Below are 246,922 nucleotides of genomic sequence, written 5' to 3' on the forward strand. Positions count from 1 at the left end.
GCATCTCTGGCTAGCCAGTGTAGGAAGTATTTTGTTACCTGTAGGCTGCTCACTGTACACTGCTTTTAGTTTGGTTTATTTCTTTTAAGCTTCAATTTGCTTTCCCAGGCATTCAAAGAGCCTGTAAACTGTATCAGGAAAAGGCGTATGTAACATCAGTGTCATGAAATTGATAGAAGAGACTTAACTTGCACAAAGCCTCAGGTAGAAAGACAGTGCTCTACACTGCAACCATGTTATCTCAGAAGAACCTCAACAGAAATGCAACTAACTCAGGAGCAGCTGATCTCTTTTCTGCATAGCTTTTCTGGAGATCTTAATAACAAACTGGTCCAGGTTGTCCAATATTTTCAGGTTATATTTATTATATAATGCCATTTTTTGTAATTTTTGAATTTTCTACATAAAATTCCAATCATTACTAAGTTGTTTTTTAACAAAATGCTTTTATTAAAACAGTTAAGTAAAATTTGTATGTGGAGATCATCTTTAACAAAAAGTTTTGACTTTCTATGTTGTGTTACTGATGCGGGGAAGGGAGATGAAAATGGGTTTGGTAGTGACATTGCTAGTCATGTAATTCACTGCATGGTGCGTGTATATAAATTGGAATTGTAGGCAGTGAAGTATATAGCAGAGGCATTCCAGATAATTACATGAAGGTCATCATTCTTTACTAGAGTGACAGATTTTTAAATGCTTCTCTGATATGCTCCCTGTGAGCCTGATTTAAAACATACTAAAATACAGAGGGGGATTATTATGACTTCAGGATGCTTTGAATCAAGATTTCTGTGAAAACAATAGCTTTTCTGAAAAGAAAGGCTGGTGTCTGCATCATGCAATAACTTTCTTTGCTCTTCCATTCAGAAAGAAAATTAGTCACAGATTCAGATTGGGTGTGTGTGGGACCATTCTCTTTAATCAGGCTGAAGTGAAAAGCAACCCATGTTCACCTTTGTGCTTACAATGCAAGCCTGCTTATGCTGATTATAATATTGTAGAGTTCAGCTCGTTCATTTTATTTACTGTAAGTTAGAATATAAGTTTAACTCTAACCAGAAGGAGTGAGTTTAATTGTCTGTATTACTTGTTTGGGGATATACAATGTTCATTTTGAGAGGCAGAAGTCAGCTTGTAAGCACGTTAAGTGTATGCAAGCGAGTGGTTATTTATCTTGTCTTAATTGTGGATGAGTACTACCCTTCAAGACTAAAGGGCTGTGTTCATGAAGATGTTGTTGTGGCTGTTTGCTTTTGTTTCCTGTGGCTGAGGATTACAGGACACAAAACAATGATGTAGTTGCTGTGGTTTTTAAGGATCATATTAAGTGTATGGAGGGTTGGTTGGTTTGTTTGCACAGTGACCCATTAACGTCTGGCAAATTCTAATTATCATGCTGAAGTGTTGTGCTCTGCTATTTCAATTGTAAATGTATATTTTCTAAGTTGCTTCATACTGTCAGCTTCCTCTTAAGTTCACAAATGACCACGTTCTGTTAGCAGACCTTTCCTGAAGCAAGCATTGTGCTGGCTTGCACAAAAAGGTATATCCTCTAGGAAGGTGAAAATAAATTAATCTGCTGGGAACGGTGCCACAGGTATATTTTTGTTTTCCCTGATTGCTTTCTGTCTCTACAGCTTATTGTCTTTTCTTGCTATGTTTACAGTTTTAGTATTACTTGTCTGTAAATACCATTACAGTTAAGAAGTATAAATCAAGCACTTGAGGCTTGGAGGGAGCAGGAGGGTGGAATTTTTGGATCCTTCTCAACATGAGCAAGTGGGATTTCTGATCTTGAGAAGTAACATTTTTCCACTGTCTGGAAGCAACTTCTGCAAGGTCTTAAAAGGGTCTGTAGACATTGTGATTGTGTTCATCAGTGTGCATTAGTCCTTTTTACCCCTGATCTTGACTTCCATATCCATGTAGTGTGCATGTTGCTTTGGCAGTTGTTAAGTGTTTGCAGAACACTCCATTTTGGAGGATAAAACGGATCACAAATGTAAGCTGTTCTAATGATGATCTGTGATGATAACTTGATGTTTATGCTATTGCAGATTGTTTGTTAGACTTTCAGATAATAAGGCTGTCAAACCTGTTGTGCTGGAAAAAAAATCCTCCGTTCTAATATGAGATGATCATTAAAATTTGTTAAATTGTTTTATTGAAATACACAGGAGATGGTTACTGCCCTGGGCAAAATGGTCTCCCACTGAGGAGCACCTGATGAACTTGATCAGGTAATAGGACACAAGTGACAGAGGAAAAAGGAAATTTTATGCGAGAAGACTTTTTGAATAGGATGGAGGGAAAGGCACAGTAATCTTGCATCTGTAATGCAGAAGAGATGCGAAGGGCATCCCTACAGTCTACGACCCTGAAGTGAAGCCTGAAGGATAGAATAGTTACCATACAGTGGTAAGGAGAGTCAGCTGGGAAAAGCTTAAAGCAGTGTCTTTATGCTAGTTAAGGAATCAAAGAAAGTGACTTTTTAGAACTCTGATAAATTCTGTTTTTCTAATTTTGCTTTGCCTATTGCATACATGCCTAAAGAGGTTTAATTGCAAATCTATAATGCTTCTAAATGAGGAAATTTGGAGAGGATGTGCTTTAGGCTACGTGGTAGCCCAGAGTCTATTAGCTCTGTTGGGGGTTATGGAAGAATATCTGATCTGGCATGTTAGGAGTAGAAATCTGATTAGGAAAATGCCTTCAGGCAAATGGCTAGAAGAGCATCAGTGGGACTTTTGTGGATATTTACAGACCAAGAGTCCTCAGGGTGAGCCTTTAGTATTCCAGAAAATAAATTCACAGTGCTCTAAAGCCAAGACTTACCAAGGGTCTACTCTGCAGAAATTAACAGCTTCAGGAGATTCACTGGAAGGGAAGGCTTTGTTCCCTGAACTACATGACTTCATGAAGTCGATCTTCTCTTGTCCTGATACAACTTTAAGTGTAAGAGATGTCCTGAGTGACTTTGCTCACTTATAAAATTTTCTTTTGCTGAATAATATTTAGCATGATCTCCTGTTTCAAATTCTGTCTTTGATTACCTGCGAAGTCTTGATGTCATCAGGAGAACAATTGTATCAGTGTGCACAGTCAGCCAGGACCTCTGGCTGCCAGGAGTTGCTAGGATACCTCTCGCAGGTATGGCTCACTTGGTTCAGCACCAGCCAGTTTGTTTGAGATGTAGGTTCATGTCTTTGCAATGGGTGTGTGTGTGTGTGTGTGTGTGTGTGTGTTTGGAGTGAGCCACAGACTGTTGTGTGTATTTGCTTTGATAGTCAAAAACTGTGCTCTGCAGCAAAGAATGCAGAGAGAACAGAGTAGTGATTCCACCAACATATGACCATTGCTTTCAGAGGGGAACATCAGCCATGGAAAACCAAGGATAGGTTTGACTTGGCATGTAGGTATGACTTAACCTTGTATCTGTGAAGACACAAGGGAATTTTTCACCTCTCATATATTATTTCTTGGCTCTGAGAAGCAGGTTGGACCAGATGGCCTGTAGAGGTCCCAGCCTATGTCCTTCTGTGATTCTGCCATCTTTCCCATGTCTCACTGGTATTAATGCTCCCTTAATAAGTTCTCTGCACAAGGCTGTTCCATGTTACTTAGACAAAGTTGTCTCAGATACCTCCTGTGTGGCCATCTGTTCTTGAATATGAGAGCGTTGTATTTAGGGCACAAATGCTAACTCAGCTCTTTCTTACCACAGTAAGGCAGTATCCCTCCTGTACCCTATAAGACTCCAGGTTCCTGTTTTCTGAAATATCTTGCTCTTACCTTGTCTTAAGGACCTTTTCCTGTCACTTCTGTTAGTCTTCCCACTGCCCTAGAACCCTCATTCTTCTTTCACTCTCATAAACTCGTGCTGCTGTGGCTGTGACTTTCCTCCCTATTGACCATCATTCACTCTCTCTGGCTTTGGCTGTTGCTTCACTTAAGCACAACAGTGATCTTCTCCCTCAACTCCCTTCACTTTCTCTATTCTCTGGGTTTCTTTCTTTGCCCTATGACCTCCTACCAGCCATGTGTCTCTTCTCACCTGTGGGTTGAAGTAATGTTGGAAGGCCTTGTAAGAAGGGATTGTGATGGTTCAAAACTGGTTTTGTCTGTACTACCACATACAAACACTAACAGGGCTATGTTGAAATAGCCTTGTCCACTGACTGGGCACAAGGACTCTTATACTCAGCTGGCCTTTCAGGGATCCTTGCAGCAACCTAGAGCATGAGGCTTGCCTGCTAGGATGGCCTTGCATTCCCTGGTCACTGCTTGGGCTGTGGAAATGCCCCTTGGTGCTCTTCTAGTCTCACTTCTGAGAGTTGTTAGGATCTTCTGGTCCTTTCTCATCTTCTTTGAGCTGCCGAGAGCTCCAAGCTGGTCTTCATCTACCCACCATCCCTTAATGGCTTAAGTCTTCGTTTTAGCCTGGGTTATAGGCTGCTCTCATATTCCCAGTAACCTGCAAAGCTGCATATTGCTGTGACGGGATCTCTATCATCTCTATCAGCTGTTGATGTAGGAGTTCTTCTTGCAGCCTTTCTGCTGAACCATCTGCAGCTCCCACATGCCAGACCTTTCCCTTTTTTTCCCCACTTAAACCAGTCTTAAATGTTTCCTTTACTGTTCACTGTGGTATCGTGAGAGTTTGTAGGACTCAAGCTACATGCTGCTGTGTTTTGCAAAGCTTCTAAAAAGTTTTTGGCTTTGTTCAGTAATTCTCATGGAAAGGATGGATAACCTGCCTTCTGTAATTCACTGAAGATCAGTCAATTACTAGTAGTCAGCATGAAGAAATGATGTTTGGATTGTCAAACTGAACTAACTGAACTCCTGTACCTGACCTTCCTGTAGCTATAAAGCTAAACGTAGGTTTGAGTTCTCAAACTAAGCCTTAAACTACCTGTGTAAACCAAGCATCTGGGTCCTGGGGCATGATTCTTATTTAACCAGCAGTCATTTGTTTGTTTGCTTGGTGCATAGCTTTCTTTGTCTCATAACCCATCGTACAGAATAACAACAACACAGTGTCTGGGTTTCACTGGAAGTTTGTCTCTGCATGCTCTCTGAACCTATTGGCCTCATGGCACCTGTGTGGAAACCTTGAGAAGATGGGAGGCATAGAGCCTTTCTCTGCATCACTGCTGGCAGAAGTTAGACTAAAAATGTCTGAGTTCTCATTCATTAGATGGCACTGCTCCGTTTTCAAGTGTGTATAGGCATCCTCTGTCTGAATCTCAAATATTGGAATGCAATTCACCCAGTTTTCTCTACTGGGATGAGTTGCAATGTGTAATTTCTTCTATCAAAGAAATGCACAAAAATAAGATTAAATCTTTTTTTAAGAGTACTCTCATGTCTTCTGATCTTTTTTCTTATGGATTTTGTTTTCACTGAATCCACCACATATGATGGCACAGGATGCAGTTTTGCTCAAGCTGATAAATCGCAGCATCCTGCAATCCAGGAAAAATATCCACCATTTACATAGCATGAGTAACATTTACAGCATTCACTAGAAATATTTGATTCTATGCAATATTAATATTTCCATATTCTTCTCAATTATAAATTGCACTCTGAGGTCTAGAGTTTATCCAAAGCCTAATACAGTAAATGCTCATTTTAATGAGTGGCAATCAACAAATGGTCCTGATTTTCTGAGGAGCGGAATGTTGCAGTGCGTGTTGAATTCAAAGTAGGATGTATCTTTCTGGGCAGCAGATTGTTGTCATCCTGAAATTCTCTTAAACCCCTGGTCTAGTGGTTAGCGACTCTGCACGTAGCAGGGGGGTTGAAACTAGATGATCATTGTGGTCCTTTTCAACCCAGGCCATTCTATGATTCTATGATACAAGATCTGCAGATTTGTACTTCAGAGTTCAGGAGCTCTTCCACTGTTTGGCCCACTGACAGCCCTTGGCTGTGGCACTCAGTCAGAGCTCGTGGCTCAGGATTTGAGTGTTGCCTCTGTAGTTCCTTACAGCAAAACTTGTCATCCTTAAATTTGCTGTTACTGAGAGTTCTGTTTAAATGCAGTTCTAACTTGTAAATAGTGGAAGTTTGAAACATATTGTCTATGGTACTCATATTTCTAGAAAGAGAATATGTTGAATTTTGTAAGCGCTTCATGAACTGCAAACTCACGATGGGTAAAGCTGATACAAAACACTGCTTACAGAGCTCTGGTTTCTTCCTGGTGCTCGTTTATTTACACCTCTCGTTCCTAGGCGTGTACTTGCTGCTGTTCTGTGTTATTTAGGTCTGGATAATGCTTTATGAAATACATCCTGGCACGCTCTCGCTTTTGTGAGCCTGTTTGATGCAGCTTTCTTTCCTGAGCTGTGATCTGGGGTCATGCTCCCAATAACACTTATGTGCGTTTTGGGATGAAAACACTTTCTTATCCTGCGCAGGAAATGTTTGAGGATGAAAAAAAAAAACCCAAACCAGTGAACTTTACATAGGCTGCCTTTCTCAGATTCAGAAGTGGTATGAAGGACTCTGTATTTTGTCAGCTTATTAATTAAATTGCCACTCCGAAATAGTCTATTGATCATACAGTGGCCATATGGGCTGTTCACTCAACTGTCAAGAACTCTTGTATGTCACTTGAGTTTCCTTTAGAGGGCACCATTGACTTCCCTAAAGTCTGCTTAGATGTCTGCACACTCTCCTAATGAGGCTTGTCCACACCTGGGCATTTTAGGTCCATTTGTTGAATATTTTTTGTTCTAAATATTTGGGATGCTGTGTGCTACCACACATCATCTACCACATGCAAATATCTGTCGTAAAAGATGCCTCTTTGTAGACCTGTAAGCCTTGGCTATGATGGCCTTAATCACCAAGAGAAATGTTGGAAGATGAGTATGCTCTGCAATGCTGAGCCGTGCCTTACTCATAAAGGGTTTAGAAGAACTGAAAGGCTCAGCTTCAAGCCACAAAGACCATGATACATAAGCCATTTTCACAGTGTGGTCTTAGAGGTGCAGGTTTTCTCATACAGCATGGCTGGTCACTGGGCCTATAGAGAGATATTGGATACTCCTCTCCTACAGCTTTCTGCTTTACAGCAGAAGTGATGTTTTTGGAGCCACATCTATCATCTTTCTTTCACATGCAGTTTTTTTTACTATTTTTTTTCTTCCTCATTTTCGTAAGCTGTATCTGAGAGGATGTGGCTGTGTGGTCATTTTGCTTGATGAAGTGATGCTAAAAGAATTCAACATTAAGAGGTGGAGAGGTGATGTGAGTTGTTTTCTAGAATGAAGAAACTTACTGTTAGATTTCTTAATCATTTTTTTCTGCTTCTGACTTTTCCTATCCCAGCTTGAGGCAATGTATGGTCCGCAGTGATGTAAGCAGGATAATTGTGTAAATAAATGTCTTCCCTGCAGAGGAAAAAAAGGGAAAGAAGAAAAAAAGAGTGATTAATTTTAGAATTGGATGCATCTCATTTGTTCAGATAACTGTTGTAATTTCATGGAGATGAAGGGACATCCAACAAAATGGTCATTTGGATGCTTGCCTTCTCTCTTGCTCCTTCTTTATGATTGTTTATATGTTGCTCTGTGCAATTGCATCAGTATGATCCTGATAATGTGGGTTCGTATTTTATACTTATGAGGTTAATTAACTGTAGAGCTCCAGGGAGCCTATCCTCTACCATTGCAGATGACAAGGGACTGTTCAGTGAGTTTGCAGATCATGACCCAGATCTTTAACCGCTCTCATCACATCTTTTGCTGCCTCAAATATACCTATACTCTATAGTGGGAGCAGGCAGACTGACTGGCACAAGCAGAGAGAGAGAGGGCTGGCCTGAAGGAAGAGGAAAAGCTCATATGAGGAAAGTAAACCCATCCTTTGATGACGTGCAAAGCCTTTCGTAGGCACCATGAAGCACTCAAGGGTGGCAGTGATAGCTGGAATGGAATGGAGCCTAGCAGAAGTACCTAAGTATGGAATCTTGTGAATTTCACCAACCCATCACTTCTCTCTTCTTCCATCCCTGCACAGGAGATTTTTATAACACCCGGCATATTAAACCTCTAGGTTGGTTCTGGTAGTCAGTAGACTTAACATAACCTTACGTTGATGGGGTTCTGTGTTATGCTTCTACCTACAAAAGCTTGCAACTTCATTGCAACACACTGAAAACATGAAATCTCCTCTAGAATGTTGTCTTCTTTTTTTTTTTTTTTTCCCTAGTTACGTAATTAAAACCCAGTCAGAAGAAAATTTAGTTCTCCCAGACTTCATGTTTATTTGGATAGACTTCCATGGCTGGCATGTTTACATCTGTGATACTGAACCTCAGGGAGTTCATTTCATTTCAGGGCCACCGAGTCTCACAATTCCCATGAGATTTTTAGCTAAAATTTTAAAACCTGTTGTTATGGAAAAAAACTTGAAAATTTGAAGAAGGAGGTCTCTAAGAAATGGAAAGTAGATTTAAGAAACAAAAATACATGATAAAATAATGAAGGTTCAAAATACATATTCCATCTTGTAATCATTTTGTTCAGTAATATCTTTGTTTTCCTGACAGGAGATGACGATTTGTGGTTTGGATTGCTCAGTAAAATATTTCAAGTCTCCACCACTATGACTGAGTTTGGAGCTAGTTCATGCTGTACACTGAATGCTGCATGATAGGCTTAATACAAGTAGTCAGTGAAATAAATCTGTGTTATCAGCATCTCTGTCTTGCAGAATGGAAACAAGACACAGAATCTGATCTTCTTAGGGCTGCTTAGAAGTTCTGGCTCCAGGTACCTTGAAGGAAGCTCAGCTAGTCTGTAAGTAGACACATCTAGTCCCATTTCAGACTTGGGGTGCTGTGTCTTAATCCATCTTCACGTGGAAGCCAGCATGGCATGTGGCAGCCTCTCTAACCATAAGTTCTTGTACATGTGTTTCTTCTTCTCCTGCATGGCAAGAACAGCGATATGCCCAGGGAAGTACTAGCTAACAGGAATGTTTGTAACCCTTTCTGAGAATTTCTTCCTCTCAAAGCTCAAGGGACTAAGGCACCTCAGAATTAAGATCATTCTAGCGAAGGACAACCTAAATGTGAAGGAAATCAGTTACCTACTCATCTCAGATGTTCTCGTCTACTTTGTTTCAAAACCATTTATTAAACACTTTGCTCCACAGGGCTGGAGCAGTGTGTGGGGGGGCCTGTATGTGTTGTACATAATATTTACCTCACATAGTGACTCTTCAGGAGCCGAGCGGGCTCCTGGTCATCAAAAATTGAAAGTAGTGAGAGAGGCAATCACAGATGCTGACCTAGTGAAGGAGAAGGTGGCTGCAAACCAAACCTTAGCTTGAGGTCAGCTCCTGTGTTGACTCACTGCTTATAGCAGGAGACATCTTCTCTTTCTCATGAAGCTCCCTGCTGCGGGCATTGAGCCTTTTCAAAGGGCCCAGCTACAGCACTGGGGACCCTGGACACCGCATAGGCTCCAAGCCCCTCAAGGACAAAGCAGCATAGAGAATTCTGGTACTTAAGAAAGGTTAAGGCTGGGGCTGCACCCTCAAGGCAGCCTCAACAACAGATGAGGTTACTTTCCTTCCTACCAGCACACTCTTTGCACACCTCTTGCTGGAGGTTTGTCCCACATGCGGCAGCTCTTCACCTGCTTCAAACTAAGAGGTCTAAAGGCGTGTGCTCCTGTCTCTGGGCCCTCCACCACTTATAAGCTACCTGCAGTTTGTGCTTTCTGTGCAGAAAAGAAAACAACAATGAGAGTCAGTGCACGTGTGTGAGAGGCCTCAAAGCAACACCAATGTTGTACATTTCTATCTTCTCAAGCCTTCTGCTTTTTAGAGATTCTCCACTCCACCTCAATCTGACATTGTGCCCCACTGCAGTCATGCAAAGCCCAATAGCGCTCTGGTCTTCTAAGCCTCTTTCATTTATTTTTTACCAGAAATTTTCCCTTCTATTCCATGTTATGACCTTTTGAATAGCTCCCATATAACCTCCAGGTACACTTGCTCCTAACCTCCTATTTCAGCATAGCAGCATAGGAGCAGAAGGAAACCTTTTGATCAACAAACCAGTCCTCTGCTCAGACAAGAAACTATGTCATATAATCTTTGACTTAATCTGATTTAGCTCAGTCTTAACACAGGTTAGCTTTTGTGCCCTGTGCTTCTTTCTACCCAGCTGTTTTTGCTGCTTCAGTGATGAAAAAGCCTCTGACTTCCAAAATTACCCTGATAGTTCTTATTTGGCTCTCTGCTAGCTCCAAGGTATTTCTGCAATGGACAACTACTGCTTTGCTTCAGGAAGCTAAAATAGGCAAGCTGTCTTTATCTCCTCTGAATTGCAGGCTACCCAGTCCCTTACTGTCCTTTCTCTCCCAGGTTTGTATGGCTCTCTCCTTAGGAGCTTGTCAGAGAGAGGTAGATTGGTGCAGGTGTCTGCTAGAGTCATTATTAGAGGCGATTCTGAGATATGATAGAACGTGGATGAGAGTATCTTCAAAACTAAGGGAGCTAGGACCCAGGCATGTATTCTGTGCTTTATCTCTTAATTATTAATAATTATTATTTATTATTGATTATAGTGGTTTGCCCAAAACACTAATGAAAATGTAGCTGCAGTTCCAAAGATCTGGTAATTTGATTAGGAGCTTTATTAAAATTTTATGACAATTACACAAATATATCAGAATTAAGTGTATAATTAAATAATTAAATGTACACAAATGCATCATAATCCCATGTATCGCTGATATTTAATGGGACCTATAGATCCAACATATTGCTATTAGCCCTGCTGTTTTTCACATGGACAGGCCTAATGCCTTTTGCACCCAGCTAACATGAGGACACAGGACTGATGTGATGAGCAACAATTTCCCACTGCTTCTGTTGAAGCCAGAAATGTTATCTTTCAAGTAAACAGTGTCAAATGCAGAGCTCATAGAAGCTCCCTGCTCTTACACAGCATGCCATCCCCTATGCATTCAAAGATCACGTGAGCCCTTTAAGCCATCACCATATGCTGAAGCTTCATGATTGGTTCACCATCAACTGTGACTCCTCAACTTCTTTTCTTTTCCCCAGGACATAATCTCTGCTCCCACAAGCACAAACGATGTTCTTTTCCCAAATATGTAGCTATTTGGTTTCACTGTAAATGAATTCTCTTTGCTTTCTTGTGCTCACATCTGCTGGAGGGAAGAGCAGTCCTCTTTGTTATTTAGCAGTCCTCCAATTTTTGCTTTATTGGCAAACTTTATCAGCATTATTGTATTTCCTTCCAGCTCACTGATAAAAGTTGAATAACGTGAAGAGATGTGGCAGCACACTGCAAATGCACTTCCTTGGCAATGATTCCTTCTGCACACTGATGCCTGAGATCCATCAGTTAACTGGTTTTATCATCTACGATTTTAGTTGCAGTTGTGCAGAAGTATAATTGGTAATTATTGAAATTCCTTGTATATACATATATTTTGTAACCTAAATTGGCATTTTTGCATTTATCAGCCAAGTCTGTGGCTTGACATGACTGAAGATGTATTGAACTATTTGAAAAAAAATCTGATTGTTTCTTATTTTCTTATTGCTATTGATTGTATTTCTCTCCTTTCATTTGTTTAATAATGAAATTTCATATTTGCAATTTTGTTGTATTTATTAGAACCAATCATAGGCTGTCAGAGGCATGGTAAATTTTGTAATTCTCTGAATGCTTTTTATGTTCTTGTACATAACTACATATTTTATCTGCCTGCTCCTCTTATTGAATGGCCTTTTAAATTCACAGTATATGTCAGAAGAGAATCACCACTGCTATAAACCACTGTATTGCCTTCTTTCAGTCTGTGAGAAGATGAGACTTCCAAAGTGCTTTTGTATAATCAGACACCACAACACGAGAGAAGCCTCCAGGCCAGATAGAGATGGTTTGAATAAATCTACTGTATTTCCATGTCCGTATCACAGCAAATCTGGAGTCCATACTTTCAGAAATACTTTTGAAAGGTCTTAACTCATAAAACTGCTGAATTTCCGGTTTTACTAAGAGGGAATGTTTGCAGAATTCCCCCATCTTTTCATAGATCCTCCATTCAAGCTCCTCTCCAGTGTCAGGGCTCGAAAGGTGCTAAGTGCTCTGAGTCACCCAGTGTTCAGATTAACTGACAGCCCTTAGAAATCAGACATTTAGGAGGAGCTCTTCATGTTTCTGACAGAGGAATGAGCAGTTTTTATTGTGCATACAGTGCTTGTTAAAATGACTCCAGTGAAGCATTCTCTTTTGGGATATGGGTGGCTGACAGAAAAGTGCTAAGGTTTTGGCAACTTTTCTGCACACCTTTTTTCCCCTGCATTTAAAACGTACGCTATCTACAGATAGCGTACAGATGCAGAGGTGTAACCTCTGCATTATTCTTGCCTGCCTGCCCTGAATCCTTTGCGTCAGCTTTGGACCGTGGAGAGCCAGTAGTGTTGTTTTGCCTTGGGAAAGCCATCTGATATGACTGCAAGGACTTTCAGAACCTCTACAGCAAAGCCAGGTACCAAACATGACTGCCTTTTCTTCCAGAGGCCATTCCATGCAACTCTGATAAAATAATTCAGTGCTTGCTCTGCATAGGAGAGCTTCTGCTTTTCAAGCTGCTGGTGTGGACAGGGCTGGGAGGTGCTTCTGTGAGATGCCATCACTCCTCAGCACCAAGGAGGCTTCAAGAGGTGGGCCAAGGTCCTCCAGGGCTGTTGTGAGCGGGGTTAGGCCTCAGGCCAAGGGCTTCCTCAGGGGTTGGCTGGGTGAGGAAGGGTGCTCTGGTGGCACTGTGCGGTAGCCTGAGCACCTGGTGAACAATCTAAATGGGTCATCAGAGGGCATTGCTGGATTTTTGGAAAGGAGAAAGTCCAAACACAGGCTCCCAAGCTGGGCTAAGCCATAAAGGACTTTAGATCTGTAACAATTAAGGAAGTAATGGCCTTTTTGTTCTGGCTTGGTGCATCATGCAATGAGGTCTTGATCCATCGCTACAACTCCTAAGCAGTAAAGTAATACAAATAATTAATAATAATAATGAGCTGGGTTTCATTACGTGTCTTGCCCTGAGTAAAATCCCCTGTGAACAGTTACCGCCTGTGAGAATATTTAATGTCGTACTGCAATCTGAAAATGTAGTGCAAATGACAGTGTAATAAACCAAAGAACTTCATCAACTTCTAATTGAAATTAATGAGAACTGAACTATTGCCTTGTACATAAAAGAAGAGACTCCTTCCCCATCCTTAACAGCAGTTGGTACTAAGGGTGGAGTGGTTCAGCTTGAATTATCCTCTCTTCCCACCTCAAGCAATGCTCTTATTGCAGAAAGCCAGTCTTTCTGCTGCCAGCCAGTAAATACCAGATGGAGGAGCTGTATTTTTCTCGTTGTCCCTGCAGAATTAATCCACAATCCAGAACCTGTGGACATATGAAATCCATGAAAAGCGCTCATTCAGAAGGTTAGGCACAATCAAATCTTAACCAAAACAGACCATTAATTCAAGGGCATTTTATATTCTGTGATGGAGGTAGAGAGGTTAGAGATGACATCAGGCAAAAGCGTTGTGTACTGAGGCATGCCTGTGTGCTTCCCTAGATGGCCATGGATGCTCTTCCCCATCCCCTGGCAGCAGACATGAGTAACAGGAGCACTTGGTATTGGTCATTGAATTTTATTAGCATGCCATAGCTCAGGCAAGTGTGTTTCTCCATCCCAACATTTTGCACCAGTATGATGGGTATGTGAACATCTAATGGTTGCAGTGGGGCACGTCTCAAGCCACTCAGTTCCAGGTTACTGACATATTCTGTCTTCAAATGTGCATGAAGTATTTATTTTTTCAATAACTTTTTGCTGTAAAAATGGATAAAAATAGGAGCTATTTTTTCTTCACTAGATTGCACGCCTTTGCAAAGCTTTAAGAGCATTTAACTTGCTGAAAGCTTCAGCTTGGTCATTTTGGTCACTCCACCTCACTTCATTGCAGCTGTTTCGTTAGATCTTGTGGGTCACCTGTGAAGAGTTATGGTGACGTATTGTAGTTTTCTACAGCAGACACAAATCAGGAGGATTGCATTTGGAGGCATATCATTGAATTTCAACAAGCAGGTTTAGAGAAGTCATCCTTCCTATGAGATCGCTAAAGCTGCCATTGCACATAAACCATTTAAAAGACATGAAGAAAGGACTGCTTAAGGTCCTCAGTTGATAATGCTTAATGCTGCATTTTGTTGTTCCTTTGTTGTTTTTTTCCTCCTACTTAATAGTTGCTACGTTGTGTTCTTTTTTCTCAGTGCCAGAAAAACATCTAGTCAAAGACTGATGGAGGAATGATTCTGTAATTCAATGATTCTGTGAAATGGGGTATTTAAGTGCTACTTCTGTCTAAAACCTAGAGACAGTTAAATATCTACAAGGTTCTGGGTAGCTGCAGCATATGTGGATGGTTGGCTCATTACTTTTTTATATACCATCATTCTGCTCTGTGGGTCTAGTTCAAAGACCTCAAAACCAATGGAGAGCATTCTAAGCAAAGATTAAAAGGATTCTCTAGAAAACCGATGGAGATTGTGATACTGTGTTACATTTTCTTTTATCTGAATTTAAAGGCTTAGCAACTGCAACTTCTGTTTTCTGAAAACAATTAGTCTTCACCTTCCAGATACTTGGAAAGTGGTGCCCGGAGTCTGTATGCTTCTCTCCAAAATATTTACTCACTTGGAACCAAAAATGCCTCGTCAAGGTTTCAGAACGGAATTTACAACTGCTTGCTGGAGAAGGATGGTTTCTACGGTGATGTTATGTGCTAAGCAGGAACGAAAGGATTTACATATTAATCACAGGGCAGCCAATACCATTCCCTAGTGAGTGCTTTTACTTTACCTGAGCTCACAGTTATTGGACTGATCCCAGCAGATTTGCCTTTATGGCAACATTTGCTTTTACCATGATGTCTCTTGAGTGCTCAGCCTCCATAAAAATAAATAAATTCTCGTTAAACTGTGCTAAGTTCATTACCAATTAATTTTATTTCACTATATGAAACTCTAAATAAAAAAGACAGGTTTATTTTAAGCTTTTAGCAGAGTGTTGTAGTTAATCATGTGTATCAGGCAAGAGGCTTGGTTGCTAAGAAAATCTTTGGCAGGCTTCCATGGGATTTGTATATTATAGACAGAAAAAATAACAAATTATTGTAAGTGCATCTGTTAATTTGAATAATGAAACAAACACAAAGACAGTAGAATGATTTCCTGCTCAAGTTTTGAGTTAATGCCAGCCTAGACCACGAGTAACACACTTCTTTATCAATTTACAGGGCAGGTATTTGACTTTGAATTTCTGATAAAGATCTTTAACAAATTTAAATCCCCTTTTCTATGTGGACAAAACTTAAGGACCTCTGTTTGCCAGTTGCTGCCCTTGAACTGTTGCACAGACTTTCCAACCATGAGCTCAGGGCTAAAATAGGTGTTCAAGCCACTAGATATTTGCAGAAACTTCCAGTGTGCCCATTACTTCCAGGAGAAACCTCAGCTGCATTTGCATTTAATGCTCTCCTTTTTGCAGTCCTCTGCCATAGGATCAGGTGTAGCTTTCTCCATAATTTCCTGATAGCCATGGTGCAGAAGAGGAGAGAGAAAAGATGGCCTGAGGTGCAGGGAGAAGACAGAGTGGGACCTTCCTTAAAAAGCAGTGATGTTCCTTGCCTCAGTAAATGCCACAGCAGTGGGCACCTGGGGCTTTAACAGAATTAAGCCTTCTTGTGGCAAAAGACACTGGGTGCTGGGCTTAGCTTTGAGCTCAGGATGCTGCCAGGTACAAGGTGGACATGGCCAGGACACCAGTACAGACATACAGCCCTGTGCAGGCCAAGGCTTAAAGACTGGTTAACTGTGAAGAGAACAACGAGTCCATTTTTGGTACTAAAATATGAGCTGGAGTCACCTGGCGTTCATGAACCAAGCAATGGGATAAGATGCTATTAAAATTTTCTTAGCAGTGGTAATTTTAGTTGTTCTGTAGTAAGACCTTGGGCTATGCTCCATAATCAGTACATTAATATAAGGATTTGGAAGGAAATGAGTCACAGAGTGTTTATTTTTCTGGAGAAAAAAGATCTTAATTTTTGTTTCTCTTTCATTTAAGTGTTTCTCAATTATGTTGACTTAAGCACAGGGCAGTTTTTAGGCTGAGGAGTATGTTTGGGTTTCCAGTTACCACTGAGCTATTTAGCCAGCAAAACATTACTGGACAATGAGGGAGGGAAGAGAGTGGAGAGTATGAGATTTTCAGTTGTAATTTAGTAATAATACTGGAGAGAATTCTTCTTTTGCCATGGGAGATGTGTAGGCTTTTTTTTTTTTTTTTTTTTCCTGTTTTCCTTTTGCTTCTATTACTTTATCCACCATATGACTTTGGGCAATCCTCCCAGTTCCATGGTCCCTCAGTCTTCCCTTTCTTCAAAACAAATCAAACTGCCTTTCTGGAAGGCCAGTGGGGTGGATGGAGTGCTCTATAAATATGTAACAAGCTCCATTATTTTGCTAGGAGGCAGAATGAACTAATCCATATATTTAATTCTTGCAGTGTTTCTGATATTTATTTTTTTTGAAGATACAGTAATAGAAGAATAAACTTAAAAGCCTCTATGGCATATATCATGAAATGTCAGAGGATTGTATCAAATATTTGATTCAAAGTTCTCTGCGAGTCTGCTTTTAAAACAATGCTGAGACAAGGCAAACTTGCTCACCCTGGCACCCCAGAAACAAATCAGATCTACATTTTTTAAATCACCTTCATTTACTTATGAGAAGAATATCTAGCCGCAATACTTCATGCATAAAGTGCTTCATGCCTGCATAACATATGCAGAGAGCATATGTTTTAATTTTATTTCAGTTCAATATTTCAAATTCAAACAAATTAACCCAGAGTACTAGCAGCCTTCTTTTTTTAAAAAGAAATATATATGCCAGATCCCATAAAAGTGTTACATGGAAAAAACAATCATATTCCTGTGTATATTTTGTTTACTCCTCATTAAGAAAAAAATATACTTGTCTTTTTGTTTAGAATTTCGTACAGTAGAAGGAAACTAATTGGAAATGAACTTATCTTGTTATTTCTTCAAGGATTTTTTTTACAATCTTTGTTTTTAGGGTTTCTTGAACTGAAGATGACATTTGAGTTTTGTTATTTAGGGCTATTCTTCTTAAAAGTTGTCCAATTTCCATGCTCTCTAACTAAGGGATGTCATGTTCTTTAAACTACTTCTGCTGTAACCAGGAAAAGCAATCAGAAGGCTTTACTGGTCTGGTGTCCACAATTTGAGTCCTGTTAAATGGCATCTAGGATGCACATTGAATGTATACTCCAATAAACCTTCTTTATTCAATGGAAGCCTTACCTTAGCATAGGATGCTGTTCCTCTGGTATCATGATAAATAACCTGTGGCAATGCAACCAGCAAAGATGATTAGTTTTTAGATATATAAAATTGTAGATGAAACCTTTTTAACTTAATTCGGGAGTTCTGTCCTGAAAATCTTCTCACTGGAGAAAATTCAGTAGTCAATATTAATGAGTGTTATCAAATCCTCAGGTAATGCAAACAATTATATAAGTCATTTGAGTAGAAATAAGGAAAAGAATCCTTTTTTTCCTGTACAGCAAAATGGTATTGCCAGAAGAACATTGTAGGTGAGCTCAGTGTTTAAAGCCCCCATAAAACAATATCTTTAAGTCTCCTACCAAAATTTATCCTACTGACAAGGAAAGCTAACTAGGCCAGAAACACATATCCTGTTTCTTCTCTGTCAGAACTGCCTACATCAAGCCTTGAATCTTCTGTGCTCTGATTAGCTCTTATGAACTCTCCTCTTCTTGCCCCGGGTGCCATTACCTCAGGTGTTTGGATCAGAATTACTTTTGATCTTTGTGAACTCAACTTCTGGTGCCAGGATTGGCCCATAGGCAGCTCAACTGAAGAGTATGGAAAGTTCTGGTGCAAAGTAATGTGGAAAAGGAGGTGTGTCTGTGATGGCGGGGGTGTAAAGGGTAAGGAGGGTGGCAGAAGCTACCTAGGGAGGGGAGCACCTCCAGTTGGCTCTGCTGAATTGGGAGCAGGTGGGCTGATGACAAGGTAGCTTAGAAAAGAATACAAAGGATGACTTGTTTGAGCCTGCTTTCAGGAACTTACCTAATGTTGCCATATTAATACATCATCAGGTAGCACTGATCATAGAATCACAGAATGACTTGGGTTGGAAGGGACCTCAAAACCCACCCAGTTTCAACCAGTGCCATGGCAGGGCTGCCTCCACCAGCTCAGGATGCCCAGGGCCCCATCCAAGAGAGGATGTCTACAGCTCTCTGGGCTGCTTGTGCCAAAGCTTTACTGCTCTCTGAGTGAAGAACTTCCTGCTAAAATCCACTCTAAATCTCCCCTCTTTTGCTTTAAAACCATTTCATGTTGTCTTATCACTATCTGCCTATGTAAAAAGTCAGTCTCTGATGTATAGGAAAAATGTGGCCGCAATCCCACCCTCCTCTGGTTCCTGTGTATCACACAGAGACACAGGTACCCCAAGCTCACCTCCTGCAGTTGGATTCTACACTCCTTTAACCCAAAGAGCATATCTCTGGCTATTTCTCACCCAAGAGAAGAAGGCCACTGGACTCTCCTTTTACAATAATGCAGCAGTGAAAACCTAAACCAAAGTCTTGTGCCAGGTGTGTCACCAGTTTAAGAGAATTTAAACTCCAATCACTCCTCTCAAGGAGATCCCAAATGCTGGGAGGAAGATGTGCCCCCTATTCCTTATCTTGGAGCTAGAACAGAAGACCATTGGAGACAAGAAGAAATAGAAAGAAGTGAGCCATGATCTGGTGGCATACAGGTGAGAACACCAAAAGGCAGGAGACAAGGCTGTGTTGTGTTCCTGCCTCCTCTGCCTGTTTTCTAATTCTTAATTTAGTCAGAAGTGAGGCACAGGAACATCCAGGGCTGAGGACCAGAATGTGTATCTGGCTCTCCACGACCCTCCTGCCCCTCTTCTGGCTCCTGATCTTCATTCAGCCTTCTGGTAGAAAAAACTCTTGCCTGTTATTACATAAAATGCTACAGTGAAGCAAAGAACTGAAATTTTGTCTCTGACTCACAGACAACTGCTGTGTAGCAAACCCAATTTTCATGTTTCAGAGCAACATTCTTACATTGAGAGATGGATCAGTACAGCAAAATACACTTTTCACATGAGCACCCACAAAGCTATTCTAGTTTTATGCTGTTAGACTGGAAGCTGAGTCAGGTTAATAATGTTTATTAGATATTAAGGGAACAGATTTTAAGTATTCTGTTGAAGCGCTTTTCTATTTTGAATTTTATATGAGAACCAACAGTGTCTCTTTATCCCAGTGCAGAGCAGAAAATAGACTACTGCAAGAACATTAAACCAAAAGCAGACTCTGTTTTATATAGTCATTTCTTAACATGATAGTCATTTTCCCATTTCTTTACTTCTGCGTTATAATTAATCTTAAAAAGAAGGTTGGTTTAAAATTTAAATGAACCATAAAATCTGTAAAAGATGAAATCCAAAAGCAGGCACTTGGGAACATTTATTATTGCACACTGACAAAGGTACAGCATCAGATACGAAGGACAACTGACATCTAGCAGGCACTTCACATAAAGTGCAACAAAATGTGTTAGGGAGGAAAGGCATTTGGGGCATTTGATTAATGTACATTTAATTGGACTTTCCTGCCTCATTGGTTTTATTCTCTCAATTTAGCTCAAGCTGCTCAACTACATAAATAGGCAATACACCTACTATAATTAACAAAACACACTGTCTGTGAGTTACTGGATTTGTCAGATTGTACGTAAACAACTCGTATATTATGCAGATCTTGATGAAGTATACAGGAATGTAAACAGGCAAAGAAAGCCCACCATTCACTAAGAAAAACCCACACCCTCCTCTTTGGAAGCTCTTTAGGGCACTTCATTTTTGTGGGTTGTTTTCAGCTGCAATTGGCACTTCAGTTCTATATTTCACTAAGAGTTTGTATGATGCTCTGCCAGTGTCATTCTGGATGGAATCTGAGCACACTCTGTTGTGTCCCTCACGTGATGCTCTCTGGTCATATAAAGAATGTGTGAGACCATATTTGTAGCATAAAAATCAAGAAACAAAACAGAAAAGCGAACATACATTGTATGAAGAATGCTTACAGCAATAAAACCCAATAAAAAATGTCAGCTTATAGTGCTATTTATAGCTTTGAAAGGATTCTATGATTTTTAAGAATCCCATACCATGTGCTATAAATCTGGGATATGATTTGAAAAGAATATTTAAAGTGAATATTTTATAATAAAAGAGATTAAACCTGTTTAAGAACTGAAAAACTTGTAGGGAATTTGGCCTTGCTACTTACATTCTCAGAAAATACGAGGGAAATTTGGGCAATGAAGCACACATACAGTAATTCCACAATAAGGATATGATTTGAATGAGTGATTTGTTGCATGAATATTTGAAAGGAAAACAAAACAGGAAAAGAATATACATTTGCCGTGTTTCTGAGTGGTTGTACAGGATTTAAAAATTAGTGAAACAGTTACTGTCATTATAGAGACTTTCCTCTTTAAATACTCTTCAGTTTCCATCTCAAAAACCCCACAGATCTCTCCTTCCTCAGAAAACCTTCTTTAATTTGCATATTAAACTACATTTACTTCCACCCTGGGAACACCACCTACTGCTGAATGTGTCCGTGTACAATATGGTGCGGGAGGACACATACCAAGTTTACAGTTCTATTAAAATTAGGTTTGAAAAACACAGTTTTGCATTTATGGAATCAAAAATGGAAAATTGGAGACGTATTCCACAACCCACCTGTACATTTAATGAGCCAGGAGGGAAAGATGTGAGTATTTTCCTCCTACAAATAAGCAAAACGTTATTTAGAAAGAAACAAATACTGGACTTTCTACATATTTACTACCTTCCAGTCCTCCTTCAGTCTCCCTTGCTCTTCACTGTAGAAAAGTACAAAATAACAATTTGCTTTTTCTTCACAATGTTTTTCCATTTCACTTCACAATTTCAGCTGCATATGCTCTTTAATGCCTTTAATGGCTCTTAACGTGGATGTAGTTGCCCTCATTAATCACTCTCAGAATCCCGGAAGAGCAGAGGGTCCACCCGGCCCAACCTCACTCCTGCAGGGACACCCAGAGGGGGGGCTTAGGCCCACATCCAGAAGGATTCTGCACATCTCCAAGGAGGAGACCCACAGCCTCTCTGGGCAACCTGTGTTCAGAGGGAACAATTTGTGCTCCAGTTTGTGCCTGCTGCCTCTGGTCCTGGTACTGGGCACCACTGAAAAGAGCCTGGCTCCGTCCTCTTTGTTCCTCGCTTCAGGTATTTATGGACCTAGATGAGTCTCCCCTTGAGCCTAATCTCTAAGATGCTACATTTTTTCTCATTGAGGAGGATTTTTTTGAATGAGTGTGCAGTTTGTGATGTGGATATTTCTGAGGAATCCCTGGGTGGGCAGCCTGACCGGGCACTGCCCCAGAGCAGAAGGTTCTGCAGCATACATGTTTAGCTCAAGAATTAATTTTACAGGGGAAGGAATTTAAATTGAATCTCCCCAGCTATCTTGCTGCGGAAAACAGTAGGAGACCAAAATAAATGTCCATTAGGAGGTAATAGCTGGAGTGTGCTCCACCACCGCTGTGTCTGCACTGATTATGTAAAGCAGCTGTCAGTCAGGAAATTCCTTTGGGAAAACGGTTCTTCCTTCTTTCCAAATTAATTACATTAAATGTGGTGAATTACATTAAGGAATGGGAGCATGGAGGAATGGTTGTGGGAAGTTAACTTCTGTGCTACGACCAAGTTTTTACCAATTAGCTCTCTTTGTGGAGGTGCACAGCAAAACTGAACTTCCCCCCTCATTTCCTCTCCAGCAGGGCTAAATATGGAAAATGCTCATACATTTCATTTGATATGTATGCACTTCCCCTTTATTTTTAAGAAAATATCTCAGCCTTTCATGGGCTATTCTATAACTTTGAATGATTACCTATAATACGCTTTTAATACACTTAAGTAGCACTGACATTCTTGATATTTGCTTTAACATCCCCTTTGGTTTCATTTACATTTTTTAGCAACGTTGCCTCCATACCTTTAAAATGGCTCAACATAGGTGAACAAACTGATGTAATTATTTATGGAATATTTAAAACTCGATGCTGCATGGCCTGTTATCTCTGCTATCCCAATTAGGAAGCAAAAGCTCATCTTTGCCATTCCCTGCCCCCCTCAGTTCTGTGTAGTGTATCTGAGGAAGATGACAGGATCATTTTACTTGTGCCTACAAAATTTGCTGAAGGTCTTCTGATAAACATCATTCTGCTGGCTGAAATTTGGGGGCTTTCAACTGTTCACATCTGATTTGAGATTGCCATAGCTACTTTATGTTGAAATTTATGTTGCAGTACTTGCTTAATATTTATTTACCAACATATTTAGCAGTTTAGTCTCAGTCATGCTAGAGGCCACAATGAGTGGGACTGCACCATATTTATCACTGTATGTATGTTATGGTTTACCATTATATTGGTCCCTGTTGTATGGATATCATAACATTATGGCAATAATCTCAAGCTATGAACTTTTCTTCTGAAGGAAATGAATCTTTAGCAGAAAAGAATGGAATTAAATATATCAAATGTCCTCTCAGTACATTGGAAGCTGTTCTTTTGAAACCAGGCTACTCCTGCTGAAATGTTTTTATGTGTTCCTACACCAATTGTGTTTTAACAACCCAAGCAAGCTATGCAAATATCCACTTGCAGGAGGTCTTCTGTTTCTCTGTGCATAGGTCTCACCCTGCAAGCACTGGCAAACATTACTGCTGAGTTTGGTGTAATGATTCGTTGTTCATAAAAATACTGGAGAGAGTGGATGAAAATCCACCTCCATTGAGGACGATGTATTCAGGGAGGCAAGATTTCACTCAAAGTGCAAGAAAGATGGTTTTTACGATAGAGTCTCAGCATCTGCAGAATACCTGAGGAAAAGCAGTGCTGAAACCATAGAGCTAATTTATGTCATCAGAAACACCTGATGTTTAAGTTAGTGAATTGTAATAGCTATACCCTGCTGTAACATTGCTCACGATGAAGTAAAGTGAAGCTCACAATGCATCTGTGATGAAAGATCAATCATTTCCTGACATTTGGCTGGGATTTAGCCAATTAGAACAACAAACTCAATGAGACAGGTTTTGTGTTGTATCAATAATTTATCTTTTACAGTATACAGCTTGGATGATCACCGGCATTTGTTGCACCGAATACTGTCTAAACATTCTGCTTCTCAATGCAAAATGGCCTTACTGCATTTCTAAAAATATTCTAATTTACCTCTTTCTGCTGCTGAGCTCCCTCAAGTCCTCAGAAATAACGTGCAGCATCTTAGCTTCTGTAACACACTCTATTGCCCTTCAAGCTACATGATAGGTTCTTGTGGCAAAATGTAGTACCTTAGTTCTGGTGTCCTTTTGGTCTGAAGGATCATAGACAGCTCCAGGGAACGGAGACAACTGCTTTAAACCTTTTAGTGGTTGCTTCAGTGGTTGCTGGTCTGGTTGCCATTCACTTGCTAAAGGAGATGTAGTCTCTCTGGAATGCTGGTTATCTGTAGAGCTGTTGTTACTCTGCTTTGGCTCACTAGAAGAGGCTGAGTGTAAGCCAGTTTCTGGATTTCACAGGCTCTCCATGGAAAGAGACAGCCTCCTTCAGCAGATGTTTCATCCTGCCTCTCCTGGAAATGTGTGCCACGTTCCTCCAGAAAGACCCATCACCAGAGGGACTGCAGAGGGTGGAAAAGATCCCACAGCAGGGGAGCAGGGAAATCACATTACAGAGCAGCTATGTCTCAATAAGAAGGAGAGACTGAGCCAATATATACTGCAGCTGCCATCACACCAGGGCCTGGTGCCACCACCTTACACCAAATACCACTGCCTCATCTGGTCAGATTTCATCGCCAAGCCTTTACTCCCTCCCATCTTCCACTCCTTGTCACAGCCACGGTCTAAGAGGAAAGATTGTCCCATTCTCTTGCCTGGCCTACTTGGTTTGTCCCACAGGCTTACAGTTGCCCTCAGGCCATCCCCAAGGGCATGCTCGATGCACTGAAGTGCAAGCTGCCTCTGTCTGAGTCTGTGTTACACACTGCTCTCACACCTTTCGGTGTGATCTTCAAGCATCGTTAACATCAGGATATGGCTGCAAGCCAGCCCCAGCTGAATCCTATGGCACCCATTTAGAGCATCAGGTTCCAGATTCTGAACTACATTCAGACACTGTCCGTTAAACAGTTTATCCTTCATCTGTTACATATCATATGGGCTGTCAGGAAAAATGTTGTGATGTATTTTTTATTTATTCTATTAGCTTTACAAGTTAAACATGAAATCTCATTAAAAAAAAAAAAAAATCGAGGTAATAGAATTCAATCTATTCTCAGTAAACCTCTCTTAACTGGTACTAATTATATTCCCCTCTTTTAATTCCTGATGAATCAAATTCTGCATCAGTCATTCCATCATTTTGCCTAAGACTGATATCAGGCTGTCAGAACCATAATTACAGGGTCTTGTTCTTTGGCTTTAGTGTAAAAACTGGTCACATTCTTCTGAAGTTGTTATAACTAGATTATGCTCATTCTCATCAATTAAAAAATATTAATTAGTTAGATATTACTTGCTGTAAATCAGAACTGCTTCAAAGCAACCTTCCAAGCAAGCTGGATAGCATTAACATGGCACATTAACTCATGGTTTTCTTGCAGCCAAAGGAAGCATTCAGCAAAGACATTCTCCAAATTGGGTCTGACCAGGACTTGGCTGTAGCTCCCCTTCACAGCCCTTGTAAACAAAATAATTTGTGGCTGATTGTGTGGCTGTTAAGGCAACCTCATCTCCTCATCTTGATCAGGGTTGGGCCAATCTCTGTGGGCACATTTCCAGCGACTGCATTCCAGCTGCAGCTGTGCTTGGTGGCACCAGCAGTTATCCCACACTCCTGGTCCGCAGTGGGCCATGCTTACAATGTGGCATGAGGCACATTCAGGAAATTGCTTCCAACTTTATCTCTCATACAGTGCTTTGCAAGATTGGAGCGTGACTTTCAGGTTCCTCTGTTGCCACTGGCTGCCTAGGTAGCAACACAATAACTGGGTGGTGTCAGCAGTCCACCCAGCCCTGTGTCTTGCCCATGAACAAAGTAGCAGAAGAGGCTGTTCAGGAGCTGTGCAAGAGCCTTTCCTCTTTCTGAACTCACACTCCTCCACCACCCATCCTCTCTGGGTCACAGGGTACATTCCTGCTCATTTTCTTTAGAAGCTGTCTATAAACCCATAAACCAGTGAATTTCCCTCGTACCAGTATTGCAGGCTTCCCTGCATACCCAGTTCAATTTACCTACCACCTACCCCAGAGGTATGCAGGAGGCAGGGGCTGGTGAAGAGGCTGAGTTTTGCCTGTGGTGGTGAAACAATCTTGTTGCTGCCAAGCTCTTGTATCTAGGCTCCACAAACAATCCCGGCAGACAGCTGCCCCCCCTTCTCTATTTGGGATGAGGCTGTGTGTATAACCCACTGTGTAGTCATGTACACAAGTGAAGGGCCATAAGCAATTCCCCACCTAAACACTGCCTTCCTGGGTATGATGGTGCAAAGCTGTTTCATTAAGGGGAATGAGCACCAGTCAGACAACTCAGCAATAGATAATCTTTCAAAAGTCCATTGTCTGAAGATGGATGTGCCACTTCATCTTTACAATCTTTTAATCTACCAGTGCTTAACACTGTCTAACATGTGCTTAGTAATATGTATTTGGCCAATTTTCTGCTTGTCAGTCTGGAAAATCAGCATACAGTCATCTTCAGCATTGAGCTTTGTACACAGCTAATGATAAGGGAAAACATGGGATTGTTAACAAAGACAAAGAGAGCAAGCTGACATTATTTACAAAAAGCTTCATTCAACAGGAAAGCCCTGTCAAGTGAGGCACATTATTCCCCAAAGCATGCAGAAAACAAGTGGCAGAACTGTCCTCTGAAGACAGGCTGAGAAAGCTGGGGCTGTTCAGCCTGGAGAAGACTTGAGAGTGGCCTTTCAGTATCTAAAGGGGGGATGTAATAAAGAAGGGGACAGAGTCTTTAGCTGTGACAAAACAAGAGGAAACAGTTTCAAACTAAAAGAGGGGAGATTTAGATTGGACATAAGGAAGAAGTTTTTTATGATTAGGGTGGTGAGGCACTGGAATAGATTGCCCAATGGGGTAGTGAAAGCTCCATCCCTGGAGACACTCAAGGTCAGGCTGAACAGGGCTCTGAGCAACCTGATGTAGCTGTAGGTGTCCCTGTTCACTGCAGGGAAGTTGGACGAGGTGACCTTTAAGGGTTCTTTCTAACTCAGTGATTCTGTGATTCCTCAATACTTGCCCAACACCAGCAGTGCTGCAGGGAGAGACATGAAGCAGCTGGGCAGGCCTCGTGGGTGGCTCTCCTTGGCAAACAGCAATACAGCTCCTGTGTTATTAGTTAGTTATTTGTAAAACAAATAAAAAACAGTTGAAGTGGGCGAAAAGCTGGACAGAGTCTGGCCCAAGTTTGCAGCTGAAACCTAGGCATGTGAAGAGGAGAGGACAGAGGCCTCTCCAACAGTCTGCCTGTATTTGCCAGTCAATCTGTAGTACACCATTTACAAAGACAAGAGTCTTTCAAGTGTTTCCTTAATCGTTCCCTTAATTATTATAATTAATGAGTGTCTAGTAGCTTGCTTCTGTCATCGGTGAATTCAAATGCTGTGTTTCTATTTCCTGCCTCATCTTCAGGAATTCACTAAGACAAGAAGTCAAGACTACAAAACAATGATGAACAAGCAGCTTGTAACTGGAACTTGAAAGGAAACAGTGATAAAAGAATAACTGTGATTTGCAGTGTAGGTATGGTGCTGGAAAACTCTCAAGAGCAAAGGAAAGGGACACAAAACACATTTTTGGGCCACTAAGATGATGAAAGGTCTAGAGCACCTCTTCAAATGAAAGTGGCTGAGAGAGCTGGGCTTGTTCAGCTTGGAAAAGAGAAGCCTCCAGGGAGACCTCATTGCATCCTTTCAATACTTGAAGGGGGCCCACAAGAAAGATGGAAAGGTACTTTTTATATGTAGTGTTAGGTTAAAAGGGAACGGTGTTAAATTAAAAGAGGGGAGATTTAGGGTAGATGTTAGGAAGAAATGTTGTACCCAGAGGGCAATGAGGCCCTGGCACAGCTGCCCAGAGAGCTGGGGGTGCCCCATTCCTGGAGGCACTCAAGGCCAGGTTGGATGGGGCCCTGGGTAGTTGAGCTGGTGGGGGGCAGCCCTGCCCACATCACGGGTTGGAACTAGATCATCTTTAGGGTCCCTTCCAACCCAAGCCATTCTGTGATTCCATGAAGACAATTTGCTGTCTTTCTACCTGGCACGATTAGCTGTGTTGTGGTTTTCTCTTTTTTTTTTTTTTTTGCTGGTAGTAATGACAAGAGAACATACACCAGGAAGAACCTTTCATTCAGTACACAGTGAACTGTAACTTCCTATTTTGAAAACAGCAAACAGCTATGTATTACTAGGCAATTTAATATCAAATAATGAACAAACAATTCAAGAATAAATTTAGGTCTCAATGAACCCAAATTACTCTTCAAGCTGAACAAGCTATAAAAATATAATTGTGTTCTGGGAGTTCATTTTGTCTTTCCAAATAACTATAAATACATTTTTCACAACAGCTCTGTTCATAGGTTGCTTCTATTTGTTTGTTTTTTGTTTTTTCTCTTTTTTAATTTTCCTGAATTAGATAATGCAGTATAACAGAAGAGAACATACAAGATTACAGGGCTGTAACAGTAGAGATGCTTCTTTTGCTTACATGGCTCTGCAAAGAATAGCATTATAGACTGCCTGAGCATCACTGTTGCACACCTGCTTTGCAGTGAAATGCTGATTGTCTGAGTCAGCTCTGTGACAGCAAGGATTTGCAGATAATTGAAAATCAATACAGAAGTAGAAGATACTGGTAGTTCATTAGAGGGAGAAGTTTGGATATCAAATGTTCAAATAATGGGTTTCTCCTGTGATTAATGCTTCTCTTCCTACAGAAAAGCAAGTACCCATAGGAAAATAATATTAGCCTTTTTTTTAGGAAGAAAATACACAGTGGGAGTCAAAGTAAGAGGAAAGGTAGGCCCTGTTCAGAACATGCCAGCGGGATTCTTTTTGTTTGAAAAGAGAAATGCTTTTTACTTGACCAGGAAAAAAAGCCCAATTGCACAATCTAATCCATATGAGCAGAGTGCTGCACGCATGAAAAATACTCCTGAAACACGTGCTGCAGATTTCAGAAGTAGGGCTCCTTCACTTATCTTAGCTAACTTGTCCACCAAAATTCATTTCTAGTTGATTAACTTAGGCATGGAAGAGAGACATGGTTATATCCACAGCCAACTTGAAAATATTATCAATACTGATGCTGCTAGTCTAAAAAGAAATTATATGTAAACAGAAGCAGAGTCAGTATGACCTGGCCACTAAAGTCAGGAGAATACAGTTAGCATTGCTGCAATTTCAGAGCAGGCAATAGTCCACTAGCTGAATCATTCTCCTTTCAATTTCAAACTGAAAATGCTACTAGAGGACATTCAACACAGTGACAGAGCACTGCATTAACTCTTTGGTTGGCAAGGGTTTAGCTATCTCAGAAAGGAGGATAGAGAGAATCAAGAGCTAGGAATTCATCCCAGTGAACTCCTTCTGTCTCTCTCTCTCCACATCAGCAAAAGCTTTTGAATTTCAATCTTTTGGTCTGCATTTCACATACCTTTTTTCATAATGTGAATTAATTAATGAAACATAGTATTTTTTTTCCTTGTCGACTGTCCTGTGATGGCTGCATGTGGCTCCTTCCATATCGCAAGTATAATAGATGGCCTTAGAGACTTGTGTCAGTATTCATTTCTCTTCTTTCCCCGTGTAATTATCAGTGAAAGCATAAAGTGATCCTGGGAGTGAGCAGAATAAATCACTTTATTTCTGCAACAAGCAGGAGGAAACACTCAGCAGTATCTACTTTCCTCCTCTCAAGTTTATTCATAAAGCACTGAAAAAGTTGGAACTTAGTATTTGTTCTTCCCCTTCCCTTCCCTTCCCTTCCCTTCCCTTCCCTTCCCTTCCCTTCCCTTCCCTTCCCCTCCCTTCTCTTCCTTTCCTTTCTGCTTCTCCTTCCTTTTCCCCTTCAGTTTCTTTTCCCATTTCTGTTTTCCCTTTTCCCTTTTTCTTTTCCCTTCTCTTTTTTCCCTCTTCCCTCTTTCGTCTTTCCTTTCCTTTTTCCTTTCCTTTCTGCATGAATGACCCTAGGTCCCCACTGATTAGATCTTTAGAAGTGAGCCATGGCCACACTGAAGAGTACTTGTCACTTCTGAATCCTATGTGCTTCCCCCCAAGATCCTAAGATATTTTTATCTTGTGTCTTTCTGATTTTGTTATTGAGAAGTTCCTTATATAACCTCAGGACTATGTGGCTGCCTATTTACTGCTGTGTTGTGGTGGGCTGAATCTATGGGGTTCGTGTTGCTTTTTCAAGGAAGCTGAAGGGTACAAAGTTGATATCAAAAGACTTTGCTGAAGGACTGCATAGGCAGTTGAACCTGATTGTCTCTTTCTGATAGCCTGTTAGGATTGATCTCTGGAGCAAAAGGAAAAGGATTATATCCCCAGGGTAACTGCAAGAGCTCATTTAAGAGCTGTAACCACAAAGATCAGGAATTAGTGTTATCCAGTGACAGGCAGAGAAGAGGTCTATGCTGCAGCGGGGTAGTGGGTGGCAGTCCTGCACATCCACAGAGAACTTGTGTCTGTCTGAAGGCATCACCGCAAATGATCGCAGGCCTAAGAGTGCAGGGAAGTCAGCATTCACACTGCTCAGAAACCTCCTCGAGCACAGACCTGCACACGCTTCACACCGTGTCCCTTGTGTCTCTTTGGGGACACTGCAGGGACCTTGTGGCTCTGAGACATAACAATAATGAGTGTGTGTCACTGTTTGGGTCTGTGCGGTGGGTTGAGGTTTTAGTTCAAAGTGAGTGTGAGGACTGGGCAGCCTGATCTAGCAGTTGGCAACCCCGCCCAGGGCAAGAAATTGAAACTTTAAGGTCATAGAATCATCATAGAATTATAGAATGGCCTGGGTTGAAAAGGACCACAGTGATCATCGAGTTTCAACCCCCCTGCTATGTGTGGGGTCACCAACCACCAGACCAGGCTGCCCAGAGCCACATCCAGCCTGGCCTTGAATGCCTCCAGGGATGGGGCATCCACAACCTCCTTGGGCAACGTTCCAGTGCATCACCACCCTCTGTGAAAAACTTCCTCCTAATATCTAACCTAAACCTCCCCTGCCTCAATTTAAAACCACTTCCCCTTGTCCTATCACAGTCCACCCTCTTAAACAGCCATTCCCCCTCCTGTTTATACACTCCTTTCAAGTACTGGAAGGCCACAATAAGGTCTCCCCAGTGCCTTCTCTTCTCCAAGCTAAACAAGCCCAGTTCCCTCAACCTTTCCTCGTAGGAGAGGTGCTCCAGCCCTCTGATCATCTTAGTGGCCCTCCTCTGGACTCGTTCCAAGAGCTCCACATCCTTCCTGTACTGGGGGCCCCAGGCCTGGTCGCAGTGCTCCAGATGGGGCCTCACAAGAACAGAGTAGAAGGGAACAATCACCTCCCTCTCCCTGATGGCCACCCCTTTTTTAATGCAGCCCAGAACACAGTTGGCCTTCTGAGTTGCAAGAGCACACTGCTGGCTCATGTCCAGCTTCTTGTCTACCAGGACCCCCAAGTCCTTTCCTGCAGGGCTGGTCTCCAGGAGATCTTCCCTCAGTTTGTGTAAATACCTGGGATTGCCCCAACCCAAGTGCAGCACCCTGCTCTTGACCCTGTTGAACCTCATTAGGTTCTCATGGGCCCACTTCTCCAGCCTGTCCAGGTCCCTCTGGATAGCTTCCCTTCCTTCCAAAGTATTGACTGAACGCTCAGCTTGGTGTCATCCACAAACTTGCTGAGGGTGCACTCGATGCCATCGTTGATGTCACTGATGAAGATGTTGAAGAGCACGGGTCCCAAGACCAACTCCTGAGGGACATCGCTTGTGGCCAGCCTCCACCCTGACACAGAGCCATTGATCACAACCCTTTGGCTGCCTCCAGCCAGCCAATTCTTAATCCATCCAGCAGTCCATTCTTCAAATCCATACCTCTCCAATTTAGAGAGAAGGATGTGGTGAGGGACCATGTCAAAGGCCTTGTAAAAGTCCAGGTGGATGACATCCACTGCCCTTTCCCCATCCACTGAAGCTGTCACTCCATCATAGAAGGCTACCAGATTGGTCAGGCATGATCTGCCCTTGGTGAAGCCATGCTGTTCCTTAAGGTCTCTTCCAAACCAAGCTGTTCTATGATTCTGTCATAGAGCTTGCCAGGGGGCTGTTTTTATAGCATGATGATAAAACATGTATTGATCACTGTGGGGCCTAGCATCAACATAGTGGAGTTGAAAGATGCCTCAGGCCTTCTGGGCTTGTGTTGGAGGAATGTAAAGGAGCAAGGAAACAAAACCTGTCAATTAGAAGCTGCCTCTCTCTGCAAAGAGTCCAGGACAAAGATCTCAGAAAGCAAACCAGATAATGGTGGTCCATTAAAGCAAGAATGTAGGGACAGATCCTCTTACAGCACTGACACTTTCTGACACATTCTGAAGTAACATTTGCCTCTTTTCTTATTGCCTTGACACCATGATATCCTCCTATATTCGTCTGATGACAACCTACATAATAGCAGAGATTCCTGTTCTTTGCTCCTAAGCCTATTGCTTTGTACTTGGCATTGTTACACATCATTTCATCCTCAAATGCTTCTCCAATCCTCTTTTATACCTTCTGAACTTTCTTTATATACTCAATATTCAAATATTTTTTTTATGTTGATATGCTGCCTCTCAACTTCACATCATTTCCAGATTTCAGCGGGAGATACATTTTCCCATGACAATATATCCTACATGAAAACATTACATCAGAGACCACAATCAACACTGCTCATGGAGAAATTCTGTGGCATACTTCTCTCCAATATAATAACTGCCTTTTCAGCAAAACCTTCTATCTTTTGCCTTTTAACTAACTGCTCTCTTTTCAATTTTTGTACACATCTTTTTTGTCATAAACTGATAATCTTCTGTACGGAATAGAAGGTAAATAAATTTCAAGTTGATTAAAGCTACTGCATTTCTAGGAAAAGATAAAACTGAGTAAATAATTTTGCCTTAAGAAATCATTTTGTTATGATATAATGTACTTCTGCTGAACACAAAACAGATTTTGTTCCATTTATCCCCCAACATACTGGCAAAAAAAGCAAGCAAGCTCATCCTTACTACATAATACCTCCTTGGAAATCGTTCCAGGAAACCGTTTGGTCTCCTTCCCTTTCCCTATGGGTGTTTTCTTATTTCTAATATTCCTCTGGAGTGGCCAATTATCCAGCTCAATTCTCAACCTTTTCCTACCAATTCTGAATGACAGTTCTAGATTATTTTTTTTTTTACACATTTTTGATTTCAGAAAAATCCAACCCAAGCCTTCCTTTCCCTGAGCACTTTAGTTTAGCCCACTTCATTGTGTAGTTTTCCCAGCTTATCAAAGTTTATCTGTTTGAAACCCTTACTGTAGGTACAGATCGTTTTTGTTAATCCTTCCATTTCATCACCATTCTCTGCCAGAGACCAGCAAGCTCCTTGGTGTATTCTCTGTCTGAGTGTGAGTTCTGTTTCTTTGGGCTGTGGTTTAGATGTCCAATCGAATGAGTCTGAATAAAGCCATCTCACCTGAGGCATCTCCCTGGCATTTGTTTGCAGTGAAGATGGATGCAGTGCCGCTGGCTTCCTCACCCTATCTGCATGTATAAATATTTGAGCATTTTAAAGCATAAGGTAGGCAGCACAAAGATCCTGCGGAGGGAGTCATGTAAGTGTCTGTCTGAGATAGTCACTGCAGGTTCCTCCTACAGACCCTGAAGAGAAGCAGACATTACAAGGCTGCAAATCAGAAATGAATAATTCTAGTCCTTCCAGTGACTAATTTTGGGTAGGGAGGCTAGACGGTTAGCTGAGATGTAGGCATAGACACTGTAAATAGCTGCTGTTAAGGGAGATGAATCAAACTCCTGCAGTGCTCTAACCAGTTGTTTCTGAAACAAACTACTGCACTCATGTCGGTGCTAATGAGGTTGTTACCTCTGCTGGAAACAGGATGCTACATTAGCTGGACCTTTGATATGATACATGTAGTGTGCTCTTATCTTAATCAACATAATTTATGTTACTTAGAATTTTAGTTTACTGTTAATTAATTGTAGTGAGATTCACTTGTTAGATAATATTTAGTATAATAATTAGTATTATCCCTCAATAGCTTTGTGTCTTAAGGGCAAAAGACAATGCTAGTTCAAAATGAAGTGCTGGTCTGAATACATGCCTTAAACGGTACAGTAGATTTTGGACAGAATACTATAGTTCCTGGAAACCTCAGTGCTAGATGGTTCACATAAGCTTGTTATTCACACAAGGTAACCTGCCAAAGATATCTATTCAGTCGTCATACACTGCAAAAATGTTGTGTTAATAAACACATATATTTGTCTAAAATGGTAAATTTGTACATCATCACAAAATCATACGGTTGCTTTCTTCATCCCATGTTTTTCTGATGAACCTTGCTTTCCCACATTCTTAGTTAAGCAGTCCATAAAAGACCAGCAACTTACCATCTTTCTTCAAGCCAGGAATGCTTTTTTTCCTGCGATTGTCCATGCAAACTTTTGTCACTGAACACACTATTCTAACAGCAAATAACAGAATTAGGTATTTGGGCTTGTTTGCTTATTTAAATTGCTAAGCTCGACACACCTTTTCTTTAAATGTATGTCCTTGTCTGATATCATGCTAATCTGATACATAAGGTAATAAATGGTTTATAAAGAAATATGTCAACTTTTACTGTAAGGCTACAGGGCAGCAGAGAAAACTGCACTGACTATCAAATAATAATGAAATACCTTGACACTTAGATCACTTTATGATGCTACTATATCTTCAGTTTGACATATAAGAAAACAATAATACTGATGCTGAGCAGTATGAAAGTATCTCATACTGCTGACATTTTGACATAAGGAAGTTTAAGATGATATACAGACACTTGGCACCAGACTGCCTGATTTCCACAGGCTCAGTTGAAGCCATGGGGAAGTGGAACTGAATGTCCCCTGGAAGCTGTGTGCAGCAGTACAGGAAAAAGGACTGCTTCTGCTTCCATAGCACGAAGTTCTGCAGCATGAAAGTTGTGCATGGACAGTGGAGCTGTATGGTCACCGCATGAACACACAGCTTCATCCATAAAGAACAATCTAATGATTGCTTTGAGCTTTTAAAAACCACTAAATAAAGAATGCAGCTGGGGAACAGAATGCAGCTGTGGTTGTTTGAGTATCTTTGAAATTTCACAGATGTCCCTTAATGTAGCTTTGGTGTATACTGTACACATATTTGAATATTACATGGGATGGAGGTGATCAAAACAGGTTAGATTTTACATTTAGTTATATCAAAAATAGCCTAGATTGAATTATTTGGCACTAATAAACAAAACTCAGAAGTTATTTAATATATAAGAACAGTGATTCTGTTACAGATGTTACATGGTGGTATTTGTCTCTTACTACATGTAAAGAAGCTTGGTTCATGGTACTTGTAATTTATCTTACTATGCTAGCACTAAAGTAGAAGGACTCAAGTGAATTTACCCCCAAGTGCTTGAAAATAATAGAAATAGAGTACAATAATGGAATTTGTAATTAGACAAATGCCAGTTTCATTACTCCTGACCACTGTATTGCAGTTCCAGATAAAAGAACAATTGCTCCATACTCCTAGATGAAAGATCATTTAAATCAAGGCTCAGCAAGGAGTCTCGGACAAACCTGATATATCTATTTCGAGCCATGACAGAGAAGAGCAATTTATCAACATCAGTAAATCCTGATGAATGCCAAGACACACAAGCCTCCTAAATCAAATAAGGGCCTCAACCAGGTTTTGTCTAATAATTGCTTGCTGAAAGCTGAATGTGAGGTAGGACATAATTGGATTCTCTCTCTCCCCATTATCACTAGCATAGCCCTAGAGTACAGACAATGTTTAGGATGTTGAGCAGGAACAGGAAATTAACTGGTAAGGGCATAGGAATGGAATTCTCACCTTCACCAGCAAATAAGGTCAGGTCGTACATGACAGTTTTCTGACTGACCTTTCCAGGCCTGAAACCTGTTTTGAAAATGAGGAGTTCTGCGCTCCATTTCTAAATATACCTGGCAGATATGAGAAATTTGCACTTGGTTTAAGTGCCATATCATACTCAGTTCCATAGTAATAAGACACTGATCTGGAAGTGAAAAGGTTAATACACAAATTAAGGCACTGTTTTGGCTTGTGAAACAAATCAAGTGTTGTTCTGACAGGGAACAAATGTGGACATATGTAATGTTGGTCAAGTCATTTACACTTCCTTCATCTGTTCCCTTTCTGTACAATGTAAGTAGCAATGCTACACCAGCCTTATCACAACATAAATCTTCTGAATATGCTGGAGGAGGAGGAACTGTATAAGTATCTTCCAACTAGAATGCCAACATAATATTTCTCCCACGTTTAACCAAGGCATATAACATGTGGATGAAGCTGCAGAAACTATGGCATCCAAGGGACAGCAGAAACAAGTGACAGAGGAAGAACCCATTTATCTAGTTTCCTGGTGTTTGCTTGAGATGTAGATAATACTGGGGTCTGGATCTGGTATATTTAAGTTTGACCACTGGATGAAAAATATCACACACACAGAGGAAGAATTCACAGGAATAAGTGAGCTTCCTTCCTTTTCCATCAGTTCTTCTTGTGGAGAAGGAGAAATGGGATAAATGAGATCCACTTTCCTTTAACTTGCCAGAGGAGAGCTTTCCCTGAGAAAAAAGATTTCAAGCCAGCAGGCAAAGCAGCTCTAGTAACCACCTATCAGCAATCTCCTGTAAAGATCATACATTTTAAAAAGGCAAAAAGATGTGTTCTGCAATGATCCTTTTCCTTCTCAGCAATTTTCCTGGCTATTCTAACAGAAAGCATTGCTTCTTGGAGAACACAGTCCTTGTATAAGTGTGTCGGTGACTAAGCTTGCTGATGTTTTTCAAAACCTACTAGTAAAAATCCTCAACTCTTAGAAACACCTAAATCTCTGGCATCAGGACCATAACAGCCCAGATGCAGCTTATGTAGGCCTGCTGTCTAACAGGGAGGGCTTCCTGCTGTGAAATGAAGTGTTAGTCTCACTCTTGTAAGTGATCATCTTAGAACGGGAGAAAAGGGCAAAGGAGATAACAGGAAATACACAGCTTGACCTTAATGAATGTTGAGTTTCCACAGAGTTGTGATAGCTGCTGCCTGTGCCAGCAAAAATGGTGGAGGATGATGTACAACATAATTACTACCTAGCTAGTGAAGGAAAGGACAGTTGAAAAGAAAATTTAGGGAAAGAGTAACCTGTTTCTTGTCATGTGCATGTTATAAAATACACAAACAAAAAGGCATAGAACCTGGATCACACAGCCAGATGAAAAAGTCATTCAACGTTCAGACATCACTGGATGTCACTTCCGACAACGAAGAAGGGCTGCTGCTGGCACTACTGCAGTTACAGCCTCTGCTGTGACTGCAGGGATGTCCTGCCATAGTGGATGTAGCTCAAATTATGGTAAGTTTGTTCTCCTTTGGAATGAGGAGCTCAAAAGTGTTTGGATCTCAGCGTAGTGGTACCCCGCCCCACTCTCATCCATATTACTTTTCTCTGTTTTTAATCAGATGCAGCGAGCAAAAGAATTGAATTTGAGTTAAACCTTATTGGAGCAATGAATGCAACAGCTGCTCTTTGTTCAAATCAATTGTAAGGAACTGCAGGAGGAGCCTCAGACCAAAACACAGCTACTTGTTACCACTCTAAACAAACGTGCACCCTGTGAGATCCCACCCAGGAATGTGAACCATCTGGGTGGAGCGCTTAGAGAGGTGGAGCTTCCGTGGGTGTTCTTGTGGATGTGTGTGGGTGGGGTAGAGAGGAAGGGAAAGGCAAAGGAAAGAGCAAGAAAAGAACAGAGAGGATATGATGTTGCTTTTGGTTGTTGGTTTTTTTTTTGGTTGGTTTTTGGTCTTTTTTTTTTTTTTTCCCCCCCCAATTTTAAGCAGATGTGAGCTTGCTTTGGTTGTACTCCAAGCAGACACAACTTGTGCCCACGCTATCAGCACAGGCTTAGCAGTTCAGGCTTACTAGCCATGGCTGCGCTGTTTACAGTTTAGAGCTGACTCACGCCCATCCACAATGCAGGCTCACAACTGTGCAGTTATATCCAGAAGGAAAGAGAAAAAAAAAATCCAGTTACAGGCAGAAAAAGCAAGCTCTGTCTCCTTGGAAATATGTATAGGTCTTAGACTTGCAGAAGGGCGCTGTCCATGAAAGTCTAACATATCATTCTCATTTAATATTAGTACTGAGCAGTGGGAATTCATCTTGCAGTCCTTGTACCCCAATCCTATAATTTAGCAGTAGGCAACACATAGTTTCTGGAAAAAACTTCTGTTCTTGACTGTGAAATGAGAAGACATTCTTCAATTACCTGCTCCATGAATGAGCCAATGTCACAGTTATCAGAAGTTTAGCTGACTTCAGCTTTCAGCTGTGAGATTGACTCATTTTTGCATTCTCTGCTATCTTATCCATATTATGTGATATTAGCTAAATCCAGCTCATATATATCGAATCAAATACTGATATACATATGGAAGGGGGAAAAAAGAAAATGAAAAGAAAAAATAGATCAATATTCTCAGGTTCCAAACATTCATAAGAGATGCTGAAGTCCAAAATGTCAAGGAGGAAACCTCTAAAAGTGTCACTACAAATCTCTCAGCTCTCTTCTGTAAGTGTATATGAAGCACCTCAGCACCTATCTTGTATCTGCACCAACAGTGGTTGCTCCAACTCCTGAGAAGAGACAATAAATACAGTCAGGAAGCCTGAATGTCCTTAGAGAAATATTTGGGTGCTGAGCTCTGCTTTGACGATTTCTGCCTTTCACAAGAAACTGTCAGTGAAGAAAATCTATGAACTGTTCTTGGAGCAAAAACTAAAAAACTGAATCTCCCCCCTCCTGTGTAAAGGCCCTACAGCTGAGAAGAATAAAGTCACATCCTCTTTTCCACTGGGTGGAACTCAAAGGCTTTTTTCATTCTTCTGGTGCTGATAAATTATTGGCAGTTGCAGCTTCAAGAGGCTGCAGATGTCCAGAAATGAGAGCCAAAAGACCACTGTTCTCAAGTTTGTAGTTCTACTCCTATCCTTACAAAGACATTGCTGATGCATAGCCTGAGGAGAGGAGATCCCTCTCACCAAGATGAATGCTTCTGTCCCAGAGCAGGGCTGGAATCACAGTCAGCACTGTGTATGTAGGCTGCCTGTAAATGCTCTCTTGGTGCTACCTTACTCTGACCACGCAGAGGGCAAGGAGCTGAATTCTGCATGGGATCAAAGGGGCTGCAGCTTTCAACACAGTGCTGTTCACTTTCAGAAAAAGGTTAGAGCTCTCAAGAAAAATGCTGATTTCTGAGCTATGATGTTTGTATTTTGTTCATCCTGAGGATATGTATATGCTCATTTCAAGGACAACAACTCCAGGTCTTTTCATGACCATGAATGTGCTTGAACACTGCGTTGCAACAGTCTTCTATGAGGACAATAGGACATATCATATCTTGTGTTTCAAAATTCTGCCCATAATCCAGTACGAGGTTTTGTTGTTGTTGTTCATTTGCTTGTGTTTTCCTTAGCTTCAGTAAGACAGGATTTCTTTCTTCAGTCATCTCTTTTCTCTGTCTCACGACAGGATGGTCAGACTAGGCAATACTTTCAGCCAGTGGTGCGGAGCATGTCCACACCACATAATGAAGGATGTTACAGAGGGCTACCAAACAGAGCTGACTGGAGCTGCTTGCTTTACACTGAAGCAAGTACACTGTGTGTTACAGCACTCTTCTGGCACAATAGTTCCAGACAGGAGTATTCCATCTGAATTATAAAGTAACAGCAATTCTAGCAGATTTATTTCTCATAATTTGGCTACATACACAGTTTTTAGATAAGGTATCTAAAGGGGAACAAAGAAGCAAATGAACAGCAGATATATGAAGCTGAAGAAGCGGGCTTGGGGCTGTGACTTCATCTGTTTCCCTTCTAACGTCAAGACAAGTTTGCATTAAAGAAGCCAGAGAAGTCTTAAATCAACAATGAAGCCTTGTAACATATACCTTATTATATAAACAGAACATAATGTTACATGTAACATGTTACAATCATATATTACAATAGATCTGTTGTATTATATTTCCTATTATATATTGTGTTCCATAGCAATTTACAGATTTTGCATTATATACATGTGAAATTGTATTTACTTCTTAATTTAAGGAAGATTTTAACATTGATGGAATTCAGTATAGCAAAACAACCTCACCTCTTCTACTCTTAAAGACATGTCTCCTAAGTACAGAGAAACTGTCAAAGAGAATACTGCAGTAAAACACTGAGGCAGTTTGTTCTAAGTACAATGTAAAAACACTTTCAGAGTATGTTAGCATACAGTGCTTCAGCAGCTTTGATTTCTTTGCACAGGAAACAAGAAGAAATACTATTAATCAGCACATCTGAGCTCAGCTTACCATCTTATGTTAATACATTCATGTCTTTATTGAAGATAGTACTGTGAATGCTCAAAAAATCATCATAACTTCTGCTGGCAATTAGGATAAAGAAAATTAAACCCAGGAGACACACTAGTTGTAGACATAAAGCTGATCCTCATGGAGGCGCTTCATGCCAGAAGCATCATCACCATACTGGGAAAGAAAAAATACTTTATAAAAATGTCAGTATATTTCCACAGATGCCGTAGACCTCTGAAATCTTTCATTATGCTATGATGTTATCACTCCTACATCAGAAAGGCATATCAAGTATGGCCTCAGCTATGGATACCTGTTTAGCAAACAGAAACAAAACAAAACGAAAGAGAGATCTTCAGTCAGCTACAGCTAACCCTCTTCTCACTAAAGTTCTCCACTGTTTCAATTCCAAATGCCTAAATTAGCAATCATAGAATCCATTTGGTGCTCCACTGAAAACTCTTGTTACTATATTTGCTGACCTCCTGAGCTCAGACAGCTGTGCAGGTTCCCCTCAAGGACAGCTAACAGTTCAGCATATGGAGAAGTGAAGCAGCAATATGAAATTTTAGGAAGATTGGTTTATTTTTGGTTCTGTCTGTGATAGAAAGGGCTGTCACAGAGTCAGTCATAAATGCTTACAAACATTTTAAATGCGTATGTTCAAATGCTTGTCATCTTTGCAGTTGACAGGGAAAGGATTTGCAAGAGCAAAATTAGGTCCAAAGTTAGCTTGGGCCTAACTTTGCTTCTGTCAAAGGCAATGATTTCACAACTTTCAGTGGCTGACAGCAAGTCTTTGAAAAACCCCATCAATTATGTCTTTTTGATTTCAGGAAGGTGAATGATGTCAAGTTTTGTGGGTTCGGGGAACGACGGCCCTTGTTTTAGTTTTGTTGGTTTTACTTATTTTAGGGTGTTAGGAACCAACTTGTAGGAGAAAATGATGTTACTGTCTGACATTTGCTCTTCCTAGAGTAACAGTAATAAGAATAATCCAGGAAAAGTAAGATCCACGTGCCAGAATTTATAAACTCCATAAAATTATATATTGTCTTCATTTCCTGAGTTTCAGTAACTGCTCAGCATCTCTTTGTTGATTACTATGAGAAAACTGATCTATAAACAAATATAATTTATGATTCTGTGGTTAGTTAATATGTTTACTCACTACATTATATAAAAGTTAATTTAGGATTTCCCATTTAAATTATATTGGCTATTTGTCAAGATTTCCATTGTATTTTTTCGTTCTTGTCATCTCAATCAATTATTTATTGACATATTTAGCATGAAATAAACACAAAAGCTCAGGAAAACATATGCAAGGAGGATGGAAGGAATTAATGTTTACACTTCTTCCTAGCTAATAAACCAACCTCAATATCCCTGGTGCAAACTTAAAGATTGATTCATATCTAACATCAGTTTCTTACCCAGTAGAGGATGCAGTCTCAGTGTAAAGGATAGAAGAGAGCAGTCTTGTTAGTGTAATCTCAGCAATTCCATACCAGACTACTGCAGCTACAGTTTATGTTCTCTTGTATGGTTGTAACCTTTCTAATGTAAGGAAGATGAATTCACAGCAGAGAAATATTTTGTGAAGATTGTGAAGAGCTAGTAATAAGGAGACGCAGATGTGTCTGTTTTGCTTTGTTGTTGTTGTTGGTTTTTTTTCTTCTCATTGTATGTTAATAGAAAACTTATCACCTACCTAAGTTTCCCTTAAAATTGGACTTTAAAAAAGCTCTTTCTTGTTTTAGGCAATTAGCCAAAACATTTCAGAGAAACTTGATGGTGATGGAAATGTTACTTTATGCTATCAGGAAGATACAAATCTGAATTTATAAACTGCCTCTCCTCCAGCTATTTATGTGGTCTTTGCAATTTCAGAGGGCAACTCAGACCTCCAGTGGGATAAAGCACTTCTCATCCTTGCCCAGTGTCTCCATCAATAGAAAAAGAGTGCCCAGGGCAGCCTGCTTCCCATGGTCATGCAGCTTGTTCTGGATGCAGCTGGGCTGAGAGCACACAGGGCACCCCCAGCTGCTTATTATCAACTCCATCACAGATTTCCATCACCTGGGTTCTGCTAGCATAACTTATGGTCCTAGACCTGTGGTGAAATGAGTCTGTGCCATTCACTTCTAGTGATGAGTCTGCTTCAGTTTGCCCAGACTGAGATACAGAGTGACAGCATGAAAGAGCAGGCCAACAGAACTGGGACAGCAGCTTTTAGGTTTTCATGGATAAGAAGCTGGATGGGGTGGAGAGGTCCCTTCACGTAGTAAAGCTGCAGCTTGAAAAGAGGCATCACCCCAGTTAACAAGTTTAAGGCAGGACAAATATCATTTAGGCTGTACCACCAGCAGCTAGTTAACATCTGTTGTCCTCAGCTACAGACTACTGCCCTGCTTCACCAGCTGGAAGTGAGCTGGTGTGTGTGATTGCCCTTTGTTTAAGCCCTATGAAATGGTTTGGGTTAATTAAGTACTTCTGAACAGTTGCGGTTTTAACTTAGTAATTTTGATAGCCATGAACTACTGGGGTGTGCACAAATAAATTGGCATACTGACAGAGATGAGAAGAGTCTAGTCTCTAGCTTCAGTTGGCTCAGAGGAAGGAGAAAAAACATCTAAAGCCCTGTGAAAAAGGCCAGGCCTGCTTTGACATGCTTGATATATACTACAGTGTGGAAAGCACTTCAGAATGATACTTGGTTCTAATTTATCAGCTACTTTGTCCTAGAAGGGTTAAATGTGCTGTAAATACATGTAGGAAGGGAGCATGTACAGGGTTAATCTATATTCAGAAAACAAATAGTACAGTAAGTGTATATTTACAGGCATATGCTTGTAGATGCTGGCATAAAGTCCTGTGAACAGTTGCAGGCAGAATGACACAGGAGAAAATTTAAGATGATACCATTTTTCCTCTGGAATTCTCTTATTGTGGAGATCAGAAAGATTCTTCCCCTGGCTGTGCAGATTAATTCAAGATTTACTACTTTTTAATACCACTTTATCTCATAAGGTGGTATCTTTCTTGGTCCGGCTTTTGTATGCAAGGAGATTAGAAGGTAAGAAGCTGGTATGAGAAAGGGAAAATACTGTAAGAATATTGCTGGTTGTGGCAATTCAGTGTTCACATTAAGAAGGCATTATGGGTGAAGAAGTTGCTGAACTTAAGGCAGATGAAGGCCTTCACTCTTGCTTCACCAAGTCATGCAAAACAGTGCACTTATACATATAGGCCATTTGTTGCCTCATGCTCGTATGTAACAGAGTAAGAATGCTAGAATACTTTTGTTGCCTTGCTTTGACGATGTGGTGGAAAACTGTGCGGTGTGCTGCTTATTTCATTTTAATAACCAGTTGTCTCTCCAGGGTGAGTGTTTTTACTCTACTACTGCATCAAGACTGAATATACTCGTTTGTCATAGAACCCTGATTCTCCTCAGCTTTTTATAAACAACACAACACGGTCTTTATCTCGTTTTTATTTCATTTATAAGTATCAGTGAATGTTGGTATTGACAGGATTTTCCTCCTAGAAATCTCTACTATATGAACTAAAAAAAACCCAACCTGTTTCACTTGATCAACAAGCCCCTGAGAATTATCTTAATGAAAGACAATGAAACTACTTCTTTTGTTCTTGATTTCCTGAAACCAAAGTTGTTCCAAGAAAACACTGGTAAGTGCTGAAGACACTGCCCAATGCCATTGTGAGGCCACCCTTGATTTGAAAGGCCATGGGAAAAATCCCTGTGGACTGGGAGATGGTGAATATCACACCTGTGTACAAGCAGGAAGTACAGGCTGGTCAGATTTGTCTTCATCCCTGGGAATGTGACAGAGAAAATAATCTTGAATGTGCTTCTGAACATAAGAAGGGCAAGAAGGTGATTGAAAGTACTTGGGGTGGATTTATGAAAGGAAAATCATTCCTGATAAACCTGATAGCCTTCTATGAAAAGGTGACTGTGTGCGGAGGGTGGGGGTGTTACATGTTTTGACTTTAAAGAGGCTTGCAGTGCTCTTCCATGATATCCTTATTGACAATATCTTGAAGTACAGGCTAGATAGTGAGGTGGACTGATAATTGGCTGAGCTGTCAGGTCCAGGCTTGGCAGTGCAATCACAGGAGAGTGATTAGCAGTGATTGGAATTGCTTTCTGTTCTATAGGAGCTAGTTACTAAACGTCTCCATTTTCTGCTATTCCTTGCAGTACTCGTGCAAAGCACATCTGAATGGAAGTTGCCTTTTTGTAATACAGGCAAAGTTTAAAATGTGGTTGTAGTTCCTCAAGATAGTAGAAGTGTTCCTGAAAAGTTGGTGGTAGTAGCTTTGGTGGAAACAGTGACATGTTCCAAAAGCTAGATAGCATGGAAGCCTTCATGATAGTAGTGTGGTGAATCTGAGTGCTTGAATGCTTTTCTTATTCAGTGACAAAACATAATGCTGTTCTGATACTAACTTGAACATTTTGAAGTAGTTTATGAAAATTCTTTCATATCATTTGAACTGCCTTAAAAAGTTTCTTCAAGCTAGCTGTCACACATTATTAAAATCTGGTGCTGTCTAGAAATCTCAACTACTTCAGAATTGGAGATGAAAAATGATGGGAATGAAAGACAAGTTTACCAGACTTTGAGATGTCTATGTTTGAAAAAGTCGAACTAACTAAAAGGATGTTGATTGCTTACTTTCTGTATCTGCATCCACTCGCCTTGATATCTCCATGAGTTTGAATTATTGGCCTACAGCTACACGTTCATTTATAAGGAACTGATCACAATAGTAACAGTTCAATAGCTTCAAGGGTATCTGGGTTGTTCTGTATCACAAATGTCAGATCTTGAATGCGAAAGGTGATGGAAGGCTGCACTACTTTGGTCTGTGTACTTCCTAACTACTGTTAGAGAAAAGCAGTACTGTGTTAAAGGTGCATCCCCTATTTATTTACAAATAGTAACAGTTATGAAATTATAAACTAATTTCTAGAATAAGCATAAAAATGGTGAGTATATATACATATATATTTAGCATGGCCTACATCTGTAGTACGGAAGTTTCATTACATATTGGAAGAGAGCATTTTTGCTCCTGTAAGGGTTTGGGATTCCATTGAACACATACACATCAGTGTTTTTTCTTGTTTGTGGGAGGGATTTTCAAACAAGAGGTGCTATTTAACACTATTGAGTCAGGTGTGTTAGAAAAAGGACAGCTGCAGAAAAGGAAAAAAACAAAAAACAAAAAACTACCAATCAATACTGATGATTTCTTACTGAAGGCTGCAGTGGCTGGCCAGCCACTCCAAAAATAAATTCTGTTACAGACAGAGTGTAACACAGAGGGCTGAGTATATGGGTAGCAGAAACAACAACTTGCTGCTATTCTTACATCTCAGTGAATTCACCCTACGACCTGCCACTGTGCAAGAAGCACGATAGGACTTGCTGAGAACAACTAGGAACAATTCTGTACCGACCCAGAGAACGCTGAGGGAATAAAGAAAGAGACCAGACTGCCCTACAAAGCAGCGACTTTCCTGAGCAATTTCTTTCTCAGGTACAATATTTTCATTGAACTTCAGCTTGGTTCAGTGGTGCAAGAAAAACATCTGCAAATAACTTGCCAGCTCCTGCAGTTTTCTCTTGTTTTCTTACAGCTGAAGTTCTATCTTTCATGTTGCTCACTAGGTTTAGCTAATTATAAGTGAGATGTCAATAGGATTGCTTCTCCCCTTTGTGCAAAGCTAGAACACCTCTTCAAGTGTATGGGACTTTCCTCTTTTTCACAGTCTCCTACAGTTCTCAGGACTGTTGTCTTCTAGCTGAAAGTTTATAGGATCTTGAGTAAGCGACAGTGAAGAGGAGATGGGACAGTTTTAAAATTGAACTTATGCAGGAAAAGAACTGAAGACTTGGTGTAGGTTGCAAGGCTGTGTAATCTCCTTGAAAACTTGACAAAGCCTCAACCTCTGTCTCAAGCTGAGGTGACCCCCTAACATCCCTCCCAGCTTGAATTTTTCTGCATCTAGAAGCAGAGGCAAAAGATCAACGAAGAATTCAACGAGAAGGAAGGCAGTCATAGTGCTAAGCAGAATTTGTAATTTGTTCCATCCAAAGTTATTTTGGTGTGAATTGGAAGTGGGCTTAATCCAATTTTTTTATGTCTCAGAAGAGGAAATACTACAATTGTATTCACCAGTTTTCCTCTCAACAGTTTTCATCTGTACTAATGGAGGTGTAGCTCTGAATAGATGGCCTATAGTGAAGCTGCAGGGGTTGCTGCTGTCATCCACAAATAATTAAAGACATTGTGGAACAAATGCTGGAGAGCAGGTGAATAAAGAAATAAGGAAAGGTTAAGCTCTGTTGTCATCCTGATTCATTTCCTCCCTGTGTCAATTCATATTTAGGCACTGGGCTTCAATGTTTCCGTATGGAACTATATCACTTTGGTACAGTCTATCATAGTATAGATTAGTTAAATACATGCAGGTAGCGTGCAAGCTAGTGGGTGTGACTGGAGTAGTGTGTACACGCTTAACTGGGAGCAATACAGCCAGATTCCTGCCCTGGCAAATTATCAATACAAAGCTGCTGCGACAGCACCAGCAGGAGACTCTCATCTTTTGGGATCCTCTGGTTTGTTGTCAGAATAACATTACAAGCGATGGGAGCCTCCAGCCCTCCCAGGTACAGAGCAAGATGAGGCCTGCAGCTGCCACAGTCCCATGGGTGCCCTGGTGCCAGGTGCTGGCTGAAGGGACGGCAGAGCCTGGGCTGTCCAGGTATTTCTAGGCTGGGGGCAAGGCACTGTGTTTTTTTTTTATTACAGTTATACATTGTATTTCTAAAAAGAGCTTTGTTGGTGCTTGAACTTTGCTGGAGATTGACTGTGCAGCCTGGCGCTGTGGTGTTTCTCCCACCGGCACTGCTGTGTGCGCTGCTGATTTAACAGGGCACGTAAGGAAGCAGTTTTTTTTCAGGGCTTCTCTTCGCGTTGGGAGGGCTGGAGGATGAAGGGCTTCGCACGATAGAAAAACGGAAATAAACAGTTAGAAAAGGGAGAACAGTTATGATGTCAAAAAGCTGCAGAAGGTTTCAGTCGAGGAGATGAAACAGAACCGGGGGGGAGGAGAAGGCGAAGGGAAATTTAAACGGGTTGCGATAATTCAGCTGCCGAGCGAACGCCGCCTCCCGAGAGGGCAGCGTTTCCCGACGGCCGCTGCCGGCCCGCGGCGCTCATCGCTCATACCCACGGCTCACCGGCTGCAGGCCGCGGCCCAACTCCCGGGGCGCGGAGCCGCCGGCCCTCCTCCGCTCCCCTCAGGGCCCCGACGCCGGCCCCAACGGTCCCCGCGCGGCCCGCCTCGCCCCGCGCCCGGCCTCTGACCCGCGCGGGCCGCCCCTGATTAGCCCGCTCCCGCCGGAGAGGGGGGCGCGACGCGGCCGGGCGGCCAATCAGCGGCCGGGGCTGCCCCGCTCCGCCCGCCCCCTCGGCGAGGCGGGCGCTGGCGGTGGGGGCTGCCGGGGCGCCGGGGGCGGCGCGGCGGGCAGCGGGCGCGGGCAGAGCCGCGGGCACCAGCAGCGACGCCGCCGCCGCCAGCGCTGTCGGGCGGATCCGCGCTCGCCGCTTTCGCCGCGTGACTTTGGCAGCGCGCCGCGGGGACATTATGCCGAAGAGAAAGGTAACGCCGGGTCCCGCCTCGCCTCGTCCCCGGCCGCCCCGACCGCGGCACGGCGCCGCCTGTTGCGGGCCCCCCGCCTCCCCCCGCGGCCGCCGTCCCCGCTCGGCTCGGCTCGGCTCGGCTCTCCCGGGGCGGTGTCGCCCCAGGCGGAGGGGGGGGAGGGAGGAGGGGGACGAGGCGGCGGTCGCAACTCCCGGCCGGGGCGGGGGAGGCAGCGCGGCGCTGCGGGAGGAGTTTCCCGCTGCCAACTCCGGGAGGCGGGGGGCGAGGGGGGGGCGAGCCGCGCTCGGAACGGGCCGCTCCCTTCGTACCTCCCCACGTACGCGCCCACCGCGGGGCCGCTCTCGCCCGCCCGGGGTCCCCCGGTCGTCCGCGGTCGCGGCTCCACGCCCCGGGGGCGGGCGGCGGGAGGCGCTTCCCGGGGGAGCGGCCCGGCGCCAGCCCGCACCCACTCCCTCCCCCCGCTCTGGGGGCCCCGCCGGGGCTCACGGGCTGCGAGAAGGGCGCCCGGGGGGACGGCCGCGCTGGGGCTCTCCTCGAGGGCTCCTCCCCGTGGCGGGGGCTCGGCCGTGCGCGTCGGTAATAGATAACTGCGGCCCTGCGTGTCGAGGGGGTCAGCCCGAGAGCTTTGTCGCGGGTGGGGGTCCGCGGATAGCCCTGCGGCCGGTCAGCACGCCTCTGAATGAAGCTACAGGTTGATGATGCCTGCAGAGCCTTTCGGTTCTCCTTGTGGGTGGTGCTAACGTGTGAGGCAGGCACCTGAGTTATTCAGCCCCAAGTTAGCAGCCCCGTCCCAGCCGTGCCAGGGGGGCCGATCCCTGTGCCCCACCATGAAGCTGGAGGACGTGGGGCTTTCCCCCTGCCTTTCTGTCACTGCACCTTCGTGTAGGCCTTACGTCCTTCTGCACTTTCTGTGCTGCTGCTCATTGTAGGGAAAAGTTGAAGATGAACCTGTGCCTATAGGGTGACGCAGTGCAACTCTGAGAGCCTTGCTGCCTTCCCACACTGTTTCATTTGCCTGTGTGCAAGCTCACTGGAAGGGCTGCAGGCCGGCCCTCCTCAGGGGGAGCTGCTCCTGTAGGGTTTTACTGTCCATGGCAAAATGTTTGTTAAGAGAAACTTTGTCTGTGAGTCACAAGTCCAGGAGAATGTCATTCTTAGAAGGCTATTAAAAAATTTTATGTGTGTGGTTGGAGCGATGGAGACGAAGCGTGTTCAGGAAATGTGAAGCTATATATAAAATATGGAGTTGGGTGAAGCAGTGGTTCCAGGAAGTGGAACTTCTCTGCTTTTCGAGAGAAATGGAATTGCCACCAGTGTCCCGCAGTGGTCATTTCCATTCCGAGTAGCAGGGCAAGGGGCAGATGGCATGGTGATGGCTGGTATGGCATCGCCCCGTGTCCATGTGGGGACACAGCCATTGCTGCCACTAGCAGCAAATTCTAGTAAAGCACAGTTTTTAACTCATAAAAAGACTGCTAATCCCAATGGTTTTGTTAAGGAAGAAAACTCAAAAATAAACGTGAGAATATCTCAGTTATGGAGGTAAATAAAAAATACTGCAGAAGTGTGTGCATCTGCCTGCTCCTGTTTTTGTGGATGCCTTAGTTACCTACGTGGCTACTCCTTCCTTTTTGCTTTTCTGTGCATTTCCAAATATTTTATCTCTTTGCAAACTTCAGTCAGCAGCTGCATCTCTGGGTGATGCTCTCTATGAACATGACGACTGGTGACAGCAAGTTGTCCCCACTGGGAGGCTGTGGCATTGCGATGGGTGTTTCGCTGGTCCGTGAGTTCATGGATAAAAGGAAAGCCTTCCTGAGTTCAAGTGGTGTAAATGCTGCTCTTGGACAGAAGAAGGTTGAACTCTGGACCCTTCCTGACAGATTTCTGTACTGTGTGTGTGTTGTAATGATGTGTTGGGATGTTGTATTTCACAAGAAGGATGGCACGTGTGGGATAATCCACAGTGCTTGTTGTGGTATCAGTAGTGTGAACACCCTGAAATGGGTGGATGTGGTTTGTTTTGCTGCCTGCGCAACTGGAATTAGTTCTTGGGTTGTATTGGAAACCTTCTTAACCTTGAAACTGTATCAGTAAAGATGGCTCTGCGTTAGCTGGGAAGAATGAACAGAATAGATATCAGATAGAATCACAGAATGGTTGGGTTGGAGGGACCCTAAAAGCCATCTGGTTCCAACCCTTTGCTATGGGCAGGGCTGCCGTGCACCAGAGTGAGGAACTGTCCTTCATTCTTGTGAAGCTTTAATGTGTTTAGCACAGAGACGAATGGTGCTTGTATCTCTAAGTGCACTGTTCATTGGGGATGTCAGTAGGCCAAGTGGTTGTGTGTCCTGCACTGAATAGAGCCTGTTGGTTTGGGGCTGCATGCCAAAAGGATCCAGTTTGTTAATCTGCTTGCAAGCACCATGTCCTGTCCTTCGCATGTTGTTCTGAGAGCTCTTAGAGTTGAGTCAGATTTGAGGACTAGATACAACATTGTTTGCTTTTTATAACATCTTTGAACCTTGTTGTGGCTTCAGAGAAAAAAAAAAAAAAAACAATAATCCACCACTTCTGTAACCTATTTGCTCCCTTGTAGCCAAGGATGTTAGCTTCTGTGGTGCACTTGATGCTGTGAAAACAAAGAACATCTGGAGCAGGTTCCAGATCTGTTATGCAAACCTGCTTTCTCCAAAGTCAGTACATGTACCCAGCTGGTCTCTGTGCAGGAAAACAGAACTTCTGAATGCTGTCCTTGGAATGCTGCTTCTTCAGTAGAAGTTGGAAGGTGCCATACTTCATGCTTGTCCAGTGTTAATACATTTATTTGTGTGATCCCATTATATTTCTGTTTTGCAGGACTCTTACCTTACCAGTTTTTTCATCAACCAGGTGTCTCTTCAATGTGTTTTCTAATTCTTGTGGTTCAGTGCAGGTTCTCACATACTAACCTATATGGAATGTTCTGAGTTGGAAGGGACCCGTAAGAATCATAAAGTGTGGATTTTCTTCTGGACCTTAACTCAGTTCTCCTTGTGAAATTCTTCTTGGTGTTAGAATTTGTGTTTCTGAAATGTTGTGAATCTTCAAAGAGGAATGTAGTCCCTCTTCTGCTGATGGGGAAATGGAGCACAAAAGTAAGTGACCAATGGTCCCTTCATATTAGATGCTCCGTTTAAGATGTCTGAAGTGAAATGGCTACTTCCCCCTTAACAAGCACTGCTTATGTGCTCTGGGTGGTGCAGTTGTTCTAAAAATTTGTTTTCTTGCTTTGTGGCATGCACACAAACTGAGGAACTCAGCCTTGATGTCTGGTTCTCTGAAATTTTGTTGAAGCAACTTGTCTGTGACTGAACACCAGTCAGCTGATGAAGCTCAGCATTCTGCAATGCAGTATGGTGTGTTTTCAGCTGAAGTTTTCTTCGTTTTGAAGCTGCTAAGTGGGGAAGAACCTCCAGTGGTGACAAAGGGACCTTGCTGTCACTATCACTGGGCTTGGAAAGCTCCTGGTCTGTAGCTGAGGCCCTTGGTTCATCCTAGAATACGCCAACAGGACATGGAGATAGGAAAATGTGTGGCTTGTGTCATGCTCTGGAAGTGATTACAGACTGCAGGGACAAGGGGAATCAGCAGCAGATGCTCATGTCTTGGCTGCTGCCTGCTCCCCTTCTGCCCCTGTTCTCACTCCAGACTTTACCCCGCATTTCAGACTGACCGCATTCTCCTTTCTCCTGCTACCTGGGGGCTAAGAGAAGTCAGAGCTCTGAAAAGGTGATTTCTTTTCCATTTCCACATTAGATCAATCCTAGACCAGTAACTGCCAGAAGACAGGTGAGACAACAGCAGAACGAGACCTTCTTCTGATCCACGTCAGCAAGGTACCCCTGGCTTCGGTCAACCAAATTGAAAAATTCCTGCACACCAGCAGAGCCCTGGGGTGGGCTCCCACCTGTGGCCTCCTCTGCAGGGACAGGCCAAGTGCTTGCTGTGCAGTCAGAGGTGCACCTACGTGCCACCGAGGTCTGGAGGTGCCAGAGCATTTTTAAGGATTGCAGGATTCTTCTAATGTAAGGGAGAAAAGATGTTTTATAGCTTTTCAGTGTTAGGAGTTGTAGCACTTGTACTAAATTTGTAGTCACTGAGAATTTTAAAACTTGGTGTATTTGGAGCAGATTGCTGATTGGCCTGCTCTGGGTTTGGCATGACCTGACCGTCTCAAAGGATCTAAACTTTCATATAAAAATTAGGCAAAAAAGAAATGTTTATATCTGCCTATGGTACACTGCTACGGTGTAGCAGTGGTGAGTAGCACTGGAAAAAAAAATATGCTTGAGTAATGCTGCTGTGCCAAATTGCAATAAATGATATTGCAGGGCTAATAAATACCTGCAACATATATTTATCCATGGTTTATTTAAAATAGCTTATAAAGAGATATATTAATATAATTTTAGCTATGATTGGTTTTTAGAATTATGATGTTTATAAACTCATCGACCAAGGCTTTATAGATTTAAAATGTTTGATTGCTTTATACAATTCTGTAAAAATCTGACTCATTTAGTAACAATTGGTTACAATATATACAAATTTTCTTTTAGATCATGTTGAAATACAACTGGAGTTAATGAATGAGCATCCTCAATGTCTTTAGATTTTCACTGAATTACTGATTAAAAGTCATAATGCTGCTTGGTGCATTGGAGTGTGATACCTGGTGAGGTGCTACCAGTAATACAGTCTACTTTGAAGTCATCACCTTCCAGTTCAGAACTAACCAGATGCAAGTAATCTTTTTGTGTACAGGGATTTTAGGAAAGTGCTTAATGAAAATAAAAAAAATAAGCTTGACATTGGTTCAGATTGACAGTGGGGATATTTCATGTTCTGGAAGTAACAGCATTGCTCAATTTTCCAAAAAAAAAAAAAAAAAAGTCCCATGTGTGTAACTGGGGTGTAGCTGATATATGCTACCTATATCAGCATATCTGTGTGGTTTAATACTGCTTTTCTTCTATCTTGAAAAGCTTTAACTTTCTCTGCTGCTTTATACCAAGTAGTGACAACCTGTTAGAAGGGAGTAGTGCTGGAAGCAAGCTACTGACCACACTCAGAAGTAAAGTCTTCTTAAATCAGTTTTATTGTCGGTGAAATGGGCAGTGTGGGACTTTATGGATTGGACCATAGTTCAACAGATAGATCTCAGGTGGGCATATGCAGACCAAAAGAAGCAATTCCAGGTTAGACCTGTGAGATATTGTATGCATTTGATGTGTGTTTTTTGGCCAGAGCAATACACTGTTCTGGTTTCTCTGGCACCAAGAGTGGAACTGGCTTCATGGCAGGCAGGGTTGGCTGGGACAGGCAGAGCTCTCCCTAGCAGCAGTCAGTACAAATTCTGCCAGCCAGCATTTCATCACACCAGCCCGGCTTGGGCTGTCCTCACGGTTCCTAACGCAGAGGGCAGCGAGGATTCCTTAATTCATTAGTTGGTGCTCATCAGAACAACTCAGTGGTCAGATTGTATCCTTGCACTGTTGTGGAAAAAGATGTGTCAAGCTCATTTGGTTATTTTTTCCCCTTGGTGTCCCTTGGTGACCAATTTTCAATTAATTGCTCCTGTATCTTGGAGTTACCGCTCCTGTCTTCTTATAGTAAAGAGTGAGTGTACTTGGTAACAGGGAAAGCTGCAGGTATGAAAGGCGGTTCCCCAGGAGTGTTAGGGTCTGTCTGCTCCAAAAGATGGTGTGTGTTTCTTCCCAGTAGCATGAATTTCATGGGGACTGCTTAGATGTGTCAGCTCTTCCCACTTAGCCTTCTTCCTTGTCCTAATGCTGACTTAGTGGTAGCAGAGGGCGCTTCCATGGCTGGAAATGGAGTGTCTATGAAATTTATTTGTGTGGTGTTTGTTCTTCTCAAGTGGAGTTGAGGAGAGCTGCCAGTGCTTTCTTTGTAGTGGGAGAACATCCTTTTCTCTGCCACATCCTTCCTTTCTTATTCCAGTTGCCTCCTCTGGAAGTTTTATCTTCGTTCATAACTGCTTTTAGGTTGTCTGTGGAGCTCTCTATTCTTCTGTTGCAGTAGTGCAACGTGCTGCAACTAACCCCGCTGGAGCTCTTAATGGGACAGAAGAGCTTGGTGGATTAAAGGCATTGTACCAGTCACTTTCAGTGCTTGCCTTTTATCTGGGACCTGCTGCTGTCACCTCAGGGCTGGATGGTCCATGGCACCAGTTAGTTGCAGCTGCAAGAACAAGGGCTCTTTTTTACATTACTGTCTTCATCACAGTTACAACCTCTGGGAGGGGAGGCATGGTATACCTTCCTGTCATTCACAGTACTTCTTTTTGTTGGAGGTGTGGCTATTTTCAGGAATCGGTTGCATTGAAAACCGTTTAATTAATCTCTGTCTTTAAGCAGATGGAATATTTTATTTTTTAGGAGTACTCGGTGCTTTGCTTTGCAGATCTGATCAGTTTCATTTAGATAGAGATGACTTCAAAGCTCTGTCTTTAAGGTTTTAAAAACTCTGTGCATGTAAACTTGCACGAGTCTATCAGCTTTATCTCTCTTGCAGAACTGGCAGCAGCTTTGAGAGGCTGCAGAAATAATATTAGTGGTTGAATTTCATTCATCATATTCTTTGAATCTGCCTTTTTACTTTATGGTGGCAGTAATGTTGCTAAGCAAATATCGAGACAAGAATATTGGCTGTTTGTGAGGGTGGATAGTGATAGGACAAGGGGGAATGGTTTTAAACTGAGATGGGAGGTTTAGGTTAGGTATTAGGAGGAATTTTGTCACTTAGAGGGTGGTGACGCACTGGAACAGGTTGCCCAAGGAGGTTGTGGATGCCCCATCCCTGGAGGCATTCATGTCCAGGCTGGATGTGGCTCTGGGCAGCCTGATCTAGTGACTGCCCGCCCTGCACATAGCAGGGGAGTTAAAACTTGATGATCATTGTGGTCCTTTTCAACCCAGGCCATTCCATGATTCTGTGATTCTATGAATTTACTCATTAGCTGTCAGAATTCTCAGCAGTGGAGTTGGAGGGAAATGGAATGACTTCAGATGTGCTCTCTTTGCTGCTCCTGTAGCTGATCTGCATTTTTCAAAACACAGCTAATTATTTCAGTGGCTGAGGAAGGAACTGCTGTAAATTACAGCACTGCTGTTAAAATCTAGCTGCAACCCCTAGAAACTGCTGTTACTCCTTCACTCTGGTGTAGGCAGAAAATGTAATATTCAGAAAACTGTCTCCAAATAGCAAATGCAGAAGGTATTGCTTATGTTTTCTTAAGTCATTTGTCCCTTCCCAAATCACACAGCTCTGGCAAGTAAATGGGGTAAAAAGCAAAAGCCAAATCAGTTGTAAGACCTTTAAAATGTTGCATCGAATTTTAAGGTGGCTTAAATTATGTTGGTCAGTCTTTTGTTTTTCCCATTTTCTGTGGGAATAGCAAAACCACTACCTGCAATGAAGGTACTTATTCTGGATGGTTTGGGGTATCTAGAGGTATTCCGGGCCTGACTTTCTTTCTGTCTCTTCTGTCCACTGTGGAGGAGCATAAAGCTCACAGATTTTACTTGTTTAAAAATTAAGGAATGTAATAATGTGAGTTTGATTGTTGTTTTTTTTCCCTAATCCTACTGATTTTGATTACAACCAGGCTATATTCCTACACTTTCAGAGAATGCATGAGAAAATGATGAACATTTACTCTATTTGGCTCAAATTTCTAATAAAAAAAATGAGATTTTGATCAGGAACCGTGCTTTTTTCACTCCTCCCCCCCAGCTGCATATTAACAGCAGAGGATATTAATGGCCTTTTTTTATATTTAAACTTTTTAGTGCACTCTGTGTTTTCACTCTGTGTTTTCAGAACTTCATGACCTCAACACTCTCTCGCAAAGGGTTAGAAAATGAAATATTCTGCTTTTAATAGGCGCAGGTAATGCTGCAATGCTCCTTAAGAGAAAAGAATAAAACATTACGTAGACTGTATTTGTTTGTTGTTTGGGGTTTTTTTTTTCCTTTTTTTTCATCAGGAGTCTGTGTTTGATGTAGTACAGGTAGCGAAACAGAACTCGATAGTTCTGTATCTGGAGCAGGAGGGAGTTACTCTGTCATACATGTTTTAAAATACTTCTAAATACTTGACAAAGCTTAGGAACCTGCAGCTTCCAGCCTCTCTCTGTACAAAATAGAACTTGTGTATATATGCACACATATAAAATTTGCACACATCATACATGTATGTATAATTTATATGTACATATATTTATGTGTATTTATATGTGCACTTATATAAATAGTGTATAAGTGTACCCCCACCTTCTTAAAGGAATCTGCACAGCAGAACTTAAAAAAAAAATACTAAAAGAATATATAGAAAAGCCTCTCAGATTTTTGAAAGAGTACAAATCAGATATTAATTTTTGAAAATTATTTTAAAAATGCAGCTGCTAGCCAAATTTATTCTGTGCTTCATACATGATTTGGTCAGGATTACTTGATTATAACATTAGTGGCATAGGTTTTTGGTGGTGTTTTGTTGTGTGTTTTTTTTTTTTTTTTTTTTTTTGGATAAACCATGGCCAGGCTTTTTGTAGGGGAAACAAAAGTGTTAGAAGGAGTGTACTACTTGATGTCTTTGGGCATTTAATAGGGTGAGTTAATTCCACTTGTGGAGTTCATTCTTATTGCCTTGGCAGCAAGCACAGTTGTATCAGCTGAAAACAAATCAAAGAACCAGCTATAAACAAAGGTCAGTGATAAGATGCTGCAGGAGCTGAATGAGGAAACAATGGTTAGAAGGGTGGTGCGGGAGTTGGTTGGTGTTGAATTACTCAACATGCAGAGCATTCCTTAATCCAAACCAAAAAATAAACAGCATTTTAATTACATTTATGAAATGGCACAAAATTTAGAGCTGCTGTGAAGATGGAAATAATTATAAGATCTTGCGTGTATGGGTAAAGGGTTCGTTGAATTGAATTTAGTCTAATGCAGAGCTCTATTCACAGGGAAGGAAGGGAAGGGAAATTTTAGGATAACAGTACAATAAAACCTGACAAAGGCTTAGGACTCGATACATTGCCTTTTCCTGCTGCTGTCATTTTGCTGCAAGCTTTTATCATGTTTTGGTGGATGAAAAAGAGTTGTTGGAGGAACAACCAAAGCATTACGTCATGGAAATCACAGCTGGGATGGTGAGCCAGGAAAGTATCTCCAGGCAGTCCCATCGCGGGCGGCGTATTGCGGTGTGGCTGAGCAGAACAGATCGCGAGGAGGGGAGGAACTGCTGTGGAGAATGCTCATCTGCTAGGACAGTTAGGGCTTCCCACCTTCCTAACTTCTTAATGTGGTGGTGGTTGTGAAATTGGTATCTGCTTTTTGCAGGGATATGAGAGAACTAATTCCTGTCCCACCAGAGCTGAGGTGTTAAGTGTCGGCTAGTAATACGATCCTTCAGAGAATGAGTGATCTATTTCATTTTACAAGCAACCTGCTGTACCAACTGTTACTTCTCATGTACTTGTGCTCGTCATGCTTTTAGTATACTCCTTTATGATAGTGCAATCCACTCATTATCTACAAAATATTTATCCTGAAGCTGGTCACTGCAGGTTCAGACCTGTGCCTTTGTATCTCTCAAATAGGTTTCAGTAACTTTAATCCTTTGAGTAATTGTGCTTACACTAAATCACACATATTACAGGGCTTTGATATAGAAATTGACACTTTGTTTGTTTGTTTTTTCCTTTTGTCGTACAGCTCTACCAGGTAATCTGGCCTTCAGAACAATAATGAGAAGGAAATTTGCTTGTTTATTCTATGAAATGTTTTCTCAAAAAGGTTATCTAGTTTCCTGCTCTCAACAGTTCTGCAATGGTGCTGGCACTGCAGTTACCACAGCATCGTCCTGCTGCATGGAGACACCAGATCTTGGGTTTACCTCACAGCTGTTGAAATAAGTACAAGAACTGTGTATATAAACAGTCTCAAAATTAATATTTCTTTACTTTTTTTTGAATGCTGTGTTAATCTATTATATATCTTTGTTTTCCCAGTCCTCTCAAAATCATTTTCTAGATTGTCCTGGAAAAAGAAAAGGAGGGGGGAAAAAAAAAAAGCCCTGTAACAACTGATTGCTAATAGGCAGGGGGAATCTGGCTTACAGCCCTTCATGTTAGCTGTGTGGTATAGAAGTCATGCATATCTGACAGATCTGTTGAAGCTTAGCTGCAGCTCAATTTGCAATCGTATTGCCAGTGTGTAGTGCAAATGGAGGCATGACACAATGTGTGGTCATCTGAACCTAAAACTTGCTGTTGGATTAAATGTCAAAAGCATATTTATAGTTCTCCAGTCATCTCCTTTGCTGTGCCTTCTGTGTAACTGTGTCTGGAGAAAACAAAACAGCACTATTATCTGTATCCTTATCTGTAGTTTCTTTTACTGTCCGTCTCATCTCTTGTAGGCAGCCATGCAGCATCAGGCATGGCAGGCTTATAGAGGCTGCTTCCAGTATAATGCAGGCATGTTGTGCCCTTCCCTGTGGTGCAGTGCCAGCACTGATCCTTCATTTTGCAGCACCAGACTTGCAGTGTGCACAGTCCTGCCCCAGCTGGCTTACAGTGCAAGGCATGGAACCAGGGTGTGCTTATTGTGAGCAGGGTGTCACGCGAGGCATGGTGAGCCGTGGCATTACCTCAAGTCTGGCTGCTTTGAGCCCAGAGTTCCTCCAGCAATTTGTCACCAGGGCAGAGGATGAGGAAGGGTTTCCGTGGAAGAGCTGGGGATGAGAGGACTTGAAGCTTTTGATGGTTTCTACATAAAAGTCTTGAGAGTTCCAAATAGATGTGCAGGTTGCTGCTGCCTCTGGCATGCCATGTTCTCTGTGAGCCATACTTGGCCCAGATACGTGCGTGTGCAAATCTCTGATCCCTGGGAAGAGGAGAAAGTGCTGCAGAAACTTGCATGGAAATCCACGTCGGCCAAGATTTTCTGGAGCCTCTTAATAGTAACTCACAGAGGGGAAAACAAATTCCTTTTCCTCCTATATATAATATATTGTAGCCTGACAAGTTTTTGGTGCCTCTGTCTACATGAAGAGTCCCTGGCCACAGTTGCCCCATGCCGCTTCATTCCTGCCTGCTGCGCTGGCTCAATTGTTTGTGCAGCTGTGCAGTCAGATGGTTCTGCTGGAGCCAGGGAAGGCTATAGATCTATAATCTGCAAATGGATTTATAAGATTTATATACTTGTTTAACAGCAGCAGGCTGTTTTTCAATGGGATCAGTTGCCCTCCTTGCAACATGGTCTCCCTTGCAGCTCTGTGGCCTGCAGGGGAACCAAGGCCTGGGAGCGCACACGGCCTACAGCGCCTGACTCGTAGTAGTGATTGCAGTGGGAAGGGACCGGCTGTGAGATGAAATGAGAGTGTGGTACAGCCCCTGTCTGCCTGCCACACCTTGGAGATGGTCACTGGGCATATCCAGCTGGAGAGAAAAATGTTAGGCCTTCATAAGTGAAGGCTCAGGGGAGACCTGGGTAATGGCCTTCCTATACCTAAAGGGAGCTTGTAAGCAGGAGGGCAGTCAACTTTCTGCATGGGTAGATAGTGCTAGGACAAGGGGAATGGTTTTAAACTGAAATCTAGGTTAGATGTCAGGGATACATTTTTCACTCAGGGAGTGGTGAGGCACAGCTGTCCAGAGAGCTGTGAGTGCCCCATCCCTGAAGATGCTCAAGGGCAGGTTGGTGCCTTGGGCAGCTGAGCTGGTGGGGGAGCAGCACTGCCCAAAGCAGGGGGTTGGAACTGGCTGTGCTTTGAGGACCCTTCTAACCAAAAAGCCATTCTGTGATTCTATGATTCCATTCTATGAACTATTCTCGGATTTTCTGGCTCAGGAAGAACTAATTAGCTAACCTAATTGGGCTAGGTTAGGTAATGTATCATAGTAGTATACAGTGGTTGTGGTTCCATTAACAGTATTTTAATAAAACTTCAAATTTGTTCTGTGGTTAGCTTTGTGAACGGTTTTAAAATCTGTTGTCAAGCAGTAATACTGACATCTAAAAACAGACTGCTCTGTCAGAAGCATAGGCATGGTTTCAAACTAAAAGAGGGCAGATTTACAGTGGATAGAAGAAAGAAGTTTTCTACAGTAAGGGTGGTGAGGCACTGGCACAGGCTGCAACGAGAAGTGGTAGATGCCCTGTCCTTGGAAACATTCAAGGTCAGGCTGGATGGGGTTCTGAGACCCTGATGGAGCTGAAGGGGTCCCTGTTCATTGTAGAGAAATTGGACTAGGTGACCTTTAAAATTCCTTCCAACTCAGACGATTCTATGAATTTATGATTCTATGGCTTTCATTAGTACTGAAACAATTGAGTAAACTACTGTGTGCTAACTATTCAGAGTGAGGATTTGTTCCTGGCCATCACTAGGAGGCTGCTGGCATGTGGCAGGCTGTGTGTGAAGATTTATCCTTGTTTCAAAGCTCTGAGGTTCCTAAAGTGAAACAGTGTAAGCCAGCCTGGTTGTGGAGTGGGAGTTGGTTCAGTTTACAGTGAGTTTTTTAGCCTGGCTTCCAAGATAAATGAATTGTGCTGTCTTGCTGTCCCTACCCCTATAAACTGTGAGCCCCTTGGCCACTGTGGGGGGATTATAAAACTTGTGAGAGTTTCTATACAAAAAAGTGCTTAGCACTGGAAGGATGCTATTTGAATTCCCTCTAATGGAAAGGATGCAGAGTAAGTTTGTTAGACTTGAGAAAATTCATATGGGAGAAGCAGGTGTTCTGAATCCATGAGCTGGAGAATGGCTGTGCTCAAAGCCTGCACCATATTGTGTGCTGAAGAGGGAAGTTGTAGGAACGAGGCTCGCTGATCATAGAGCCGCTCGGTTTTGTCTTTTGTGCTCCCAGCCCCACACTGTCAGGCGGCAGCAGCTCTTTCATGACTGAACGGAGAGGCTTTGAGGAATGCAGCCCCGGAGCAGCCCTGCAGGAGGCTGGCGAGGCTGCATGGCGCAGGGAGCAGCCAGCCAGGCTCCATTTTGGATGCCGGGCTGTTGCTATTCTGAGTTGCGCTGCCCTGCTCACGCAGCTTAACTTCCCGCTGTGTTCCAGCTACTTAGATGGTCGCTCCTCGGCTTTTTTTAAACCAGCTGCTTTTGTGGCACGCTTCGTTTCTGTCAGGAGAAGTCAGCAACAAAGCCACGTTCTGTTTTCTGGTGAGGAGCTGAAAATATCGTTCTGTAAGGATGTTAGCACCCAGTGACAGAAGACAGTGGTCAGCTGCTGCAAACCCGTGTGTGTGACTGAGGAATTCCATGTCAAAACCTGAGGGCAGCCTGGGGCAGGTTTGGATTGAAAGGAGAATGGAGAAGATAGCTGAACTGCTTCTTTACGGATTGGAATACGGAACAGCCACCACAGTGCCTTCTCTGCTGCCTGTTAAATGCCTTTTTTTAACCACATGCCTTCATTGTAGTTCTCCAGCTGCTGCTGTTTACTGTTTTCCCATGAATTGCTTGCATCTAGGTGGAAACCATGTTGTTTGCAAAATGTAAAATAATGTAGCTTGAGTTGTAAATAAAATAAGCTGAATTTTTAGCAGTGTTTCTCTGGTACCTTTGGCAGACAAACATTAGATCGATCAGTCTGAGGCTTTGCTCCTGTGAAGAAAGCTTGTCCCTGGCTTTCCTGCTGAAGTCTTGGTGGTTTACTGATTTTTATTGTTTTGATGGGAGAGATGAGATGAGGGGAAGATACTGTTACAGCTTCCAGCTGAGTGAGCCTGAGGCACAAAAAGAGTAAAGGAGATAAATAAATCACTCATTTCAGTAATGCTGGGGTTTTCTGGTTCACCTCATCTCATTACTACTGAAGTTGGTATTTGGAAAGGAACATGTCAAGTTTCTTGGGGACTTCTAAAGTCCTCATGGAGCAAACCGCTGGTTTGTAGTCCACACTTGCTGTGCTTCCAAGCACTGATGAGGTGGGACTCCCATTGCAGCCTGCAGATGCTGTGGTTAATTGGCTGGAGGGATTACTGAGGGATGATGGTGTGCTGCATGATCTGATGCCTACAATCCTGGTGGTGATCAGTCCTCATATTCCTGAATGAAGGTATTCTATCCTCATATTCTAGAAATGGCACTGTTACAATGCTGCTTGTACCAGGCCTCCTTAAGTTGTTGCAATGTATGGAAAGAAGAATCTTCAACATAATCTTTGTTTGCTGTTGCTTGGATGTTTTTAATTCTGTAATAAAAGTGCTGACTTAATATTTTCTTTCAGTCTCCAGAGGGTGCTGAAGGCAAGGATGCAGCAAAAGTAACTAAACAAGAGGCAAGTGTATTTCCTTTTCAGTTTGTTTGTTTGTCTGTTTGTCTTAATTCATTAAGGCATGTGTTTATTTAATTGGAGATCTGCAGCCTTGCATATCAGAAGACCACATGTGGCTCTGCCACTCTAGCAAGGTGATTTCAGTGGGAGTAAAGGCAGTTTGCTTAAAACTAGAAGTGAGCCACATTTGTAGCTTATATAGTGTGATATGGTTTTGGTGTGCTGAGGATTCGTTCAGCGTAGTGATACACAAAATAAATTTAGATGTTTTCTAGGCAAGCTTTGGTAAGGCAGCAGCATAGAATGTCACTGCATGGAACTGTGTGTCACTGTCTCCAGTGATTTGGCAAGTGGGGTTAATGCACACGCCTCAGCCACACTACTTCCAGACTTGAGTGACCGATAAAAGGGTGTCTTGAGTTAAGATACTGGGCTCTGAACAGCAGCTGATGCATTTATGTGTTTTCTTTGTCTGAATTTCTCTTAAGGGCACAGTAACTTCTGTCAGCAAAGGGAAGGAGACAGCAGGTAGTATATTGACCACTACAGTAAGCTGTGCCGGAGCTTGTCTGCCATGGGAATGTAAAAAGAGAGGCAGAGGAGTATGAGGATTTGTTTTCCTGGGTTGTCATCTTTTGTAGCAGATCAAGTTAAATCAGATCAGGACCTTGAGAAGAATGGGTGAATATTCAAATGAATTAGTTCTTATAAATATTTGGGCATATTCATACAGGAAAAAACCCTGATGGAAGTTTTCTTTTTGTGGTTTGCAAAATTGGTAGTTGGTCAATCTAGCAGGAAAAGATGGTGCCAGGAAGATGTTAAAATCTTTCAAAAAATAGCAGCGCTTTAAATGAACTCCTGAAAAAGAAAAATAGTTGAGACAAAAGGAGGCCTGGATTTTTGGTATCTCAGTATCTTCCTTCAGAATTTCCTATGGAACCAGTCAGTTGGTTTTTGCTTTGGTGTTTTTTGTTTTTTTTTTTTTTTTTGCAAAACATGGAAAGGCCAACTAAATCATGATTAAAAAATATAATCCTTTTTGCACCAAATTCATGTTTTTCTCTGTACAATTTTAAAAATAATTTCTTCAAGGGACAGAAAAATAAAAGGTAGTATGAAACTTGGTTATAGATTGACATTGTTACATGCCGTACTTGTCTTTAATGTTTCTCTAGATCAATAATATCAGTAACTACAGCTAAATTCCTTATAGGCTGCTGAACCATGCATAAATGGGAAGTAGTAATAAAAATTGTGCCAGGTATCTGACCACAATAATCAAAGTGACAGTGTTGTTCAGAAAGATCAGAGAGGCTCTGAAGACAGCATTGGTGTTAATGAAGGTGTATGAGAACTGTTGAGTCACAGCCTGATCTACTGATTGATCACCTTGGGAAAGGACCCTGTCAGCCCTGCAAGCACAGGTGAAGGCAGTTCAGCTGTCACCAGAAGGGGTGGAGCCTGGCTGTACCTCTCTTAGATCCCATTTAAGGGCTGACTGCCACTGTAGAAGGGCCTCTGGTTGGAGATCACCTCCTTATGAAATTTTTCCCTATGAGCCCAGACTTTGGAGATGGGTGAGCATTCCTTTCCTGTTTGTCCTTTTGCCATTCCACTCCTGTATTGCCTTTCCACTGTAACAGGAGGTTTCATTTACCCCTCAGATATTTGGTAACAGGCATAGGGTGGCACTGTAAAAACAACAACAAAAAAAACAACCTATAACAAGAAAAAGTTAAAAACTGTAAGTGCTTGCTGCCTGGAGGGACAAAACAAAGGGCCGATGAAAGGGTAATCAGCTCTTTTCAATGCTTTCTGTAGTGTTGTAGGAATTAGTTATCAGAAAACTAACCTGTAATTGTTCTTTATCCTGGCAGGAGTGTAAATCCAAGTAAACTCTACAAATTCATCAAGAAAATGAATTTTATTAAAATTGGTAACCTGTTAAAAGGAGCATCTAAAATGTTTAATGGTTTCAAGTGTCAGAGGAGCTACATGATATACTGTACTAAAGGCTCACAGAAATGCATGCCATTTTTCAAAAACCCTCCCACCCATTGAAATGACTGAATGGCAAAATAAAGGGAATGTGTTAGTTTTTTTTTTTAAAGGTGTTTTTGTAGAGATGGAAAATAATGAGGAAGAGGACTAACTCTCCAGCAGGCCAGTCAGAAGCTGAAATACAGTAATGAAGTTCTTGCTGTGGAAGGTTCTTACAGAGGTTCTTGCAGTGGAGCCGTTTCCCATGGGTGTAATATTTGGAGGATGTTGTCAAGGAGAGGGAGATGTAGGCAGCCCAGCTATGGAGTTGCCAAACTGTTACATGCAAGACATAATTTAGTGCTTGCATTGGCCCCTATACCAGGGTAACTGGAAGTGATGAAACACTCCTAGTACTTTAGATAAGGGATTCTGGAAAACAAAGACTGTAAGTCTGAATTGGAAAACTAGTAAATAAAAAACAGTAGAATGAGTACTTGTGGGTGAATGTATAATGGGAGAGTCAACACAGATTTTGCAGAGAAAAGTGCTACTTCACATGGCGGAATTGTATGTAAAAGACAACAGGTGTATAAATGCTCTGTCAGTCAGCATGGCATCTCACTTGCATGTAAAGAGCACGTTTGGATAAGGCTCCCCAAACAGGTTCTTAAAGGAAATGAGCTTGCATGGATTAAATGGAAGACCTTCTAAAGAACTGATAGCAGATAAAGATAGAAGAGATAGGGAAGTAGTAGTTAATTTTCATAATGGAGGAGAATTATTGGTGGGGTATTGAGGACGTTTGTATTTGGGCTTGTCTGAGTATGTTCATTATGTGGTCTGAGTATATTCATTATGTGATCTAGGAGAACAGGTGATGGAGAAATGACTAAGTTTGCTGAAGTTCATGAAAAATTATCAGGGTAGTCAGAAGTGAGGAAGTCTGAGAAATATGTTATCTCACTGATAACGTGGGATAAAACATGAGTCAAATTCAATGTGGAGAAATGCAAATTAAAACAGGGAAAGCTGTTAGTGAGTGTCACCAAATCAGTTATTGGAGAGATGGTAGAATCACTCTTAATGGTTATTAGAAAATGCCCATTTTTCTAGTCAAAAGGTAAATAGAATGTGGGGACAGTAATGGAGGACAGAGTGGGATACATGAGAGTATCACAGTGAGCACCCAAAGGGGAACTACCAAATAATTTCTCTTGGCTCTTCTTTAAAAAGGATAGAAGGAAAACCATATGAAGGATAGTTGAACGTAGAGGGGGATGTAGAACAGCCTTCCAATGGAATCTACCAGATTCCAGATTCTTGACTTTTCATATGCTGTGTGATAAAGTCATCAGTCACGTGGAGAAAGGCAAGGAATAACCCAGAAGCAGGAGGAGTATAGTGAAGCAAGAAGCAATAAGCTTAAGAGGAAGACAATGAAGGGAGGAGGTTTTTCTTTTCCACACAGCATGTACTTGCCTTATGGAACTCATTACCCCAGGATGTTATGGAAACTGAGAGTGTAAATGAGTTCACTAGGTTATTAGACAAATGTATGGGGGAAAAAAAAGTCCCTTGGGGCTGTTAAACACATGATGTGTATAAAATATCCAGGTTGGAAAGTCTGCAAGGTGGATTGCCAGAAGCTGAAGCAACAGGAAAGTGCAAAAAAGTTGTTTTGTGTCTGCTCCATTTCATAGACAGTTTCCATGGATGTTTGCTAGTGTCATACAGAGTGTGCTGGTTGTTTCTGTCCTGTTAGGACTGTTTGAAGGGGGAAATTCCAGAAGCACATTTCAATGTTCCCTTTGCTGACCTGACTGCAGTTACTTCCTTGTAGTCGAAAAGCATAACATATGTATCAACTCTGAATGGGAATTAAAATGACTTACTGGTCAGGCATTTTTAAGAAACTAAGGGGGGGGTGTTGTGCTGAGTTCCTTATGACAATTCAAATCATATATAAAGCTAATCGTGAAACTGAAATGGTTGGGGTTATGCAAGGTGTTATAATTTATCTGAAGCAAATATTACCCTTGAAAAATTAAATGCTAACATCACAATTCAGTGCCTAAACATTGAGGGATAGAAATAGTTGATTGTGAAAACATATTTGTAGAAGGTACCTCGAGCTAGGAGTTCTTTGATTACCAGACCAATTGAAATGCTTTAACTTGTTCTCAGAATAGTGCTAGTTTGCTTAACCAGCAGTCAATATTCTAAATTGCCAGGAAAAGAAAGGATTGCATTTTTTGTTAATGTTGCTTACATATTTGATGGCTGAAAATATTTCCAGGTGTTCTTTGATAAGATTTCTATTTCCTTGAACTCAGATCTGAACTTTTTACTAGGATTGATGGAGGATAATTGAATTGTTCCAATGAATACAAGTTACTCATTCTTTGGATATTAACAGCTTTTTTTTCTTTTGTGAGTTATGTGGAGCCATAGCTTTTCTTTTTTTCAGCTCAACTTAAATGCTTACCATGTGATTAAAAAAGTATTTTTGATTTACTTTTTCAGCTGTGTTATGCAGGCTATTTGTTACAAGGGAATTGTCTCTATTTTCATTACAAGTAAGAATCCAGTTTTATGACATAGCCAAACCTTAATGGTGTTTGCTAACCATGCCATATAACTGGATTGTGGGTTCTTCATCTGTTTTAGCGAATACAAAAAATGTTGTTAGTAGACTACTGAGCTTACAAGCATTTCTAAGACCTATCTAATATTCAATACATTTATGAGAAAGTTCAGAAGGAAATAAAGTTTAGTAAGGAAGGTGATGATGAAAGGTAGAAGAAATGTAAAGTATTTGACTTTCTTCTTTCCTTTTTGAAATTATATTTAAGTAAAGGACATCATGTTTATGGAGCTGCCCTTGTATGCCTGACTCTTGAATTGAGTGTGGGGGGCAGCTGTGGAAACAAGGGGCCCCTCAGTTTCATGTTTTGGAATTTTCTCTCTTCCTTTAGGGAAGGATGTTATCTTTATTGTGCTGTTTATCAGATAGTGTTTCTTACTGGCTATTACAAATAAATGGATTAAAGGAACATCAATCTAAATATTTAAGAAATAGAAGTATTTCTTGAGAAAGGTTCAGTGCGCAGGTAGTCAAGCTTGCTGTATTTTTTGAACATTTCCTAGAGCAGCAGTGGACTCAGAAGTACTCGTAAAACAGGGAAAAAGTAGTGTTTTACCATACTGAGAGTAGACTTTGACATCAGTAATGATTTTTTTTTCAGGAATTACAGTTTCCACATCACTCAACCCTAAAAATGTTCCTCCAAGATGAGGAAACCCTGAGTTGTGTTTGGCAATAGATACTTATTTTGGTAGGGACTTATTTTATGCTGTCATCAAGAAACAACTGATAACTGTGTTGCTTTGAATACCATTTGCTGTATAAGCCTATAAAGATGCCTTCTTTTTTCCTTTCTGTAGCCCACAAGACGATCAGCAAGATTGTCAGCTGTAAGTATGTGTAACAGCCCTTGGTGTATACTTTTCTAGGCACGTGTTTTCTCAGACAAAACAGGTTTGTTATATTTTGCTTGATTCCATTTTTATTCTTGCTGAGGGGTATTCAAGAACTCTAGAGCTAAATATAATTTATTTTCTTAATTTCAGGAGGTTATTCTTCCCAGCTCAGTGCAATGCTATCTGTTACATGTGATGTTGACTTAGTACTATTTTGCAGGCGGATGTTAGCTGTGGAAATGGAACTTCTCTGTGAAAGGGGAAGGATTGTCCTTTCAGGGTTTAGTTTGGTGCTGCCACTAGTGTTTGGGTTTAGTTCCTTTTCTCTGTTGCAATGTATCTGATGGGCTTTTTAAAAATAGTTATTTGTAATCTCCACATTTGACTTTGACTTAGAATGACCCTCAAATTGCCTTGACTCCTTGATGAGTGAGCTAATGAAAATAGATGTGTGTACAGTGATGAGGTACATTAATTTTTTCGTCTTTTTTGGTGCATGGTATGGAGTGGGATGTAAGGGGAAAGGGTGAGGTGCGGGGAAGCTGCTGAGTGGAGGTTGGGTGGTTGCCTCCTGGTTATATATCTAACTAATTGTGCAACTAAAAATGTTTTTTAGAAACCTGCTCCACCAAAACCTGAACCCAAGCCAAGGAAAACCACTAAGGTAAATACTCTTCTTTTCAGCTGCCATCATTGTAGCCAATAATAAGCAAGTACACTCCCTCTTTGCATTGCAAACAGTTGAATTCACAGAGCATTTGCAAGAGGCATCAGCTCGCCCGCCCTCCTCCCAGTTCTCCCCTCAAAAAGAAAAAAACAAATTAGATCATTCTTTTCTTTTGGTTCCACCCCTTCCTGGCCTCATTACTGGCCCCAACAAAACGTCTTGCCTGTTTGATATGCAGACTATGTTAGTTTGTAGTAAATTCTTAGTTTAAGAAAAAATCTTCACCTTTCCTACACCTTTCCTGAAATTTACAGGTCTGGTTTCTACAATAGGATTTGAGATTACTCTGTACCGTTCTGTTTTGCTGTCAAGAGGGGCAGTACTTCATTTCATAGTGAGACACTGTTATCTCTTCTTGAAGCCTGACTATTGCTGAGAACGCACAATTATAATTAAAGGTGGAATTAAATACATTTAAATTGAATGGCTTGGGTTTTCTAGGCCAGTTACAGTCAAATTAAAATCTTATTAGTGTCTGAAATACCTTTTCAGGATTTCTGCATGTAAATCATGTGCTTCAGAAACCGTAGATCTATTTGCGCCCGAGAGGAATGCTAAGTAAGAACAATTGCTTTATCATAAAAAAGCATACTGCTGGAAACTCAATCTAGCTCTCCTCACACTCACATTTTTCAAGTCCCTGCATTGGTATCTCAGCTGGGGAAGTATCAGAATACGAAGTGAATGTGTAGAAGTAAAACTCCACAACTCTGAGCACATTATTATTTATCAACTGAAAGTCTCTTGAGCTTCCCTCTTCTCTCTTTAATAGAGTATTAATAAAGAAGGGAATGCATAGGTTCTGTATCTTCCAGTACATACTGTGTGTGCATTGAACATGGTGTTACAGCATCTGATGAGGCTGCATTAGAGAAATCCGAGATATATTTCTGGTGAATGGAGTCCTTTTTGACATAATTCTGGGTAATGTTTTAGTACAGTAGTCTGAATTTTTCTAAATTGAAACTGGATTTTAAGGAATCTATTAATCTTAGTCTCCTTAACAGAGAAGCAGCAGATTTGTACTCCAAGCCTGCTAATAAGCAATCAAACATAATAAAGATTCAGGTTCCTTTTATTGTTCAAAGGTTGCGTATTATGAATTTACTAAGTCCTCAGCTTGTTCCTTCATAGCTGAAGATTTAGAACTAAGCTCACAGCACCGGTAAGCATCTCAGACGAGCATTACAGCTGCTGTGTGACATTGAAGCTCAAGAAAGAATTGAAGTTACTAGCTGCCCAGTAACTAGGATTAATAACATCCCTTCTTCCCTGCCTCACTCTTCTACAGGGATCTTTCAGGAAAGATAGTCAGTGTTTGATTCAAAAATATCCCTGCTCCCAGCTACTGCTGCCATTTTGCATGGATAATCTGAAGCGAATGATGCCACAGAAGATCTCCACAATTTTTATCCAACTACTTTAAATACCAATGTGAAGTAAATGAACTATCATTTAAATTTTTATCTCATTGTACTTACAATCTTCTCAGATCGCAAACATACCTAGAGCAAGGAATTAAAAAAAAAAAAAAGAGTTCTAACGTACAAATAGTTTACTTAAAAGTATATCTCCAAATGAAAATAGCAGAGTCACCATCCCTGGAGGTATTGAAGAGTTATGTAGTAGAGGCAGTGAGGGATGTGGTTCAGTGGGCATGGTGAGGATGGTTTGATGGTTGGAGTAGATGATCTTAAGGTCTCCTCCAACCTTAATGATTCTGTACTACGATTCTGTGAAACTGTAGATGTTAGAATAGTTCCTTTTGGTAAATTCTCTGCTTTGTGTTCTTGCAGATAGAATTTTATCAGTGTTTGCCTTCCTAATGTGTCGGTTGGTTCTCATGTGGACATGAAATGAATATTACAGATGTTATCAGACTAACAAAAGGACAACCAACAAAAATGCTTGTTTTTTTAAAATCCAGTTTATTATTTCATGTGAATCAAAAGCGTAATTTTGTTACATGCACAGCATGGTGTTTGTGCTTGACTGAATAACAATGGTATAGTTCCATATATCACACTTGGATTTGCTTATAGCTGTGCATACAGAGATATATATCAGTATACAGAACTCTGTGTATATAGCTCAACCAAAATAGTATGAGGGTTTTTTGTAACCCTGTGTATTATCAGAAGCAGTAAGGAAGCATGCGTCAGCACTTTTTTTTTCCAAAAAAATTTCAGGAGTCTGTATAAATTTGGTGGTATAAAAATTCCAGGTATCTTTCATCTGGTTTTGTTTCAGTCCAGCACATGCAGGTTGCTAAATTTGTTTCTTTGTTGGTAAGAATAATGTAGTTGAGCTGTCTACTCATTCAGTGTCTGTGCCCATATTTGTAATCTTCTGTCAGAAGGAACCTGGAACAAAGGCCAACAAAGGTGCTAAAGGGAAGAAGGATGAAAAGCAAGAAGCTGCAAAGGAAGGTACTACACCATCTGAAAATGGTGAAAATAAAGCTGAAGAGGTACTTTCCACACATACCTCCTGCTGATTGAATCAGTGCTTTTTTAATTATTCAGCCTTTCAGACATTGATGATAGCGTGTTCATAATGTTTCTTTTTATTGCCCATAATGTTATTGCAGATTCTCATCTCTCGCTCAACTGTTAGTGTTTCAACATCCAGAGGTGCCCCACCCAGCACACTGTCAGTAAAAGGGCAGATTGAAACAGTGAAAGTTAAGGGTACGGTAGAGCATTCTACTTGTGTGCAGTGAATAGGAACAGATAGTAGTGTGGTGCTTTTCAGTATGAACCATGGAAGCTGGCAGGTAAGGCTCGTATTGCTTTTGAAAAGCTGGGTCCAACAAATTAAGAAGAGTGTGTGAATGTACCTGTTTTGTTTGTGTAAATGTAATGTTAAAGTAGGTTTGAAACCAAGCTGTTACAAGTAAGAAATGGAAGGAGTAAAGATAGTGTGGGTGTTTGTAGACGTCATGGCAATTTACCATAGTAATTAATTCCTTTCTCTCTTCTCTGCAGGCTCAGAAAACTGAATCTGTAGGTGACAAGAATGAATGAAATATCATGAAAATTTGGGGTTGATTTTATGTACCTCTTGGACAACTTTTAAAAGATATTTTTATCAAGTATTTTGTAAATGCTAATTTTTTAGGACTGATAGTTGACATATTAAACTGTATATGAACATTTCCCTTCTCATAACAGTGCTTTTAGAAATTCCCGTTGTTGCCAAGTAATATAAATATCAACTTAATATTGCAAGGTATGTGTAAAATTGGATCAGCATTCCATACACTTGCTTTAAGAAATTAAGTCTTGTGCATATGGTGATGTTTTTACTGTGCGTATTTGAATTTTTCATGCAGTTTTTCTAGAGCAATAATCAGTGGTGCTTTTGTACTTAGGGTTTATGTGATTTTAATGAAACATGGATAGATGTGGCCACCTGCTGACTATTTTGGGTTCTTTTAATGGATTAAAATAAAAGGTCTCTTTGCCTGCAAAACTACAGCTTCCTAATGTTTTCTCTAAATCTGAGGAATGCCTTACTCGTATTTTCAGCCATTAGAAGGAAGACTAAATGATAGAGCAACGATAGTTTTGCATGCGGTCTGTTTGATTTTTCTTTTTTTGTTCATGTCTGATTGGAAACAAAAAATACCCATGCGGGAATAGCAGGTTGGGATTCTCAGTGGCCTGCAACTGAAATGACTTGCAGTTATACGTTCTTCAGAAACTGTCATAGGGTGAGTAGTGCTGACGTACTCTATCAGGATTTTGTGGTTATAATGAAGCATCAACACGGAATGAATGCCTTGCTGCAGACGTACAGAAGCTGTTAAGAGGAGCTTTGTTTCTGCCCCATGCCCTTTCTGTTACTAGAGAAGACTTGCATCATGTTCTGTGGAAACCCTTCTTTCTACCTGCAGCCTCAAATCTTCATACAAAATTGCTGTTCTGCTTCAGCTGAGGACAGTTGATAATACATTGAAATCGCTGTTAAACAGCGCTATGTACTTGGTACCTGGTAGAAATGGAACAATGACCATTATTTTTGAGGTGATTGTGGTGTGATACAGTGGAGTAGCTGATGGTTTTTTGTTTTGTCTTTTTTTAGTATCCATCTTTCAACTCTGCAGCTCATTCTAAGCGCCTTTTATAATTTTTCTCCTTCTCTTTTCTCTAGGGGCCCTGGTATTTCTATTGTTACTTCTGGGATGGGAGGGGTGAGAGAAAAGATGTTCCCTGTTCTCCAGTGATATTGATTTGTATTGCTCAAGTGGTGGCCATTATGTCTGAGGATACTTCTTGCTTGTTTAAGTCAATAAATAAATGACTGTTGCTTGACCTAGTGTTCCATTTATTCTTTGGGAAGAAATTTTCAGGTGCCATTTTTAATTGAACAGAAAAAAAAAGCCAAGCATGGCTGTACTTAAAAATTTAAGACTGAATGTAAAAGCAAATGGCATTGCTGTGTGCTAGGTGGTGTAGTAGACTGCTGTTGAGATAAATGTCAGTGCTACTCTTGTGATAGGCTTGCCACAGCCAAACAAGAGGATTCTATTCTCTGCACCGTGGACATAATTTTGGAAGAAATTTTAAAGTAAGTCACTGGTTTTGGCGATGGAAGGTAGAAGGCTGTAACAAAACTTGTAAGCTAATGAGAAGGAAAGTATATTGTTTTGCTTTTTCATTGATATGTACTGAGCATTCCTGTGCAGTACTTTCTGATTGTCCCTGTTGAAAAGTGTTAATTCAGACGCTATGGTTGTGGGATATTGTAAGTGTCTGAACTTTTCCCACAGAATCACCAAGATGATTTTTATAAGCTTTTACCAATTCAGGGCTTTATCATTTCTGTGGAGAGGGGTTTTTATACTCCTGTAATTTTTTTTTGCAGGTAGCTGGGAGAAGCTCAAGCTTACCTAAACAGGGGGAGGTCTTGCAGTGATGATTCACAACAGAAATGCAACATAGGCATAAGTGCCGTAAGACACTTCTCTTACGGCATCTCTGGATGGGCTTCTCTTAAGGAAGCTCCTTTTACTAAATCTCCAGCAGAGAGAAGTAGGGTCCTTCAGTTAATTGGGCAGTATCCAAGCCTAACAGTTTTGGCACGAAATTCCCTTGTCAGCTTGACCAGATTAGTAGCTGCAGTTCGGAGCTAGAGTTGTGGTACAAACATTTAACAACAGCAAATTGACTTGGCTGAGGTTTAATGAAACACGCTATCCTGCTGATTCAAGTAATATTTTTAATTTTTCAGAAGTGCTTTGTAAATGTGGTGCTTTGCAATGTTTTTCATCTATGTGTCAAGTTCTCAGAAAGGCAGGAAACATTGCAAAGAACTGTATCAAGTTGTGGAACACTTTTTTTTTTTAAATTAAATTAGATGACACCTCCGAATATATGTAGCTAAGATATTCTGTGGGCATCTGGTGATCCACAGAGCCCACATCCACATTTGAGTTTTGAAGAGTTACTTGAAAGTGCCAGATGCCACATCTCAGCCGTGAAGAAACTCGCATCATCAGTATTTAAGTATTGGTTGCTCTGCACTAATACACAGGGTTTGGAAGAATTCTCAACTGTATGACCTTTCTGGGAAGTAATGGATGGGTACTTCAGGATACTGCCAACCATTTTATTGTTTTTGTTTTAATTGGGATTGTTTTCAAGTTTAAAGAAAGCAGGTATGTCAGAAGCAAGACTGAATGAACGATCAGAAAGTATCAGCGTTCTGTAGTTAAAGATCTTCCTTCCTTCCCTGAGCTTTATTTGATTTCTCGTGGCTGTTACTTTCTGCTGCTTCCATGTCCTTGAGTGACCTTGGGCTAATTGCATGTAGCAGCAAAAGTTGGTCTTGATATTTTGACCCTTGTGATAGCAAATGCAGCATTTCATGAATGGAGAACTGCAGCAGAAACCCAAACATTTAAGGGGCTGCTAATGGAAAATTAATGCTTACGCTAAAGAGCAGAGAAAATTAAGTAAGAGAAAGGGAGAAAGAATAGCAAGAAAATAGATTACTAGGGAACTTAGTTATGCCAGTTCTCGTATTAGAATACATAGAAAAAACAAATGTGCGTCAGAGTTAAAGTTCTAGTGGGATAGAAAAAGATATAGATATATATATATATTTGTATGCTTCCTTCAGGAGAACAAAGAAAAGACCCTTGAGAGTGAACATGGCTTGATTTTAAGTTGGTGTTACATTCCTGTTAATAAGCCTGAAGTGAAACAATCTTCATTACATTTCTTATACAATTTAAACAGAAATGTATATAACCTAAAGAAAATTATGCAACTTAGCAACAAGTGGCCATTCTGTAAAGAGAAGGTGTCATCTAATGAGAGGGAGAAAAATAATCTGAAATGTGGAGTGTACATCTCTTTGGAATAGATTGTTCTTGACCTGGCAGCTCCTTGGATCTTTATTTTCACTTAAATCATTGTATGTGGGACACTGCTGGGCAGCAGATTGGTATTTAATGTAAAACTTGGCCCCCATTTTAATTTATATGAAATGAGTCATTAAATTTCTACATTTGAATCAAAGTGTAAAAAGATACAGGAGACTGTCTGTAAAAGAGCTTGGCAGCAAGAGCTTCATCATCCTCCTGATTTAAGGATTCTTGTTCTCTTATTTGTAGGGAAACTCCCAGAGCAATACTGTTACCAGTGGTTAAACTATTGCTAACATAATGGTCAGGAGTAGCATTAGAATGCAATAAACAGACTTTTTGCTGTATTTACGAACTGTGAACTTGGTGTAAAACTGTTGGTTCATGGATTATGACCCACAAGTTGCCTTCTTTAAGGTCCAATTCTAAATTTATAAGAAAATGAAATCATGAATGCCTTTCCTAAAGAAAACGGGCAAAATGAGGAATAAGCTATTTTCTTAGGTTACTCTATTTGTGATGTGCTGAAGCATTAGCAACAAAGTAGTTCACACATAAGAAGCAGGCTGTCAAGTGTTTGACTAGTATAGCAAAATAGTATTTTATTGTAACACCTTCCAAGATAGTTCTGGTGCTAAGTGACATAACTAACACTGCTAATTTGTCTATTGATACTAATTGTTCTCCTCTCACCCCAAATATGGATTGAAAAGAGTAGCTTTTTATCTGCTGAGATGAGGACGAAGCTACTAATGTAAACTGATGCTTGAGCAAGAAATTGAGTGCATGGGCCTGCTGTGCTTGCCTCTATCACTGAATTTGGTACAGTGGTGTAACTTGTAGGAATTGTTTTATTGCTGTTTTGACTCGTTCGGAAACAAATTTCAGACTTGGGGCCTATAAAAATGAATTTGTTTTGGAAGATTTCAGGTACTAAGCTGCCTGGCATGAGTCTTACTCTAATAATGAACAATTTAATGTGAAGCGATAAAATTTTTGAAGTGACAAGATAAGAGTGTGGATGTAATGACCTTGTCCAAGTCTTCCATCCATTTCCAAAATCAACAGAAATGCTGCTGTGGTTCCTCATGAATAACGGTTTTAGAACAAGAACAGCTGGGAGGCCATTCTTCTAGGACAGCTTTTCTTAGAGGCATCAGAATGCAATATTGTAATGATCTAATGTCTTAAACCAAGCCCTTCTCATTTCTGATGATTTTCTATCACAGAAGAAGATGGAAGAAGACTTGAGCTCTTACAGGAAAATGGAGGGAGTCATAACCCCTAGAGATGTAAACATGTAAATTGTATCTGAATTAACCAACAAGAAAGGAAAAATAGGTCCAGAGAACTTGTCATGATTTTCAGTTGCTTCAGAGACATCTATTGTGCCTAGGAGGGAGGAGCTGGGGATGTCCCAGAGTCAGGTGGCAGGGAAGCTCCCTCCCAGCTGCAGGGGGGGAGGAGATGTGTGAATGCCCTGCAGGGAGTAGCTGCAAAAAGAATGACAGGAAAAGAAATGGGTGACTCTGCAACCTAGGTTTGTAGTTGAGGAAAAGATCTCGTGCAACACAAGAGAAACTGATTTTTTTTTAGGAACAAATGAAACAGGGAATCATGACAAAATTATTTGCACATGTAAGCAAGCCCTGAGTATCACTACACCTTTCCCAACCTGCTAGTCTTTTATCAACAATTCAGTTACTGAGTGTACTTTTTGGTTCCCTCTGGGGTACTGTGTATTTTTCTAATTAAGCATCACTTGGGCATCAGTGCCAAATTTCCACTTGTGGGATAAGTACTGGCTGATGAACCTTTGCAGTCTTTGAAGAAGCTTTGCCAGCGTGGGGAATGGGGTATGCGGACGTTTAATCTATCAGGAAACTGACACTGACTCTGGAACCTGGCTTTAAAGACTTCCATATCATGTTATAGAGTCTTATAAATGTATCACATTCAGTTGTTAAATATTTAGGGTTTTTTTTCCCCATAGGCTCTACTCTGTTTGGAACGCTATTCTAGGACCTCATTACTCTGCTCATTAGAAACTCCCTGTACAGGGATGTGATTTTCCTTTGTTAGTTGTAACTGCCAGCGTGTGAGCCTTCAGCCAAGCACAGCATTCATGGTGACGGGTCACAGTGAAAGACTCCTAAAATCAGTAAGAGAGAATCTTCTGTGATGCGAATGGAAGTCTGTATCCTTTACTGTTCAGCTTATTTGGAAAAGAGGATAGAAGATAAAATCTCACTGACTTTTTTTGGCGTGAAGGTGGTGATCACATAGGATAAGGGGTCTGTTTTGGCATCAAGGTGCCAAGAATGCTGCTGTATGCATTAGTGGCAGTAGGTATCAACTTTGGAGGTGAGATAAGAGGTTGCAAATGAAAGTAAACAATCCAGCATTTCAAAAAGGTGGTAAGTGAAAGCAACGGTGATGCTCCTTGTCTGATGAATGGTCAGTTAACAGGGAATCCTCTATGGCCTGATTTGCCCTTTCAGGATGGGGTGGTGCTTTCGGTTCACAGACCTGAAACAGATGAAGTAGTATGCAGAAAGCAGCCTGCAGTACTGAATGCCACATTCTCAGAAATATCACATTCTTAGAAAAGTCAATTGCCGATTCCATTTCTTAGCAGTAACAATAGCCTTGCTTTGTAACAGCAGACGTGGAAGACACTGGCTATCTCCTTGATTTCATGGAGCAATTGGATGATTGTGCACTTGGTATTGTACACTTCTTTACAGCAGTTCATCTCTGTGGTTAGCAGTTTGATATTCTGTCACTGTTGGGCTGAGAACGAAGGGCTCTGTTACCTATTGCTTCTTTCAAAGCTGCCTGGATTTTTGCCTGCTCGTGAGACCTGGTTTCATCAGGTAACAAGAAGCCACAAATCCCACATAAGAATTCCTGTCAATGCTCTTCGTTCATGAGCCTTCCTGCTCCTGCTGAGGTCTGATGATGTGCTTGATCACCAAGCTCTCCTTTGCATCATGCCTCGAGCACCTTACACAGATTCATTGTGAATGACTGCAGCCAGCTGTTCACTGCCTCTGACTGCAGGTAGTCAGCAGTTTGGAACACTGCAGAAGTTTGAGACCTGCTGTGAATCTCCCTGTTGGCTTAATTTATGTTTACCTCCATCTAATGTTACGTTGTTTTCTTTCAACTTTTCAGCAGCCGTATGCTTTCTATTTTTCAATTTTCCATTTTCCACATCAATTCTTCCTTCAGTGATCTTTATTGCAGTCCTGAGAAGCTTTTATGGTCAGTTGTTTGAACCTCAGCTGCCCTGCGCCCAGAACTTTCATGGGACTTCCATCAACTAGAAGCAGAAAAATGCAGATGATTCCAGGCTCTCTACTCATTATGCCATAAGTTTAGGACCCCTGCACCCTGAGTTCTTGCCAGTATTTATAAAACTGTGCCAAGTGAAATAGCAATGTTTTGCTGTGTATCGTATGCTACGTACGTTACCATATCACATGATACATATAATGATTGGTATCTTTACTAAGTCAAAGGAAAATAAGATCATAAACTCCAAGTACAATAACGATTAAGCATTTCACACTTTCGTCATAATTCACTGGTCAGAATGATCAAATAATTCATGCACTGTGTGAACTATACTGAGATACACTGGGGTTTTGTTACAGGCTTGCTGGGATTTAACTCGCCCTCTAGAACTTCTGAACATTGGTGTTGGATGTGTTCCATATTTTACGTACATATCTCACTAAAATCCAGTACTGATTTTTTAGAAGTGAGTAACAGTGGCAGTCTTTGGCTTTCAGTTTGTCTCCATGTCACTGAACTGGCAAGTTAATGGTGCCAGGGTGGGGCCCTCCAGCCCAGCTGCTCACCACATGGGCTCAAGCTGCACCCAGCTCCTCTGCAGGCATCCCTGCCATGGCTCAGGGCTCAGCTCAGCCCAAGCTATAACCACCAAAGCAGGACAGCTGCATCTGTGCTGTCAGAGTTTTAACAGTATGAGCATGGCCAGAGTATGGCAGTCAGCCCCAGAGTGTGAGCACTGGTACGATTTGGCTTGCTAGCAGTGATAAAGTTCAAAGCAGAGGGAAATAGCAGCAAGTACTGCGTACCTGACACTGGAAGCCAAACAGTTACTGTCTGTGATTATGCCATGCCCTGCCCTCCTGTGGAGCCCCATGCTGGTGAAGGCACTCAGCAGCCCCTGAACGGCTCTCCTGCAGGGAGAGGAAAAATGTAGGTCTGCTAACGGAGCTGCAGGCTGGAAGCACCCCAACAGCCTGCACCAACTACTGCCCCACAGCCTGCCTCAAAGCTGTACTCATGCTGACAAAACGCAAGGAGAGTTGTGGGCCGGGAATCAGTTTGGTTTTTCTCATTTTATTTGAGTTTAAATTATTTGGTTTAAGGTCCTAAAGAAAGAAGCAGGACTGAAGACTGATATGGACTGTTTCCTTTACTACTTGAGAACCTAAGAGATCTGAGGCACTGCCACGTTTTGAGAATTTAATAGTTGTGTTTTGGGTTTTTTGTTTGCTTATTTTAAATGAGACTACATATAGGAATACCTCTTACTGATTTGGTTGGGGATTTTTTTTTTTTTTTTTTTTTTTTTTAAGAACATGGGCCACTTTGAAAATTAATTGTAAGTAATAACTTAAACAGCACCAGAACTCGGGTGTGTGCAACTGAACTCAGCTGCCTGTGTTGCTTACATTTGCCAGTGAGTTGCCTGCAATCCAAGGAAACAAAAATGTTGGGCTTTAAGACCCGGCTACAGCGCTTAACCTTCAGGACCCAGAAACACTGAGGCTGGAACCTCAGTCGAAGCCTCTCTGATTTGACGTTTCTGATTCTAAGCTTTGGGATAAACCAGTTCTTTCTTAGCTCAGGCATTTACCTGAAGGACACAGGGCTGGCAGAGTTTGCTTCCAGCATGCCAAAGGAATGTCCAGTTCCTTTAATCTTATTTTTTCCAGTTTTTTAAATAGCTTTACACTGACTGTGGAGTTTGTTGTAGCACTGGTGTTCTGCCCCTGACTGCTCATTCACCCCCTGCTTTCTGATCATCTCTGTTCCATGTTCATCTCACAAATTCAGTGAACCCAAAGCTCAGAGGCCACCAGCACTCTGGGAAGGATTTTTGGTAGTTTGTTAGTCAACTCTTTTTTGCTTATACAAAACAAATTTACCAGAATTCTCTGAAACTTACCTACGGGCTGAAATTTAAGCTTTAATCTGAGACGTTAATATAGGTTCTGATGCAATTTTGATTAACAGGATCCAAGTGATCCTTTCTTTGATAGTCAGTCTGCTATGTGCAGTGTCACCTCAATTCCCCGTGAGCAATTCCTCCTGCAGCTCAGCAGAACAGCACACCTTGTTCTTCTCCACCTCCTTGATTTGTATGAATTGTGTTAGATTACATTGGAGAATTTGTGTTTTCTGTTTTTATTTCTCAACTTGTGGGAATTTGATGTGTTTTTTTTGTTTTTTGTTTTTTTTTTTATCTAGGAGAAAATAAACTGTGTAAGCCTCAGCTTTCACTTCTAATAAATGTCTTACAGATAAAGCTTAAAGCATGACCCAGCTGTTCTGTCAGACCAAACCTGCCTGGCATGCAAACAGCAAAAAAGACGATAATTCTGGGTGAGGATTTAGGAGAGTCCCAACCTCTCAAATGCTGCCATGCCAGTGTGGTATTTGAGTATTTAACAGAGTGAGTCAAACACCATTTGTATTTACGCAGGGGGCTCAATGAATCCCATGCACTCATTTGTCTCTGAAGACACTTTCAAACACATATACAAAAATGCAATACACGGACTAAATAGATGCACTTCTATCATGGCTGGAGTAATGAACTCCAAAATTAGAACTGTGTTAAAAAGAAATACCTGTGTATTTCTTTAAGTGCTCGGTCTAGTCATCATAAAACATCTTGTTTCTTTACATTAGTTGATTGAGTTTTACTATTATTCAGTGCTTTTCTTACAAGGGCCTGCTGAGAAGCAATTAGGAGTAGTGAAACTTGATGCTGAAAGATCAAGTTCAATTCCTTTTTTATTCCATCTCAGAAGCCTGAGCTTTAATAAAATGCACACATGCAAAAAACAGCAGTGTGCAAAAGCTGCAGAGCACACTTCAAGAGCACCTGCCCATGGGACGCTGACCCCAAGCGGGGTGAGAATGCTTATAGCAGAGACTGTAGCATCACCTGTAGATCCCTGAAAGGATTTTCAGGTCCCCAAAGCTGTCCATTCTCACTTGGGAGCCACAGAACTGCTTGTCTTACTTGCAAACCTGATGCAAAAAGCTTTTCCAGAGCACGCTTACCATACGGACCCCACCAAAATGGCGGCCTGCCCCTCACACAGCAGCTCTCTGGTTTTTACCTGCTTGGGTGTGTGGGAAATACCAGTTCAGTTCAAATTCTTCCCCACGTAGGTGAACACAGAAGAGAAGAAAATATTAAGAAATGTGGATCCACGGCCCAGGATTTTCTCAGAAGATGTAGCAGTAAGTGGGGATCAGGACCTCAGCCATGTGTGCTTCGGGGATGACTGACAGATCACACACACTATGCCAAGTTGGCACAGCCAACCAAACCGTTCAATGCTAACAGCATGGAAGTCTTACACTCTAAGTGCAAATATTGGTACTCCTCACGTTACATCGCTGTTATTTTGGGGAAAGCAGATATTTCTATAACATAGAAATAAAAACACGTCAGAGCTCTAAATGAAATCAAACCACATTTGAAGGAAAGACTCGGGAGAAATGAAGCATCGCCTCAGTGCCAGTAACGCAGTGATGCTGGGGTGGATCAGACTAATGACCCTTCCTTCTGCATTCTGCTATCACGGGGTGTTCCTACCTCTAAGTATCAGCTCTTCAGACTGTTAAAATCTCTGCCCTGGTGATTCTGAGGCAAAAGTAAAGCCAAGACGGCTACGTTTTGTGATGGGGACAAAGCTGCATTTTTTTATTTGAAATTATTTGACTCTTTTGGTTCTTTGACTATGTCCCAGAGTTTACAGAAGTCCCTGCTTTTTCTGTAACACAGGTATTTGGCATGCCATGTTATATCTTACCTCCTTCACATTTTTTATTCTGCTTCCTCAGTACTTATGTCTATTTCCCAGAATACTTTTTCTTGATCCTAACTGCTTTCCTCATATACCTCTGAACTGTGATTCTTTGGGGATAAGGTGAAAGAGTCAACACAGAATTCCAGCATAAGGTGTACCATCAGTTTCGTGTTAAAGTTCTAGGGAAAAAAAAAATAAAAATCCCATATTCTCAATGGTGAGTACATAATAAATAGAGCAGTCTTTTTGAAAGATTTATGACCAGATATCAAATTTAGCCTGTCTTAGGAGCCCAAGAGGAGCATAACTGACTCACTTCTTCTGACAGATCATTTTAAATGTAACATCACAAAATTTTACTAACATTGATCTTCCACTCTTCTCTGGGCAGATGTTTCTCACGGCCTCCCCTGGTTTTATCTAAACTGCACTGTGTATATCTGCAAGCACTGAAATATTTTCCTTCAGCCTTTCCTGTAATTACAAGTGTATCAGACTGTATGTCGGATAACAGCATGGCAGAGTCTGTTGAGTTATTACATTGATGTTTATCTGTAACAGTCCACTGCATTAACTTTGTGGAAGTTCCATGGCTATACCACCAGAAAGTACAGTAACTGCAACTGGTTTTTAAAGTTTTCTAGGAGTGACCTAAGAAAATAACTGCCAGTGTAGAAAGCAACAGTGTAAACACACCTTTCTCCTCCTCCTCATTCACTTTTGAGTATGCCTCCTCTAAAATACACCCCGTATACTTGTTTTTTGGAAGTCTCACTTAAAAAACAAACAAACAAACCATAATCTTTAAAATTCTGAGAAAACCTTAGAGATGTCATACGGACATGAAACCAAAGATTGTCAAGATCCTAAATTCTCTGTGAAGAGCAGCCCAAGGGCCAACAGTTCAGTACAGCAGTTCAGACTTTTTGTTGTAATTGTGTGGATAGTTCGGCAGTGTATTCAGCATAGAAAATTGTACTGTCAAACTGATTCGGTAATTTTCATCAAAACTCTTTTACAAAATACAGGGGCACAAACTAAACGACCTCAAAAAAAAAAAAATAAATAAATAAAAAGAGGAAAAAAACCCTTAAAATAGTAGAAGTTTTTTATTCAGTAGGAATTGCATAGGTCTGATTCTTAGTTTCTCCGTATAAGGGACTTTTTTTGAGTCCATTCAGAGATTTAATAATGAAACTGAAAGAATGTCGTGGTTGCTGCAATTTATATGTATTTGGGTAACAACAGGCTGCAGAGAAGGAATTTCAGCCAGACTCATTTACTAGTCAAAATACAAATGGCAGATAGATCTAACTTCAGAAGCTTGATGGTATAATTTATAATTTATTGTTTATTTTTTATACACAAATGTCATGTAAAAAAACCACAGTGACATTTTTATAAGTGACTTGGCTTTAGCTCTTCCACCTATGGAAGATTACTAATAAACATATTAGAGGTGAACTGCTCTGCATACTTTTATAAAACATGAATTTGCCAATGATGATGGTACTTTGAGTAGTATAGATTTCTAATCCTACGCTGCTTTCCACCATCATGAGAAGAAAACAAAAGGAGAAGTGGCTCATTTTGGGCTGAGTGGGAAGGCATCTACTGTGCCAAAGGGTGCACTGAAAAATGTAGAGGAAGGTGCAGGATTGAAGCACGTGGCTCGGAATTTGGTGCCTGGCATGGGCAGGTCATAGCAGCTACACCAGCCGTAAGGAGCTCTCCAGTGGGGCTCAGCCAGGTCACCAGTGCAGCATGCGGAAAGGATGCATTTCAGGCATGAGGCAGAAACAAGCGAGTATTTAATACCATTTTGATGTGAAGCTATTTTGTTAAATTGTAGGTTATTATTTAAAAGTGCAGAAGGCATTTACTCGCAGTAGTACTGTATTTTGGCACAGTCGGTTCTTTCTCAAATGGAGAATATACACAATAACAAAACAAAGTTGGCTGGCTCCATAGTAACATCCCTGTCTTCTCACCCTTGAAAAATTAACGGTTGGCTTCAAGAGTAAGAACCAACACTCACAAAAAAGATGAGCAACTGGTGGTGATCATTCCCACTGGGGGGGGGGGGGGGGGGGGGGGAAGGGGGAAAATGAAACAAAACAACTCGACCAAGGAAGCTCAGTTAATGCTTTACATTGTTCTCAACCCCCAACCCCCAATATTGTGCTTCAAATATTTAGCTACATTGTCCGGCTTGGCGATTTACAAACCATAAATACTTCCCTTTGTCTATAAAGAAAAGCCCAGATTTCACAAGAAACAGAAAGCCTTTCACATCGAGAGCCGCAGCCAGCAAGCAGCGCACTTTCTGGTTACAGCATTATTAAACTACACTGATAAACTAATGTGGGGAAAGAAAACAAATTAAAAACAATAACAAACAAACAAACAAACAAAAAACCCTACATAAAAATCAAGAAGAAATCAAAGATACAACATTCTTATTTCCCACAAGCAAGATGTAATTGAAGGACATTCACTCTTAACGTGTCTGTATTTGGATATTTACACTTACTGAAGAAAGGGGAAAACAATGAGAATAAAAAATTAAAAAAAATAAAGAAGAAAAGAGGCCACGGCAGCAAGTAGAGGAAATGTAAAAACCTTTGGGGCAGTTCATAAGTGACTCAGTTTTATGTCTCAGCTTTATTAGCAGCAAATTCTAGTAATCTTTCTTTTAACAACATTATTGCAGTGAATGTACGTGAACGTTCCCATTTGAAAGTCACAAAATGCTGTAAGACTCTTCATATCTGCAAAAAGAATACGCAGTGCTATCAGTGTTACAGCAACCGAATTACCAGATTAAAACAATCTGAGATTTTCATTTTTTACTCAAATGTTTATTATACCCAAAGAAGGAAAATAATTCCTTTTTTTTTTTTTTTTTTTTTCCCTTAAATAGAGAATTTTCAGAGTGAAAACGTCTCATTAAAAAACATTAAATCTCAGTGATAAAACAGCGGTGATGCGTTTGTACTTAAGGATAATGCAAGGTGACAAGATCACACGAAGGAGGGGGAATTATTTGAAAGCACAGCACTTGAGACCACAAAAATCAGAGCTGGGGGTATTTTTCTCCACATAACAAAAGCATCCTTGACTGTATTGCAATGGGCAAAAAAATAAAAATCCCATGAATCCCCCCCAAATTAATGCAGTATTTATTGCTGCTGCAGGAATGCTTACAACCGGCTTCAGCACATCTCACCAAACAGCTACAACCCCGCATCTTCTCTTGCGGCCAGCGGGGCTTCATGTTAAGCCACAAATAGGCAAGGAAAAAAATCAGATCTCATCAGTAAGGAGAAGCAGGATGTGCGTTTGTGAGAGCTCTCATTAGGTGCTGGCTGTAGGACTGCTGTTGGTCGGGCCTGAGTCAGGGACTGGGATTCCATTTTGGGAGATGCTCTAAAACATTAAATCAGAGAAAAAACCTTTATTTTAGCATCAAAACATTTCGATTCCGTGGCTGTATTTTGAAGCACATCAAGGAAAGTTACGAGTCGCTGCAGACGGGGAAGCTCAATATATCCACGGCAGTTTTCGTCTGCTTTCAGACTCTTTAACTGTTACAAATCCCCTCTTCCTCGTCGTGCAGTTGATGCCGTACATAAGCGTGCTCTCCTATATGTAAACATCAGGGGAAATTAAAACGTTAATCGCAGCATTCGCGCAGCCCTTTGTTGTGAGAGCCACCTCCGAGAGACGTTACCACACGCGTTGTACAGCGCGAAGAACGACTCGAGTCACTTCATTTCATCAGCCTTTATTAGACGCCCAATAACGATCTAATTTTGCCGTTTCGATTCGGCCGAAGCGTTTATTTAAAGCGGAGCCCAAAGACAGAACGGGGACTGTTACAGAAGGGGAGACGCGGACATTTTGAGACGCGCGAAACGAGGGGAGCTCCGGATACAGCGATCAGAGCCCGCTGGGGGCCGGACCGCAGCCCCGGGCACGGAGGCAGGCGGGCAGGCAGGGCCCGGCGAAACCATCACCGCGGATGGCTGCGCTTGGCGACAGCCCGACTTACCCACCTTATTATGATCTCCGTCCACTTGTGTTTATTTAGCCTTTTCAAATAGAGGGTGACCACGGCCAGGCCTTGCTTTATTTGCACCGCTTTCGTCCCGCTTTGGCCCACGCGTGTCCGCAGCCCGCAGCCCCGCGGCGGCTCGGCACGGCCGGCAGTTACCTTACCGAGCGGCGAATCGAGGCGCCACGATCGCTCTGGCGGCGCTTTTGCGCGAGGAAAGCAACGATTAGGGGAAAAAATAAAAATAAAAATAAGAAAGAAAATTTAAAAAAGCGAAAAAAAAAAAGATTTCTTTTTCTCTCGTCTTAAAAGCAGCACAAGGAACCGCAGCGCCGCGTCGCTCACGCGCCCCGAGGCCTCGCGGGGAGCCCGCGGGCGGCAGCGGCGGCAGAGGGGAGGAGGAGGGTCGCGGCGCCGCCCGCCCCCCGCCGGGGCCGCGCTGCCCGGGGGCGCCCTGCCCGCTCCGCTCCGCGCTGCGCCACTCCGCTCGGCCACTTCCCGGCTCCCGCTGCCCGCGCGGCCCCGCCTCCCAGCGCCGCGCGCCGTATCCCTCCGCGCTCCGGCCGCCCGCCCGCTCGGCGCAGAGAAAGCGGCCTCATCCCGCCCGCCGCCTTCCCGCCCGCCCCGCCTCCGCCGCTCCGACATCTTCTCCCCGCGCGAGCCGACCGGCCCGCCAGTCAACGCGCTCCCCTCGGTGTCGGCGCGGCGGGGCGGGAGCCGCGGGCCGCCCGCCCTCCCTCCCCGGCGCTCCTTCCCCGACCGGGCGGCGGCGGCGGCGGCGGCGGCTGCGTCCGGGGACGCGGGGGGAGGGGCGCTGCGCTGCGCTGCGCGCGGCGGGGCTGAGGCGGGGGGCGCGGAGCGGAGGAGGAAGGGACTCTTTCTCCGGGCGGAGGGATCGCGCTGGCGGCGGCTGGCGGTGGCGGCGGCGTTGCGGGCGGCCGCGAGTTGTTGTTTCCTCCTCCCGCCGCCGCGCTGCCCGCGGGGCGAATGCCGGAGCCGAGGCGCTGCCCGCGGAGCCGGCGGTGACAGGCGCGGCCCCCCCGCACCTCCCGCTTTCCCCTCGCCATGTCCGGGGACGGCGGCGGCAGGCACACGGCGGAGCTGCGAGCGGGTGAGTGCCGGGCGGGAGGGGGAAAGAAAGGGCGGGCGGGCGGGCGGCGGGGCCGGGAGCCGCAGCCCTCACCCTGCCCTCTCCCCGCAGAGCTCTACTTCCTCATCGCCCGCTTTCTGGAGGACGGGCCCTGCCAGCAAGCGGCTCAGGTAGGGACGCGCGGGCGGGCGGGCGGGCGGATGGCGCCGGGCCTGGCCGGGGAAGGGGGAGGAGGATGGGGGGGGGGCGGCGGTGCGCGCCCACCGCCCCTCTTTCCTCCTCCCTAATTTTTCTCTCCGTTCCCCCCTTCCCTGCCCCCCGACCCCCTTTTGTTGCTGCCGCAGGTCCTGATCCGAGAAGTGGCGGAGAAAGAGGTAAGCGCGGCCCGCCCCGCCCGCGGCCCCCCCGCCCCCTCCCTCTGCCTCCCGCCCCCGGCCCGGCCCCGCTCACGCTCTCCGCTCCCCCCGCAGCTGCTGCCCAAGCGCACGGACTGGACGGGCAAGGAGCACCCGCGCAGCTACCAGAACCTGGTAAGGCACCGCCGGGCCGCGGCCGCGCGCTGCGTGCGGGGCTTCGCTGCTTCTCCCTTTGATTTTTCTCCCCTCGCTGAGCTGCCTGCCCGAGAAAAATTGAATTTCCCGCAAAAAGAAGGAGGGGAGGAAAAAAAAAAAAAAAAACTTGAAAAAAAATTCCGAAGTTGTTTCCTTATTTTATTTTATTTTTTTTTCCCTCCCCCTCTGAATGATTTTATTACTGCATTTATTTGCTTCTGTCTCGCCGATCCCCCCGCGCCCCTCTCTCCCCTCGCTGCTCTGCCGGGGCCGAGGGGCGCAGCGCGCGGCCGCACTGCGCGAGGCGCGGAGGCGCCGTGCGGGCACGCAGCGCGGCGCGGCGCAGCGCGTCACGGGGGCGCGCCGAGGGGCGGGGCCAAGCGGGGTGCGCGCGGCCGGGGCCGCCAGCAGTTCCGCCAGCAGGCGGCGGCGCGCCCCGCGCCCGCGGGCACGGCGCGGACGCACAATGGCTCCGAGCGGCGGCGATCGGCCCGGCCCGCTCCGTGCGCCGTGCCCGGGGTTCTGAAGTGCAAGGCCTGCCGTGTGCAGCAGTGGTGAGCTGCTGGGTTCTTAGAGCAGATGCAAGTTGTTTTGCTGTTGGGTTGCTTGTGGTGTTTTTTTTGTTTTTGTTTTTGTTTTTGTTTTTTTTAAATCCTTTTTTTGTTCTTACTGTGCATAACAGGTGAGGGGCTGTGGTAGCAAAGGTACTGCTTGCAGTGGTGTAGTTCTTGCTAGCAGTGGTGGGCCTGAATCCATCCATCCATCCATCCATCTCTGTTTTCTAACACACTGTGAGCTGTGCTAGTTGGGAAACTGAACTTAAGGTGTCTGACACGTGCCTGTTAGCAACTTGTTGCTGGTGTTGTTTTCAGTACCACGTTCTAATTCATTCTCTACCTGCATGTGTCTGGAAGGCTGAACCCTGCCTGTCCCAGCAGTGCTTCCCTCCAGGCTGCATGCGGTGGCTCTGAGCTCAGTATTGAGGTGTGGACGACTTTGAGCTCACACCACAGGAAAGACAACAGTCCCCATCCCGGCCAGTAAGCCCTGCTCACATGTGTGTTGTTCTAGACGCGTGTAGGTGAATGCCACAACATGAATCGTGGGCGCTGACTGCACTTGGAACAGTTCATTTATTGCACTGTGGTTTTCTTTTTCTAAACCATGAAGTGGGTTTGCCAATGCTTTGTAACACACGTGGGTGTCAAAACATTGATAGCAATTGGCCTGTTGAAAACGTGTTCCTGAATGGTAATACTTTCCCATTTTCTTGAGATTAAAGATAATAAAGGAACTCTACCAGGAATTTTAAAGTGTTGATACTTAAGCGTGATTTCTCAAACTATTAACAAATATTTTTTAATTAATTTATTTTTCTTAAGAACGTGTTATCCATTTCAAATAACAATCACACATGATTTGATAACACTTGATCTGAGCTTTTCTCTTAACGTGTTTCATCTTTCAAAGATTGGAGGTGCAGCTTTGGTGTGGGATGGATTTGGGGTTCTTCTATATCATCTGCATGTTAGAGATATGTGGACAGAGAAAGCGAGGAAGAAAATTGAAAGCTTGAGCTAAGAAATATTAATGAGAAAGGAGTTCATTCAGACTCTTCTTTCCAAGCATCTTTTGTTTGCTGGAATGTAGGTAAATACCTAATTTAGTCAGAATAAGTGTGTAAGGATGTCAGATATACGTCTTACAACTTGGCCTTGAGTGTGAGTACATGTGTTTGAAAACATGGTAGTGAGTAGATCCTTTCTCTTTTCCTGCTCTTTTATTCCTAAGAAAGCTTTCTTCTTGTGTTCAGCGTTGATCAGGAAGTCTTCCTGTTCTGCCCTGTCTTACCTTGGAGTTGGGAGAGAAGAGAAAAAGAAGTTGGTTACTTTGTGTTTGGTACTCTCCTTCCTCATGTTTGCTGTAGCTTCCCTTGTCAAAGTTGTGTGAACTTTGTATCTTTTGACGTTTCAGGTGCAGAAGCGTATTTGCAGGGTGTTGGTTACATTTGATACAAAGAAGTGGTTTTCATTAAACAAAAGATTGTTAGTCTCTAACCTGAGAATCGTCAGCTGAAGTTTGAACTTGTTTCTTTTTTAATACCCACCTTTGAGATGCTGATCCTTACTTCTGAAGGAAGCAGACTTTGTCATGTGTTGATGATACCCTCGGGTGCCCTGAACTCGCACTGAACTCTACAGAGGGGTCCGAGGAAAGCTAAGAATCAAAAATACCACTGAATGTAATGCTGTAAAGCCTTTTGCTCTAGAGGGGCATAAAGGCTCCGTGCAACAGCTGATGGGATTTAAGCCCCGGCTCCTGTTTTATTATTTGCAAACTGATGCTACTTATTACAGATGTATTTATGTGGATCTTGCAGAGCGTGTATTTCTCAACGGATGATGCTTCTGGTTTTGTCTCCTTTGTGAAAACATTTACTTAGGAAATCTCACTAGATGTAACTTTTTAATATTAGACTGAAATTCACCGTCTTTAGTATTTTATTGCTGTAGCTTAATTGATGCAAATGATGTTAGACTTGTCAAAATTTTAACCTTATAAATTACTTTGATTTTTTCTCTTTGGTCAGCAAAAGGAAACTTTGTTTCCTTACAAGCTAATGCTGTTGCAGGCTTGTAATGCTGCAAGAAAATACATGGATTCAGAAAAGCTATTCTGCTATGTTTTGTATTCTGAAGTGGCTTTCTTTCAATTCAAATAGTTCTATATTTTTTTCCTGCAGTCAGCATTTGGGGATGAAGCCATCTGATTCTTGCTCAGAGGCCAGCTGAGTGTATTGTCGCTAGTACAGTTTCTGTTTGTGTTGAGACAGAGGCTTTCTGACAGCTGTGTCCTTAGGAGTCTGTTTGCAGGTGACACAGAAGGATGGTGGCAGGCCTCTGCAGGTAGGGATGTTTTTTGTTCTCTTCTATCAGTTGTGAAAATTGAGTGAAGCTCTGCTTTTCCTTTAGTTTTGAAGGAGTGGGGGTTTCTCGTGAGAGGGGATGAAAACTGAGGAGTCAGTAGATCACTGGTGCAGAGTTGGGGGAGCAAATTGTTTATAGGCTTTGAAACATTTTTATTAGGGCCTCGACGCACAAACAAGCCACGGTGCATCATTTGACACCGGGGTAATTGTTTTTTCATGTTCCAGTTCCATGTGGGTGTAGCTGATCTAATTGCGTGCTGTCGCTGAGAGCCGTCCAATTCTGCCGCATCCTTTATGCGCCCATCCAAGTGTGCGGTCAGTCGGGTAAGGGAGCTGAACTGTCTGAAAAATGAGCAGCACCAGAATGCTTGTGGGATGATTCAGCTTGAGCTCTGCGCTCAGCAGCGTGGGCCTGACACCAACATCAGGGAGATGGTGAGGGCCTGGGAGTCTGCTGGGGCTGTTCCTTCTGGGGACGGGGCACTTCAGCCGGCTGAAGGTGACTCGGGATGTGCTGTGATGATTGGAAGCTACCATACAGCTGTTCTAGGTCTTCTAGGGTGCAAACGTGGTGCGTATGATCAGAACTACTGCATTGGCCTCGTTCTTATTTAAAATACCCACACACTGTGATAATTTTTTTTTCCTCTGTTGAGTTACAATTTCATTTGTGTCGATGATGGTTGAGGAGGGAGATGGCAGAGAGCTCACACCCAGTAGGATGGCAGTGCCATGGGTTTCGTAGGCAGCGCGGCGAGCTGTGTTGTTCTCAGAAATGTTTGTTACTGTTTTGCTAGCATCTGCCACTTCCTTTTCCCCTGTCCTCAAATGCTAAATGTGATTCAAAGTGAAAATGACTATTTTTAGGCTGTTTCAGTGTTCCTTCTATGTAACTTCATGCACCTTAGCGTAAACAGAAAGAGAGGATCTGTTGGCATTGTACACTGACACTGAACTTCATTGTTTGTGACACAGCAAAGCGTTTCAGGCAGCAGTATGGTTGCTGTTTAGTAATTGGTTTCTTAATAAGTAACCAAGCACTAAGTGATTCATTTCTTTAGGGAATCCTGTGCTGTGAAGGTATTCAGAGAAAAAGGGAAGAAGAAGAAAACTGGCATTGAATCCAACAGCTGTACCATCACCTAGTTGTAGTTATTAAGAGTATTTTGAAGAAAGTCTTAGTATTTGGGAAGGTGGTCTAGAAGGCATATAAGTGATGGTATGAAAACCTGTGAGATGACTGTGGTCCTTAGCAAGGATTTTGGTTTCATTTTCAGTGCTGCTATTGGACATATGTAAACTTTCATGACTTTTAGCTTCACAAGAGGGGCATTGCTGTCATGTACTTTGCTCCCACAGCTAAGGACCAAACCACTGCATGGCAAAGTGAGCTGTTCTGCACTTGTTCCTTTGGACTGAGGCTGAGGTGTTGAAAGATGGACCCAGGAGGGCTGTTAAAATTCCTAAGTGTACCTTCCCTTAGTCTTTTTTTTTTTGATTTCCTTTTTTTTTTTTTTTCTTAAGGCACACTTCAGAATTATTATTTTTTAAAAGGAAACAAAACAAAACATGCAATGAGCTGAGTACAGGCCATATAGTTTACATGCAAGCCCACAGTAACACACACAGCTGAGTGATCCACCAGGCTGAAAATGCTGCTACAGTTGTTCCTAACTTACTGTGCAGTGAGCTGCAAACCTGCAGCAGCCTGTTTGTCTGCTGAGGCTTGGGGATTTTTATCTGCTCAGACCTCCCCTATTAAAAGCACAAAATAGTTGAATAACAGGTTGTATCTTCTTGGAGTGGGTGGTTTTTCATCAAGGTCTGTTTATTTCAATAGAGGTTGTGCGTGGTAAAATAATATGTGTTCTGCAGGGGTTGCTGACTGAGGAGCTGTATCTTGTGAGGTCACAAATAATTGGGAAGTGTGTGAGAAACAAAAATGTTCAGGGCTAATTGTGAATTCTCCACAGAATCACAGAATGCCCCAGATTGGAAGGGACCTCAAGGATCATGAATCTCCAACCCCCCTGCCACATACAGGGCCACCAACCTCCCCATTTAATGCTAGACCAGGCTGCCCAGGTCCCCATCCAACCTGGCCTTGAACACCTCCAGGGACGGGGCATCCACAACCTCTCTGGGCAGCTGTTCCAGCACCTCACCACTCTCTCTGTAAAGAACTTCCCCCTGACATCCAACCTAAATCTTCCCTCCCTCAACTTAAAATCATTTCCCTTCGTCCTGCTGTTATCTACCCTTTTTAAGAGTTGACTCCCCTCCTCAGAGTTTGTAGGCTCCAGTTTCTACCTCTGCATCCCATATTCCTTCCAAGCTGCCCCTCTCAGAGATCAAAGCGATCTGGAGAAAAGTAATTGCACGTTCCTGCAATTCCTAACGTTATGGTGCTGAGGCAGTAGTGAGTGGTACGGGCTATTCAGTTTGATTGATGGTCAGATGTAATGCAACAGTTACTGTAATTCTATTTGGAGCTTGTTTTGGGTAATGTGCTGTATAACAGAATAGTTAAGGCTGGGCTGAATGCTGGTTTTGGTGAGATTGAACTCGCATCTTGAGATCAAGGTAGCTGACTGGCAGATTTTATTGTCCTGCTGTGGAAATGTGTCCTTTGGAAAGATGTACAATGAAACTTATTGTTAAGCATGTTAACTATTGGCATGGGGGGAAAGCAGCTGTACTTTGGGGAACATTTCAGTACGTGCAGTGCTTGGGGCAGAGTCCGGAACGGGGTAATCTTTTAGCTGATGTCTGAAGGAGTCGGCACACGGCTGCGTTCTGCAGTACCATCTGACTAAGGAGTTAAGTCGTGATGCTGTTGATTCATCCGTTGTGATTCGGATGCTGAATTATTCTGCAGTGTCATGCAGAATGAAAATATGAGCACTTAGGCCTGGTTGGAAGGTAACAGTGCTTTGAGTGTCGGTGGCAGTGGCTGCGTGCTGTGTGTTCCCCTGCTGTTCTTCTGTCACAAGCGGAGCTGGGGTAGGAGGTGAGGAGCGAAGCTGAGGGTAATGCTTTGTAATGTCATAGAAAACATTGGTCATACTTAAGATCTGAAATTTTTGCTCTAACAAAATTCAGATTCCTGTTACGGTAATGTTCAAGAAACATGACAGAATAATCATGGAAGTGTGTTAGCTCATTATTCTCTTTATGAAAACCTATTGTATGCATTCAGAGTTAAATATTGCAGAAATACTGGTAGGAGGAGGAAAGAAACCAGCTAGAATTTCTTTTAGGTGGGGCTGGCAGTAAAAATATCCCTGCTTTTTGTTTACTGTCTGACATTACAATTTCGGCATCAAGTTTTAAGATTTGTGTTTGTAGTCCAGCCTGCTTTTAGCTTAGAGCTGCATGAATTGTAAGTACTTGTACATCTGTCGTGGCTTTTTCCCTGCTTCCACTTTCTCCTTTTGAGATTAAGACGACTTTCCATCATTCTATTGGCTTGTCATGAGCTTTTCTATTTCTGACAAAGCTGTAAAGTATCCTTTTAAAAAGTGATTTAATTTCCTTTTTTGTCACTTAAATCTGACTTCAAAGTCTTTTTTATTTGGTTTCCCTTCTCTCTCTGAGAGCAGTAGGAATATTTGGTGTTGGTTTCGCTTCTTTTCATGGTTTACCAGAAAGGGAGAAATCATAGAACTAAGATGAATTTCTGTGTTTAAGCACTTTTTCATTTTTGATTTCTACCGTAATGCTAATCGTCACATTAACAAGTTAATAGTGTTATAAGAGGATTATTTTATTTTTCCTGAAGGAGAAGAAAGAAGTTTTCACCCGGAGAAAACTTAATGTTGTGTTTTAAATAAATGAAGTCCCTTCATTTGCCTCTTTGTAGAAGGAGAAAAGGGAAAGGAGTGAGTAAATAACACTGGTAGTGAAATGAGATTCTCGCCTTTGCAGATTTTACAATGAAATGAAGCTTACTCTGCTTTTTTCTTAAAAATAAAATTCTTGTGCATGTTCAGTCTCGTATATGTAGAATATATATACTTTCCTCTTACATAGGAAAATAAGAGGCACGTGTTGACTGCATTTGGTTCCTGAATTTTTGATAAACTTCCTGGAACTTGCAAGTGTTAAATGGGCCCACGCCACTCATTAGACTTATTATATTTGTTTTATTTCAGCACACGGCTCACTTGGTGTTGTGTTGCTTTGTTAATGAGCCTGGGTGCAAGTGTTGCTTGATGGCAAACGGATTGTTAGGGAAATACTGCCCAGAAGCATCCACAGTGCTGCTTGGTGTGGTTGCTGGCTGTTTTCACACAAATGGGCTTAGACAAGAAGAGGCTGTAGTGTGGATAAAAGGTTTGTTTGAAGATTGTACCTGCTAACGATTAAGAGTTCCCTTATTTCAAAACAATTGCACAAGGAGTTGAGCCTGCCTTATTTCTGCTAGAAAACAAACAAACAAAAAAACCGAACACATGGCTTCTGACAAATCATGAGACATATGACTCAAGATGCAAGCTAGCTGTAGTTTTGGAACGTGTCAAAGCTGATTTGCTTCATTTGCCTGAGATTTTGTGCGCTTGCAAGAATGTGTAAAAATGAAGGGTGTTGAGCAGGATAAAATGGCAACTGCATTGCACGGGGAGCTTAATGCTGGTGGTCGGATGAAAAGCATCGCTGATTGTTAGTCTTCGGGAGACAAGTTTGGATGCCACAGACACGAGGTCTGGCTGCAGAGAGCTCTCGTACAAAGGGCTGTATTCGTTAGGTTTGTGCTCCTTCTGATAGGAGTGAAGGAGAATAAAAGCAAAGGAAATAGATCCGGGCTGCTGATGGCAGGAACCGTGCTTGGCTTTGTTGCTCCTTGCAGCTATTCTAATATTCTGGGGCACTCAAGCGTGCATTCTGACTGTGATTCCTCCTTCTCTAGGTAAAGAGAAGTGAGTTTCATTTGCATGTTATTGATAAGGAAAATGAATCAGAATAGCAAGTTCTGAGCGCTGTGGATTATTTTTTGTCTCTTTTACGAGTGCCTGTCTGATGTCATTAAATTTACTCCAATGAACTAATCTGTACCATCAGCTGTAACTTTCAAGTACTTCTCAAATAATTTCCAATATTTTTCAAGAAAAGCCTTTTTTTTTTCCTTTTTTTTTTTTTTTTTAAACCTGTGTGAATTTTGTAAATCATGTAACTGTAAGGCAAACTCAGGCATCTTGCAAGGCCTTCTGCAGGGGAAATGTAAGTAATGGGAAGAGTGACAGAAGAGAGAGTTTTTCCTCCGTCACTCTAAGTGCGGGGCGGTGGCAATTCCAGGTATGAGCAGAGCTCTTCCAGGGCCTCAGACACGAGCAGTCTGTATGTTAGGAAATTGTTGGAATATCTGAAACGACTTCAGCGCGTCAGCAAGACGGGAGCTTGTTTGATGAAGAACCAGGTATATTCCTATTAATTGCAGTACAGAAGGACCCATCTACCTAAAATGTCAGTCGTGGCCTTCTGTAGTTGTAGAATAACACAGCATCACAAGTTTTTACTGCAAGTCTTTTCTGCAAAGTAGTGCTACGGAGTCACGCTTCAGGCTGGGTGAAGGACAAACTACTGAGTGCCAGATCCCATAGTAGAGCAGAGGATTGAGTTCTCATTCTCCCTCTTCATTTTACTGTTTTAAATATTCTTTTCTATTTTTTAAACTGGCAGTAACTTAAGAAGAAATGTTTTTAAATGTCCAGCTGAAAGCTTTGTGGTTAATAGCGTTTTACTGTTGTCATGTATTTTGAAACTTTTACATAAAGATGTTTGCGGTGGTGCTGCAGAGGATGATCTTCTGATCTATAATTATGGTAGTTCAATAGAATGATCTGGGCCGTCGTTAATATTGGTTTGATGATGTAGTCAAGTGGCAAGGAAATCTGCTGCAGAGAACAGGAGCTTGTTTTGGTTCTGTGCAGCTGAAAACTCTGAGCAGTGACAGAAAGTGGTTGTGGCTGGTGTGTGTATTCCTCTGTTAAACTACAGTTCTTAAGTTGAATTCCTCAAGTGAACGTTTTGGTTTAGATGTTTTACATCTTTATTAAAAAAAAAAAAGGAAACAAGGCAAATTGTGGAGCTTCAGTTATGCCTCACAAACTTGGTGAGTTGAATGCCATTGTGTCAGGTGCGTTTTCTACAGAGCTATGTTACGTATTCAGTGTATTCGAACCTTTCAGTAATTCTGTAAACATTGCATTCCTTAGAGTCCTTTTCTTAATCTTGTGTTATGGTAATTGAAATTGACCAGACAGATAATTAAGTGTAATACTGAATTTGTTCTTATACATTTTTCATTGTTATAAAGGAGCTTATTAGTCTATGAACAACTGTGCTTTAAAGTCACAGTAATAAATGTCAACAGATCTCTCTACAAGTAGCATACTTTGAATAGCAAATTTAATTAGGACCAGCTGGAATGAGTTATTGTTCTTAAAGGTCATTATATGTTTTTATCTTCTGAAGAAAATAATAGTATATGAATTTGTGTAACAATCTGAAAAAAAAAACCAAAAACCAAGCTTAGGAATTCTTCAGAAATATTACGCTTTTCTTTATCCAGTGCTTTGCTTCTTTTTTCATGCAATAGGTGAAATACTACCGACACTTGGCACCTGATCACTTGCTTCAAATATGTCATCGACTAGGACCGCTTCTAGAGCAAGAAATCCCCCAGAGCGTCCCTGGAGTGCAGACGTTATTAGGAGCTGGCAGACAGTCTTTGCTTCGTACAAACAAAAGTATGAAAATTGTGTGAGAGCTTTGAGAATTCTCGCTATTTCATGCCTGAGAAAATCCTGTTCTCCATTCTTTGTGTAATTCTTCTAAAACAGGTTGCAAACACGTTGTGTGGAAGGGGTCTGCTCTTGCTGCGTTACATTGCGGGAGGCCTCCGGAGTCACCTGTAAACTATGGCAGTCCACCTAGTATAGGTAAGTCAGTTTTATTGAGGCATTGCCACTGTACAACCTGACTCCCAGGGTAACTGACTGTAGTAACAATGAGTGCTAAGTACCAATTCTGTTTGTCCTTGTTTGTGTCATATTCCTTGCACTGAATGTTAATAAGATGTCATAAATGGACATATTTGCACATTTGTATGTGGAAGTTCTCTGCCAATTCTGCTCTGAAGCTAGATATTTTTCTCTTTGAAGCATACGGTTGAATAAATTATGTTTCAATAGTGAATACATACCAATAAAACTCATTTTGTTTAAGGTATAATAATGCTGTCAGTAGATAAATAATTTGTGCAGTGGACCAACTTAAAACCAGGACAGCATAGTCTGTTCCTGTTGGAGAGAAAGAATAAATCACACGGACTGGTGATGTTTTCTTTGGAAAGTTGTGAGTGTCTTGTAGGAGTGATCATTTCTGCTCTCTGGTCCATTCAGTAATTTCATAGCTCTGCTTTAGTTGGCTGTGTTACGTTGTGAAGCATGCATATGCATAATGTATATTATATGTAATAGGTATATCATTAGTTACTTTTTTAAGCTTTACTTAAGGTGATATTTTGATCTCTGTTCCGTGTTAAAACTACTTGTGTGAAGAAAAGCTGTCAAAACATGATGTATATTACTACCAGTACTTCTCTAATATTAGTTTAGTCAGGGAGTGGCCTTTTTTTTTTTTTTTTCCAATCGTGTGTAGCTGAACATGCAGAAAAGCATATTCAAAAAATCTTACAAGGCTTCAGAGTAGATCAAGCATCTAATTAGTTCTAAAAACAGAACAGTAGTTAGTTAAAGGCATACCTTGAACAGGCTAATTTACACCTTCTTTCCTGAAAGCTGTTTAAGCACACGATTAGTCAAACATCATTTGACCTCTAAGTGTGTGTGTGTTTGTGGGGGAGGGGGAGAACAAACATGCATTCTCTAGAAGCTTTCATGAGCAGCAGAAATGTTATACAGATTTCTTTTTAATCATAAAGCAAGGACTTTATGTGCAATCCAGAATTCTTTTAGATGTAGGGGCACTTTTTTTTTTCTTAACTTGGAAATATAAGGACCTGGGAAACTTAATGGTGACTGAATGAGTTGAGATGCCTTGAGGAGTAAATATTGCAGTAGCAGCAGGTTTCTGGGCCAACCTGAAGTTGCTTAAGCAATGTTAATGCTGTGATACTTCACATTGCTGCTAAAAGATAGGCTGCTGTGAAGATGAGGTTTCTGACTTGCCAAAAACAGAGTGCTGAAGATACACTGGGAGAGCTACTGACAATGTAGAAATGCACAGCTGGGTGCTATTCAGGCATACTGCTGTAGCAGTTTTTGGAAGTTGGAACTCTGTTATTGGGATATTGTTAACCTGTTAGGTTTCTGTGGATGGGTAGAGCTCAATTTGGCTATTTATATTATTTCTAATGTTGAAGAATCACAAAATCAAATATCAAAGACACATAACGTTTAATAAAATTACACCCAGAAGATTATGGTTTTGTCCTATAGCTGAAGCAGAAACATGCTACAGCTAAGAAGATTTTTTTGAGATTGAGCACTGCCAGCCTTGATTTGGTCAGATGGCAAAGTATTTGGTGTTCTAGTGGACTTGTTATTTGAAGGCTTTAAAAGAACATGGCTTTGGTGGGTATTTAGAGCTAAGTTTCTAAAACATCCTCGGCTAGTAAATGTGTTGGCTTGAGGCAATTCTCTTAAACCCTACATCCATTCAACAAAATTTTATTTACAGGTATAATTTTAGTATTTAATTATAAAGAATTGCTTCCATGTTGTATTCTAGATGTGGGGGAAGAAATGCTTGTTGTTGAATATTTCCCATCTCAAGTGTCTGTGCATTGTCTTGAATACTGAAAGTTGGAAAATCTTGGGCTAAGTGAGCAGCCTTACCTGCAAGGTGTGTGGAGGACAGAGCTGTCCTTCCACTGTCTTCTAAAAGTGAAGGTTTCCTTGGTAGTGATTGTCTTAACTTTCTCTATATTTGGCATACATATACTGAAATATGCTTGAAGAAAAAATTAGAGCAGAAGGCTCTGTGTTACTTTGTACTTACTCCATTACTTTGTAGCTTAATCCATGATGTGTATTTTTTCAAGGGACAGGACCAGTGCACGAGGTCTGCCAGTTAGGTATCAAAGGCAGTTGTAGAATTGCCATGTGCAGAAGTTGATTGTTAGGAGAAATAACTCTCAGACTCATTTTATGGAAGAAAAAGTAGGGCTTTCTAAGTAAATGTTATTTTTATGGAAACTTTTGCAGAACACTGAATATCTGCAAAATTACAGTTACTTTAACACACCACTTTTTTCATGACCAATAATTTCCTTTTCCGAACATCCAAATAAGTGTTGGTAACTGCATATTTTCAACTGTTTTTTGAATGTTTGATTCAGATCCGTGTGTTAAAGCATTTGCTTTTGATTAATTCTATTCTAGTCCAATCCTTTCAGTGAAACTGGGAGTTGGAATAACTCTTAATTCATAAATTGAAATGATTCTGAAGTAAATTCCTTTAGGAAGGCTGTGTTTTACATATTTGCTGTTTGGAAACTTATTCTCCAGGCTGTGTATATTTCAGTTGGAGAGCCCACTAATGACTGGGGAGGGGAAAAGCAGTCTGTCTGTTTTGTGGAGGCTTTTTCCTTTATTTACATATTACTAAACATGTAGCTGTATTTGTTCATTTCCTAGCTTTAGGAACCAATGCACTCATGATACCGTTATTATATTCTTTAGTATTAATTTTTTTTCTACATTATGATAGCAGCTTTATGGATAACTTTTATATGCAGTTAAAATACATCTGTACAAGTACTTACTTCACCAGAAATCTATAGTATATGTCTAGAAAAATATAATGGAAAACCAAAACTCGTGTAATGAGTAATGTCTCTCTGTGTTTAATTAAAATCAAAAAGGAGAATTGGAACTCAATAGTCTTTAAGGTCTCTTCCAACATAAGCCATTCTATGATTCTTTTGTTTTGTTAAAGATCCATAAAGACTTTCATGAATGCAGAAGCAGAAATAGGAAATCTTTTTAAGTAACTTTCAGGAGCTGCTGAAAAAGCACAGAGCCAAAACTTGAAGTTCTGAGTTCAGAGCTCTTAGGGAAGCTGGTTATTCATGTGTGAAGACCTGAGTGAGACTGGCTGCTCATTCCCTGCTAATGAAGAATGTGTTCCCTGGCTGATTAATGTATCTGCCTGATTTTGCTGAATAGTCCACTTCAAGAAAAGTTCTGAGAAATTTTTTTTATTTTCTCAGTTTCTCTATTCAGTTATCCTGCTGTTTGGGCTGAAAACAGAACACGATGTTCTAAAAGTGGTGTAGATGTTTGTTTTCAGAAATGTAGTAAATACTTGAGGCTTAAAAGCTAACTTCGGACTATGCTGTATAACCGTATTATTTTCCTGTGATAATAAAAATAAACCCAAAATAAACTAACCCAAAAGACGAACTTTAGTTTTTTAATACTAGAAATGTGATACATTTTCAAGTACCTGTGTCAAAGTAACATTTGTTATTTGTTCAAGTCTAAAGAGAAATATACTAAAATGGAAACCTTCTTGTGCAAGAAGAACAAGAAGTAAGAGAAGTCTTAAGGTGCTCATATTTTGAGTAAAAATCAATGACTAAATAATAGCAGAATGTAAGTGGGGTTATATTGAAGTCAAGGATCAGGTTGGAAGTGCTGAGGATTGTATAGCTTTGGGTTGTTGTTGCTTTTCCAAGCGTCTCACCTCCCATCTCTGAATTATTAAGGTTTTGACACCTAATTCCATTGAGCAAATTGACTTTATATGTAAAGTTTAAGATGTACGTAGACCCTTTGTATTCTCAGAAACACTCCTATGGGGAGTCAGTATACTTTAACTTCCCCATGGACGAGTCCTGACTTGCTCAGATTGCTAGCTTTACCATGGCTGGCAGTTATCTGTGAGCCAGAAGATTTAGATTTATGCGTGGAGTTTAGAAGCTGAACAGAGAAACGGTAGGAAGGTAGAAGTCAATTCAAGCTGCCTTCTTGACTTTTAACATCTTTACAGAAGGGGCGTGGGGGAGAAAGCCTGAACTCATGGTGCATTTAACATTGCTAACTTTGACAGCAGAAGGAGGAGTCAGGCAGTCTTGTTGCTTTATTGTTTTTCAACAGCCCTAAGTGCTGTAAGGTCATTAGAGGTGTGACAAGCTTCTCAAGTTATGAAAGTCGATTCATTATGGGTAGGAGTTGTAAATAATGTGTTCTTCAGGTGTCCTTCCAGCTTTTTTTCTTGAACCCAAATCAATTTTTGTCTGAATGGAAAAGGAACAAAGTTGGTTTCTGTTTTGTGGAATAGAACTTTCATAAATTAAATACAAATCCAGAATGGAAGAAAACAAGATGTAAGCTGTAGTGATTTTGTGCATGCTTTTAAAATGTAACTTATACTTGGTAAAAAAAAAAATTACATTGTGTTTATTGATGGGTAAAGCACACATTGTTCTCCCTCGTCTTTAAAAGCCTATTTCATGTTCCAGGGCAAAACTATATAAATAAGGGGATCAAATTGGTTGCTTTGATAAAACTAAGATAAGAAATCCATGGGGGAAATAAAAAGATCAGTGTAATTAATACAGCTATGTCTGTCAGATACCAGCGTTTATCTTGATTATGCAGTTTGCCATTTTTGTTGCTCGTTTTGTTTTGGGTACTGGGTGAGTTACAGACGTTCTAAAACTTCGAAGACATTCAAGTTGGTGCCTGCTGCATGCCTTTTGAGTAAAAGAAAGCCTGTGACAATCTTCATGTTATGTTGAAATTCCCTAACATTTTGCATTCAGCAGCTTTATGTTTGATTTTGAATTGTTCTGATTCAAGGCAAACAAAGTAAGGTTATCTTGACTCTGAGATGTGTGGTTTTCAGATTTATGTTATTAGCAGTGAATCATAACAGTAGGAATGAGATTATATTAAAAACAAAAACAAAAACAAAAAAGGAAGTGAAGTTCAATTTCACTAGGTTGTTTTTAATATCCCAATTTTCTGTTCACATCTTAGCTTTCAAAATTGTCATAACTTTCATGCTGACAAACAGGGAGAAGTGCAAAGTCCTGCAGGGTTGGGGAAGGCCAATTCCAGGCACCAGGACATGCTGGGGTTACCCAGCTGGAAAGCAGCCTGGCAGAAAAGGATCCATGGGTCCTGATGGACACCAAGTTGAATGTGAGTCAACAGTGTGTCCTTTCTGCTAATAATATATTAGCAGAATATAAAATAAGAAGGCTTACAGTATTCTTGGCTACATTAGACAAAGTGTTACTTCATCAAGAAGAGGTGGTCTTTTCTCACTACTCAGCACTGGGGAGGCCATGACTGGAGTGCTATATTTGGTTTGGATATAAGAGAGAGTTGTACTGGAAAGAGTCCAGCATGGGGGCGTGAAGTTGATGAAGGGACTGGAGTCCCTCTCCTATAAGGAGAAGCTGAGAGAGCTGGGAGAAGACTGCAGACAGCCTGGAGAAGACTCAGAGGGATCTCATCAGTCTGTATAAATACCTGAAGTGGGACACAGAATTAAGAGCCAGGCTCTTTGCTGTGGTGCTCAAGAGGCAGTAGCCACAAACTAGAACACAAGTGGTTCTGTCTAAACACCAGGAAACTTTTATTCACTATGCTGTTGACCACAGACTGCTTTATGAAGTTTCCACCTGTTGTGGTTTGACCCAACAGGAGGCTCTGCACCACAAAGTCGTTTGCTCACTCCCCTCACTTCTGCTTGATGTCATATTGTATGGAGTATCCCTTTGGCCAGTTTAAGTTAGCTGTCGAAATTCTGTTGCCTTCCAGTTCCTTGGGTACTTTGCTGTGAATGGCCTTGGCTTTGTACAGTGCTGCTTAGCAGCAACTATAATAAACATTGGTGTGTGTTATTAGTATTGTTTTTCTCATAGAACCCAAACATAGCATCATACCAAACACTGTGAAGAAAACAGTTTTGTCCCAGCTGAAGATAAGACACCGTCCTTGATGATGCTCAAAACCCAACTGGGCTCAGTCATGGTCACCCTGCTCTGGTGTCCCTATTTGAGTAAGAGTTTGGACCTGGTGTCTTCCAGAAGTCCCTTCCAACCTCAGCCAAGCTGTGATTCTGTGATAGCAGACAGTTACAGGACTAAAACCTGCAAGCCAGTTCATTTTGTATTTGTAAGCAACTGATAAACAATTCATAACAACTTAAATAATAACATTCTGTGGAAATGTGTGTTTTTTCATGTTTGAAATCTGCAGTGCATGTAACTTTTTAAGGCATTTTTTTCTGATCAGTCACCTTCATTATTAACTAGGAAGAATCCTGATTTTCTGTATTTTTTATAACCAAAATGTCAATTAGGACTAAGTAATGAAGTGATACTCTGTGTTACACACATAACAGCTGATAACATCTGTGATTTATTTTTTTCTTACTAAGGATCAAATCTTGTACGGGTACGAGAGGCATAGAGAGCTAAGATAACTTTGACTTCCTTAGTTGGCCAGGCATTGGGTGGTAACGAAAAGCCAACCAGTCTCTGCTGTGTAGCTTTCTTCTTACATCAAACCCTCTTTATTCTCTTGGTTGACACAATGTTCTCTTAAGTGTTCCTTGGATAAAGTTTATATTGTTTCCTTAGCTGGTTATGTACTGCATGTGGCTCTCACTGCAGCTGTTCAACTGCCCATACGTTGTCCCTCTTCCTGTGATTGAATCATCAGTTTTGCTCATGTTGACTCAATTGTGAGGCCAAGCAGAACCTAAGCAAAAGCAGAAAACTGCTAATAGAGCTCAAGTACAGCAGTTACTCCTGTAACTCTCACAGGAGTTTCTAAACCAATCTTCCCTAAATACATCAAAAATCAAGCTAAAGTAGCTTAAGGACTCTACAAGGCCTGGCAGATGGTAAAGCCAGATACGAGTAACCACTCCTTTAAACTGGAAGACCTATAATTAGTACAAAAGCACTGTTATTAACAGTTTGTAGCTTTTCTTACCTTGACTTGCACCGGAAAAATCAATTTTACTGTTCTGTTGCATACGATATGGCTGTTTCTCTTTCATTTTTGCCTGTACACTGAAGGAAAAAAGCAGTGGGTCCCCTGCTAACAAGGTGGGCAGGTGTCACACTGGAGCCATAAATATTTGGAATAAAATGTGTAATTATCTAAATACTTTTAGAGAAACGAGTTGGATCCCTTGGCAAAGTGAACGAGGACAGCTGTACTGAGGAAACTAAGGAACAATGATAGATGCAAGAATTCAGTGTTTAAAAAAAAAATAGTTTGAGTCTTTTAAATTTTACAGAAAAACAAAAAAAAAACAAAACCCCACAACTGTTAGTGAGCAGTGTCCAATCCTGTGGGCTGTTGTTTTTTTTTTTCTAAATCGCATGGTCTTTTCTTTCCCTATAATGCACATACGGGTTTATAATGCTGCTTTTTGCCCTGTAAAACTGATTTTTAGTTCACTTAGATTTATTTTTAAATGGTAATGCATTTTTTTTTAATTAAATAAATTTAAATTAATTAAATATAAACTTGGGCAAACTGTGAACTTGTAGCAAGTTGCCTATCACTGACAGCAACAAGAATATCAGCAGAAATATGGCTTAGGCTCTGTTTATTACTAATGGAGATTATTAAATTAATATATATCTATCTTGAAATTGATTTCTGTTACATTTGTAGAGTTTTCCATAAATTCAGATGTTAGAAGTTAAATGCTTGGATGAATTTATTTGTTGTTTTATGTTAAAGAATCCACTTGTTTTTAAACTTACTGACAGAACATATCTACAAATTGAACTTCTAGCTTAAATTTTTTTCTGTTATGTGAGCTATGAATTGATTTGAAGGCATTGCTGTAAGCTGATTTCCAAGCAAGAATCATCTTGTATTAGGAGCAAATAAAAGATAACTTCTGAATAGGCTGAGATTGTGGAAGATCACTTCATTGTTGTGACAAATACCTTTCTTACTTTGTTTTATTCTTTGTGGTGGATGTGGGATGTCTTTTTACTGTAGGTTGATGTGTCGGAAGCAGAAACTAGATTTATCTTGTGACTGAGCTAATCTGGGTTTCCTGCTGTTCTGAAGTAGACTTTTGGCAAGGAAAAGCTTTGTTATAAAAGCAAATGCAGCTGCATCTTGTTCTTGCATAAGGGTAGGTTGAAGAGGTTATAGCAGAGCTTAAGGCAGTAGTGGCCCATTGAATTGGTGCTTCACTCTACAGTTAATGATCCTGCTCCTTCACAAAGCATCTTGAATGAGGAAAACTTCCTTGAATCCTTGGGCTACATATGCAGTAACCTAAACGTTTCAGGGCTGTTCTCATGGCCTGAAGCCAATAGGCTTGGCAGTTATCCATACCACTAAGTGCTTTTGCTCCTATGTAGAGCAGCTGCTATCTAGTTTGAATGAAGTTTGACCTGTGCTGACTCATGAGCTTCTGTCTCATTTGCCTGGGCCAAAGCGGGCAATGCAAGAGGCTTGTAGACAGTTGATGCTAATGAATGAAGGTTATTGAGTGCTCAGACCAGTGCCCTGGTCCTGCTTACTTCACTAGTACAGGTGAAGCCTTGGTCCAGTGTAAGGAATGCCTAACCAGAGTAATAATGACTGTAGCAACCACCTGTCTTAGAAGTGATAGGTCTTTGTTTTCATGCATGATGCTGTGGATATTGCTGGGCATTTATTTTTAGTTTTTTACTTCTTGATACAGCTGTGGCCAGCAATATGCAAATATAAAATACGTTGCCATTTTTTTCTTTGCTCTGATAACGATGTGGGGAACTGTTTGGTCAGTGTGTGTATGTGTGTTGTGCACATCCATGCATTCAAACACTACGCTCTGTTGCTTTATCACTGTGTGAATAGCAGTTTAAAATTGGAAACACTGACATTTATTTTGAATGAAGATTTCGATTTTGTTACAACAAAGGTTCCTGGACCTTCCTGGCTTATAACTCATGAAAAAAAAAAATAGCCCAAGTCCTCTGAACAAAGTTCTGTTAGTCAGAATCAGAGCTTTCCATGAGAATTTGTTGTGGTTATTCTATTCTTTTTTTTTTTTTTTTTTTTTTTTTTTTTAAACCATAGTAAGTAGTAATATTGTTCAAAACAAGAGTTGTCTTTTAAAGATTGAGGAAGTGATTGTAGTTGTCTAAAAACATGTTGTCCTGTAGAAGACTTGAATGTTTGTAGGTCTGCAGTTAATAGCTATGTGGATACTTGTGTGCATCTTAAATTTGAGGTAGTTTCTTCCTCTGTAGAAGCTGTTTTGGCCCTCTTGAATGCCTCATTCTAGGTATAAAATAAGAAGCATACATTTGGGCAATTAAAATTGGGGGTTTGACGTATCATATCTTCATGTTTTGCTTTGCAATTTAGTACTTTTTTTGAATGGTTGTATCATAGGCTGCTTTTGTGTTGTATTTTTTCCCAGTGATGGTAAGTGGACAGAGTTACTGTAGTAAGGTGTTCATATGTCTAGTTATGCAGTGCTGAAATTAACTTTCTCTTCTGCAGGTGTGTTTTGGCTTATGAATCCAATATAAATATCTTTTTTCTTTTCCCATTTGGTAGTGGATACCCTATTCTCAAGAAAACTGAATGGAAAATACAGACTTGAACGCCTTGTTCCAACTGCAGTCTATCAACATATGAAGATGCACAAACGAATTTTAGGACATTTATCTTCTGTATATTGTGTAACTTTTGATCGGACTGGAAGGCGAATATTTACTGTGAGTACAAATATTTTTTGTCTAATTTTTTAGAGTATAGATGGCATAGTTTCCCAAACCTGAGTGTACTGACATCTATTAGTACCAGGTGAATGCTTTGCTGCTGTTATTTTCTGATGCATTTTCATAACGGTGCCGGTTTACATGTTAAGATAATTCAGCATATTGAATGTGCTGGTGACTGCTGATCCATGCAGTTCAGTCAGGAAACTGCAGTTATTTTCCATGAAATTACCTTGTGCAGATTCTTTCTTCTCCTGGACTTCTCTAGGAAAGGCATAGAGAAAAGATCAGACTGCTGTCAGGGAATTTTAGAAGTCAGGGTAGATAGTCATTTTGTAGTTAGATTATTTTAGCCTTTTTCTGTAATTTTTATTACATTTTAAATGACTATTAACAGTCTGGTGGTAAACTTATACAGCATGTTGATGATAGAATGTTGAAAATTAGCAGTGTTTTTTAACAATGTTGGTTTATGATGAATTGTGATCTGTAAGATCCCAGGAACTGATTTTTGTAGCAATGTTCTCAGTATTCATAGCTAATTTCATTCTGTTGCTTTGGGTTGGTTTATTTTTGCTCTTTTTTGTTCTTTACTCTGAGGGCGTCTGAAATCAGTACTGAAAATGCAAGTTTTCTAAAGAGTGGGAATTAGGAAAAACAATACACGTCAGTGTAATTTGGATTCCTTAGTAAGGAGTCAACTTCAGTAAAGCCAAGGATCATATAATTGCACACCTTGTGTCAATTTGGGATACTCTGGCTGCATTTATTTCTTTCTCACAATTACTGGATTCTTGTGGTGTGTTTGTGGATTTGGGAGCTTGTTTGCACTCTTTGGAATGCCATGACAGATAACTTGGGCACTGCAGGTGGAAGTGCAGTTTGGTTTGACACTGTTGCAGTTAGAACTTCTCACATGCTTTTAACGTGGTTGTGAATACAATTTGCCCTTCTGTCCGCATACAATTTATTTAATTCATTGTGTGGAAGAATGTGTGGCTGCAGGGACTGTGGTGCTTAAAGAAGTACGAGCAGAGTTCTATTTGTTTACTTGTTGGTAGTAGAGATTTTCTTAATATTTCTTTAGCTTCCATTGACAAGCTAAGTCCCCCAACAGTCATAGGCATTAAATTCTTACCATCTCCTCTAGTTTGTGCATGATTCACCTGTCAGAAAAAGTGTTGCTCTGATGTTGTGGGCTTATTTTATATGTGACAAGGCAGAATGGGTTAGGGATTTTGTGTGCAAGCATAAAAATCCCCAGTGTTCATCCTGTTCAGCTCTACGTAGAAACTTCTGTTTGTGCTTCGTTGAAGTGCCTGAAACTCCCTGTTAAGGTCTTATGATTCATCGTTTTCTTAAATCCCATGTTCCTTAAATCTGTTGTCTTTGAGGGACTTAATAAAGTTCCCTTGAGTGTATCTGTAATGAAGAGTAGAGTTGCACATTCCCTTGTGTTTTGCAATGTGATTTAAAGTGGCTAGAGAGACATTTCTCATGACTATAACAACAATTTATTTCTGAAAGAAAAGTAGAAGAACCCTGGAATAAAATGAGGGGAGCAGTTGTGCTTCTGTAACCCCTGAGCTCTGCTGGCAATCCTTTGCTGAGAGGTAAAATGTCCGAGGTATAATTGCTTTAAAAAGGTCTTGGGTTCAGATCAGAATTATTTCAATCCAGTGTTAAATAAAGTGTCCATAGAAAATAATTGTAGCTGATGGGTTTTCCTCTGTGGGGCTGGAGCAGAACCTTTTACCTCAGTGTTATTGGATAAATCCAGTGTTCTTTGTGTACATGTTTAAGTGTCTGTTGACAAATGGATACCGAAGTGTTCTTTTCTATATTGCAGTAAAATCCAAGTTCTAGTTGCTGTGGTGATGTAATTTGTTGATAAAGTTGGCATATATCATTGAATTTATAAACAAAAGGAAGACAGATTTCATTCTAGACGTCTGTTACCAGGATATAAATTTGTGTGTATCAACAGGGAGTTGTTCTTGCTCTGATTTTACTCTATAACCTCCAACATTTAGTGCAACGTTAGCTAGGTAAGAGATTGTTTTAGATTTATGATTGGTTGTAGAAGCTGCATTTTCCTTTCCTCTGAAGGACTGAAAGCCTCCATGTTTAAGTTCTGTTTATGTGCTGCTTCAAATTAAAAGAAAGGAAAAGTGATCTCAGCACATTTTTGAGTCATACTGTTCTGAGAGATGTTATCTTTGTTAGGAAGAAGATGCTCTTGGTTTACCTAACAACAGTGAAAATAGGACATAAAGCAGTTTTCCTGCTAGCTAGTAGGTCATGCAATGACTGGTCCTATTTACCTCATGTTAAAGATTTCACAAGAGTTTTCTAAAGATCAGCCTCTAAAATGGTTGTGGTTTTTTTTTCTGAATATATGAAAATATTCCTAGTATACAAACTTGGTGTTTTCTGTTTTCAAATTAACTGCAATGAATACAACTTTACTTGCAAAGGCACTCCTGAAGGAACTGTCAGCCTTCAGTGAAGGAAACCATACTATTTTTGAGACTGTTTTGGATCTCTTGGAACCACGTGCTAGCAGTAGGAACAGGCACTGCCTTCTGTGGTTCTTGTACTGCTTGATCCTTCCAAGTCAGAAAATTGCCAACGTTATTTCCCCCATCTTTATCTTCCCGTCTTCTCTGAGATCCTCTTTCTAGGGAATAATAATAAGCAGGGGAGAGTAATAACCTGTGGTTGGAAAGAGACCGATCTGTATGGTTTTTGGCAGTTTCACTGCAGCCCACAAGTCTCTGTAATGGTAGGAAAGTAAACCAGTTTTACTCCATACCTTGGTAATGCTGTCATCAGTTCTCTGTAGGGGCTGAGCCTGTTCTAGGATTTGTTTTTGACAAATGCTTTTAATAGGCACATAATTTGTAGTAGTTGCAGACATAACCTTGGAAACAGAAGCTGTGGTGTAAGCTGATGCCCTTGCTGGTAGAACTGGAACAATATTTTAAGAGTTGTGAATTATCCCATTCAATTCAGACAGAATCTCATGGATTTATTTGAGCTCTAATATTACTATCTTGCCAAGATGCTACAGAATTTATAACTTACCTTAGTCATTTTTCTTGCTGAGACTTGCTAACAGTTTAATTTTCCTCTACAGGGGAGAGGTACAGCACATGCCTCTATAGCTGTCCTGGAGCCAGCTGGTAGGAAGCAGTCTGATTTTATGCTGATCTGCTTTCCTCAGTTTGCTATTAAATAGACCTTTGAGGTTTCTCCAGGTGGCATTAGGTCCTAAAGCCAGCATTCTTTCTCCTTTTTTTTTTTTTTTTTCAGCCCTTGTTTCTGACTCTTTTACGTCTCTCTTTATCTATGCACAGATTGCTCTCCATCAATTACATTCTGCAAGCAGCTTTTTAGGGGTCTTGTAATGCAAGGTTTAGTTTATTGGGTTGTCTTTTATTTGTTTACTTATTTTCCTTGAACAATCTGTTCATCCAGTGGAATGGCTGCAAGCTGTAAGTGAATAGCTTATTCATAATGTTGATCCTTACGATGTGAGAACTGCAGAAGCATGTTTTATGTGATATGTACAGTGCTGTAGAGAGTGTTACTTATGCAGCTCCAAGAAAAACAGGACTGGTGGTTTGAGACTTCTACACTGTGATGCAAGTAATTAATGTTAATGGATTGGCTCTGTTCTCAAGCATTTATTGCTTTGCGTAAGAGATTAATCCACTTGCAAGTGTTTTCCATCCCCAGTCTCCTGGAGTGTTTGGAGGTTTTGAGTTCCTTTGGAAATTTTGGGATCCCTATTCTCTTCTTGCTTCGAGTCTCTGTTTTGTGGGTGAAAGTATTGTTTATCATATCTATCACATGAATTTCACTTACTCCTTTTTATCTCCTCTATGTTTAGGTTGGGTTTTTTTTTTGGTTGTAAGTATACTTCTAAGACAAATATGCAAGCCTTTTCATGCTCAAAATCTTACAGTGTAATCAGTGTAGAACAGATTGACCTCATAATGCTTTTCAGATCATTGTTGCATTAAGTAGATGATGTTATTGGCCAAATTTTAGTTAAACATTCTCAGGCCCAGGGAGCTGTCAGAAAAACCCTCTTGTAATAAAAATCTGAAGCAAAAGTATATTTCACTTTCTGTTAAGGGCTCTTGTCATTTACAAAACTTGTAGAATGTCAGTACTTGAAAAGAACAATATAAACTTCTGAAGAATGCTTGGGACTTGAAGATATTGGTGCAGTGATGACTCTTACTTTGGGAACATGAGAATTTTTAGTTAAATGATTGGATTCGATGTAGAGTTTGAAACCTTAGTTGAGTAATATGGGTGCTTTATAGCCTGCTTGTATGTTCATTTTAAGGAAGCAAAGGGACTAAAACAATCTGTTTAAAACTCACGGCTTAGAGGAAAAAATGCTGCCTTTTTTTCTTTTAACTCTTATTTGTAAGTTCTAAACAGCAAGTTTAGAGCCTGTTAAATTGTGCATTGGGGTAAGTCTGAAAATATGAACTACTGAGCGTATTTCCCAGTTATTTTTCTACTCTTTCATTTCGCAGTAACTTAATGTGAATAAATCGGGTGATAAGTAAAACTAGCCTGAATAAATATATTCAATACGAGTGAGATTTGGAGCTTTTTCAAAAGCATTAAATGCTCACAACTACGTTTAAATTCATTTAAACAGCTGCAACGTATTTAAGAGATCCTTGGATCTTCTTTCTTCTTGTAGAAGTTCTTAACTGGGGAGTCTCTGATTCTACCTGTAGACTCAAAAATTTTCCTGAAAGCGGTGTACTTTCTTTCCAAGCAGATATTTGAGATGAATTCAATACTGCAATAATGGTAGATCAAATGTGTAGTAGGTTCATTCATTGGATCTTACCTCAGTGGGTCTGAATCATAAGAAAGGAAAAGTGATATGGAAGAAAGTGATTGTTTCAAGGGTTTGATATAGAGGAAGAGATAAAATTAACAAAATTTAAACTATTCAGCACTTGGCTTTCAAGGCTGTGCAATCTTAACATGATGAAGCAAAAACCAAAAACTGCAGATATTTTTTACAATTTGTGAGGTAAAATTTGAAGAAGTTGAGATAATTCAGAAGGAGTTCTGAGATTCATGACAAATAATTGGAAAAATATATACTTTTGCTACTCCGTTGTGGGTAAAATATCCATTGAGGTCCTATTTCAGGTAAAACTCAGAGAAGTTACAGAAGTTATATCCTGCTTGCTGCTAGAATGCATGGTTATTATTATTATTATTTTAATTTTAATGGTAATGCACTAATGGTGATACTGGAAAAACTGAAAAATAAATGCTCAAAAAAACTGTTGTCTCTGTTCAAAATTTTGGAAAATGCTACCTGCTAGTAAAGTGTTCTAACATGCCTTAGGTGTGGAGTGTAAAGGTAAAGGAAAGGTTGGGTCATTGTGCAGATTTATCAATGGAGAGTGTTAGTTTTATTTTTGTTGTTGTTCTTTTCAGTGGTTCCTGTTATAGCTGCTATAGGTAAGGAGGAGAAAAGTTCAGGCTAAAATAAAGTACAAACTAACAGAGTAACTTCCTTTTAGAACAGTTTACTTAGGGTTTTGGCAATTTCAAGCTTAGGAATATTGGTGTTTCCGAAGCTTGGTTTTCTGAGGTAATTTCTTCTGAATGACAGAGCTTCAAGAAGGAATTGATACAAGTTATAGTGTACACAATATGCACGCAGCCGGAGGGGAATGGAGACGTTTGTCCTCAGACTTTGTGTCTGCTTCAGTCCTTTGTTCTGCATGGTTGTCTAAGCCAACTTTTTTCTCATGTAAAACCTGATGAGACATACCCGACAGTTGGGAGGCGGGGATTAATGTGATACTAATGTTTGCTTTGCACTGGGTTTTTATTGCATGTTCTTTGTTCCTAGAGTCCTGTTCAGCTTCCCTTGTTGTGTTTTTAGAACAGCTGTTTTGGAAAGCAGCATCTCATCGCATAAGATTTCCTGTGAACTAAGATGCAGAGCAAAATTTTTAGATTAAGGGAATAGTTATCAGAATCATTTTTCTGCTCAAAAAATCTAATGCTCAATATCTTGAGTTTTGTTTATTTGAACTGTATGATAGAAAGAGCTAATGATTTCTACCTTATTTCTAGGGATCAGATGATTGCCTTGTAAAAATCTGGGCGACAGATGATGGCAGGTTGTTGGCTACCCTGAGAGGGCATGCAGCTGAAATATCTGATATGGCGGTGAACTACGAGAACACCATGATAGCTGCTGGAAGCTGTGATAAAATGATCCGAGTTTGGTGCCTTCGAACTTGTGCACCCTTAGCAGTTCTGCAGGGCCACAGTGCATCTATAACGTCATTGCAGGTAGGTTTTTGCTTTGCAAAGTCACCTAAGTAGCAATATGCATTCTTTGACTGAAAGAGAAACCACTTGAGAACATTCCATATAATAATAATGTCTATGGAGCAACTAAGCTGTGAAGGAAGAAGAAATTTTCATGGTACTTGTTGCAAAAATGACACATTTATTGTCACAGTATCTGATCCTTGCAAAATGCCAGGCATAATCTATTTGTGGGAGGGAAAAATAAAAAAAAAAAACTTCTTAAAAAAAATAATAATAATTGCATGGTGCATGTGGACAGTTCTGTTATGAAATATGATTGCTTTGCAGACTGTGATTTTGAGTACCAGTATATTGAGTAAAAACTGCAGTCAGTGCTGAACAGTTTGCTTTGCTTCCTGTCTGGAGTTGCTTGCTATTGTACAGTTTGGGTTGTGGGGAAGGAGAAGCTGCAGTGCTTTTCAAGCAAGCCAGAAAGGTTGTTCTGAAGGGAGAAAGTTATTCTGAGAAGCACTGTGTTGTTGGAGTATTGACCTCTTCTTTTTTTCCCCCTGTTCCCCTTCCCAGTTCTCTCCACTATGCAGTGGCTCAAAGAGATACTTATCTTCAACCGGGGCAGATGGAACAATATGCTTTTGGCTGTGGGATGCTGGCACCCTTAAAATAAAGTTAGTTGTTATTTTATTTATTTCTATTTCTTTGTTTGTGATTAAGAATGATATACAAATGTTGTAGAAAGGTCTTGTCACTGGTTGTTTCACTGAATGTGCAATAGTTGCATTGATCCATTTCTGGGGGTTTCTATCGCTTGCTTTCTTTTAAGGACTAAGTTAAAAACATAAGTAACCACTGAGAGTTTTTGTATGGTTAAATCAATATACAGCCACTTTTTCTTGTGGCTCTGTTAATAAAGTGACTTGATGTCAAAGTTGGCTTTTTTGTTCTATGAAAAATGTATGAAAGTTTTGACAAAATGTGCTTCAAGATGATTGCAATTTAGACTTGAGAATCTAAGGCTTAGTGGGAGGAGGTAATGTCCTAGCAAGAAATTAGGATGGAATTAATTTTGGTTTGTTTGTCTGTCATTTTCTTCTCTCTAAAACCTGTTTTTAGTTGCTCTTTATGTAGCATGGTAAGGAGGGTGTCACTCATGGACTGCATATTGGTGGGTGAAGTTGACTCTGAAGTTTCTGCCTTCAAAGGATAAGATATGAAAAGTCTTGCCATAGCCCTCAATTCGTTTTTTATTATGAGTATTAAAAACTTCAGTGGCTTTCAGATGCTTTTTCTCCTTCTTAATTGCAAAACATCTGGAGCGTAAAATTGGAAATAGTTAATAATCACTGATAATTCAGTTTTGAGCAAGGATCTCTTCCCTTTTCCTAATTAGAGAGTAGTAGAATTAATGAGACTTAAATGGCTTAGGCTATATAAGCTGGGAGATGAATATTTGGGTGAATCATGAAGTTAGATGAAATTTGTCTCGAGGTTAAAAAATAAAATAAGAATGAGCTGGTTTCAGTTACGGTAAGGATTCTCAATTCCTATCCATGGTGTTACGTGGATGTAGAATACAAATTTTAACGCTCAGAAAATATTAAAAGAATTAAGTTGTTTTTGTTTATTTATTTAAATAATGCTTTCATATGTAAATAGCCACAGAAAATCTGAAACTTTTTAGTTTTTAAAAAAAAAAGTTCAGTTCAGTTGCATGTTGCAGAATTGAAAGGAGTTAGTCTCATAACCCAAGTCATGCAGCAATTCATGTTGCTCAACAGGAGAGTGCAGAGTACCTTTGTGAGTGGAACTTGTACTGTCCTTAACAACTGTTCTGGTATTTTCTGTGTTGAGTTTGAGAAGATAGAGGGACCCTTTAAACTATGAGGTCTACTCTGAAAGTAATGCTTCCTATCTTATTATGTTGGCCCATGATGTCAGAGGTGGATGTCGGTGATATGGCAGTAGAGGTTGAACCTTTCTGTGAGTATTCCATTACATTTTGTTGTCATGTGACAAATAACAGCCAAGGGGCAGTCTAACGAAATGGTTTCTGAAATGGAAGCCCATATGAAGCAGAGTTCATATGTCATTAAGTTCATCTGTGCAGAAAAAATGGCACCCATTGACATTCATCAACATTTGCTGAATGTTTATGGAGACTGAACAGTGGATGTGAGCACAGTGGGGTGGTGGGTGGTGTGTTTCAATGGTGACAATTGCAACATGGAAGACACACAGTTCTGAATGGTCATGCACAGCTATGACACCACTCAGTGAAGAGCATCTCAATCAGCTCATCCATGCTAAATGGTGGATTTTGAACAGGGAACTTTGGAGATGAATATTATCTTGAATGCATGGAAATAATGGTGGCAACATTGGAGTATCACAAAGCGTGCGCTAGATGGATCCATTCAGTGCACCATACTCAAATTTGTTAGGATCTGTTGAACCAATACAAGGCTGAAGGTGACAGTTTCTTGGATTGCTTCATTAACAGTGACAAGATGTGGTGTTACCACTATGAAGCTGAAGTTAAAATGTGTAATCCGTGGAGTGGGGACATGTGAATTCAGCACTGAAGATGTAGCCCTCAATAGGTAAAGTGATGTGTCCTGTCTTTTGGGATAGGAAAGAGGTGACCCACCAGGATTTTCTGGAATCTGGACAAACCATCAATTCTGACTGCTACATCGCAACAGTGATTGTGCTGAAGGTTTGAACTTCAAGCATCAAGCCAAAGACAACAACTTTTCTTTTGAAACATGATAACACTGAGTCCCATACCAGTTTGAGTTCTGTAGAGCACATTGCCAGTCTTCTTGGAGACTGTCCTACCACTCACATGTTATAGTTTGGATTTGATGCCTCCAGACTTCTGTCTGCCTGGGCCAAGAAGGGACAGACTACGTGAGCAACATTTAGCTAGCAATGATACCATCATTGCCACTGTTTCACAGTGGGTAACTTTTGCTGTTGCAGGTTTTTGCAAGTGTAGCATGCAAGCTCTTGTTCATCACTGGCAAAAATGTGCAACTAATGGTGCTGTGTTGATTTTTTTAAAATTATTTTTATTTATTTATTTATTTTTGTAGGTGAGAATGTGCTCTATCAAGTAGGGTAATTTTACCATTTGTATCTGTTGGTGGTTTCCTTAGAGATAAATAGGAGGCATTACTTTTGGAGCAACCTACATATGTCTTTTCAGTCTGGAAGATGAGTGCCTAAAATGAGTGAGACCTGTACGTTTGGCAGCGTCCTGAAGAGGTTATATAGTAATTGGCTGTTGACTCATCGTGTGCTAGAGAGTATCAACTGAAACTAGCTAATCTACAGGCTGAAGGAGGTGGCTTTTATCATGCAGCTAAGTTATGGAACTCTTTGTCATAGATTATTATACCTGTTGAAAGCTTAAATGAAGAAACTGAAAGTTATCACTGTATATTTTTTCTGTTCTTACACACTCAGTTTTGGCTACAGCTGGAGGTAGGATGCTATTCATAGGTATTTGCTCCAATTTAGCATAGCTGTTATGCATTTGAAGTACTTCATGCTTTTTCATGAAAGCTAAAGCATATACTAAATCTAAATAAGAAACGTTTGTGTCTTTTAGGACTGGAACATAGTTGTATGTTACGTAGCACACTGAAATAGTTGCACACTCAGAAAAGTCTCCATGTCTCTCTTCTTAATCTTGTTAGTTACAGGAGGTTCTATTTAGTTTTCTAAACTATAAACTTTTCTAGCTGTGATCATCGTAAATCATGTTAACGATACTGTGAAACTAGGAATCCAGTGTAGTTTTTCACCAGGAGACCTTGTGCATGGACACTCAGCCTCAATAATAAGTAAGGATTGTTGTAGTTTTAGATGAGGCAATTGGCCCTTTGAAAAGTTACCAAGCACTGGAACAAGCTTCCTAGAGGGGCTGTGGAGTCTCTTTCTCTGGAGATATTCAAAACTCACCTGGATGCTTTCCTGTGCGTCTTACTGTAGGGAACCTGCTTGAGCTGGAGGATCAGACTAGATGTCTGACCAGGGGTCACTTCTAACCTCTATGATTCTTTGATTGCTCTTCCTTACACCTTTAGATCTAGATCTATTTTCAGAACTGTGGAAACGTGGCATATTCCTTTCACATCCATTCAGTGATGTGCTGGGGGAAAATGAGTAGTAGCAGGAAAACAGTGTCAAAGGAAAGAGGAATCGTATTCTGAAGGCCCATTATGAAGTATTTTTGTGTGTGTTTGTTGTTGTTGGTTTGTATTTTTTTTTTCTTATAGGCCTTATCCTGGTTCTTCTATTTTTTTTTTTTTTTAATTTATTGCAAATGTTTATTTCTTTCACTCTTGTAAACATAAGGATTTTTGCATTCTATTTGCCAGTAGCTCTGTTGCTATGTTAATTGTATCTTTGAAATTAGAGGCATCCTATGTTGGTATCCCCTCGTTTGGGTAACTTCATTCATTGAGGCATGTTGAATGTTTTGTTTACACATACAGCCTGAACAGGAGATTTCTGGCAAAAGCTCTGTTTTCATAAACTGCAGGAAATACTTTACAGTAAATTTTTGTGCCATAGGATGAATGGCAGACCACAAAATTCTCAGTGTTGCTCAAAGCGAATCATAGAATCATAGAATCACAAGGTTGGAAGCGACCTGAAAGATCATCTAGTCCAACCATCTTCTCATTACCGTTGCTACCACAAACTAAACCGTATCTCCTCGTAGCTCCTCATCCAGATGCCTCTTGAACACTGCCAGGAATGGCGACTCCACCACCTCCCTGGGCAGGCCATCCCAGTGCCTGACCACTCTCTGAGAGAAAAAGTTTTTCCTTAAGTCTACCCTAAACCTCCTCTGGTACAACTTGTGGCCATTTCCCCGGGTCCTGTTCATTGCCTGGGAGAAGAGGCCAAACCCCTCCTCACCACAACCTCCCTTCAGGAAGTTGTAGAGAGCAAGAGGTCTCCCCTGAGCCTCCTCTTCTCCAGATTAAATCCCAGCTCCCTCAGCTGCTCCTCATAGGGCTTGTGCTCCAGACCCCTCACCAGTTTCGTTGCCCTTCTCTGGACTCGTTCCAGGGCCTCAATGTCTTTCCTGTAGTGAGGGGCCCAAAACTGAACACAGTACTCGAGGTGAGGCCTCACCAGTGCTGAGTACAGGGGGATGATCACCTCCCTGCTCCTGCTTCCCACACTATTTCTAATGCAGCCCAGGATGCCGTTGGCCCTCTTGGCCATCTGGGCACACTGTCAGCTCATGTTAAGCTGAGCATCAATCAACACCCCCAGGTCCCTTTCCTCTTCACAATCATCCAGCTACTCATCCCCAAGCCTATAACGCTGCGTGGGGTTGTTGTGGCCAAAGTGCAGGATCTGACACTTGGCCTTGTTGAACCTCATCTGAATGATTGACTGATCATATTCTGTGACTGGTGTGGGTTCATGATGTTCACTTGCATGGAGCCACCTGTGTGCTCCTGTTCTTTCAGTGAAGAGCTTCCCATTAAAGGGTATGCCCAGAGGCATTCCAGTAACATTCCAGTCATATTATTTTTGTTTCTAAATAGAGAAGAGGGTAAGGTAGTTGTTTCTGTAGGTGAAGAGATCAGTCAAAGTGTTTCAAAGGGAAATAAATAAGAAATAAAGTGATCCAAACCTTCCCCCACATTTAGTCCATTACTATTCTAGGTAGAAGAAACAAGAATTGCATCCTTTTTCAAGTGACAGTGGGGAGAAGAGAAAATCAACCTTAGATCATCAGAATTTGATGGATAATTGCCTCAAGTATGAGGTAGAATTGTTATCAGTGCACAAAAGTTAAGTTACTTGCACTGCAGAATATTTGTGTAAGTGCTTCAAGGAAGATGCTGTGTTTTCTGGTTATTCTTATGCCACCTATTTGGATCGTGAGTTTCCAGTGTTAGTCTGTTATTGGCAGACCAAGTGCACAGAGCAGCAAAACTGTCTCACAGATTTGGATAGAACAACTCACTGTACAGCTTCTTGTCTGCTCTATTTTAAAAAATAATTTAAAAAAAAATCAGCAAAACATGCTAATTATTTTGACGCTTCTCCTATGAAGAAAGGTTGAGGAATCTGGACTTGTTTAGCTTGGAGAAGAGGAGGCCTGGGGAGAGACCTTGTAGTCTTCCAATATTTGAAAGGAGCATATAAACAGGAGGGGTTACTTCTATTTACAAGCTTGGATAGTGACAGGCCAAGGGGGAATGGTTTTAAACTGAGGCAGGGGAGGTTTAGGTTAGATATTAGGGGGAATTTTGTCACTCAGCGGGTGGTGATGCGCTGGAACAAGTTGCCCAAGGAGGTTGTGGATGCCCCATCCCTGGGGATGTTCAAGGCCAGATTGGATGGGGCCCTGGGCAACCTGGTCTAGTATTAAATGGAGAGGTTGGTGGCCTCCCATGGGGGTTGGAGATTCATGATCCTTGAGGTCCCTTCCAACCTGGGCCATTCTGTGATTCTATGTGAAATTGTTTTTTTTACTGCTGCTCTTAGTTCAAGTTGTGTTTTGATGGAAGCCTCTCGTTTTGGGAGGAAAATGGTTTACCAGGGCTTTCTTGGAACAGTGAAGTATTGAAGGTATCTTAGTGCCTTTCAACTGCTTGTATAAATGGAGTAAGAAGGCTTGTTAAAATTAACTTTCCAGGTGTTATCCTTTTGTCCACCTCCCTTACTTCCTCAAGTTACTGGTTCTCCAGTTTGTCTTGTAGATTGCGGTCTGCTGTAGTGTGAAAGAGTGCCATAATCTTGTTTCCTAATGCCTAAAATAGCACACATTAGAGAGATGTAAGCTGGAGAATTTGATTATCCGAACTAGAACATAAGTGCATACTTGCTCTGTTTTGCAGCTGTCCTAACTCCAAAGGCAGAATCCACAAACTACAGTGGAAGAAAACAGCAGCCTATTTATCTATTTACACTTGCTCCATGTTATGTAAGCTGCATATTGAATCATCTGATAGTTCATTTTAAGTTAGTATCTCATTTAAGAAGGACTTGAACTGTTTTGTGTGATAGATCTGTCTTGTTTAACGTATCTTGCAAAGTCTTCTGGCAGGGAGACATAAGGAATAATCTTACTCCTGAAGGAAGGTTCAGAAACAACCTGTACAGAATGAACAAGTTGGAGAAAGATTTCTTAACTGCTATTCACAGCGTATTTAATACTTTAGTTTATATATAAACACTATCAAGGTTTAATGCTTACTACCTTCTTTGAGATAGCAATAGCTGATAGAGAAAGGTCTCTTACGCATCTGCCTTCAGCTGAGGAAAAAAAAAAGCCATTTTGATTTGAAAAGAGAAAATTTTAGATTAATCATGAATATGCATTCTTTTATGTTAAACAGATCTTTAGTGATGACACTTGTGGGTGTAATGCTGCTGTTCTCGAGCAAGTTTATTCTTTAAGGACCGAGGTTTGCAGATGGTATACTGTGCAAGACCACCTACTGATCTGGGGTTGCTGCAGTATGTGAGCAGAACTGAAGTGATTGAAGGACCAGATTTAATTTTGTTTTTATACATGTGCTCTTAAAGTGCCAAGTCATTGATTCTTTAGTTCTGCTTGCACATCAGCTATTGAAATACCTGAGAGAAGAAGCACGGTGCATGAAGTAAAATTTCTTAAATGCTTCCAGGCATTATTGTAACACTCCATGGGGGCTATCTGGAATTAGTGCTACCTGCAAATAATACATGCTTTCTGATGAAACTCTTATCTTTTAACACTGTAAAAAACGTGAAATTTATTTACGTTTCCTTGTGTGTGTATTTGCCTACAAAGAGTGCCAGGCTTTGTTTCTTTCTTTTAATAAAAACAGCCACATTTAGCAGGAGAAAACCAGAGCTCTGATAAACTCAGTGGTTTAAAACTGAACCTTGGGTAACTGGCTCTGATGTCTTCTCTTCCACTTTACAGGTGACTTAAAGGAAGATGTTTTCTATGTCAATATTCGAGGGGATTTAAGTTGTGGCACACTTCTGAGTGATACATGCAATTGCTTGGTCCATATGTATGCCTTAGTTTCCCAAAGATCAGATCATGAAGCATAGTCACAGCAAATGGTTTATAGATGGGCAGCCATCTGTTCTGTCATATTTAATTTTGTCTCTCTGTGCTTTATTTCTAAGATTCTGGCTTTTCTGTTTAGGGAAAAAAATAATTTCATATTAGGAAATTATTTAACTGTTTCTTTTATTGTAGTCCGAGGCCAACAAAGTTTACGGAACGCCCTCGGCCCGGAGTCCAAATGATCTGCTCTTCTTTTAGCGCTGGTAAAAGACTGATTTGTTTAATCTTTGTCTCAGTTTAGGAAACTATTTGGAGAATAAAGTAAAGTCCAATGCAGTTAATGTAGCGTATTTCTGAAATTGAGTTAAAACTGTTACTGAGAGAAATGTTAAATATTAATAATGATCTGAATCTGGTGATATGGAAGTTCTGGACAACAGTTGAGCATAACAGGTTGAAAGGAAGTTTCTTGCCCACAGTTCTTTAAAAAGTGGTAAAACCTTTTTCCTCAGAGCAATTCTGAAAGTCAACTTTACCTAAAATGGAATTTATAGGGGTTTTATTAAGAAAACATTGATTAACAGGTTCTTATGCTCTGAACTTCATTGATTCCCAGAGCTGGCAATTGATGAAGAATGCAGTGTAAACAATGAGATAAGATAGTAAAATGGCAGAGAAGTATTTTCAGAATTACTGGAGTTATTTTTCCATTCTATTTACTCTAAGACTGAGGCCAGTGAGAGCCAAGTCACAAACAAATCACTGTAGTTAGCTAATCTTTTGAATATGTCTCCAGATGCCTATTTATGTGACAACAAATGTGAGGTAATTAAACACAAGTTTAACTTTTGAGTTTCTAACCTTTTTTGGTTTTACTGAAGGGTCAGCTATAGACAAAACTGAAATGAGATACAGCTGTACATTTAAGAGAATAAATATAAAAATTTAATCTTAGGCACATCTGAAGATTCTGCAATATCATTAGCTTGCCCATTTTTGTTATTATTACTTACCTGTGTTTTCTTTTCTCAGGTGGAATGTTTCTGGCTACGGGGAGTACAGATCACATCATTAGGGTTTATTTCTTTGGATCAGGTCAGCCAGAGAAGATATCAGAGTTGGAGTTTCATACTGTAAATACTTTATTAAAATTACATATGTTATTTGATTTAAATAATGGTTTTGTTTAGTTTGGAATCACTTTTGATAATTTTTTTTTTTTGTATAGGACAAAGTTGACAGCATTCAGTTTTCTAATAGTAGTAGCAGGTAAGCAAAACATTTATTTATTCACAGCTAGTCTTTTGACTTGGAAATTTGTAAATATCAGCTTCTCAATGTAGTTAGAAAAAAACTAATATGAACCTCAACACAGAAAACGTCTATAATTTGTTTTAAATAGTATCTGTCAGCTTTACACCAGTCTTCATTGCATTGAATTGTGCGAATTAAGGAATGTAGAAATACATTTATTTTTTTTTTAATTAATATATGTATATATTCTCAGTTAAGTGATTGTTGGATAACAGGAAAACTATTGAATAAAATCAGGCAAGTCTTTGTTTAGCTACCCTTTATAAATGCTTCACTGAAGTTCTGGATTTTGGATGTGAAGAATGCTAAAGAACATACCTCAATTTATTGTGAAATTTCTGATATTTCATTCAAATGATGCTGTAACATAAACTTTCATTGGAAAGCCAGCTGCGTTGTGTTCCTCTGTCCATCCCTTTCTTCCTTGTGACCCCCAGAAAAAGTGCAGAAAAGTGGGGAAGAAGCTCCAGCTTGTTTGCAGCTGTTCAGAGGCAGTTGTTCAAATAAGTCTTGTGATAGATTTTGCTTGTTTTAAATTGAGACTCAGCTCTCAGTTCTCCTTGCACTTCAGTTTTCTCACCTCTTAAATTACTTTGTAGCTTTACAGGCAGTGATAGGTGAATTACAGTGTTACAGTGCTCACTGGACTCTAATGTCCCACTGGCAGAGCAGTGTGGTAGCTCTGCAAGGTGCACTATGGATCCAAGTGCTGTTAGTCTGTAAGGGGCTTGTATTAGGGAAGCAAATTCCACTTTTTACAGGCCTTTAAATTTTTTCTGGTCCATAAAGTGTGTTTTCACCTCAGTCTGGTAGTACAGCATTCTTACAATATTTGGACTCCTTATACTTCAACTTTCTTTTTTGAGTTCTGAGTTCTCTAGCTTCCGCTTCTTTTTGTGCAATGGTCTTCATTATCTAATTTACTTTTTTCCCATTTTCTTAGATTTGTGAGTGGAAGCCGTGACGGAACGGCACGAATCTGGCAATTTAAGCGAAGAGAATGGAAAAGCATTTTGTTAGATATGGCTACTCGTCCATCAGGGTAAGTAATATCAAATATTCTGTTACCCCATAGATACTTGAAATCCGTTGATTTTTGTTTGTTGACATATTGAAAAAAAAAAAGCCACCTTTAATGATTAAGGATTAAATGTGCAGCATGCTTGTCTAGCTCTTGAAGCCCAATGAAAACAAATATTTAACTACATGTTTAACAGTGGAAATTAGTTTGTTCTGATAATACCTCCATTAGCACATTGCTTAGATTAAGAGAGTAGAAGATACACAAGACATGTTGAAGGCTAAACTCATGCTTTTAACAGAGGCTTCTAGACCAAGAAAACCAAGTTAGATCTCTTACTGAGATTTCTTGCATTTTAGTGATATTTAAAAGTTACTGTGGAATCTGCATGCCCAGAAAAGGAATTTTGAGTTCTTTCATACCATGTGCCAGAGCAAATAAGTTACCTGCCATGTAATGGGTTCTCACTTGGCTGGAATAATCTGAGAATTCACAAAGCTTTGTAGGTATGGAAAACTTCTGTACAGTAGACTAAGTGATTAAAAAGACTTGAAGATGGAGACTTTGTAGAAGATAATTATTTTTGCATGAAGGAAACGTTTTCCAACATTAGATTATTAGAAAGGTTAGCAGTGATTTCATGGGTAAACCTTTTTCGTAAACTGATCAAATTGAGTGGTTTAAAGGAGTTTATTTAATAAAAACATGTATATATTCAAAAGTAATTCTGTGAAAAGACACCTGAAAGAGGGGTGGAAGAGATGGCTAATGAGCTCTTATAATTTACTTACAAGTTTGGATCAGAAGGTGTCTTAGGGGCAGGCACAATAAACACGAGTATAAAACTTTTGGATGAAAGTCTGTTGTACATTACCACTCCAAAAATGAAATTTGAGTTATTTTTCCTTCAAAATGTAGCTCATAAAAATTATTGGTTTTAACTCATCCTGGAAAAAAATAGCAATGGGTTCTTTTTTCATTATGGTCAAAATGCAAAACTTTGTAGAGAAACTGGACTGCTTGTTTCAGCCATGTAGTTGAATTCTCATTTGTCCCTTTTGATTAGGAGAGTAAAGTGCAATTCTGCACTTTGTGATGTGATCTTTTTTTGCATAAGCACAATTTTCTCAGAGATAATGAAATTAGTGCACTGAAAGGAAAGAAAGAATTCAGCCTATAAAAAGACTCCTGTGTTCTGCATTGTATCTAGAAAGGAATTTAGCTATAGTGGCATGTCGTACTTTTGAACTGTTCAGTGTATATAATTAGATCATGTGTTGTATTTCAATGTAGGGTGCTCTGAAAGTAATGCCTCCTATTTATTTCCATGAAAACTACAGCTGATGCAAAGAGTGCAATAACACTGTTTGATAGAGCAAATTTTTGGCTACAAAGCACTCATTTCAACATACTCACTGCTAGTAGCTGTGCATTTTTGCCAGTGATGAATAAGAGCCTGCATGCTGTGCTTTTAAAAATCTGCACCAATGCTGGTGACCCGTTGTTGCCACTGCTGAAACACACCACCCACTGCTGCCTCACTGTGCTCACATCCACTGTTTGGTTTCCGTCAGTGTTTGACAAAAGTCAGTGAATGCCAGTGGGTACAATTGTTTTCTGCATTGAGGAAGTCAGTCGCACACTTTTCTTCATCTGCACTTCTGTGTCAGGTGCCTTGTTGTCAGACTGCCCATCAGCTGCCATCTATCACATTTGTCACAGAGCAACAAAACGGAACAGAATGTTGGCAGGAAGGTTCAACCTCTTCTGCAGTACCACTGACATCTGCCAAATTAATAAAATAGGAGGCATTACTTTCAGAGCATCCCTTGCAAATGGAAGATTCTATATTTTTGTTTGGATTATGTTTCAGGTGGCTAGTGTTCCATTCTTATAAGGATAAAAATAAAATGCATGCAAGATTAAGTGCACCTCGCTGATAGTAAAGTGTGGTGATGTTGTACTCTACATTTCCTGAGAATTTTAACTCATTTAAAAGTATGAGAATACTTCTTTCTGTGTTTATAAATACTTAACACTGATATTCTCCAGGCTAAATTACTGTTCACTAATTGACTAGTTTGGATTCTTGTTCTTCAGCTAACTCAGCAACTGCTATGGAATTAAACTGTAGCTTGGTATATATAACGTAGTTTTTAAAATATTGAGAGGACTCTGTAGTCTTTGTTTAAGAACTGATAGCTCTTTTCTGATTGTGTGTTGAAAAATGGGTAGCATCTCTCATACTGCCATGTTCTTGAAGAACCGATATTCTCAATAATAAAGTAGTACACAGGTGTATTATCATTTGTTATGGACATAATGTTTTTTAGCAGACTGGAATTGCTTTGAAGCTCTTCTTGTTCTCTTGTTTTAGACAAACTCTACAAGGTGTAGAAGATAAAATTACAAAGCTGAAAGTGACCATGGTGGCGTGGGACCGCCATGACAATTCTGTTATAACTGCTGTCAATAACATGACACTGAAAGTTTGGAATTCTTTCACTGGCCAACTCATTCATATTCTCATGGTAAGGTTGCTCTACCATGATTTGGTAATCTGAAATGCAGACTTCGTGTGTATGTCATCAAAGTTCTTCTTCACTCATTTTTCTCCTCAGCTTTAGCAAATGTATTTACATGATTCAAGAGTAATTAAGGTATCTCAGCTGCTTTTTAGAAAATAAAGCTTAAAAGTTGCAAATTGCCATTATTGTTGAGATGTCTGGAACTAATTTTTTACTTTTTCCTTAAAATACCATCTTGGAAGGAGAGAAGTTGTTTCTTTTGGCCTTTGTTTAGTTTGGCAGATATTTGAAATACAGTTAATAGAATTATCCTGATTAAACACAGACACTTGTTATTGTAATCTCAGCATTCCATGAATACAAAAAAGCAGTCTTCTAGAGAGAATAAATTTTTTTGCTAATGGCTTTTACTTATTTTAGTTGAGAAAATAGGCAACTGTATATACCTGGAGATGAGAATATTTTCAGCGAAGTTGATATTAACTCTGGAGATGTAATTATCTAACTGTAGTATTACAGTTGATTCTTGAATGATTCTAAATTAAATTTCTAATTAAACCATACCTAAACAAATAGAAGTCTACGAAGCATTAAAATAAAAAATATCAAATTTGAATTCTGGTCTTCTAAAATTGTGATGAAAGTTGTGGGACAAATTTGTTTTGAAGCTGTCATACTTGACATACTTATTAAAAATCTAAAATTGCAACTGCATAGAGAATAATATGTAGATAAAAAAAAAAACAAAAAAAAACAAACAACAGAATGTAGTCAAATTAATTACTACATGCTGAGCACTCATAGATGAACAGTGTAGTTGTTTGCATTACCATGTTGAGTGGTATTTGAGATAATCCACTTGTTCATCTTGCTATGTCTTTAATTTCAGGGCCATGAAGATGAAGTGTTTGTACTTGAACCTCATCCATTTGATCCAAGAGTTCTCTTCTCTGCTGGACATGACGGGAATGTCATAGTTTGGGATTTGGCAAGAGGGGTCAAAATCCGGTCTTACTTCAACATGGTAATTACTATGCTTCATGCAGATATGCCAATGCAGCCTTCCTAAACTTTTTGCTTTTAACACATTTTTATGTAGGCCATCTTGAAGCATGCATTTGTAATATATAGGCGAAGGTCCTGCATCCAGAAAAGAGAAATTTCTGATCAGTTTAGTGGGACAAATACTGCATTTGTAAAGTGTGAGAAGTCTTCTGGCTGTATTCCATAGTGTCATCTTTCTACGTGCTTCATCCACGTGAAATTGGAATGCTAGTTTATGTTGTCAGAGATCATGCATAAGAGACAGGGTGACAGAGGCTCTCCTGTAGTACTCTATCTCCTGCCTGGGAAACCAAGATAAAACCACGTTTATTTTTTTGTGTTACTAGTTCTTAATCTGGCTAAAACTCTTCAGGAGTCACCTGATCTCATACAATGTCGTATGCTGTCTCAGCTCTGATTGAATACAATCAGCCTTTCTGTGTAGAGCTCCTCCACATGCAGGTTTCAATTATGATCTGTTCTGCATTATACTAGTTCTTCTGGAAGATGGATGTAACAGGTATTTCTTTCTGCTTCTTGATATGAAGTAGGTCTTTGTGTCCTATTCTTCAAAAAGGTATAGTGTTATGCAATTCAGACCTTGCCTACTAGTTGAGAAAATTTGTAGAATTGTCTTTGTAGAATGTTGTAGAATAAGCTTCATCCAGCTTTCAGCTGTAGTGGAATGACAGTTTTAGAAACCAGAATAAGGATCATCTGAAGAAGAGATCTGGCATGGATACATTGGTTTAAAAAAAAAAAAAGAAAAAAACCAAACCAACCAACCAAAAAAACCAAACAAATATCAGACATTTAGAAATGGACTCTGAACCCAGATGAAGTTTTGACATGTTCAGTGTTTAGAACAGTTCATAGAGAAAAGGTTCTACTGAAATCTGTGGGAGAACCTAGACTCCTACAGCAATAACTTATGTATTGTTCTTTTTACATTGACTTCTGTAACTGAATTTAAGAGGGAACCCAGTCAATTGGAGCTGTGAGTACATACCTTTGTTCCTCACTGCTGTTCGCTCTTACCAGTTGAGTTGCATGTCCTCACTGCATTGTTAGGATACCTTTCCACTACTACTTATAGCAGATGGATGATGGTTCTCATGGAGTTTTAAGTTTAGAGCAGGCTGAGTTCATTTGTTGCATGTAAGACGAGTCCATTCAGGAGCTGTCAGAATCTAAATTATAGATGCCTGGGACTTTGGGCAACCCTCTGAAAAAACTGAAATGTATGAATCAAGGGTGAAAAGAGTCACAAACACCAAAAAAGATTGAAAACCTTGTTTGAAAATCTTCAGAGTTGTAAAGAAATGTATAGATAATCAGAAGCTCTCAGCAGCTGATAATACATGCTTTGTGTTGGAAATAAAATGTGGTAATGTCTGCCTGTTGAGTGAGGTGAGGGTAATTGTAAATCTGGCAATCAGTTTCACTCAAAGATGTGTGAGGCAGGTATCCTCTACAGTGAGAGGTGTCTCTACAGTGTCTATATATTTCACCTGTGTTCTCTATTTGATACTTCAAAAGACAAGAGTGGTAATTGGAATGTTTTTTTAGATTACAGGGGAAAGGTACTCCTAGAGTGTGAAACTGGATTACTGTTACAGAGCTGCAACTGTTAAATATTTTGGTTTACTAAGGTACTGCACAAATGAGCAGAGCTGCCAGTCTTTTCCCAGTTTCCTAACCAATGTATCAACTGGGAACATCTTATATTAGCCACTATTAAATTATTCTGATGACTGCTGAAACATTCGTGGGCTGGTTCAGTTTGTCATCTCATACTTCTGGAAAACAGAAGGGGATGGGAAAGCTTTTACAGAGTGGGTTATCTTGAATCAGATGGGGAATATAATTTGAAAGAACCGGACCTGAAAGTTGAATGACATGAGGAATCTACTTTGCCATTCAAGAACCTCACATCATGGCCTTGCAAAACTGTCTCTAGTAATATAACTAATACTGACTGTCTTTTTCATGGCAAAAGTTCTGTAAAAATTGCAGACCTTGGGGACATTGACTGAATTAGAAAAATCTTAGGTGATTATTAATGATAATTAGTCCAGTCATGTATTCCCTACCTACCTGGAATGCTTGTTTTATCTAAAACATCTTAAATCCTTAAAGTGGAACTGGGTATTTTTTAAGCTCTCCCCAGTCTGAATTCTTTCATTCTCAGCATCAAAAATCAAAGCTTGAGTCAGTTTGAGACTTAATTCCTTTTATCCAGTTAGTGAATGTGAAATTGCAAATCCCTAGCAGCTAGATAATTTTTTTTTTGTTCTGTGTTGAACTTATATCAAGGCTCAAATACTTTGATTCCTCAATTTGTTGCAGATGGATGTCACTTAGAGACTGAGTGTCATGCAGAACATTCTCTTTGAGTTTGTTTTTTTTATGAACTTTGAATTGCTATAAAATTAGTTAGCACAATCACAACTGAATTTGAAACACCCTTGGTTTCTGCCATATTGTAGTCTTTTTAAATTAATAATAGAATGTGATCCCATAAGTGACTATCTACACATATGGGCTTACTCTCAGTAAGTATGTATATAATTTATATATACCATGTTCTCATGTGTACTCTCCACTGTGGTGATAGATTTCTGTACAGGTCTTAATTGCACAGCTTGATGTTTTAGTTCATGGTCATACACTACTGGCTTAGCTTAAAGTCTTTGGTCAGCTAGACTCAAGAAATTTATTCCCTACCCCAAATAGTGAAATTTGCCATAGGAATATCAAAACTGAGATGTCTAAAGCTCTCTTAAACAATTTTGAGATTCAGCAAATAAATATTGGTGTGCATTTGCACATGCAAATACAACCATTTATTGTTGTTTGTAGCCTGTGTAATACATTCGCCATTCTTGATTTAATACTAGCTGCTATTGTAAAATGTGTTGTGTATTTTTGTCATTCCTTTTTTCTAGGAATCAACTGAGTTTGTGGTTTTGGTGATAGAATATTAGGGTAATTTCACAGGTTGTAACATGCTTGTATAGATGAGCATTTAGAAGAGTTGCAAAGAAACCCAGGGTAATAAACATTAGGTGGTTGCTACTGCTTAGTTTTAGAGCTTGTATGTTTCAGGAAAACAGTGTTTTTGCTACAGAAGGACAGCACAAACCCAGAAAATATTGAAACTGTGGCTCGTTACCAGGTTCACTGAATGACTTGACAGTCTTGGCACCTGAGCTCTTGGAAAGTATGGTTGTTAATCTCCGAAGTGGAATGCAGTCATCCAGCAGCACATCTTCAGTATACTAAACAGTATGTTAGATTTCACTGTCTTAGTGGACATGGGGGAAAAAAATGCTGAATGGCAAGCTGTCTTGTAAGAGCTAGTTGGTGATGGAGGACATAGAAATGCATTTGAATTGCCACTTCTTATTCTAGTCTGCAGTGTGGCATTTGAGTGCCTTGTGTGGTAAGGCAGTTGTCAAAAGCAGGAATTAAGACATGGCTAGGAGTTGTATTCAGCTCTTTGTTACTGCCTATTAGTTAAGTGTTCAGCTGGGAAACAGAAGGCTTAATTTCTGTTTTCTTCTTGGATGGCAAGGTGTTCAATTCAACACCTATTACTTACCCAGGAGGTTGTCTCATCTGTGAATTTCTAGACTGGACTTTTTCCCCAACTTACTCTTGAAGTTGTGCTGCTACAGAGAGGTGTGAATCTTGAATCTGAGGTGTATTGGTTTGGGTATGTCTGCTCTAGGTAAATTGAAGCCTTTGGCTCCAAGCTTTGTAAAAGCTTGAATTTGCAAGATCATTTCTCTGTTACCCCATTTACAAAATAATAATAAAATGTGTTCACCACTCAGTTGTCATAGTGCCCATTTTCTTTCAGATGTTGTCACTGAGTTAGTTTTTATTAGACTTAACAGTTTTGGTTTATTAGTATTTGGTTCCAGTATTATCACTTGAATGGTGTATGCTGCAACTTGGCCTAATACTTCAAATTCCCATAGGCCTTAACAAAAGTTTCTCAGAATGGTTTAACCATCTAAGTTTGATGGTGAGAGAAAACTACAGGAACTTGAGAGTCTTCCAGATCAAAAAGGAGGTACTTAGTAACAATGGGAAGAGGCAAAAGTCTTGGTTGGTTTGGATTGTTCTTTGTTGGTATTGTAATCACACACACAATGTTTGAGTTTGACTCCAAATATCTTTGTGGTATTGGAGTCCTGCCCTTGATTTTTTTTTCTTTGATTTATGTGACTTCCCTTCTGCAATACCTGACAGGGCTGAGGTCTGCTGGCTCAGACTGCTTGCAGCAGGCGTTCCTTCTGTCTGGAGCTTTAATGAGTAGGTTTCTCCTGCAGTAAGGCAAATACTACTTGTGCCACGAATGGCCTGCCCAGGAGGAGTATGTTTAAAGAAAAAAAAATCTTTCCTAAACAATTTCAGGATATGTACTGAAAGGCTTTGTTGTGTGGGGTTATTTTTTGTTTTTGTTTTTGGTTAATAATTCAGTTTGCAGCATAGCCTAACAGTTGCAGGAACATATGGTGGCTGCTATTACTTGCAAGTATGCAGCTGAGAATATGATAACTGTAATACAGTAGCAAGAATGAAGGACTAGGGATGGGTGGGAATTTTCACAATCTTTGTTAATTGTAGAACTTTTTTTTTTATTTTTGCACTGTTATCTTCAAATACAATTGCTTGAATCAGATACTTGATTAAATATTGTGAGTAGGCATTACAATTGCCTACTTTTTATAAGCTTTTTATATTGGTTAACAGAGTCTTTCTGACTACCTTTATGTTTAAAATAAGAAAAACAGCTTTGTGTAAAATAGAAACTGATAAGCAGGCAAGCTGGAGTACGAATACCTATATTTAAAAAACAAAAAGGTTCTCCTGATGTATTAAAAAACAAAAACTACAACAACAAAAAAAAAAATCAAAAAAAAACACCAAACAAGACCAACCAACTAAAATATCTTACATGATGAGATATTGTTCTCTGGTCTTCCTGGATTGACTCCTTGCAAATTGAATCTTGGGGAAGTTAGGCTTTGTACAGCCATTAGTAGGCTTCTTTACATCTCATGTTATCCACATGCCTCAGGAGCTCCTGTATGCTTGAACTTGTTAGTTTCAGACATTTGCTTGTAACCAGGAAGTTCTACTCCTAATGCTTGTGAAGACTTCAGTTGGATCAATTCTTGTTTCTACCTTAGCTTTAAGACCTCTGAGCACTGTTGTGTATTACAGTGCTTTTTGGGACACGTTCTGGGTAAATGATATTTCTGGAAACTACTTTGAATTGAGTTCAGAGGTGGCCTTCATATTCTGAAGAATGCTTTGAAATACTGATACTGAAAGAATGTTTTTACAGTCTTGTATTAAATTGACAAATCTGAATACTTCAAAATCTTCCTGCCTTTGTGCCTTTTTCCAACTTGTTGAAAAGCTGAACCACCTTAGCCTCTGATACTTAAAGGTCGCACTGTGTATCTTCAGCTGTTGTGGGTTTGCTGATTCCAAAGAATTACATGAGTGTACTTCAGAAATGCACTAACTCTGTAAACTAATGATTTGAAGCAACTTTGATTCTTTTTGGAGGGAGAAGAAGAAATCCTCATGAAAAGTCTTCTCCCTCTCCTGTATCCTCAGCCTCAGTTACACTGCAAAAGAAAAACTTTAATCTCTCCATGAAATGTGATTGTTCTCTCTGACTGCGTGTTGCTTCCCCTGGAAACCAGATTGATACTTGAAGAATAATGGATGATTTCTTACAGTGCCCTAACTGTTACTGCCCGAGTGGGTGTTAGTCATTCTTCCACCCTCTGTCCTGCTTTATGGAAACCAGCAGAAAAAACCTTCAGAATTGCAAAGCCTTGGGGGAATGCTGACCTCCCTGTTGCATCAGTGTTGGACAAAGTAATAGGGTATTCTATAACAGTTCTTTGCTGTCTCTGAAAAATGCCAGTCCAAAGCATAAGACCTGCTTTTTCATTGAGACCTACAATGACAGCATTATCTTTGATAGCTGTAGTTGCTGTAAGGTAGAATGAGGCATTCTGCAGAACACATGAAAAGTTGTGTTTGTGTTTGTGGGGGGGAGAACTGGCATTTTCAACTTGTGCTTATTTTCATTTAAATCTGTGTACAAAGATCCTAGCTGTTTTCTTTCATTCCAGGTACTTTGCTTTGGGAAGCTCATGATGAGCTCTCCCAAACTTTCATCCAAAATGTTACTTACTTTATGTAAATTGCAATTGTATCTAGAACTAGGAATTCTTGTCACTTGCATGTGTTCAGCATACTTACTAATTAGCAACAGATGATGAAGCTAAAAGCTTAAATATGAATTTTTTAAAAAACAAAGCAAGGACTAGGTCTTTCATGTTAATTTTGCAAAATGTTAAATAGCTTATTCAAAGATTAGACTAGTGTGGAGTATGTAGTTTCTTCTGTCTGTATTGAAAGCAATGTATTAAAATGAGTACAGTGTTGAGCTGAATTGAAAAGTGTTCATTAGCTAACAAGTTTAAGCTTTTTGCAGTTGCAGTTTTAATGTTAGTAATATGTGATTTTCATCCTATCTATATAAAATTGTCAGCCCAGAAGCAAATTACTTGAGATTTTAGACTGAAGTTCAATTTTATCAGTGTAAATATAGCACTTTTCTTTTCTTTTCTTTTAATTATTTTTATATTTATTTTGTTATTATTTTTAAGTGCTTAAAGATAACTGGGGATGAAACTTTCATCCTTGGAGTTTAGAGGTTAAAGGACATCCTACTGGAACCTGAAATAAATATTTATAGACCTTTTGAGCACTGTGCGTCATTCTGACTTTGCAGTCTGTTGCTGCATCAGAACTTAAATATAATCATTTGCCTTCCTGAGTACATTGGTGGGAAACAGCAGCTCTGAAGCTCCTTGTGCTTATCTTGTGTGTTGTGCTTATGTGCTTGGTTGGGATTAGGAAGGTATTGCAGAATTTGGTGAACACCCTTTTGGGGTGAGAGGGTGGGTGGAACCAAAAACCTGAAGGCTTATTTTGTACTTGTATAAAAACATGAATGAAACTGTGAATTTTATAACTATTGAATTCTTCTTTTGTAAAGTGTTTAGCGTTGTGCACTCTCTTACCAAGTTGACCAGAAGCTTGGACTGGCTTGTCTAGTTGAAACTTCAATTTCAATGTAATGTCATATTCAACTTTATTTTTTGGAGAAAGGAATATATATTGTTATTTTCAATGTAATTATCAATTAAAATTAATTTTTTAAAAATGTCTTTACATCCATGTTATGTATATGAAGCTAAGAGAAATAGAAGTCTAGGTGCATTTTTGAAATTATATACTGCACTGATTATGTCTGGGTGTTGCTGAAGTAATAGCTGTGAAGAAGAATGCTTTGCTTCAGTAGATCTGTGTCTGCAGTTGAGAAGATGAGAATCTAGCATCTGCTTTTTACACTTAGAGAATCAAAGCATTATTAAGTTTTTTAAGAGCAGTGCAAAACTTAGGTAGAAAAGTTTTGGAAAGGTCGTCTGAGGACACACAACTGCTCATTGGTGCCTGATTTACTTATTATTTTGCTGCAATAGCTAACTTCTTATGCAGTAGGTAGGTAATGCTGTGATATGATTACAACAGTAAGATTTGTTTCTGGATATTGACAGACAAACTTCTAAGTCCCTGAGTTTTCTGACTAGTCTTAAAGTTTAGATCCAACTCTATGAAAAAATGTATCTCTTCAGTCCTTAGTTTTCTTTTTAAGGTTGCTTCTTTCTTGAGAAGCCTTGGGCTGAAGAAACTAGAAGTCAGATTTTGTGTTTTGAAGATGATCTGTGAAATTGCTTTACTTCATTTGATTGTCTTTAAAAGCACTTGGAAAGTAGAATCAGCAAGCAGATGTTACATACTTAGTAAAGCCATTCTCTCCTGGTTATGTGAAGATTGTAATAGAATAGCTCTTAATGTGCTGCTGCAGTATCAGATGATATCATAATGAAACAGGTTGTACTTCTAGAAATGCAGACAAAAAATTAGCAAATGTAGTGATAATATTAAAGCGGTAGTTGTATTTAATTGTTATATAAGGCAACTATCACATAGTTGTATTACATGCTTGTTGAAATTGCAAATACGTACTGTCACTCACTCAGTGAGACAGCTTGAAGCAGGTGGATACATTCTTAATGGTTTTGTTTTACATTCACTATATGAAGTTACTGTTGTGAATAGATTCCTTTTTACAGCCAGGAATTAGTTAATATGCGTAGACCTGTTAATGCAAATAAATGCTTTATGTTTTAGATACAAAAATTCAAAATCATATGGACATTGAGATATAAGGATGTCAATGCTGAAGCTAATGTCTGAGGTTTTGTTTCCGTATCTACAGCTAGCTGATACGTAATTAATGTGAACTTGTCTGGTATTCCTGATTCAGTGCATTTCTTTCCAACTGTAAGATTTTAAGATAGATGGTAAGCATATTGCAAGGCCTTTCTTTCAAGCTTTTACATTTTCCCAACCTTGCAACATATACCATATCTTCTGGAAGATTTTAATAGAAGCTCTCACTTCGCTTTGATGTCTGGATGTATTGTGAATCTGTGTGAAGCTGTGAACAGTGACTTAAAAGAGTCATGCACAAAACTTGATCCAGTTCAAGCATCCCATAAGAATGTTACTGTTTTACACAGTGGAAACTGTTGAGGGTGTAATTGTAACCCTCCTTAAAGTAACTGGAGAGCCTGCCACACTACTGGATTGAGGGATATTTTTTCCCTCTCCCCAGTCCTTTTTTTCTTATACATCTTAGTTTTTATATAAAAAAGTGAGGGAAAATTGGGAACTGGCGTGGAGGTGATTGTAGTAATGTGTTTCATAATGGAGATGTCCAGCTTTTGTGAATTGACCGGACTCCCTCTCCCCATCCCCCACTGATGATTTAAATATTTAATTACAACTTGATCCTTACTTTTTTTTGTTTGTTTGTTTTTTAGAATTTACTGTGTCAGTGTTAAAACAGCATCAACTGATTGAGGTCAAAGGGGTTTCTTCCTGCAAGCTGTCAATCAAGCAGAGACTACCAAGTTGCAATTCCTTTTTTTTTTGCATGCTCCTCCTTTAGGGAGCTGATTGTTGGCTCTGTCCTTTGTTTTTGAATGAATGCTTCATTACAGGCAATTACTATGCTGTGCCTCCTTATGTCTGTTTAGCAGTCTTTTTCCTACCTTTTCTTCTGAGGTCTCATCATTAGTTTGAAAACTTAGTGAACAATTTCATCTTCTCAAAGAAAGTGTATTCTCTCACTGATCTGTTTTCTTATGTTCTCATGCTGCTTTTATTTTCAGTGCAACCTGATAAACTTTGAAGCCCCAACAGCGTTATCATATCAGTTACAACATTGTTTCTTTTTCATTAATCAGTAAGCCTGAATTGCCTACCTAGGTCTTGTTGGCAGCTTCCCGATTAATGTTAGCCTAAATGGCATACTAAAAAGTTGTAGTCCCTCTCAGAAGCATGGCATGGAAGATCAGATTCCATTCAGGGCAGCTCAACAAAGTACTCTCTGCATCGATTGTTTCTGCCATATGAGGTGATTCGTTCGGATTAATATCTGAAAAGGCAAGCCACTGGCTCGTATGGACAACCTATTGTAATCCCCAGCATTAGTGGAGATTTAAAGACCATTTATTTTGTACATTGTGGCCTTCATAATGTCAGAAAAAAATTCCTGTTTTGCTGGGATAATATAGATTTTTGTAGTCTATGACCTCATCTGAAACACAGCATGACTTAAAATAAGATTTTAAATGCACTACTTTAGAATTGGTCAGTTGTAGACTAACTGAAATCTTTTTGAAAGGTTTCACCTTTGAGTAATATGTAAGGACATATAAAATATCTGGAAGAGTAAAGACTTCATCATACTCTGTTAATTTGGAAAAAAAAAAAAAGAAAAGAAAAAGAAAAAAGAAAAACGCAATACTGAGTTTGCAGAGTATTTAGTAACAAAAAATAAATTGTAAATACTTCTTGGAGATTTATCTTAAGTTACTGCACCCATGGGTGATCTGTAAGATATTTTAATGGACTTGGTAGGAAGTCTGATATTTTTTTAGCTTATCACAGATCAGAGATTGCTCCTTAGAGCAAAAGAGAACCTAAATATGCAGGGGAGACTTCCCAGTAGCTGGAGATTGACTTGATTTAAGCAGCTATAATGTAGTGTCAACACTTAAAAAAGAGTCTATTTGCTTTAATAACAATTAATTATCTTTGCTTTTTATTGGTATTTTTAGAAAGTTGTTCTGGCATATTGTTGTGATTGGGAGAATCTAAATTTTAGTTCTCAAATTTGAATGTTGCTTGTAATTGGTTTTCATTTGTACCCAAGCATTTTAGCAGACTTGATGTCTTCCTGCTAAAGGATTCTGAGTATGTGTTCTCTTTCCTTAGTGTCTGTGCTAAGAGACTGAGCTCTGAGGTTTTCCATTCTCACGATAAGTGAAAACATTCCTCTGTAGCTGTTGCAGTTGGAATTTGCTTCTCTTGAGTATGGGAAGCAAAAATTATTTGTATTCCTTTAGAAGAGTTCTTCTGTCTCACTGCCTACTTGTCTAGCCTTTGTGAGCCTTTTCTTTCTTGTCTGGATGTACCTCTGGTGTGCTTTAGGATTATAGTTTTCTTTTTTGTTGTTGCATCAAGTGTAATGCATTGCAGTCAGTGATCTTTCTTCCTGTGTTTCCAACTAATTGCCTCAGTCTCTTAATGTGAAATTATCTACCTCAGGCTAGGGAAGACTTAGTTCACTGACTTTTAAAATGATGCTGATGACTTGTGTTGGAAGATGAGATGGAACTGCACAGGTAGAAGTGCATAGGCAGAGCTCCGTTAGTAAGTTATTTCTAATAATCTTACTACATTTGTGGCCTACTGCATTTTTTTCTCGTTGACTTCTAATTGCTTCAGTTGATACTGTTTGTGCTGTGTCCCACAACTGTTCTTAGTGGTTGATTTGCTAATGTTCATTTCATCAACAGTTTTTTTTTCTGTAGTCACTAATAGAAATACCTGGATGGAGGGACTTTGCTGTTTGCATTCTTTTAGCTCTGTGCGTCTTTTTCAAAACCAGAAACTATTATCCATTCTTAGTAACTTTGCCTGCTGCACAGTTCTCCTACCAGTCACAGTTTCTTTCATTTGCATTAAGTGCCATGTCATGTGACAGTGCTGTGCCTGTGAAATCCAGCTAGGTTTTGTGGGTTTGTTTGTTTGTTTGTTTTTAAATAAATTAATTATATTTTCTTGGCATACAAAATCAGTTAATTTAATGAAGGAAATCTGCTAAGTTTTCTGGTAACCTCTACTGCTTCTTTAGGAGCACTTAGAGAGTGGTGGCGCACTGGAACAGGTTGCCCAAGGAGGTTGTGGATGCCCCATCCCTGGAGCATTCAAGGCCAGGCTGGATGTGGCTCTGGGCAGCCTGGTCTGGTGGTTGGCAACCCTGCACATAGCAGGGGGTTTGAAATTCAATGATCATTTGATCCTTTTCAACCCAGGCCATTCTACGATTCTGTGATTTCTACCGCATGTACTGTGTGTTCCTTAAAAACTAGCTTCTAAGTCTTTCATACTATCTATTGATAATGAGTCAAAAAAGTTCCATCTTCTCTCTTTCTCTAGGTACTTTTCCATTTTCAAACAAGAAACTACTTTGAGGATCTAAGACGTTACTTTATACTGTAGTTTCACAACTTTATTATCTCTGGTTTAAGAACAGCAAACTCTTTTGAACCGAGAGGAAAAGAATAGCTGTCCATTTTCATTCTTAATCAACATTCCTCTCTTTGACATTCCAATGTCCTTCTGTTTCCTTGCAAATGAAAATGCATGCAAATGGCATAATTCTCGGAATTGTTGATACTAAAAGTAATCTTACCTTATTCTTCATTGTATGCGCCACAATTTCTTCCTTGTTTGTAACTGAAGAATCTTTGCTACTTGCTTTGCTAACAAGTGTCTTAATGTGCTGACTTATTGGCAGTCCTCACATTGTATGGACAGCTCTTAACAACAGTGTGCTTTTTTGTTCTCATGAGTGGTGTCTTCTCCCTGCCACAGATATCCTCTCATTCAGCAAGGAAAGATTTCAAAAAGGAGAAAACATTTTGCTTTGGGATGCAGCCTTCAGACAGTACTTGTACCTTTGACTTCAAAGGGATGGAGTGAGGAAGGCTTCCTTTTTGCTTAAGTCCTACATTTAGCTTGCCAAAGTTAGAGCTTCATTATTTATTTCAGCTTTACCTTTTGCAACTTAACATTTAATTTCTGTTCCAAGTGACCAAGTCCTGTGTTAGCTTTATTATTAAAGAAATTCCATTGTAAAGTGTAATATATTAAATCAGAATATTTTTATGTGTGTACATATATATGCACTAGATATCACACTCTGACAGGCTTTGTCAATTGCTTTTAATAGCAGTTGTGCCTTGGAAGCTTATCACTAAGAGTAATTTTTTGTTTCTGTAATATTAAGGGTCTTTATTTCCAAATAGTGGTACACCAGACTTGAGGGGTTGTACTAAACAATCCTACTTCTGTCCTTTTCATAAGCATGTTTTGCACCAGATTCTGACCATATTTAGAGTGAAACTATTTAATCTGTGCTAATTACTGAATAAATAAATCACTGTTTTCTTTCTTACATAAAGAGAATGTCTTCCAACTAATGTTTCACTCTTAAAATACAGGAATTTCTTGAAAATGGTCCATCTAAGCCATTTCTTGCTGGGAAGAATTAAAAATAGTCTAAGATCCTGATTTATTTTCCTTCTATTTTTAAGTTTCTCTCCCCACGGTAGTTAGCAAGTAGTTCTTCCCTGGTCATGCTTTGTTTTCCTTATGAAACAAGGTCTTCAATTCTTGAGCTCTATAGGAGGACTGTGAAATTCTGTTTATGAGGAACTTTAAAGTATCAAGCCTTCTAACATTTATGTTTCTTTTGTTGGGGTAAGGCAGTCAGCAGTCTCTATGTATGTACTTCTTTTTGAGATTTTTCCTATACATCTGTAAAGCTTGCACTTGGGATGGAATTCCTTCCCCTTTTTATCTGCCTCTCCATACCGCCTCCCTTGAATAAGATGAGCTTTCTGTATGCAAAAAGCAGCACAAAGTTGTCATTTTGCCTTGTTGGATCTTGCTTAGCCTGAAGTAATTCTGCGTTCTTAGCTGTTGCAATGTTAGTGCCACTCACTTGAAGCTCTTTTATTTTCCATCTTTTTCTATAGGACACTTCTATCAAGAATTTGTTCCTTCTGGAATAATGGGCAAAATAGAACATAAAACTTGAATTGATTTATGTTCTTTTTATCCTAATCCAGAAACTTTGATGGAAAGTACTTGTAGTAGGAAAGACCTTTGTCAAATGATTGAAGCCCTGGTCATAGGCGTAGCAGCCTTCACTGTCGGGAGGGTGTGCAGGGGAGCAGGAATGCTGTAGGACCGTGGGCAAAAGAAGTGGACTTCTTGCCTTAGTCTCAGTCTGCAATTTAGTGAAGGCACTGGCTGCTTCACAGGATTTTTGAGGCTTAGTTCATTAACTCTAGAAGTAATGCTGATGGCCTCTGGAAGGTGCTGTTGAAGTACATAGTGCTTCTGCGTGCAAGCTAAATGCTGTTGTTTGTTCTGGCAGTATACAGGCCCTCCACAGCTAGGGAAAGAATTACTTTTTTTTTTTCTTTTTTTTTTCTTCTTTTTTTTTTTTTTTTTGCTTTAAAGAAAATCCAGAAGTCCTTTACTGGGGAGAATAGAAAGGGGCTTTCTGAAGAGGTGCTGAAGACGTGAAAATTCAGAGTGGTGATTGGTCACCTCTGCTTGATTGACAGGTTGCAGGGAAAAACAAAAACCCATTTGTTCTGGCTTAAAGGAACTGGAAAACAGAAAATGAGTATCAGGTAAAAATTCCTTTTTTAAAATCTTTGCAGTTCTCCTTTTTAAAAGTGGAGTTTTTACAAAAATCAAAACCTCCCCCACTCCAATAAATTAGGAGTAGGAATTACAGTAACAGGCAGTTGCTAAGTTGTGTAATGTGGGTTGTCAATGTCAGTGTGTTTTGTAGTGGGCAGGTGTCCTGAAGCACCACAGCAGCCATTGCTATGGGCTAGCTTAGCAAAGAGGCAGAGGATTGAAACGGTGTAGTGACTAAAGCCCTGAACTGGACCCAGCTCTCTGTTTAGGTTTATTAGCAGGACGTTCAAGGGGAAGCTTTTATTTTCACTTCCTGTACTGTGCCTGCTTTGCGGATTAAGTCTGTCAGTTTCTACTACTATCAATTTGGCATCTTTCATGAGCATTATTTTAAAAATCCAATGGAAAGTGAATAGCCAAAAAAGTAAGCTGTTTTAAAGGAACTTCCATCTAGCAGTACACTACTTTACAGATTTTATATAAATTTCAACATCAGCATCACAGTTTTGCTAATCATAATTGATAACAATTCGTTTCTGGTAACTTAATCATTTTGTATATTGATGTATTTCAGATTGAAGGACAAGGACATGGTGCAGTTTTTGACTGCAAGTGCTCTCCTGATGGGCAGCATTTTGCATGTACTGATTCTCACGGTCACCTTCTGATTTTTGGCTTTGGTTCCAGTAGCAAATATGACAAGGTACAGTACAAGATATGTGTCAAAATGTTTATCTGTTTTGAACGTGTTTATGCAAACCTTGTTAGAGCTTTAGCTCAAGAGAGTGCATCATAACTCATTTTTCAGTTATGAACGTGTGACTCCTGTTGTTGACACTATGTTTTCTTTCACTGTCTTTTGTTTTCAACTACAGATACATGCTGTCAAGCATGTTTTATTTGCATGGGAAATTAAAAGTAAAAATAAAAAAATCACCCAGTCACTGTCTCCTCAGTGAAATTAGTGAGGTTACCACTGTCCTTATGGATCCACCTGATGGAATTGGAAATAATTAAATATTTTGCTTTAAGTAATTTTCTTGTTTCTAAGATGAAAAATGTGGGGAGGTGTAATAGTACCAACTCCTGGTATCTGTATTGAAGCACTGCGTAGCCTGAATGACAATTATTTTACTGCAAATGTATTACATGTTCTAGTTTAAAAAAAAAAAAAAGTCTGCTGTGTTTCTGCTGTCAGGGATGCCATGGTACTTACATGGCAATGCTCTACCATTACTGTGTAATTAAAATGTTACATTTTTATTCTAAGACTACACTCAGTGTTATTCTAAGTGCAGGTGCCTTGGCTGTGCCGCAGACCCTCGTGGCTGTAAATAATTTATGGTGGTCTGTTTTTCCCTGTTGATGAGCATGTCCTTTGAGCTGTGTAGGTTACTAGTTAGGAGTACTAATTAAGAGTTTTTCTTTTATCACCCAGAAATGAGGTGATGTCTCTTTCCTTTCCTAGGCTTAAACAGAGATATCTGTTCCAAAGTTTTCATATGTGCACCTGGTATCTAGTACTTACAGGTTGTTGAAGTGCTGGCTTCTGGATTTTGCTTTCTACTTTTGACTCAGACTGGCCTTAAAAGCACCATGTCAAATATTAGTGCAGAGGGGCCTGAAGAAGAGATAACAAAAGCAGTTTTAATCTTTGTCATATAAACCACTGCAATTATTTCTTTTGTGTTCTGGCTCTTATTTTGATGTCAGCAGCATCGCGTGCTAGAATATTTTATGATTATATTTCTCAACTATAACTTGAAGCACTTATTTGGAGGATAGCAACTGTAGTCATTACTACGGCTCAATCCACCAGAGCATTTTCCATTTTCTTTCAAGGAAGACAAACAGGAGCAGAGTTACCACTGGCATTATCAGATCAGTTTTAAGGTCCTTCTGTCTTTCAGTGTTCTTATTCTTCTAAACTTTAAATCCTGATGTGATTACTCTCACCACGTTCATTAATTAGTCTTATCTCCAATCATTTTGGTAGTGCATAATCCCCTGAAACTCATAAATGTTGGAAATGAAGTGTGAGCAAAAAGCAGTTATTGTCTTTGCTGTGATGGACCAAGAGTCTCTGTAGCTATCTGGAAACATTCCTCGTGAGGGATTAGACCTGTTTGAAGAAAAACAGTTTTCACACCTTGAATATTACAGACCTTTTGATCTTTGGAATTTTATCTGCAGTCTACAAGAAAAGATTGTTCAAAAATTTGAAGTTATTTGTGATTTAAAATTGTTCTCTTCAGCTGCTACTGTGGTAATCCTGTCATTATTGACCATAGAAGAAATGGGAACACATGGGATTTGCATCTCCATCTTAAATGTCAGCTTAGAAGTTATGGATCTTTCATTTCTTGTTCCAATTCTTCTTTTATTTTTGTCTTCCTGCCTTATGGAGAAAGGTAAATATATATTGATAGGTGCTGGGGATTTGGTGCTCTGTTTTTTTGGTGTCTCACCCTCAGCTCCTTGTTTTTTGTTGATTTAATTGGGAGTAGTTTTTAGTCTGGTTTCCCAGATATCATGTGGGAATAAGTGCTAGTAGGAAGTACAGGGTTGGTTTTTCTTGTTTGTTTGTTTTGTTTTTTGTTTTGCTTAAAAGTGGTTTCCATGCATCTTGGGGAATGATTTTTACAGGATGAAGAAGCGTGATAACCAATTCTGCACTCTTACATTTGTGAGATCTGTTCAGGGCAAAGATTCCAGCTGAAATCATGTCAGCTTTGCTATGAGCAGGCTCTTGATTTTCTGAACACAACATGAAAAAATGTTTGTGCAAATACTGTCTGCTTTTTCTAGCTGACTGGAAACACTGTCCAGTCATCTTTTCCCCCTCCCTCCATTATGATCTTGGCCATGATAGTGATGGCTCTGGAGTGATTTTTTTTTCCTCTTTTTTTGATGATGCATATGTTTGGAGTCCAAAAAAGGACTATGCTTATTGTTTGCTTTTGGCTCCTTTAGTATTTGACCCATTTAATGGAACTTGAGCCAATTTCAGATCAATTCCTTGAATTTCTGACTGTGTGAAGATTATCAGGGATGAGCTGAGCTCACTGTCAGCAGCCCATGCACACTTCTGAAGTTCTTGCATGGATAGAAACTTCTCTAGAGAGGAATAATGGACCTAAAGATGCAGTACTTCCATGTTGATTGTTCAAACCACGGTTCCTTATTTCTTGTTGTCAGCTCCTGTGTGATGCATAGGTACAATAATGAAAAAATCTCTGCATGTGTGTGTGTGTGCCCATCTGGAGAAACTGAACACTCAGCATGTGTGTAGTGTAGTTACCAAAGAAGTAACTCTTGTCGAACTCAGATCTTGTGGAAAGTTTTCTCACCTGAAGCAGGTAGTATGAAATACAGAGGTCTTGTATGTCCTAATGGTGGTATAGTGTCTTGTGTGTGTGTGTGTGTGAATTCAATCTCTAAAAGTTTATCAGGAAGTGGATCTGTTCGTTAGTACTTTTGTTTGACTTCTGGACATGTAAGCAAATGAATGTAGCCATTTGAGATTCCCTAAATTCTTCTGATTTTTCTCTGGACCCAAACTAGTCTGAAGATAAGATCATTCTTGAGGTTCTGATAGATGCTTTGCGGAGTTCCGTCCAAGAGTTGGACTGAGCCTGGGTTTTCCATGAAGTGCTGTTCTTAACATGGAGTAAAAAAATGTTTACTCTCTGCCATATCTGATTGCATTGCAAAGTACAAAGGAAAGGTAATGGTGAAGAGGTCCCTTATGATCTTGTCAGAGATCATGAGGATATGCTATGAGGATGCTGAATGTGAGTGGAAGAATTTCCAGGTCTCCACTTGGTTGTGAAGTTTTTTAAGCATGGAATGTGGACAATAGTGTACAACCAAACAAAACACATTAAAGCCCATTAAACCATCAACATAAAAGACATTAAAGTTCACAATCTGAACAATCTTACCATTGGAATCTTTCTCAGTGTGGGAAATACTTCATAGGAAAATTTGCAGTAGGTAAAAGTAGTGCTCTACAATTACATTCTGGGCAAAATCCTCATAAAGGACATATATCTTTATCATGTTGAGCTAGCTGCTGAGCTGAAGGAACAAAGTTGGTAAGCAAGCTTTGACTGTAATGAAACATGTGAAAAGGATTGCATCTTTCTCATTCAGCCTTTGTTAACAGAGGCACTACCTGTCTTCATCCAGGGCTTCTTACTGATGTGGGATGTTGCCTTGTCCGTATGTACTTTGTAAGGGTTACCCATTGAATCCCCAAAGCAAATTTTTTTATTCTGTAGCTTTCCATGCATCTTCTGAATTTTCTTCCTGGTGTAACTTTTCTGAATTTGTGTGGGGTCCAGATCCCACATTTATTTTTCTAAATTTGCATAGTGCAGGTGCATGTAGGTACTTTCTGATGCTGTAACTGACAAGTTTGATTCTTTCTTGGTTGTCTTACGTCCCCTCATTGAGAGTGTAGGCCTCTGAACATGATCTGTTCCAGATGCTCTAACATCTGCATTACTGGTTTCTACATAACAAATTACAGGAAATTGTATTATGAACTGTTCATGATAGAGCATATTCAGAAAACAGAGTGTTTTCTACATGGGCACTCCTTTGACTGTGCTAAAATATCTGTCTTTTAACACCTAAGAGAATTTTTTTCTTTTTGGGATCTCTATGCCTTGCTTCATTTGCTCAGTTATTTTTATTCTGCACTGGAAATCTCTTTATGAGTAAATCATGATTTTATGATTTTACTTCTACTTGTTAAAAGTTAAAGAGTATGTGCATTATCAAGAGGGTTGCTTGTCAATAAGTAGTGCTGGGATGTGTAGTATACATTGCCATTTGTCTTCTGTTCTCTTTTTTCCTTACGGTTCAGTGTCTTTCTGAATGCAGTGTTGAGATGTGTGTGCCAGTGAGAGGTGATTCCAAAAGCCTTTTTACATACTATTTGGACAAAAGAATTCCTTTATCTGCAGTGTCTGTGGATTATCAACTAGAATAAATTATGAGCAAGTGGACTGAAATTATTTTGAAGTTGAAGATTTCAGCTTCAAGTTAGTTCTATTTTAGCTACTGCGACTTTTTCACTTATCTTGCACTATAGTAAAAATTGTATGTTTGACTTCTGTTGATAAAATATATGGCAGTGATGCAATGTGATAAATATTTTCCTTATTCTCTTCTTACACCAGAGTTCATTAGTCTATGGCATAGTTTACATTATCAGATATGTGTATGTGAAAATTTGTGACCTTTTTATTATGCAATGCTGTGTTCCATCAAACATCTACAAGTATGTAAAAATTGCTCCATTTGTCTGTTCAAGTGCTCTCCATCATCAAACCTGCAATTTTTTTTTTTTTTTTTTTTTTTTTTTTGAGGTGTGAATATATAAAGTGAATGCTGGAGGATAGTCACTTTTCCTCTTTAAAGTGAGATAAACAGAGCAGGTTACAGTCTTGCTTATGCTTATGACCACCAGTGACACTTAAAAAAATTTTTGGCAGTATTTTCTTCAGTGTGTTTATTAGTCTTTTTGAAAAAATACATATATGCATATATATATATATATATTACAAAATGACTTTGTTTACAGATAGCAGATCAGATGTTCTTTCATAGTGATTATCGGCCCCTTATCCGTGATGCCAACAACTTTGTCCTGGATGAACAAACACAGCAGGCTCCACACCTTATGCCTCCCCCATTTTTGGTTGATGTGGATGGCAACCCGCATCCTGCAAGGTTTCAAAGGCTGGTTCCTGGTCGAGAAAACTGCAGGGAGGAACAGCTTATTCCTCAGATGGGAGTGACATCTTCAGGTATGGAAAACTTCATTTTGGTCACTGTAGCATTTGTAGTTGCCTGTAAATGTTACACATTTTCCTTCTCATTATGTTCTTTTTTTTTTCATTTTTGGGAGTAGCAGTTCATATAATGTTGAAAAATTGCATTGTTCTGGCACTGATTGCTAGTGACAGACAAGTAATTATTTGTCATCAATCAGATTAATACTAGTTGATGCTACGCTACGAGTTAGCTTGGAATTTGTTTCATTTTGAAAACAGCATATGATGCTGAATGAGGTTTCAGTTGATCTCTTTGGTTTAAGATATCCTACATCAAAAAGCCTAAAAGTCTGGTCTTCCACAGATCAGTTGTGACAGGTAACACCTGAAAGAAGAGAAAAATACAAAACATACAGGTCTTTTTCCTCTGTAGATAAAGACAGTCAGCTGTACTTAAACTTTGATTTGTTATGAGAACCTCAAGTTTTGATAAGGATGGAAAATCTACGACATTTTTCTGAAGTCTTATAGTACACACATACTATACGTGATGAACAGGAATATGTTCTGTCTGTCACTGTGTAGAATACTACCTAGATGTGGTCCATGTGGATGGAAATATGGATGGAGAAAAGGAAGTGGTTTCTTCTTCTTTTTTTTTTTTTTTAAGATCAGTTTGGCGTTATTTGTAATATTTCCAACTGTTTTCATAAGACAATATGTCTACTTATGAGATCAGTGAATAAATCTGACTGCCTTGCTACACACATCAGAAAACATCCAACTGTGCTTATACCAGAGTTCACTTCTTGATTTCAAACTTCTGCAGCTTTGGTGAAGTTGACTGCAACTAAACTAACTTAAAAACTGAGAGCACTGTCTTAAATATTTATATTCTTACTGCATAGCATAATCAACGTGGCTTCTTTCTTGCCACAGTCAAAGCTATGTATCTTGTAGCAAAATTGCTGTAATATTGAGTATTTCGTCTTTCAAAGTATATACCATGATATCTCCTTGGATGATAGTGGGAAAACAGTTTCTGTAGCTTGTTTCTTTGAATACTGTCACCCCTCATTACAGAGTTTTGCAAGTTCTGCTTCTGTTGACAAGAATTGCTCAGGCACCACCCCACCATGTGTTTAATTGAAGTTTTGATTAAAGTGTTCTGTGATGCATTTGGGGCAGGCTGAGCACACAGTTCACAGAATCACAGAATTCTAGGCATTAGAAAGGACTTCTGGAGATCATCTAGTCAACCCCCCTACTAAAGCATGTCACAGTAGGTCATGCAGGAAAGTGTCCAGGTGGATTTTGGATATCACCAGAGGAGGAGACTCCACGACCTCTCTGGGCAGCCTGTTCCAGTACTGTGTAACCTTTGGTTTAAACTGATTAAAGGTAACAGCAGTTGTGTTAAGCTTCTTATTTTGATTGCACTTGATCAAATATAAACCTTTCTTGGAATTAGTGGTCACCTTCACCCTGCTCCAGGAAATTTAATGCAAGAACTTAAGAAAAAGTTATCCTATTTTATAAACAAGAACACCAAGGAAAAGACTATTAAAAATATGCTTAGGCAATACTTAATCAAATTATTGTGTACTGTACTTGTAAATTTGAAAGCTAAAAACTTAGATGAGCAGTTTGTAATACAAGATTCTTTAATATTTGTGTGTTTATTCTCTTGTGTGTTTTATTTCTACAGGACTGAATCAAGTCCTTAGTCAACAAGCAAACCAAGAAGTTAGCCCACTGGATAGCATGATTCAAAGACTTCAGCAAGAGCAGGATCAGAGACGTTCTGGGGAGGCAGGAACTAGTAGTACCAGCCGGATAAGCAGAGGTAAATTACACACCTGTGGTGAGCGTTTTTCCAACTAACCATCTGAAAGTTGGAAAAATGCTAATTGCATTTCATGTTGTATGATTTTGTTGAGCTACTAGAGAAGAAGTGCAGAATGATAGGACATTATTCCTGTCGTTTTTCTACTTTTGCAAAACTTCATAATTTTTCACATGACAAAATTATCTTTAAGTTGTGTGCTCACTCAGAGGATTTGCAGTGGCTGTGTTCCCTTAGGTGTAACTATTCTGCAGTTTAATCTGGAATTGCCCATCTATTTGAGGGAAATCTGAATTGTCTCAAACAAGGAAACAGAAGGGAGAAAGAAGGAAAAGCTTACTTGTATCTCATAATAGCTATTCCATATTTTACTGTAGATTACAGGGTAGATTTCAATGCTTAAAAAAAACCAAAATAATAATGAAAGAATCTTGATTGATCTATCTGAATAAGCAAGAATAACGTGTGTGAATTGTGGAAAAATGCTTGAATTTTTGCTAGGATTGTGGGTGTTTGTAGGATGCTGCATGTATAGGGTTTTTTTGTTGTTGCTGTTATGTTTAGATTTTTGTTTGTTTTTGATCATTTGGGTTTCTTTTTTGAAAATCTTACAGTTTGGATTCCTAGTACTTTGCAGTATTGTGGCTTTTTTTTTTTTTTTTGAAGGTAGAAAATTGTTTAAGGAATATGCTGACTGCATGAGATCCCTTTTTTTTTTTTTTTAATGTAAAATCATTCTAGAGAACAGTAGCACAAAATATCTTCTTGTAAACATTTTCGAAGACATTTTATAAGAACACTGAACCAATGAGACACTTGACAATTTACTTCTCTTGTGTGTTGATGCCTCCATTCCTTTTTGGAATGACTTTTTAAAATGGATTTCTGCAACCCTGTAGAACTTTGGAAGTTATAGGAATTGCTTTAATATTTGCTCTCTCCTGAATAATAACTAAAACGAACTTGTTCCTTCTTTCCAAGCATTTTGAAATTTTTGGATGTTACCCTAACAATTTCCAGTTAGTACAACTATTGCCTTTTGATTTACTTATTTATTTATTTATTTTTAGCATCTGTAAGTTCTACCTCTGAAGTTCATTCACCACCAAATATAGGGTTAAGACGTAGTGGGCAAATAGAAGGTGTGCGTCAGATGCACAGTAATGCACCCAGAAGTGAAATAGCAACTGAGCGGGACCTCGTGGCTTGGAGCCGGAGGGTTGTGGTGCCTGAACTGTCTTCTGGTGTGGCCAGGTAAGCAAAGGTCCAGTTTGCAGAATATTTTAATTTTGTGAACTTTGTTAAATTAAACAGTGTCACAGTCCTATTTGTGCTTCTCTCTTCCGTGGTCTTAATTCTTGTAAAATCAATATGTGTGAAATAGTTCTTGTTTCCTTGACACTTGTAAAAATCTTGGAATTGTACAAGTAATATGAATAAAAAATAAGGATTTTGCAAATGATAATTGAACTTGTAGTTGCAGTAGAGTCTAACTGCCTAGATAATTTTTGACTTGAGGCATACCATTGCAATATGTTTCAGTTGTGTTTGTTCCTGGCATTTTACAGCTGGAGCACTGACCCATCAAGTGCCTGAGTTGAACTTTGATTTTCAAACTTGAAATAACTTTATTTTGTTCAGTGATATAGTCTTGTGATAAATACTTTTATCAATAAGGCAAAAAACCCTACTAACTGCGTTTGGGCTGCTCTAGCTTTTTGAAATAAGATTGAAATTCTTATGTAAACAGAGGATTTTCTGAATGGTTAAGTTTTGGAAATGTTCTCAAGAGAAGATAATTAATACAGACGCTATGTTGATGTATGAAGGTGCAGATTTTCTTTAGATTCAGAAATTGTGCCAATTGTAAACAACCAAGAAAAGGTACTTTTCAATTACGTTTTTTAGATTCTGAGAATATTTTCAAGAAAGTTGCCTTTGAATTTAGAATAGTGGCTTTGGGAATAGTTGAATCAGATGTCTTTTGAACAGAACATAGCCATGTACTCAATTCTTGCCACTTGAAGTCTTTATCTGGAAAGGGTAATTTTGAAGCCGTTCTGACTCTCCACAAAGAAATGACTGTTCAAAGCATGTCACAACTATTGAACGTTTATTCCATGACTTGATAGAGAAGTGGTAGTATTTTTGTGTTAAGGTTAACGCCTTAATTTTCTATTTTCAGTAGGCAGGAAGAATGGAGAACAGCAAAGGGAGAGGAAGAAGTAAGGGTGTATCGATCAGAAGAGAAAAGAAAACACGTAATGAGTCACATTCAGAGAGAGAACAAAATACCTACTTTCTCTAAGGTAAACAAACACTTGTACTTTATCACAGTAAAAAGCATAAAATAAATGCTGTTTGTTAGGCCGCATGAGTTTACATCACTATTCTCAGTTTTAAATTTGAAAGCCAGGGGTATGGGATTTTGCTTACCTCCGCAGAATGAGGACATATGTCCATACTGATGTTTCACTATGCCCTGAATAATCTGAGATTGCTCTTAGAACTCCCCTGCATGAGAAGCGTTGTGAATCCAGATCTGGGAATGTGTTTTGCTGTAGGGTGGCTGTCACTGTTGATCAATACATCTTGATGCAGATGTCTAGAGTTTGACATAGTGTTCTGTGGAAACATTCAATTAAAACTTAAGTCATAGTTCTTTAATGCATTTAAGTTAGTCTCTAATTGAAGAATTGGGTATTTTCTGTCTTGCTGGGCTAATGAGCATTATGCAAATTTCTGTGGTGTTTCTTAAATCATGCATTTTGCTGAACCCAGGATGTATTTTTCAGAAAAGAGTAAAAGGGGAAAGAAGGGAGCGGGCTGTGCTAAAAATGAAACTGTCATCGTAACTGACTTGATGTTTTCATAAACCTTTGAAAAAAAATTAATCTTTCCAGCCTTTATAGCAGTAAGAAAATGAAGGCTGTATTTACAAAAATGACTTTACACAGTGTTAATTTAGAAATCAGTTTTATGTGTGCATCACATTCTCTTTATGCTCTTATAACCAACCAATAATTTAGCATTTATTTAAGCTAAATAACCAACTAGAATCTGTAATGAAAGAAGTAAATGTTAAACAAATGGAAAGGACAACACGTACTTCGATTTCTGTAATATTCTAAAAGAGACTGTAATTAAGATCTTAGGAAAATACATGCCTATGCAAATTGTCCACTGAAAAGTAAAAATCATGAAGTCAAATGTGGAAAATTCTAAAAAAGCAAATGTATAAACACTGTGCAGCTATTGACCACACACTTAATTCCTGTGATATATACTTAGCATTCTTGGGGAGGAAGGGACTGATACTGAATAAATTTCAGATGCTGAGTACTGCTTTCAATTTCTTTCTCAAATTTCTTGTATTTAAATTACATGCTTTGCAATTAAGTGTTTGCTCAAGAATAATTGAACTTTTTTTTTCCTGCAATTTATCTGCCGAATTTTGTATCCAGAGATATGAAGGTATTTGTCCTTTGTGGTTTTGGAGGTGGTCATGACAGAATATCATAAAATTTAATAACTCTTTCTTTCTCGGGAACAATGGGAGATGGGCCTCACTAATTTTAATAAAGTTGGACTGAGGGGATGTATTTTGATGCTGAATTGTAGAGTTTCTTCTTGCTTATGTAAGCTACGGCTCGGTCAAAAGGTCTGTCCTCTGAGAATTTCTACCGGCTTATCCTCGTATTTCTAATTGGTTTATAGTTCTCTTAAAATATCACCAGAGCATAAGAACAGTAGAGTAGACAAGTTGGTCTGGAATTTTGGTTTCAGCAATTGCATTTATTACATCTTTGAAAGAAAGAAAAGAATATAGATGTTCCCTGTATTCTTTGTAGATATTTATTCCCTTACAGTCCTACAGAGGAAAATGTAGCTCAGGAAAAACTTCTATCATTTTCTTCTGTTAACCCAGGGAAGAATGTACTCTTCATTTATCTTGGGTCTGAAAGATCTGTGATCTGGATTCTTATGCCCAGAATGTATGGGTTATGGGTAAGGTAACTTGGCCAGCCCATTAGGTACTTTCCACCTTTATTCTGAGGAAAGAACAGACAGTCAAGATCTCTGCCTTTTAGTATGCATTCATCATTTAGTAATTCTTGGTGAATTCATTTACAGACACTTACAGAAATCCTTCTGATACCATACATGATACTTCTTTTTAATGAAATTTCAGAAACGAAAACTGATACTTTGTTTATTCTTTGTTAAATCTTTCTTACTGGAGGACTTGAGTTGATGAGAAGCATAATGATAATTAAAATCCCTTGAGATGAATGTCAGAGGGATTCAGGTGTAAGTAGATGTCAGATGGACCTGAAATAAGCAGATCTGCAGGGAGAAAATGGCGCTTGATCCCAATTGATTAAGTTTTCCAGTTAGATAAAATGCTGTGATTTTAGTAATTTTTGTTGCTGTGTACAGTTAGCATGAATACATTCTTGCTTTGTAGAGTCAAAAGAATTGGAATGGTCATCTGAATTTGTCATCTTCTGTAATGTCAGTAATAAAATGAAGGACAAGGGAAACAAAGCAAGACTGATCTAATTTCAGAAACTGTTGTGAGGTATTTTTGATTCTTTTTAAATAGAAATTAACTCAGCAGCTTTTCTGTTGCGATTCTTTACAGTGACTGTGTGGCTTTGATTACAGTCTGTATTTCATTGAAGATAGAACTAGAAAATACCATTTAAATCTTTCTGATCTTTCAGAAACAGCAGATTTTGATACTCATACCTTGCAATTTATATTACAGTGATGTTGAGACTGCAACCCTTTTTGTAGTTTAGCAAATTCTTAAGAGTTTTGTGAGAGAGCTTATGGTCTAAAGAAGATGGGGATCACTTCAAGCATATTATTGGGGAAACATTACTTTCCAGTAATATTCAAGCCTAAAAGTTACAGCATAAAGAATTGTAGACTATATGTCATTCTACAATAACATTAGCTAATCTAGAAAAAGGTTGAACATTGTTCTTAAATTTCTTAAAGTTATGTTTGTGCAGTATGAAATGCTATTTTTATATCAACCTGTGAAATTTGTTTGTTCATATAATGATAAAGTAATATTTTCTTTCTTTTCTCAATAAAATGACCCAAATGTGGAAGAAAAAAAATGGAAAGGAGAGCAGAAGCCAACCATAGCATTTTGGGTTTCAAGCCAAAGTGTAGGCTTATAGGGAAAGCATCTATAATAACGTTTTAAGGAGATTCCAAAGTCTTATTACACATTTTTATTCCAGGGTGTTGTGAAAGTTAGTTGTGAATAACATATTTAATAATTTCTGTAGCTTTGCTTAAAGTCTAGTATTTGGCAAACCATTTTTTTAAATTTATAGCGTTTGAAATATAACGTTGGGAAAAGCACACGCAGAAAAAAAAAAAAACAAACACCCACAATCTGAAGTTTCCTTCTTTATCTTAAGAAGGCTGTGAGAATCTGTTGATATTGGAGTTCTAATATTGGACACTTGCTTGTGACCTACTGCTGCTTAATTTACGAGTAAAGGCTAATTCCTGTTGGAAGAAAGGAGGAATGATTCTCCAAGCACATCCTCCTGGCGAAGAAAAAATATCAAGATTTCTGCAACTCTTATAAAAGCATAGCAACGCTGTGCTTCCTTGTGGAGTCAAGGTCTTAAGGACAGTAGTAGGCAGTGCTTTAATTTGGAAGTTGCTGGGACACTTCTGAGTTTCCGCTATATTAGTCGGTCTTCAGAAATGGTGTTAAGAAGTCCTTCAGCTCTGTCTAGATGATATGTATCTGTCCCTTTCAAATACAGGAAATACCATCACTTGTATTTCACAGAAAAATTGTTCTGACAGAAGCTGTAGTTTCTAATGTATCAATAGATGTGCTCTAATACTGAATGGAAGCCTTGGATGTGATACAAGGTATTTGTCGGCATGTGTGACAGTTCATCAAAGTATACAGAGAGTGAGAGTGATGATTGAACCTCAAATCATAGGTAATCTTGGCTTTATTTTCTAACTTCCCATTAGAGTTGAGAGTGCAATTTCAAACTCTTTTCTTCAGAATATCTATTGAAAAAAGACCTATCAGCTGTGTTCCCTCAGCCCTTGTTGAAGAGTTTGGTCATGGTTTTCCATTTTGGGGGGAAAAAAAAAAAAAAAAAAATCCCAGCTTTTACTACCTTTTCTTTCCACTCAAAACTTTATCATACTGCCACCCATTCACCACCAAATAAATGAGAATCTGCCTCACCTACAGCTTCTTGTCAAGTTTTGGCAATGCTATGGTGAATAGGAATGATGTTAAATTGCAGTTGTTTTGGCAGGATGTGAAAGCTATATACCTTTTTGGTCTCTGCTTGAGCAGGGTGATTAACTGAGATGATCTCCAGAGGTCCCTTCCAACCTCAGCCTTTCTGTGATTTTGTTCCTCATGGGTAACAACTTTTAAAAATTCTTATTTTGGTACTGTATCTTTCTCAAAAAAGCTTGTTACCCTTTGGCATTACCCTGATACAATATGCGAACAGTGGTATTACTTGCTTTGATAGGTGCTTCCATGGGGGATTTTTTTTCCTTTTTTTCTTCTTTTCCTTTTTTTCTTCTTTTCCTTTTTTTCTTCTTTTCCTTTTTTTCTTCTTTTCCTTTTTTTCTTCTTTTCCTTTTTTTCTTCTTTTCCTTTTTTTCTTCTTTTCCTTTTTTTCTTCTTTTCCTTTTTTTCTTCTTTTCCTTTTTTTCTTCTTTTCCTTTTTTTCTTCTTTTCCTTTTTTTCTTCTTTTCCTTTTTTTCTTCTTTTCCTTTTTTCTTCTTTTCCTTTTTTTCTTCTTTTCCTTTTTTTCTTCTTTTCCTTTTTTTCTTCTTTTCCTTTTTTTCTTCTTTTCCTTTTTTTCTTCTTTTCCTTTTTTTCTTCTTTTCCTTTTTTTCTTCTTTTCCTTTTTTTCTTCTTTTCCTTTTTTTCTTCTTTTCCTTTTTTTCTTCTTTTCCTTTTTTTCTTCTTTTCCTTTTTTTCTTCTTTTCCTTTTTTTCTTCTTTTCCTTTTTTCTTCTTTTCCTTTTTTCTTCTTTTCCTTTTTTCTTCTTTTCCTTTTTTCTTCTTTTCCTTTTTTCTTCTTTTCCTTTTTTCTTCTTTTCCTTTTTTTCTTCTTTTCCTTTTTTTCTTCTTTTCCTTTTTTTCTTCTTTTCCTTTTTTTCTTCTTTTCCTTTTTTCTTCTTTTCCTTTTTTCTTCTTTTCCTTTTTTCTTCTTTTCCTTTTTTCTTCTTTTCCTTTTTTCTTCTTTTCCTTTTTTCTTCTTTTCCTTTTTTCTTCTTTTCCTTTTTTCTTCTTTTCCTTTTTTCTTCTTTTCCTTTTTTTCTTCTTTTCCTTTTTTTCTTCTTTTCCTTTTTTTCTTCTTTTCCTTTTTTTCTTCTTTTCCTTTTTTTCTTCTTTTCCTTTTTTTCTTCTTTTCCTTTTTTTCTTCTTTTCCTTTTTTCTTCTTTTCCTTTTTTCTTCTTTTCCTTTTTTCTTCTTTTCCTTTTTTCTTCTTTTCCTTTTTTCTTCTTTTCCTTTTTTCTTCTTTTCCTTTTTTCTTCTTTTCCTTTTTTTCTTCTTTTCCTTTTTTTCTTCTTTTCCTTTTTTTCTTCTTTTCCTTTTTTTCTTCTTTTCCTTTTTTTCTTCTTTTCCTTTTTTTCTTCTTTTCCTTTTTTTCTTCTTTTCCTTTTTTTCTTCTTTTCCTTTTTTCTTCTTTTCCTTTTTTCTTCTTTTCCTTTTTTCTTCTTTTCCTTTTTTCTTCTTTTCCTTTTTTCTTCTTTTCCTTTTTTCTTCTTTTCCTTTTTTCTTCTTTTCCTTTTTTCTTCTTTTCCTTTTTTTCTTCTTTTCCTTTTTTTCTTCTTTTCCTTTTTTTCTTCTTTTCCTTTTTTTCTTCTTTTCCTTTTTTTCTTCTTTTCCTTTTTTTTCTTCTTTTCCTTTTTTTTCTTCTTTTCCTTTTTTTTCTTCTTTTCCTTTTTTTTCTTCTTTTCCTTTTTTTTCTTCTTTTCCTTTTTTTTCTTCTTTTCCTTTTTTTTCTTCTTTTCCTTTTCTCTCGTTTTCTCTCTTTTTGGTGAACGTCCAAACTGTCAAAAGAAAAGAACTGAGCTCTTTCCAGAACCAAAGAGCAGTGCGAATTACCTCAGTTTTTTCAAGGAACCAGTAGTTCCAACATAACTAGGATAAAGGCATTTTATAATAACCATTTGAGAAATCTTATTTCTGAATGGAAGTTGGTGTGTGAATTTCTAGGAGTTTTAGTTCTATAGAGAAGACGAGTAAGCAAATTCAGTGTAGTTGTACCATAGTTGCTGCAAAATTAATGCTTGTTGTTATAGAGGATACTTTACTCATTTGTTACATTGGATTTAGCCAATCCTGTTTCTACTGTCAATAGTTCTTCATAAAATATTTCATGATGCTGGATGGGCTTTATACAAAAGCAGTGATTCCCAGTGGGTATTCTATGAAAGTAGCAGAAACAAGTTGTTGTAACAGTGGCTTTTGTAACCTGTCAGTAATCAATCCTGAGAGCCTGACAAGAAGTGAGCAACCCCAGAAGGCTGAGGGCAGAATGTACTGTGTGATGGGCTGAGCAGTCTAGGTCTAAGGCAGTCTAAGGGCTGCCTTAGAGCTGGTCTGGGTAAGGTCAAAGCAGCCCAAAGAGATCTGGTGCGTGCTGCCACTTTGAGTCCAGAAGGACTGCTGCTAGTTTCAAAAGTCTGGGCAATCTTGAAATGCTGATTGCTAAGCAATCCTGCTAGAAGTGTCTTCAAGCAGCTGTGCTATCAGCTTCTCAAGAAGAGGACATTGGTAGCTTCCCCAGTTGAATTCACTAGACAGAATAAAAGAATACACACTTAATAGAACACAGAGTGCTGTATGTTGGTTCTGTGCACTGCGGCAGAAACCATAATGGAATTGCACAGCATGCTGGACTACCCAGGTGGATGGGTGCTGTCATTCCTGAAAAAGGCATGCATCTTCTAACATAGTGGATAAGAGAAAAACTCTAGCTATCAGGCTTCTGCATTTGGCTAAGGAAAACCACAAAAAACCACATCATAGCTGCTTAGTCAAGCTCTACTGTGTTTTTTAACAGGAAGTCGTTTTTTTTGTTGTTTTGGTTTGGTTTTTTTAGTGAGGAAAATTTAACCTTATGAACCAACTTTCATCTATAGGGACAGAAAAGATCACAAAGTCACAGAACAACCCTGTCTGAAAGGGACCTTGAAAAATCATCAGGTCCAACATTTCTTTGGAAAAGGGAGCCTAGGTGAGATTACTTAGCACTATCTGCAACTGCATCTTGAAAGCCTCCAGTGATGAGGTTATTGCTCCATCCCTCGTTTTTTTTTTGTCTGTGCTTTCTTTACGATGTTTGACGTTTTCTGCTGAGGTTGTCCCTATTACTGCAGCACTCAGAGCTTGTTCCCTTTCTGGATACTATATTAATGATTTAGGGCTGGAAACTTTTTACACTTTACACTGTGTGGGCCTCAACAAGGGGGCAGATCTTAACCTGGGGATGGTGAGGCCCACCCCAGAATAACTTTGTCAATCTCCATGAGGGCTGATGTCATTGTTTTGCCTTAAACAGGGGCAGCATAAAATAACAGTTACTTCTGTTGTGGAAGTGAGGTGATACAAACCTCATGAAATCTTGTTAGAACAAAATTTCATTGTTCAAGAAGAAAAAAGTCTGAGAGGAATAGCTACAAGCTGTCTGTCTTACTAGAATGCTCTGATAATATTAATACCTTTCTGTGGTTTGTTCCAGTTCTGCTGATGTTGTTTTTTCAACTATATCAGCACTTGATAGATATCAGGTTTCCTTTAGGGAAGAAAGAGAACACTGGAGGAGCATACCACCTTTTGTGGCATCTAGGAATGAGTGCAGAAGCTATTTCATTGAGACTGATAAGGCCTGAAGTTCAACTATGCGTGTCAAAAATATTACAATCTTGAAATCAAGCTTATAGCACTTAAAATTTCTATACGAATAGGAGATCAATATAGGGTTACATACTTCAAGTGTTAAAAGCAATTGTAAGAATTCATTCTTTACAAGTGACTTTCATTTGAATTCTTTTGTGCATCATCTTACCATTTAAAAGCCTTGACTTAGCATATAGAGATGACTATTACTAATCAATGCATTAGTGTGTGATGTCTTTCACAGATCTGACTCTTTAGATGGAAAAAAAGACATGCTTGAGTTCTCCAAAGAGTCTGTTCTGCTCTAGACAGCTTTAGTTTTATACTTGTGATGTGTTTTGAGTTTTCTGATGTTGAAACTGGTATTGTCTAGCTACAGCAAAGGTTGCTTCCTTTAATACAAATGTTAAATGAAATGGTATGTACTAATAACATATATACTCAAAAATAATCTGTTTTGATTTTTCATGTCTTCACAGAACCATTCTCATGATCATTTGCTAGACACTAGTGATTCAAGAAAACAGCAAGCTAACCAGCACAACTACCGCACAAGATATGCAGTAGAAGAACCTGCAAGGCCTGCTGAAGAGTTAGAAAATGGACACAGTTCCTCAGACGTAAGATCCTCAGTTCCATTTCTTTTTAAGCTCCTGCTTCAGCTAATTAAGCTTTTAGTTAAAAGGCAGTGTTTTCTTTCATTTCTTTAAAAATCAACATTGAATCATGTTTTCTTGTGCAGTTGTGTGTGTTCAGTTTTGCATAAAAATTAACTGACAAAAGGGATTTTGCAAAGTAAATGCCTGCAATATTCAATCTTTCCTAGATTGGTGAGCCTAAAAGTATGGCCTGTATAGCTTATTAGTATGGTCACCTGCAGGGAGGCTGAACAAGATGACCTCTAGAGGTCCCTTGCAGCCTGTGTTTCTGCGATATAGCTACAGTGGAGAAATGGGAAAGAAAAATAGAGAAGTTCTACATTAAAGACTTTTGGTAATAATTTTCTTTAGAATTAAGCTAGCCTTTTGAAATCAGGATTGAGGAGCACTAGGGGCTTCGACTGTGTGTTGAAAAATACTGCTGTGTACTATGCATCTCTGCGTAAATACTTTATTTCCTTTCATCTAAATAAGTCTGAATTCCAAAGAAAATGCTTTGGTTTTTTTCCTATCATTGTCCATCCCCACTCCTCTCTGCCCTTTGTTAGGAAGGGGAAGTAGTTGTTGCCAGTGGTGGAACATCAGAAGATGATGAAAGAGCATGGCACAGTGATGGCAGTTCTAGGTAAGTGACAGTATATCTCCTAGAGAAACATTCTACTTACAAATTTTATAGAATCTTATCTTTACTGCAAACAACCAGCAATAACAAAAATGTACATTTAGAAGATGGCATAGAACTTAAAATTTTCAGGATTTTGTTGTCATCTGTATGATTAGTTAACTTAAAATTCAGGAAATGTTTCAGCCTTGTTTGCTATCAGCAGAAGTATTTGCCAGTGGTTTTTGTGAGGGTTGTTTTTTTGCAGGTGTAAACACTTCAGGCACATAAATGCAGTTTCCTATGACTGTCAGTCTGAGCTTTGTGACCATCTCTGCTGGTCTGTAGCTTGAAGTTAAAGCAAAGACTGAGGTTGTTTCAAGCCATTGCTTCTTCTTGAGTACAATTTTTTTTTTTAAACTTCAGTTCAAAGCTCTTCAAAGCTATAAGACATGAGAATGATATTCAGAATTTAAAATGTATCATCTGAACTGACCAAGTTATGAGTGGGTTTATTCTAGTGATACTAGAACGTGATTTTTACAAGAGTGATTTCAAAGCTTTTCTTTTACTACCATTTAAATTGAAGTTAGAATATATGTTTTTAGGCACTGCATTTAAACTTCTAAAATGTTGTTGTTTTCTAGACTGTTAACTCTAATCTTGTACTGGCTCAAATTATACAGACCTGTGTAGTTCTAGTTTTTAATTTCTTTATTTCTTTCATATGTCATATGTAGTGACTACTCTAGTGATTATTCTGACTGGACAGCAGATGCAGGAATCAATCTGCAGCCACCAAAGAAAATTCCTAAACTTAAAACAAAAAAAGCAGAAAGTAGTTCAGAAGATGAGGAAGGACCTGAAAAACAAAAGAAGCAAATTAAAAAGGAAAGAAAGAAAGGGAGCGAAGAGAAAGATGGACCATCAACATCACCAAAGAAGAGAAAACCCAAAGAGAGAAAACAAAAGGTTAGATGCATTTTGTATATTGAAGAATGATCATTCTTAGTGTCTTGACAGATTTTGATGACTGATTCAGTAATGTTAATTTAAAAACAGGTCTTTTACCAGTAATAAATAAGACATACTGACTCATGTAAGTCAACAGGTTGCTGTAATTATATGCTTTCTAAATATTTAGCATTTCACTTAAGGAACATTTTCAGTGTTCTTTAACACTGTGCTGTCTTGGACTATAAATTTCTTTTAGAGAGGTGTATTAATGTTACGTGTGCCTGTATTTTTTTCATCTGTACTGACAGTCTCTCCATTTAATTGCAGTTTCTCCTCAGGTCTGCACAATCATGTCATTTTCTATTTTCACAATGTATGATATTTGAACTATATTTCAACTATGCTTCTGTCAAGTAGAACTTCACTTGACCAGGATTTTGTTACTGTCTGTTTGGGTTTTGTTTGCTTTGTTGTAGTTCCTGTTTTAAGTCAGCACATGAAAGCTTTCAGTGACTTAAGTTATTTTTGTGTTTTTGATTATATGTTTGCTTTTGTTGTTGTTGTTCAATCAGAAAAAAATAGATCTTTCTTTATGAAGACCAATAGTGATTTGTCTGGTAGATACCAAGTGCTTTCATAAGTGCAAAGCTTCTATTTTTGCAATACCTAAGGAAATATCATTTAGGTGATGAAATAACCATATTTTGGTTTATTTTATAAGATCAGGAGTCCTGACTAGTCACTGTTTCATTTTGCCTCTAATTAGATAGTAGGCTGATGAAACAACTAAAATGCATGTTGGCATATTATCATTAAAAACCTTCAGTTGTACCATTAAAAACCTGAAGTCGTACAGGATTTTAGGTGGCAGTCTTACTCTTTAATTAAACAAGTTTTAGTTTGTTGTATGGAGTCATTAGTTATAGGGTCAGTACTAATAGTATCTTGGTATTTACACGGTCTAAAATCAGAAAATGGCATAATATCACAAAAATATGATGTATATATTTTTTTAAACAGGTTAAAGCCCTACTTTAGCCTTTTATTCTAAAATATAAAATCAGGTAACAACCTAACATTTACACTTAGATTAAAACTAAACTGAGTGTCTTAAGAGGACTTGAATCTATTTTGGTCCCAGTTACTGTGATGACAGAGCTGTTTGATTCCAAAAATGTCAGACTTAAATATTTCATATTTTAAAGATGACCTTCATTCTAGAATCAGAAGAAAATATTAGGCTGAAAGGAGTATCAGAAAATCATCTCTTCATTCTGAGCCTAGGTAGGACTAAGTATACCCGTTATTCCTGACAGATAAATCTTCAGATTTTTTGTGCTAGAGATTCTACTGCCTTGCTGGACAGAGAGCTCATAGTGTTACTGGTACAAAGTTCTTCCTGTTTTCCAAATCTGAATCAAAATTGTTTTTTTCCACTGGAAGGAAAGGGGAAAGTAGTACTAACTATCTTTGTAGCTAGGCACAAAATTATAGAAGTTAAGAAAGAATTAAAGAATGAATGTCTTTCTTTCCTATTAATGCATTGGCTGCCAAGATCTTGAATGGTGCTTCCATTTCTAATCCCCCTCCAGCGACAGCCAATCTAAAAATTAATAGAAGAGTGAAGGAGTACATAGGAAGACCAAAGAGTGTTTTTCTATGTTAGGGCAGACTAACAGACTAACTTCTCTCAGGAAGAAAGTTTGGGGACATCTGATATTAAAAGCTTTTTATAAACTGGTCAGTGGTTTAGAAACCAATACAGAAGGTTTTCTTCCTTATTTTGTTACACAGAAACATCCAGTGACAGACATGAAATTCAAAAAAGATTATTTCCCCATTCTCTTCTTACCTCCTCAAGAATAAAACCTGAATATGATTTTTCAGCTTAAGACCCACCATCTCACTAGTCAGATCAGGCCTGATCAAGAATGATTTCCAGTCCTCATGAGTTATCTAACTGTTTCCTGGATGTTTTCTTTGAGGGATGGTGGTTTAAAACATAGCTTTAAAAAGGAGAAGGAATTAGAAGGATAAGTATAGAACCTGTTCACTGGATCTTGTTGCTAGATAGATTCTTAATACAAAAAGAGCTAAAAGTCAAGGTGTATGTACAGCTTTCGAATTAAGATTTAGCAATTTTTGTTGTATATATTTTATCTAATTGGTTCAAAAGGATGGCATATTTAAGTTGGCATGAGACTTCATTTTTAATAAATTAAATGATTGTTACAAAAGATTATTATTAAAAAAAATCTTTAGATTGTTAGTACTTTTGGTTTTGGCTAAGTCAGGTTTATCTTCATGCTGACATGTTCCTTTTTACATTAAATATATTAGAGAATTGGCAGTCAGTTTTTAATAAAGCACTTCCCAAAACACAGGGCTGCCCTAAATGTTATTTTACTCATATTATCTTGTGTGTGCATTTTCTTTAGAGGCTGGCTGTAGGAGTTCTGGCAGAAAATGGTTTGACACTGGAAGAATGGCTGCCTTCAGCGTGGATTACAGACACTGTTCCTCGTCGGTGCCCATTTGTACCACAGATGGGGGATGAGGTACTGTAGCTTTTCCCCTGTATTCTTTTTTAATTTCAACTTGTTTTTGCCATTTTAAAAAATCATCTGCTTTTTTTTTCCCCGTTTATTATTGGAATATTTTGGATTGTCTTCAAAACATTGTTTGATTAGAAGCTAAAGCAAATTTTAGCTTAAAAGGTTTCGCCATACTTAAAATGTTTTGCATGCAGTATTGCTTTGTCTTGACCTCTTTATTCCATGCTGTTGCAATACCATTGCTGCTTCTACTACATTCAGCATGTGCCTTTCCTTATGACACGTTTATAGAACTTTTGACTCTGAGCTGCAGCTGATCTTGGGTAACAGCTTAGAAGCTGAACCAGTGGTTGCACATGCAAATTTTTACTTCTGCTTTTTTACTGAATCCAGTTTGCAACTATGTAGTAATTATATGAGACTGAGAGGAGTAGCTGTTCAAGTCAGTATTTCAGGTACAGAAAATGCTTAGGTACTTAGACTGTCTACCAAACATGTTTTGGAGACAGTGCTTTTCTAAAGATTATGTCCATACAAATACATTTGGTGCCAGATACCTTCTGGATACAGTGAAGGATTCATCATTACCATGTTACCAGAAGACTTTTCATACCAGTTAAGTAAGATTAACTCCTGTGTTTGGTCTTGTGCCTGCTGAATAGCACTGTATACTAGTAATATGTAATTAGGCTACATTCTTTTGCTGGAAAAACTTTGTATCGTGATCAGGGAATTTCCTATCCTGTGCCTAGAAAGTAGGAGTAGTTGTGTCTGAAATTCTCTCTCCGATACTTGCTTTTCCCAGATTTGTTTTAGGATGATGAATACTTTCTTTTCACTAGAAGGTAATTTTCTGAGGTCCACAGAGACAAAAGATAGATTTAATTAAAGAAATGTGATCAAAAAAGAGGTCTTGAGGCTTGTGAACATTTCGGTGGGCTGGTTGATATGTTTTATAAGATTTGGAAGGAGAGAGATTACAGATTTGTTTTCTTAAAGCTGTGCAAACAGGAAATAACAGTAGTGCTGTATTTAGTTATCTTCAGTGCCTGAGAATAGCACATAACATCCCTGTTTTCTTTTTGCATACTGTCATTTGAAGTCCTGTCATGTGTCTGGAGGAACAGTGGGAAACATATGACAAAAATGGGACTGCAGTTCAGCTTGTTTGATTACCCAAATACAGTGCATATGTCTGCAATATTTGCTCTTCACATTTATGTCCAGGCACTAACACAAACGTCCAGAAGCAATAATTGATTAAGATTAAAAATATAATTCCCTGAGAAAGGACACAAAAGTAGGTGTAGAAGGAATTATCTGTAGCCTGTGCCACTAAGTGTGAATGTGTAGCAAGAAACAGTTGTTCCTTTGCTTGCCAGTTAGGTTCTTTGAGGATATTTTGCATGTCAAGTACCCTGAAATGTAAGGGCATAAAACATTTATGATGTGAAATAAAGCTGAAATCCTTCTCTATGTCAAAGGAAAAAAAAAATGCCATAAAACATTAAGAAAATTCAGTAACAGTCAATGTAGAAGTTTGACAGATGCTTTTTATAGTGTTTTGTGATACAACTGTTTTGTAAACACATTTCATCTGCTTTTTGCTGTGTATATTAGGCCTTCACATTTAAGCTATTGTTCCTTCATCCTACTACATTCCACGATCACTTTTTTTTTTTTTACTTCTTTATTACAGCAGGGAGTTATAACAAGAAATGTTTATCCAGTTTCTGTTAAAACTCTAGATTCTGACTTGTTGAAGTTTGCAGTGGAAAATACTTTATTATTTGTTATAAGTGCTTAAAATACCTATTTTTGTTCTTGTTAGGCTGTTTGTTCGGTGGTATGGAAGTAAAGATTTTCCCAATAAAATAGCCAATGTTTCTTGTTCAAAAAAGGTGCAATTAACCATATACTCCATTTAGTGATACTTGACTGTTATCTTAGGGCTGTCTTACTGTGTTGAATAAGCAAGTGGAATTAGTAGGATTTCTTACTGTCGTAGGATTGTGCTATAGTGTGATGGTAAATGAATGGTTTGGGTTTTGCTATTGATATTGTTCTGGTTTCACATGTAATTTAGGATGATACTGAAAATTGTGTTGTAAATTCTTTCCTACTCTTTTCTAAGCAGAAAAGTTTTTATGATACCTGCTTTGTCTGTTCTCTTAATTTCTTTAAGTACCTGTGACTTATGCAGGAAAAACAAGCAGAAAAGAAGTTGACAAAAGAGAGAGTGCATACACTGTATGACAGCAGTACACTAGCATTCTGTTTACTCAAAATCTTAGTCAGCTAACTGTCTCATTTCACTTTTAGGTCTACTATTTCCGACAAGGTCATGAAGCATATGTTGTAATGGCTAAGAAGAACAAAATATATAGTATTAATCCCAAAAAACAACCATGGCATAAAATGGAATTACGGGTACGATTTCTTTTTCATTTTTCTTTGGTATCTTAATATAAAAATCTTAATATAAAAAGGAATTTTGGAAACTAAATGGAAGAAGATTGTTGACACAGATGTTCTTAATATTGGTTCTTAAGATATATGTAAGGGGAAAAATTTAACCTAAAAGCCAAATAAAATCATACCTTAAATTGTACTTCTTCCTTGAATAATTTGAGCAAAAATCAATTAGTCTGATTTTATTTTTACTTCACTTATCTCACAGCAAAATATATTCCAAACAATACAGAATTAAATACTTGATTTTTTTGGCATGTGCTGGTGAAAATCTGCTAATTTCAGTACATTCATATTGTAATGTTTCAGAAAGATGTACCACCAGTGAAGTTAAAGATAACTAACATAGCATTTGGTTTATTCTAGGAGCAAGAATTGATGAAAATAGTTGGGATTAAGTATGAAGTGGGATTGCCTACTCTCTGCTGTCTTAAACTAGCTTTTCTTGACCCTGATACGGGTAAACTAACTGGAGGATCATTCACCATGAAGTAAGAAAAGCAATGTTGTATTCAAATTGGAGCTGCTTTTTTTTTTTTCTGTAGTTCTGGATTGTTCTGAAAATCAGTGACTAGAACTGTAGTTTTTGAAGGTTTGAAGTCAAAGTGTTGAATTATTACATAAGTGCCTTATTTCATATTTTTTGTATTACTTATCAGTCGTGTGTTCTATTGTATTTAGGTACCATGACATGCCAGATGTCATAGACTTCCTAGTTTTGAGGCAGCAATTTGATGATGCAAAACACAGACGATGGAATATAGGTAAGTTAAGTGGGGTTTCTAGGTCTTTTTGATTGTTTTCACATCTCTGTATTTTCATTATAACGAAATTAAAGATAGGTTGTGGTAAATAAATCCTTATATTATTCCAACTGGAATTGGAGAATAAGCTCTGGCTATATTTGCATATGAGTCTCACTTTGTCCTTGACTGAAGCAACAGGCAAGCAGACAGAATACTGAAGTTGATTTGTGAACGAAGGTGCAAGGAAAATCTCAGCTGTGTGTTTACAGGGAGGAATGAAAAATACCCTTTCAGAAAAACAATATTTATTGGTAACTGACATCTTTTATCCCATGCACTGCCTTTCTCTCTATTTTTCAGCCTAATTATTACTAGAATATTTTTTTTTCCAGTTCTTTCAGATTTGCTTATTTCTGGAAATACAGAAACACTTTTTCAACCATTTGAAATTTATTATCTCTAGATTGTTCAAACAAAATGCCCTTTCCATCTCTTTTTACTTGTTTGGGTAAAGTGCTGGATACTGAAGAGTGTTTGTTATAGGCTTGTATTCCAGTCAGATCTACTTCTTAGTCGACTTTTCTGTGCAACAGCAAAGATCACCTTTTAACAATGAAATCAAACAAGGAGGAGAGATCTAAGTTATGACAAAACGTTTCTCTGTTTTCTTTCAGGAGGTCTTGAAATAAACATATTCTTATTCCTAAGAACATTGTTAGATTGTCCCTGAACTTGAAAGATTGAGCAAGTATGACTGATTCTTCAGAGTTCAGGATGAACTCTTCCCCTAAGGGATAAATTTTGTTTTGATACCATGTTTTGAGAATTATAAGACAACATATTTATAGGTATAATATTTAACCAACTCTCAGAGTTTTGTAAACTAGCACTAATGGCATACAGATTGAATTCCTGCAGTTCTTCTGTTCAGGAGCTGTGAGTAGCATATACAGAGCTGTGGCATTATTTTATTTTATATATATGTTTTTTACTGCTTTAGGCAAAGCATCGTATAAAAGAAGGGAAGATTTTAATGCAACAACATGATGATATATCTGATTACCTGTTCAGTAACAGTTGGTATGGTACATGTTTCTCCAAATACGCTGCATTTTTAGTTCACTATTTCCTTTTTGATGTCCTCTCCTAAGTTCATTGTAGCTAAGTAACCTGAACAAGTGGAACAGCTGCATGTCAGAAGTTTTCTAATTGTTTCTTACCTGATTTTTCTGCCAGGAGAGGTGAATTGGTATCCTGTCCTTCATAAATTATGACATCCTTGTTGAGTATGTGCATGCATTAGTAATATATAGAATCACAGAATCATGAAGGTTAGAAAAGACTCCCAAGATTATCCAGTCCAACCATCCACCTTCCCTCAATATTTCCTTTTAGTACAACATCTAAATATTTCTTGGACACTTCCAGGGACAGTGAATCCACCATCTCCCTGAGAAAAAAATGTTCTGAACATCCAACCTGAATCTCCCCTGTCACAACTTGAGGCCATTCCCTCTAGTCCTGTCGTGATTTACATGAGAGAAGAGGTTGATCCCCACCTCAGCACAACCTCCTTTCAGGTCGTTTCAGAGAGTGATAAGGTGTCCTTTTAGTCTGGACAAGAGACTCTCAACGATCCCAGTTCCCTCATCTGCTCTTCATAAGACTTGTGATTCAGTCCCTTCACCAGCTTTGTTGCTCTACTCTGGACAAGCTCCAGAGCCTAAATATCTTTCTTGTAGTGAGGGGCCAGAAACTGAACACAGTACTTGAGGTGCAGCCTCACCAGTGCTGAGTACAGAGGGATAGTCACATCCTTGGTAACACTATTTCTGATACAAGCCAAGATGCCATTGGCCATTAGTGGCTATAGAAGACTGTGTGGAAGAAATGAACCTGCGGGTGTTGGTTGACGATCAGCTGAATATGAGCCAGCAGTGTGCCCAGGAAGCCAAGAAAGCCAATAGCATATATAAATATAACTTACGTCATGCCATATTAATAAAGTTCCTTATCCTATCACACATTGTGATCTTCTTCAAGAGGACAGCTAGTCTTCAAATCTAGGAATATGGTGAAAACCCATAGGTTCTAAATCGTTAGGAAAATATACCTTGATTTCCTCATTAAAGATTAATATAGTATGAAGATCCCTTAGGAGACAAGCTTGGTCAACATCTACTAAAATGTCACCAAGCTTTGCTGTTTCTTGATAGGTGTTAATCAGTGGTCTTCTCCTTTGCCACGCTATAAATGTGTTTCCACAAGATTGTGGCAGCAGTTAAAGAATGACTGCCATGCCTCATATATATACAGCCTAGATAGAAGTAAGTGACAAATCTAGAGGTAGTTTAAGCTGTTAGCCTTTTTATGCTCAAGGCTATGAGGACATGTAGCATTTCCTCCCTAGGCTCACAATTATATTTTGAGAAACCTGAAGATGTGAAAGATTCACGTCTACACAAAAAGTATTTTTTCTAAGCTTCAGAATCTTTTGTCAAGATTTCTGGGCAAATAATGTAAGTCTCAAGTTGTTACTGGTTAATACAAGTTCACAACTCTGACAACTGCATTTCAGGGTTCATTGTTCAGTTCCTCTTCTGGGTGGTAAGAATAGTGTTAAAATAGTCTCCTTTTGTGAGACTATATGAAACACTAAAGCAGGGGTAGGGAAGGCACTGATGCTAAAATTGTTACAGCTCTTCCAGGAGTATTCTAAAGTGCTACTCTGGTCTCTTCTTGACACTATAGGTATTTTCCAAGTGCATCCTTAATGTAGTTAGAACAAACACTGCAGTATTTTGTTACAGTGTAGAACACAATATTAAAATGTTCTGAACAGATGCTAGTTTGACCTCTCAGGAGTACCATTACTGTCATTTCTTATTTCGCTATGATTTCTGTCTCTTAGCCTACAGATGAATATTTTTATAGCTACTGTTAGAAGGATCACCGAATATTAAATATTCTGGCTTCATTCTAAGTCATTAAAACATTTTATTTCTTAACCAGTAATGATTGTAGATAGTGGGTTGTGTTTTTTTGTTATGTTTGAGATTTTTTGTGGTGGTGGTGAAAAGGAAGAATATTTCCTTTATATACATTATTTATATATTTAATACCAAGAGTTCCTGTGATTTAAGTGTATCAGTCCTTAAGATACACTTATAGAGGTTGAGGAGTGATAGTTTTTCTTAGTACTCAGGTATGTATTTATTGCATCTCATTGTCTTCTGTTGAACTAGAATACTAATATTTGAGCTTAAACATTCTGATAGGATTCCTTGAGCATTTGCTATTCATCTAAGACAGGTACGCATACATACCTCTTGGACAGCAGCCACTGTAAGTTTAGCATATATTTTATAATTCCACCAAGCTGACATTATCTGGTGATATTCAGTTTTGGAAAATTATATTAAATCTCTCTTTTAATAAGAATTTTTGATTTCATGTCTTCATAGATAGTTTCCTTGTATCCCACAGATGAGATCACACAGAGGGCAAAATAATGGTCGAAGGGATCCGTCTGTGAGCATTTTCAATTACGTGCTCTTCTTACCTTAGCATTCTGTCCATAGGAATGCTGTGGCTTTTGAAAAAATGCAAAGAGACAGCTGGTATATATTCCTTTATGTGGTTTTGAATTGCTTAATGCTTAGCATCACGAAGGCTCTCACAATCATACTTACTCATGTCTTTCTAAAACTGATCACTGGGGAATGCCATGTAGGGAGACTGTTCTGTGAGAGCTCTTCAGGCTACTCTATTCCTGTAGAATACAGTGTCAACCCTTATTTTCATTTCGGATATTGCATTTCAGATTTTGCTGGTATGAATTACTTTGTTCTGTTACTTTCATCACAATGAATGCAAGTTTTGTATTTGATATGTATACTTGCAATCCATTTAAAAAAAGAAGTGCAGCAAAGAAAGCAGAATGTCTTGAGAATATATGTAGTCGTTAATAATTCAGGCAACTGCAGCAAGTGTTTGAGCAAAAGGTTGTGGGCTATTTCCTTTATGTGAATTTGTTGGAGGAGGAAAAAAACATTGAAGGTTAGAAAGTGGTGTGCATAGTTTTCAAATCTCTTGAAAACAAGAGTGTACAGTTCTTGGAATCTCAGAAAATTTAAATGATCTTTGTTCTTGGATTGAGTGAAGTAAGTGCTTCACTAAAATTGTTTCTAATTTCTGTGGCAGGTTTTATGGAAAGTGTTAAAAATTACAATGACATGTTCCTTGTATTCTGATGTGTAATTCTTTAAATAATGCTTCTGACCTTTTTGCTTAGCTCTACAATTGCATTGCAATAGTGAACCATTTCAAGTCATCATAAATGACTGCAAACCTTTTGAGGAATCTTTAATAAATTAAATTCTATCAGTCAGATTGCCTGCAGAATAAAGGAAATGAACCTCTGATTTGCAGTTGGAAATTGTTTATACACGTAGCTGAAAAACACTTCAGAAACCAAGGAGAATTTGCTCAGCAGCATGTAAAAGTATTCCCTGTACAGATGTGTCAGTGCACAGTTATTTTAAGATAGCATGTGGCATTTAATGCAAGTAGATTTTAGTCTTAAAGGTGCAACATTGCAATGTCCTAGTTTTGTACGAAATTAAGAAATAAATTCATATATAAGGGTCATGGAATTATATTTGTAAGCCATTGACTGTTTTTATTTGTGCCCATTCTTAACTGCTCCTTTTCAATTTAAAGGTAACCTTCAGAAAGAATTAAAGAGTTTCATTGTGATTGTTTTTTTCATTTGTTTCTTTCAATAATGTGATTTGTATTTCTGTTCATGCTGCAAGCATTTAAAGGGATCTCTATTCAAGAGCAAGCTGAAGGTATCTGTAAACCGATTTTCTTCATAAGAGTAAGGTGCCCTATATTGATGAAATTATTTTGTGCTCTTACCTAGGTGACCGCTTCAGATCAGTAATAGATGATGCCTGGTGGTTTGGAACAATTGAAAGCCAGGAACCCCTTCAGCCTGATTATCCCGATAGCTTATTTCAGTGCTACAATGTCTGGTTAGCAAACTTACCTTCAATCTATTATAATTAAATATTTCATTTGACGTATTGACTGAGCAACTTCCTCTCATTAAATTCAGTCATGCATCTCACTGTACCAGTTTATTACAATAGTCTTTTAAATCTAAATAAGTTATGTTACAAACATTAAATTACTTTAAGCAATATTAGTAATTTAAATGTGGTTATTTTTTAAGCTGGGATAATGGAGATACTGAGAAGATGAGTCCTTGGGACATGGAGCTGATACCAACTAATGGTATGGTACATTAATAATTCACTTTCCTTTAAGAGTGTATATAAAGAAGTAAAAAACGTTGTACAATTTCATCTCTTAAGGAGTGCATTTAAAGAACATTGGTAATTGTCAAACTAAATATGGATCAAGATGAATGGACTGACACCTTTCCCTTAGGAAAAAAGCAGGGTTAAACAAAGTGTATAGAAATAGCCAGAAACGTTACAAAAACTCCTAGTAGGCAGTGTGCCATTGCAGTTAAATTGTTATGCATTTAGAGAGGTTTGAAGATAAGCCTGTGCCCCATGTCGGCTTTAAGCTACCTATTCTCAGAGCTCTTGGCATGCTTGCAGGTGTTCTGTGCATTGAAGTCTCAACATGTGCCAGTGAGAGCATTCGATAATAGTAGGCTTTGCTGCCTGTTTGATCCAGAACTTGTGGCAGATAAACATGCAACAGAGTGTGCAGTACAGCAGAGGCACTGTTCACAGGCCAAGGACAGAATATTGCATTTCTTCTTTACTCAAATGTTTTGATGATTTTATTAAAATCTGGCTAAAAAACAAAGCAAAATCAGCATTTTGTCTTTCTATTTTACGGGAAACTTTTGCTAATTTTGTCATCCACAAGTAACCATGCGTAATTCTTCATTCTTCCAAGCTGTATCTGTTTCATTTCTACTTTTTTATTTCATTTCATTTTAGTTGGTGCTTCTTATAAATAAGTCAAAATCAAGAGTAATAATATGACCAGAGTAAATAACTATAGCAAGCAGATAACTGAATCTGAATTTGTATCTGTACTGCATCCACAAATGCTGTCTTGTGTTATAACTTTTTTTCAAAAAAAAAAAAAAAAGTTAAAGAAGAGCAGTGTGCATTGTTCTCTGAAAAGCTACCTGTTACATTATGGGTTGTCAAAGTTGGTAGATATTAAGAATGTCAGACTGATGGCACCTCATTTTGCTTGCTCAGAATAGTATTAGGCTTGAGTCTAAATACTATTATTGACTGACTTGAGAAAATTGACAGGGTTGAATCCCTCCATGGAGACTGTTTCAGTGTCTAACATCAAACATCTTAAGCTCTGTCTGAAAATCATCCACTACAAATCCTGGCTTCATTGCCAAGAATTTGGGGTTTTAAGAAACAAACATAAACTTTAATTATGATAAAAGTTTACCCTAATTGGTTGTAAAATAAATTCTGCAGTTAGCTATTTTGAAGGCATTAAATCTAGTTTGATAAAGTATTTGCACAGCAAATTGCATCATAAATATTTAAATTTAAAATACAACAATAGAAACGATACTGAATGATTTGCTCAAAACATTTTTAATACAAAAATGATGCTTGTCTTGATTAGTGGAATGATGATCTACATTTTGAATTAATTTTTCCTAGTTGAGGAGATTCATGTATTTTCTGAGGTACAAAGATGAGTATTTCATTGAATTTTCATGTTACATTCTAGCTGTATTTCCAGAAGAACTGGGAACTAGTGTTCCTTTAACAGATGAAGAGCGCAGAACACTGCTCTATAAACCTCTGGATGGAGAGTGGGGCTCCAGGACACGAGACCAGGAGTGTGACAGAATTATTGCAGGCATAAACCAACTCATGACTCTAGGTATGTCTTGAATATTATAGAAAGTGTTTTTGTATTATGTTTTGTACCTGTGCTCATGTGTACTTCTGAAATTAGAAAAATCAGTAACTGCTAATGTTGCTAATAATAATACACCTTCTATATGATTAAATGGAACAGAACTTTATCATTGCACATTTTAAATTTTCATATCGTGAGTACATACAAAAACCTGAACTTTCTTTTAAAAGGTAATTATTATTATTATTATTATTATTGTTATTATTTTGTACCTTGACATGTGTGAGGGGGGTTGGGTCTTGCATGGTAAAAACAAGTGTTTGATTTTTGATGTTAGCTACTCAAATTACTTATTAGGCTTAGAACTGCCAGCCTTATGTTGCACAGAATATTAACTGTACTACAGGTAGACAGAAAAAATCATATATATTTAGGGAATGGATTCCTATGTCTAGTTTTCTCCTGTGCTAGCCTTGTTTTAACTCCACTTTTCTCCCCCACATAATCTTAGTTGTGTCTGAAAAAAAAAAAAACAAACAGACGAAAAGTTCTGTAAAAGCAAACATTGAGGATAAAGTAATTGATTAACTTATGAAAAGCCACTTGCTATTTGGATGTAGAACAATTACTCTTTAGAAGTAGAAGGCAGCTTTTTGAAAAGGTAATTGTTAAAACACTAAACACATCACTGCAACATTTTCATGATCAAAGAAAGATGAGTGTGTGAGCTGGAGATATATCAGTAAAATACTGGTTGAATCACAATTCCTTGTATACTCTGTGGTAAGTCAGCAGTCTCAGATCTTTGGGTAATAATGGTCATGAATTCCATATATATAGCTTGCCAAAGACAGTTCTGATTTTGAATTACTTATGTTCAAAAATCCTAAAAAACTACTAACTTTGAAATAGTTCTGACTTTTGAGTATCCTACATTACGACTCCTTTGGTTTTATAAGAAGCTTCCTTTTGCTTCCAAAAGAAATAAAATTTATATGTAATACACTAATCCAAATTACAGAATGATATTTAAAAATTTTGAGGAAAGGAAGTTTTGATTGTTTTCACTGTGTATGTTCATCAGAGAAATAGTTTCACATTTTTCATTTTTTGTATGGCATACTACTTAGTTTGGGATTTAACTATAGCCTTTGTGGTGCATATTGGTCCAAAGTAGCTGTTGCTCAAATGTTTACGAGCAAAGGTTAACAGCTTTTAGAAGAAGAGAGTTTCTGTTTTTGAAAACATTGGAGAGGTACTTTAAAGGTGTTATTTCCTTTTCTCTTTTATTTTCCTTTGTGTTTCAAATGTTAGAATGATGTCTAAACAGACATGATGCCTTAAGCGTGGGGGGAGGAGGAAGAACAAACAAAATTTGTGCCGGGTGCATAGACTTAAATTGCCCAGTGGTCTTTGGCTTTATGGTGGATCGGTGTGAAATAGCTTCTTTGCTATTTGGTCAAGACAGGAGAATTGTATTTCTGTTTTATATTGAAAATGGCTTTTCTCCATATCTTAATGAGATCAAAATACTACTATGGCTTTTATGGTGAGAATTTAATGAGTTGTTTTGTTTGAAGATGAGAGAGTGGCAATATAAAACTAAATGGAATGAATGTGTCTTGTAAATAATAATTCTGAATTGCATATCCTCTTATGTGTAATTTATATGTTAAAATTTACTTTTCAAATGTGTTTATTTTGCATTCACTTGCTGTGTCATTGAAGAGCATGGTGCTTCATGCACAATAGGATGGGTATGCAATACAGCACTTGTACTAGCAGCATACATGTGAGCAAACATTTTGTACGTAAAATACTACAAATTGTTCAGAGTGTCTAGCGTGGTTATTACTGTTGATTTTGGGTAACTGCCATGTGTTTCAAGCATGAAAAAATAGCATATGCTGCAGGAAGAAACTTTGAAATTCTTGGAACTCTAATTGTTTTTGTGGTGTGTAACTCGGATTTATTTTGATTTCTGTGTAGATATCGCATCTGCATTTGTGGCCCCTGTGGATCTTCAAGCTTACCCAATGTATTGCACTGTTGTGGCATATCCCACAGACCTGAGTACCATTAAACAAAGGCTGGAAAGCAAATTTTACAGGTTAGATCCAAGTCTCAGTTACTGCTGTGAAAAATTGGCAACAGTGGTTTTGGTAGCTGTTATCTTGTGATAGCCAATTTAGAAATGTGCACAGGTGTGCTTTTCTGTTTGTCTAATCTTCTTTTCTAAAGGGATTGAACATCTCTTGACCAAAATGCATTTTACAATTATGTGATGTCAATTCTTGTTTATGTCATGTGAGATTTGAAAAGTATTGCAAAGTAAATTAAGTTTGCTTCTGATATTTTTTTAATGGGAGAAACATTAGACACCTGTAAAGTGTTTATAGGTATATAATGTACTTCTGTTTGTTTGATTTTAAATCTTGCATTATCGTGTTAAGACATGAAATGAAACATAGTTTCTTAAATTGTTGGCCCTGAAATTCGAAATGGTTGGGCAGCAACAAAAGTAATTTTTAACCTTTTGTATGCGATTTTGACTACTTCCCTAAACTGTGATTGCAATCATTGTATTTTATGTGCAGAAAAAATATTATTCATTAAGGAGCACATTCCTTTAAAATACTACTTTTTGCGCTTTTGTCTTGGAAAATTTATGATTTGCAATTGAATCTCCTTCTAATGCTTTTGTTGAATTCTTCTGAGCAGGACAAGGGGGAAATGGTTCTGAGCTAAAAGGAGAGGAGATTTAGATAGCATATAAGGAAAAAGCTTTTTTACAGTAAGAGTGGTGAGGCTCTGCTCTGAAACAGGTTGCCCAGAGAGGTGGTGGATGCCCCATCTCTGGAGGCATCCAAGGCTGGACAGGGCTCTGAGCACCCTTATGTAGCTGTAGGTATCTCTGTTCATTGCAGGGAAGCCGGACAAGCTGATCTTTAAGGGTCCCTTCCAACTCAAGCATTTCTCTGATTCTACAGCATGTTGATTTGGGCAAAATTTCAATGTTAGTTCATAGAACTTCACATTTACTGACTTGAGATAGTACTATAAATGGAAATCACATTTTCATTTTTTAAAGGGTGCCTAGGTTTTATATTTTATAATGCCATAATGCGCATACATCTGGTTCCATGTTAATTGCATGATAATCTAGTTTTGGCTTTTCTAATGTACTGCCACATCAGCAGCAGCGGCAAGGAGTTTTCAGTCACTTGGGTGTGTTTCCTTTCGTCAAAAGTGTCAGTTATTTTTGGTCATTGGCATAGCTTCTTCAGTAATTTGGTTTTTACTAGTTTGTAGGATTGTCTGGGTTTGGTTAGCTAGTGATTATTGCCTTGTGTATTCCAGTCAATTATTTTCCTTTAATTTGTGGAGGAATGGCAGTTCAGATTGCTTCTGATGTCTTCAGTAGCTTTTCATGAGGTCTGCCCTTAGGGATACACACACACTTATTTTGCTTCTGTGATTATACGTGTGTGTGTGTATATATGTATATATATATATATATATATATTTATATATATATAGTCACAATATTGTGACTATTCTTTAGTCAAGTAACTAAATCAGACCTACGTGAGGAATTCTGGTCATTGCCACTTATTAAAAGTACACATCTTATTCTAATACATTTTCATCATTATGATTTTGGTAATTCTCAACTGTGACTTAAGAAATGATACATGCTGGGTTATTTATATTATAAAAGATTAGTAATAGCTAAAGCATTATAAGTGAATCTTTCTGGGGAGTGCAAGCTATCTGTATAATGTCAGGACATGGGAGGACAAGAAGCCTGAGGAAGCTTCCTTCTGCTGGTCATGTAGGGTAATGTGTCAGAGCATATATGTTTTCTAATTTAATGTCAAAAAATGAACAGGATAATACACTTGTCAAATAATGAACAGGAAGAAGAATATGAGGCTTAGAAATGTAGTCTGTTTGATACTGTTTTTTTTCCTTGTTGTTGACTCCTCTCTCTTGCACAGACGACTTTCTTCATTAATGTGGGAAGTCCGATACATAGAACATAATACTCGCACATTTAATGAGCCTGGAAGTCCTATTGTCAAGTCTGCCAAATTTGTCACAGATCTTCTGCTACACTTCATAAAGTGAGTTTCTTACCAAGGTCTTAGCTCTTTGAAATATAAATTACAAAGAGGTGGTTCTGTAGCTTCAGTAAGCCAGTCGTCCGCTGCCAGGGCGGAAAAAAAGGAAGTTTGTGTTGACAAAACAAGAGGACATTAGGTTGCAAAACAAGATGAAGTTTTATAATACATTGACTGGAGACTTTTTACTGAATAATAAACGTGGGTCTGTGTATCTGTGGAATGATGGATATATTTAATTTTATTACTGCTATTCTTAGTGTAACTGGGAACCTAATTCTAAAATCTTTACAGCTGAATGTGCCTGAAAGTGATAGTTGGTGTACAGAATAAAAATTGGAGGCACTGCAGTCAATAGAAACAGCCTCAAACGTTTTTTGTGACTGTCTGCAATCTAAAGTTTGCTAGAACTTATTATGCCCACTGTCCTGGTTTGCTTGTAGGCAATGAATGCATCTGCTTTTACATAGTTAAAATGGCAAGATGCTTCGTTAGTTGAACAGTGTTAGTATTTGCTTTTAAAAACATTAGAATTACATTACTTACTTGAAAATCTAAGACTTCTGTAACCACGCATAAATCTCTGAGTTTTGATTTCAGACACTGGCAAAAACAGTGAAAAATACTTACCTGCTTCAGATGTTAAAGTTTTAGTCAAACCCACCTTTAGGAACAGACCTGAAAGGCTGCACTGTTAATAATTTTGGTTCTTTAATGTCTTTATCCCACATAGCTGCTTTTTCTTTGATTAATTAAGCACACTGGTGTTATTAAAAGTGTGTGTTTTTAATTGACTTACCTAAATTACTGCAACGCATGAATATTCTTATTTAATAATGGACTATAGCTTGTGCCAATTAATATACTCATTTAAGTGAACCAGAAACACATATAAAATGTTTCTTATAAAGCTCCAAAGCCCTTTATGAGGTATAATAGATTTTCCTAATGCTAATAAGCTCATGGTAAGGGATTATGGTTTTTCATTTTGAAATGTCACTGTTAAGCATTCTGTATTTTATGGAATATAGAAAATATTTTGCAGCTTTTGAGCAGTAGATTAGCTTTTCTTATTAATGTGGTCCTCTAAGTATTTCTAAGGCACTAAACACTTCATCACTTCATTTAAGTATGAATTAATAAATATTGTCCTTACTCTATGCAAAATACAGTTGATTCCATAGATGAAGACAGAAAATAAAGCTAGCATGTATTTCTTTTTGTACAGAGACCAGAGTTGCTATGACATCATTCTATTATACAATGCAATGAAGAAGAAAGTGTTGTCTGACTCTGATGAGGTAAGTGGTTGCGTCTTGGATGTTGGCATTGCTAGATGGGACAAATGAGACTGAAGCATCTTTCTCACTGGATGGAAAAGTACTTTGTTCAGTCACTGTTATAGAGTAGGGTTTATTGCCAATGAGATGTTTCCCAGCTAACAAGAAACTGGTAAAAATCCAGCTGCTTCTCTTCCGGTAGTGCAAAGAGTTTTTTCTTAGACTTCTGAGAGATTCTCAAAACTGATGGTCACACGAAATGCTTTCTAGAGAGACACAGATAGAATTGTTAAGACTCAAATTACGAGATGAAATATGACAGAATTTACCTACTCATCTATGCTTATATTTTTTTTAACATTTTTATGCAACTCATTATCTTGCTCAAAGGAAGAAGAGAAAGATACAAATGTGCCAGGAACTTCCACTAGAAAAAGAAAGGTAAAATCATATTTTGTTGTTTATAGTTCATCAAATAATATGAAATGCCTTTGTAAACATTGGATTTTAAATTGTATGTCTTTAATTGTGTAATCTCATCTTTAGGAAAGTTTAGAATTTATTGTGACTGAAGCTGAGTTACTCTCCTGAGTTGTCCAGTATAAAAGAATTTCTGCATGGGCTGTTTGGTGTTGGACTCTATGATCTCTGGAGGTCCCTTCCAACTGCTACAGTTCTGTGATTCTGTTGCACGTTCCTAATTAATTAATTAGAATTTGTGTCCTGCAGGGTACCCTTTACATTTGATTTTGTAAAAAGAGAGATGGTTTATTGTATTTTAAATACCAGACAATATTGTCATTTCAGGATCATCAGCCAAAGAGGCGGCTACGTAATAGAGCCCAGTCATATGACATTCAATCATGGAAGAAGCAGTGCGAGGAGCTGCTGAATCTCATTTTTCAGTGTGAAGACTCGGAACCATTTCGGCAGCCAGTGGATCTCCTTGAATATCCAGTGAGTGTTTGAGAACAGCAAGATTGATTATAATACCATTGTTAGGTCTCTTTCAACTGTGACCATTCTTTCACCTCATTTAATTGAAACTTCAGGCAGTGTTATTGACAGAGCTTTTCTATCAGTGCTTGATTGTCGCTTGATAATAATGTTTATTATCTCTTTAATTTCAAAATAAATTCTACATCTCTGCTCTTTTAGAAGAGATGACTGTTATTAAGTACACAGCTTTTGAGATTAAGATGCCTGTATCCTTTCCTGGGTGAAAAATGGTCACATATGAAGTGAATGTGTTTAGTTGCTTGTTGTGACAGATATTACTGTGGCACATTTTTGTTTTCATTTCAGAAGTATACAAACTAAGAGTAATTTTCATATCACAGTCATCAAGACTGTTGCGGAAAAAGTACCCTTTGAAGCACTGTAGTGGAATATTAACTGTAATAACAATAACAACTTTCTGCCTGGATGATTTCATTGGAATGAAAATAGCTGTGAGCAGCCAGTTGTAAAAACTGAATGTTTTAACACAAAAGTCTTGTTGTCTTGGATCTCTTTCTTCCTTCTCTAAAGAATCTCTGGGAGAAATCATTTGTCTCAATTAGAAAAAAAGAGAGGATTCTCTTCAGAAGTCAGTGGTTAGGTTGGTCTTGATGCTCTGGGAACATTAATTCACTGTAGTTTTGGTGCTCTGTACACCATAATTTTTGAAGAAACTTTAACTTTGTGCCATGGCTAACTACGAGTAGCCAGCCTTTGTGATTCAGATTCTTGAATGAGTTGATAAGAAGCACCTTACTAGGTTTGAGCATGAAATGCTCTCCTCCCTAGCTTTTTACATTCAGTTACTTGTACAGGTTGCACACATTCTGATGGTTTAATTCAACATCATGTGGGTATTTGAGCTTCTTATCATATGACCGTTCTCTTGTTTCTTCTGTAGCCTAGTAAAAATTCTATGATTGGTTTGAACAGGGTCTATGCAGTTTATGTTATTTCAGTATTAACTTTCTTAAACTGTAAAATCTCCATCTAGGAGACTGCTCAGGTTTCAGCAGAAATGCACTAAGACTGTCATCAGATTAAAATATTCAAGCTGCGTATTTTAATGCTAGCATGTGAAAACAATGTGAGACTTTAGCAGATGTATCAAATTCATTCAAATCAAAATTATATATTGAGGCTTGAAAAAAAATTTATAATGCTTTGCTGTTTTTTAACAGGATTACAGAGATATTATTGACACACCTATGGATTTTGCTACTGTTAGAGAAACACTGGAAGCTGGTAACTATGAGTCACCAATGGAATTGTGTAAAGATGTGAGACTTATTTTCAGCAATTCAAAAGCCTACACACCAAGTAAAAGATCAAGGGTAAGATTTTATTTATTTATTTATTTAAGCATATTTATTGTTTTAGAAAAATCTAGCAGGGCAGAAAATCAGAAATGAGATTTTTTTTTACAGTAATCAATTTAGTTATTTCTGATTTTCAAACATGAATATTTCTGAGAAGGTAGTGCAACCTTGTACTTTGAAAGAAAGTTTGCTGTTTAAGTGTCTGTACTTCTGATATTCTGCAAGTTTGTTTCAAAATATTTCCATATTTCCATACTGAAAGAAAGATTGTAGAAATGTGACTGTGTGTACAGTAGTAGTGTGTAACTGATATTTTGGTGAAGAAACGGGATTTTCATTGTGCATACAGATGTGAACATATACGTACCCATAACTTCCTCCACTTCTGAAGTTGTCCGAAACTGAAATATCACAAGAGCAGAGAATTCTGATGTTCACTAGGTTGTGGTGAGATAGTGAAAAGGCACTTAAACAGTTCTGTTTCCCAAAAATCTTGCACAAGATTGAGCCTACAAAGCTGCTGTTACTAAGCTGGTACTGAAATATCTTTCTGCTCAGAGAATTCTTAACATTTTCTCTCAAATTCACTCATAGGTGCATTTATTTGTCGGAGGTGAAAGGTACAAATGTGGCTTTTGTTGAAGGCTACCTAAGCGTGTCCAAGCATACTGTGTAGCTTTTCTTCTGATAATATGTTTTGATGTCTTGGCTAACTTTCATGACTGACTTTTAAACAGCATATTAATCATTAGGACTTTATCATCATGAAGTGTGTGAACAAATGTCTTAATGGGGGTTCTTAGAAAGACTTTATCAGTGATTGTTCTCTTTTCAGTCAGTAGTAGTTCCACTCCCAGTTTGAACTGACTGAAAAAATCAATCCCTTCTCCTGTCGTTGTATCAAAGAGCAAGGCTTTTGGGTTAGATCTAGGTTCTGTCATGATTTTACTTTATCTGCTAAAGCCAAGATAGAAGAATTCTGGCCATTGTTTAAGCTCCAGTGTGGTTTCAGTGGTTCTTCTGACATTGTTACATTCTTTTCCATGTTCTTCCAAACAGACCAGGTTAGTAGAATTAAGCCTTTTTATTTTACTTAGAAGCAAACGTGGAGTGTTTTGTGGTTAGGTATTTTATTATTCTGGAATCTATGTGCTTCTGGATATAGGCATGGCAGTGTTTTTATTCTCACTCTTACAATTCAGTGATATTTTTAGTATCTTACTCTGCATCACTGATGCTTTTCTTGAAGAGTAAATGTAAAATCCATTGGATTTTTTTTTTCTTGGCACATCAGACATGCATTCACATCTAATTTTTACATATTTTCACATATTTTACACATGTTCTTTGGATGTCCTCTCCAGAAATGCTCTCAGTATCTGTCACTTCCACTGTTTAGTCTGGCACTCAAATAATTTGGAATGTCATGGGGTAGGCAACTGTTGCAATACTGTTTTTGTTTCCTATTTCAAGACTTTTCTGTGTCCCTTCTGAAAGTATTTATTCAGTTCATTTATGAATTTCTGTTTCCAGAATTAATAGCAACTGTGTGCCATCAGTTAGTTGTGATCTAAAGTGAGTTTGGTTGTCTCTGTAAGCCATTCAAGAATAGAGAGGGGAAAAAAAAAATAAAAAATGTGTGCCTACATAGTTCTAATTCATCTATAATTGTTATTGCAACCAACTCACCAGTAGTACTAATTCGTCTGTAAGAGGAATAAAATGGTGCTCAAATTTAGGATGTACAGGTGCAACATAATGCAGAAGAAAATTAGTTTTCTTGATCCTGTGTATGACCAAGTAAATTCCACGAGGAGTCTTTCTCTATTGTTTCTTCAGAATATCACAGAATCACCAAGGTTGGAAAAGACCTTCAAGATCATCCAGTCCAACCATCCACCTACTACCAATAGTACTCACTAAACCATGTCCCTCAACACAAAATCCAAATGTTCCTTGAACACCTCCAGGGTTGGTGACTCCACCACCTCCCCGGGCAGCCCATTCCAGTGCCTGACCATTCTTTCAGAAAAGTAGTATTTCCTAACATCCAGCCTAAATCTCCCCTGGAGCAGCTTGAAGCCATTCCCTCTAGTCCTATCACTAGTTACAGAAGAGAAGAGGCCGACCCCCAGCTCACTACAGCCTCCCTTCAGGTAGTTATAGAGAGCAATAAGGTCTCCCCTGAGCCTCCTCTTCTCCAGACATAACAATCCCAGCTCCTTCAGCCGCTCCTCATAAGGCCTGTGCTCCAGACCCCTCACCAGCTTTGTTGCCCTTCTTTGAACTCACTCCAGGACCTCAATGTCTTTCTTGCAGTGAGGGGTCCAAAACTGGACACGGTACTTGAGGTGCAGCTTCACCAGAGCTGAGTACAGAGGTACAATCACTTCCCTGTTCCTGCTGGTGGCACTGTTCCTGATGCAAGCCAGGATGCCACTGGCCTTCTTGGCCACCCAGGCACACTGCTGGCTCATGTTCAGCTAAGAACAATATAGAAAGGAACACATTCTAAAAATGCAGTTGGAAAGTGACAGCTGGAAACATGGCTTTTCAAGATTTTCCTTTTGCTTGTGTGTGATCTTCAGTCATAATATACTTTTCAAACTGTGAGAACAGTTAGTGCAAACTAGATTACTGTAGATGTGTTGCAAGAAACTGTATATTTCTTTAAAACATTTCCATATTGGTCTGTACCCTTTTCTAGCTATTGCACTGTGATATCTAAATAAATGGATGCTTTGGAAGAGTCGAAAACTTGCTCATTTAGTGCCTTTTTTCTTTTTTAGATCTACAGCATGAGTTTACGCCTTTCTGCTTTCTTTGAAGAACATATAAGTTCTATTTTATCAGATTATAAATCTGCCCTGCGCTTTCATAAAAGAAATACAATAAAGAGACGAAGGAAAAAAAGAAGCAGAAGCAGCTCAGTTTCCAGTAGCGTTGCATCGAGGTATGTTCATTTCTTTACAGAATTTGTGAAAAGCTGTGCATGTTTGACATACCTAAATAGTAGAATTTAGTGTGGTGGTTTCTTAATACTTCCTTTACTGTTCCCTGTGTTGCAGAATGATAGCTTTGAAATGCAAGTTGCTATGGTGTGGGAGGTTTTAAACCTTTAACTAGAACTGTCCTGGTGTAAGTGCTGAACATGTACAATAAATCAGTATTGTGAGGGTAGTGATGGCTTCATGTTTTGTCATACCTGCAGCGTGTATTGTGATCCCTTATTAAAGATTGACTTTTTAGAGGCTCACAACTACGAAATTTCTTCAGCAAACATCATATTTGTAACTTCATACAGAGATGATTGTATTTCTCCTGTGGTCTCAGACACTAGTATTTATTTTTATGTATTTCTGCACAGCATAAGTGATCATCCAGGTTTCAAATCGTTGCTTCTTTTGCAGTCCTGAAAGGAAAAGGAGATTAATAAAACCTCAGCTGAAGGGAGAACCTTCTGCCTCCTCTTCATCTTCTATACCTGTGCGATCAACAGCACTGAGGCATGCCCCACCTCAGATGAATGGAAAAGCAGCTGAAACCTCCTCTCTTGTAAGGACTAGAAGCAATAGGGGGATAACAGATGTGGCTTCTACAGAACAACCATCTACTTCTTCGGGAGGAAAGCCTTTAACAATAAAGCCTTTAATTACAAAACCTAATACTACTGCAGGGTCAGGAAAGTCAGGTGAGTTGCTGGAGTTACTTTTCCTGCTGGCTTTTTTTTTTATGCGGAGAATATTTCTAAACATAAAAGTTGCTTTTTGGAAAATCAGATGTGTTTGTCTCAGTTAAGACTGGTGTTGTTTTCAAGCCTTGAAGTTCATCAGCAAAAAATTGAACAGGTTAAGGTATGTTATTTAATCCAGGAAATGTTTTTCACTCCTAGATTACAACTCAAGTTGCTTTCTTGTAGTAGGATATGTGACTTCCTTTTTAGCCTTAGGGTAAGATTGAACATGGTATCAAGTACTCTTTATAAATATGTTTCTTTTCTTTTTATCCTTCTAGTACTGGAGAATTCAACCAAACATTCCAAGAACCAGAATATTTTACCAGTCTCTAGCCAATCTGATAGCAGTCATAACACTAGGAATAACTCCACAAAAGAAAATCCTGAGAAAGAGAAGCCAATCAAACGCAAAGTAAAATCCTCTGCTGTTAACCAACAAGGTACGAAGTTTCTTTGGATCACTTCCCATCCATACACCTTTTTGCTTGTGTAATGGCTGTAGTTGCACTTCAGACTTTATAATTTACAAGTAGAATAATTAATATATGTTATGATTTTGCAGAATAAGGAAGTCTAATGGAATAATTTGATCACAGTTTTCTTCTTGATAATTAACGTAACTTTGATTACTCCCAGCACCATTTCCATGGTTGTCTAGCCAATTTTGATATGTTAAATTATCTTTACCTGCTTTTAAGTTATTTCAAGAGGAATGCTTTAATTGTATTACAATTAGCTTATAAGTTCTCAAATTCCAAAGCAGACTTTTGCATGGTCGTATTTGAAGCCCTGTGGGCTTTACCTACATTTATTTATTTAGGTTCTATTTGAGTCAGTAATGCTGAGGGTGATGTCGCTCTCCATTGCAATAAACATAAATGTGATAGCATCCCTGCTGCATTTTTTTTCTTGGGCCACAGCAAGACAGGGCTATGCAGCATTTGCTATTTTTGTTGAGTGTATGGGTTGATTGGACTTAATTTCATGTAATCTTCTGGCTGAAGTTGCGTGGTCTTTTCATGCTCAAAGTATGCTCAAAAAATGTTCAAGCTCAACATTTCTGTGGAGACTGAAATTAATCTCCCTAACGTAAAAGCTCTCCTGCTTATGAAGAATCTTTGAAATGTTAAACTGTTACCAAAGTAGCTAGATCTGCTGAGCATCTCTTTCTGCATCTTCAGGAAAAATAGTAGTCTGCAAATTGGACCTCACCTACTTTGATTACTGCCTATCATCCTCTTCTCTGTAGGACTGTTTGTTCTTTCCATGTTTCCAAACATGGAGCAACCTGTGGTCTGATAACTTAAACAGTCTGTCCCGTTCCTTGCCATCTTTCTCTCAAGGGCCTCAGTTATTACTATATTGCATGGCAGAACATGTACCTGTTACATGACCGGAGGATTGGTCACATAAAATCCAGGTGTCTGTGGCACAGCTATTCATGAAAATGGACCCCTGTTCTACTAGTGCTTTATGGGGTGCACTTGAACACTGCAGAACCTGTGCATGGTTGTTCAGTCAAAGGAGTGAGTGCATCATACTATGAATCTGTTCTTGGTCATGTTTTAGGCAAGGGCTCTGGTATCAGGGCACCTCTGTAAGAGGTCCTGTGGCATGATTGGGTTCGGTACCACTCAGCTAGGAAAACCTCGTAATTCATACAGTTCTTCATATCTTGTCTTCTGACATTTGCCTGATGAAATGTCTTTGCAAATTGCATGGGTTTTTTTGTTGTTTTTCTGTCTCACACATTTCTAACCTTATCCTCACTTATTACTGAAATAAGTTTAGTCTAATGAAATCACTACAAAAGATGATACCTTGGGCTGCAAGGAACTTTCATTTATCTAGAGATGACCTGCTGTGAGGTATTCCATATACTTGCAGCAGCAGTGCTTTAAGAGCAACTTTTTGCTGTTACAAATAACAAGTTAAATTTTTGGTCACTACTTCTGCATCAGCCAAGAAAAAGACCATACCTGTTCTTCTGTTCTTTTTGTTCCGTATTTTTTCTCCTTTTTTTTTTTGTCTCGAGTTACCTTGAGCTAAGACCAGCCAGAAGTTAGTCATTGTTGCCTACTGATATGAAACTCTTGAGTTATACTTGGGTTTAATACTTACTTAATACTTCATTCAGATATTTTACTAATAGCTTTGTTAAAGCAGCGAGGAAGTAAACATAAATGCAAATCTGTTGCATCATCCATACTCTTATGTTTTGTTTCATTTTGTTCTTTACAGCAGATTGCAAGAATAATGCTTTGGCATCAGGAAGCGTTCAGGTAAATGGACACGGAGGGCAGCCTTCAAAACCTCCAGTTAAAAGAGGCCCTGGACGGAAACCGAAGATTGAGGCTAATAACAGTACTTGTGAAGTCGTGCACAAGAAAAGAGGCAGAAAACCAAAAAAGCTACAAATTGTTGAACAGCAAAAGGTTGCAGAGCAGAATACAGTCCAGACCACAAAGGATGTACTAGAAGAAGCCTCTGCTTCTACTGCATGCAATTCGCTTTCTGAAAATAATATGAAGGAAGACTTGGTACAAAAAAAAGGCCGTGGGGGTAGAAAGCCAAAAAGAAAGATAAAGACGCATCCATCAGGCTCGGACCTTTTAGTTCCTGCAAACGTTAAAATGCAAACAAGAAGCAGGAGGAAAAAGATAGATGAGCCTATGGAAGAAGGGTCTGAGGAGCTTAAAGATTCTGAACCTCACATGAGAACTAGAAACCAGGGTAGGAGGACAGCCTTTTACAATGAAGATGACTCTGAGGAAGAGCAAAGGCAGCTATTGTTTGAAGACACCTCCTTAACTTTTGGAACTTCTAGCAGAGGCAGAGTCCGAAAGTTGACTGAAAAAGCAAAAGCTAATTTAATTGGTTGGTAACTTCTACCAGGTGTTTTACTTCAGAATGCTATGAAGCAGGTACAGTTAAGGAACAGCAGAACAGACTTCTGCTTCCCTGCTGCTATTATGGGCTAGAAGAATATGTTCTGATTTGGGAGAAAGATCTAGCAAAAAAAAACAAACTGAAAGAACGTTCTTTGAAAGAAATATATATTTTAAACTTTTGCTATTTATTGCCCTTCAAATAGGTTATGCATTTCAACAGTCATTTTGTTCATAGTTGAGAATAATTAAAACAGTTTCCAACTGACATACAGAGTTGAGAACTACTCCACTTGAGTAGTGTGTAGTACTCTACACAGTTTAAAAAAAAAAAAAAAAAGGTGACGGAACTTCTAATGCCACAAACTGAAAACAGAAATCTATTTTTGACCAAGCAAAGTACACTCTGATTGTAAAGTTAGGTTGCCTAGGAAGGCAGATCTTCACAAAAAGTGGCAGTAAATTCACTTACATTTCTATTAAATACGAATACAAAAATACCAAACTTTGCTAATCTGAAAATGCTTGATTTCAGTAGTGATGGAACATTCAACTGCAAAAGAAGCCTACCACAGGCTGTTGGTTTATCCAAGTTCTGCCAAACATAGCAAAAATGTAATCACAAATATATATATATATATATATATCCACATTGGAAAAAGTTTGACTAATGTCTAATTTTTCAGACCTTGATTCTTGTATCAATCACTAAATCTCTGTTTATTGTGCCAAAGACTGAAAATCAGTGCAGTGGAAAGCCTTTTTTTTTCTTTTTGAGTGTCAGTACAGCATACAACTTGCAGTGAAAAAGCTGTGTATTGTTTTAAATAGTAAGTTGTTAACATTGTTCTGAACTGTATCCTTTTTGGTACTTTTGGTAGAAAATAATGCACTGGTGGGGTCCTTTGACAGAGATGTTTTAGACAAAATGTATAATTGGTTAAAGGATTCAAGGAAATTACAGGACAGGTATGGAATTACGATGTTTACTTTCTGATCCAGATTGATTGTTGTTTCTACAACTTGAGACATGCTTAAGAGGCTAAAATGACCTACAAAGAAGAGTGTATGTGTATATATTAATATATACATAAACACATACGTATAAAATATTTCCCAGGTATAAATTTTTTTCAGGATTTTTTAGATAGCACTAGAATTGAAAATAAATTTTAAAATGTCATACTTTATAGTTTAATTTTAAGGGGAAGATTGGTTATTTTCAATTATTAAGGTTAAAAAGGCCAAATCACTTTTTATGCAATCATGTTTTATACAGTGGTCTCATTGCACATTGCGTTTTTCTGCACTTTTTATGGTATATCACGCTGACATACGTCAATATTCACCCTAAAGAAAAATTCCATTTAATGATTGTGCCTTGTATTCTATTATTTCTTGCATCCTTAGTAAAATTAAGTTGTCTATTGTAAATGATAACTATATGACTTAGGGGAATGTATTGTTATATGTACTGCTATGGAAAAGAAGAGCAGTTATTTATTTGTTTATGGTACATTTAGTTATTTTATACCTTTACAAACAAACTTTAATACCATTTTCTATCCCTTCAAAGCAAATGTTGTCCAGTGTTAAGGAACAAATACGGAAGTAGTCCTATTTTCTGAAATCTGGTATGGTACAAAAATGTAACCAAATTTTTCTGACGATGCATTATTTTGGAACTTTGGGTGGTGTGACAGATTTCTGTGTGACCCTAACTTAGCTGAAGAAATAAACCTGACATGAAACCTCAATTCCGTACACCCTTACTTCATAATGATTCTTTTTATTAGTAGTACTTTTCTTTAACAAACAACATTGACAATATCCGGGAGGGCATACAGAATTAAAACCTTTAATTTTGCACAGTTTCTCTATACGTATTTGGGGCCTAATTCCTCACTCTTTATTTTCTGTTACAAGAAAGCATCAATATTTGAGCAAAGAACACTGATATCTGGCACAAAGAGGAATGGAAATATGCTATTGTGGATGTCAAACTGGTATCCATCGTGCTCAGTTTAATGTAATCTCATTAGTCATTTTGTTACAAAAAAAAAAAAAAAAGACTATAATATTCTTCCAGATCCTCTTTGAATTGTTGTGATTATTAATTTGGGGAACAGGGATCAATTCACATCTCATTTGTTGTTCTACATCTATTTTTTAAGAAACATGTCTGTATTATTCAATTAAAATGGCATCACTGATCATGTGGTAGGATGAACCGTGGCTGTTCAGTTACAGTACAGCTTCATAATTCAAAGCTAATTGCTTCCACCTGTTGATTTTGTCAATTCTCACTGATGAAGGCAATCATTTGAAAACGTGTAATTTCCTGATGTTATCTGCATTGTAATATACAAAATAGATTATATCTAAAATTCAACTTCTGTATTTACTCCATTTGTAATAATGTTTTATATGGCATGTTTATGTATATATTTATATATCAGAAATACCCTGTATGTAAGTTTTGGAGACTTAAATAATATCTGTTCCCTTTAACACTAGGTAGAAAATTATCCATCTTCACTTTATGAGAATAGAAGGCCTTACCTGCAGAACAGGGCTACTCTTCCCACCCAGTGACAGCGGTGACTTAGGCAATATAGTTAAATTCATATTAGATACACCAATTTTTTTCAAAACTTCTAAAATCAATTGTGAATCAGTTAGGTAACTTTTAACACGCTCACACAATTAGAAGTTAATATCAGATTTAAAACGTTTATTTTTATAATTTAGTTTCAGTAGGTTGCAAACTACTTGAGACTTAAGTCACCATCAGACTGCGTTTGGTTGGGAGAAATTGTATTATTTGAGGCTGTGACATACTGTATCGAGACAGAAAAGGAGCTTTTGATGGCTAAGTTTTAAATTTTTAAATGTGAGCAATAAACTGTTGATCACTGTTCTGATAATGAAGAACTTGCAACCATGTGCATGTTCTGTAATGCCATCCCAAGTACCTAACAACTCAGAAATCAGATTCCCATGTGCTCGTTTCACATCAGCATTTTAAATATTAGATAGGTTTATAGTCATATGTGGTCAAATGATCTTACAGACCTGGCAGCAATTAACACCCTTACATTTGTACATTCATTTATATTTACATGAATATGAAGATACTGTTCTGATATTTCTGCTCTATGCTGGGGAACGTTCCAATTGATATTGACCACTGAGTGGTATCTTAATAGCAGTGTGTTTTTTGACTGCGGATGAGGAAGTAATTTCTGTTTCTGTGATACCAGTGTGCTTTATATGTTTAACAGAAATCACTGTACTCGTGCCTACATATTTAACAACTCTTCTGCCACTTTGTTTCTGTTGTTAACGTGTTATCCAGGAACTGAACTTAAATCTTACTGGTATATTGATCATTGATGTCAATACTGACTGGAGTTCATTGTCACTCAGCAATGACAGTGGTACGACTCTACAGAAAAATGTCTTCCTCCAGTGGTTGGACTGCCGTGTGATATATTTGCATATGTTTCTTTGTACAGTGTCTGGTTTGTACGTGTGATCAGTTTGTGGGTAGACTTGTAAGATTGAGTTGGTTGAGTTGAATATTTCTATGACTTAATATTTGTAAAACTATTAATTGATAAAGGACCCTGATGCAGCACGTAGGATATATAATATCTATTAAAAAAAAAAATTGTAGTGTAGAGACAAATTACTCACTGTATTGCTGTACAAATATTTGAGTACCAATTCTGATTCTGTGCCAGAGGCTTTTGCCTTACAAATAGAAACAGAGCAACAAGACATACAACAAAATAACAGTCAGTCCATTTGGTAACTCTGAGCTTGTTAGAATTTCTGCACCATGTTGTTAAATCTTTTGCTCACCTTCGTTGGACTGAGGTCTAAAGGTACATGCTTTCATGTGTAATGTCAATCTAGGCACTCATTAAATGGTTGGCTGGTTCTATAAAAGCAGTAGACTTAACTGGAGACCTTTCCCCCGTGCTTAAATGCTACATGGGAGGTTAGAGGATTTCAAGCTCACTTTCATCAACATTTGCATTTAATTTGTAGCGTGCGAATCTTGCAGAGGTAATTATAGCCTACTGCTGGTCAGTCGAGATACAGATGTATCATAGTAATTGCATTGTGTCCCAAGTCCTTACCTTATTCTAAGGTAGTGTCTTTTGTCCACTGTAGTTACTCAAAGATTTGTCTTTTTTTTTAAATACAGCTGTATGTTTAAAAAAAAAATTTAGTGCATCTCTGCAGCAATGCTGTGAGGCAGTGGTGGTGGAGGGCTTTCAAACATCACCTAGAAACAGCAAAAGCTCATTTTCTGTTTACAGATTCCTACATGTCTTCTCTTTTTTCCCCCAAAGTCATTGTAACAGATGGGTTTCCAAGGGGACTTAGGCAAGCAACTGATAGAAGGGCTGTTTGTTTTCTGCTGTAAATTATTGTATATAAATGCTTGTTCGTATGCAGATTGAAGTGTATCCAATTCCATAAGTTTGGCCAAAGCTGACAATGTGTTTCCAATAACAAATTTGGTAACGATGGTCGATGTGATTTCCTATTTTTGAGGCAGGAATATGGCTTGTACACTTGCAACTGTGTCTGGGGGAAATAGCAGGTAGCCTGGTGAACTACAGCTAACCACGAGGCACTGTGGCACTTGTGCTAATTCTTATGTGGGAATTTGCCATGTAATTTTACAACCTGCTGGAGAAGGAAACTCCCCAGGAAGGCTGGTTTAAAAGGCTTCTTAAATTACAGATCAAGGAGATTAGTGCTATTCCCACCATTTAGCTTTTAGGGGTGAGGTAGTGAGACAAGTAGTCATTTGAATCCTTTTTAATGCAGATAAATACATCAGGAAATTCACTTCAAATGCGAATTACACATTTTAGAGAGGGAAGGTAGTATTGTGCTATCAATTTCTACCCTGGAAGAAGAATGAGGTCATAAAAATTAGGAGTAGAAAGAAATGTATAAGTACCTGGCGTGTACACGTGCCTGTATGATGTACATGTACTGTTCTGTGCTTACAACTGCGTGTGTTGGTTTGATGCATTGAGACCATACAGAAGTTACATTTTTGGACCATACTAAAACTGCAGAACTGGCAGACAACTGGATAATAATCACAAGTGAATTAAATTCTGTCATAATGTTTAAATATGTATAGAATTGAGCTCAACTTTAAGGAAATTACTGGGAAAGGTTAATTTTGAAACTGACACATTTTCAGATTAAAAAAAATTACACTTATTTTGTACAGAATTATGTAAAACACATCTGTTGTATGTAATGAGTAACAGTTTTAAAAACTATAATTCCTTAGCTTTATCGAGGGGTTTGGTTGTTTTTTTCTTTTCCTTCCAGAACTCTGAATTATCATGTTATAACCTGAAGTATCTCACCAGGATAACAGTGCCCTTTCTTTTTGTACATAAGGATTGGAAATTTCTTTACTGTTATGTGGACACTTTCTATGTTAGTTTTGATGCATAATACTTTGAATCCTTTTATACAAACTAGAATGTATGTGTAAGAATTACTGTCACTGCAATGTAGTAACTACAAACTTATTTTTAAATAAATAGAAAACATGTTTTTCTAAGTTGTCCAGCAGTGTTTGTTTCTATCTACTGATTTACTGTGCTGGGACAATTGCATTGTGTTCTTCGAAACAGCCTACATTCAGCTGACTTTGGTTCCTTGTGGAATTGTGTTTCCTAATGCATTATGAGGCTATAGACAGAATTACAGCCACAGTAACCTACAAGAGAAATCAGAATTGCTCTTTTTTCACCTTTTTCACCTAAAACTGCAGATCTGGAGGCAATATAAAGGCAGTAGCATCTGGCACTGAAGGTGCAATGTTGCCAGCTCTCTTAGGTGGTTTCCACACATCAGCTGGGTAACCTCATCCTGCAGGAAGCATTCTCACCCTGCCCATGTGACAGCTGTCTCTATCACAGCTACAGCAATTTGTGCAGGAACCTCTGCTCAGCAGCTCTGGAAGAAGTTAAAAACTTACAGGCAGAGAGAAACACTTGATATTTCAAATACTGCACCATGTGGATTCTGCTGAATTTCACCTGTTACTTCACTTGCTTTAACAAATTTTTTTCTCCTCATGTACTTTACATGAAACCTCAAGGAAGTGATAGCAAAACCCTGTTCAGCCAAACATGCAGGTAGGGCTGCTGCTGAGTGCTATAACCAGGGGCAGTCATGATGCAGGAATTGGGGTCTGTGACCTTCAGGATTAGCACGTGTAATGCTATGTTAGGACAGAAAGTACTGCAATAATAGCAGGGTAGCAAAGTCTTTGGCTACAGCAAATAAGAATGAGCCCAAATGCAGGAGCCCCAGATGAAGAAATGAAGGAAAAGAGCTGCTTTCCTTTAGAAAGTCTCAGGTAGGCCCTTGTCTCTACTGCCAACACTGAAATGTGATCTGGGAAGGGTTGGATCCTGGCTCCATCCCTTCTGGTCTCTCAGGTACATTGCATGCACCTGAGCTCCACTGGGTTGGCCCTGCCTTCCCAACAGGTGTTCAATCACTGTTTCAGGCTGTGACTTAGCATTTCCACTACAGCAGGTGGCATAGAAGATGTCTGACAGCTAGAAGATGCTGTGAGTGCACCAAGACTTCATTACCTTGTTAAAACCATTCAATCCTGTTGGATCATAATGCTCATTAAAATGAAGGCTATTAAGTACCGTCATTGAAGGTGGGTATTTTATTTTCAAAGTGAGAAGTTCTTATACGAAACCTCTTGTTTTTTCCTGTTCTGGCAGTCAATATGCACTCACAAAAGAGCAGGTTTGTCATTTTTCCCAAAGACAAATAAGCAAAGTGTAACGGCTGTAAAAATTGATCAGTGTTTCTATTTGAAGCATGTGTGGAAATAAAAGAAGTGGCAGACAACTAAATACAGCAAGCAACGTGCAAGGTGGTTGGAATTCAAATAGCATATCATTGACTTTCTGTTTAAAATTAGCAGGAAAAATAATCTGTATGAGTTTTACTACTGTGGACAGGAAACTCATGGCCCAGTGTCCCCAGCTGTTTTTCTGTCTCGCTGGCATCCTGTGTGCTAGATCTTTGCACAACAGGCTTCATTTACTCTGACAGAGGTGTAGTAAGGATTAATGGATTCTCTCTCATACTCTGAAATCTTTGTGTTGGCTGAGGGGAAGACAGGATAGAGAATTGTGGAGTGCTGCTTCTAATCCATACTTCCTTTTCCTATTTCAGAAATGGGGAGATTTTACCTAAACTTGGTCCTACCTGATGTACCTATCTTTCAGGTACATCACTGAATGAAAACAGAAGAAGAAACAAGAGCAGAAATGGGTAATTGCTTCATCCAGCATCACACTTCTGCAGGGTCATGTTTGATTCCTGAAAGTACCGAGCTCAAAGTCGATACTGGTTGGTGTTCAAAGTACCTTACAGTCTAATCTGCTAACGTGTGATTTATTTCAGGCCACTGATTTTGTGTTTGAACAAGGATATTTCACTGTTACTTAAGATGCAAAACTAGTTTAGAATGTGACTAAACCACTAGAATTGTTTGATTTATATCCCACAGTAGAGAAATGCAATAGGATTATTTTTACCCCGTATTACAGATCCTAATCTGAATACTCTTTATTACTAAGGAGGTTGGGGCAAGCTGCCATCAACTGCTAAAAATGGGAATACAGCTGTCAAAATATTCATGTTTGCCAAGGTTTTATGTTAATGATATTTACAGAACAAAACTACTTAGGGAAAAAAAAATAAAGAACTTATTTAACTTGTGATTGTGTCAGCAACTTCCATAGCACTGCATGTTTTTACCCAAGCAGCACCTCAGCATGGAGGAGGTCTTTGTGCAGGAGCACTCAATGCACAACAGCCATCCTTCTCTGGCAAAAAAATACATTGGGAAGGATTAGGATTCCAAAACTTGAGATTTCTATTTAGCCTAATGGTTGTAAAGAATTTGAGGCTGTAAAATGTGCATTAATATTAAAGTCTCCTGATAGCTAAAGCTGTGAGGAAAACGAGAGGTTAAATTATTTAGGAAAATGATCAGAAAATTCATATAAGCTTTCTGTCAAGAAACAGTCTTATGGGCAGCATTTTCTTCTTACATGCTCATTTATCAAACCAGGATTCTGCTTTGGTGATCTTCAAAGAAAATGCTTTGGTCTGTGTACCAGTGTCAAAATTTGTACTAAAAATTGCATAGGGCTTCTCGTGAGTTTTGGTTCTGTTTGTGCCCTCCTCTGGGTGCCCCTGGCTCTCAGCTCAGCCTCCTCTCTCCCTCTCTCTCTCTCTTAGAGAATTGGTACTGACAGGGAATATGGATGCTGGGAATGCAAATGGCTGAGGAATGCCATTTTCCAGGACTCACAGGTCAGTGGAAAATTCCAGTTTCCCTTTGTGCATGCAATTACATTCTATTAAAAAGCATTTGCTTTTTGAGTGTTTGGTCTGTGGCTCCTTTTATATCAACATTTATTTTCTTTTTTCTCCTGATTTTTTTTTTTTTTTTTAGAACTCCTGCGAGGAATTTTGCATCCTTAAAGAGATCATAGCACAGCAGTGTTGCAGCTGGTCCCACCCAAGCCCAGGACTCTTTCCAGGCACACAGCTAAGTGATGAGGAGCCAAATGTGCTATAGAGTGCCATTTTTATGATTATTTCTTATACCCCCTCAAACAAAGTGCCTGCTTTAGCAAAGACTGAGACTTGGCCTTGCTTGCAGAGATGTTCCTGCCCTGCTTTTAACATCTTCCATTGAGGAATGAAGATACAGTCTGAGAAGGCTCATGCTGAAGCAGCTCTGTCTGCTAATGCCTTCCTCCAACGGTGTGGGTGTGGGTGTGTGCGTGCATCTCAGTTTTGGAGGAGAGGACCCTGTTTAAGTAACTACGAAATGGCTGGTACAGTTATGTGCTGTCATATGCAAATGTATGAGGTTAAACTTGCATGAAATACAGTTGCATCGAAGTTCTTCATGAGGATGATGATAGCAAAAACCCTAGAGTTGAAAGGCAATGTTTAGCATTTATCTTTGGGTCTACCCATGCTGTACAGCACAGGCTGCTCCATGTTTTCAGGGAAAATGGGTCACTTAATATTTAATCACTTCTGCCTTCTAAAAAGTTTATCTCAGTCACCAGGTACCTCACGTCAGTAGAAAAGCCTTCAGACTGCTAGAAATGACTTCTTTGCTAACAGGACAAGGAAAAAACAAGTGTAGGGAGAGGCTGCTCAAAAAAGATAAACAACAACGCAGACTAAGCCTGTTCAGAAAATGTACATCAGATTCTCTTGCCTGATTTTCAAAGGTTTGTTTCACTGAGCTTGATCTTCCACCAGAAGAAAAGCTTTAGCTCTGTATTATTGAACATTGCTTTGCTGCTCAGTCACTATCATGGTTGCATCCATGAAACATGGCCAGCAGTTACAGCTGTGAGCTGTGGTCAGCACAAAAGTGAGATTAGAGGGACAGTAATACTGGTTTGGTGTCTGGTGCCCTTAAAAATACCAGCTGAGGCTGGTATTGCTGTCACTGAGTTACAAGTTGACTCCTTATTTTATTTTTATTCTATATTATTTTCTTCTATTTTATTTTCTTCTATTTTATTCTATTTTATTCAATGTTATAGTTTTACTTGATTGCTATCATGGCAAATTCTTCTTATAATGTTTTCCCCAAGCTTTCTACTGTCTAAGGGGAAAGAAAGGGTGGAAGAAAATGTTTTCTAATATTTAAAAAAATACAAATTCAATCCAGGGCAATGAAAGGGTTGACTTCAACTCCTATCAATGCCAAAAACACATAAAGACATGATGCTGAGAGGATTAATAAAAAATACTAAGAACCTTTCACCACGTTACGTATCGTTCACAAAAAAAGAAGTGTGGATTTAGATTGCTTGCCCAGTACCTGACTCCCTGCAGATCAAGTCACAGCTGTATTTTTTCATTTTTACCAGAAGCCAACAAAACCCAATCCATCCCATTGCATGAGCCAGGGGAATAAGGATGTGTATGTATGTATACCAATCCACTTGTATGGAGAGACTTTGCCCTTGCATAGATAAGCTTTCCAACGCTAGGGAGGAATATGCTGTCTGGAAGGAAATGGTCTTTATTCAAGTAACAGGAAGAGTCACCTGAACCTCTCAATCTCTTCTTCCTGAAAGAGTTTCTTCATATCCAGCCAGCTTATTTAGATGCTGAAACCAACATTCATAGCTGTCTGAGCACCAAACATTCCCCCAGAGAAAGGCATTTCAAACAAAAACTGTGCCTTTCTACCCCTCTTTCTCTTCCTTCCTGTTATTCCCAGTTGCTTTTGATGCTGGAAGTGAAGATCCTAGAAGAAATATATTTGCATTTTCCTCTTCAGGTCCTGATGTCATCCCTCTGTTAGAGCAACGTAGGGAATAAGCAGGCATTTTCTTTTGCTGAATTGGCCACAGGCTGTGATTCCTCTGTGATAAGCAATTTCTAAGTACCTTCAAAAAGCTTAATGCTATGTTCCCCTTATAATGACATTTTAATTGTGTGGAAGAATAATGGTTTTATTATCTATCTGAAGCTAGTTATGCTATATTTTATTTATAGAGAAACAACTTGCTTTGTTGTTTTAAAAACATTCTCCATAGATTACATTAGTATTTCCAGTCTAGACTGGTATTTATGTGAGGCTTTAATGGGGCAGATCTCCATGCTGCACAGGCTGACATCCATCTGCAGACAAAACCCCAGGACTGCTCATTCAGTTCCCACGTAATTTGTTTTCCAGCAAAACTGCCTTGAAGCTGCTATTGTAGCTTTTGCCAGCCTTTGGTCATCTTTATACAGCCTTACTAATGTGGGCAGACCCCAAAGCAAGGAATAACTCTGGGGAGGTCCTGAGGATGGGGAGGGAAGAATACTGAGTGGTAACACAAGCTACGGAGAGGTGAAAGAAACAGTGCCAAACCCTGACATGTTTTTCCTTAGCTGCCTGCATAGCCAAGGCACAGGAATTCAAAGCATTTTCTGCACTAGAAAGACGGATTGCCCTTGTTTGACTGCATGCCCCAGGATGCTGAATGTAAGCCTGAAAATATGCTTGCTTTTCTTGATTACCTTCCATGCACCCTAGGCTCAAAACTGTTGCCCAACAAAATGCAATTCAGACCCAGCAACAAAGCAAGGTGTTCAGGCCAGCAGTGTGATATATAGAAAAGGTGATGCCGCTCCTCTGCTCTGTCCAGCAACGACCCTTCATGACTTTTCCCTGTGTGTAGAAGGGACATAATCACTCGTTAGCTGTCTAACAACACTGTACATTGGCTGGAATTTATAATATACATTGCTGATTTTGTACATGATAGAATGCAGAAGAGCTTTCTGCCCGTATCATCATATGGTGTTGTTCTTGTATTTTTTGCACTATGTCAGAGACCAGTGCCACTTGTAGCACATGCCTGCAGGAAAAAAAGTGCTTTCTGTAGTTTTATATTTATTTGGAAAGTGCAGATATCAATGCTACTTACTGAAGTGATAAAGAGGTGACTCCTTCAGCAGCTGTGGCCTTAGTGCGAGCAGACCCAGCCTGGTAGAGGCTAGGGTGAAGTCTGATGGATGTCCTGATAGAGGAGGAGGAGGCTTTGGCTTCTGTTATGCATTCATCCACCCTTGACAGAGCCGGGCCCTGTGCTGGCTGCAGAGTGCTCAGAGCTGCCAGGAGGGTGTTCCCAGGCACGCTGCGTTACAAGTGTGTGATACATCCTGATTCTCTTTTGCATAATATTCAAACCAGGGGACTTCCATCGGCCTTCTGTTTGTGACAGGGAAATAGATTTGTTCACTTCTCCGGAAGAAACCACTGAAATCTGTGCTCAGGGGAGCAGCGCGTATTTACCCAAAAGGAAGCTGTGAGAATAAGATGCAACTCTTCCTTTCTGTTCTCCTTTCATAGGGTATGGGTTAGGGGTGCCGTTCGCCCTGGGGCCACAGAGTGAAGAGGCAGCCCTCAGCTGTGCCTCAGGGTGGCTGGAGCAGAGCAGAACCGCGTGCTGACGGCTGCTGAGGTACCTGGGGCTGTGTGCGGGCGTCTGGGGCTGCAGGGCCGGCCTGCTGTCTGGCAGTGTCTGTTACACTGACCATCATTTTGTAACCACTGTGGAGGGGTGGCTGTGGTGTTGGTGTGTTTCCAGCAGGACAAGGGGAAACGGTTTCAAGTTGAGGGAGGGGAGATTTAGGTTGGACATCAGGGGGAAGTTCTTTACTATGAGAGTGGTGAGGTGCTGGAACAGGCTGCCCAGAGAGGCTGTGGATGCCCCATCCCTGGAGGTGTTCAAGGCCAGGTTGGATGGGGCCCTGGGCAGCCTGGTCTTGTATTAAATGGGGAGGTTGGTGGCCCTGCATGTGGCCGGGGGTTGGAGATTCCAACCTGGGCCATTCTGTGATTCTGAGCTTCCAGGCTGTGATGTGACTGTGGCCTGTGTTACTCTTACCTTGGGGTAATGCTTCTGGTCTGAAGGAGACATTCTTGGAGAAAAATCCCTCAATTCTGCACACACAATACTGCATCTAAATGGCTTTTTCTCAAGCCATCGATCTGATGTGTCAAATGTGTTTAATGCATTTAATTACTCTATTTCAGTCTTTCTATTAGTTTCTATAGACGCTCTCAAATTTAATGTAGCGAAACCCAATTTACATTTGTGTGTACAGTTTGTATATTATCCTGTGGAGTAACAAAGCAATCCACAGGGAACTTTTAAGCTCTATGCAGCTAGGCAAGCTGCATGTTACCCTATTTATCTTCCTTTTTTTTTTTTTTTTTTCTCCCCCTTCTATTTTCTTTTACCTCTTTTCTAGATAAGAGAGCAGGGAAGTCTCTTTGAAGAACTCCTTGTTGGGATGCCTCACATCAGCGCAGCTGCAGCCCTGCAGATCTGTGCGCTGCTGGCTGCGCTTCCTGCACAGTATTACATATCCCAGTGGTATGGAGCAGACCCTGCTCAGAGCATCCGAATGACAAAAAGGTGGTACATCTTCCGTATGCTATTTACAAGAGAGTTCTCTTGACATTCCCTGTGAACCTTTGTCCTGAAAAGGGAGAGTTTGCGTGGAGTGCTGCCCATTCCTATACAAAAACATTCACATCAAACCTAAGATATTTTTATGGCTTAATGTGACTGCATGAAAGAGACTTTCAGCATGTGAATGACAACTCTTACTGCCTTCACGTAAAAATCTGTTATCTTTCCTGCATGGCTGCATCTCATTCTGCTTTTGGATGTTCCAATCTAATTCCAATCTATATGAATCTCCCCTTTAAAGAGGGAGAAATGCAACATTTGAGTAGTAAGACAATTTCTAACTTTCCATTACCTTTTGATAGTTATTCTTAAAATAGGTTGTTTTTTTTTTTTTTTTTGCACAGTATGACTCATTATGGAGTCTTAAGTAACAGAAATTCTTACATCATATATTAACTTAAGGAAGTCATAGTGATAGAGCTAGGCAAATGGTGCTGTTTTGTTCATGAATTAAGAGTTTATATATTGACAGGGTCACATGTACATTTACTTAAACACAAGGTGGACAACAGTGCACCAGATTCAAGTTTTTAATTGTGGTAACAATTGCCAATGTTGGTATCTTGAACGTGTACCATGCAAAAAGAGTTGTGGGGGTAAGGATCCAGACTTAAAACACTTAGAGATTTCACGGTTGAAATCAACTGCTAACAATTTAAGTGCATGAAGAACTTTTTGGCTATTTTTTAACAGTCCTTCAGTGATGTGCACCATTTTTTAAATGCCTTGTGCTCAGAATTCCAGAGTTACAGTTGAACATCAGAATCTGATGCAATTTAGCAACTCCTGTGGCCTGACTACAGAAAAAAGCTGCTTTGCCATGACAGGTGGCATTTTCCAAAATTTATATATGGTTTACTGGCACAAGTGATGATTGAAAGGGTATTTATTTGCAGTCCAGATATGAATCTTGAGGAGAACTTGTTCCTTGTCATGGACTTTTTTTTTTCCTGTTCGCTGCAGAAGTGAAACCTTAAAGTTTATATATGTAAATGTTAATATATTTGTAAATATAAAAATCCTCTGGAAGGCTTTTAAAGCATTGTGGTGTTATTTTTTACTACTAAAGGTTAATTGCCTGTGGGAGCTTTACGAAATCTTACTTGAGCCTGGACCTGTGGGCAGATCGTTTGAAGCTGTGGCTATCAGAGGCGAGGTACGGTGTTACACACTGTCTGCATCTTTCAAGCAGAGCCTATTTTTAACAGCAGGTTATGCTGCAGGAATGAAATGAGTAATAGAGGGGAAATGGCTCTCATTTTCTTGTTGAGACTGATTTGTGGCTTTGCTCCAGTTTTAAGAAAACCGTTGTGTGTCTTCTACACAAATGTGCAATTTGAACTCCGTGTGAAGCTAGACATAATTCATGATAGTAATTCTGTATGTGTTATCCACTAATTTAAATTGATCTGTATCAAAGACCACTGGATTAACTGCATTAATGTTTGCACGATAACATCTACAACAATGAGATGGGTATCTTATGCTATACATGGTGGCCTAAAAAATGCAGATGGGAAATCTGTGGGTTTAAGATTAAAACTTGGTTATTGGATACATATAGATGAAGTGGTCTAGGGAAAAAAACGATTGTATTCATTTACACACATGCCAGTTCAGTTTAAGGCAATTATTGAATGGATTTGTTCAAGGAGGTTAAAGGGCTCCTTTGTGAGATGTAACCCTTGTGCAGTAGAAATACTAAAGGTTCTACACTGCATAGACCTTTGAGGTCCTTTATAATTGATTCGTGTACAGCGATCCAGGTGCTAAGGAGTACTTCTGAACTGTGGAATATTCAGATTTATTTTTGCCCCCAGGAAAGTGTAGCAGAGTAACATACAAAAGGAAACTGTGCTGCTCTCAGCTTCATTGTAAATTGCTTTTTAACTTTGCAGAAAGTGTCAGTTGTGTGTAAAGATAAAACCTTCAAACACCAAAAGATCAGTCAATTATTTGCATATTTTTTGGAGCAGCTTGTGTCTCCTGAATATCTTATCATTAAAAAAAAAAAATTGGATATCCTAAAAATCTGGGAACATTTGTGACATTCCAAACCTTCCTCACTAGTTGCTGGTTTCAACAACACAATCTGACAAATCAGGTTATTTGCCCCTTCCTGCTTCTGTTAAAAGGTTGTCAACCTTAAGCCTTCCAACAGCTGAGAGTTAACCTAAGATTTAAAAAAATATAAAATATGTAGTTTGCACAGTTGTGGAACCTGCTTTTGCTTTCTTTCAGGCAGGGTGAAGGAAGTAAGACTGAAAGAGCAAAGCTGGGGAACATCATAGAAGAGGAGAGAAGGTGGGACAAAAATGCTAGTTCTTCAGCACCAGCAGGTTCTTGGCTGCTGTGGATGCCTGACATGGGCAGGGTTGCCCAAATTATTTTTTTCATAGATTGCTCCTACTGTATTTTGAGCAGAAGAAATATTTGATAGTCTAACCCTTGCCCCCCAAAAAAGTTGAATTCCCCCCTTTAAATTCAGTTTAGCACAAATAAGCTGTATTTACTATAGCCTTAAGCTGTGGCTCATTGCTGACATCTTGCACAAATCACAGTTAAGCAATCTTAAAGTTTTCACAGTAGAATTTGCAAATCAGAATAATATCATGCTCACCTATAGAAAGTAAATGGGTTTTCTCTGAAATATAAATTCTAATGCAGCTGTGGAGCCACATATCCAAGGAAGTTATATTCATGTTTTTTTATCCTCTTGGAAAAAATTCCTTTCCTTGAAGTGGTGTTAAAGTAAAATTCTCACTCTGTTTGAGCTTCAAATTATGAGGAATTTTGAGCCAAAGGCTTTGCAGCATTCCTTTATTCAGACAAAGGCTTAAAGTAATAATCAGAAAGCTGATTATCCTAAAATTCAGTTTCTAAATAACTTGTTTGAATGTTTGGTTATTCATTTTACATTTTAGGAATTGGTACTATGGAGAAAAGAAAATTAAAAGTGCCAACAATGAAGCAGAAAACCATTCTTATTTTGCAGGTATTGAAGTCTTTGTAGTCTTTTTGGATTTTGCTGGTGATAGTGTGTTCTGAGTTTTTCTATAGTGTATTTCTATACTTGTAATTTTTTTCCTGGTCCTCCCTAAACACTGATACCATTCATAAGCAAAACAGAACATATAAAATTTGAGGTCTTTCCACCTTGAGTTGTGCAATGTTGTTGATGCACCACATACATGTGTCTGTTTTATTGAACAGATCTGAGTGTATTTTGTATTGATGTATGAAATAATGGTATAGTTTTCACTTGATTCAAATGAATACGTTTAAATCAACTTCAAAAGAGAAAAAAGAAGCCATTGATCATTCTGGTCTGACAAAAAATTTCCTGCAGTAGATGGAAAAGAAACATTCCATGACCCAAATGGAAAAAAAAATAATGACAAAATTAGTTATTGTGTATAGCATTGTAAAGTGTTGAATATAAAGGTGAAGCTGAACAGTAACTGTCAATACAGACACGTGTGTATGCTTTCCAAAACACTTTTAAGACTTGTATGTCATATCAAAGAGACACAAATAGAAAATGACTTTCCTTACTGATTGCTGCTTTGTCAAATATCATACTCCTGGAGGGAAAAAAACAAACAAACAAACCTGTTTCCTTGCTAACTTTTGCCTATAAATCTAACCGTCAATTCTGGTAGAAGTCAGAAGAATGTGAATGTCTGTATAAATGCTTAATGTGCTTCATAAAACACTTCTCCTTGCTAACTCTCTTTCTTTATTAAATTAGCATCATCTCATGTTCACAGTCCAAAGCCTGAATCTATCCAGTTCAGTGTGGGACAGGTGATAGTTCACAAAAGATTTGGTTATTCGGGAGTCATTGTTGGATGGGACGTGAGAGCTAAAGCTCCAGAAGAATGGCTACAACACAAATATCCTCCAGAAAAACAGGTTTGGCTGAATTAAACTCCTGTTTTATTAATACAGACAGAGAATAACTCTGGTTAAAAACAAGAAAATCTCAAACACTGCTTCAGACTTCCTGCTAACCTGATGGCAGAGCTTTGCTTTTGCAGCACTGATTGGTCAAACTTTGCTGACCAGGGTTGTGCTTGACATTTCGTGACTTAAAATTACAAACACAGCATTGTATTTAAAATAGCAGTGTCAACCTGAAATGTTAGAATAAATTTCCCTTGTTTTGTCACTGAAATTGAAAAGTTTCTTCTGATTTTCTAGAGTAGGTATAATTGGTAACATCTTCACCGCATCTAAGAAATGCAAGTAAGCCTTTGTGTTTAATCAGTTTCAGATAGGAAGCTATGCTTCTGAGGATCTGGACAGTTGAAATGTGTATTTATTTAACAATCAATTTTTATTAGAATTCTTGAAGTTTTTGAAATTCTGTAGCCTAAGTCTGTGTTGTGTTTGAAAATCAGATGCTAAATATTTGTTGACAGTGCTGGCCTGATAATGTAGTGCAGGATACTTGGAGGTTGGCCACTGCCATGCTGCCTAAGTGGCAGAAAGGCACTCATCAGTAAGCCAGAGAGGACTGAAAATGAGAAAAAATGAGAAACTGCCTGTAGATGAGAATTCATGTTCAGCTGGGAGCAGACATTCGGCACTGTTGTGTTCATTTTGTCCCTTCCCTGCTGTAATTTTATCCATCTGCTACTCATCCTTGGCTTCTAAAACATCTGCATTCTTGCTCTTCATCCTTCTCTTTTTGTCCCCTCAATGGTGTTGTTACCAACTGCACACTCATGTATTTTCCATCAGGCATTCTGATTTGTTATAAGACTCTTACAGTTTTCTGTTCTCCCAACGACCTCGTATTCATATGATGGTTTTAATTTCAGTAGTGAAAGTGTGGTTTAAGTGTCGTGTTTTGTTTTTTTTTATTATTATTTTTGACTTGCCTTTGCTTTTTCATGTTTTGTGCTCCTGCTATGCAAAATGTCTTCTGACCATTTCGAGGCAACTATTAAGCTTGATTGTTTCAAATCTACACTGAATATTAGCCAAGCTTTGAGCCCATCCTTTTTCTGCCTTTCTCTGCCTTGCATCTATTACCACATTGTTGAGCGGAGGCCACTGCCTGTCACATGGATCAATACTAACTGCTGCATAAACTCCATTTATCTGCCTATATTCATCCATCACTGTTTCTATTTAGACTGTGAGTTACTTTAGGTGGGAACACTTGTGGACAGTAGTCAGCACAGTGGGATCCTGGCCAATAACTGGGGTTTGTAGGCACTACAAAAATAACAGTAACTGACATTTCCTTCTTGGCTAGATGATTTTTTATATATTGCTGTATATACAAGTTGCTGTAGCTTTATCCACCACTGGACACTGAGGTTGTCGGAGGTGCTCTGAATTTGACCCTCTCTCTCTGGTGTTTTCTCTGTCAACAGTTGTGAAGGTAGATGGAGGGCTAACAGATTGTCATGGGACCTATATGCAAAAAGCAGGCCCCAAGAGATATTCTAAGTCATATATCTTGAAAGATGCATGGAAGAAAATGATACTTAAAATCTTGGCTCTTAAAATAAAATATATCTATATTTGCCAAGAAGAACCTCACTGCATTTTGATTGTTTTATATTTAGTTTTCCAAATTGATGTTGGTGTGATCACAGAATGTAAACTTGCCATATGTATGTACTGAGTGGTTTTAGCTTCTGTAAGTGTATTGAAAGTTAATGGATTATACACTGTAATCTTTAGTCACCATCTCCTCTTGAGGCTCTTTATTTTCCTTGTGTTTTTACAGGATGTAAAAGATACTCCTCACTATCGAATTCTAATTAACAATGCAAGTGGATTCGGCAAATCTACCGCTTACATTCCTGAGGAAGAGATAACAATTATTGTGGGATTAGAGGTAGTATTTATTTTTATTTAGTTGCAACTTGTTTGTTAGCCTCTGTGTTTAAAAGTTGGCTGACCTTTGGCTTAATAGAAGCTATTTATTTTACAAAGGTAGTGAAACTAATAGAGAAAGCATACTTTCAAATGTGTGTTTTCAGAAGGTGATAAATAACTCAAACAAGTTACTGTCTACTTAACAGTATCCAACTACCAAGGCAGTTTCTTTCGTTTGTTAGGTTTTTTTTTTTTTTTTCCTCCTGAGGTCTTTTAGCAACTTGGCTTTGGTTATGTACAGGCTGTTGCAGACGTGGACTTTTATTTTAGAATTTCACTGGCCCATCAATGTTGGACAAGTCATTTAATTTCTTTCTACTGAACCCAGCCAAGTACATTGGTTTCTCAATTCAACCCTGAAAAATCTGCATTTCAAAAAGCTCCTGCTTAGTCACTGCCTAGACTGAATAATGTCTCCCTTCTTTAATTGCAAGACTCTGCTAGGCTATAATTCCATTTTGTATATCATGGTCTTGGTAGTTTTTGATTTCTAGCTTACAAATATGCACCTGGTTCTTAAACTAGTCAGAGACTAGCAACAAAAAAATTGTGTTAGCCAGCAATACAAAACAGTTAACATGCCTGAACTCAGGACTAGGAACTATAGGAGCAGGAACGCAGATGAGTATCATCAGTATTTAAAATTGGGTTCTGACCACACTGACTTGTGTCTAAAAAAGAACTCTTTTGTCATGCCAGTCAGTGACATTTATAGCCTGTGGGGAGAAACAAATACCTCACCACAAATATTTACCTAATGAAATCCAGTTATCAGAGGCTTAGTCCCACAGATTATTAAGGAAGATAATCTAGATGCTTGCCAATCTAGATTTCTAGTTGAAAACCATCAAGTTGAAATTAATGGGTAATCATGCCTATACCTATGGAATTATGGGGGGATGGAACTAGGTGATCTTTAAAGTCTCCTTCAACCTAAGCCAGTCTACAAGTCTGTGAAAGATCATCAACTTTGTGTCTCTTCACCATTTCCCTGACTGCTTTAGTGTTCCTGCTGCCTGCCTAGTTGAATTAGATAACTGATCCAGACAAAAAAAATAACAGAAAGCTGTACCAGTGACAACTGAGTGGAAACTACTTCAATTAGAAACAGTGTTGTGTTAGAAAACCAAGCCCAGTTAAATCTAGCAAGTGATACCTTGGGAGATTAGTTCATTTGTAGAGCCCTTGAGGGTCTGTGAAAGCCACTGTTCTGACTGCATAAACTGTATTAAAGTGTGTGGAAAATCCCACTGAAAGTATATCTGTGTACATTATGAATTTAGACTAATCAGGAGTTTTCAAAAAGCTAATTTAAATCATCCAAGTATCAGTTTGTGTTTACTGCTAATTCTGGTGCTAATTCAACTTGAAATACTTTCTCAGGTACACCACCCTGATGTTAAAGTCTATTTCTGTGGATATGACGGATCAAAGTATATTTTGCAGCCGTGGCTGAGAGACATCTATCCTCATGACTGAAGCATTCAAGTATCTGTACATATAATGTACATCTGGACAACATATTTCCTTTATAAACTTGAGCAAATAGACACCAAGATAAAAACTAATGCATGGTTGGGTTCTTCTTTTCGTATGATGGAATAAAGCATTCCTAAGGGTGTTTTATGTTGAAGGATTCATTTCATTAGAAGTGAACAACTGGTAGGTTGCAGAGCAGAAAAAAAAATGAAACTTTTAAGTTTTATATTTATTAAGAAAGCATAAAAATTTATTAAGAAAGTAAGTATGATTTGAAAATTTTTAGAGCAGCTTGTTTCTTCTGTTTTCTTTTCCCTTTATCTCAAACACAGCAAACACTCGACAAGATGCATAAGCAGTAGCATTCTGGATTCTTTCCTGCAGCGTCAGTGAATCTGGGGAGTTAGATAGGTGACTGTCTATGTGGCCTCCCCATTCTTTTGTTTCTTCTTCTTTTATTAATAAAGGTTTTCCTAATGACTGGCCAAACAGCCGACACACTTCTTGAGCTTTCTGCCGTGTGTTTCCAACAGCAGCGACACACACTCTACGGCTGAGGGGTAGAAAAAGCAGCATGATAATAAGCAAAGCCAACTCGTACAAATAGCAAGACTAAAATAGCAAGACTATAAGCAAAGAGCATGTTTTGATGCTAAGTGAGCACTGCACATGGCTCATGTCAGAGCATGTCAGTAGCTGAAAGCATTGGGAATTGGTAAAGGTACTTAGAATTATCAACATCTGGTAACATATTTGTACCTTCACGAATAAACTCAAGTAACACATGCTGATGTAACCTAAGTCAAATTGTGTTGACCTAATATTTGCAGTAGATTATACTTCCAATGGAAATCAGTGAGGAAACATTTATTACATTCTGCTTTGCACAGGGGCACTGTAGAAAGAACAAGATTCATCCTCCTAAGCGGAAAATCATCAAGTTATATTTAGACCAAATGCTAAAATCCGAAACACAAATTTTCTTATGTATGAAGGAAACTATTTTCTCCCATTACAAACTGTAGAAATTAAATATGCATATTAAATATTATCTGAGGCTGTACAATTTGTGGCACATGAGAAAACTTACCGAAGGGTGTCTATGGCTTCTGGCGTGTGGTAGAAATGAGGTGGGCTGATGGTAACAGAGGTCCCTAACTTTTCAGTAAGTAGGTTGCAAACATTCTGCATTTTTCCAAAATCAGTGAATATAATACAGACCTGGGAGTGAACAGAGACATCAGACAAGTAATTTTTTTTTTGTTTTCTCCAATGATTCAACATGTCTAATTAAATCAGCATGAAGACAGATAGCTACAAACTAACTAAATGTACTAATCCCGTATATAACACCAACATTTACTGAGTTGGAACACTTATATACCCATACAGATGATGAACTGTTTGCTTTGCAACAGAAAGGAACTCATAAAATGGTTTAAAACTGAGGATTAAAAATATTCTCTTTTGGGAGGAAGCATTGCATTCTTGGTATGCAGACAATTTGAAAAATGAACATTTGCTATTTGGGACACATGATTAGATGCATCTTAGCTCTTCTCTTTTAAATTTAAACTTAGATTACTAGATGTTAATTATGCAGAAGCCCAAGCAAAATGATGTGGAAAACATCGTGCATGAAGGAGAATTACATTTTAATTTCATGCATTACGTTCAAGAAATCTAAACTAAGAGAAGAAAATAAGCCTAGTCCAGTCTAGTTTGCAGTGGGCTCAAAACATTGTGGTGGGTGAACAGATTCATTCCAGAGACTAAAAAGACCACGGCACTTCAGTCTTGGATTAAATACAATTTAAACATTTATCTGTCTGTAGCTTTGGCAATAAGAAGCATTAAATATAGATACATAAGGAATTAAAGTATTTTCCCAGATGCTAAAAAGCAAGCATTGCTATCACCCTGGATTTAGAGCCCTATAGCCCTCTCTGCAGGAGAGCAGTTGTGAGCATTGAAGTAATGATGCCCAGCTGCCGAAGCGTTCAGCAAGCAGAAATCCCAGCTCTCAAAATCTTTCTTTAGGACCAAATCCTCATCTTCATCTAGCAGTACACTGCTCTGATCACCAAGTCAGGGTTAACACCTCTTATCCCTGACTCTTTCTGGACAGCAATAAAGCTTCAGCAGGTTGGGGCAAAGAAAGTTGTACAGGAAATTCCACTGCTGACTCACTGCTGACACATTCTTCATGCAATCCATGCAGCCTACCCCAGTGTAGGCATAGCTATGGAAATCCAAACTACTGCATGTCAGCTGTACTGCAGTAACTTCCTGTGGGCATGCCACACATTTACCTGGTGGTAAAGATCATCTAAGTGAGTTGAATCTTTCATTGAGAGAGGGCTACTTCATCTACAGGGTAAGGTAAAAATGGATACTGACAATTAGCACAAAGCAATTAGTGCGCTAATTTTGTTGCTCTCGTTAACCTCTCTCAGTGTACATGCAACTTATCCTGGCTTGAATCTTTGTACTGGCTCAGTCCTCACGAAACTGAACCACAGCTTAGCTTAGGGCCTTAAAAACGGGCCAAGTGATAATTACAAGGGTAATTACACCTTCTATGATGACAAATCATGTCCGTTGTGCAAAAGTGCACTAGGTATGCACATGCATTTGGTTTATATACCCTTAATGCATAAATTGGTGGCTGGATCACTTTTGGGAGGTGCAGCACCAATCTGAACAAAGACCAAAGATGAGACTAAAGCTACATTTCTTTCTTCAGTGAGAGCTCTTGCCATACTCGTGTATTTTCTTGTGCTGTTTTCCAAGAAAATGGTTCTAATTGCATTTTGTGGAAGTTGGTCTCACTATGATACAGTCTCACTATGAGGACTGACATAGTGTCTTCCAGATTGCTACCAACGTTTACAAGATTAGCTCCCTCAAGGGCATGAAGCAGAAGAATGATCAAGCAAAAGAACGGTGGGTCTTAAGTAAGAGATAAGCTACTCAGTCTGGGATGGCTTTGGGCACTAAGGAAATGTATTGTTAATAAAGCAGCATGTAATCAGGTACTCTTGGAAGCAGAAAAACACTGAGCAATACCGAATTTTGTTCTTTCCCAGTTTTCACTTAGATTACTTAGGCCTACATTCAGTAATTTCGACTTGAATTTAAAGAGGACATCTGAGCAATAAAATGCAAAACGGGCTTTAATGAAATTATGATGAAGATTAAGAAGTGTGAAAACATAGGGTAGGCAAAACCATTACGGACACATGGTAAGATTTGGGTAAGGCTGTAAAGGACAAGAAGTTGTGGTTTGAGAAAAGGCAAGTATATTAAGATGTGCACAAGAACTACCTAATCTTCATCCCATTTGATCAGCATGCAATAAATGAACTATTATTATTAAGATATCGTAAAGCTTTGTGATCTCCTAAAACTTCATTCTTCTGCATATTTTCCTTTGCTAAAGAATGAATTAGAGTTGCAGTTGAAAGTGTACCTTAACTATACCTTAAAATAGTTATTTGTCTGGGAATTTCTTAAGCCTTCTGAAAATTCTTACAGTAGACAAATGGTAAAAAGTTTACAGAATGAAACAATGCATGACTTTCTGTGATTTGATGTATAACATACACAATGGCAAACTCTTTAGTACAGAAGGCAATGTTATTAACTTTAAATTCATTTATATTGCTGAAGTAGTACAGCACACTGGTCAGTGGAGCTTCAGCAGTTTATGAAGCTACACTAACAAAAGAAGTGCTTACTTAAAGGGAGAGGCAAAAAGAAACGAATCTCTGCATTAGGAGCCACAACACTGCTCCTTAAGCATTCGGTGTAGCCAGCAGAGGTGCTACAGGTAGGCAGATTTTAATGTTCTGGTTCCCAGGCACTGTGCAACCATAGAACTTCAGAACAACAATTACAGGTGGTCCAAACTGACTGAATACTCAATCCATGTAATTTGTTCTCTACTTATAATCTTGACTGAAAATTAATGGTAAGAAAATGATGATAATTGGTTAAGTTACCACATAAGACTGAAGTTGTAGGCCTAAGCTTGCTGGTAACAAAGTACTGCCTAAACAATTAATAAATATGTTAATTTTTAACTATAGGTTATCTACAAGACTCTGTAATTGAAGCTTTCATGAAAGTTGTAATCTAAACTATGAAATTAAAGTCGTTCAGTAGATGACACTGATGATATCATCTTACAAAGCCAAGGACTCATTTCCAAAATTCAAATTTTGTTCTCCAAACATTCAATTATTTGTATATTTGTTGTTGTTAGGAGAATATACCTTAAACAAAAAAACTGAAGAGGCCAAACTCTGTTTTAGGAGATTGTGAACAGCAGCTCTATAAAGATGCTATCGTTTTATTGTGGACTTCTATGTTTACTTTGTAAGAACCAGTAAAGTTGCTTTGTAGTGAATGAGGGGATAAAAGCTGAAAAGGTTCACAGACTAAAAATACATAATCTCCCTTAGGGAATACTTTCAGCATAGCATTTACTTCTCCCAGTGGTATGAATGTGAAAAAATACACCCCCTTGAGCTGATTCTGAAGTAAATGGGATTATTCCCATAATATTTGACTTCCACTCAGCACTTTTTACCTGCAGAATTCAAAGCAAATTACCTAAGAAACAATTAGCTTTGTTTTAATTGCAGCAGGCTGATGGCAGAGTCGTGTAGAACAGACTAAAGTCCAGGTGCTGGTCAGCTGTGGCTTAAACAAGTCTAGATTAGGGCTGTTGTGCACTGTTGTCCCCCATCCATTCTTGTCCTCTGCCTTGCACTGCCTCCAGTTCACAGAACTAAAATATTGAAAAAATAACCACTTTTTTTTCCTGGATTAGCTTTTAATTGGAGCAGCTTTCTGAATCAACCTATTACCTTACCACCTAACTAAAACTCCTTGTGGAATGAGGGCAAGAACATCTGGGGGTGGAGGAGAGAGCAAAAGGTTTGCTCACACCACCACAGGACGACAGCCTTGGAGTTCTAGCACAAAGCAGTCCCTTCTGTAGCATTACAGCACATGTTAATATGAGAAGAAAAAAATCCTTTCCACGTTACAGTAGCAGAAGTTTTGTATAGAACAGAAGACTGCAACCAAATGATGCTTTTACACTGTAGTCCTTCCTCAGTTTCTTTGGACTATGTTGCTTTTCCTGCAGAGAATACCTACTCCTCATTACGAAAAAAGACAGTGGGTAAATTTTGCATTGGTCTTTGCTCCATTGTTTTTGTTAGGATGAATACATACCTCTGCTTCCATCTGGTAAGTGTCCTCTACTCTGCTAAAATCCTCTGTTACAGTCATATTTTCTTCCTAAAAGAAGATACAATAATCTTAAAAGACAGAAATGAAGGGTCTGTTGGAAATGTATGTACATTGTGCTCAGCAGAAGTTGAACGATTTTGGCTTATTACTTATAACCTAGCAACAGAAGTTGGGAATTTTCCATGCAAATCTCTTCAGTTAAAGCTGGATGTTAAAGATTTCTTGATGTTATTTAAAGTAAATCACACAGCAGCGCTTTAAGTTAATTCTGCTGCTATCCACCTGAAGCGAGAAATGAGGTCTTGAAAGCAACTGCTAGCTAGGAGCTCTGTGTATCAGCATGTAACTGTCAATCCACCTGATACAAAAAAAAAAAAAACAAAAAAAAAAAACCAGGAGATTTCAGCTGTTTTCAGAAAGCTAGCAAATGGAAAGTACTCTTCAGATTTTAAGATATTTCAACCACAGCAGCTCATGGCAAGACGATTTAAACAATGCCTAATCAGTGGTTATTCAGCAGGAAGGAAACCCTTAACAGAGGCTATTCCAATCTGACATTCTGCAGTAACAGCAGCTATATTATTCAGTGTGATGTCTGTACAGAGCACTAGAAAAACCTTATCAGTAAGATATTAAACTCAGACACAGAGTAACTCTGGCTACATCTGAATACCCGACCAGCTTGCTGGTGTCCTAACATTTCTTTCACCACTGCCTTCTTTGGTAAACAGTTTGGGTGAACAGTTTACCATAAACCTGCAACAAAAAGCAGTTCACAATTTAATTGTGAATATAAATTTGAATTTAATAGTCATGAACTGTAGAGAAGCAGACGCTAAGCCTTCCAAATTATTGAAAATGCTTTTATTATTAATCCTAATTCTATAGGAACATATAATACTTGCTTTCAGGGTTGACGCATTTCAGAAGATGCTCTGTGTCAGAATATTTTCTACACAGGACTCAAGTGTTCACTTCTATTGAGTAACATGTATAATTTTCTTTAGAAATAACATTAATCGTGAGAAGCATTTTCCTTTTAAAATATGAAATGGAAATGAGACCCATAATTATCATTGCACAGCACGTACGAGAAACAAATTCTGACTGTTCAATGCTATGATTGATAAGCAGTGCTGAAATACAAGCACAACCATCCTTGTTTTTGGAAAATCTCTCCTAGCAAGGGCAAGGACCAGGCACAGTGAATTCCTAGGAGCTGTATTTCCCCTTTTTTACAGTCAAAGATTTGAGGTAACTGGGAAGCATGACCAGCTGTGGTTCAGTAAAGGATCATAGAATCATAGAATCCTTAGAGTTGGAAGGGACCTTTAAAGGTCATCTAGTCCAACTCCCCTGCAATGAACAGAGAATGAATTCCTTTATTCCTTTTATTCATGAAATGGAGTAAATCTTTCTACTTTTAGCAGACTCAATTTAAATTCTACAGGAAAGCTTTCTTTTCTTATAGGAATAACCACACACAGAACTCCTATTTTACAGAAATAACCACACTGTAATAGAACTTGAGAGTAAACAGAAAAAATGGTGTTTTTTTTTTTTTTTTTTTTCCCCACCCCATTCTTTAATCCCTTTTAAAAAGTTCTGTTTCCCCTGAAGGAATTCACCTTCTCCATCTTTTGTTTGTGTTTTGGTCTTGCACTCGCCCCGTTGCGGTATGTTTAAGGGCAGTGCCATCGTGTGGTTCTAGGCACTAGTGCAAGATCAATGCGATCCGGAGGGAAAGATCCTCTTGTGCCATCTATTGTAACATTTCCCTCACAGCTAATTTTTATCTCACCGGATTTGACAGAAGCTGCACGAGTTACTGGAGATAAATGGAAGACATAATTGCTGAAGTCATAACAATGTGGCCTCTTGCAATACATCTTCTGTTAGACATTTTGTTCCCTTTCAGTTGAGTGTTCTATCTTCACACAAGGAAACAGAACAGACAGGTTGGCGATCACAGAATTTTAAGTTGGAATATGGGGTTTGACTACATAAAGCAAAAGGCTTCTTTTTTTTTTTTTTCTTTTTTTTCTTTTTCCTCCATACTGCTTATGTCTACTGTTTATATTTTGGCTGCAGAACTCCGTTCATTTGATCAGGAAAAAACAGTTTTGCCTGTGCCCTAGGAAAAGTTACATTTTCATTGCCTCAGGTATCCGGACTTCTACAATCATTTTCTTCAAGCAAATGTCAGGATACTTTGAGGATACTTCTTAAAATACACAGTAGTCTTAAAAACCGGATGTCTTATGGAGGTTTCTACATCTCTTAATCAAGGATGCACTGAAACTGGAAAACTGTAAATAAGTGAGCAAAATTTCACAATTTTTTTCTCCACTGACTGTATGGATGTGCATCCATGACTGGGATTCCTAAATATATATGTATATATATGGCTCCAAATATCTATGTATATTCAAGGACATACCCTAGCATGGATAAATCCCAAGCCAGAGCGTGCTGGATACTGTCTGTGAATGGCTTGTTTGTTTTGTTAAATAACACTCACTCCAAAGCCTCAGATAACTGGCCCAAGTACCAGCACTGCTGTTTTAAACAAGATGGCCAGTAACAATTGTTAGATGCAGTGATTAAAGAAAATGGGTGTCATTGTCACACACCACTCCCCAGGTATATTCTAAATTGTGAATATTAAGCAGCACGCTTCTACAGAAAGGGGAAAATGTTCCTTTTAAACAGCTGGGCCCAGCAAGAGATTGCTTTCCCTACTGACTGTTCTTTCCCTGCAGCTCCCTAAGCAGATTCTGTGCTCTGGAGTATATCCTTATAGCACTCTATAAATAAATTCTACTACGTGCACATACTTCTGATTAAATTCCTTTGTAAATATACATGGAAATTAGATGCAGCCCCAGGCACCATGACAAGCTGCTAACACAGGCTCCTGATGCTGCACAGGTTACACACTCCTGATCTCATAAGCTTCCTACAACAGCAGTATAAAGGGTTAAGGAAATGGATCCACGGATTAATAAATAAGTAAATGTATAGGCTAACCTGCTATTTCTAAAGAGGCCTTCTATAACCTTGAAAGAAACAGAGCCATATGGAGAATGTGAAGAGTCTAGAATGCCATTAACAACAAGGGATGTTAGGAAATGTTGAGAACAAACTGCCAGCAGTTATTAGTCAACAGAAAAGGCAAATGACTGCTCCAGCAGTACTGACTGAAAATTGGGTAGAACAAAGCAATAAAAATAACACCACAGGAAACTACCCTTTAAAAAAAACCAACAGACACAACTTGTTGTTCTGTGGAGCTAACACATTGCTAACACTGAGAAGCCTAGAACTTCTGCATCATGTCACATTCTCTCTAATCAGCAGAGAGAAGGAACACTTCCATCCTCCAACACGTGCTATCTCTGAAATAGCAACAGAGTCCTGAGAAATTACAACTCACAGACTTCTCAGCTCAATGTAAAACCAGCCTCTTTTCTACCCGCTTACACCATCACTGTGATTATTTTCTCCAGCTTGCAAGAGTGTGCACAGCACCTCAAAAGCGCTCTCACTCATTTAGCACAGCTCACTCCTTTCATGTGTCCTCCAACATAGAATGTAGAATGGCCTGGGTTGAAAAGGACCACAGTGATCATCGAGTTTCAACCCCCCTGCTGTGGGCAGGGTCACCAACCAGCAGAGCAGGCTGCCCAGAGCCACATCCAGCCTGGCCATGAAGTCGAATGCTCCACGCAATCCTGCTTCTATCAGACTTGGTCAAAATCAGAAGTCAGGCACTCAAAACCACTGCAGGGTGGGCATCTGCAAATATTTTTTCTTTTTTTTTTTTTTTTCCCCCAGGTTGAAGCACTATTTGACTGCATCCAGGGTGAAAACACCCCACGGTCTGACAGCTCCCCACGGTGATGGGTACAAAGCTTGTAATGAATGCATAAATCGCCTTGTCTTCCCACATTCCCCTGACAATCCATCAGATTAAGTTCCTATTAACTCACGTGAGAGAAATCAAAGATACTCAGCCTATAATCCCCCCGTTTCTGGCCGAACAAGCCATGCTGTCGGCAAATGAATCCTCCCGGTTGTCACCAGCCTGAGCAGGGCTCACGGGATGTGAAACACACGCTGCCACCTCCTCAGTGAAAAACACGGGCGACAGATGCAGCCCACCGCAGCCTGCACGCCTCCGTGCCATCAGTCCCACAGCTGCACTACGACCGTTCCCTGAATCAGGGCTGAGAAGGCCCTTCTTATCACCTCCCACTGCTTTACGAGATAACGCGCGAAAAACACACGCAGCGGAACTGCAAGGAGGGACGCAACCAGAGTGAGGGAAAGGCGTTACACGCAACACTACGCTTTCACCACGCCCAACACGCGGCTCGCCGCACAGCCCGCACGGCGGCACTGCGCCCAGGCATCCCGCGGGCTGACACGGGGCTCCGGGCCGCCGCTCACCGGGACGCCGCGCTGCCGGGCGCTTTGCGCGATGTACTGCAGCCTGCGGGACACGCTGCTCCGCGCCGCGCCGGCCACCCCCTTCCGGCTGCCCAGCCGCAGCGACACCCGCGCACGGTCCGGGACGGCGCTCAGCTCCGCGCTGCCGCTCACGTGGACTTCTCGGCCGGACGGCGCAGGGAGGCCGCAGCCGCCACCCGCCGGGAGCGGGGCTGGGACTGAGGCTGGAGCTGGAACGGGGCAGAGCTCGGCGAAGACGCGCGCGGGAGGCGGCGCGGGCAGCGCCATCCGGCAGAGCCCCTCGCGGCACCATAGCAACCGGCGCGCCCGCTGCACCCTGGGTGGCGCCGGACGTGACGCCCCAGCGCCATCGCCGCCGTTTCTGCCGAACTCTCGCGAGAGCTGCTCAGCGTCCCGCCGCCTCGCGTAGTGAGGCGGTCGCTGCTCCGCCGGCTGCTCCGCCATGACAGCTAGCCGGGAGGTTGGGGAGAGTAAGAATCTGCTGAGGGAATGCTGCTCTGTTTCTGTCGTTTTTCACGCGGTATAGTAGGACCAGGAGTAGAGCAACCTGAGGGTGCATGCCATGAGGAAGAGCTCCAGGGTCGAGCTCTTTTTGGTTGACCCTCTCTGTACATGGAAGCTTGGGTTGTGCAGTGCTATCGTGCGTCTTCTGTCACAAACCAGCCCTACCTCCTGCTGCTGCTTTGTGCAGGGGTCTTGTGTTGGCTTTGCAGACAAAGGTCTCCCTCATCCTTTTTTTCCCCAGACTAAACAGCCCCAGTTCCTTCAGTCTCTCACAGAATCACAGAACCACCAGAATAGCTGGGGTTGGAAGGGACCTCAAGGATCACGAATCTCCAACCCCCTGCCACATACAGGGCCACCAACCTCCACATTCAGTACTAGACCAGGCTGCCTGGGGCCCCATCCAATCTGGCCTTGAACACCTCCAGGGACGGGGCATCCACAACCTCTCTGGGCAGCCTGTTCCAGCACCTCACCACTCTCTCTGTAAAGAATTTCCCCCTGACATCCAACCTAAATCTCCCCTCCCTCAACTTGAAACCATTTCCCCTCGTCCTGCAGTTATAAACCCTTTCAAAGAGTTGATTCCCCTCCTATTTGTCGGCTCCCTTTAGGCATTGAAATGCTGCAGTGAGGTCACCCACAGCCTTTCCTCGTAGGGCACATTCTCCAAGCCCTTCACAAGCCTTGTTGCCCTTCTTTGGTTCTGCTCCAGCACCTCAATGTCCTTTCTGTACTGAGGTGCCCCAAAACTGAACACAGTAGTTGAGATGAGGCCCCACCAATGCTGAATACAGGGGCAGGATGACTTCCCTAGTCCTGCTCACCACACCATTTCTGATACAAGCCAGGATGCCGTTTGCCTCCTGCACTGAGTTATTTCTCCCTAGATGCGGAATTTCCCCTTGCTGAACTTCATGAAGCTCCTTTCAATCCGGCTCTCCAGCCTAACCAAATGACTATGAAATAATCTGCTCAGTAGATAAATGGGAGCAATGGATGTGTTCATTTGTGTGACTTTAACAAATTTTTCAAAACTGTAACACTGATGAAATTCAGACAAGGTAGGTGGACCAGTGATGTGGACCAAAAAAAATGACTGAGCTTCCATGCTCGTAGAGCTATGATCAGCAGCACAAAATTAATCTGGAGACCAGCCACCAGCAGGGTGCTCCAGGGACTGAAGCCAGTACTATTCAGCATCTTTATTTATAACTTGGCGATGAGAAATAGGGCACCCTCAGCAAATTTGCTTGGGATACAAACCTGGGAGAAGTGGCTGATAGACCAGTGTTGAGCTGCTGGGCAGAGATATCTGGACAGGCTGGAGAAGTGCCTGGAGAAGACAGGAACCTCATGTAGTTCAACAAGGGCAAATGGCAGTTGTTGCAACTGAGGAGGAATAACCTGTACAGCCTGGGGCTGGCTGGCTGAAAAGCATCTTTAGAGGAAAGGATATGGAGATACTGGTGGACATCAAGTTGAACATAAGCTGGTGTTGTACCCTTGAAGCAAAGAAGACCCAACAGTATCCCGGGCTGTTTTAGGAAACGTGTTTCCACTAGTTTGAGGAAGGTAATCCTCAGAATGTTGTTGAACTACAGCCTTAATCTTATGTAGGCTTTCCATATCTTAACTAATTTTCACTCAAGGCAGGTGCCAAAAAAGTGAAGATATTTGTTGAAATGCTAAAATTCAATTTATTTTAATACATTCAAATTATTTTGATGAGGTAACCCCGCATTTCATAGGTGTATCCAGCTAGCATTTACCTGTATGTCTGGTCTCATTTGTTACAGAATTTCTGAGGAGAGCTCTAGTATGTTGTTACTGTGTACATATGTGATACATTTTATTTTGATTGCTTTAAATCTGGATATTTAAATCAGGCATAGAGGCTGAAAGCTAACAGCGCTGTATGTTTTTGTAAAAGGTCTTGTAACCTTCAGAATTTGTGTCAGAATATCTGCCTGATATGATACAGATAAATATTGCTATACTCGCCTAGACGGAAACATGTTGTGTAAAGACATCGAGACCTGATTTTACAAGTCAGATGCAGGTTCATTGGAAGTGGCAGGAAAGGAAATATGAAAGGAATTAAAGTTCTCTCTTTTTTTTTTTCCTTATTAATCTTCTTGATGCAGTATATACTTCATGTCCTGTCATTAGAAAGATTCTGTACAGATTGCCTTTCCCATTGTTAATATCGCATCTGCCTTAAGAAGTGTCAGTGACTTTTGCATGCCTCGTGACTTCTGGAGTCTTCTTCCCTTTAATTCAGTTTTCTCTTCAGACTTGCTGAACACTTGAAGCCTCAGATGAAATAGATTGAACCTGTTAGGTATTCATTATCTCTGGAGATGATGTTCCATGTTCTCAGCATGAATAACCAAAAGTAGAGACACCTAAAAGTTTGAGCGTAACTGACTTTGATCAAAATTATATGACAAGAAGACAAGGAAGAAGCTTGTAACAGAATCCAAAATATCGGTGCTTCGTCACTTATAAGATCAGTTCCAGAGCTGATGTGAGAAAAGGCTGTCTTTAAGAAGGGAAATATTAAAGGAAAATGGGTACAGAGGAAATTGTATATTCAATATGTATTCCTTGGAAATAAATTATTTAATTGGATAGGGAAATAAAATTGTTTTTGAAAGTATTCTTTCTTCTTTCTCTATCATTCTTTTACTCAAATGTTTGTAGTAAATTTACTTAAATATGTGCTAGTATTAATGGACAGAGTAAATATTGAGTGCCACTCATTAAGCAATGATCAAAAAAGCTTTTAAAGATAATATAATGAAGCCAAGCTCTGCACTCACCGAGTTGTTTTTGTGTGTTTAAAACTATTCTGACAGCCTGTGTCAGACAAAGTCATAATAGTAGTAATTACACACATATAGAGAGATGTGCAATGAAATATGTGTTACGAACTTTCTAATTCAATGCTATATGATATTTAACTTTTTGGGGATACAGTGAGCCTTGTATAACTGTTGCAAAAAGGTATTTTAAGTGAAGAGCTTAACTGGATGTATCCAAGAAGACCTTTTCTAAGTTCATTTAGAAAATGATTTCATAGAATCATAGAATCATTAGAATCACAGAATGGCCTGGGTTGAAAAGGACCACAGTGATCATCGAGTTTCAACTCCCCTGCTATATGCAGGGTTGCCAACCACCAGGCCAGGCTGCCCAGAGCCACATCCAGCTGGGCATTGAATGCTTCCAGGGATGGGGCATCCACAACCTCCTTGGGCAACCTGTTCCAGTGCGTCACCACCCTCTGTGTGAAAAACTTCCTCCTAATATCTAACCTAAACCTCTCCTGTCTCACTTTAAAACCATTCCCTCTGTCCTATCACTATCCACCCTCATAAACAGCCATTCCCTCTCCTGTTTATATGCTCTCTTCAAGTACTGCAAGGTCACAGTGAGGTCTCCCCGGAGCCTTCTCTTCTCCAAGCTAAACAATCCTAGTTCCCTCAACCTTTCCTCATAGGAGAGGTGCTCCAGTCCTCTGATATCTTAGTTGACCTCCTCTGGACCTGATCCAAGAGCTCTGTGTCTTTCTTGTACTGGGGGCCCCAGACCTGGATGCAGTACTGCAGATGGGGCCTCACGAGAGCTGACTAGAGGGGATTTAGATGCAAATTAACTGATGGAAATATGCGTTTCTATGCAACAGGGTAAAAGTGATATTGAGAAGTTGAAATGTACTGCAAGAATATGACACACTAAAGATAATGTGATAACTATAGCCATATTTACTTTGCAGTCTTTTAAAGGGTACTTTGCAAAGCACTGTTGTAAGTATAGTGGCAGACTGACACTCAGAGTTGGAATTTAAGGCCAAATCTATGGATAATAAACTTTTTTTTTTGACTTACAGTTTGAGTGGGATGAATTTTTGAAAATGGATTAAAATGTTGTTGCAGTGTTGCAAAAGCTGATCTAATTGAGAGAATCATTCTGCTAAATTACAGTTGAACTGAAAAATTAAAATTTGTAGATCATTAAAAAATGGAGGTGGTGCTAAACTACATGTGGGATTTGGGTTTTTACTTAGAAAACATCATTTTTTTGTTTGGCTCTCTTTGCTAGCAGTGAGATACTGCATTATTTGTAAATTTTAATAATTGATTTTTTTTTAATCAAAGGTTTTGAAGAAATCCTGTGTGTGTGAAAAAGAAGTCCCTGTTACAGCTAATGCCTTTTTATTTATTTATTTATGTATTTATGCAAAAGGGAAATTTACAGTAGCCATACTGATGTCTTTCTTTCATATGTCCTCAGATGTTCACTTACTGTACTGTAAAAACATTCCATGAATGGAGCTTCCGTGTCGTATCTTGTGTGTGTTATTACAGTGTTTATATGCAAGTTAATCACCCACTTTTTACATGGAACTGGCAAGCACTCTAGGGCAAATAAATATCCACTATCAGCCTTTTCAAATCCATGCTTGACTTGAAACTCAGATTAGACATGAGAACGTAGACATTTCTTCTATCTTTCTGCTACTGAAATCTTATCTATTTAACAGTCACCAAAGAATTTCAAATGTTTTGTTGCCTATGGAACTTCCAAGGTTGTCAACAATTTGTGCAGCAAGGGAGATTGTTCAAAAAGTGTTAAATCAATCTATTTCTGCCCCCAATCCCTGGAGGCATTCAAGACCAGGCTGGATGTGACTCTGGGCAGCCTGGTCTGGTGGTTGGCGACCCTGCACATAGCAGGGGGAAACTAAAAATCATTGTCCTTTTCAATCCAGGCCATTCTACAATTCTATGGTTCCACTCTATCCTCGAGATACTGCTTACTGGAGGACACCATTCTTATAAGCAGAATTTGGTGCCCAAGTAAGAGAAGGGACAATATTGCTGGAAGGTATGAATAATCACATCTTTACCTTCCTTTAAACAGCTCAGCACTTCACAGGTTTGGAAGAGGCATTTCATTTTTCCTTACCTCCCACCTAAATTGTAATTTGGTGAGAAAAAGAGACTGTAGAGATAACCCCTACAAAACCACAGACTTTTAGGCTGAGCTTGGGTAGAATCTGTTTTTTTCTAGTTTTAAATTTGTCCTATTAGTAAAGGTGAATATTTCTTCATTTTTCAAAGTCAAATTGCCTTCTCTTTTCTGACCTTGACATTGATGAAATGAGCTGATAGATTTGGTCTACTAGTGGAAAACCCAAAGAACAAAAAGCCATCATAACGCATTATTGATAGTTTATGTTAATTCACATAGAAATGGCCTGGAATTCTTTGTTGTGAGCAATGAAGATCTGCCAAAATTTTTGCACCATAAGAAACCATATTTAGTTGATAAATTAAAAACAGTAACTCGGCAGGATCTGATGATTGAAATGCAATTTAATATACTATAAGCATCTGTTAATTAAAATTTCCATGGTTAATGGTATAATAAAGTTTAATACTACTCTCAGTTTGTTGTTGCTTAAATTTGAGCTTTCATGAGCAATGAAGGAAATAATACATATTTTCCCCAGTCTACATTTTTATATTTTCTTAGATGTCCACAACAGCTGAGAACGAATATCATTTATACTTCACATATGTACTGCTGACATCTTAATGTTAAGTGCCCTTAAATATTCCTTTCTAGCAATCCTAACTATAACTGTAATTTGACCAGCAGGAACCTGACAGTTGCAGCAATTACATGCTCAGCAAAAACATTTTAAAGAATTTTGTGAAAGCAACTATAGAGTGAGGAAGGATTGCAGAATGCTGCACTTTAAGGCCAAGTGAAATCCCTGTGTCTTGGTCCCTGCAAGAAGCCTTAGAACTTTCAGAAGTTTAAAAGCGTGGTGGCTGAACTAAAAAATCTAAAACTCACCCTGATTATAAATACTTTTCACTTCCCAGCCTTAGCTGTTTGAGCTGCCTATTGTTTACTTACATTCGCTTTGTCAGGAGACTTTAGTAATGCACTGACTCAACACTTAAGTATAATCAGCAGCAAGGAAGACACACTGCTTTGAGAGATGCAGTTTCTGTCTTTCCACAGGCATAGTTTCTAAATTTCAGATGAGGTTCCCATGCAACGTCTCGTACTTCCTTTTCTCATGACCGATTGCAGAAGCCTGTATTTCAGCTTCATAATGAAAAGAAATTGAGGTTTTTAGCCCCCTTGGATTTTTTTTCTGAGACTCACTTCTCAGCCTCATGGCTATGATCTCATTTATCAATAATCTTTAACTATGTGGGCCCGAAGCTGGATTTTTTCCCACAGGGCAGATTTATCAGTCCTATTCCTTGCATCTGTCTGCTCACTCACATTTCTTTTCATGTAATGGAACTGCACAGTGGAAAATAGATGTAAAAATCAGTACTTAAAAACTGTCCATCTGAGTTTCGATTAAAAAGTACTTCTTCTAAATTAAGAAGTGGTCCTTTTTCTGCATGCTATTAATTTATTTAACTATAATGAACCTATCTCAGTCTGACAACACCACCGCCTGGTAAAAAAACCACCTGCTTTTTCAGCAAAGCAAGTTAGAATTTAATGTACTGAAGCATAAGGCTAATTGAGTGTGCAATACAACAAATGTTAGCTTTCAGAAAATTACCAAAGCAGTCATTAGACTTGACCTTCTAATTTGTAGCAGGGATCTCCTGCACTAAGGAGATCCATAATTCGACTATATACTGACCGAACTTTTCCTTTCCTTAGTTTTTCGTTTCCAAGCTGTCAACTCAGATGAGATCTCACTACTGCACAGCAGGTGGAGGATGAGGCATAAACTGAACTCTTTAAACCTAGGCTGGTCATTGTCTGGATGAGCTGAATCTTTTTTTTCCCCCATTTTTTTTTTTTTTTTTCATTACCTAGCATATGAGTTTTTTCTTTTTTTTTTAAATATCTGCATCAAAGTGTAACTTTGGTGTTGTTATGGATCTTTTTTATGATATTTATTTTCAATCTTGCCTATTGGTCTGAAATGAATATTTTAAACATCTGCAAAGGCGCACAATCAATTCATAACAGATACTTGCTTTAAATTTACAGATGTTATAAGAGAAGCTGCAGATACTGGGCATGTGAGAATTAAAAATAGCTACAAGAGGTGTGACAATTCTTAAATTAGCTGAGGTCTGGCATGCAGGGATTTGAATGGGAAGCAGCAGAAATGGAAGACTGAGGCGAGGGCAGCTGAGAGCAAGAGGCTGACGTTGCTTTCTGACAGCATTCAGGGGAATGAAAGTTAGAAAGGTCACTAGCTTTAGAAGCAGATAGTGACACAGTGTTTTCTCTCCATTTTTTACTGACTTTCATTTTTGCCCTTCAGATTTTCCATGATTAAGGTTCATATTGCTCTACTCAATCCAGCTGATTTTTTTTCACCTTTTTCTGTAACTTTTAGAGATTTTCCCACTATTAAAGACCTAAAAAAGCACTGAGACAGTCCCCTGCAAGGAGCTTTAAAGTGAAACCATGCAAAGTGATAATAACAGTATGCACTGCCTAACATTCCTGAAGCTAGGAGCATTGGCTGCCATCCTTCTTAGGTGCCCCAGGTCTCACCTTGCATGACACAGGTGATGGTGATGTTTCTGATGACAGCAGGTGCCCAAGAAAAGCATCTCTACATTCCTGAGCCCCAGAGCAGACTCTTGCTGCAGTAGCATGATTGCTCTCAGGTAGAAATGCTTGTTGCAGGAGTTATACGTTGCTGATGCACCTCCATCAGTGGGCTGTTGGCCTGTCTTCACACCCTACAGCTGCTAACAGATGGAAGAGATGGGAGCTATGACTCCTGATCTTGCTTTTAGTTGGCAGAGAAGATTCTTCTAGAGTTTGAAATTACCCTGATAATTTCACAAGTAAGCCTGAGATAGTTTTGGAATAACAACTGTAATAGCAGCTGGGTTGATGGAAATGTAAGTGATGCAGTGAGGGAAGAGTCGAATCACAACTGAAAGAAAAACCAAGAATAAATGTTCACAGGAAACAATGCATATAAAAATGTATTTGGAGATGTTTGGAGGTGAAATAAAATGGAGCAGGTAAGATTTACAGAGGAAATATGAAACTGCGTAGTGAATATGAGAACGAGGGATGACAGAAGAGTTGTCAAAGCAGATATCAGGGTGCAGTTACACCACGGCAGAGTGGTCTGTGATCTGAAAGCTGAATCTCAGGAGAGCATTTGTAAACATGCTAGGACTATGCATTTGGAGTTTTGCAGCTTTGCTTTAAGTGTAAAATGAATTCGTAAAGAGAGAGGACAGATTTGTATGGACTCTTGAAAGTAGCTGTGAAGTGGAGCAAACTGACATTGTACTTAGTAAAGCTGAAGGACATAACATTGTTAAACACCCATGTAAAATAACAAACAATTAGAATCAGTTCAGAAGCCCTGCAAGGTGCATAGCAAAGGCAAATGTTTCTATTCTTTTTTTGTTTTTTGTTTTCCCCAAATAGGAAATTATATTCTGAAAGCTGCAACAAAGGCGCTATTTTCTGTCCTATTAAACTTTTTTTTTTTTTTTTTTAATATGGTATTTCCATAGACAATTGCTCTATGCATACTTAGGTATGTGTAAAATACCCTTCAGCCTTATAAATGCATCATCTTTAGTTTAGAGGATGGTTTTGCTAGCTATTGATGTCAAGCTGGCAAATTATTTTATAGTAGGTCTCTATTATAGCGTTTATGGACCTCACCTGAAGTTGAATTCTCCTCTGAATAATCTCTATCCCATCAGCACATACCAGAACATCACTTTACGCTTTGTTTAAGAAATGAAGTCTTTTTTGCTCTTTGAGTATTAGTAGAACTTGGTATCTGCTGTCTTCCCCCATTTTTCAAGACCACGTGGATTTGCACAAATACGAAGGAAAATAGGCAGCTGTAACATTAACCATATTATTCTGTTTGTATAAATCTGTTGTGTTTTGTGGATTTTCAAGGTTAAAATCTGTGTTCCTTCTCTTTGCAAGTAAGCAGAAAACTGGGACTTTTAGTTCGACTTACATTTCCTCTCACTGGAGTGTGACATAGAGCAAGAGCAGTGACAAGGGCTGAATGATGTCTGAGGGTGGAATAAATGGCATCAATTTGTCCTCTTTTTCATAATACTGTTTTGCACTAATATCTCTAAAGAAACTTGTACAGAAGAATATAATTTTGCTTTTAGATGGCGGAGTCCTACTACATTAGTTGAATCTCCTGTGGATATGTTATTAAGTGATACATAGAAATTGCTCCAGAGCTAGAGAGAGCCAAACAATGAAATACTTTGCACTCTCCTTGGGTTGCATTGTCATTTAGAGTGATCACTGAAGTGTGTTTAAAAGGAGTTGTTGTAGTACATATTGAAAAATCAATACAAATGTTAGTTGTCTTGCAACATTGTGCTTTGGGATTGCAGTAGTTCGGAATGGTTGAAATCGATGCGTTTTAAGAAAATGGACTTGATGTAGCATAAAATGTGTCTGCAGAGTTTGCTGTGAATTGGAGGGTTAGTTTGCGTTAGCTCTATTGGGAAGCTGAGCTCTATTTTAATTTTCATCAGTGCAGCAACCAGAACAAAACCACAAGCGAGTGGGAAAAGAAAAGGAGAAATGAATCTATTTGCTCTCATATATCAGTCACGAGATACATTATTTACTAACCTGTAATCATCAGTGTCTGAAACAGAACTAAAATGGAGTGGTTTTCACAGACAGTGCTGGGGAAATATCTTGGCTGGCTGAAAATTTGTTAGCCTGAATGGGACTAGAAAGAAGAAAACCCATGCTAATTCTTTAAACTGAATTTTCATGCTTTGCTCATAGAATGCAAAGGTGTTCCTTTACCTTCAGACTGGAAATTTAATGTGGAATCCAAGAAAGAAGATGCCCACAGAAGTCCCAGGTATAACTTAGATTAGCTTCTGAGGGGAAAAAAACCAACTGTTTTAAAAGATCACCTTAAAAGACTGCTAATTTTGCTTGTGCCTCACTCACTTTGGTGTTCTGGCATTTAAGGCTCCTTAGGTCTGCAACCTTTCCAAATTGTTTTTATGTGAATAATGTGTACTGTGAGTCTGTTCTCAGCATTGGTGGGCATCTTTTTGCAGAGGACAAACCTGAACAGGCCTGTCTTTGTTTGCATTGTGGTCTCTGTATGGAACACAAGAAGTCACTCAGTGCAAAAGAGAATTGAGCCGTATGTTTGGAAAGCAGTGGGCAACTGCAGAAACAATTGTGAGAAGGTGGCCTTATTATTTATTGTGCTTTAAAACATGATCCTCAGAGGTGCCAGGGTATTCAGTTCCCATCAGTTTCAAAGTTAATGTAGTGTTCCAGTGTTGTCCTACAGAACTGGGGGTGCAGAAAGGAGTATTAGATAATAATGAGCTCATAGGGTTGAAAACAGCTATGAAAGTAATGATACACATGATAAAGTTTTTCTTTGACAATTTTTAGTAAGCTGTGGGTTGTGCAGTGACAAAATATAGCATAAGATGGCAGTAAAAGATTGGGAAATACAGTGGTTTGGAGCAACACATCCCAGTGAATCAACCCCTGGCTTGCAATAAACATGATTGTATAACAAGTGACAAAATGGGGGTTGCTGAGCTCCATATAGGCACTGGCTTCTAACATTTTTGCATTTTCTTTTTCCCCAGAGGAAAATTTCCAGTTTACTTGGCATTTATACTTTCTTATCTTAGTGTGGGAAAACGGAATGACATTTCACACTGCATTGCCATCTGTGTGAAAGTTTACTGCTCATATTTTTTTTAGCTGTGTTGCATGAAAATTACTCCAAATTTAGAGGCATATTAAATATGGCATCAAATGCTGGAAGGAATTTAGTCGGTTGGAGCAGCCACACCAGTAATGTGCAGATAGCTTTGCAGCCTTCCTGGTGGGGCATATCAACATGGATTTGTAAAACCACTCTGTCCACTAATATTGAGGTGCTGGGAAGATGACTCACTACAAACCCCAGCACAGAGAACAGCTACTTGTGGGTAGGGACCCTCCTGGCAGAGTTAGCCAAAGCCAAGCAGCTGTAATTGGTGAGCTGAAGTTGGGCTGGTGAGCCTGGGGGAGGGCTTTGCCAGGTGTTCTAGTTGCAGTTTAGAGACTTCAAACCTCTCAGTCCAGGGTTATGACCTAATTTTTGGCCATGTAATTGACTTTTGCATGTGAATGTGATTGCTTTTTGAGAAAATTATATGGAAAGAAACTGGAGAAAAAGAGAGGGCTGTATTTCTGAAAAACTGATTTCAGCAAGATTTCTCCGGATTTAACATTGCTAAGAGAGAGAATATGCAGGTGACTTGCAAAATAGGTGCCTAATTTCTCAATGTCAATGATCCCATTAGATCTGCACTGAAACTTTCAGTAATAACTTGATGTTTGCATTGAAAGCAATGTGCTGTAGCCTCAGAGTATACTTCTCGCTCCTCTCAAACAAAAAGATTTGCATCTTCTGAATCCTTTGCAGTGGAAATGATGACAGCAGTTTTAGCTAAAGCTTTTTATCATTAGAACTGAAAGTGCTTTAAGCACTTATTGCTTACCAAAAAGGATTAATGTGATCAGATGAAATAAAATTAACATAAAACAACAATGAGCAATAAGAATTTTCTAAAGTACTTTGCAATGTGTTGCCTAAGCTCTGTTTTATCAGGGAGAGCTAGATTTTGAAGCGATTTTTATGTTTGCTTATGTTCATGAAGCTTTTCTCACAATTGGCTGAAGCTTTTCAGCACTTGTATTAGTGCAGTCACAGGGGAGTCCTGTGGTTATGTGTGAATTTCATCTGTTATCCAAGCCATGGGTCAAAAGACAAAATTGGCATTTAGGAAGATGATGTGGGTTTGTATCGCTTCTAAAGGCCTCGGTCTGCAAAACAGGGTCCTGATGAGTTGCAACTACTTTCATCTCTGAAGCATAAGGTCTTATTTCAGTGTAGCTCATATATGCTTGATTCTTTCCAGTCAGGATTTTAACATTTCAGGAAATGAAATAAGAAGCAAAAGTCTGTTCATATTACTTCAGCAATTTTTAAAATAATGATGTTTTTGGGCAGATCAAATGGGCATTTTATTAGATGTCTTTTCAGTACAGGGTTTGATCACATGTGGTGTAGACATTTTCTCTATCATAGACCATGATGCATGGTCAGTAAGGCCAACCATGCATATGGCTGCATGCACACCATCCCACTGTCCTGAGTGAACACTAACAATGATCCACACAAAGTGATGAAGATTTTCTTGTTGAACAAAACACATGGAACTCATAATGCTTGTTATCTACCTTTATGCTGGGACAAATTAATTCATAAATAAGTTCATAGCTCCTTTTATGATTAATAAATTGAAGAAAGGTCTGGATATGATTTTGTGAAGTAGAAATCTCAAGAATTCTACTAGTCACTTGGAAGGTGTAGCTTAGAGAATCACTCTATTCACATCCTGTGTTTTTGTGTTTTTTCTGGATTTCTGTTCAAACTATTTCTGTTGGATGCTGTTGGAGTCAGGAATTTAAGGTAGATGAGCTGCCTTGGGATGACAGTATCTATTGTAAAGGACAAGGATTACTCTGTTGACAAAAACTGTGCAAAACTTTTGTAAGTCAATTACATAGTGTAGATGATACAATATTGTGCTAACATGATAAGCTGTCATACTAATAATGCAGCTGAGTATTATAACAGTTATATATGTATGACAACTGAAAGTAATAAATACCTCATAAGACATACTTCACTATTATTTGACTAGATTTAAACTAAATGTTCGTTAAAATAGTACTAGTAGGAAAAGAAATCAAGTCTGATTTGAGATTAAGTTAGCAATTTACGCTGCATTTGTGAGGAAGACAGGATCATCACTGTAGAACTTATTACTCTTCTTTCATTTTGCTGATATCTGTGTTCCCTTTTAATTTCCATGTTGGACTGAGAGATTTGAATATTTGTTATTTTACATTCCAATATGGCTCTGCATAATAACGAAATTCCAATAATGGAGCATTTTACTGTGTCTGCATCCTATTCTTTCTGATGATAAAGTGATGAAGATCCTCAGGTTTTGATTGAATTATTTAAAGATCATCAGATTTTGATTTAATGAATTTTCTGTGTTTAACTTGCATGGATTCATACGGATAGATAGATAGGAGCGTATAGACAGGTAGACATAGCTAAACTAAATATGTGATTTTTCTCCTGCAGTCTGCTTAGAAATGATTTTCAGCTGTGGATGGTGTCTTGCTCTGATTTATAGAAGGGAGACAAAGTTCTTTTAATATATGTATACCCAATGGCAAGATTAAGACACAGTGGGTCAAATGTTGGCCCAACCAGTTGATGACAGCAGCGATGACTCTTTCCAATGGCAGTACAAACTTATTTATAAATAAAGTGGTTGAGTCAGCTCCTTTTGGAGTGACAGCTTCTGGCTTTTGGATCTCGGCAGGAACTCCTTTTGTTCCCATTGTCTGAGCCTTGCCAGCAGATAAGAGGGAACAGGAAGGCACCAACTTGTATTTTGCCTTCACAGAATGCAACGATACCATCCTCCAGTCTCCCATAGCAAGCTGGAGTTATTTGGTCACAGGCCAAATCTTCTGCCAGTAAACAGTCCTGAGCACTCTCTTCTGGAGGCAAGCAGCTCCAAAGAAATACTTTCATATGTAGAATTGTCCACACAGTGATGCTGACTGCTACATGGCAGCACCCACCTCTTGTCTCTTAGATGGAGTCTTATTGCAAGAAATGCCTCAGAAAGCAAGTTTTGAGGGGAAAAAAAAAAAAAAAAGAAGGGTTCAGACAGATGGGTTTTCTGAATGAGCATTATTACTTGGTTAATTTTTTTGCAAATTTATGTGCAATGGTTCTTTTTATTCCTATTTTTGCCTTTTGAATCTGCAGTCGGAAGCTCTCAGGTAGGTTTCCGTAGTGTCTGAGAATTTCGTGGTTTTGTGCATCTTTACCCATGTGCTTCATTGTGGACCATTTTTGACAGTAAAATCAAACAGGCTTCCAGTTTCTTGTTCAGAGGTAGCTTTTTAGCTTTTCACAGAACAAGAATTCTGTTAATTCTTGTTTTTAAAAAAAGAAGAAAATCAGTAAATTATCTGTATAACATCTTTGCTTTTCTCATATAAGAAGAGTGAATTCATGCTTTTGAATCAGGGTTTGACTTTTTTCCTTTTTTCTTTTGTACAGTGCCATGATTGTCATCTTCTGTTTGTTGAAAACACATTTAACAGATTGTTTTATTTTCTGACTTCCCTTCTCCACAGTCCTGCAAAACACAAGCTATTCTGATGCACTGCACATGCTATTTTTTATTTTAGTAAGAAATCCTTTTCATAAATCTTAGGGTAGAAAATGAGAGTTTTTTTTCCCTACAGTGTCACTGAATACAACCTCTGCTATAATTGCTTTCTTATAATACCAGTGTATGATACTAGCAATAGACTGTTCACTTGCTAAACTGATCCTTTTGTCAGGAATGGGGAAAAAATCTTAGTTAATCATACAATCTTTGCCTCAATAACTGTTGTGGATACATTTATACAACAACCTTTCTACGTATTGCCAGAAACTAACAACATTCTGATGAACACCAGAATCGAGATAATTCTGGAATTTGGAAACTCTCCTGCATTACAAAGTTTTGATACACCTCTCACTGGCCTTCCTACTGGTTAGAAGTGAATGACAGCTAGGTGTATCAATTTTAATGCAGTTTGTCAAGTTTTGCATGACAGTGCAAGATACGAGGTCGGAAAACTGCTGACCTCAATTAGGTGGGCTAATTGAAGCATTGGCCCTGTCAAGGAAAACTGTTCCTCTGGAGACTGGACTAAACTGACTTGCTTGCTGTTCTGGAACAGTCTCACTGTATTCTTTTGTTCTACTTTTTCCTTAAAATCTGATCAAGAGATTGTTCTCATCAAAGAGGATCTTCTAGTGGGCTTTGGCCTGGGTCAGGAGGAGAGATCAGGGCAGGCGTGATGAAGTTGACAGCAGCGGCAAGAAAGGGAACCTAGACTCAAAGATGGAGAAAATCCAAAGATGAATTTTCAAAGGGGAGTGAAAAAAAGACAGTAGGGCAGTATTCATCTTATCAGACTCGAGTACTTAAAAGTTACTTGTCACATTCCCTGCATAGCCATAGGATAGAAATGAAATAAGAGTGATTTACTGAATCTGTCTTGGATATCTACTTTAGGATGAGATAAACTGCCTTGTGGAAGTGCCACTTTGTCTTTGTCTGTAGAGGACCCCAGGGAACTAGATGACATTTAGGCAGCTGACTTTTAAACAAGAAGATTGGAAAAATCCCTGTTAAGGGGATCTATACATGTTGGTGCTGCTACTGCACTCTATTGCTCTCCCCTTTCCTCCTGATAGCCATTAAGACAGCTGGGGACGCTGACTTGGAAAGGCACTCTACCTTGATAGGCCTGCACCGTGCTTTTTAAATACAAGCTGAGAAACAGATCTCTAGTATTTTAAGTGAAATAAGTTCTTCTTTCCCTGAAAAATCAGAGTTCTCGGAGCCATGAATAATAATTCAAGTTGAACAACTTGCTTAGTCAGATTATTCACAGTGAGAACACAGCTCAAAGTTCAACTGCACATGTTTTACTCTTGAATAGTTTAAATATCTCATCTGATTCCTCCCACTCCTTCTAACAGTAAGTTAGCATGAGTTCAGATATGGCTTTCCCATATGCTAGCAGCTGCTCTTAAGGCAGGATTGAAGAAAGTGCTGAGCTAACACGTTCTTTTTGAAATCAGTGACTGGCCACATTGATTTGGATTTAGTGTGCATCTTTAGAAATCAGGCGCAACTTTTACTGAGAAGAATAAGTACTGGAATAACTTCATTTATTTCCTCTTACTAATATAGAGAAAAGAGGATAGTGGTAACCTTCATGGGGTAAGAAAGCCCTTAAGGCCAAAAAGTACTTTCTTTTTCCCACCGTAGTGAAAAAAAGCTCTGGCAACTAATTTGTTCAAACAGCTTGGTTGCTGAGTTGGTCTCAATTCATTTTTCTCATATTTTCTAAGGAGATTATTTTACTAGTAACCGGATTCTTGCAAGTATTTAGTTTGTAAAATGTGTGTGATTATGTAGTGGGATTTTCCATATTACTGCATTTTTCTGGAACAAAATCTTCCTAACTGAGTCTTCAGTCTCATTGATAATCAATGATGTTTAAGCTTCTGAATTAAATTTCAGAATATATATGGAATAATGAGGTATAAGTTAATATTGAAATGTCATTGGAAGTTTAGACATACTGAGTTCATTTATGGTTTTGTACTCTGCTTTGAAATGAAATTATTTGAGTTGAAGAGGAAAATTATTCTTTGTGACCTGCTTCTTACTGAAGTCAATGTGAACTGTGTATTCTAATAGATTACTGTTAATAAAATAAAATGCTTATTAGTAAAAACATTTAACAATTTTAAAGATAGATTAACTTATTTGTAATTAACTTTTTTCAATTTTGTGTGATACACCCAGAATCTTAGGCACTTGCAGGAATGCTTTAATTTTATCATTTTTTGAAGGTAAAGTTTCTTTGACTGTTGCCATAACACAGTGCCTGGTTTTCTGCTCTTCAGAAATAACTCATCAAAAAAGCCCTTCATTATCCGTTCTGAATCCTTGCACTAATTCCACTAGAGCCTTAGGATTAGCTGGACTAACAAACTTCATTCTGAATAAACTTGACATTGTTCGTAGTTGCTGATGAACATATCTGTTTGCAAAAACAAATCAGCTGAAAGCAGGAATGCCACAAAAGAATTGAAATCTTTTTTATATGCTTTCAAGAAAAATAAAATCTTTTTCTCTCTCTTCGGTCTTTTTTGAGACCAGTTTTAAGTTTTGTTAGTAATCAAGCTATTCCCCAAATCCATGTTGTTACTGAGACTGAGAAATACCGAGCAGTTTATTAACAATGTGAGTACATGAAACAACTGACTTTAGATGCTGTTGTAAACTCCAGTAATTCAGCAACTGTGCTAAAATAAAGTGTGCTGTTCGTTATTGTCTGTGGATGAACTAAATAATTAAACATCAGTATAAGAAGTCTAGCCATAATTTATGCAGGTGCAATACTCTGGCTGGTTGCATGTAGGAGCAGCTCTGCTGGCCTGAGTTTACTTAATAAGTGAAAGTAAAAGTTGCAAAATGAGGCATCTGAATAAATATATAAATTATATTGCAACTACTCCCTGGAACACCAATTTTCTGTATGATTCCAAGAGTAGGATCCAATTTGTATGAGCAAACACAGTCACCCAAATACTGAATGGGGGATTCATGGTCTTTTCTGCATTTCGCCAAATTCCTTATGTAACTCCAACAGTGATTTCACAGGTAAAAGGTTTCAACACCAATGTGTTTGACTTACTGAAGGTAAAAGCAGTGGTGTTCCCTTATGCTAGAAGCACATTCAGTCCGCTGAAATGTAAGTCTCATTATCTGTGTGTGTAATATGAAAAAGCATCACTTTTTCTATGGGGAACATATTTTACATTTTATACATCGTAGTTCAGGAATACTGTCCTGTGGGGATTTCTGGTTACCAGCGTCAACTACTCTGCACTATTCTATTGAACATCTTCAGATTCAGACGTTTGAATAAGGATTTATGTTTAGTCTGTTTTATAGCTCATTCTTGAACTGTGTTCTGGGTTAATAGGAGTGATGCTATATCAGATTTCCAGGAGCAAGAGAAAACCTCACATCTGCTGCAGCAGGATCTTAGGAAGAGTGTTATCCATGCCCAAGATTACTTTATGCTTTCACCTTCTCCAGTCCTAGCCTCCCTCTGATTGTGATGCAATGGGCTGTCTGACACCTGGCTATTGGAAAGGTTTGTTACCACTCTTTGTAGGTATCTCCCATGACTCTTTGCCTGTTGACAAAGTATCAACATAATTTTCCCTGTCAACAAACCTCCAGTCAACAAAACTTTGGAGTGCCTTTCCTAATAGCATTGCTGTTGAAATTTAAAAACAACAATGAAATTGAATTGCATGGCACAAGTGTATCTGTGATCTGCACACTAGGTGACTCCAAACTACTTGAAAAGTGTATTCAACTATTTAGACACATGCCAGGCACCTAAATTTGTGTGATGTTTTACACCGTACCCAGTGTTAAGCACCTGTTTTGGAATATAATTTGTAACTTATTTTCTTTTTGAGTTGAATAGGGAGCCATAAGCATCTGGGACTGGTGTTAGCATTAAACAGCCTACTGTGATATATTGAAACCAGAACTGTGTCTCACCGCCCCTAATCCTCATGATACTTGAATGAGAATGGCATTTGCTGCCTCAAAATGTTTCATAAACTCAGGTGATGAGTTTTCAGATAGTATACTAATGTTGTGGGAGTGACAAAATGCTTTTCCTTTATGCAATAATTTAATTCTCAGCTAGGCTGTGGGAGAATGAGATTCAAGGCTTCTTGCAAATGAAAGTGCTGTTGGTGCTGGGCCAGAAACCACTCTAAGAAAATGTTGTCTGCAGTTGTCCTGTGGAGACTGGATGTTGGAAAGCCAGGAGTGAAAACTTCCCAGGACAGAGAAGAAAGATACCTGACACTTGTGTAGTGATAAAAGCCACAGTTTGGGAGGAAGGTGTCCTTCCTGTCAGTTCTTGCTTTTTTTTTCTAATTGCTTCCTAGTTAGAAGCACACAATTAGCACTGGAGTAAAGTAATACCTAGGACTCTTGGTTCTCAGAGGAGTGTTACATGACTCAGATTCCCTGGAATTTATGTCAGTTTCATTCCCAATGTGAAAATAGTGCCTGAACTGAAGAACAGTGATTTAAATGAGGGTGAGATTAATCTGTCCTAAAATCAGTTGCACTGAAGTTAGCTATTTAGTCTGAGAAGATGATCTAGGTTCTTAATCAGTGGACAAAGGTTGGCCTAAGCCAGTAAATGCTTGTGAATCAGTGAGCAGGAAGATGCCTGCATCAAAGGATACTCCTTGGACTATGGAGGGAATAGAGGAGACTTGCTTAGCCCAAGTGCTTCGATTGTGGAGTGCTGAAGTGGCAGGAGATTAACTGCAATCTGAGTCCTCTATAAATCAGAGCTTGGGTTCACTCTGTATCACACATGCAGTTCTTTAATATGGCTGATTTTGAAGTGGAAATGTGGTCTCATAGGAAGCATTCCTATGACTGCACAGGACGTTTTGTGAACTTAGGATCATAGAATGGTTTGGTTTGGAAAGAGACCTTTAAGATCATCTAGTTCCAACCTCCTGCTATAGGCAGGGACACCTTCCTCTAGACCAGGTTGCTCAAAGCCTGGTCTTGAGTGCTTCCAGGGAGGGGGCATCCGCAGCCTTGCAGGGCAGTCTGTTCCAGTGTCTCACCACCCTCACAGTAAGGAATTTCTTTCTAATATCTATTCTAAATCATCCCTCTTCCAGTTTAAAGACCCTTCCTCTCATCCTGTTGCTATATGTCCTGGGAGACCTAGAAAATATGGAGACTTAGAAAGTATTCTGACTGGTAGCCCTTTGTGTAAATTCAGAATATATAGTTGAAGTAAAGAAAGCCATTATAGACATGTTCTATTTGTATTTCTCTTTTGCAAAAAATGTAGCAGAATTTTAGGAAAATGGGACGTGCTGTCCCCACAAGGGAAAATCTTCTTGTGGATATACCCTGCATAGGCAAGGACAGAGCAAGTAATCAAGCAGGCATGTTGCGTATGTGCCTTGCTCCATGGAAAATTGCTAGTTTAATTGTTTTTTTCCCCCTGCTGTTTTTTAACAGTACTGAACCTGTCACTATTCAGGGAACTTTGTGTATGAAAATGTCAAAAAATGATTAAGATAAGTGGCATCCCTGTGGGTTTTTTAATGCTCAGGGCACAGATGACAAATCTCAAAGATTATGTCAACAATAGAAAATAATATGCAAGCAAACGAAGCAAAAATTACAGCACAATATAGTTTCATTCTATGCAAATCAGGAAGCGTTTATTGACAGTCTTAATATTTTTAAGAAAGAAAGCACAGTGTTCACAAAGAATGTTAAACTGCCTGGCCCCAGTGGTGACAGAAATCCTTTTAATCCGCACGTGGCACCAGCAGCAGTCATGCAGGTTTCTGTATGCTCTGCTCATGATGCGCTTCTCCAGGAGGCACAATGCAATGACATGAGCCTGCAGGTTTGGGTGTTGGAGAAATGAATGTCAAATGTCACTGGACGTGGTCTGGCTTTAAGGTTCCCACTGCTGTACAGGAACCCATCAACTGTGGTACATGTCCTCTGCCCACTGAGGGGTGGATGCCTCACAGGGGGCTCACAGGCATGGAGGTGAAAGTTACCGAGGAGGGAATAAGCTTCTGCCTGAAGTCCAGGCATCCTTGCCTGAACTCAAAGTTATTTGACTTGTGTCTGCAGGAATGTACTACTGTCCAGATGGGCTGAGCTAAGCATTTGCCTAGGAATGTAGTGCATCAGTCACTGCCTATGAAACATAACCACAGAAAGTAGTAGTGTCTTTCTCACGTATATCCTTTATTGTGTAATTCTGAGCGAGCAGAGTGTTTCTCATGGATGTATTCCCTTCCCTTTTCCACTCAGAAGGACTCCTAAGTGTCCCAGCCAGCAGTGCAGAGATGCTCTGGGCACACACAGGTAAGATAGGGGTAAAAGGAAAGTGTCCAGTATTTGCATCTTTTTTAAGGTTGCCTGAAAATGAATGTGTTTGTCATCATCATCAAGGTATTTTCTGTCGGACATGGCTCCTGGGAGGAGGAAAAGCTTCTACTGCACCCCCTGTGTGTCCAGACAGTGAGGAATATCACTTCTAAAAGGTAGAGTTCCTTCAAACTGTGTACTTCTGGTACAGATCCAGCTTCTTCTGACCAAGCTAACTGAAAACTGATTAAACTGATTAAACATTAAACACAACTGCTTCACAACTACACATTTCCAATATTAAACCTTTCCTTTAATAATTGTTCCATTTTTCTGGCAGTCACTGCTTGCAGAGATGCGTGCTGTTTAGGTTTCTCCCATATCCTTTCCCTCCATTTTTTTTCAGAGTGTTTCTGCTGAAGCTTTTAGCTGCACTATTCTCCCATTCATGTCACTGTCTTTGATTTTTGTTTATCCCTGATGTCACGTAGTGTCACATAATCAGAATGCAGTAGTGTCACTGAATAAATTCTTGCCTTTAGGCTGTGAATACATCATGCCTTCCTGACAGGATGCAGGTATTTTGCAGCACCTCTATTTCCAATGTCATGTCTGAGTAGCTAATCCCATAGGTAAATTCCAGTCACTGCAGGAGCCATTGAAATAGCCAGAGATAATTTCATTTTCTTTGCACACTGGCACCCCTTGAAAAAATCATTATGCAGGGTTTAGAGTGAACAAGAAGGAGGTGCTGGAGGCAGATGTGAAACTTACAACTGTTGCTACAAAATTCTTTGACCTATTCAAAAAGTGTCTTTTTCTTTACATTTTTATCATTAACTGATGAGTATGAACCTTTCCTTACTTAATGTATAAATAGCTACCACGAGTCTCTAGATGAGTTCATGCTTTTGACATCCACAGATTGGGACTTAGAGGTGTAAAATGACACATGATGTCACGAGCAAGCTGAAGCATGTATTTTGCTGCAGAAAGCTGTTAACTACTGTGTAAGAGTCAACAGTGTGATGTGATCACACGTTCAGCAGAACAGATTTTGTGAGTTGGCTGCAGAGCACCTGTGCATCTGTGAGGCTGTGTCATTCACAGTGCTGTGCACACATGCTGGAGAGGTGGAGTGGTAAAGGAAAAGATCTGATTAAAAATATGTATGAAACTCACTTTTGTGTTTAGATTTTTCATCAAATTGCTGTACCTTTTCGTGTCTGATCTTAAGGAGAACTTGAGTGTTAGGCTTGCTATGTGGCTGCAATTACAAACTTAGCTAAATTAAAATAACTAATAACATTGAAATGCCAAGTATTTTCTTCTGTTGATGTCCCTTACTGTCTGACTGTGTGTTTGCACACATATGGTTCAGTCATCTGGCTGACTGACTTACCAGTACTTTGAGTTTTGTAGACAGTGTTGATTTTCACTTCCTTCTCCATCCCATGCTGTTTTCACATGATGAGGCTGCATTTGGCAGGGACTGATAGGACAGTCCTTCCATTTCCCCGCAGAAGTAGGGCCATCCTTGGATTTAAGGGAAACTTACAAATACCTGATTGACCCTCTCTTTATATGTGAAACAGAACTGCATCATTTTTCTATATATTTTTGTCTGCTTTCTCTCTTATATCAGCTATGATCTCTGTAAGGAGGGGACAAGTCTTTTTTTTTTGTTTGTTTGTCTTAGGCTTGAGGTTTTTAATGTGACTGTCATTTTGGAATTCTCAAAATAATAGGAATAATTAATACCTTCCTGTTTTGTAACATTGAGTGATTCCATCAGATCTCAATGTGGAAAGTTGCTTCAAAGGGAAGCTTTGAACACAGAAAATTGTCAAATTGTGAGATAATTTGACTCCTAAAGAGAACATTTCTGTTTAAAACTACTTATACCCTTTTGCAGTAGTTTTTGATCTTATGTTGAAGATTTTAAATTGGCTTTTGGGCCTATGTTCTGCATATTTTAGAACTGAATTAATTGTGAGCATTATGGGGTTCTTTTCTTGAAAGATTGTTCTGTTCTGTTTTCTCTTTAGAGAAATGTCATATGAGGATTCTTTAAAATGAAAGCTTATAGTTAATAAAATGCGTTTAGCTACGTGTAAGGTGTGACTGACCATACTGAACTTTTCCAGGTATTGCTTTTATGTATCATAGACTTCCTACAGATCTACAAGACTGAGGTCAGAAAACAGCTTTCTTTTTCTGTATAAATGCTGTTATGCAAGACTCTGAAGCTGCTGTGCCCACAGAAGCATAAGATAATGGCAAGAATATTTACTGGAAGATCTACTGTTTGCCTTTATAGCCATCTGCTCCACCCAGGTCAGCACTTCAGGGTATCTCTGAATCGTTGCGTGATGGTTGTGGTCACCCATTGGGATTTTATTGCAGAAGGAAGTAGAGAAAGAAGAGGAGGAGGGGAGGAAAAGTGGGAGGAAAAGCTCAAGTGTCCTTGCGTGCTGAGAGGGGTGCAAGAAGCAGCTCTGTTCTTTCCATTGCACTTCAAGACTCTCAAGTGCTGTGACCCATTTTCCCTTCTGGCAGCTCCTACACAAGGGCTGCTTTGAAACAACCCTGAGCTTATAGCTTTGCTTATCATTTCTGAGGCCATGTGAAGAGCTTGCCAGCAGTGTTGAGTATGCTGCTGAAGGATACTGCTAAGATGTTAACTATTGTTTCGAATAAGTTACAAGTATTCTGGAGGTGGACTTGCATAAGCTCTGATAACATAGTTGGGCCGTGGCAATAGTTTTTGTATATTTCTTATTTGCTTTTCTTGGGAGTTGAAGTGGCATTAGAAAAACACGTTTTAATATCAGGCTGTAGGAGGTGAGACAGAGCTCACTGTCTCTCTGATAGCAGCATTTAAAGCACAAGAGGCCAATTCAGCCCTGAACTTTTCTTCTAGAGTGTCTTTTGTAAGAAAGAAGGATGCCAGTTCCTGGAAATAGAGAAAGACAAAGCAAGATGTGGGGAGCTGTTACAGTGCAGCCTAGGATAAGCACAGTACATTAAATTCTGGACAGCTGGGGACAATCTCTCTTATTAAGACCAGAGTGTTCCCTGGTCCCTTTGTATTAGAAATTGTAACTACTTGATATTCTTACACCTTTTCTAATTCCTCATAACTCCTTCAAAACTGATGTAGCTCAACATTTCTGTCATCCAAACAGATTCCCAGAAAATCATCTCCTGATTACTAATAACTTAAATATACTAAATTATACTGATACTCTACAGCTCCTTTTAATTTCTGTATCTTTGTTTTTTTTAAAGTTTCAAATCCCAGAACAGAGATTTGATATTTAATGTGTGATTTATCAGTTTCCTTATTAGCCTGTGAAGATGTTAATGAAAATCCAAGTAAACGATATTTTTCTAGCCTATTTTACTATTAGTTTGCTAATTAATAAGCTATGTGCAGCATCTGATGCACGGACTCAGATGTGAATGATCCAAATCGTTTATTACAAGTTCTCACATCACTTATATACCTTCACAAGTTTTCTTTTTCTAGCTTTCCCATCCACCCCTACAACTTTCCCATCCACCTTTACATGTCAGTAGAGCATTCTACAAAACACTCTTCAACCGTTCACACGGGCGCTTATCCAATCAGAGCCGTGAGACGTTCTTTCTTCTTCTAGAGGTGTCCTTGGTTCTCATGCTGTTTATCTTGCTCCACAGCTTCTGCTCTGAACAGTTTTTCTTGTATTCCCACAGTTATGTATTTTTATTATTAGGGATTTTTTTTGGACAGTGTCTTCTTGTCTCTCTCATGTACCCTCTAAATGATGTTAATAGTGGGAGCCAGACTTTCAGCATCACTGAACTGATTTTCTTGGAGCTGTGCTAAGCTACATTGGTTAATGACTGAGCCAAAACTGTGCAAATTTAAGTACATTATCAAGCAATCTTTTCTCAAATGATTAGTTCTTAATTGTAGATATAGTTCCACTGAGGTTAGGATTGAGAAAAGATCATAAATTTTAGAAGCTAGAAGCTTCTATACAGAGGTAAATAAATAATAATTAAAAAAGCTACTAAAGATACTCTCCAGAGCTCACACCTACAGAAGGGTTTCTCAATAGATACTCATAAATGTGTCTGTAAAAGCTCACCATCTTATTTTTTAAAAGGCCAGAATATAATTGCCATGATGATTCATAGGTCTCAATATAGTGGTGATAGAAAATAATATCAGCAAAGAAGTAATGAGAAGAAAACGCTGCTGACAAGTACTCTGGGTGAGCAGAAAATATTTGTCTGCTTCATTATGGAAACAATATCCAATTTTGATAACTTCTGAAAGAAGGAGCACTAGAGAGAGAGAACTCAGTTTCCTTTTTGTAAGTGAGCACTGAAAGGCTGATGTTCATTTCAGCCAATGTATTTTGTGTGGCTTCAGAAGGGAGGTTTAGTGCTTCTGTTCCAGTGAGGAACAGTGGCTCTCTGTACAAACGGCAGCTCAAGTTCTTTCGGCAGATGAGCAGAGGCAGGATTCCCCAGAGACTTTCTCAGTTAGGAAAAATCACAGTATGTGGTGGTAGAAATGTGACACTGAACATTTGCTTTGTGTTCAGAAACTAATGATAAATCCAGAGCAGAAATATGATTCTTCCTTTCACATTTAAGATTGTATCTAAATAATATAGTCCAGCTTTCTAATTTGAGTATACAGTTTTTGTTTGTTTGTTTTTGTTTTCTTTTCCTTTGTTTTGTTTTGTTTTTTGAGGGTAAGGGGAGAACAACTGCTTTACAGATGAGTGCTGTCTTGAATTTAAATTTATTCTTCATTTTTTTCTCTTTCATTGTTTGCATTGTTAGATGTTCTGCAATGAAGTGAGTGTTTCATATACTAAGGTACAGGATGCTGCTGTAAGACATCCCATCCCATACTATATGTTGCCTACAATACATCTGTGGATAAATAAGGTCTATTTTCATCAGTCACCATTTAAAAGAAGATAAAATCTAGTTAAGCATGAGACAAGAGTATAAGCAGCTCAATCAAATGCAAACGTAATGGAAAATCTCACTTTTCTACAAGCATTAAAAATCTAAAAATGAATATGTATGGCCTATAATAAGTTATTTTAAGTGTAGATACTGATATCTGAAACAAGAAGAAGAAATTAAAGGGAGACCAGTGAAAGAAGAGTACAAAAGTTAAAGTTATTTTCTTTGCTGACCACACATGACCTTCCATCTTCACGATGGAACATTTCTTACACATTCCGTTTTCAGAGGTGCATCTAAGAAAATCTCTTGATATGTGTATGAATCACGGCCTGATTGATCACCTGAGGCAAGCAATGAGTCAGCCATAGGAGTACAGGTGAAGGCAATTCACCTGTGCTGCCGGAAGGGGTGGAGCCTGCCTGCACCTCTCCTAAACCCATTTAAGAGCAGACTACCAGTTTTGCAGCAAGACATGGGTAAGCTTTCTCTCTCTCTCTCTCTCTCTCTCTCTCTCTCTCTCTCTCTCTCTCTCTCTCTCTCTCTCTCTCTCTCTCTCTCTCTCTCTCTCTCTCTCTCTCTCTCTCTCTCTCTCTCTCTCTCTCTCTCTCTCTCTCTCTCTCTCTCTCTCTCTCTCTCTCTCTCTCTCTCTCTCTCTCTCTCTCTCTCTCTCTCTCTCTCTCTCTCTCTCTCTCTCTCTCTCTCTCTCTCTCTCTCTCTCTCTCTCTCTCTCTCTCTCTCTCTCTCTCTCTCTCTCTCTCTCTCTCTCTCTCTCTCTCTCTCTCTCTCTCTCTCTCTCTCTCTCTCTCTCTCTCTCTCTCTCTCTCTCTCTCTCTCTCTCTCTCTCTCTCTCTCTCTCTCTCTCTCTCAAATTATAGTCTGCTTTGCCAAACTCTCTTGTTTATTTCATAATTATAACATCTTTATGTTCATTGTCTATACAATATGAAAATTCACAGGAAGAAGGTTTAAAAACAATAGTATCAAAGTAGCAACGCCAGACAGCAGGAGACCAATATGTTCCCTTGAAACTCAGGGCTGAATTTGCAGAACAATTACTTATGATTTCTGACCTACTGTTTAAAATATTATTGCTTTTTTTTTTTTTCTTTTTTTCCTTTTAAATGGATGAGAAGTGGCAACAGTTTATAATAATGGGCTACACAGAGTTCACAGAACTGTGGAAACAGTTGTATTGTATTGTTTTTCTACTGAAAAAATCAGTAGAAGCTGTAACGAATGCCAGAGTTAATAGAGACGTGAGATACGATGTAAGGCGGAAGAGGTGAAAACAGATTCTGTAGTCTGAAGTCATTCCTCAAAGCTATTTCAGCTCTTTGAAGGTAAGAGTGATGTACTTAATAACAGATTTACAAAAACCTTTCAACAGTGTCTCGATGGGATTAAGCTGTCCTGGATTAATAATTGGTTAAATGAAGGGGGTCATAGAATGGGAGTAAATAGTCTCCTTTTTCACAATGAAAGGTCCATAGTCCCAGCTCTGTGCTGTTTGGTATTTTCAGAAGTGAGCTGAGAAAATGGGTGGGTGATGTGGTGACAACTGCTGGTTGATCGGATGAAATATTTTGAAATAGTCAAAACTCAAACTAACTGCAAAGTGCATCAGAAGATGCTCTTCATTCCTTAAAGGGTGTTCCTTAAATTTGTTGTTCCATTATCATTGCTTGATATTAACTGACTGTAAAATAAAAATGTTAGATGAAATCTGGTGCTCTTAAAATTTAGGCAGTGCACTTGGGGAAAACCAATCCTGATTATGTGTTCAAAACTATAATTTTCCTGTTAGCTGGAATAATTTTTAGTTATTATACATAATTTTCTGAAAGAATCCTGATTATGATCAATGAGAACTGAAGGTTAATTGAAAGTCAGAAGTGAAAAGGAAAGGAATGGATGATTAAACATCATTTTGTCACCATGTACATATACAGAATATTGAACAGAGAGTTCTTTTATAACTACTACTTCTCAAAAAATATATTGTGAAGGTTGAAAGGGCACAGAGAAGGACAGTAAGTTTAACCAGAAATCTGAAATGTCTTCTGTATATGAAGAGATTAAATGAGCTATGCTCTATAGCCTGGGGAAGAGACTACTGAAATGTATGTGGAGATGGCTAGTTAGGAACGACCATTCCCTGTATCTCTTAGCCTGTGCAGTGGGGGCAGTGTAATGATGTCATTAGACATCTGGCTTAAAACAACTGAGAGGAAACACTTTTCCACACAGCCTGTGATACAGCTTAGGAACTCGTTGCCATATGATGTGTCAGGTGTAAAAGTAGAAATGTGTTAAGCGAATTGAATGGATTTGGAGAAGAAAAGCCATCAAGAACAAACTGGCACCATTGCAGCCTC

The 246,922-nt window shown here is 39.1% G+C and overlaps 5 protein-coding genes and 1 long non-coding RNA gene across 14 annotated transcripts in view; 5 read left to right on the forward strand and 1 right to left on the reverse strand.

Moving 5' to 3' along the window:
* LCA5 (lebercilin LCA5) overlaps positions 1–1,784 on the forward strand; it is a 19,965-nt gene extending 18,181 nt beyond the window's left edge. For all 4 annotated transcript variants that reach the window (XM_031610856.2, XM_031610857.2, XM_031610859.2 and 1 more), the window contains exon 8: positions 1–1,784. This exon is cut by the window's left edge and continues 1,504 nt beyond it. The gene's annotated coding sequence lies outside the window, so the exon portion shown is untranslated.
* A 45,812-nt stretch (positions 1,785–47,596) lies between these two features.
* Positions 47,597–71,296, forward strand: HMGN3 (high mobility group nucleosomal binding domain 3). Its single transcript, XM_031610796.2, has 6 exons — positions 47,597–47,757; positions 62,075–62,125; positions 67,553–67,582; positions 68,205–68,252; positions 70,672–70,785; positions 70,906–71,296. Exons 1-6 carry the CDS (start codon positions 47,743–47,745, stop codon positions 71,035–71,037), a joined length of 390 nt encoding a protein of 129 aa, XP_031466656.1. The 5' UTR covers positions 47,597–47,742; the 3' UTR covers positions 71,038–71,296.
* A 15,347-nt stretch (positions 71,297–86,643) lies between these two features.
* Positions 86,644–193,769, forward strand: PHIP (PHIP subunit of CUL4-Ring ligase complex). Of its 4 annotated transcripts, none has more exons than XM_090136102.1 (40): positions 86,644–86,941; positions 87,032–87,090; positions 87,265–87,294; positions 87,391–87,450; positions 96,999–97,149; positions 97,243–97,341; positions 106,972–107,132; positions 113,271–113,492; positions 114,039–114,139; positions 121,705–121,775; positions 122,545–122,645; positions 122,741–122,781; positions 123,770–123,868; positions 126,225–126,378; positions 127,265–127,399; positions 141,956–142,084; positions 146,975–147,200; positions 148,876–149,013; positions 150,084–150,267; positions 151,202–151,322; positions 159,420–159,560; positions 160,148–160,224; positions 160,941–161,172; positions 163,596–163,715; positions 166,035–166,142; positions 166,551–166,675; positions 166,866–166,948; positions 171,858–171,969; positions 172,170–172,231; positions 173,684–173,839; positions 175,808–175,928; positions 177,820–177,945; positions 179,171–179,243; positions 179,613–179,663; positions 180,030–180,179; positions 181,403–181,555; positions 184,330–184,493; positions 184,951–185,231; positions 185,555–185,716; positions 187,518–193,769. In XM_090136102.1, the coding sequence occupies exons 1-40, from the start codon at positions 86,896–86,898 to the stop codon at positions 188,159–188,161; spliced, it is 5,469 nt and encodes a 1,822-aa protein (XP_089992228.1). In that variant the 5' UTR covers positions 86,644–86,895; the 3' UTR covers positions 188,162–193,769. The 4 variants fall into 4 exon arrangements, with proteins under 4 accessions (XP_089992228.1, XP_031466694.2, XP_031466695.2 ...); XM_031610834.2 differs by having other exon boundaries at positions 86,645–86,941; positions 151,199–151,322; positions 187,518–193,768; XM_031610835.2 differs by having other exon boundaries at positions 86,645–86,941; positions 151,199–151,322; positions 187,521–193,768.
* Positions 193,770–194,787: 1,018 nt separating this feature from the next.
* Positions 194,788–197,763, forward strand: LOC149919131 (uncharacterized). Of its 2 annotated transcripts, none has more exons than XR_016464804.1 (4): positions 194,788–194,891; positions 195,419–195,595; positions 196,493–196,567; positions 196,710–197,763. It is a non-coding gene; the product is annotated as an uncharacterized LOC149919131 (long non-coding RNA). The 2 variants fall into 2 exon arrangements; XR_016464805.1 differs by having other exon boundaries at positions 195,472–195,595.
* Positions 197,764–199,971: 2,208 nt separating this feature from the next.
* On the forward strand, positions 199,972–208,802 carry LOC116240491 (F-box only protein 21-like). Of its 2 annotated transcripts, XM_031610886.2 has the most exons (8): positions 199,995–200,247; positions 201,041–201,207; positions 202,334–202,420; positions 203,506–203,568; positions 204,189–204,259; positions 205,016–205,179; positions 207,011–207,121; positions 208,546–208,797. In XM_031610886.2, the coding sequence occupies exons 2-8, from the start codon at positions 201,083–201,085 to the stop codon at positions 208,639–208,641; spliced, it is 717 nt and encodes a 238-aa protein (XP_031466746.2). In that variant the 5' UTR covers positions 199,995–200,247; positions 201,041–201,082; the 3' UTR covers positions 208,642–208,797. The 2 variants fall into 2 exon arrangements, with proteins under 2 accessions (XP_089992230.1, XP_031466746.2); XM_090136104.1 differs by lacking the exon at positions 203,506–203,568 and having other exon boundaries at positions 199,972–200,247; positions 208,546–208,802.
* A 26-nt stretch (positions 208,803–208,828) lies between these two features.
* On the reverse strand, positions 208,829–218,739 carry IRAK1BP1 (interleukin 1 receptor associated kinase 1 binding protein 1). The gene is made up of 4 exons (XM_031610885.2): positions 218,359–218,739; positions 213,889–213,954; positions 209,732–209,862; positions 208,829–209,194 (listed from the first exon to the last, which is right to left on the reverse strand). Exons 1-4 carry the CDS (start codon positions 218,644–218,646, stop codon positions 208,924–208,926), a joined length of 756 nt encoding a protein of 251 aa, XP_031466745.2. The 5' UTR covers positions 218,647–218,739; the 3' UTR covers positions 208,829–208,923.
* Between the last annotated feature and the right edge of the window lie 28,183 nt (positions 218,740–246,922).

This window comes from Phasianus colchicus, chromosome 2, assembly GCF_987193195.1.
Source record: "Phasianus colchicus chromosome 2, bPhaCol1.hap1.1, whole genome shotgun sequence".
Lineage (NCBI taxonomy): Eukaryota > Metazoa > Chordata > Aves > Galliformes > Phasianidae > Phasianus > Phasianus colchicus.

Excerpts from the sequence above, each read along its gene's own strand:
- HMGN3 (XM_031610796.2), top strand. Across the intron at positions 62,126-67,552 it reads CAAAAGTAACTAAACAAGAG|CCCACAAGACGATCAGCAAG; the intron begins GCAAGTGTATTT and ends TCCTTTCTGTAG. Across the intron at positions 68,253-70,671 it reads AGCCAAGGAAAACCACTAAG|AAGGAACCTGGAACAAAGGC; the intron begins GTAAATACTCTT and ends ATCTTCTGTCAG.
- PHIP (XM_031610834.2), top strand. The coding sequence starts at position 86,896 with ATGTCCGGGGACGGCGGCGGCAGGCACACGGCGGAGCTGCGAGCGG. Across the intron at positions 86,942-87,031 it reads CACGGCGGAGCTGCGAGCGG|AGCTCTACTTCCTCATCGCC; the intron begins GTGAGTGCCGGG and ends CTCTCCCCGCAG. Across the intron at positions 107,133-113,270 it reads CTGGAAGGCGAATATTTACT|GGATCAGATGATTGCCTTGT; the intron begins GTGAGTACAAAT and ends CCTTATTTCTAG.
- LOC116240491 (XM_031610886.2), top strand. The coding sequence starts at position 201,083 with ATGCCTCACATCAGCGCAGCTGCAGCCCTGCAGATCTGTGCGCTGCTG. Across the intron at positions 201,208-202,333 it reads AGCATCCGAATGACAAAAAG|GTTAATTGCCTGTGGGAGCT; the intron begins GTGGTACATCTT and ends TTACTACTAAAG. Across the intron at positions 202,421-203,505 it reads CTGTGGCTATCAGAGGCGAG|GCAGGGTGAAGGAAGTAAGA; the intron begins GTACGGTGTTAC and ends GCTTTCTTTCAG.
- IRAK1BP1 (XM_031610885.2), bottom strand. The coding sequence starts at position 218,646 with ATGGCGCTGCCCGCGCCGCCTCCCGCGCGCGTCTTCGCCGAGCTCTGC. Across the intron at positions 213,955-218,358 it reads CCCGGCAGCGCGGCGTCCCG|GAAGAAAATATGACTGTAAC; the intron begins GTGAGCGGCGGC and ends ATCTTCTTTTAG. Across the intron at positions 209,863-213,888 it reads CTTACCAGATGGAAGCAGAG|GTCTGTATTATATTCACTGA; the intron begins GTATGTATTCAT and ends GTTCACTCCCAG.